The sequence below is a fragment of the Jaculus jaculus genome, chromosome 12 (genome assembly GCF_020740685.1).
Source record: "Jaculus jaculus isolate mJacJac1 chromosome 12, mJacJac1.mat.Y.cur, whole genome shotgun sequence".
NCBI lineage: Eukaryota > Metazoa > Chordata > Mammalia > Rodentia > Dipodidae > Jaculus > Jaculus jaculus.
The window spans coordinates 81782632-82070989 of NC_059113.1; the positions used below are offsets into that span (position 1 = coordinate 81782632).

At 36.8% G+C, this 288358-nt stretch overlaps 1 protein-coding gene and 2 pseudogenes across 2 annotated transcripts; 1 reads left to right on the plus strand and 2 right to left on the minus strand.

Moving 5' to 3' along the window:
* Positions 1–10734: 10734 nt before the first annotated feature.
* Positions 10735–10835, minus strand: LOC123453875 (annotated as a pseudogene).
* Positions 10836–23496: 12661 nt separating this feature from the next.
* On the plus strand, positions 23497–190138 carry LOC101616919 (annotated as a pseudogene).
* Positions 190139–243000: 52862 nt separating this feature from the next.
* Positions 243001–245433, minus strand: Pabpc4l (poly(A) binding protein cytoplasmic 4 like). 2 transcript variants are annotated; one of them, XM_004655929.2, is made up of 2 exons: positions 245381–245433; positions 243001–244643 (listed from the first exon to the last, which is right to left on the minus strand). In XM_004655929.2, exon 2 carries the CDS (start codon positions 244594–244596, stop codon positions 243484–243486), a length of 1113 nt encoding a protein of 370 aa, XP_004655986.1. In that variant the 5' UTR covers positions 244597–244643; positions 245381–245433; the 3' UTR covers positions 243001–243483. The 2 variants fall into 2 exon arrangements, with proteins under 2 accessions (XP_004655986.1, XP_044987202.1); XM_045131267.1 differs by lacking the exon at positions 245381–245433 and adding an exon at positions 245216–245285.
* Between the last annotated feature and the right edge of the window lie 42925 nt (positions 245434–288358).

Consider the following 288358-nt stretch of genomic DNA (forward strand, 5'->3'; position numbering starts at 1 on the left):
ATAAGAAATGCACGTTGTTAATTTCTTTTGTGACCTCTATTTCACTCTGCTGTTTTTAATATGTGTAAAGCTTATGAACTATTTCTCATGAACTCCTAAAGCCAGCGATGATATCATTTAAAAATAAATGTTATCAAATAAAATAAAAGCTACCTTACATCGTCATGTGCCTTGTATACTTCCAGAAAAATAACACAGTATGTAAGAGAAATTTGATATATTTGACACAGTATTATGAAAGTTTTCCATGGTGCTTTATCTGCTTAAAAAGTTCTTACAGGGGAAGAAAAAAAAAAAAAAAGAAGGGGCTGGAGAGATGGCTTAGCAGTTAAGTGCTTGCCTGTGAAGCCTAAGGACCCCGGTTCAAGGCTCGGTTCCCCAGGTCCCACTTTAGCCAGATGCACAAGGGGGCGCATGTGTCTGGAGTTCGTATGCAGAGGCTGGAAGCCCTGGCGCGCCCATTCTCTCTCTCTCTCCCTCTATCTGTCTTTCTCTCTGTGTCTGTCACTCTCAAATAAATAAATAAAAAAATTAAAAAAAAATAAGTTCTTACAGGGGCTAGAGAGATGGCTTAGCAGTTAAGCACTTGCCTGTGAAGCCTAGGGACCCAGTTCCAGGCTTGATTCCCTAGAACTCATGTTAGCCAGATGCACAAGGGGGTGCATGCAACTGGAGTTCCTTTGAAGTGGCAGGAGGCCCTGCACACCCATTCTCTCTTTCTTTCTCCCTCTTTCTCTCTGTTTGTCACTCTCAAATAAATAAATAAAAGTAAACAAAAAAATTAAAAAGCTCTTTCAGGGTGTTGCTTTCTTGGTGAACCTGATATCAGCACAAGGGTGAAGGACATAGACACAGAGAACACTCAACTCCTACCAACTTAAGAGATCCTGAGATACAGAAGCTCTGAGCCTATTACTGAAGTAGACCTAAATTGAATACAACATGGCTCAGGGAAATTCATGGAAGAGGGGGAAGAAAGATTGTCAGAGCCACAGGTTGGGACATTGCACACAGAGATACTGCCTCTAGCCTGGAACTGATGGCTAACCCCACAATGCATGACCAACAATCCCCATGGGGATAACTGGCATCCCCAACAAGGAAGGTCCCTTTGGCAGGGGGCAGGGATGAGGATAAGAATGGTACCAACACATGCTGTGCACACACTGAGTATGTTCATAACTAATAAGTAAATTTCTTTTAGGGGATGGAGTGATTGCTTAATAATTAAGGTACTTACCTATAAAGCCTAAGGACCCGGGTTCAATTCCCCAGTACCCAGAAAAGCCAGATGTACAAGGTGGCACATGTGTATGGAATTCATTTACAGTGGTCAGAGGCCCTGACATGCCCATTTATTTTTCTTTCTGTCCCTCTCCCTCTTTATCTCTTTCCCTCTCTCTGAAATAAATAAATACATATAAAAGTTCTTTCATTGGGCAATTTTAATTTGGCTAATTGATATTGATGGAGAATGAGCTGTATCTTATTCAACATCTATAGCAAAATGAAATATGGGCCTATTCCCATTCTTCTGTTTGCATACATGAGCTGATATCCTGTTAGGTGCTTCTTTAACATCATAGGTACCTTGGACAATACATGAGGCAAGTGCTCTGTGCAAAATTTTATGAAAATAGCATAACATTAGGAAGTTAGAGGATATGAAGTACTAAGATAAAAGATTTTTAAGTAGAATTTAAAAGTAATCCGCCATAGATGGCAATAGCATATTTTAAATGTAGCTATAAGAGTTAAAGAAGGTTATGAAAAAATATTTTATAACAGGATTTTGAAAGACAGGTAAAATAGTAAGATCATATAAAATAATAAAAGTAGGAGTCTATACCCAGTTCAAGTTTTATGTAGTCAAATAGTACCAATATTAAGCCAACATTAAATTATGTCCAATGTACTCCATGGAGCTAAAAAAAAACTCACAAGAGAATTAATGAATATCAATCTTATTTATAAAATTGGTCATAGTGCTCAGGGAAATAAATTGAAAAATACATAATTTTCTAATATATATGCTATTTGTCCTCAGAAACTTGTCAGTATGGTGACACATTTAACTATATAAAAGTAATGCAAACATTTAAATGGTTTCAGAAACAAATTTCAACAATTATGAATGACATAAAACCCCTGTAAGGTAGGAAGAAATACTTGGGAAACTAAAAGAAATTATGGCATTATCATACATCCCAGAAAACACATTATCTTTCAAATAAAACTTTAGAACCACGGTGACTTTGAGGATAGGATAGGATGCTCCATATGCTCCCATTACTGACTACACCACTGGTCCTTGATAATATAAGAAACCAATAAAAGTCAATGCAATGTAACTATTTTATAGCTACTCATTTAAAGGTGATATGATTGCCAACATATATAATCTAATGAAATCTAGAAGCAATAAAAATTAATCAGAAATTTCAGCAAGGTTTCCAAATACAAGAACAAAGTATAAGAATCAATACCATACTATACACAAGCAGCAACTGATTCTAAAATTAAATAATAAGGAATGCAATTCTGCAATAACCACAACAGTTGTAAGTTATCTAATAATAAGTTTAATAAAAGGTGTTTAAGGCATTTTATAGAGAAAATTACTGAAGGATATGAAAAGGTAATAAACCAAGAAATACATTTCCTCTAGATGGAAATTCTAGATATTAAATCACCGTTATCCTTTGGGACAGTATAATTGAAAGAAATTTAATTAAAAACAAAAATATTAAGTGAATTTATAGAGATTTTATGAGGAAACTGCTAAGGATATTAAAGTCAGAAGTGAAGTAAACAAAAGATTGTTATGAAATCAGTAATTTTGAAAGTTTGCAACCAATAGTGGTAATGGACAAGTGACTATGGAGAATATAGAGATGATAAAAGGATATAAAGAAGCCAGAATGAATCACAATTACATCCAAACTTAAAGAGATCATTACAATGTCAATAGAGAAATTATTCAGTTTCAACAATCAATGTAGACCAGTTGGCTATTATTATATATATATTTAGATATTTAGAGATGTTAATTGCTATCTATCTAGATAGATAAATAGATAGATAGATAGATAGATAGATAGATAGATAGATAGATAGATAGATAGATAGATATAGATATGTTTATCTTCACAATATATCAGTAAATCCAAACCAATTGCATATGTACTTGTTATCAGTTACTTTCTCATTACTGGGATAAAATACCCAATCAGAAGCAGTTTATGGGATGAAAAGTATTTAACTAGGCTTACTGTTTGAAGGAAGGTTTATTCATTGTGTGAAAGGAATGGATGCCAGTATCATATATCATCAGAGTCAGGAAGCAGAGAGAAGTCAAAGGTAGGGAGCAGAGGGGAAGAGAGCAGAGGGAAGGGAATCGGAGCTGGGCCATAACACCTTAAGGCCTGCTCTTGTTACTCACTTTCAGCTAACAGTATCCATTTCCTAAAAGTTTGATAATTTTCATCAACAGTGTCACCACCTAGATTCCAGGTGTTCAAACACAAGCCTTTTGTAATAAATTTTACCTTTGTAACATCCCAGTAATATTACATTAGTAATATCAACCTACCCAAAGGCTAAAATAGTTTGAATTCTTCTGATAATAGCATTTTTATGCATGGTTTTTAAAATATTTTTGTTTATTTATTTGAGAGAATAAGACAAAGACACATAGAAAGACACACACACACACACACACACACAGAGAGAGAGAGAGAGAGAGAGAGAGAGAGAGGGATAGAGGGAGGAGAGAGAGGAATATGGGCATACCAGGGCCTCCTGCCACTGCAAATGAATTCCAGGCACAGGTGCCATTTTTTGCATTTGGCTTTATGTGAGTACTGGGGAATAGCACCTGGACTATCAGGCTTTGCAAACAAATGCCTTTAACCACTGTGCAATCTCCACAACCCTAATATGCTTTGTAAAAACTCCATCTAAAGCCTGGCGTGGTGGCACACACCTTTAATTTCAGCACTTAGGAGGCAGAGTTAGGAGGATTGCCATGAGTTCAAGGCCACCCTGAGACTACTTAATGAATTCCAGGTCAGCCTGGGATAGAGTGAGACCCTACTTTGAAAAACAATGAAACAAAACAAAACAAAAAACCTATATCTAAATAAATATTCTGTGCATTATTTACTTCCTGATCTTGGTAAGTTTCCTTTACTTCCTGAGTCATAAAGTGTCTTCCTCAGGATAGAATGCCTCAACTCAGAGGAAAATGCTACACAATATTAAGAAAGCCTTTACCAAACAAAAGACAGGCATGTTGTCATATGAGTTTCTGAATTTCTCCAGGAACCTTGTGACTTCTCTATATTTGGTAGTACATCAACATCTGGCTTCTCTCTCTTGTGACCTGCATCTTTTGCAGTAGACAGAAACATACAGCAATAGTGAGTAGTAAACACTGTCTTGTGCATCCTGTGTTACTATAAGCCTGAATCAGATTTATACCTCAAGGACTCTTAAAGGAAGATAAATGGCCTTAGTGCTTGTGAAGAACATGTCTCTGTGCCCGCACTTGTGGTTCTTTAATATCAATGCCATGGCTCTTGGCTTTGGCAGCCTTTTTGCCACCTAGCCCTATTTGATGGAGGTGACAAGCTGTCACAGGTAAGGTTTATTTCTATTTCTTCTTTGGCTGCTTTAATTCAGTCTATTTTCAGTGTCTTTTCCACTCCTTTTCATATGTTAATTTTGATTCAAAGTAATTAACATATCTAACAAATCCTAGAGTTAATTTATTTTTCAGTTCAAATCACTGCATGTGTTTCTGCTATAATATATTAGCATCTTATTGAGTAGTTCAGTTTCCAATATTACCTAGATTTTAGTCCAAGGTTGCTCTTATAGTTACTTTCTTGCTCATTTTCTTTGATGTTCTTTAATGTCCAATTTTAAGAACCAGGCTTTAATTCTTGAGTATTGTGGTCTATGGAGACAGACTGGGACAGTCCCTGAATAGTAAGGCTCTTGGTAGCAGGGCTTATGTGAGCTCTATTAGGTGGCCACTAGTGACGGCACTTTGAAGGAATGAGGAAAAGTTATTAGTGCTGGAAATATGCTTACATTTGTTTAAGTGATAGAAGCTGAGGAGTCAGGTCTGTCAGGAATACGTGACTGCACTTCTGTTTCTCATAATGTACGCAATGCTTCATGAAAATATGATAAGCAACTATACACAGGACAGAAATTACTTATTTGCAGAGAAAACTGTTTATAATCATTTGGAATCTCAGAGAGTTTATATTTACCTTTCAGGGATATTTCCCTTTTGAAATGGCAATATAGTTAAAAGACAAAATAACTCAAAATCTGCAAGTTATAAGACCAAATTTTATTCCAGAAGTTTTTAAATTAGTACTTGTTTTCTTATTTTTATACTACACCCTTGTGCATTTGTTCATGTGTAAATAAACAATAATGATTGTTTATCCTTAAGACAATTTATAGACTCACAAATCTAAAAGGTAAAGGATAGCAAAGAAGAAGCACCTGTGCTCTTTGCACCACCTATGTCTTCATTTTGTCCTTTGTAATGTGATCAACTGAGAACAACAAAATATCACTGGCCTCTGACTAGAGAAGGGGTATTTATGTATTTACTTTACACTTGCTCCGCCCTCCAGGATGGGCATTCCCATCTCACAGATGACTACACAGCTTACATAAATTTATATCTAGGACCCATTCCTTCACTGAAATTCTCTCAGCTTTATCTGTCATCCAGCCTCATACAGGCTGGATAGTCTTTCAGTCTTCAAGTTAATGCTGCAATTTAATATCACATACTCCTGTCTCACACTACTCAGAAGTAAAAATTTCATTTATTCTAACCACTACCCATGGCAAGCTGGATTCCGTTTAGAACAACTTAGATGCATATTTTGAAGAAATAAAATTTACAAGAGCAACTGGAAGTATCACTTGATTTTAAACATAGATAAGGGCTCAAGCCTACTCATCCCAACAAGACTGCTAAAGAGGGATATGGGAATAGATGAGGAGCTGGAAAAGTGTTCTCTATGCTGCCAGGATACAGAGACACTGCATTTCAAGAAAAGTCTTTGTGACTATCTGACATAATGCTCAGTTAAAACCCCTATAAATATTTTATTATGGATAATTTCAAAAAAATTACAAAATATATACTGAAGGAACATAAGACTATTATAACAAAACAGCCCTCACCAATGCAGAAAGTTAATAAGCATAATCAAAGTGTCTGCTCTTTTTTTTTTTTTATAAATTTAGCCTACTTCTATGACTTTATAAATGTTTTATTTGTATTTATTTGAATGAGAGAGAGAGATAAAGAGGCAGATAGAGAGATAGAATGGGCATACCAGGGCCTCTAGCCATTGCAAATGAACTCCAGATGTATGTGCCACCCTGTGCACTGTGCATTGGCTTGATGTGAGTCCAAGGGAATTGAACATGGATCCTTTGGCTTTGCAGGAAAGTACCTTAACTGCTAAGCCACCTCTCCAGCCCATCTATTATTTTTTCTTTTTCCTTCTTTTTGTTTTTTTTGTTTTGCTTTTTCATCACTTTATTTTGAGCCAGAAATTATCAAAGTCAGCTTGTTTATGCATTTACATATATATGTCCCAGCATGCGGGCATGCAAGGTCATTCAGGGGAAATTATACTGAATTCATTTTTCTCTCCATCATATCTATCTATCTATCTATCTATCTATCTATCTATCTATCTATCTATCTATCTATCTATGTGTGTGTGTGTGTGTGTGTGTTTTGTTTTATATATGTATATATATCAAATATCTATCTATGTATCTAAAATAGATAAATATCTAAAATATAAAAAATATAAAATAAATATCTAAAATAGATACATAGATAGATGATAGATAGATAGATAGATAGATAGATAGATAGATAGATATTTTATTTTTAGAGATAGGGTTTCACTCTAGTCCAGGCTGACCTAGAATTCACTATTGACAACTTCTATACTTACAGACACAAACCATGGCATTTCCCTCCCCTCCTCCACTTTCTCCTTCATAACTCTGTTTTCTGTCATATCTTCTCCATCTCTCCATTAATCTCTCTTTTAATTTGATGACATCAGCTTTTTCTCCTGTTATGAGGGTATTGTGTAGGTATTGCTAGGCACTGGGAAGTCATGGATAACAAAGACAATTTCTGTCCAGACAGTTGTATGTAAGGACTGGTATCCTTCCTTTGACTTTTACATTCTTTCCTCCATCTCTTCCTCAATGGACCCTGAGTCTTGGAGGGTGTGAGATGTTTCAGTGCTGGACACTCCTCTGTCCCTTCTTCTCAGCACTATTCTTCCTTTTGGCTCATCCCAGTGGTCATTGCCATCTGAAAAGAGAAGCTTCTCTAACCAGAAGTGAGAGTAGCATTAATATATGAATATGAACATTAAGTGTAGACCTTTCAGGGCAATTTGGTGAGAATAATATATGCATTTATCCAGACTCCAGACAAGAGCAGGCTTTATACCCCTAAGGCTCATGACTTCCCCTTTTTATTAGGTTCTTAGTACCAGGCAGGGATTACCTCCCATAGAGGAGGCTTTCAGTCCATTTAAAGAGCAGCTGGTTTCTCCCAGAGCAGACATGCCACTATTGCATTTGTTTAGTCATTTGTCTTGTCTGGCCAATGTTGAGGCTTTCAGTGTCCATTGTTTTCACCATTGATGAATTTTGTCTCCAGCAGGGCTACATACAGTGCAACTTTTTCCAGCTTTCAGTTGGCTGAGCTACAGGGAGAAGGTTTTAGCCTCAGCACCAGCTTGATTTCTCAGTGACTTTACTGCTCAGGCATGTGAAGTCTTCAGCAATAGGGTTTTACCATCTCTTTCTCACAGGAAACCAAGGGCCTTGGCAATAGCCTATACTGTTTTGGAAGCAACAGGGACCTCTCCAGCCAACAACTCATTGGAAGATATCCCATCCCTGGCACTGAAAATTTTCTAGTAACAATATATGGCTTTTGGATATGCCATTATTCAAGAAAGTAGATTTTCAGCCAGGTGTGGTGGTGCACACCTTTAATACCAGCACTCAGGAGGCAGAGGTAGTAGGATTGCCATGAGTTCAAGGCCACCCTGGGACTCCATAGTGAATTCCAGGTCAGCCTAGGCTAGAGTGAAACCCTACCTTGAAAAACCAAAAAAAGAAAAAGTAGATCTTTATGTCTTATTCAGAATATTTTGAATTTTGATTGACTATCTCCCCCACCCTTCTTTTTTAATATATATATATATATATATATATATATATATATATATATATATATATATATAAATTTATTAGTTTTCTTTTCAGCAAATACAGGCAGTTTGGTACCATTGTTTAGGCTCATCCATGACCTACCCCCTCCCAATGGCCCTTCCTTGTTGATGTAAATGGGTCGTGCATTGTAGAGTTAGCCCACAGTTATTGGTACAATAAATGTCTCTGCATATCATGACCCAACATGTGACTCTGACATTCTTTCTGCCCCCTCTTCCTCAAAATTTCCTTGAGCCATGTTGGGTTCATTTTTGGTCTGCTTCAGTGATGAGGTGTTGGTGGCCTCTGAGGCTCTGACTCTCTGATTTGGTAGGAGTTGATTTTTCTCTGTGTTGGTCTCCTTCCCCTTTGTGCTGGTATCTGGTTCATCAGGAAAACAGCACCCTTGCTTGTTTTGCCAATTTTTCTTAGTTTCAGTTGGGCCCCTTTTGAGGTATGATGGGGCAGCTCTCTCCTTAGGATCTGCATCTATAAAAGTAAGTGTTATCTCAATTTTCCAGGTGCTAACTTACCCCACCCTTCTTTATACAATCTCTTCCCCTGACCTCACTTAGGTCTTTCCCCTCCCTGTAATCTGTTCTTCTACTTACATATAAAAAATACCATCCCATTAAGACCTTCCTTCTCCTCCCTCTCTTATAGGCTTTTCCTAGCTTACAGGCCTCTGCTAATGATTTTTGCTTCCATCTCACTCACAAGTCTATACATTTGTAGCTAGGATCCACATATGAGAGAGAACATGTGATGTTTGGCTTTCTGGGCCTGGGTTACCTCACTTAGTATAATCCTTTCCAGATACATCCATTTCCCTGCAATTTTCATAATTTCATTTTTCTTTACCACTGAATAGAACTTCATTGTGTACATGTACCTCATCTTTGTTATCCATTCATCTGTTGAGGGACATCTAGGCTGGTTCCATTTCTTATCTATTGTGAATAGATCTGCAATAAACATGGTTGTGCAAGTATCTCTAAGATAGTGAGAATAGTCATTAGGATGTATGCCTAGGAGTGCTTTAGCTGGATCATATGGTAAATCTATTTTTAGCTGTCTCAAGAACTTCCACACTGATTTCCACAATGGCTGTACCAGATTACATTCCCACCAACAGTGTAGAAGGTATCCCCCTTTACTGCATCCTCACCAACATTTATTGTCATTTGCTTTCTTAATGGTAGCCATTCTGAAAGAGGAGAAATGGAATCTCAAGTTAGTTTTATTTTGCATTTCTCTGATGGCTAAGGATGTAAAACACTTTTATAGATGTTGATATTCCATCTGTATTTCTTCTAATGAGAACTCTCTATTTAGTTCCATAACCCATTTTTTAATTGGGTTGTTTGATTTCTTATTGTTCTGATTTTTTTTTTTTTGAGCTCTTTTTATATTCTGGATATTAATACCATGACAGATGTGTAGTTGGCAAAGGTTTTCTCCCATTCTATAGGTTGTACTTTTGCTGTATTCACAGTGTCCTTTGGTGTACAAAATCTTTGTAATTTCAGTGGTGGTTGATCAGTGGTTTTATTTTCTGATCAATTGGGGTTATATCCAGAAAGCCATTAACTATGCCAATATATTGAAGGGTTTCCATACCTTTTCCTGTAGCAATTTCAGAGTTTCAGGACCCTGATCCACTTGGACTTGATTCTTGTGTATGGAGAAAGGCAAGGATCTATTTTCATCTTTCTACATATAGATATCCAGTTTTCCAAGTACCACTTGTTGAAGAGGCTGTGTTTTATCCAATCAATATTTTTGGCATTTTTGTCAAAAATGAGATGACTATAGCTGCTTGGATAAACATCTGGGTTGTCTGTTCTGTTCCATTGATCTACATGTCTGTCTTTGTGCCAAAACCATGCTCTTTTTGTTACTATGGCTTTGAAATATAGCTTAAAATTGGGTATGGTGATACTACCAGACTTATTTTTGTTGCTCAAAATTGTTTTGGCTTTTCAAGGGTTTTTGTGTTTCCAAATGAAATTTAGGATTTTTTTTTTCTATTTCTGTGAAGCATGTCATTGGAATTTTAATGGGGATTGCATTAAATGTGTACATTTATTTTGGTAAAATTGACATTTTCACAATATTGATTCGTCCAATCCAAGAACATGGGATGTCTTTCCATTTCCTTGTGTCTTCTGCAATTTCTTCCTGGAGTGTTTTAAAGTTCTCATTGTAGAGATCCCTCACTACCTTGGTTAGTTTATTCCAAGGTATTTTATGTATTTATTTATTTATTTTTGAGGCAATTGTAAATGGGAGAGATTCGCTTATTTCATCTTCTATATGTTTGTTGTTAGTATATAGGAAAGCTAATGATTTCTATGTATTTATTTTGTAACCTGCTACATTGATAAAAGTGTTTATCAGTTCTAACAGTTTTCTGGGTCTTTAGGGGCTTTTATATATAAAAATATAGAACACTTCATGAACCTGCATGTCATCCTTGCACAGGACCATGCTAATATTCTCTGTCCAATTTTTAGTATATGTGCTACCAAAGTGAGCACACTTCTATAACTTTTTAAATTAAGAAGTAAAATCTGGGACTGAGAAGATTGCACAATGGATGAAGCACTCATCTCAGGCTGTAGTATCCTGCCAGTTCAATCCTTAGACCCTATATTAAAAGCTAGTGGGCTTCTGTAATCCCAGAATGCTGGTGCTGACTGCAAGATGGGAGGAAGTGACAGGAGAATGTGCTAGAAAATAAAAAATACAGTGTAGTGAGAATCCAGAGTGAGAAAGCCTGCTTCAAATGAGGTGAAAAGTCTGAAGACTGATGGGTTGTCTTACCTCCACATGGGCTCTGTGGTACAGGCTCCTTCCTTCTTTCTTTCTCTAATAGACATGCACACAAATGCATGATAAAATAAAATGAATTAGATGGAGAAAAATAAAAGAAGTACTATCCATGTAGAAGAAATTGAATAAAATGAAATTTTAGACTAATAAATTATTAACAAAATTCCCTATTTAAAAGAAATACATATCCAATGTAATCATTATGTATGACAAGAAATAGATATTTTGGCAACTGCAGAACCATGATACTTTCCATTAACAAACATGTTTTATCAGTGTCAGTTACCATGTCTCTGGATCTGGTTGTCAGGCTAAGTGTGAGAGCAGCATTCATGCTTAGATCTCCACTTCCTCTGTACTGTGTCATAAAAGCTTCAAGGCAGAAATTCAGAGATTGCAGAAAACATACCACTAAAAACGTCTTATAACACACATACCAAGGCTCGGGGGACATTTTGAGGGCTGAGGATGGAGAGATGCCTCAAAAGTTAAGGCACTTGCCTGCAAAACCAAATGACCTGTGTTTCAATTACCCAGTACCCACAAAAAGCCAGAAGCACAAAGTGTTGTGTGCATCTGGAGTTCATTTGCAGTGGCTGGAGGCTCTGGTGTGCCCCATTCTCTCTGTCTGGCTGTCTTCTCTCTCTCACTCTCTGCTTGCAAACAAATAAATTATTAAATATGTAAGTTAATAAATAAAACATGAAGACTTCACAGTTATCAAGGCACCATTTTTGTGACATTGTTTCTATGCACTTGACTAATTATTAGTAAAATCCAAGCCAAACAAGATTTACATATAATGTATGTTCAGAAAACCATCCTTTATAATACAGTAACTATAATGAGTAAAATTTATAGCAGTTGTATATGAAACAACCTTTCTTATATCTGGAGTAGTTCTAGATTGTAGCACCAGTTAGCATTTGTTTTACAAGTAAGACAATGGAGAGCTTATGTTCACTAACTAATGACACATATCATTTGTTAAGCTAGAATGTAGAACAACACACCTGCCTCAGAGTCTGTGATCACAGAATTATGTTGTACAATTAGTAGAATGGCCACATTTGTGAGTCTTTGGAGTAAGGAAGAAACATTAGGAGTATAATTTTAGGAGACTGTAGCGAAACTGACCCTCACCTGATTTAAATACTGCTTCCTGGAGGAAGACTCATGAAACTCAGACCTAACTTACAAGACCCAGAAAGATTGAGAAGCATATGAGATTCATGAGGCCCCTACTCAAGGTTATAGAAGCAGAAACATCCATTGCTGTAGTGAAGAATCTTCAGTGTCATCAGTTTCTCCATGTTCTGGAGGGACTTGCTTCCCTCTCATTTATGCTAGGTTGGGCTTTACATTGACAAGCCTATCTTTGAGTTCCCCCTGCTCTTGTAATTTAGCTCAATTAATCTAATGGCTCACCCAGAGGCACATATATGGAATTATTTCTTTGATTTATCATTACCCTCTCTCTCTTAGGTGAATACAAGCAGACTCTTAAGGAACAGTAATGCTCCAGTTTGTTTCTTCACTTAGTTTTATGGTAAATTCAAAAGAAAACTTTGCCATAATTATAATTTTGAAATTCATTAATATTAATTGGTTTCAAATGATACATGTGTATAAACACACCATCAATTAATATCTACTGACCATGGACTTGGAGCCACAATTTGTAGCCAAAAATAAATCCTTTCCATTATAAATTGATCATGTCAAGCATTTTCTACAGTGAATTGTAAGGAGATTACAGTCTGCCCCCCCATTTTATTTGCCCAGATTTTGTTCTTCATTGCTTGGAGTATAGCTGCTATTTCATCTACAATGTGACCCTTGTTGAGTTTAGATTTATAACTCAAAGCCATGTCATGAGACTTCCAAATTCTTCCCATGTATTAATTCTTCCATCACCTTTACCAAATTTATCAATTTTATATATAGAGAGAGAATGGATGTGCTAGGGCCTCCAGCCACTACAAGAGAACTCCAAGCACATGCACCCACTTGTGCATCTTGGTAACGTGGGTCCTAGGGAATCGAATCTGGGTCATTTGGCTTAGCAGGCAAATTCTTGAACCGCTAAGCCATCCCTCCAGCCATATAATCACAATTTCTGAGGAATAGATCTTCTATTAACCTAGGCCCAGGCAGAAAACAAGTGTATTTTGAAAGTTAATTAATATAAATTTAATAAGAGGAGCATAGAAAGTGTTATGAACAAAATTTAACACTACCATGAAAATATTCAAGACTAAGAGGAACAAATTTTACTTTATGTAAGTTTTAAAAGTATATGTACGCATCCTTCCCATTTTATTGATGTCTTTCTGAAGTTTTCCACAATTCAACTATAATTCAGAGTGGAAAGGAGAATATATGAGAGCAAAACAGTAATCTGGAACACAGGACTTAATAAACATGTAGGGATGGTGAGAAGAAACTGCCGAGTTCTATTTGAATGTCTTGATGTATTTCCAAGTTGAAAACACACAAAAATGAGGAGTGGGCACACTTTCCATTTTGAACTTGTCACTCATATTTCAGTATCTTGGTCTTTTTCTTGTGTGATCATCAAAGTGTATTTTATCATTTTACTGTTCAGAAATCTATATACCAAATTTTAATACCAATACACCTAAGTGAAAATTTTGTAAATTATCTGATCTTTTTGTACTCAAAAGATCCAGATCATCACCATCCAAGGTAATATCTGTGTAATATTATGCCCTTACTATATGTTAAGTGCATTATTAAATATCTTATGCACATTTTCATTCACAATATATTTACTGTATGTTTCACTGTAAAAAGTCACATGTCACATGGGCTATTTAAGTTTAAGGTGCAGTAATAAAAATTAAAAAATAAACACTAGCCACATTTCATATAATTAATATTAATGGACAGAACAAACTTAGATGATTTCTAGAATCAGAGAATTTTTTTGTTTGAAATTATGATTTTATGAATGCAAAGTAGTAAGAAAACTCAGTCTTCAACAACATGCTATCAGATTCCAGATCAATTCATAGAAGTAGACTTTGTTATGTTTAAGCAGAATGACCACGCTTACTAAATCAAAAGTGACTTAGTGGTAAAAAGAACTGAGCTAAGAAAACCTTGACATAAATTTGAAGCTAATTGCTTATCTTGCATTTCTATGGAAGATAAGATAATTAGTCAATATTTCATTTGGTGTATTACCATGTTGTGATGGATTATACCTAATTAGTAAAGATAATGAGTCAGTATGTGTCCCATGCTGCTGTAAGACTTTGAGATTTGCTATATTATTGTACAATCCAAAGTTAATTTTACTATTAAATATGGCATATTGTTCATTCATTTTTCATATTAGTTAATTGTAAATTTTAATTCATCAAAATAGCAATCAATTCACTCTGTATTATACTTGCCTGGTGAATATTACAAAATATTAACTATATATTTCTATTATTATTCTTAGTGGACTTAAGCATTTGCAATACCCATTTTGTTTTTAAAACATTGTTGTGTTGAGTTAGAGGTGTGTACACTTCTTAGGATTTCCCCTGACTCGTCATAGTTCCACCTACATTGAAATTATGCAAACCCTTTTTTTCCTCTGTGTTTCTGTACTCAACTGACAGTGGCATAAATCTTCTACTTATTTTCAGTTTCTCTAGAGACTCAGCAATTTCCCAGGTACTTTCCTTCATTGAATGGAATTCAGAGAACTTTCAAGCATATTGGGAGTGTCTCTTTCAGTGCTTGAATAGAATTCATTAACGTGCATCAGAGAGTTCTTTTTTCTGACTTGTACTGATTCATCACCTTGATAGGCAGCTTCCCTCAGCTGTCAGAGAGTACCTTTCATTTCACTCAGAAAGGCATCGTTGACATATGTGAAGATTAGGAAAAGAAATTATGAATTAATTTAATATGTTAGAAGAAAGTCATTCTACAGAGACAAGAATTCCATGAAATCCCAAATAATATTTTCAGAAAATGATCATGGAAAAATCTAGCAAATAGAATAACTTCAAATGGTACTGATCCAGTATGAACATTGTATTATTAAGAATAAATTCAATTTATACCTCTGGAATAGTGAATTTTAAACACTGAAATTAAAGTGCTATAAGTATTGAACACTGACAGCTGCTAAAACCTGGATGGCTTCACATGCCCTAACCCCAAGACAATCCCTACTTTACTCCTTTGGATAAGGTTTCATCCTCAAGCAGCTGTCCTTATTGGGTGTCCCAGACATGGTTATTGCTACTCTCTAAAAAGTTGCTTTCAATTTGTTCACTAGTCTACAGTTATTCAAATAAGTGGATTATATCCTTCTGTTAGACACAAAGACACAACACTAGACATTATCATGAACCACTCCCAGACCCAGAGCCATTCTATTCTGAAAACATTTTTGTGGGACACATAAGATATAATGCCTTCCTTGCCAATGTGGTAGTGAGTATTTATGGCTAATAAATGTCTGTTAATCTTAATCTTTTCATACAACAGCACAAGAGTATACACACACACACATATGTATGTGTGTGTGGAGAGAGAGAGAGAGAGAGAGAGAGAGAGAGAGAGAGAGAGGAAGTTTAACTTTCCTAGCTCTTTGACACCACTGTTGACATGCATAGAAAATCTCATGCTCAGGTGTCATGTGAATATGGATGTGCTCTTGTCCATATCCGCATTCTGAAAGGCTAAGTTGGGTCCTGTCATGCCAACAGCTCCTAAAGCCTGCTTAAGATAATAGTAGCTGTTGAGAAAAATCTTTCAACATATCTTCTTATTTTTGCATATTAAATACCTCCATTTCATTTATTTTCCCACACTGAATATAGCTTTTGTGTCAGACCTAGGCCCCCCTGCTTCCTCCAGTGCAGTAAGAAGAAAAAAAAATAGTAAAAATTTTGCCAAAATTAAAAATGAAATATAAATGAAAAATATATGTATACTTAAAATGATCAAAAGCCTTAGTCATCATGGAAACTTAAATCAAAACTGTCTTAAGATTGCATTTCAGCCCAGTAAGATTAACTATCATCAAGAAAACAAATGACAACAAATGTTGATGAAGCCATGGGAAAGAGAAGTCCTTATTTACTGATAGTAGGAATGTGAACTTGCATAAATGCAATGGACTTTAGTATAGCAAGGGTCATAAAAACTGAAAATAGGACTATCATATAACCCAGCTATACAAGTGTTGGTTATATATCTGAAGGGCTCTAAATCAACATACCACAGACATATTGGCACACCCACGGTTGTTGCTGAAATTTTATTAATAGAAAATAGAAACAAGTTACATGTCTATGAACAAAATAATGGATAGAGAATGTGCTGTGGTGGTATACATCTTCAGTCATAGTGAAGGAGAGACAGAGACAGAGAATATCTGAGCTTGGCTATGTAACAAGTCTTGCTGAATCTGTGAGATTCAGGTACAGTAAGAGACCTGTCTCAAAATACAAGGTGGAGATAACTGAAGAATACATTCAACTTTGGCCAATGGCTTCCACACACAAGCTTGTACGGACACACACACACACACACCAACACACACACATATACACACAAACCCCTGGACATGTAAAAATTAAAGAAAATAATGAAATCATGACAGCTGCAGGAAAATTAATGCCATTGAAACATTCACGTGAAGTGAAATAACCAGACTTATACAAGTGCTGCCTGTTTAGCTTATATGTGAAGACTGGACTTAAAATTATATGCCATTATAAAAAATTTAATCTCATTAGATATAGAAGAGTATATTTCCTTGCTTCATCCCTTGTTTAAGGAGATTTTATGAACACAATGCTGTTTCCTTTAAGTAATGTGATATACTATTTGCTTATATGACAATACCTACCTACCTTTCTCTGATTCTAAGGTATATTAATAACTTCTGATTCCAATTCTGATTTAAAATATTTTAAACTAGGACTGGAGAGATGGTTTAGCAGTTAAGGCACTTGCTTGTAGAGCCTAAGACACAGGTTTGATTCCTCAGTACCCACGTAAGCCATATGCACAAGGTGGCACATGCCTCAGGATTTCTTTTTTAGCAGCCAGAGGCCCTGGTACACTCATTTTTTCTCTTTCTCTCTCTCAATAAATAAGTAAAAATAAACTACAAAAATATTTTAAACTACTCTTTTATTGGTTCTCCTCTGAACTGTTTCCTAGTATTACAAGTAGATATGTGATGAACACACACCAAATCACAGGGCTATCAGGAACTGCTTATCATGTTGACATTCTCACTCACATTTATGTTTATAAATCTGTTATCTATCAACTATCAATATTCTAGATGTTTCTATTGCATTAGTTCTTTTTCTATACAAGCAGGAGTCTAGGTGACACAGGAGAGGCAGAGACTGGGAACATCTGGGCCTTGCTAGGTAGCAAGTTTAACAGAACAAAATAGACTGTTTCCAACATTTCATGTAAGCCAGATGCACAAGGTAGCAAATACATCTGGAGGTTTTGCAGTTGCTAGAGACTCTGGTACACACATTCTCCCTCTCTATCTGCCTCTTTCTTTCTATTTTTCTACCTCATAAATAAATAAATAAATAAATATTATTTTTTAAAAAAAGAATAGCATATTTGACTTCCATTTTTTTTTTCTAGGTGATCACTATTTGTTAAAATGTCTGCCATGTCCAATGAAGTATGTGTAAATTATATACCAAGATTTAGCTAAGCTTAGAATTACATATGGATATTTTACCTAAAATAACTTTACCCAAAACTGTAAAATGAACCCATAAGCACTAACATGTTATACAAGTCATAAAAATTATGCAAAGATAATGGCCTTATACAATCAACTGATATATTTATAATCCCAAATTGAACTACCAGGATTATTTAAGTATGAATTCTCCTCTGTAATCTTTAACTATGTGTCAAAGCTTAGAGTGTATTTTTCCTTCTTTTGATGGAATTTATGAAAAATAAATAAACATGATTACAGTAAAATTGTAATCCATATTACATATTTTATTTTATTGTTTTATTAATAGTCTAAGGCACAAACTATAGATGTGAGAAGTGTAGTTAAGTACTTTTGCAAGACAGCCATTGAAATCATGTTTTATTTTCTGTAACAACAGGAAATCATATTAAGAAAGAAAACCTTAAATGGACATTTTTGGAGAGAATTTGAAATGTCAGAGGATTTGACCAACTTTGATTATTTTCCTAAGGTCTGGCTTCTGTTGTGATAGAGGAGTATCTGGGGCATTAAAAATGATAGAATAGATAAACTAGATAAACCCCTATTTCTGTTATTTTAAAATTAATTAGCTACTTTTAAATTTCCAATAGTCTCTATCCCCAGTTCTTGGGAGATGAATCCTAAAATTGACAGTGTTTTTATTATACATACCACTAAGGGTGCAAATCTAAATGTTAATATCAACTGCTTTACTAAAATATAAAACTAGGTTAAAAACTATTCAGAGAATATGATATAGATCTAGAATCTCATCTGAAAACTTGTACAAAAGTAAAGACTGAAAACACAGAGTTTGGGGAAAATAAAGAATTTATAGAAGCATCAAGAATATTGATAGATGATAGATAACTGATTTAGATATATGTGTTAGACTATATACAGATTAATTGAGGATAGGATAAATAGATGTTATAGATAATTTATAGACAGACAGAGAGATGATAGACTGATCAGTAGCTGATAATAAATTAATTAAGAATTAGTAATTTCAGTTATTGACAGTCAGTCTGTTAGGACGGGCAAAGGGCTCAGAGCTTCCCGTGGGGAAATAGAAATATCCGTATGCAACTGGAGTGGACAAGCACCTACCTCATAACTTACACCACACTCTTCACAGCATGTTTCATTTTCCATGTGACCATTACAAGCAGTGAAAAGAAAAGAATCTAGTGATAACAGAGAACTTGTGACATGGAATAGTAGTTAAAAGTAAGAATAATTTATTTTGCAATGTTTGATTAAACATTGCCTTTATGGTTAATTTACATAACACCATGTCCCTACTTCTATAATTCTGTTTTAACTTCTTTTAGCTTAAAGGTTGCAACCATAACAAGACAAGTTAAAAGTAGATAATAGAAAGATAAACATCATACTTCCTCGAAGAGATAGATCAGATGTAATTTTCATAACATATCAACTTCGAAGGAGCCCTACTATCTCCTAACAACATCAGGGTTTTCAGTTGCAGTGATCAAGCTCTCTACTTGAATCCAAGAGAAGCCACAATGTTTGTGTGATAGTGTCTGAGCACGTGTCAGGTTCTGTGCATGGCAAAGCCAAATCTCTTCAGAACCACTTGTTGGGCCCGAAATATATTTATTGAGTGACTGCTATGCTTGGCTATTTTCTTTCATTAAAATAGTAATACTCTTTGGAGCTAGAGAGATTTTTCAGTGGTTAAGGCACTTGTCTGCAGAGTCTAACAACTGGAGTTCCATTCCTCCCTATCCACATAAAGCCAGATCACAGTGTAGAACATTGTATCTGCAATTTGTTTGCAGTAGCTAGAGGCTCTGGGGCACCCATTCTCCCTCTCTTTCTGATTGCAAATAAATAATTAATATTAAAATAATGATATCCATACCCTTACCCTAGTTTTAAGTTTTTATTAAACTTTGCATTTTGAGACTGTTGTAGATTCACAAGCAGTTGCAAGAAATTACTGAGCAGTCTTATCTATACTTTTCTAGGTTTTCTTTCATAGTAATATGTTGAGGAAGTATAATATAACATCCAAGATAAGTACATATTTCTGTACTTTATCCATTACAATAAAGTTATTATAAACCTTAATATACAGAGCATTTTAGTGTATATAAATTTACCTTTTATGGGGATAAATGTGCATGGGTGAACATTTACACATAACATATTATAAAAGCTACCAAATCTTTATTAGGTTGGCTCCACCATTCTATATGTCTGCTGTGTGTGTATGTGTGTGTGTATGTGGGTAGTGTGCCAGGGACTCTACCACTGTGTGTTCTAGCCATATAAAAAATAGCCTTATGACTTTTAAGTAATAATCTCTCTATGTAGCCTAGAGTGGACTTCAACTTGCCTTCCTCTTGTCTCTGCCTCCTGAGTTCTCATATCACAGACATGCTACTGTTTTCTCCTCACTATGCTTCAACTGGCTAGATGCTCTTGTATTTCCTGCTTCTCTCTCTCTTCTCCCTCTCTCCTATATTTTTTTAAAAATTGTTTTTAGCCATTTTAGTTCTTTAGCATATAAATTTTAGAGTACTATTGTCACTATATTTTAAAAATGTTAAAATGGTTTTGATAGAAATATTATTGAATCTCTACATCATTGCCATAGTGAACTTTCCAATTTAAGAATATAACATGACTCATGACTTATTTATTTTATTTTATCCTTTGTCTCTTTTCATTTGTTCTTTTACAAATAAAATGGAGTTCAGAATCTCCTCTCCCCAGGAATTGCTATTGCTTTTACAACTGTGGCTAATTCTCTGGTGAATCTTGTAATTTTCTGATCTTCCATAATGTTAGAATTGTGACTAGCTTCTTTACTCTCTTAGTTACTGATATTTTCTACAAATAATTCCTAATTTATATTAGCAGGGGAAAAAAATTACTATTCTGTCAATAACAAACATGCAAAACTTTAAGATTACTATTAAATAATTAATGAATAATTTTTGAGTATGCAGAAGGCAAATCAGAGGAAGACATTGCTAAAGAGAAAATATGGTTCTGAATGCGTGAGTTTGTTCATACACCTGATAGTGATAAAGCAAACATGATAAACATGGTCACACAGATGTAAACTATGGATGTCACTTTGTTGAAGTGAAGCTTTTAGTGAAATTTTCAACTTAAGTCATAATTGTTACCCTTACAACAAGTATAAAATAAAGAGGCATATGCATATGTCACTCCATTTTTGTTAATTCCCCATTCCTCTTTATTGTTTAATTCGTATGATGAACTAGGTAATTCATTATTTCACTGCTGGTTATACTATGATTTTTTTTCAATCCTTTATTTATCACATTTTCCAGGTTTGGGTATCCACACTTGGCAAATATGGCAGTTTGTACATACATTTACGTATATACACATTTAAGTTTAAAGCTCTAGCTTTCTCATTAAATCTCATTATGATCAGGCTCCTATTTAAGAAAAGGTATAAAATCAGGGAAAACATGAAATAGCTCTAACTGACAGCACACTGAAGCGAAATCCATCTCATTAAAATTTCTGAGCTTCATCCTCAGATATTTACAATAAAAATAAACAGAAAGCCCTTTAGATACTCAATATGGTTTAACCAGCTAGGTAAGGCCTGACACTTTGTTGTCATTTAAGGTAACTCTGTGTGCATGTATATTTGTTGTTTGGACATAGGGGTCTTACACTACCCCAGTTGACCTTGAACTCACCACAATACTCCTACCTCTGCCTCCCCAGTGCTGGGATTAAAGGCGTGTGCCACCACATCAGGCTTAAGATAATTATTTGTTAAGGAACATTTCATATTTCAGTGACTAAAATTTCAGGTGTTAAAAATCTTCAAAAGTAAGATTATTATTACATTTTGAAACAGAATTTTTCAGGTACTTGTCTTTAAATTACTATACAAACCCATCACAATAACATTCAGGCTTAAGCAATATTCCTTTCCCTTTCTGGGGGTGTGTGCTGGGGCTGGAGGTGCTGGAGCGCCAAATGAATCCAGGCTTTGCACATTTTAGGCAAGTGCTGTTCCCTGAGCTACAGCCTCAATTCTTGGGACAGAAAAAGAAAAGAAAATTAACCCCCCTCTGACATTTGGTAACTAAACAACAGATAGGATTAGTGTACTCTAGGTTTTTTCTCTGTAGGCATTTTCCTCTTCTGTCCAGGTTCCTTATTCTGAAGTAATGGGGCAGCTCCTGGTAATGTTGTTTATATCAGATTTCTTTTTTAATTTTGGTTTATTTTTATTTATTTATTTGAGGGCATCAGACAGAGGGAGAAAGGGACATAGAGAGAGAGAGATAGATAGATAGATAGAGAGATAGAGATAGAGAGAGAGAGAGAGAAAGAATGGGAGCACCAGGCCCTCTAGCTACTGCAAACAAACTCCAGATGCATGCACCATCTTGTGCATCTGGCTCATATGCATCCTGGGGAAAGGAGCCCCCAATCAGGGTCTTTAGGCTTCATAGGCAAGCGCTTAATCACTAAGCCATCTCTCCAGCCCCAGATTTTTTTTTTTTTTGAGAGATAGTTGCAAGAGGGGAGCAAGGAGTGGAATTGGTGGACCAGGCCCTCAGCCACTGCAATTGAACTCCAGACTCATGTTCCACCTAGTGTGCATGAGCGACCTTGTGCTTGCCTCACCTTTGTGCATGTGGTTTATGTGTGATTTAGAGAGAGATCAAACATTGGTCCTTAGGCTAAGCAGAAAAGTGCCATAACCACTAAGCAATCTCTATAGCCTTTTACCAGAACTTTATGCAACCACTTTTATATTTTTATAAGTGATTTTGATTGAAGTAAACATTAAGGACATTGTGTCATGTTTACACTTGAAACTGATACTGGATTCCCTTTGAATAAAAGAAAGACATCTGTCAAATTGAGCACCATAGTATTCTAGTTGATGACAATATTAGAAATAATTTCCCATTTAATTTATAGCTATTTTATTTGAGGATGCTTTAATTATTTACAAGTTATTAAAAACTCATTAAATGATTCAGTTACAAATAATCTATGGTGATTAACATACAGTTTCAAGTATACAAAACTCAGATCCAAGAAGTAATATGATACCCTGTCCAGGGTCCTTCCCAGCTAGGGAGCTTTCTGCTTTGCTTTCTTTCTAAAATAAAATCTTGCTTAGCTGACCCTTCAGCCCATGTTGGCATTCATCATTCATCGTGGGTTGCAAGACCAGAACTCAGGAAACCCTGTAAAATATTTTCCCTTCAAATCACCTCGGGGTTACTTACACTAACTAATACAATTCAAAAGCTAAGACAATAGTCATTTTTGTATTATTCTGGAAAAAATGAGAAGAACATGTCTTTACATGCTAAATAAGGAAACACTCTTATTAAATATTTTGATCTACATTGGTAAAATCTGTGGATAGACTGCTGTTATGGAAAACTGATTACAAATATTTTTATAAACCAATTGAATCACATAAAATGAGAAAATCATTGGTACCAAGGGTTAAATAACTATTCTTCAAAATTTAAATCTTCTTTGGGAAATAATTAAGCACCATATTACAATATCATAATAGAGAAATTTAAATGGTGAGAATCTGGACTTCCAGCCAAGATGGCAACCGCCTAGCTGCGATGCCGATATCAGGGAAAGAAAGGCAAGAAATTAAGGGTTTTCAGGGTCTTCTTGGCAGTGGGAGGGCACAGAGTGGGGAAAAACAGGGAAGCATGCATACGCCTCGGGTCGGTAGTCTACCCCCACATATACAGCTGCCGCACCCCGCACCATGTGGCTGTGCTCCGATCGCGCACCCGCCAGCCCATCTCACCCGCCAGCCTGCTGCGCTGATGCGGGAACCTCCACCTTTGTGCTCAGATCGTGTGCGTTGGCCAGACACGCTGTGCTCGATTCGCAGGCCCACGGGGGCCACATCTGCTGTGATTAGGTGGCTGCCAGAGCCCCTGCGGCTGTGCTCCAATCACTTGCCCACCAGCCAGCTTCTGCTGTGTCCTGATCCCGTGCCCGCATCAGCTACCTCTGCACTACAATTGCATGTGCAGCGGACCCAGTCCCACAGCAAGGGAGACACAAGTCCACACTGAGACACTAGCACCAGCTCAGGTGCCATCCCCTACCTGTCCATTGCCACCCATCCCAACTCCCCTGAGGCGGGAGAGCACAGACTGTTTGTAGGTCCCAGTGCTCCCAGCCAGAGTTTGGGCAGCTTCTGGGCTTGCTACCTCAGTCCCCTTTCAAACTCGAAGGCAGGTAGCTAAGGTGCATTACTGGGTGAGAATTCAGGCAACTTAGGCACCCCTGTCAGGCAATAGATAGGCGGCTTAGGCAAGAGAGACCAAAAACCCAGGCTGCTTGCAACTGTCCCAGGCTGCCTTGAATTCTCATTGAGCTAGATCCCATGTTGCTCCACCCACCTACCTGCCCATACACTGACATGGGTAGACCATAGCGCAAAAGAAATAACGTGAAAAATAAAATGCAAGAAAATCCAGACAGATCACCCAGTCCAACAAGGATTACATCTAACCAAAACATAGAAGAGTGTTTAGGATCAGAACATCAAGTGGAAGCTATGAACAATGCAACCCTGACCAACCTACTGCTAGAACTAGCAGGAAAGCTACAAAGGACAGATAATCATGTGGATGCTACCATCACTAAGCTAGAGCAATATGATAAGACACTGGAAGGAATTCAAAGAGAGCTAAGAGAGTTGAGGGAGAGTGAAAAAAAAGAGGACCTTAAAAATCAGCTGGCCACACTAAATGAAAACATAAAGAAATGCAAGGATGATTTCCAAGAATCATCAAGAAAATCAGAAAATGAGGTGAAAAGGGAGCTGGACAGAGCGATGAAAGTGATACATAGGAAAGTAGTAGAAAATGCAAACTTAATTGAACAAGTCCAAAACTCGCTAGAGGCTCTCAAGAATAGAGTCAGCGAAGTGGAAGATAGAAACTCTGATCTGGAAGACAGGATGGAAGAAACAGTTTGAGAGACCAAAAATTTCAGTAAGTTCAAAAGTTCCTGTGAACAGAACATGAAGGAATTGTGGGATACACTTAAATGTCCTAATATCAGAATCATTGGAATACCAGAAGGAGAAGAATTTCAGACCAAAGGCATGGAGAACTTATTTAACACAATAATTGAAGAAAACTTCCATGTCTCTTAAAAGAAAGGCCCATCAAGATGCAAGAAGCAAACAGCACTCCTAACCGACTAGACCACAGGAGAAACTCCCCAAGACATATTATCATTAAGACTCTAAACATTGACACCAAAGAGAAAATCCTAAAAGCAGCTGGAGAAAAACAGCACACCACTATCAAAGGAAACCCCATCAGAATTACTTCAGACTTCTCAGTGGAAACCCTGAAAGCTAGAAGGGCCTGGAATGAAACCCTCCAAACTTTAAAAAACTATGGCTTCCAACCCAAACTACTGTACCCAGCAAAAGTCTCCCTTATAATAGATGGTGAATGGAAAACTTTCCATGACAAAACTCAGCGTTACAATTATATGAACACAAAACCAAACCTACAGAAAGTATCCCAGGAAATTCTCCACAGAGAAGAAACAAATAACCAAACACAAATGCCTACAAGAAGCAGATCACAGCAACCAAACACAGAGTAGACAGAAAAAAATTTCAAATTCCATGGAAATGCCAACACACCTCTACCACCACAACATAGCAGGGATCAAATCAAATCTCACAGTCATCACCCTAAATATTAATTACCTTAATTCACCCATCAAGAGACACAAGCTAACAGGGTGGATCAAAAAATTAGACCCCTCAATCTTCAGCCATCAAGAAACCCACCTTACCACTGAAGACAGAAACCTCCTCAGGGTGAAAGGGTGGAAAACAATATTCTAAACAAATGGGAATAAGAAACAAGCAGGTGTAGCTATATTAATATCAGATAAAATTGACTTCAAACCAAAAACAATCAAAAAAGACAAAGAAGGCTACTTCCTACTTATAAAGGGAACAATCCATCAAGAGGATATTACAATCATAAATCATCAGGACTTATTTCAAAAACCTCTACTCCACAAAACTGGAAAATGTGGAGGAGATGGATAAATTCCTGGATGCATATCATCTACTAAAGCTAAACTCAGATCAGATTAATCACCTCAATGAACCCCTCATCCTCACGTAGATTGAAAAAGTAATAAAAAAACCTCCCAAAAAAGAAGAGTCCAGGACCAGATGGATTCCCACCCGAATTTCATCAAACCTTCATGGAAGAACTCAAACCAATCTTTTGAAAACTGTGCCACACAATTGAAGAACAGAGAAAGCTACCCAACTCCTTCTATGAAGCTAGTATCACCCTAATCCCAAAACCAGGCAGAGATGCCACAAGAAAAGAAAACTACCGGCCTATCTCCCTAATGACCATAGATGCAAAGATCCTGAACAAAATACTCACAAACCGAATCCAACAACACATCAAAAGCATTACCTACCTTGACCAAGTGGGATTTATCCCAGGAACACAAGGGTGGTTCAACATATGAAAATCTGTCAATGTAATACACCACATAAACAAGCTTAAACATAAAAACCACATGATCATTTCGATAGATGCAGAAAAGGCCTTTGACAAGATACAACATCACTTTATGATCAAAACATTGGAGAGAATGGGCATGGCCCGTTCTCATCTTAACATAATAAAGGCAATATACAAAGCTCCAAAGGCCCAAATAATATTTAATGGGGGGAGACTGGAGTAATTCCCATTGAGATCAGGAACAAGACAGGGAAGTCCTCTCTCACCTCTGCTTTTCACTATAGTTCTGGAAGTCCTAGCCCAAGCAATAAGACAGGAGAAGGAAATAAAAGGGATACAATTTGGAAAGGAAGAAGTTAAGTTAGCTCTATTCGCTGATGAAATAATTGTGTATATAAGAGACCCGAGAGACTCCATCCCAAAAGTCCTGAAGGTGATTAACTCCTATAGAAAAGTAGCAGGATACAAAATCAATGCACAAAAATCAGTAGCATTTCTATATGCAAATGACAAAGAACTCAAAAGTCTAAACAATATGCAGAACAATACCCCACTCACAAAATGGGGCACAGAGTTGAACAGACAATTCACAGAGGAAGATATACAAATAGCAAACACACACTTAAGAAAATGTTCATCATCTTTAATCATCAGAGAAGTGCAAATTAAAACAACTATGAGATTCCACCTTACCCCAATAAGGATAGCCAACATCAAAACATCAAATGAAAATAAATGCTGGCAAGGATGTGGTGAAGCAGGGACACTCATTCACTGTTGGTGGGAATGCAGGATGGCACAACCACCTTGGAAAGCAATATGGAGACTCCTGAAAATGATGACTATAGAAATACCAACAGACCCAGTTATACCCTTCCTGGGCATCTACCCTAAAACCTTCAAACCACAAGCCAGAGAGATTTGCTCAACCATGTTTGTAGCAGCTCAATTCGCAATAGCTAAAAGCTGGAATCAACCCAGATGTCCATCATTAGAAGAATGGATAACAAAGATGTGGTATATCTACACAATGGAATTCTATACAGCAGTAAGAAAAAATGACACAAAGAAATTTGAGGAAAAATGGTTAAACCTGGAACAGATCATACTCAGTGAACTTCCCCAATCACAGAAAAAAAATCTACACATAGTCTCAATCATCTACAACACCTAACCTGAATCTATCCAAGATACCTTATATACCCAGCAAGCACCTCATGTACTAGACAAATGGATGGATAGGGAGGGCGGGGAGGGCATTGAAGGGCAGAAAACAGTAATCTCTACCCAATCGGCAATGGTACCATACAATTCTACTTCCTAAAAGACAGACCAAATGGCTGAACCTTCACTAGACCCTTACACCTGAACCTGGAGAGGGTAGGATCAAGACTGACCTAAATCTCCTACATCTTCCCTCCCTCCCTCTCCCCCTCTCTCCTCTATCTCTCTCCTCTCTAACTGTTGTATATTAGTTATGTTTTTCCTCAATTTCTTAGTGGGCACTGACCTGTAACCCCCACTTCCAGCTTGGGGCTACCATCCACAATGAGCTTTTGATCAGCGAAACCTACAATATTTCCCAAAACAATGACAGACTTCTGTCAGAGTACTTTATGACCCACCAAAGTCCAGTGGTAAGACCCTATTGCTGAAGACTCCATACACAGCTGACATGTAAAATGGAATGGCATGGCTGGAAACCAGGAGAGAGTCAGTCCCCAGACAGTCAGCATGTCTAGTGCCAGAAGGTGCTACATGGGCGACTGGGGGAAATGACCAAGATCTGTCCAAGCAACTCATTGTCTAACCTAATTAGCAACAAATAACCTGATGTGATGCCCACACAAGTGTAATAGTGGCACACAGCCATGGTGAGTAACCAACTACTCTAGATTTGGCTAAATGATCCCCTCAGTGGTACTAGACCCATAGCTGGAGCTAGGAGACAAGTCAGAACCATACCCAAACATAAGCCCACTCTTCAATATCAAGCTACCATCAATCACGGGGTACAAGAGGGCCTACACCTAGCAAACTCTCTATCAAAAAAGTGTTATCTCAATTTTCTGGGTGATAACTTACTCTCCCTTTGAGAATCTGCTTCTCTTTTTCAGATAGATGCAGATCCTAAGGAGAAAGATGCCTCAACATACCTCAAAAGGGGCCCAACTGAAACTAAGGACAATTGGCGAAACAAGCAAGGGTGATGTTTTCCTGTGAACTGGATACCAGCACAAAAGGGAAGGAGACCAAAACAAAGAAAAATCAACTCCTACCAAGTCAGAGAGCCAGAGCCTCAGAGGCCCCCAACACCTCAGCTCTGAAGCAGACCAAAAATGAACCCAACATGGCTCAGGGACATTTGTGGAAGAGGGGATGTAAAGAATGTCAGACTCACATGTTGGGTCATGATTTGCAGAGACATTTATCATACCAATAACTGTGGGCTAACTCCACAATGCACGACCCATTTACATCAACAAGAAGTGCCGCGGACTGACTCTCGGGGAGATCAGGACCGAGGGAGAACAAGGGTGAAGGCTCAAGGAGAACTCGCGATTCGGCGAGGAAATGACAGACAGACACACTCTAAGTTGAATATGCTGCTGCAATTTACTGAAGGTTTCATGAAGGTTTTATACAGATTGAACAGGGAAACTTAGCAAGCCAACAAGTGATCTCAGAAATCATTAATCTAAACAATCTTAAGTATTGTTCTATTGTAAGCATACGTGTAGTGTTTATCAGGCAGAAAATGTACCCATTTTCTGAGAAGCATGTCTCGCATCATTGACCACAACATTATACGAACAGAAACTAGGGTAAAAGGTGTAAGGTGAATAACAGGTTACTTATTTCTTATACCCCAAGGACTGTATAAACACCAAGGCTTACGCTTTCTTGTTAAGCGTTCCCATAAATGGAAGAGAATGCCATGGCCTCCTTTTTCCTTCATAATTTATTCATTTATTACCGAATTCATCATATCCTCCCTCATAGGGGAGTGGATCTAGGTAGTTCCCAGCTCTGGAAGTCTACTATCAACCCTTGATCAAGTACTGAACATACCCTCCAGGAAGCGTTCTGGTGGGAATACCCCAACTTTTGTAACTTCTTTTCTGCAGAATTGTCATGCTTCTTATGAACATTACCGATTAACATTTCTACTTTCACTTTCTCAGGATCAGTATTGTTCTAAAACATCATAAGCTGTTTCTACTCTACACCATCTAAAAACTGTTTTAGAGTTAATTTTTTATTCTTAGTAGAGTTATACATTTCCTCCATTGCCCTAATCATAGGAGGGGCACATTCAATACTCAAATTGTTTCTTGTACTCTGATTGTGTGCATGATTAATAGTAAGTGTAGCATAGAAACTAGCTGTTCTTTGACAAACAACCAGAAGAAAGCAGGAAAGAAACAGAACGCAGAAAACAGCTCATTGGCACCAGTAATCAGGTCGTCGTGACTTCATGGGCAGCAGGAACCATTACAGTAACTGACTGCCAAGGGGTCACCGGGGGCATCCCTCCGAAGAGTGCTGGCCCTCTGTCCTCAGCTCTCTTCCACTGCAGAAGCATCTCTGCTTGCTACACAGGCGAGGTCGCCGTGGACGTAGCAAAGAAGGGTCCAATGGGAGGGGGTAAATCATAGATGAGCCTAAACAATGGTACCAAACTGCCTGTATTTGCTGAAAAGAAAACTAATTAAATTAAAAAAAAAAAAACAATAAATAAATAAATAAATGGTGAGAATCTGGATTGGTTCGGTTTATTAGTATATATATTTTGTATGTCAATGATTCTTTTTTAATAACTTATTTGAAAATCAAAGATTTGATATTATGTTATAAATTTCAATAAGATTTAAACTATTTGAATTTTAATCTTATGAAAGAAACAATATCACTGCTTAGAAAGACATGATCGCTGTATGCCTATATGGTATGAACTACAGAGGAGCATTCTATAACAAAATATTCCTCTTTTTTTTTCAATTGTATGTTCTTCTGTAAACTCACTGAATTGCCCTAAATATTACTTCACTGCCTTTTGGATGTCAATTTTTATTACAGCAGTTATCTAGAATTGAATTACTTACTATTGCAAATTATATTAAAATGAAATTGCTTCAGTTCTTCTGGATGTTTTATAATATTTTATTTTTCACATATATAATCATAAAGCTAACAAATCCTGATATTGACATACTATTCTAGTAAATTCTAGTAAAATTGATATATAATGAAAGCATTTTTGAAGATAACTAATCATATATAAATCTTTATACCAAATCTGACAAAAAATACAAAAAGTAATAACGTGTGTAACAGTCTTACTTATTCTCAAGATTATTCTGATTCATATGGGAAATTACCTCAAAATTCTACTGTTCAATTAAAATAATCACAATATTTTGAGCCTGGAGAGATGCCTTAGTGGTTAAGGTACTTACCTGCAAAGCCAAATGACCTATGTTTGATTACCCAGTACTCACATCAAACCAGATACATAAGGTGGCACAAGTGTCTGGAGTTTGTTTGCATTGGATAGAGGCCCTGGAGTGCTCATTTCCTATCTGGCTCTCTCTCTCTAACAAATAAAATATTGTTAAAAAATAATCACAAACATCTAATCTCTTGTGTAAGGGACACTCTTACTAAATATTATCACCTCTTAACTTTCCTACAAATTTATATACTCTTATTTAATAGTTTATATTGTGAAGGTATTGCAAATTTATTTTTCCACTGCTTAAAGAAGAAATATATATGTAATAACTTAAAGAAATTAGAATATAAAATAATAATTAGCATGATAGTATGACTTTTTTGAACTCCCTTCAATAATTTGTAGCCCCTTTTGCTCATCCAGAGAATATTATAGTAAATACCTTCTGGATAAGATTATTCAGAGAACTGTGTATTAAATCTACAGAAATGTTTCATAGAGGGCTGGAGAGATGGCTTAGCGGTTAAGTGCTTGCCTGTAAAGGCTAAGGACCCCGGTTTGAGGCTCAGTTCCCCAGGTCCCACGTTAGCCAGATGCACAAGGGGGTGCACGCGTCTGGAGTTCATTTGCAGAGGCTGGAGGCCCTGGCGTGCCCATTCTCTCTCTCTCCCTCTATCTGTCTTTCTCTCTGTGTCTGTCACTCTTAAATAAATAAATAAATAAAAATATTTTTAAAAAGAAATATTTCATAGAATATAAATTATAATGTGTGTGTGTATATATATATATATATATATATATATATATATAAATATATATATATATATATATATATATATATATATAAAACATTTACCATATTACTCTAGATATCATATCTATACAATATTTTATGTTCCTATGTATGCACACATTTCCAAAGACATGACACAAATACCAAGGAATTAGAAATATGGGCCTTTTTTTACAACTTAGTCCATGTTTACATATGAAAGCTACATTGTAAATATTTTAAATTCATGTTTTTTTTTTATTCTAGATTTATCTGAATTATACCCATTAAACAAATGATAAGCTACTTGAATTAAATTTGTGTCCATTTTTGCTCTGTTCTGGATTTTGATGGAATGTATACAAAGTGAAAACATAATAAACTACCTTTGGGACATTTCACATTATATAAAAGAAATAAAACCTGAATGTGTTTATCATAAGACCTGGAGGTGTGGCTACAAATCATTTGTCCAGCATGTGTGTGACCTTAGATTTGATTCCCAGCCACCTCTTTCACCACACCAACAAAGAATTGTGCATAACACCACGTTAAAATGACCAAGAGGGGAAAAAAAAATTCTTTTGAGCCGTTTGGTTCAAACCTAAGGATATGCAATGCTATGCAAACACTGATCCACTGAACTATAGTCTCAGTAAATACCGTCATTATATTTGGATTTACATAATGGGTTGACTTAGAATACATGTACTACAATTACCAGAAAATCATCAGAATTTTGCCTATTGATTTTTTTGTTGTTGTTGTTTTTTTTGTTTTTGTGAGGTTGAGATTCCATAGTTGGCCATTAAAGGTGGATGGCAGAACTGTTTTGAAGCAGTGGTAAATTCTGAGCTGTCAGAATGTGTGGTGGAAGTGCAGGTATAACTAGATCTCATTTGCAGTTAATGAAAAATTGGCAGTTTTGAGAAAAGCTGTCTGAGTGGTTAATTTTCATCTGTTCATTTATGTCAAATTTTATCTTGAACAATAAGTTATCATCTAAGTTATCATATGTTTGCCAGTTAGGATAGAAATGTACCCATTCACTATCAAAGGGTGGCCTTGATACAAGGCCACTACCCAAAGGCACGTGTTAAATGGAGGAGGCCTCGAGAGCACTTAGCATAGCAGAGCACAGCACCTGGACTCTCTAGCCTAAGGCCAAAGCTATGGAAGGATGACTCAGCTGGGTTCTGGAACTTAATCATTCTGGGAAAAAAAAAAAATATTTGCTTGCTTTCTCAGTATTACTTAGTACCATTTTCTTTTCTTTCTTTCTTTTTTTTTTTTTAGAAATACAGTATGTGTAACTGAAACATTTATTTGATGGCAGCCAGGATCCAGAGAGTTAGGTTGTTTTTTCTTTTTTTTTCTTTTTTTTTAATTTTTATTAACATTTTCCATGATTATAAAATATATCCCATGGTAATTCCCTCCCATTTTCTTAACATAAACACTGCAAACAGCATCCAGCATCTCTGTCATAATTACCAAAATTATGAGATGCCATTTTACATTTTCAATATTCAAGTTCCATTGATAGAAATATCTTGGCTTTATTTGTCACTGTGGAAAAAAACCTAATATTTTTGTTAGGTAGATTAATTACCTACTAAAAGTAATGTTTATGCTGTGGTGATGTGGGTAATGGTCTATTGTCTCCATAAAGATTATAAATAGTTCCTCAAACTTTTGAAGTCTGTAGCACATTTAGGGGAATCATGTAAAATTCATCAATGATTTATGAAAAGCCATGATCTCAGACATACATGGACCATTTTCTTTTGATTTTACTCTGCTTTCAGAGAAGATTCTTTGTATAAAGGACATCATTTGGAGATTTTATTTATGTTGTTATGTCTAATTATCCAGCACTTATATTTGTTTATAGTTCATGCAATCTTTCCCTGATTCAAACAGTGATGAATTGTAGTTTTATTTATTTTATTCATTTATTAAAGAGAGAGAAAGACCGAGAGAAAGAGAGAAAGAATGGATGTACCAGAGCCTCTAGCCACTGCAAACAAACTCCAGGTGCATGTTCAACTTTGTGCATCTGACTTACATGGGTATTACGGAATCAAACCTGAGTCCTTAGCCTTCACAGGAAAGTGTCTTAACTCCTAAGCCATATCTCCAGCTCATCAAATGGTGACAAATTGTTCAATATTTTGGTATTAGGGAAAATCTAATTACAAAAACTTGATGAAAAATATTAGTGTTATGAATCTCCCTATATTGTTCCCATGTTCATAGAAATTAATTTTATACCTAAATCATCCATGAAATTTCTTTTTATTTATTTTTTATTGACAAGTTCCATAATTGTAGACAATAACCCATGGTAATTCTCTTCCTCCCTCCACTTTCCCCATTTGAAACTCCACTTTCCATCATATTCCTTCTCCCTCTCAATCAGTCTGTCTTTTATTTTGATGTCATCATCTTTTCCTCTTATTATGATGGTCTTTTGTAGGCAGTGTCATGACTGTGAGGTCATGAATATCCAGGCCATTTGGTGTCTGGAGGACCATGTTGTAAGGAGTCCTACCCTTCCTTTGACTCTTACATCTCATATATATATATATATATATATATATATATATATATATATATATATATATATATATATATTTTTTTTTTTTTTTTTTTTTTTTTTTGAGGTAGGGTCTCACTCTGGTCCAGGCTGACCTGGAATTAACTCTGTCATGTCAGGGTGGCCTTGAACTCATGACAATCCTCCTACTTCTGCCTCTTGAGTGCTGGGATTAAAGGCGTGCGCCACCACGCCCAGCTTGACTCTTACATTCTATCCGTCACCTCTTCCACAATGAACCCTGAACCTTGGAAGGTGTGATAGAAATATTTAACTGTTGAGAGTCCTCTGTCACTTCTTCTCAGCACCATGGTGCTTTCTGAGTAATTCCAAGGCCATTGACATCTGAAAAGAGAAGCTTCTCTAAATCACCAGTGAAGATACTCAACAGTGGACACTGAAAGCCTTATATTTTGCCAGCCAGGCCAAATGAGCCAATGAGTGCAATAGTAGCACTCTGTCATGGTAGAAACCAACTTCCCTCTAATTAGACTAAAGGCCCACTCCATGGGAGGGAACACATCTTTGATACTGAAAGCCTAAAACACGGGTAGTCGTGAACCTTAGGAGTGTAACATCTGCTACTGTCTGGCTAAATGTATGTACTATGCTGATCAAACTGCTCAGTAAGCACTTCTCTTAATATTCATACCTATATATTAATGCTACTCTCACTTTTGGTAGTGAACCTTTTCAGATAGCAGTGATCTTGGGATGACTCATACATTATCATAGTGCTGGGAAGAAGTGACAGGAGTGCTCAGCTCAAACTGGAAATAAATATCGTCATTATAGTATATTTATTCAGTAACATGCATTGCTGTTGAAGTAATTATATATTCTAAAATACAGGTATATCTGTGGGACACAAGGCATTTCTTCTTCTTCTTCTTCTTCTTTTTTTTTTTTTTTTTACAGTTAGTTAAATGGATCTCTGTCTGGGGTGGAAAAAGGGCTGGTTGGTGGAGGGGAGGTGTCTAGTTTGCTCTCCATATAAAGGAAACTCTAGCTGCCTTATTATGTCCCGTGCTTCTTAGTTTGGAGGTCTGGCTTCAGAAGCAGTAGCAATGTTAATGATGGTATAATTACATGAAAATACATGTAAGTAAACATTAAGACCTAGCCTTCAAAGTTATACTTCTTGTCACATCTAATTTACTAACAGAAATAAAGTCAAGGGCTCATCAATTATATACCACTACATCATCTAAGGAAATGTCAAGCCTTCTAGATGCAGGAGAGGTAATTATTGTGGTTATAAACTTCATTTACCATTGTTATCTCTTATGGTCATGATAATGGAAACTTTTCACTGTTGGTTGTATTTAAAATGGCCATGGAAATATAACTAAGGGCATGTCTATAATAGTAATGCCAGAAAGATTTAAGTTTCTTTTGTCACAGCAAAGAGAAAAGTAACTTATACCACTACAATTACTCACATCTCTCATACATTCAATGCACTCAAACTTAATCCAGTTCATTGAATGTAAAATGTCCCCCATAGCTTTCTGTGGTTTGAATACTTAGTCCAAAGCTGGTAGAAAGCTGTGGAGCTTTAGGACTTGGAACCTTTCTGGACAAGGTTTGTAACTGCAAGCTTAACTTGCAATTTATTAGTTCAGCAACCTGGGTGTGCAAAGCCAGCTCACCCGGGCTCTTTTCTTCCTGCTTTTGTAATAAAATGTGAATCCCTGGCTGCCGCTGTCCCATACTTTCACTGTCATGATGAACCTTCCTCTCTACTATATGCTCAACTAAACCCTTTCTTCCCTTAAGCTGCCTCTGGTTAGGTATTTTGTGTCAGCAATAAGAAGGTAATGCTACATTCATTTTGGGACCTTGAAAGATTCATTCAATTCTCACACCACAAATTTAACATCTCTGTGTGGCACTGTTGTCTGCTTGAAACTGCTCATAATAACAAGGACCATTCTCAGCATATGACCAGCATCCAAACATCAAATAGTGCTGTGGTAGTTATGCAATTATCAACTTGCAATTAGAACATGTTGATATTAACTCACTATTCTGGAGGTTCTAGGCCATGAGTCACTGGTTCTGTACAAGACATTATAGAATGTGGCCAGGCAAAGCAGTTTCCTTAACTCTAGCAAGTGAAAAAGAAGATGAAGCATAGAGTGGTCTTGCTATCCACTGGAAGGACCATTTTCCAATGATCTGAATGACCCTTACTAATAATGTCTCCTTAATAGTGCTAATGTACCCTCTTGTGCTATGCTGGGGCCAAGCTTTTAAAACAATCAGTCTTTGTAAGGACACAAGATCCACACTGTATCTGTACTGAAAGTGACAGGATAACCATCATAATCTCAGTCCAGAGACAAGCAATGATAGAGAACCCAGGCACCAAGCTTTGATATGTAGGGATCCTGAGTCACCACTGAACAAACATTGCACACTTGTGATGTCCCACCCGCCCTTGGGGAACAGCATCCATGTTCATGTTCCAATCTTCTTGAATCTGCTCTCTAGAAAGGATTTCTATTCACCTTTATTCTCAGCTTTCATGTTTTTTCCCCTTTTTGGTTTTTCGAGATAGGGTCTCATTCTAGCTCAGGCTGACCTGGAATTCACTATATAGTCTCAGAGTAGCCTTGAACTAATGGTGATCCTCCTACGTCTGCCTCCCAAGTGCTGGGATTAAAGATGTGCACCACCATGCCAGGCCTTCACCTGACAATTTGATGGGAAAAGAAGAACATATGTTCCCTGCCCACAGGGATTTGAAGGTCCAATGTATTATTGTCAGAGTCTCTCTTACTATTATATTGAGGTAACAATTCACTTATTAATGTGGGTCTCTACAACAAACATGGGTTTTCTACTTTGATTCTTATAAAGTTAGTGTCCCAAAATAACACAGATAATTTGTCCTATGTGACATTCCTCTCTTTGAAGTCAGATACTATTTCAGTGCAACAAGCACTCAACAAGCATGCTAAATATTCTGTGAGTCCATTTATGAAGCCAAAGCAATAAAATGTGTTTATTATACAGTGAGACTGTGGCCTTGACTTAGTCTTTCCATCCTTGTGGGCTTCTCAAACTCATGATTTGACTTCTCTATACCAGTTCATCTAAATTTGAGAGTCTTTTGGAGATTTTAAGAAAAGACTGGTCTCCAGATTATCATAGTATGCTGTGTACTTGTAAACATGCCAGTTCTGTTCTGAACTTATGATTTCTTGATTTACCTGGGCCAACATAGCTAAGAGAGAGCCAGACAAAGCTTGAAACATTCTGCCTAAAAATAAATCTCATTGCCATTTTATAAGATAATTTGGGGAAATTCAGCTTATTTCAACTGATGGAATGGGTATATTTGAGCACTATCTAACACATATTATTATTTATCTAACCTGCAAAAGTTCTACAGACAATGACAAATACTTAGTTTTATTAAATTCAGTGCCAAAATTCTCATGATGAAGCCAAAATTTATGGGATAAGAGAGTTCATGTGTTCTTAGCAAGGTACGTTTGCAGACAACAGTGAAAATTTGGGGCCAGTTATTAGACATAGTATCAAGGAAATTAGATAAATCTACTTATATCTATAAATGGTTGCCAAATAATATTATGGTAAAATAAGCAACTCTGGGTTGGAAAGATTGCTTAGTGGCTATGGTACTTGCTAATAAAACCAAAAATCACAGGTTAAATGCCCTCTTACTCACCTAAAGTCAGAGACACAAGGTGGTACATGTATCTGGAGTTAGTTTGCAGTGGCTAGAAGCCCTGGTATACCCATTCTCTTTCTCTCTCCACCTGCCTCTTTTTTTCTCTTAAATAAATAAATGAAGTATCAAAAAAGGATAAATTAATCGTCCAATATCTGTCCTAGCAACTCATGGTACAACCTACTTAGCAACAAATAACTTGGTGTGATGCCCACACAAGTGCAATAGTGGCACACAGCCATGGTAGGGAACCAACTGCTCTTGATTCGGCTAACTGATCCCCTCAGTGGTACAAGACCCATAGCTGGAGCTGGGAAAGAAGTCAGAACCATATCCAAACATAAGACCACTCTCCAATATCAAGCTACCATCAATCATGGGGTACAAGAGGACCTACACTTATTAAACTCTCTATAAAAAATGTAAGGGTTATCTCATTTGTCCTGGTGCTAACTTACTCTCCATTGGAGAATCTGCTTCTCTTTTTCAGATAGATGTAGAACCTAAGGAGAGAGCCATCCCATCATACCTCAAAAGAGCCCCGGCTGAAACTAAGGCAAATTGGCGAAACAAGCAAGGGTGCTGTTTCCTGATGAACCAGATACCAGCACAAGGGGGAAGGAGACCAACACAGAGAAAAATCAACTTCTACCAAATCAGAGAGCCAGAGCCTCAGAGGCCCCCAACACCTCATCACTGAGGCAGACCAAAAATGAACCCAATATATCTCAGGGAAATTTTGTGGAAGTGGGGGCAGAAAGAATGTCAGAGCCCCATGTTGTGTCATGATATACAGAGACATTAATCGTACCAATAACTGTGGGCTAACTCCACAATGCATGACCCATATACCTCAACAAGGAGGGGCCAATGGGGATGGGTAGGTCATGGATGAGCCTAATAATGGTACCAAACTGCCTGTACTTGCAGCATAGAAAACTAATATATATATAGTATAATTATGTAAATATAATTATATAAATATATATAATAATAATTTTATAATTATATATATATAATTATACATAATATATATATAATTATAATTATATATATAATATATATAATTATATAAATTAAATATATATATATAGTATAATATAGTATAACTAATATATATATAGTATATATATAGTATATATATATATAAATGAAGTGGGTATCATCCAGCTGTCCCATGGCCCATACAACTCCCAATTATAGCCTGTAAAAATAATCAATTAAAATACAAAATTTAATAATGTATACTTTAAGAAATATGAGAAGGAATACTTAAGAAAGTGTATGAGAAAGCAAAGAAAATAAATGAGAAGAATGTCAAAGACTTACCAACTTCAGAACACTTTTCTGTTTGTGTGTGTGTGTGTGTGTGTGTGTGTGTGTGTTTATGCAAGTTTGCATATTTGAGAGTGCACTTGTGTGTAGGTTTACATGTATCTGTATGCGTGTGCATATATGGCCAAGAATCAAATTGATGAATCTTCTTTAATCATTCTCACCATTCTGTTTCATGGTTCTCTCATTGAAACCAAACTTCAAATATTCAACTTGACTAGCTAGCTACCTAGTAGGTTCTAGGGATCTTTCTGTCTCCCCCTACCTTGCTCTGTGGTTACAAGTGTGCATCACAATATCCAGCATTTTATGTGGGTTCTAATAATCTGAACTCAGGTCCTTATGCTTGTAGAGAAAATACCTTAACCTCTGAGCCCTCTCCCTAACTCACTCCCAGGGTTAGTTCTTAATGCAGGCAGTGGTATAGGTGGGAAGAGATAAAAGGTGGAAATCACAAGTGATTCTGGAGTACTGGAGATTTGCAAGGGGATTCTTGGAAATATAGGTTTAATCTATTTCTCAAAATTATATAAATAGGATATTATTATAAGATTGTGTATATTTACAAATATATAAGTTTTCATCTACTTAGTATGAGAAAAGTCAACTGATATTATATAATGAGATAGGGGATCATATTGTTCTTCACAAGAAAGAATCTGAAAATGGAGCCGGGGTCAGAGTAGATACTGAGGCAGGGATGGACTATATCAATTTTGAATTCCCCTTATTCACTAATTTTGTTACCTAGGTCTAACAATGCATTCTTGGGTCATTTCTGTTTGTATTCCAAACATGAGCATTAAAATCTTACCATTTGTGCCATTGAATGGACCTGACAGACAAATATAAGGACTGTTTGTCATCCCATACAATGAAGGAAACAGGTTTATGAAATATCATGAAAGCTTACATGTATAAGTTCACACATTTCTTTGAGTACACTATTGAGACATTACAAGAATGCAAATAGCAATTTTATAACACATTGAAATACTTAGAATTAAGATTTAAGAGATTTTCTTTACAATAAAATAAAATGACATTTCCCCCTTTTCAAATTGCTTCAGAATTAATAGAATCAAGTCCATTAAAATTAATTGCCTATATAATGCTGATCATAATTCACAATAATTCAAACGAATAAAGGTGTTAAATTTAAATATTAATCAAATAGTTTATTTATATTATAAGTATTTGAGACTAAGTACTTAGACTTTTAAAATATTTATTGCAATTAAGAGACTGCTGTATATTTTAAATATCGACTAAGTGCATGCAATTTATGAATATTTCCTTTCTAGCATATAAAACTCACAGCTTTCCATAAATTTAAATCAAGAAATTAATCCCAATTCCATGAAAAATAGCAGAGAACAATTACCTTTTGTAAAAGGCAATTAAATTCAACCATATCACAAGGATGCCTTTGGCCTGATAAAGCAGCGGCAATAGAGCATCCAAAACACCGTCTGGGACACACGCTTGATTAACAGCTCCTGAGCTCTGTCATTGGGTCTGCATAGTTAGGACACAAAGGCTTAATTATTAATGTACAATTCCAATTGACTATTAAGATAAATGTGACCATTTATACTCTCTCTTCATTCTCAAGAGTCTTACAAAGTAAACCTGTTGTCTCTATGTTTCCAGTTAACCCCTGGTCATTGGCTGTGTCTTGTAATCAGTGAAGGAGTCAGTAAATGGCTCCTCATCAGCACTGTGGTGGCTTATCTGTTAAATTAATTTGCATCTTTACCCACTTGTCTTTGAAGTCCTTTTGAAGCAAATGGCCTTATTAAAAAAATCTTGAGGGATTTCAGTGTTCAAATCACAAGGGTTTTTCCTCATTAATTTAAAAGGGAGCTTGAAAAACAAATTTAAATTAATTTTATTTTAAAAAGACTCATTTATTCTATTATTAGAAATTAACAAACATGTAAGATTACTTTATAGAATAAAATTTTCATAAGTAATGGACAACATTTCTACTGTAATCATTGTCAGTATAGGTTTATATTCAATTCATTTTCTCTTAAGTTATGTTGCGGAGAGTGAGGTGTTAAGCACAGGGAAAGAGACATGAATGCCACAGTAAGAAAGCAAGGGAAAGGAAGGGGCACCTGTTTTTCTTCCTCCATACTGTTTTCTGCCTTTTTTCCTTTGTTCTAAGAGGGTTAAGGACAAGTTTCCAAAAAGTATGACACAGAGACAATTGAGCAAGTCACAGAAACAACAACAATGCTGTCCTCTGAAGCAATCCAGAACGACCTTCGGTCTATGGTGTGCCCCGTCTCAGAGGGATGGAGCAGCCTTATCTGTGAAAGCTGGAGTGCAGAGGACAACCTGCATAGCTCCTTCCAGGCTCCTTCTGGATTATTACCACTAGATGATTCCTCCTTCATCATTTCATATTTCTCCATAACTACCCACTTACCCATCCAACATTGGTAAAACATACAGGTTTCCCTGATTCTGTGGGTGTCCTTTCTGAAGACTCCTGTGCTATACAAAGTTCATTTTTAAACATGTCTGCTAGAACAGGTAAGCAATTTCCATCCTTCAGTGCATTAATTCCAGGATAAAAAGTGAGAAGCTACGTCATGACAGTGTGCTATCCCTTGTCATATGGTCACCAAGAGGCTGACAGTTTAGAACCTATCTGAATGTAAGAAGGCAGATACTTTTATGTTCAAAGGAGTTTTCATTTTTTTTTCCCACAAAGATAGAATAAATGGAGAGTGGGTCCAAGAAGAATTTTAAAAATGAAAAGGATAGGACTGGAAAAATAGATTTTAGGTAAAGCACTTACTGGACAAGCATAAGGAGACCTGAGTTCAGATCCCCATGACCCAACCCAAGTAAAGCTAGAGGCAATAGCTTCTGCCATTCCATTGTTCCTACAATAAGTAGCATGCAGAGACAGGGGAGACCCTCCCTCCCTCCTTCCCTCCCTCTCTCTGTCACTCTCAAATAAATAAATAATAAACAAAAAAAATTTAAAAAAAGAAGGGTGTGGTGGTTTGATTCAGGTGTCCCCCATAAACTTAGGTGTTGTGAATGCTAGGTTCCCAGCTGATGGATATTTGGGAATTTATGCCTCCTGGAGGGAGTGTGTTGTTGGGAGTGGGCTTATGGGCTTTATAGCCAGTTTCCCCATGCCAGTGTTTGGCACACCCTCCTGTTGCTGTGGTCCACCTTATGTTGGCCAGGGAGTGATGTCTACCCTCTGCTCTTGCCATCATTTTCCCCTGCCATCATGGAGCTTCCCCTCAAGCCTGTAAGCCAAAATAAATCTCTTTTTCCCAGAAGCTGCTCTTGGTTGGGTGATTTCTACCAGCAATGTGAACCAGACTGCAACAAAGGCTCTCCCTTGTCCCATCACCTTGGTATGAAATGAAGGTTTCTGAGTTATGGTCCTTCCAACAAAGAGTTAATTTAATAGAGCCTATCAGTCACTCACCTGTTCAAGAGACCACCTCTCAACTGAAAATATGCTAAAGAGATGGAAGGAAAGGTTATCTGCTGAATGCAACCATGTTCTATATGTTCCCCAAGGTTCTTCTATTGGGGCAGCTCCTTGATGGATACCCATGGCTAAGCCCACAAGATTTTCAGAGTTTAACTCAAAAGGTGTTATCATTCCTATGGTGGATTCTCCCACATGTCCCCCATAAACTGAAGAGTTCTGAATGGAATTAATGCCTCCTTGTTGGCGGTGGGTTTATCGGTATTATAGCCAGTGCAGTGTCCCCTTGTAAGGCTTTGGCACACTCTACTGTTGCTGACTTCCCTGTTGCTATTGCCCACCTTATGTTGGCTGGGTGGTGATGCCCACCCTCTGCTCATGCCATTGTTTTCCCCTGCCATCATGGTGCTTCCCCTCAAGTCTGTAAGCCAAAATAAACTCTTTTTTCCCAAAAAGCTGCTCTTGGTCAGGTGATTTCTCCCAGCAATCCAAGCCTGACTACAACAATTTCCTTTATCCTTTCTCTACATTCTTTGAATGCCAGCTGAAATCTTAAATATGTTTGCCCTAAAAGGCTTTTGATATCTTTTTGTCAAGAAATCTCCTTTGCCTCACTCACTCCTTGGGGTCCAGGTTGGTACATTTTCATGGTCATAAGACAGAAGACACAATGGCACAAACATCTGTAACAATATCTTATTTTTGTCTTCTCTGAATTATATAAGAATATACTAAGTAGGGCTGGAGAGATGGCTTAGCAGTTAAGGTGCATGACTGCGAAACCTAAGGACTAAGGTTTGATTCTCCAGGTCCCACATAAGCCAAAAGCACATGGTGGTGCATGCATCTGGAGTAGTTTTCCATGGCTGGAGGCCCTGGTGTGCCCATTCTCTCTCACTTTCTCTCTCTCTCTCTTGTCTCTCTCTGTCTCAAGTAAATAAATAAAAATATCTTTAAAATATTGTAATAAAAGATTATACTAAGTAAAATTCTACTAACAATACAACCATACTTAATGAAAACAGTGCATAACAAAGTAATTGAATGTCATATTATACAGTAAAGCACTTTTTCTTAGCAGAATCAGCACTTTAGCCTGACAGCAACAAAACAGTCTTTTAATTATGATAGTTCATTTAGCATGCTGAACATTTGACTCCTTGTGTAGATTATAGTACCACTCAGTCAATTAATTTTAGCATGATTTGATACAGGAAAATAATTATAAAGATAAAAATATAGGGGCTGGAGAGATGGCTTAGCAGTTAAGCGCTTGCCTGTGAAGCCTAAGGACCCCAGTTCGAGGCTCGGTTCCCCAGGTCCCACGTTAGCCAGATGCACAAGGGGGCGCATGCGTCTGGAGTTCGTTTGCAGAGGCTGGAAGCCCTGGCGTGCCCATTCTCTCTCTCCCTCTATCTGTCTTTCTCTCTGTGTCTGTCGCTCTCAAATAAATAAAAACAAAATTTAAAAAAAAGATAAAAATATATATTGCTTGATATCTAAGCATCAAAAATAAACCATGATTCAAAGTCATTGTGAGGAGGGAATTTAAAAATGTGCATATTTTTAATTGTTACTTTTCCTCAATGTCCTGTGACTAACTCTTAGTTTCCTTTTTACAGAGATATTCATACAATCTGTTTGGGTACAAAAATATAAATATGAATTTTGGCAATTTATCGTGTAATTTTCTTTGACTAATTTACTGATTTTTTGAATTATAATTTCAATCAACATGCTCTTTATTAGGTACACACTCAGGTATTATACTGATTGTAGCTTAGGTTGTGCCTTGTACCAAGACAATTTATACTGTGTAAAACAGTAGTTTGCTAACCTATGCTTTCCCCTGAGAGACCCCATTTTATATGAATTTTGTAATTCTACTTTGAGTGTAAACACAGAAACAGGATGACTCTACACTTTGGTGTGCAATAAAGAAATTCATTAGTCCAGCACCATCCATAAGGCACAGCCTGATAAATAGCATCCCAAAAAGTTAAAAAGTAAGATGCAATAAAATACAGTCACTTCATGAAGTATTTAAAATGCACTGGGATCATATGAGCACGTGGTAAAGTGTAGTAGAAACAAAATTGAAAATTTTGACCTGAGAAATTATCAAACACAAAAGACCAAATAAAGATGTTATGCACTCAACTGGACCAGGTAAAATAAAGTACATCTAATGTTGTGATGATGACAACCCCCTCCAACCTGTGTATGCACCAAGGGACTCACAGACCCAGGCATGCAACTCAGTTGGGTCCCCAGTATGAAAGTTAGTATATGAAATATCAAATAAAAACCAAACTACATCTATGCAAATTATAAAGGATTATGAATCACACAAACTTACATTTATTTAAACTTAACTGTTTCTTGGCTGAGTTAACTTAAACAATTGATTTATCCAAGTTTATATTTCTTCAACATGAAAATAATAACTTCTATGTCCATAGTGGCTCCTACTTAACTTACATTCAAAAAGTCAATTTATTTAAATAACGAGGACTACCCTTTTAAAAAGTCTTCATTTTTCCTGGTTGCTAAGTGAACATAGGCTTATGAACTAGGAATATAGTATCTTATATTTTAGGTATAATCAATCCAACCCATTGAGTTTCACAATTTATTGAAACATGTCTTCTAAGAAGCTCATATTCTGAAAATATCCACAATTTAATTTATTAATATTGTATTTTATGATTTTCCCTAAAATTAGCATATACTTAACAGTCTGAGTGACATAAGGGAGATTTTATAATATAAATATCCCTAAAAGATTGAATAAATGTAGTTTCTATTACAATGTTCTATACAATTTTACAGAGTGCACAGAATTTGAAACAGAGAAACAACATAATCCATTTAATTATGAAAACTTGATTCTAATTTTATTTCATTAAAATATATGCCAAAATGTCATATTTTCACTTACATCAACCAATAATCATCTTCTTCCTAGATATGTGAAGGAATATATGAATCTATAAGGCATCTATAAAGGTATCAATTGACTTTCAAAATTATATTTAAATAATTGTTAAATAAAAGGGCTGGATAAAAGATTCAGTAAATAAAAGTGCTTGGCGTGCAGTTCTGAGTACCTGGCTCAGTTTCTCCAGACTCTATGCAGAACTCGAAACTAGGGCAGGCTTTTCTCATGGCAGTCCACCTATGTTCAGAAGAGAGGTTGGTCACAGATAAGTCTCCTGGAAGCTCAGGGCAGAGAGCTGTGAGAAACAACAAACAGGTCTCTCTCATACAACAAAGAAGGCAAGAACAAACACTGGAACATTGTTCTCTGGCCCCCACATACACATGCCTACACTCACATACACAAATATACACTAATGCATGACCATGGATGCACACGTGTACTAAATGAATAAGATCATTTTTTACAAATAAGATGTGTTAAATCATTACACTGTGTATGGATAGTTATGGTGATGTTTTATGTTTGTAGTATTCTAGTGAGATGCATTTTTAAAATATATTTTATTTATTTATGTGGGAGACAGAAAGATGCAGAAAGTGAGAGGGAGGTAGAGAGAGAGAGAGAATGGGCACACCAAGGCCTCCTGCCACTGCAAACTCCAGATGAATACACCCTCTTGTGTCTTTGGCTTACGTGAGTCCTGGAGAGTCAAACCAGGAGCCTTAACCACTAAGCAATCTCTCCAGCTCCAAGATGGATTATCATTAAAAATGAACTCCAGTACTGGAGAGATGGCTTAGAGGTTAATGTGCTTGCCTGAGAAGCCTAAGGACCTGGCTTTGACACCCAGATGCCATGGCGGCATATGCATCTGAAATTTGTATTTTCTTTCTCTCTCTCTCTCTAAATAAAAACTTATAAAACTTTAAAAATCTTTTTAAAATGAACTCTATTTGAATTTTCTACTCTTCACAAAATACAATATTGTTATAGAAGATAATAAGCATTTTACACTTCAACTACAAACAAGATGCTCACACAATGTCAGCACTGTGGCCTACTGGAATGGTGTGTTATTGTAGTACAGACAGTAAAGAATGTAACTAGAGTGCTGATGCATCTCCAATACCCCTGGAATATACATGTCCTGAACATGTGTGAATTTACTGACACATTGTGTGCAGGACCACTTTTCAGGGTATCTGCACCCATCTGGCCTGAGTTAAGATTCCATATATTTGAACAAAATATGATCATGGAAATTCTCATCTGTATGATTTTGTGATCTTAGTCTTTTCAGTTTCTTTGGATAGAAAGTCTGCATAAATGAAAGAGAAGCAAGAAAACCACTCTTACCATCTTCCAAAAAGAGTTGCAAGCACTCATACATTATATGTGTTTTTATTTGATTTTTGAAAACTGGTGTTAAGTGTGTCAAAAAGTAGGAGGATATTAACAAAATTAACCCAAAGAGAGAGAATTTAATATGACAGACAATTTGCTATGGCTAGTGACTTAGAAGAACACACAGAAAGATGCTCATCATACATGGACAGGTGACATTATGTACTACTAATTGAAAGGAAGAAATGACTATTAATATAAGTCCAGTTTTAAGAGCAAACTCAGGAATAGAACAACACTAGCTTAAGAACAGTGATTCAAGTGCTGTTCTGTACCCTGGGGTCTCAGAAGATTCATGTTCATACATATTTTTTAAAATTATTTTTGTTCATTTTTATTTATTTATTTGAGAGTGCCAGAGAGAGAAAGAGGCAGAGAGAGAGAGAGAGAGAGAGAGAGAGAGAGAGGGAGAGAGAGAGAGAATGTGCACTCCAGGGCTTCCAGCCACTGCAAATGAACTCCAGACGTGTGTGCCCCCTTGTGCATCTGGCTAACATGTGTCCTGGAGAATCGAGCCTCGAACCGGTGTCCTTAGGCTTCACAGGCAAGCGCTTAACCGCTAAGCCATCTCTCCAGCCCCATACATCTCTTTGAGGTGATCACCCTGGAAATAGCTCAGAGAAATATTTATTTATTGTTTATTTATTTATTTATTTATTTATTTATTTATTTATTTATTTATTTTGAGTAAGAAAGAGGGAGAGAGAAAGAGAGAGACGAGGTGGTGGGGGGCATGCCAGGGCCTCTAGCCACTGCAAAGTAATTCCAGATGTGGGTGCCACATTATGCATCTGGCTTATATGAGTACTGGGGAATCAAACCTCAGATATTATACTTTGCAGCAAGTGCCTTACCTGCTGAGTCATCTCTCCTAACCCCTCAAAGAAATATTTTGCAGAGTAACCAAATAATTGCTACCTTGGGTGGCAGAACCATGGGGAAACTCCTTGCCTGAAGTTTCCCTATCCAGGTCATGGGGCAAAGAAAAGACAGGCTACATCTAGAAGTGCTTAATGCTTTGCAAACAAATATTTACTTTATCTGCACACTGAGATGTGTTTTGATGATGATATGGGGACTACACAAACAGGTAACATCCTGTTTCTAGAAACCCTTCCAGCTACAAGTTTAAAGATAATGATTGTTAGAAAAAAAAAAAGTGTAGTATAGGTATTTCTCTTGTTCAAAATATTTTCAGCCATAGAAAAATATACGTTATCCTGAAACAAATACCCCAAAATATTCATCAAGGACTTATGTGTGTTTGTGTGCAGTTATGGAAACTTTTATGAGCAACCCCATAAGTATAGTGTCCATTAAATAATTTAAGTAGACAAAAGTTGGAAGATTGAGGTAAGTAGTAAAGTTGCTGAGTCTGGAAATCTCTAGGGTCTTTTGTATTTGTTTCTTTGCCAGGTCTACCTCTCCCTATTCTAATAAATTATTTTTAAATCACAAAACTCTAAAGGTATAATATTCATATTCCAACATAATGAATCTAAATGATTTCTCATCATGAAATGTTCCAAATAATATTACTTTTGCTTTAATTCCCTAACTCCTAATTAAGTTTGCCAATAAGATGGTAATGTAAGTGACTTGATTCTAGATGAAAAATGTCAAGCTCAGTAAAAGTTATTAAACTCTGGTATCTGTAGAATAATATGGCACCTGTTTTATACTGTACACATTGAGAGAACACTCAAAGGGAAATGAAGCCTAATATAATCATTATTAAATGTTTATTAGTCACAGCTCAGAATCTCATTAATAGTACTGCTGCAGAGAAACACCTCTTTCCCAAGCACAAACATTTTTAAGTTTTGATAATTAAAACTTTTCATGTCAATATTCTTCTAACTCAAGGTAGCAAGGATTACAGACCTTATCTGGTAATGAAAACTTATTTCTATGCATTCAGTTTTCCTACTTATAAATTAAACTACATTCCATTATGCACTCTTTTTCAAGATTATGCAGATGATTACTTTGAAATTGTTACGCATGCATTGAGGAAGGAAAGAATAGATAGATCATAGGATAAATAAATTAAATAACTTGAAAAAAGTGAAGAATTTATAATGTGCATTAGAATGATGTTTAGAACATACTTATCTGTGTTTTTTACTCCATACATAATAAATGTTCAATGACATTAGAAAACATAAGAGAAATTTAATAGTTTGAGGAGTTCCTATAATATTTTATTTACTGGCATGACCTAACAAAGAACATAGAAATCTTAGCATAAATATTTCAACTAAAGTTAATGTAGTAAACATTGATATATTAGCTCAATTTTATCATCATTTAAGAACTTGTTGGGTTGGAGAGATCGCTCACAGGTTAAGAGCACTTCCTGTGCATGAATGAGAGCCTGAGGAGGTCAAAAGAGCACTCAAATTCAAAGTCCAAGAACCAGGATCCACATAAACATCAGGGCATCACCATACACATATGTAATCCCAGTCTAGTAGGGAAGCAGAGACCAGACAACTACAGGAACTTGTTGAAAAAAGCATGTTCTGAGATCAGGTTCAAATAAGAATGAGCTGGAGAGTGGTGGTATAAGACATCTGATATTCCCCTCAAACCACTGCAGAGAGCTGTATAGATGCACACACACACACACACTCATGCACACAAACTAGTAAATTCAGGAAATAAAGAAGCACAAAACCTTAAATGTACTTTTAATTAGAGGTACTCTCCTAATTTTCACTGGAGTGTGTGGGATTAAGACAGAAGACTTTCAATTTTTTAATTATTTATTTATTTATTTGAGAGCATCAGACAGACAGACAGAGACAGAGAGAATGGGCATGCCATGGCCTCCAGCCACTGCAAACAAACTCCAGATGTGAGCACCCCCTTGTGCATCTGGCTAACATGGGTCCTGGGGTATCGAACCTTGAACTGGGGTCCTTAGGCTTCACAGGCAAGCTCTTAACTGGTAAGCCATCTCTCCAGCCCAAGACTTTCAGTTATTAATAATGTCCTACCATCATATCTGGATTGAGACACAAATGGAACTCATAAAAGCATCTCTGCAGTCCTGACTTGTCCTTTGTTTAGTGTTTCGTTTGGTTTTATTTTTACCACAGAGCAAAGGCAACGTGTTTCATGTAGCAGTTACCACAAGTGAACAGACCAGATAATACACTCTAAGATAATTCATCTTATAACTGCCAAAGCTGCTGATAAACTTGGAGGCTGCATTAGGAAGGATGGAATTCTCTCAAAGAGGTAACTAATACATATTAAACACCTCTCTATAATACTATCACCATGTCCTTGTTGTGACTAAATACTGGACAAGAAGCTATTTGAGGGATAAAGGGTTGATCCTGGCCTACAGTTTTGAGGGGATATTTTCCTTCACAGAAGGGTAGGGACAGCAGCGGGAGCAGGAGACCAGCTGGTTGTATGGCCGCCAGAGTCCGGAAGCAGAGGGGAGAGGAAGAAGTGAGGCCCAGCAGGGATATCTCCAGACCCACTCACAAAGACCCACTTCCTCCAAGAAGAGCCAGCTCCTAAAGGGTCCATGACCTTCCTCACAGTGCCAACACCTGGAATCAAGTTTCAAATACATAAGCATAGAAGGGAAATTTCACCTGCAAGCCATAGGTACAAATGAACATTTTTTTTCTGATAATAATAATAATATCTAGAACTATTTAAGGGAAATTAAATGGTTTTTGTTTGCTTTCTTGTTTTCTACGTATCCCATGCTGACCTGACACTTAATATGTAGCCTCAGAAAGGCCTTGAATTCCAGGAAATCTTCCTCCTACCTCTGCCTCCCAAGTGTTGGGATTAAAGGCATGAGTCACCATGCCCGGCGAAACTAAACTTTTCAAACACAAAATTTTACATCGCCTCAAAATAGTTTGTCAATGTATTTGTATCTCCAATGACCCCTTAGAAAATCTAATTTTATTCTTCCAAAATATCAATAATAATTTAATTCATTAAAATTCAGCTATCATATTGCAAGAATATGAACCACTGGAGACCTACACAACTTTTGTGAGACTTGCAGCTTAGATAATTGATATGTACTTACATATGTTCTCTTAATATGTTTTCAAGTATATTATATTTTTATCATTAAGTATAATTATAATAGCTCAATATTTTGATTTGGGAATTCCAGTTACTGCATCTTAAGATTCAAGATCACTAATCTTTTTTCTCATTCCACATTTTCTTTTTTATTCATGTGTGAAAATTTTGAAATGTATTAAAAGCATTCTTATTTTACCTATAGAAAAAAAATAATTTGAATTGTTATAGTCTTATAAGGTGTATTTTTATTAATTTTTGTTTGTTTTATAAGAGCTAGTTTATTTACTCAACCTATAAATATCCTCTGGAGTGATGCCTCAAATTTCAAGTCAATATTTTTTTTATTCTAATACGTACTAGTTTAAATTTGACATGTAGACAATTTACTTGTGAAACTTGGATAGTAGTCATCTAGATAGTACAGGATTACATTTCTCTGACTTTTTTCTTTTAGTATCCCCATACTTTGCAATTTCTCTGATTGCCTAAATTTGGTATATGGTTCTCTTGGTCACACAAACTTTTGGGGTCTCACAGATAGCCATCCTACTCGCTCTGAGGCCTGTTGCATTCAAACATAAAAGTATTCCAATACATCTCATTTATTCTTCTCTCTCTTTCTTTCTTTCTTCCTTCCTTCCTTCCTTTCTTTCATTATTTCTTTCTATTCTTTTTTTATCTTCTTTTCTTCCTTCCATTCTTCCTTCCTTCCTTCTTTCTTTGCTTGTTTCCTTCCTTTCTTTGTTTCCTCGTTTTCTTCCTCAGTTTCTCTCTCTTGCATGCTTGGGTTATTATCTTTATTATACCTATATTTTTTTCAGAGAGTGAGAGAGAGAGAGAATTGGTATGCTGGGGCCTCTAGCTATTGCAGACAAACTTCAGATGCAAGCAGCACTTTGTCCATCTGGCTTTATGTGTGTTCTGAGGGATTAAACTAGGTCATTATGCTTTGCACTCAAGTGTCTTAACCATTGAACCATCTGTTTCTAGCCTTAGATTACTATCTTTTTGTTTTATTAATTAGTTTTGTACTCAGTGAATACAGTCAATTTGGTACCATTGTTAGCTTTGTCCATGTCCTACCCCTCCTCCTGAACCCTCCTGGTTGAGGCATATGGGTCATGCATTCTGGAGTTAGCGCACAGTTATGGGTAAGATAAATGTCTGTGCATATCATGACCCACCATGTGACTCTGACATTCTTTCTGCCCCCTCTTCCACAAAATTTCCCTGAGCCATGTTGGGTTCATTTTGGGTCTGTTTCAGTGATGAGGTCTTGGGAGCCTCTGTGTCTCTGAATATCTGATTTGGTAGGAGTTGAGTGTTGTGTAGATCTTCTTCACCCTTGTGCTGGTATCTAGTTCACCAAGAAAACAGCACTCTTGCTTGTTTTGCCAATTATTTTTAGTTTCAGCTGGGGCCCTTTTGACGAATGATGGGGTGGTTCTTTCCTTAGGATGTTTGTCTATCTGAAAAAGAGAAGCAGATTTTCCAATGGAGAGTAAAGTTAACACCAGATAAACGGGATAACCCTTATATTTATGGAGAACTTAATAGGTGTAGGCCACGATTGGTGGTGGCTTGATAATGGAGAGTTGGCTCATGTTTGGATATGGTTCTGACTGGTTTCCTTGCTCCAGCTATGGGCCCCTTTACAGTGAGAGGATCAGTTAGCCAAATCAAGAGCGGTTGGTTTCCCACCATGGCTGTATGCTACTATTGCACTTTTGTGTGTCTAAGTTACTATCTTTTGATGTTTATATGTATATGTTTACTTGGCTTTATTAATATTCTAGTTTGTTTAAACTCATTAATAAGAAAAGTAGGTACTTAGATGTCCATCTAAGTTTATCTATAGTTGTCATTTTTCTGATCCATTTGGTTCATAAATGAAAGCACTGCTTATTTAGTTTAGATATGCTTTTTATCTGAGTGAACATATTGTTTTCTTATACTTCTTATAAATTTAATGCAAGAAAAGTAATAAGTTCTAAACGAAGTACTGAAATATTAAGGGGCTATTATTTCATTTCTTCAAAATTGTAAATATATTTGATCATTTGGGGAGAGAAAAATCAATTTTTGATTCCTTTGTTGAAGAAAATTACTTCTATTCTTCCATTACAAATCTGCCCAAGGATGAAGGGGAAGTAATGTATAGATAAAAGGGAGAATATTTGAATGCGTTTCAAAAAATATTGATTTTTTTATACTTCTTATACAAAGTATTATATGTGCATGTTTAAATTAGAATGCAATGTAAAAATCTTTTTCAATACGTTGGCTTTGAAGATTTAGTAAAAAATAAATCAGTGATTTAGTGAACATTCATGTGTCTTTACGTAAAAGTATTTTTTTTCTTTTTTAACATTTATTGATTGTGAATGTTATAGTATCAATATATTGGTGATATTCCCATTAGGTTATAATGTGGGGTTCCACTAAGGACCCTTCTTCATGGGGTTATTGGTATTCTCTCTGTTGTCTCTCATGAATGGATCAGTCACTGTCTGTTAGAATGAAGGGAGCATTGCCTCAGGATACTCAGTCCCACCATGTATGGATAAAAGGAGATAAGAACATTCATTTAAAAAAACTAGGATGGATGGGGAGGGAGGGGAGGGCATCGAAGGGGTTGGAAACACAAATCTAGACCTAAATGGCAATGGTACCATAAAATTCTACTTCCTAAAAGGCAGACCAAATGGCCAAACCTTCACCAGGCCCTTACAGGGAACACCTGAACCACAAGACACTTGAGAGGGTAGGATCAAGGCTAACCTTAATCTCCTACATCCTCCTTCCCTCCCTCTCCCTCTCTATCTAACTCTTGTATATTAGTTATCTTTTTCCTCATTTTCTTGGTGGGCACTGACCTGTAACTCCCAGTACCAGCATGGAGCTATCATCCACAATGAGCCTTTGATCAGAGACCTACACGGTTTCCTAAAAGAATGACAGATTTCTGTCAGAGTACATGATGACTCGCCAAAGGTTAGTGGTAAGACCCTACTGCTGAAGACACCTTATGTGGTTGACACAAAAAATGGAACGGCATGGCTGAGAGTTAGAAGAGAGTCAGTCCCCAGACAGTGCATCTACTGCCAGAAGGTGCTAGATGGGCCACTGGGGGGAAATGACCAATATTTGTCCAAGCAACTCATGGTCTAACCTACTTAGCAGCAAATAACCTGTTGTGATGCCCACACAAGTGCAATAGTGGCACACAGCCATGGTGGGAAAGCAATTTCTCTTGATTTGGCTAACTGATCCCCTCAGTGGTTTGGGACCCATAGCTGGAGCTGGGAAACAAGTCAGAACCATATCCAAACATAAGCCCACTCTCCAATATCAAGCCAACATAACTCATAGGCTACAAGAGGGCCTACATCTATTAGATTCCCTATTAAAAAAGTAAGGGTTATCTCATTTGTCCTGGGGCTAACTTACTCTCCATTGGAGAATCTGCTTCTCTTTTTCAGATAGATGTAAATCCTAAGGAGAGGGCCACCCCATCATACCTCAAAAGGGCCTCGGCTGGAACTAAGAGAAATTGGTGAAACAAACAAGGGTGCTGTTTTTCTGATGAACCGGATACCAGCACAAGGGGGAAGGAGACCAACACAGAGAAAAATCAACTCCTACCAAATCAGAGAGCCAGGGCCTCAGAGGCCCCCAACACCTCATCACTGAAGCAGACCAAAAATGAACCCAACATGGCTCAGGGAAATTTTATGGAAGAGGGGGTGGAAAGAATATCAGGTCTACATGTTGGGTCAGGATATGCAGAGACATTTATCGTACCATTAACTGTGGGCTAACTCCACAATGCACGACCCATATACCTTAACGGGGAAGGGCCAATGAGGAGGGGTAGGTCACAGATGAGCCTAATAATGGTACCAAACTGACTGTATTTGCTGAATACAAAACTAATTTAATTAAAAAAAAATAAAACTGAATAAAACTAACTAAATAAAAACTTTCAAAGAGCATACCCTCTCAACTTGGTCAAAGAACAGTGGCATCTTCCCTTTCACGTCTATGACCTTTCTTTCCACAGAGGATTCTCAGTACTAGAGGTGAATTCCCTCCCACTGAGTGGGGCTCATAGCAAATCAGAGAGTGGATTGCTACCCCCATAACCTGGCTGGTTGATTTTATAATTTTCAGGAGATTTTCCTTGTTTACAGTGTTAGAAACCATTAGGCCCAGCAGCTCATTTAAACATTTTCTAGTACTTAGGTGAGCTAGCCAGCAGGGATCTGGCTTTCTTCTGTGTTTTAGCATGATCTTTCAATGACCTGTGATCAGAGTCTTTGATGTCTTCAGCAACAGAGTCTTACCATTTAGATCTGATGGGTAACCAAATGTTTTGTCATTGGTCTGCATTGATGTTTTTGTAGCCCTGAAATGTACAAGTAGGAGCCTATTGTAAAGTTTTAAGATTAAGATTTCTCCATCTCCTACTGGATACTTCTGCCTGAACAAATTCCCACCCCCTTGATGTTAAGAGTTGTATCTTTTAATTAGATAATCAGGAGGAATGTTTTTATGATAATGGTTCATGCCATCATTAAATTTGTGAATTTTCCTCCTCACCCTCCTTTGCCCTGGTGCTCCCCAAAAGACCCTTCTATCTGCCAACATAGTGCCAAGTATGTCCTCCTTTCATCTCTCTCTAGTTCTGTCTCTTCTCATATCATTCTTCCTTAGCAATACTGCAGATGCTAACTTCCACTTATAAAGAAATCAGCTGTTCCATATTAGGAACCATATATGAAAGAGAAATGCAGTGTTTTATTTTTTTTTTTTTCTTTCTGAGCCTGTTACCTCACTTAGTATAACTCTATTCCAAATCAATCTATTGTCTTATTGATTTTATTATTTTGTTTTTCGTTAACACTGAGTAGAATTCTATTGACTATATATACCATATATTCATCCATTCATCAGTTGATGAGCTGACACCAATTCTTAGCTATTGTGAATAGAGCGGCAACAAATATAGTTGTACAACTGTCTTTGTAGTAAAGAATAAAGTACTGTTGGTATTTTCCCAGAAGTGGTATAACTGGATCTAATTACAGATCTATTTTAAGATGTTCGAGGCATCTCCCTAGTGATTCCCATAATAGCTGTACAACTTTGCACACCCTATAAAAGCGGATGAGGTTTCCTCTTTCTCTACATCCACACCAGCATTTGTTGTCATTTGATTTTTTAAATCTATTTTTGATAATAACTATTCTGACTGGAGTGAGATAGAATCTCAAAGTTATTTTAATTTGCATTTGCCTGATGGCTGAAGGTGTTGAATGTCTTTTCATATGTTTATTGGCCATTTGCATTTCTTCCTTTGTGAACTCTATGTTTGTTTCCCCATTTTTTGAGTAAGTTGCTTGATTTTTCTTTTTCTTGCTAAGTCTTTTGAGTTCTTCACATATTGTAGAAATTAAAGCTCTCTCAGATGATAGTTGGAGATTTTCTCCTATTCTATAGGTTCTCAATGGACTCTGTTGATGGTTTGTTCATCTGTAGAGTAGCTTTTGGATTTCATGAGATCTCAATGACTGAGAGCATGTCTAATATCCTGAGCTCCTGGAGTCTTTTTTGGACCATCATCCCCTATGCTTATATCTTGAAGTGTTTACCCCATATATTTTTCTATTTGTTTTGGAATTTTAGGTTTTATGTTGATCCCTTTGGTGTTGATTTTTATGCAGTGTGAGAAAAGAGGGTATAGATTCATTCTTTCATGTGTAGTGATACAATTTCTCCAGCACCATTTGTTTAAAAAAATACTCTCTTTTGAACAAAGTGCATTTTTTACCTCTTTGCCAAAGATCTGGTAGCTGTAGTTGCTTTAACTTAGAGATGGCTATTTTATTTTATTTCACTGATATAAGTGTCTGCTTTTCTGTCAGTTCCATGCTGTTTTATTACTATGGCTTTGTAGTATAACTTAAAATCAGGTATGGTGATACCCATAGTCTTCTTTTTGGGAATGAAATTTTGGCTACCTGAGGCCTTTTGTGTTTCTATGTGAGTTTTGAGTCTGTTTTTGAACCCTGTGAAGAATGTGTTGGAATTTCAATTAGAATTACATTGAATCTGTATACAATTTCTGGTGAAATGGACTGTTTAAGGATATTAATTCTTCTGACCCATGAGAGTGAGAAGTGTTTCTATCTTCCCACATCTTCCTTAATTTTTCCCTTGGTGTTCTAATGTTTTCATTGTAGAGATCCTTCACTTTCTTGGTAAGGGAAATTCTGGGATACTGTTACAAATGGGACTGCTTCCCTGATCTCTCTCCCTTCACGTCTTTGTTGTTGTTATATACAGAAGTAACTAGTTTTGTGAGGTGATTTTGTACCCTGATATATTACCAAATAGATTTATCATTTCTGGGAATTTTGGGGGTCATATTTATGCATAGAATCATAGTTTTATTTCTTAATTTCTAATTTGTATCCTTTTTATTTCTTTCTCTTATCTTACTGCTTCAGCTAAGACATTAAGTAAAATGTTGAATAGCAATGGGTACTGTGGGCAGCTCTGTTTAGTTTCAGATTTTAGAAATACTGCTTCAAGTTTGTATCCACCTGATATGATATGAGCCTTAGGTCTGTTGTGCATATAATGTCAAGATATGTTCCTCTTTCCTTAGTCTCTCCAGTATTTCAGTCATGTAGGGATGCTGTATCTTGTTAAAGGCCTTTTCTGAATCTATTGGAATGATCGTGTTATTCCAGTATTTAAATCTATTCACGTCACATGTCTCATTTATTTATTTGTGTATGTTGAACCATACCTGCATTCCAGAGATGAAACTTACTTGATAAAGGGGAGGTGATACTTTTGATGTGTTCTTGGATGTGACTTGCAACTTTTTTTTTTTTAAATTGAGGTATGGGCTCACTCTAATCCAGAATCACCTGGAGTTCACCATGTACACTGAAGATGGCCAAAAACACACAGAGATCCTCCTACCTCTGCCTCCCAAGTACTGGGATTAAATGCATATGCAAACATACCTGGTATTTGCAAAACTTTTTTTTATTAGTTATGTATATTACTAGGTGTGTGAACAGCACTTATTGGTACCATCCTTACCCTCATCCCTGTCCCGCCAACCCCCTGCAGGGACCCTCCTTGATGGGGATGCCATTTATCCCCATGTACTTTTATTTAGAATTTTTGCATTTCAGTTTATCAGGGCTATTGGTCTATAATTTTGTTTTCTTGTGTTTCTCTCTGATTTTGATGTTAGTGCAATGTTGGCATCATATAAAAAGTCAGAGAACATTTCTTCTTTTTCAATTATGTAAAATCAGTTGATAAAAATAGCTTCAGTTCTTTAATAAAAGTGTGGTAGAATTCAGCAGTGAATCCATCTACTCCTGATTTTTTTATTGTTGAGATGCATTTAGTTACCTTTTAAATATAATTCAGTAATTGATATGATAACAAAGTAAAATGATTAATTTAAAGAGGCAATTCTTCAATTAGTTCTTAAATTAAATGAAAAGACTGGGAAAGATGTCTATAATAGGCATCAATTAAACATAATAGCAAGCATTCCATAACCCTTATGCCCTACCAACTGAGTAATATTTTTAGTAAAATTTGTTAAGTGGTTTCATCCTAATGAAGAAATTTAGATGCCATCATACCTCTATTGAGAATTGTTATCTTAACTCTTTTAACATCTATAGTACTTAATTTTAAGTGGCAACTTGACTGACCTTAGGATGCCCAGATATTTGATTAATCATTATTTATAGATATGTCTGAGAGAGGCACTTTTTTTTTTTTCCCTAGGAAAGCTAAGCATTTGAATCTATAAAATGAACAAAGTAGCTTAGTTCTCTTCAAAATGGGAGTATAACATTCAATTTATTTGTTTGGTCATAAAGCGAACAAGATAGTAGAAGAAATGAGAGTTTTGTACTGCCAGTGTTAATGTGTTTACTATCACTGATCTCTGGCCCTGGACACTCAAACCTAGATAGATCCGCTCTTTAGCTCCCAGGCTTTTGAACTAGCTTTTCTGGATCACCATCTTGTTGATGAATTATGTGTTTTCTCTGCTTCCACAATCTCATGAGATAATGCCTTATAATAAATCATATATATGTATATGTGTAGAGTCTCTATTACTTCGATTACCAAGTCATACTCTAACTGATACACCTGTGGATAAACATCTGGAGAATATTACAGTTTGAGTATAAAGTACTTGCCACTATCTCATGTGTTGAGGTCCTCAAGTTGGTGGCAATATTTTAGGAACCACTGACAACCTTAGGGTGTGAAGCCTAGGTAGGAAGTAGTTCCCTGAGTGAACCAGTGGCACCTATCTTGTCTTGACCCTTTCTGTATCCTCCTCTCTGTGTCCTGGCTGAGATGAACTGGGTAAACTTTACAATTCTATCAGGATACTCTACTTCTTCTATATGGAACAGAAATGATGAAGTCATCCCTTCTTGCACTAAAACCTCTATACCCATCCCCCCAAATACATCTTTCTCACGTTTTTTTCAAGGTAGGGTCTCACTCTAGCCCACACTGACCTGAAATTCACTATGTAGAATTTGAAGCAGAGTGGCCTCAAATCCTTCCTCTTTTATGTGATGCTTACAAACACTTGTTTACAGCAATGAAAGTTAGACTAACAGAGAAATTAAACATTTTCTTCTCAAGACACACCCATAAGAAAGCTTGGATTTAAGTTCAAGCAATCTCTTTTAAATTTTCAACAAATATAAGTAATGACTCCAATAAAAAAACTCAATATGAGTCTAGTGAGTGACCTCGGAGAGGAGCACCTTTATGCTATGTCACACTACTGCTCACAGAGAGAGTGGTTAATTAGCTCAATATGAAGTCTGTATTCTGCCATGGTAGGTCAGATCATATTCATCTGAACCTTAGTCAGTTGCCTAGAGCACTGTTATATCATCACGAGTGTTGATCAGGTCTTCAATAGATATGTACTTTTTGTATGCATAGATGTATCACTACCTGGAGATTTATGTAGTCATCCTTACTTGTGAGAGGAGAACAAGTTGCATGATTGATACTACTGTGATAAGTTCAGAGCTGTCTGGTGTGAATTTTCAGTTATAGTAGGTGAAGAAAATCACAAGGCACAATATGCAAACAAGAGCATGATTTTCATATTTGAGGAAAATTATAGTGACATATAAATGCATATTATAATAAAATATTCTATTTCAAACTAAGGTGCTACTTAATTTCTATATAGTACAAAGATGGTAAAAATTTTAAGTCACACCATTGTGGTTTCACACTTTATGCTTAACAGGGTTTTATAGTTCAAGATAGGATTATAAGAGCTCAGTGGTTTCCATGGTTTCAGAGTAAAGTTAATGATTTGGGGATCAACTGTCTAAGTATGAATTTTCAAAGAATCTTGCAAACTACAGTGATGATGAGATATTGATTAAACATGTGCAACTGCCTGGAAATTTATCTTCAAACCTAGGATAAAAAAAACACTGGTGTTTCAGAAATTTTAATGATAATTTTAGCATAGCCTTCTTTGATTATTATATTTTGTAATAAGATATGTATTTCCTAATTAATGAAAACCTTTAAAGTATAATCTGAATCTCATAAACATCCACTAAGGGGAAATATTTTAGTATTTACTATGGGAAATGTCAAATTTCACATATTTCAGTACATTTATTTAAACTTATCATAATGATCTTATGATGTTATTATTTAGAACACATGTAAAAATTTCTAGAGAAGAAATTGAATTTTCAGTAATAAAGTCATGTTTGCAGTGCATGCTTGCTTAAAGAAGATCAAAAGAGGTAGGTACATGTACATGAAATTCGATGTAGTAATCTTAACCTAAGAAAGAGAAAATAATTCTTCAGGTGAAGGATCATTTTATTGTTTTATTTTTTCATACATAAAGTATAATACAAACATTCTATTTCATAATCTCCTCAAATATAGATCAGTTTTAGACTCAGGGAAATGCTGAATTATAATCTTTCTTTTAAATCACATCCTTAGAATTAACTAACGAATTTAAATCAAGTGTTCTTGGATTCTCCCAAAAGTTGGTATGAGGCCCATCTGAATTAGCATCATAATTATGTAACCAGATAAACCATGTTGGTGCTGGTAAAAAGTCAAGCTGCTCAAATAAGAAATGAATCCTGTGATTCTTTGTGTATATTTTCCTTTCTGTATATACCTTGGTGAAATCAACTTATCTGTGTGAAGTGATAGGAACAACTGTTATTTTCCATTTGCTTTTGTCAAATATATAGCAAACTTCAGACCCAGAGAATAAGACATCTCATTACCCTAGTCACCATCACACCTACCTCGGGCATCTGTGAACCCAAGAATAAAGTCACTTTTCAGTGAATACTCATTTCTCTTTATAAATCATAAAATAAAACAATACATCTTGGGTTGGGGAAATGACTTAGCATTAAGGCCTGTGAAACTTGAGGACTCTGGTTCAATTCCCAGGACCCACATAAGCCAGATGCACAAGGGGCACATGCATCTGGAGTCCATTTGCTGTGGGTAGAGGCCCTGGCATGCCCATTCTTTCTTTCTCTATCTTCCTCTTTCTAATAAATAAATAAATAAATAAATAAATAAATAAATAAATAAATAAATAAATAAAATATTAATAAAATAAAGCTTTATTACTTTCAGAAATTACCTCATATACTCCCAAATGAAACCCACACAACATTAGCAGTGATTTCAATAAGTAATAGGAAGAAAGATTCAGTTTGAGGTAAAACATATACCTTCCAATTTTTGTATACTCATTTAAAAACATATTTATTTGTGCTGGTGTCTGTTTGTGAGTAGTGTGGTATGTGTACACTCCAGGGTCTCTTGCTGCTATAAAGGAATGCATATGCAGCAATACAATTTGCACAATTGAATCTGGGCTTGCGATCTTTGTAGGCAGCACTCAATGATCTCCTCTATTCCACTATTATTCCCATTAGAAACAACTATTGTTTTCCATCTCATGAGGAATACAACTTACAATGTTCTTATACTGTTTATTTAACCTTCTTCACACCTTAATATTTATTCTGTTTATAATATAGCATTCTTACCTAATATAAATTCTTCATAGGTTAGTGTTTTTTGCCCATAGATTTTCTTGTGCTTGTTTCATTCATTCTTTCAAAAGCTTGCCTTAAATAAGATAAATATTGAATAAGATGCATTTGTTAATTGCATAAATGAGTCATTTAGATAACTTTGAAAACTCTCGTTGAATAGCATTAATGGATTTTTGTTTAGCAATTCATTAATGTCTCCAAAAGTATTGAATGATTACCTACTATTTGCATTTTTATGACTCTACTAGGAATAGAATGCATGTCATGAGACATGCCTAACTTCAGAGATTGCATAAACTCGTGTGGAAAAATGTAGAACCACAGTTATAATTTTAAATAATAGTTGCCTTAAATGAATGCAATATGATATACCCTGGGAACATCAAAAAGTCACAGAGGAGATAAAACACAAGAGCTTGCTAAACTGTTGAAGACTAAAAAATGTGATTCAAGAATAATACACAATCCTTGTAAAGAAAAGATAATCAAAGAGTGATAATAATTTATCTTGATATCCATATACAGATGACTGATGCTGAAACTATTTCATCAGAAATTCAAAAATCAAATGAAACTAAAGTCACACGTAGGATTTGAAGCTAGAATGAAAACAAAATGAAAAGCTTCATGACAAAATTTGAGATTATTTAAATATGTGACAATGCACACATACAGAGCGACAACATAAAAAAGGAAACTATTGTAATTATTAAAATTTCTATAAGATAAGGTTTTGTAGTTCTAAAAATATAATGATCAAAGTAGGCCTAATCTACAGATGCAGAGAAAATATTCACATCTTTTTATCCTATAAGAGGTTAATATTCACAATACTTAGGAATCCAAAAGAGAGAGAGAAGAAAAGATCTGTTTAAAATGGGGAGAGTCTGAGTAGACATTTCTCAAAAGACACTCCAAGGGCCAAGTACACCAGTACATCGCATGGTATTTTAACAACTTTAGTCACCAGGAAAAATGTAAATTAAATCCATAATTAGATTTCTTCACTCCAGTTAGAGAGCTCTTACCAAAAGAAATGTTGGCAAGAATGTGGAGAATTTAAAATACAGTGAAATCCAAGTGATAATGGAAAACGTTCTGAACATTCCTCAAAAGCTAAAACCAGAACTACCGCTGCCATCCAACCCAGGCTTGCACTCCTGGGCGCATCGAAAGGAAAGGATCTGAAACCCATTTTGGGCTAGGAGAGTCTCATTTTCTTTCAAATGAAATCTTGGCACTCTACAATAGATTCTAACACTATGAAATCTTTGTGCATTAAGTGACTTAAATCATATTAAAAAAAATCTGTCAATTTATTGGTCAAAATTTTGATTCTTTCAAATCACTTTATGAATGGCAGCTTCTTAAGTTTTCCATGCATTATCTGAGCCATTGGATGTGTTCATTAAATGTTATTCACTGTGGAAAATTTGAATGTGGCTTTAACAATGCTTACATTGTGGTATAGAAGTATAAGAAAAACATAAAATCACTATTAATGTGAAACATGTAAATGAGAACTACTTTTTTTAACTACAGTGTCTCTGGGATAAGATGAAATGGATCAGTGTAAAAAGAGCTTGCCTAAGTGAAAGTTCCTGATTTTGGATACCAGAACACACAAACACACACAGCAAAGCTAAACACTGTGTCAGGTGTCTGTAATCCTTGGGACTATAGGGAGAAGAGAGATATGATAGGAAAGTTCACGAGCTAGTTAGCGCCAAGAAGGCAGCAGTGAAGAACAGAATGAAAAGCCCAGACTGACTCAAACAAGGCAGACAGCAGCAGAGCTACCTGAAATTGTTCTCTAACCTCCAGATGCAAATTGTCACCCACAGGCAACCACACTTGCACACATGAACGTATTCATATGTCCATATACACATACATGCCTCATTCACAAACACACAACCTATGGGTCTTAGGATAAACTTGAACTCTTGATCCTCCTTCCTGCTCCCTAGTGCTATGATTTAAGGCCTGCTACATGCGCCGCTGCCCACTGCTGGGAGCTTAATCATTCCAGAAAAAATACACCTCACATTTTTAATTAGATATAGTTAGGGGCTCTAATTTTTTTCTTCCACTGGCCATAATACAGACTTTAACAACTTTTCTATTCATTATATATGTCAAATACATTTTATTTATATTTGGATTATTATGGACTATCCATAGTAGATCTTATATGGCATTGCTACCTCAATAGTTCCATAGCCTATTTGATCATATCATAGACTCTAAATATAATTGTAATATTGAAAATAAACAGAATTAAACAGACTGACTACTAACAGTGAATAATTCTGTGTATGTACATGATGTCTGAGTGTTAGTATACATGAAAGGGGCCATGTGCATGCCACAGTTATTTTGTGGAGGTCAATTGTCAGTCCTTGCTTTCTATTTTATTTTGCAGCAAGGGCTTCTGTTGTTCACAACTACATTTTCCAGGAACCTGCCCCTCTCCTGTCTTCTTCCTCCTTCTCTCTTTAGCCATGCTGATGTTACAGATGTGTGTGCTGTTAGTCTGGCTTTATGTGGACTATCGGTATCTACACTTATTCCTTCAAGCATCTTCCCATCCCCTGAAGGATTTTTAATAGATATTTGGCTAGCACTTCTTTCTGACTCTTCAAATTCTAGCCTTTCACCTTGGCCACTGATGAAAGTAACTGCTACTAGGCGTAATTAATATGTTCTCCTCATGCAGAACATTTTCTTCAGGAATACCAACCACAAAACACCTTTAATCTTTTTCCCATCTGGGTACTAACCAAGCCCAACAGTGCATAGTTTCCAAGATCAGAGGAAATCAGCCACATTCAGGGAAGTATCCCCACAGACCTTTCATCTTTCTAAGAAAACTGCATTAGTAAAATTTTGGATGCTCAAATAACCCTTGTTTAAAAAAAAATCTTGATATATTGAATTCTGTAAAGATTCACGAATATCTTTGAATTTTTCACCCAATAGAGAATATTCATTCATGGACATAAATGCATATTAATTGTTACATGCTAATGTGAGCAAGGACCTTTGCACATTGGAAAAGGGTATTTCTGCTCAGTTTGATCTTAATTCCTTTTATAGATTCTCATTGATCTGGTTCTGAAGCAATTACTTGACAAGGGCATGGAGAACCATAGAGGAGAGTCTGAGCTAATGACAGGAGAAAGACACTTCTAATAAGTGGTCAGAAATATGATCAAGGGAGATTTGGGTTACTTTAATCATTCTATATTGTATTAATGATGGTCATATTCACATGTGATGAAGCTTCATTTGATATAGGAAAGTGCATGCCAAGAATGTAACAGCACTTAGGTCAAGATATTAAAACTATAATGACTATATTTATTATGTCCATTTTAGATTGCTTGTAATTGGCAAGCACTTTATATTTTAATGTTTATATACTGTTTTATGCATGTGAAATCTAACATAGAAAACCGAAATTAGTTAGTACTGCTCCACTTGTTAGTTCCACTATCAAAATGTAATAGATTAAACTCAGTAACATTTGTAAATATCAGGCATTGCTATTTTAAATATATCTAATCATAAGCTTCTTTCTACATGATTTTATTATTTTAGTAGTATTATTAATACCTAGCTGATACTAAGAACAGCCAAGTTCTAATTCATTGATGTAATGAAAGTTTATTTTTAACTTTTATCATAGTGGAGCTAGGTTAAGTTACACATTCCATCATGTTCTCCCACCAGATGAAATCCTGTCTTCTGCTTCTTGTGGATCCATTGGTCCCTATGGCCAGGACAGAAGTCATCTTTGTATCCTTTGAATAAGCTAGCAGCAAAACAATAAAGAACATGGTACAGTTAAGTTTATAAGCACATAAATGCTTTCTACCCATAGCCACAGAGACAGACAATGAACTACATTGCAAATATATATACCATTATCTTCTCACAAAGAAACAGAATGATGTCTCATGTAATGGTTGTCACAAGTATTTTCTACTTAGGAAGCCCTTTTATAATATACACTGCTGAATTCAAAGGTATATAGTTTATGTCTCAAGCTTAAAATTACATTTCTTTAACAAATTAAGAACTATCCGGGCATGGTGGTGCATGCCACTCAGCACTAATCCCAGCACTCTAGACAGAGGAAGGAGCATCGCTGTGAGTTCAAGGCCACCCTGAGACTATATCACGAAGTCCAGGTCAGCCTGGGCTAGAGCAAGACCCCACCACCAAAAAGAAGAGAAACTAAAACTTTATTATACAAAATGTTATACTTTTATATAGTAAATAATGTATTCCTTTGACTAGTCATTAAATTTACTTTTTAATGAGCTTTGTATATTTTCATCTAATGTGTTACTTACCCTTGATTTAAATTTCAGCTAAATTTGTGACTCTAATGAGATGTGTAGGAAAGGCACCATCAGTTTCTATTATGAATTCCCATGTCCCTTCTCACTGACACCCCACATAAGCAACATGAACAGCAAGAGTCCTAATGCTAATTTTTATTGATAGCTATCATCAGGAAATTTGGTAACAATGTTTTCTATATTTCATTTTAAAATCATCAGAAGTAAAATAATGAGCACTTTGTTGTTATTGTGCCACAATTTGCTAAAAAGTTAAAAACTCCATAAATATATTTTTGGTACATGTTTTAAGCACCAAATATTTTTAAATGAAGTGCTGAAAAAGTACATCATCATTTGTAGAGATATATAACCTTTCTTGGGTTTCATACTTATTTAATATAACAAACATCCATTGTAATGTATGAAGTAGTTTCTTACTATTGTCATACCTATCTTGAAGGTCCCATAGTCATTAATTCAAACATTTTACTCTCACATTTCTTTTAAATGTTCATATTTTATTTAAATATATACAGGCATACTCATTTTGAATGTTGTACTATACAACTCATTGTATTGATAACTCAAATTACCTAATTTATCTTATAGAGGTTCTGTTTAAAACACTTTTTCATTGGTGTTTAAATAAAACTTTTCTATTTTTAGAATATATTTTCTCTGTATCAAATAAAATAATATTTAACAAGTGATTTTTATGAGCACAAAGTAAGAAACTCTGAATAGCCACACATACTGCTTTAAGATTATTTCTCATCAAAACTCTAGTTTGATATTTTAGTAATTTTGAGTGAACAAATCGATCATCAATATTCTCTTTCTTTGAAAATTTTATAAACTTATTGAATCTCACTGTAATTTTTAAATGTATTTCTCCTTTTTAAGTGTTTTTGTTTGTTTGATTGTTCCTAGCTAGAAAGAAATGTGATCACTTGAGTTGAAAATGATTAGATTTGCATAATTTGCATAAATGATTGCCATACAAGTATCTTTCCAGTGAAATGACATTTAAATAAAAATTAGAGCAGTGTAGCTTGGGGGATAATTATCGTCATATAAATGTAATTGAATGAGAGAAGGAATTTGTCAGGCTAACTCATTATTTTAATAATAGCCATTAGTATTTATTTGACTTGGTTATTAAATAACCAAAAGATGAATTGAAAGTACTTATATCTTGGCAAACATTATTAGTAATCTGACAACATAAATAAACATATGACTAGTGGGAATAACTGTATTTCAAAAAATATTTTGGTACCTATTTGTTCTTATGTATTAGAAAATGTTAAATGTCTCCCTGTGTCTTCTTGCTTCTTTTCTTCTGCACAAAGAATTAAAAAAACTATTTTTATCATCAAATTATTTGAAATGGAATGTTTAGTTTGAAGAATTGAATTACCAACTAAATAGAAATGAGGTGTAGGAAGAATATGGAGAAATAAAAACTTAGACATCACTAAAATGGCAATTGATATGATTCATAATTTGAATTACAGAAGCATATTAATACAGGGAATGCAAGTATCTTTGGGGAACATTCCAGATGCAAAACAGGATGCCATGTTAATACATGTAGGTGAATTTTGAATTCTGTAAATTTCTATGAGGTCAAATATACTAAACCAGACAGACAGTGGTGAGAAGTTAATTGTGAACTTTATAAACATACCAAAGCACTGATAAATACATGCAGAGATCTATATTTGTAAATATAAGTGTTTATATATAAGCAACATTGTACATATTTCTGCCCTATTTCATCTCATCAATAAACCACTGCAGCTTTGAATTCATGTTCCAAACCAACCCAAGAGCAAGGCCACTGTGAGGAAGAAGCACAGGTGAATGGTTGGGGCTACCCAAACTTTCTGGAGCCAAGATGATTACATCATGGACCTCAAATATATTTTTTTGTGCTGTAGCACTTGGCCTTTTCCCTACTGGACTTTGCACTAATATGGCCTTGTTATAACTCTATTCCTCTCTCTTGGAATGGAAATGGGAATTATATGTCATAGTATGAAAATTACTTGTTTGTCATTTTTAAATTATTTTCATAAGGACTCAACATAGAGTTAAACAACTCTACATGTTAGGACTTTGAGGAGTTCTAGTGACTGCCTAAAAATGCATTTGGGTAGTATGAGATATCCATAAATATTTGAGGAGCAGGGAGGGATTTTATGATTTAAATGTGATGTGTTTGAGTGTCAAGTTCATAAGACATGCACATGTGATATATATTTTCACTGCCTGCTTTACTATATTTAAAATCACCTAAGTAAACTTATGAAGGTATTTCCAGAGAGAATTAACTGACAATGGCTAACCAATTCTGAAAGTATGTGGTACCACCCTGTGATCTTATATCTAAGAAATAATAGCAGTATAAAAAGAAGAAGGCTGGCTGATTACTAACAGTTACCTCTTTCCAATGCCCAGGCAGGTAGGATGTGAAAAGTTCTAGCTGCAAACGTTCATCATGATCTGGATCAGACCTCCCCGACCACAAACCCTAATTCAGCTTATTTGCTCAGCCACTGACCCACAATAAATTCTTCCTTTTTAAAGTTGTTGTTTGTAGGGCATTTGGTCACAACTAAAACAATACTGGTGCAGAAATGGAAGAGATAACTTGAGAGCAGAGCTGAAGTATTTCATATCTTCTCATATAAATTGTTTAAAAGCCTACCAGCTATTAAGGAGCCATGGATTATCAGTTATAGTCATATTGCTTTGTTACTTGTGTTTTTAGTTACAGTATCATTGTGAGATATAACATACGAGAATCCCAATTTAAGAAAATCAAACTTAAAACTCACATAGACTGTATTATCTATCTAGAATCACTGAGTAAACTATAAAACTGAAATACAAAACTTAACAAAATGTCCTGAGGCATTCTAGATTCTTTTGATTACTATAGGCTGCTGAGTTCTCACCCCTATACTATGGGACATTTTTATAATCCCCTCTAACACTAAGGGAGCATCACAGGAAAGAAGGCACAAAGAATACAAGAGATGGAGGAAGGGGTGGAGTGTTGTGAAGCTATATAGTAAACGTTGATATCAAGAGATGTAAGTTCTCTAGGTGTACAAATTAATATAACTAATATTTTATTAATTTGGTAATTTTTGTGAAAGAATTCTAATGATATGTTATTATGTTGATAAATATTTGATTGTCTCATCTGCTTACTATAATGAAATGTTTATATATGTATAATGCAAATCTTGGTGTTATAACCTTCTTTAAAGTCTGTATGTATGCTTCTAATTCTTTTTGCATTTAATGTATCTTTCTTCCTTTTTTTCACAATCTGTTCTAGTTTGACAACCTATATAGCCTCCATCAAGGAGCTGAGAGTGTAACAAAGTTGATATAGTACTTGTCTAGCATTAAGGAAGCCCTAGGTTCTATGCCCAACACTGTATAAAATCAAGCTTAGTCATACTATTGCAGAAGAAGAGAAAAGGCCACTTGTAGGACCAGAAGTTTAAGGTGATTCTTGGCCTCAAAGTGAGTTTGAACTGAACATTGTCTACATAATAACCTGTCTCAAAAAAAAAAATTAGAAATGAATTAAATAATAGAATAAGACATAAAATTTGTCAATCAAGGATAGCACATAGTTGAATCATACTTTTAAAATTCACTATAGAAATTCAAGTCTTATAAAGCATAAAAAAACAGTTACTTTACTTGTAAATTAAGTATTTCACTTATCCTACTATGTTTTTTAAGTCTGAACTATTTTTTTAATTCCTTTCCTAAATTGCTGTATTTTTTGTATTTCAGTAAATTGCTTTTACTTGTACATTTTTATTATATTCTCATTTTATTTTTTTGCACATTCTGGAACTATTTTCTTTATGTTTACAGTGGGGAGCACATTTAACACACTAAGCTAACAGTCTCTAATTTGTATTTATAGCAGCCTTGTTTTAGTAACAGAAAAAAAAAAGCATATATATACATATATATATTCCCTAACTTTTCTGTTACTGACATTACAAAATTTTGTTTTCATCACTGCATTGATAAAATAAACATATGTTTTGATGCATTGTTTTGTTAAGTTATAAACAAAATAAAGCATAGCAGTACCAACCAAAGTAATGATACCAATTTTGAGACTAATTTTTTTTTAATATTTTTTGTTCATTTTTATTTATTTATTTGAGAGTGAAAGAGAGAGAAAGAGACAGAGAGAGAATGGGCACGCCAGGGCTTCCAGCCACTGCAAACGAACTCCAAACACGTGCGCCCCCTCGTGCATCTGGCTAACGTGGGTCCTGGAGAATCAAGCCTCGAACCAGGGTCCTTTAGGTTTCACAGGCAAGCGCTTAACCGCTAAGCCATCTCTCCAGCCCAAGACTAATTTTTTAATGTATTACTCTGTTAATATGAAAATTGAAATCAAATTATATATAAATCATTTTATCAGACAGTAGTGTTATACTTATCTACTCATTTATATTTACTAATGTCATAGTAGTTCTTTAGTTACTATGTTCTGTGTGTGTGTGTGTGTGTGTGTGTGTGTGTGTGTGTGTGTGTGTGTATGTTTATAAGTGTTCCTGTGTGAGTGCTAGTACACCCATGGCCAGGTACACTTTTTGTGGATATCAGTGGACAACTTTGATTATCAGCCTTTGCTATCCACTTTGTTTGAGACAGGGTCTCTTGCAGTTGCCTACCACATTTTCCAGGGTAGCTGGACCATGAACGCTTTGGGATTCTACTGTTTTGATGTCCTATTTTACTGTAGGAGCACTGGGATTAAAGATACTAAGTGTACCAACTCTGGCTTCATGCACTTTCTGAGGTTCTAAACTCGAGCTGTCATACTTACATATCAAGTGCTTTATTCACTGAGCTATCTCCCCACGCCTTTCTCAACACTTTTAACTCCAAGATTTTATACCATTCAGGTGTAGTGGAGAAGTATTTACTCAGTTTTTAAAATAATTTCTCATATCAGGTTAGAAAGAAGGCTGAGCAGTAAAAGGTACTTGCTTGTAAAGTCTGCCAGCCTGGGTTTGATTTCCCCAGAACCTTTGTAAACAAATGCACAAAATAGCATATGCTTCTGGAGTTTCTTTGCAAAGGTGAAAAGCCATTGCATGCCCATTCTCTCAATCTTTATCTCTCTCATAAATAAATTTAAAAAATAAGTTAATTTATTTATTTGAGAGAAAGAGAATGAGGCAGGAGAGAGAGAATGGGCATGCCACGGCTTCTAGTCACTGCAAACAAACTGCAGACACATGTGCTACCATGTGCATCTGACTTAGGTGGGTACTGGGAAATTGAACCTTGGTCCTTATAAGGGCTTGCTAGGCAAGAGCCTTAACAACTAAGTAATCCCTCTAGGTCCCATAATATATTTTTAAAATACTACTACCTAATATCTTCCTCACTTTTGAAGGGAAATTTTTCTGAATATGCTAATCTTGATTGATGGGTTTTGTTCACTTGTTTGCACTTTGAATATGACACTTGTTCCATTTCTTTCTAGTCTCTGAGGAGAAACCTACTGACAGTCTTTCTGAGATTGCCATGTATGTCACAGTCTCTTCTTGACTGCTGCTTTTAAAATCTTACTATATTTTGTTGTGAATTGATTCCTGGTGAGAGTCTACAGGTTCTGCCAATTTTTACTTCATTGAGTTTCACAAACGTTTCTACTCATATTTTCCAAAAAACTTGTGATTTTTGCAGATTTTCCATTATGCCTTCAGATAAATTTCTTCCCTCTTACATGTTTTTACCCTATTCTGAGTCTCATCCAGGAATATGTCAGAAGTTTATCCACAGTTCTTTTGGACTCTGTTCATTTATCTTCCACTTTTTAAAAAATCTTTCTATTCCTTGGGATTATAATTGAGTTATTCAATTTTGATGATTCTTTCTTTTGACTAAATTGTGCCTTTGAATAATTCCAGCAGATAGTTTCTTTCCATTATTTATTTCCATTAATTTTCTGCTTTACAGTTCCCTCTTAAATTTGTTGTTGTTGTTGTTTTTTTGAGGTAGGGTCTCACTCTAGCCCAGGTTGAATTGGAATACGCTATTGAGTCTCAGGGTGGCCTCAAACTCACTCCAATCCTCCTACCTCTGCCTCCTGAGTTCTGGGATTAAAGGTGTGTGCCACCATGCCTGACTCTTCTTATATTTTATAGTGCCTTTAATCTGTATTAATTTTTAAATTTTGTTAATATATCACTTCTTAATTTTTCTCATGTAACCTTTTAGGTCTATAAGCAACTTTAGCATAGTTGCTTCAAAATGTTTTCATTTGCTTGATTACTAGATTGTCTTTCTCTATGTTTCTATGATTATTATTACAATTTTCCACTAAGTGTGACTGACTACCCTGTTAATTTTTGTAGTTACTGAGACATTTTGCTGGGAAAAATGTCAAAAGCATCTGCTGGGAGGAAAGTGTTTATTTTGGCTTGCATTCCAGAGGGGAAGTGTGGTGGTTTGTTTCAGGTGTCCCCCATAAACTTGGGTGTTCTGAATGCTAGATTCCCAGCTGATGGAGGTTTGGGAATTAATGCCTCCTGGAGGAAGTGTATTGTTGCGGGTGGGCTTATGGGTGTTAAAGCCAGTTTCCCCATTCCAGTGTTAAATTGGAAATTGTTTCAGAAAGGGAAATGCGACATGATGGGAAGATGATCTGTAATAATGCTGCACATATCTTCATCTGCACTGTCATAATGAGAACTGCCAATCAATGAGCACCATGCACAGGCCAGTCCTTTAAGCACAGGTCCTCATGGCCTTCCCACCTTGGGCATTGCAAGCTTCATGAAAGCTGCTCAAGAAATACATTCAAAGCTTTGTAATTTAGGGACAAAGCATAGAAAATGAGTAGATGTTTTCTGGCAACATCAGGAATTGGCCATAGTTAATGTCAGTTTACTGTTCATTTCCTTAGAACTTATAAACATTTAATACATGCAATAGTTCCAAAATATTTACAACATAAAATATTTTTCAGGCAGATATGTGTTAGGTAGGGAGAAAATTTCCTGCTTATCCTAGTCCACTGTCTTTCTAGAATCCTGGTTTATTCTTAAGGTAGTTCATGTTCGTAAAAACTAAAATGAAAATAGGTTGCTCCTGACCATTTTCTCGAATGAGCAATCCTAAAGATTGATTTGATCTATTCAATAAATTTTCTTTATCTTAATTTATTCCCAGTTGCATGAATGTCGGACAAATGTGTGGGATTTTATGTAATTATCGATAGCTGTACTAAAAACAAATTAAAATTTGAAGGATCTTGGGAGATGTTTCCATTGGAGGTTCTTTCTTTGTTGTTAAAACCCTAAATAAGACATCAAGTTTATCATGTGATATTCTGGGCAAAGACTTTAGTAAAGAAAATTATTATTCTTCAGAAAGATCAAGGTGTCACATATTTTTAAGCATTGTATATAAAGAAATAAATGAATCTAATTTTTCTTAATGTATATTGTGGCTGCATTAGGCAGATGAAGGAACTTCTGCTATATATTTAAAATTGGAAAAAAATTCTAAACTCAAATTTATATCCAATATAAAACTCCATGCATTTTCAACTCCATTTACTCTACACAATAAGATATATTAATGAGTTGCATAGCAAAGTTGCATAAGATATAAAGAGAACTGATTCATATCACACTAAATCTGTATTAATATAGTTAAATCATTTAAAACTAAAATATCTGGTACAAGGAAAGTAAAAGTTTACTAATCACAGTGAAGATACTATACATCTTTGTTTATTTGTTTCTTCTTTCTCCATGTTTCTGCTTCAGATTAATTGTTAAGTATGAGTTTCTTCTGTCCTCATGATTTGAAGATTTTGTCTGAATTTTGTCTCACATTTCCTGTTAACTCTCTGTACAGGTTTAAACTGGATCAAATGAATAACTTTTTCTTTTATTTTCTTTCTTTCATTCCTTTTTTTTTTTTTTTTTTTTGCACCCGATTCATTTTACTTAGGGTGTAACAACAAAAACCCTGTGAGTATTCTATAATTGACATTGACTCTTTTCATAATTGTGATGGATACAAATCCAGAATTTAGGTGCAGGTATGTGTCTGGGAAGGATACATACATTCTCTGGCTTGGTTATGGCCACCTCTCAGCATATCCTTGAAGGAGTAATCTTCTGTCTTTCTGGTCTTTCTGGTATGTCTTCTTTATCGGAGCTTACTGCTCCCATTGGGTTAGAAACACTCCTGTATGATATGGTTTACCCTTAATTTAATTATGCTTCCCATATGATTATATGAACACAAAATCAAACCTACAAAGAATACTTCAGGGAAAATCCACACAGAAGAGTTGAACAATCAAACTAAATAGCCTAGAAAAGAAAATATGATAAATAAAACTAGATTCATGTACAAAACCATACAAAGCACAAAAAAATCACAAAACCCCATATAAACTCCAACTTGGAAGGGATTGAATCAAATAGCACAGACATAACCTTCAATATTAATTAAAAGAAACAAGTTTAACAGGGTGGATCAGAGAGAACAACCTTCTATCTGGTGTCTTTAAGAAACCCATTTTACCACTAAGGAAAGAATCCTCCTCCGGGTAAAAGAATGGAAAATGATCATGCAAGCAAATGGAAATAATAAAAAGTGTTTGTGTGCATGTGTGTATGTGTGTGTGTGTGTATTTATATTAATATCTAACAAAATGCATTTCAAACCAAAAGTAATCAAAAAGGACAAAGAAGACTACATTTTAGTCATCAAGGAAACAATCCAACAAGAGTACATCACAATCATAAATCTATATCAAACACAGGTGTACATCATTTTCTTTTAAAAAAGAAACCTCATCACTGAAGCAGACCAAAAATGAACCTAACGTGGCTCAGGGAAATTTTGTGGAAGAGAGGGGTGGAAAGAATGCCAGAGCCACATGTTGGGTCATGATATGCAGAGACATTTCTCCTTCCCGTAACTGTGGGCTAACTCCAAAATGCATGACTCATATACCTTAACAAGGAGTGTCCAGGAGAAGGGGGTAGTACATTGGTGAGCCTAACAATGGTAACAACTTGACTGTATTCACTGAGTACAAAACAAATTAGTATAATAATAATAATAATAATAATAATAATAATAAATTAAATCAAATTTTATAAAAAGAAAATAACAAAGAAAACTATTTGTCAAAAAATCAGACATAAAGCTCAATACCATCATTGTAAGGGACTTCTATAGCCAAATTGATCAATAGGCAGATATCCAAGCAAAAAAATCATCAAGGTAATAATAGAGCTTAACAACATGATAGATCATTTAGACAAATAGACATCTACTGAACATTCTACCCCAATTTCTATAGAATACACATTCTTCTCAGCAGCTCAAGGAACTGTCTCCAAAATAGATCATATATTAGGGAATAAAACACTCCTCCATAAATTCAGGAAAACTGATATAACTCCCTGCATCACATACAACCACAATGCATTAAAGCTAAATTAACAGTAAGAGAAATGACTAAAAGTATATCAGCTTATGGAAACAGAACAAGAAACTGTTAAATAAAGAGTAGGTCATGGAAGAAAATAAAAGGAAATATGAAAATTCCTAGAACTGAATGATAAAAAAACACAATATATCAAAACTTATGGGATACAACAAAAGCAGTTCTAAGGGGAAATTTGTAGCACTAAATGCCTTTATAACAAAGACAGATCTCAAATTAATAACCTAACCATCCACCTGAATGCATTGGGACAACAAGAACCAGCCAATGCTCAGAGTTCCATATGGAAAGAAATAATTAAGATCAGAGCAGGAATTAATGAGTTCCAAACTAAGAAAACAATTAAGACAGTTGACAAAATAAAGTGTTGATACTTAAAAAATAAAAATAAAAAATAAAAAAATAAAAACCTCAAATTAACAAAATTGCAAACAAAAAAGTAGAGGGAGGCTGGAGAGATGGTTTAGTGGTTAAGTGCTTGCCTGTGAAGCCTAAGGACCCCTGTTCAAGGCTCAATTCCCCAGGATCCAGGTTAGCTAGATATACAAGGGGGCTCATGTGTCTGGAGCTTATATGCAGTGGCTGGAGGCCCTGGCATGCCCATTCTCTTTCACTGTCTCTCTATCTGCCTTTGTCTTTCTCTGTCACACTCAAATAAATAAATAAAAATTAAAAAGTACAGGTAAAAACAGACATCAATGAAATTAGAAGAATCATTAGGACATATTCCCAAACATCTCCTACACAAAATTGGATAAACTGGAAGAAATAGATGAATTTCTAGGCATATACCACCTACCATAACTAAATTCACAGCATATAAACCTCCTAAACAACCCTATTGCATCCATTAAGATTGAAAATATAACCAATATCTGTCCAAGAAACTCATGGTCTAACCTACTTGGCAACAAATAACCTGGTGTGATGCCCACACAAGTGCAATAGTAGCACACAGCCATGGTGGGGAACCAACTGCTCTTGATTTGGCTAACTGATCCCCTCAGTGGTAAGGGACCATAGCTGGACCTGGGAAACAAGTCAGAATAATATCCAAACATAAGCCCTCTCTCCAATATCAAGCTACCATCAATCATGGGGTACAAGAGGGCCTACACCTATTAAACTCTCTCTATAAGTAAGGGTTATTTCATTTTTCCTGGAGCTAACTTATTCTCTGTTGAAGAATCTGCTTCTCTTTTTCAGATGGATGCAGATCCTAAGGAGAGAGCCACCCCATCATACCTCAAAAGGGCCCCGGCTAAAACTAAGGAAAATTGGTGAAACAAGCAAGAGTGCTGCTTTCCTGATGATCCGGATACCAAGGAGAAGGAGGACCAACACAGAGAAAAATCAACACCTACCAAATCAGAGAGCCAGAGCCTCAGAGGCCCCCAACACCTCATCACTGAAGCAGACCAAAATGAACCCAACATGGCTCAGGGAAATTTTGCGGAAGTTGGGGCAGAAAGAATATTGGGTCATGATGTGCAGAGACATTTATTGTACCAGTAACTTTTGGCTAACTCCACAATGCATGACCCATATACCTCAACAAGGAGGGGCCAATGACTAGGAGGTAGGTCATGGATGAGCCTAATAATGGTACCAAACTGCCTGTATTTGCTGAATAGAAAACTAATTAAAAATGCAAATAAATTAAAAAAAAATAAGGGAAGAAAGGGGAAAAAAAAAGCCTCCCCCAAAAGTTCAGGGTCTGATGGATTCTCAGCCAAATTCTACTAAACCATGATTGAAGAACAGAAGCTATGTTTTTCTCAAGTTTTTTTTTTTTTTTTTTTTTTTTTTTTACATAATCAAAGAACAGGGAATGTTTCCCAATTCCTTTTATGAAGCTAGTGTCACCCTAATACAAGTCCAGTCATAGATACAACAAGAAAAGAAAATTATAGACCCATGCCCAAGATGAACTTAGTTCAAAAATTCCTGAACAAAATCTTTGCAAACCAAATTCAGCACCACATCGAAAGCATTATCCATCTTGATGAAGCAGGCTTCATCTGAGAGGTGCAGAGATGGTTCAACATAAGGAAATCAATCAACATAATATACCACAAAATAAGCTTAAACAAAAGAACCACATGATCATTTCAATAGGATGCAGAGAAGGCCTTTGACAAAATATTTCACTTCATGATCAAAATGCTGGAAACACTATGCATGGAGGGTTTATTTATCAATGCAATAAAGACCATATAAAAAGCACCTAAAGGGAAAGACTTAAGGAGTTCCCATTAAAATCAGGAATAAGACAGGGCTGCCTTCTCTTGGTACTGCTCTTCAACATAGTACTAGATATCCTAGCTCAAGTAATAAGGCAGGAGAAAGCTATAAAAGCGATCTAAATTAGAAAGAAGGAAGAAGTTCAACTTGTCCTATTAGCATATGACATGATCCTATGCATAACAACGAAAGAAATATGTCTGGTGGTATCACCATTCCTGATTTCAAAATATACTACAAAGCCACAGCAACTAAATTATTATGGTACTGGCACAAAAATAGACACATAGACCAATGGAATAGCATAGAAGATCCATCTCTAAATTCTAGCAACTACAGTTACCTAATCTTTTTTCTAAATACTTTATTTACTTATTTATTTGAGAGAGAGAGAAAAAGGCAGATAGAGAAAGAATGGGAATACTAGGGCCTCTATCCACTAAAAATAAATCATGAATCATGTTCCACCATGTTCATCTTGCTTACATGGATATGGGAATCAAACCTGGATGCTTAGGATTCCCAGGCAAGTGCCTTAACCACTAAGCCATCTCTCCAGCCTGAGATACCTGATCTTTGACAAAGGGTCCAAAAATACCTAGTGGAGAACAGGCAACATCTTCCTTAAATAATACTGAGAAATTAGACCCATTTTTCTCTCCCTGAACAAAAGTCAACTCTCAGTGGATTAAGGACCTCAACATAAGATCTGAAATTCTAAAACAACTAGAACAAAAATCAGAGAGAACACTCCACAATATGGGCATATGGAAAGATCCCCATAGCACAGGAAATTAGATCAAAACTCAACCACTGGGACAAGGAAACGATCAATAGAGTCAACAGATATTTCACAGAATGGCAATATATCTTCACCAGGTATAACTCCAACAAGATCTAATATCTGGAATCTACAAAGACCTCAAAAAACTAAACAACTGAGCTGGAGACATAGCTTAATGGTTAAGGTGCTTGCAGGCAAAGTGAATGGATCCAGGTTCAATTCTTCAGCATCCATTTAAAGCCAGATGTACACGTTTGCATATGCATCTAAAGTTCATTTTCAGTGACTAGAGGCCCTGGTATGCCTATCCCCTTCTTTGTATCTGCTTCTCTCCCAAATAAATAAATAAATATTTAAAAAAACTAAACAATAAAAAAATCAAACAACTCAATCAAAAAGTGGGATGGAGAATTGAACAAATAATTCTCAAAGGAAGAAATAAAAATAAACTTTACACACTTAAAGAGATGTTCAACATCTTTAGTCATCAGAGAAATGCAAATTATTACAACTCTGAGATGTCATCTAACTCTAGTCAGGATGGGATTCATCAAAGATAGAATAACAACAATGCTGGCAAGGATGTTGGGAGAAAGCAACCCTTACCCGCTACTGATGGAAGTGAAAATTGGTACAAGCACTATGGAAATCATTATGGAGACTCCTGAAAGATGAAAATAGATCTATCATTTGATCCAGCTATACCACTGAAAATTCCACTCTTTCCTACAAAGGTACTTACTCATCCATGTTTGTGCCTGCTTTGTTTACAATAGCTAGGAAATGGAAGGCCATCAAGTGATGAATGGACAATGAAGATGTCATACATGAAAATAATGGAATTCTACTCATCAGCAAGGAAAAATGAAGTAATGAAATTTGCTTGAAAATGGATGGAGTTGGAAAAAAATCATTCTAAGGGAGATCACACAGGCACAGAAAGACAAACATTGCATGTACTCTCTCATTATGGTTCATAACTTGGAACAATTGGAAACGAATGCAAATGGTAGTAAGCATTTGGAATATGGGCATAAAAGTGAATGAGAACCTGAGGAAGAAGAAAGAGAAAGAGATGACAGGAGCAGTTACTTGACAAGTTAGGAGAAGGATTGAATATAGTGGGTGAATGGGGTTTGGAGGGAATTTCAAAAATCTAAGACAACATAAATCAGTTCCATAGAAACTGCTCCTTCTGGCTAGCATTATACAAAATATAACCACCAATGAAGGGAAATATTCCACATAGCAGGTGAAAGAAGCTTAACCTTATAACCATGGACTCTGGCTACAAATTCCAGGCTGTAAATTGGGTTGCCAGGAAGCTACTGGCCAGGGAGACACATAAGATCCCACCGAAACAATCTAGATTATTGACAAAACACTTGATTACTTGCCAGAGCTAAAAATTAAGAGCTTATTTTTTTTAATACAACACAGACTGTGTTCACAGGACATCAGAATACCATACTGGAGCAGAATTTCATTATTTGCATATATGACAACTTCATTGTCCACTCTTCACTTTATGGCCCTCATAGTGCTGAAAAGCCCTTTGGAAGCTGTTAGAAGACAACAGTCACTAAAAGCATCAATAAGCAGGGGACCCTACAAATTGTGAAATAAACCATCCAGACAAGAACTATGCACTTGGGCGATAGTGGCATTCAGCCTCTGCTGGTAACCAACTGTTCTCTGATTGGACATGAGCCCTGCTCAATAGGAGACAACTCATATCTGGTACTAGAAACCAAGTCAGAATCCCCTGGTCAGGAAACTCATAGATTTAAGAGAGATGCCCCCAGAGCTCTCTGAAGAATAAGATGGGCTTCCACATCATAATATCTCTCAAATAACTTTATGTATCCCCTTTAAGCCAAAGTGATCTCAGTCTTGTTTGGAAAATCTGTTTTGTTTTATAGAAGCAGAGAAAACTGAAAAGAACAAAGATCCATCGATAAGACTGAAAGATAACTAAATGTCCACTTCAAGTTGTGCCACCTCTAGCACATGATTTGGGCTCCAGGAGAAAGTTAAGAGGAAAGGAGATATGAATACTGTGCTTACCACTAGACTGACTACCAGCTACAGAGAAATAGTGATAGGCATGGTGATTAATCAAAATCCATCAACATAGAAATACAGAGGCTACAGAAAACACAACACTAAATCACACTTCCCAAAGACCTGCCATGGCTCAGGGAACATTGTGGAAGAGCATGAAAGATAGTAAACCTGCAGCTGGGTAGAAGTACCCTGAAGTGTCGTCCCCACTTTACCCCACAGGGACCAACTGAGGCTTTCATGATACCATAGTAAATGTCACAGTCTCACTAAGTATGGCCTTGTGGAAATGATGTCTGGCACAGGAGATAAACGCATATAGCCTGTTCTTATATGCATAAAATAAAATTTTTTTAAATAAATATAGCCAGGACAGGTGGCATACATCTTTCATCACAGAACTCAGGAGGCAGGGGTAGGAAGATTTCTGTGGGTTTGAGGCCACTCTGAGACTACAAAGGGAATTCAAGGTCAGGTTAGCCTAGAGCGAGACCCTACCAGATAAGCCAGATGCACAAGGTGGCTCATGTGCCTGGAGTTCATTTGCAGTAGCTGGAGGTATTTCCATTGTTTTTCTCTTTCTCTCCCTCTCTATCTCTTTGCTTCTTTCTCTCTACTATCTCAAATAAATAAATAAATAATAAAATATTTAAAAACATATGAATGAGACATCAAAATAGAAGACAGACTACATGGGAAAGAAATGGACTTACTGGAATTAGTGCATGAGAAAATAAATAATGAGGAAATGATATTAAAGAATGTTCAAACATTAGAATTATCAATAAAGACAAAAATTATATGATATTATTAAATAATCACAATACAAAGTGAATATAAGTCTACTTAATATTAAAAATAAGAATGAATTCAAAAAGGTTGAAATTTCTAAAAACTTCCCTAGATGACATACGTCTTCCCTAATACTTATATCAAAGATTTATTTTATTTTATTAATTTCCATCTGTTATAATTATATGTGTTTACCTATTGCTAATGCTAATGTTTACCTATTGCTAATTTTTTTAAATAAAAGGATATATAAATGAAACAAAATGAACTACTTATAAATAAAGCCATGTAGACTTCTGGTTAAGATGGTGGCATAGATACCACGCCAAAACTGCCTAGGGGGGGAAAAGACCAAAAAAATTCAGCAAAATACACACTTTTACTATAAAAGTTAGGTGTATAGGAAATTAAAACAGCAGCAGAGAATTAGAAGAGTTCCAGAGCATCCAGAGCCCACACAGGCCAGCAAAAGCAGCCCTGGTAGGTCCACGGACCATAGCAGTGGCGGCGGCACACCAGAAAGCCACCAGGCTCAGCTTGAGCTGCAGGAAAATCCAGGTGAGGGGACTTTTCACTCACACCTGAGCTCTCTGTAAACTCTACAAAGGTGAAGGGAGAGGGACGGTGAACAGCGGAGGAGCAGATCACAAGGGAGAATAACTCATGGAACAGTGACAGAACTAGAGCAGCATCAGCTCCCTCCCCTCCCCCACCACCTATGCCCAGCTCCAGAGAACAGAGCAGCAGTCTCGAGACCTGGCCACACCAACTTGAGCCAACAGTGGGACCCAAGCAGGAGCAGAGTCCGGCAGCAACATCAGCAGCTCCGGCAACGACAACACTGGCCGTGGTGGCGGTGGATCCAGCAGGATCCAGCAGCAACAGCTTCAGCAACAGCAAGGGCATTTCCACCAGCAGCAGCTTCAGCAGCAACAGTGGTGGATCCAACAGTGGCAGCTACAGCAGCAGCTAGTTAAATTTTAGAATCTACCTGTATTTTGTTCCACTCAGCCTACTTGAATACTCCCATAGCAGGCAAATTCAACCCCTAGGAACAGTTTCTAGATACTCTGAGAGTGTTAAGAGGCACACCTAACATCTTAATATACTACACTGACAATATATACCATCAGATCAATTGATACAGCAAAGAATACCCAGCTAGCAAGAAAATCCAAGCATTAACTTAATTCAAGATGCAAAAAATATATACATTATAACACAAGAAACACTAAAAAGCAAGACAGTATAAATTCACCTAAAAGTATTAATGCAACAGAAATGACATCCAGTGAGAATGAGTTACAGGAAATGCCAGAGAAAGATTTCAAAAGAATGATTGTAAACATGTTCAAAGAAGTCAAAGAACAAATCAAAGGAATCAAAGAGGACATCAAAGGAATCAAAGAAGATGAAGGACACCACTTTAATGAAATAAAGAAGGTAACACAAGACATAAAAAAGGAAATAGAAATAATAAAGAAAAAACAGTCAGAATTACTAGCAATGAAGAACACAGTTAATGAAATTAAAAAAAAAAAACTCTGTAGAGAATCTCACCAGTAGAATAGATGAAGGAGAGTACAGAATATCTAAGCTAGAAGATCAGGTAGCAGATCTAATACAGTCCAACAAAGAAGGAGAAGAATTTCACTCCGAAGGCATATGAGGCATATTCAACAAAATCATAGAAGGAAACTTCCCCCAAATTGGGAAGGAGGTGCCAATGCAGATACAGGAAGCCTTTAGAACCCCAGCCTGACAAAACCTGGAAAGAACCTCTCCTCGACATATTATAATCAAACTACCCAACACACAAACCAAAGAAAAACTATTGAAAGCAGTTAGAGAGAAAAATCAAGTTACCTACAAACGCAAGCCCATTAGGATTACAGCAGATTATTCAACACAAATTTTAAAAGACAGAAAAGCTTGGAGTGATGTATTCCAAGTTCTAAAAGATAACAACTATCAACCATCGTTACTTTATCCTGCAATGGTATCCATTCAAATAGACAGAGAAATAAGGACATTCCAAGACAAAAGCAGGTTAAGGAGTATTGAACACAAAACGAGCTCTACAGAAAATACTTGATAGAATCCTCCATGCTGAACAAAAGGATAAGCACACATATAAGGAACCTGGGAAAAACAAGCAATACTCAAATACTAATTAACACAAGAGAGCAAAGGCAGAACCAGAACCATACACACACACACAAAAAGAGGAAACCATAAATACACAACTTTCAATACTATCTCTTAATATAAATGGCCTCAATGCCCCAACCAAAAGACATAGGTTTGCAGACTGGGTTAAAAAGAAGGATCCTACAATTTGTTGTCTCCAAGAAACTCACCTTTCTACAAAGGATAGACATTTTCTTAGGGTGAAAGGTTGGAAAGCAGTTTTTCAAGCAAATGGGCCTAGAAAACAAGCAGGGGTTGCTATACTAATATCTGACAAGGAAGACTTCAGTCCAATGTTAGTCAAGAAAGATAAGGATGGTCACTTCATGTTGATTAAGGGCACACTCCAAAAGGAGGACATTACAATCCTAAACATATATGCACCTAACAAGGGGGCTCTGAAATTAATCAAAAAATACTATTAAAACTAAAGTTACAGATAACAGCAAACACAGTGCAGGTGGGTGGCTTTAACACCCCACTCTCATCAATTGACAGGTCATCCCAGGAAAAAATAAACAGAGAGGCATCTGGACTAAATGAGGTCATAGAAGGAATGGACCTAACAGATATACAGGACATTTAATCCAATGCTGCATAATATACATTCTTTTCAGCAGCTCATGGAATATTTTCTAAAATAGACCATATATTAGGACAAAAAGCAAATCTTAACAAATTCAAGAAAATTGAAATAATCCCTTGTATTCTATCAGACCACAATGGAATTAAACTACAAATCAATAGCAAGAAAGGCTATAGAGCATATACAAAATCACAGAAACTAAACAATACACTACTAAATGATGAATGGGTCAATGAAGAAATCAAGAAGGAAATCAAAAAAATTATAGTGTCAAATGATAATGAGAACACAACATATCAAAGTCTCTGGGACACAATGAAGGCAGTTCTAAGAGGTAAATTTATAGCCTTAAGTGCCTATATTAAGAAATTAGAAAGGTCGCAAGTAAACGACCTAATGCTTCGCCTTAAAGCCTTGGAAAAAGAAGAACAAGGCAAACCAAAAAATCAGTAGACGGGAAGAAATAATAAAGATTAGGGCAGAAACTGAAATGAAATAGAAACAAACAAACAAACAAAAATCCAAAGAATTAATGAAACAAAGACTTGGTTCTTTGAAAGGATAAACAAGGTCTATAAAACCTTAGCAAATCTGACCAAAAGAAAGAGAGAGGAGACACAAATTAATAAAATTAGAGTTAAAAAAGGTAACATCACAACAAATTCCAGAGAAATTCAAAAAATCATAGGGACATACTATAAAAGCATATACTCCACAAAGCAGGAAATCAGAAAGAAATGGATGATTTCCTTGATTTATATGACCTACTTAAATTATATCAAGATGAGATTAATCACTTAACTAGACCTATTACAAGCATGGAGATCCGAGCAGTTATCAATAATCTCCCAACTATAAAAAGCACAGACCCAGATGGATTCAATGCAGAATTTTACCAGACCTTCAAGGAAGAGCTAACACAATTGCTTCTTAAGCTCTTCCAGGAAATAGAAAAAGAAGGAATTCTATCAAACTCCTTCTATTAAACTAGCATCACCCTGATACCAAAACCAGACAAAGATAGAACAAAAAATGAAAATGGCAGACCAATCTCCCTCATGCAAAAATTCTCAACAAAATATTGGCAAACAGAATACAAGAATATATCAGAAAGATCATTCACCCTGACCAAGTAGGCTTTATCCCAGAGTACAGGGATGGTTCAATATATGCAAATCTATAAAGGTAATACATTATATAAATGGGTTGAAGGACAAAAATCACATGATCATCTCATTAGACACAGAGAAAGCGTTCAACAACATCCAACATCCCTCCATGATAAAAGTCCTACAGAGACTGGGAATAGAAGGAATATATCTCAATATAATAAAAGCTATTTATGACAAGCCTACAGCCAACATATTAATAAATGGGGAAAAACTGGAAGCTTTTCCACTAAAATCAGGAACAATACAAGAGTGTCCACTGTCTCCACTTTTATTTAATATAGTTTTGGAAGTCTTATCCTTAGCAACAAGGCAAGAGACATACATAAAAGGGATACAAATTGGAAAGGATGAGATCCAGTTATCATTATTTGCAGATGACATGATTCTATACATAGGACCCTAAAGACTCTAATAGCAAACTGTTAGAGCTTATCAAAACCTACAGCAACGTAGCAGGATACAAAATAAATACACAGAAATCAGTAGCCTTCATATATGCTAACAACAAACACACAGAGGATGAAATCAGAGAATCACTCCCATTCAAAATTGCATTAAAAATAAATAAATAAACAAAGTACTTTGGAATAAACCTAACCAAGGAAGTAAAGAATCTATACAATGAGAACTTTAAAACACTCAAGCAAGAAATTGCAGAAGACACTAGAAAGTGGAGAAACATCCCTTGTTCCTGGATTGGAAGAATCAATATTGTGAAAATGACAATCTTACCTAAAGCAATCTACACATTTAATGAGATCCCTATCAAAATTCTAAAGGCATTCTTCATGTATCTAGAAACAATCCAAAGATTCATTTGGAATCACAAAAAACCTCGAATATCTAAAATAATACTGAGCAACAAAAATGAGGCTGGTGGTATTACCATACCTGATTTTAACCTATACTACAGAGCTATAGTAACAAAACCAGTATGGTACTGGCACAAAAACAGACATGTATATCAGTGGAACAAAATAGAGGAACCAGATGTAAGTCCCAGTAGCTATAGCCACCTGATATTCGATAAAAGTGTCAAAAATACTCATTGGAGAAAAGACAGCCTCTCCACCAAATGGTGTTGGGAAAACTAGATATATATTTGTAGAAGGATGAAAATAGATTCTTCTTTCTCTCCATACATAAGAAGTAAGTCCAAATGGATTAAGGACCTTAACATCAGACCTGAAATTCTAAAACTGCTGGAGGAAAATATAGGGGAAACCCTTCAACATATTGGTCTTGGCAAAGACTTTCTGAATACAACTCCAATTGCTCAGGCCATCAAACCACAGATTAATCACTGGGACCTCATGAAATTACAAAGATTTTGCACTGAAAAAGATACAGTGAATAAAGCAAAGAGGCAACCTACAGAATGGGAAAAAATCTTTGCCAGCTATATATCTGATAGAAGATTACTATCTAGGATATACAAAGAACTCAAAAAGTTAAATAATAAGGAATAAAACAAGCCAATAAAAAATGGGCTATGGAGCTAAATAAAGCATTCTCAAAGGAAGAAGTATGAATGGCATATAAGCATCTAAAAAATGTTCTATGTCACTAGTCATCAGGGAAATGCAGATTAAAACTACATTGAGATTCCATCTCACTCCTGTCAGATTGGCTACCATCATGAAAACAAATGATCATAAATGTTGGGGGGGGGGATGTGGAAAAAGGAACCCTTCTACACTGCTGGTGGGAATGCAATCTGGTCCAGTTATTGTGGAATTCAGTGTGGAGGTTCCTAAAACAGCTAAAGATTGACCTACCATATGACCCAGCTATAGCACTCCTAGGCATATATCCTAAGGACTCCTCTTATTTCCTTAGAATACGTGCTCAACCATGTTTATTGCTGCTCAATTTATAATAGCTGGGAAATGGAACCAGCTGAGATGTCCCTCAACTGATGAGTGGATAATGAAGATATGGCACATTTATACAAAGGAGTTCTACTCAGTGGTAAAGAAAAATGAAGTTATGAAATTTGCAGAAAAATGGATGGATCTGGGAAGGATTCTACTAAGTGCAGTAACCCAGGCCCAGAAATCCAAGCACCACATATTCTCCCTCATATGTAGATCCTAGCTACAGATGATTGGGCTTCTGCATGAGAATGAAAATACTTAGTTGCAGAGTCCAGTAAGTTAAAAAGGGGATATAAAGGGAAGAGGAAGGAAGGAAGGGAGGAGGGTACTTAATAAGTTGGTATTGTATATATGTAATTAGAATGATTGCGATGGGGAGTTAATTTGATGGAGAATGAAATTTCAAAGGGGAAAGTGCTGGGTGGGGGAGGGAGGGAATTAACATGGTATATTTTTTATAATCATGGAAAATGTTAAGAAAAATTGTGAAAATATAAAAAAAATTAAAATAATAAATAAATAAAGGAAAGTTATTAATGTACAATTAAATGTGAAACATTTAGAATTGGCATGCCATTACCATCAAAATGCATACAGTCTATTTTAGTGGTTCCTTTATGTTTTAAAAATAAATAAAAGTAATAAGTCTATTAAATGTTAAGCTATGTAAGTATCTGAGTTTTAAATCTTTGTTATAAGTGGGTGTATTTCCTGTTTGAAGTGTTAGGATCTAGTTGAAAGGATATTTTAGGGAATAAAAAAAAATTAGTAGAGAATATTTATTTTTAATTTGATTGTTCTAGAGTCTTTATCTTCAATGCATATCATAAAATGACTGCCAACTTCCTAATGTGTTATTATAAGTCATAAGAACCATAACTGTTTAGAAATACACTCATCAGTCCTCAGTCATTTTCTGGATATGATACTTCAGGGATAAAAGCCCAATTACTAAACTGAGTTTGTTGTTATACTGCTTTCTGATTGCTGAAATGATCAACATTTTTAAATAATAGATACAAAATGTGCCTTAATTCATCATCCTGATTTTATTTCTCTTTCTTTATTATATTTCTCAGTTGTTTATTTCTCTAATTTTCTCAAAGTGGTCCTGGTTACATTATACTGCTCCTTCACTACCCTAATATAATTGGTATTGTCCTAATTTCTTAATCAGTTAACATGCATATATGAAGTTAGGCCAATGAAAACCCATAAAGAATATGCACTTGTAAACAAATGACCAGATAGTTTCTCAGTGTATTTCACAGGGTCTAAAGAGACCCACAAGGAAGAAGAAAGCTTTATTGTTAAGGGAAAATATTCATGTACTTCTTCCTTTTGGTTTCTATCCAATTTCACAGCATACATGAAGTTTTATATCTCAATGCCACTTAATTTATCTCCCTTGGCATTATTAATAAGATGACAAGGGTATTATTCATTTCTCCAGAATATTCTTGCTTGTCTACTTTGTCTTCCTGAATGTAAACTTCATGTGTGCTATGATGTTATATGCTGTCAGAATGTCTCCAATTCATAGAAGGATCCATAGAAGGAGCAGTGCTTAGTAAATATTGTAGGGTGAAGATGATATTATCCTGCAAAGCAAGAAGTTTTAAGAACTTCAGCTTACCACTTGTTTCGGAATATACTATAGCCCACTAATGCTGATTCAAATACAAATGAAAGGCAGCCAAAGGCTACCAAAGTGCCTAGAAGCAATAAAGAAAAAGTGTTATACCTTGACAATATTGGAGCACCCAAACTGACCAATCATACTTAAGATGAAAAATAAAATAGATATATCTTTGACAGAGATAATCTTAATAAAAATGTATAAGGTAGTACACTACTGCTATTGTTGAAAATATGAAAATAGTATGTTTAACTCTCAATTCTGAATGAAGAAACAAGTCTGAGTGTATATAATAGTAAAAATTATTATTACAATTAATGTTCACAGATGTTAATCTACATAACTGTGTCTGCACATGTGTACTTCTATGATACACACCAAGGGTCTCACCTGTTTTACTAAGGCCAAAATCAACTTCAGCAACATTAACTTTAGGCCCATCTCATATTATACTTAAAGTCACACATACATTTGAGTTAGGATATATGATTTTATTCTAGAAACTTATAGTTCAGGAATGTGATGTCTAGTGCTTATGAATGTGAAAACAACCCTGGTGAACATTCTCAGCTTACATGTTTACTGTGCATTTATACCACAGCAAAAATTCCTTATGATATTAACTTCATATTTAATAAGATATCTTCTATACTTCTCATGCCTTATTATTTGTATAGCAGTGTATTTCTTGCATAATGTCATTATTTATTTTGTTCTGACAATAATAAGTAAAGCAATGGGGTAAGTCCTCATTTAGATCATCATGAGTGAAACGATTATGTGTTTCAAATCAAATGTTTGACAATTACTTAGCTTATTCCTAGCTGGTTAAAGGTTAAATTCATAATTTTATTTATATTTCTTCACCAGAAATGTTATATGTTATTATTTGATTGGAAAATGTACAAAAATATTGAAAAAAGCAAAGGTATATATACTTTGTTTCCCATATTTTCATTTTATCTGTTACAATTATCTTCTGCAAAATAAACATCAGCATTCCCAAAGGTGAACCCTAGGCAAAAGATCACTGAGAGTATCTGAATGTCAACCTGAAGGAAATTTTACCTTTCCTGTGCAAACAAGTCTTAATGTTTTACCACAGTAGAGATATTTGCTTTATCATTTTTTTGGTTCCTGTTTACTCATTAGCAGTAGAGTGGGGGAAGAAGCAGTATCTCCTGGTGCTAGAGATAAAGTTTGAGAGTATAAAATAAGTAACTCAGAGATTATTGGCTCTATGCATGTGAAAACTGAGATTCTAATTCTGACTTACTTTACTGTTGGACTTAGTGACATAAAACAGAATAATTTCAGGTTAATATAAGACTGGAAACTCTTCAACTACTGGAAGAAACAATAGGAGGAACTCTCAGTGATATAGGGATAGGGAAGGACTTCCTGAACAATATCCTCAGTAGCCCAGGAAATTAAACAAACTCCCAACCAATGAGATCTCATGAAGCTTAAAAAAAAAAAAAAACAAAAACAAAAGCAAAAACCTTTTGCATAGACAAACATACCATAAGAGAGCCAATAGATTACCCATATAATGGGAAAAATTTTTCACCAGCGATGCCACTGACAGTGTCCTAGTACCTAAAATCTACAAAGATCTCAAAGAACTAAATAACCACCCACAAGGAGCTATTGATCCAAGAGACATACAAGGTCCCCAAAACAAGACAGACTTCTGTCAAAGCACTTGATCACCTGCCTGAGGTAAATGGTAAGACCCTTCTTCTGAAGACACTTTATGTTGCCAGCACAGAACACAGAGAGACCTGGCTGGAATCTGGAAGAGAGCCAGTCCCCAGACATCCCATCTAGTGCAGGAAGGTTCTAGATTAGCTACTGGGGGAAAGTGGCCAACAACTGTCTCAGCAACCCAGGGTCTAAGCTGCTCAGAAGTAAACATTCTGACCTGATGTACACACAAGTGCAACAGTGGCACATAGCCTTGATGAGTAACCAATAGCTTTCTGATATGCTAAGAGACCTGCTCTGTAGAAAGGAACCCATATCTGGAACTGGAAACAGGTCAGAATCTGACACAGACAATGATTTTGCACTCCAGTGTCATACCCCCACTAATCTTGGGCTAAGAGGAACTACATCCATAAAATTCTCTATAAATTAATAACACTTATCCAATTTAACCTGTGTTGACTTCATTCTCCATTGGAGAATCTGTTTTTCTTTTTCAGATAAGAGTGAGACCTGAGAAGATAAACTACCCAATGCACTTCAGCGAAGCCCCAACTGAAACCACAGAGGAATTGGGGAGATGAGTAAAAGTGCAGCTTCCATGCTGAACCTGATAATCAAGGTGAGTATTAAGGTAAAAGATGCTGAGGACTCTCAGAACCTACCAAAGTAGAGATCCATAGGCTCTTAAGAGCTCATGACTGAAGTAGACTTAAAATAACTTAAAATACCCCCACTACAGCTTAGGGAACTTTACAGAAGAGAGGTAGAAAGATTGTTAGAGCCACAAATTGGGATATCATGCCCAGAAACACTGCCTCTTCCCAATAACTGACTGCTGCTCTCACAATGCATAACTATAACCCCTATGGAGAAAACCTATGACTCCAATGAAGAGGGCCTCCTTCAGAAAGGAGGCAGGGGTGAGGGACAGATGGTAACAATATGTGATGTTTCCATATGAAGTATGTGTATACTCAATGAATTTTTTTTTTAAATCAAGGAACTCACTGAAAAAAATGGGGCAGATGTATGAATAGGAAGTTGTCAGAGGAAGAAATACAAATGGCTAACACACACTTAAGAAAATTTTCAACATCCTTAACCATTAGGTAAATGCAAATTTAAAAAACTATGAGATTCCACTTTACCCCAGTAAGGATGGCAATCATTAAAAAAACAAATATTGGTGAGGATGTATGGGGTCCCTGGTTCCTCAGGAGGCCTTTGTGCACTGGCTCCCCAGAGCCATCCAGGCAACTGTGCAGCAGGGTCTTGAGTGGCCATGGGTGATGGGTAAAATCACACAGGAAACAGCTTCAAAGAAAAGCTCATTTATTTGTCCGAGGACTGAGTTTTTATAAGCAGTTGAGAGAGCAGGAAGAGGGTCCTAAGGGGATTGGAGAGTCGAAAGGTTGCTTGCAGATGCCTAGGGTTATTCATTCCAAGAGAGTCAGGTGTTCTGTGTAGTGGCAGGAAAAGGCACAGGGTAGGAGTCGCAGGGGGCTGGGCTGTGTGAAGGCTGCTGGCTGATACCCTATAAGGAGTTTCCTAGGCTTCGGCTTGAATTACTGGCATACCAGATAGGCAACTTGAGGCCCAGACAATAGGGATGGAAGGGTTTGCTGGGGTGGAAAGATGTGGGGGGGGTAATAAACACTAAACCCAGTGTGCTGCACCAATGGCTTAGAAGTTAAGGCATTTGCTTGCAAGCCAAAGGTGCCAGGTATAATTCCCCAGGACCCATGTAAGACAGATGCACAATGAGGCCCATGAGTCTGGAATTTATTTGCAAGCTGAAGGCCCTGGTGTGCCCATTCTCTTCCTCTCTCTCTCTTATTCTCTCTCTCTCCCTAATAAATTAACAACAATAATTAAAAAAAAAACTGAACCCAAAATGAACTGGTACCATATAAACTTTCTTCTTGAAGTTAGATTAAAAGATATAGCACTGAACAGTAATGTGGGGCGGGGGGATCTCTGAAAAGAAGGGTTCTGGAGAGAGTATGATGAGGCCTAACCTTAAAAAACTTTGCTTCTGGCCTATAATTTGCAATATCAGAAATAGGTGCTACTATCAATTGACCTGTTGATCAGAAACACCCATGAGATCTCCCAAACAAGACAGGCTCCTTTCAAAGCACTTGATTACCCACATGAGGTACAAGGGAAGAAACTATTGCTGAAGAAACCATATGCTACTGTCACAGAATAGGGAGAGACCTGGCTGGGCTCTGGAAGAGAGCCAGTCCCCAGAGAGTTAGGCCATCTAGAGCTGGAAAGAGCCACATGAGCTAATGGGGAAAAGTAGCCAGAAATGGTGTGAGCAAGCAGGGGTGCCATCCACTCGTAAGCTACTAGGCTGACAAGAAGCACACACCAACCTTGGTAAGTAACCAATGGCCTTCTAATGGGCTAAGAGATCCACTCCATGGAAAGAAACCCATATCTAGAACCGGGAATAAGTTCTGAGTCCTATGGACACAAAGGATTATGCTCTCCAATGTTAAGTTCCCATTAGCCTTTGGCAAAAGAGGAGCTACATCCATCAAACTCTTTCTAAATTAATAATTCTTATTCATTGTATCCTAGGCTGACTTTATACTCTGTTGAAGTATCTGTTTTTCTCTTTCAGAAAGTAGTGAGACCCTATGAGATAAATCACCCCTTGCTTCTCAGCCAAGGCCCAGGTTAAACCACAGAGGAAGTGGGAAAACAGACAAAGTGCTGCTTCCATGGTGAGCCTGACAAGCAACACCATGGAGAAGGAGACAGATGACAATGATACTCAACACACACCAAAACAGAGGCCCCTAAGAGCTCATCATTGAAGTAGACTTCATATACACCCGCCAAGGCTCAGGGAATTTTGTGGAAGTGGGGGCAGAAAGATTGTCAGAGTCAAGGTTGGGATGTCATGCCCAGAGGCACTGCCTCCCCCTAGTAACTACTGTCCCCACAATGCATAACCCACAACCACATGGGATATACCAGAAACCTTACTGAGGATGGCCCTCTGCAAAATGGGGGCAGGGAGTAGAGAAAAGGTGGTACCAGAATATGATGTATTCATACTAAATATTCTTAATAATTAAAAAATGAAAAAGCCATAGATAGAAATGAGAACAAGAGAGATGGCTCAGCTATTAAGGCACTTGCTTGCAAAGCCTAATGACCCAGGTCTGATTCCCCAGTGCACACATAAAGCCAGATGTTCAAAGAGGTGCATGCATCTGGAGTTAATTTGCAGTGGCTAGAGACCCTGCTGCACCCATTTTCTCTATCTCTCTTTCTCTCTCCTGTCTCTGCATGGAAATAAATAAACAAACATGAGAATAAGAACTCTGAAACTGTGGAGGTTGTAAAGAGTTTTGAGACAAAGTCATGTTGGAATAAAGTAGTTTCCCCATGGATATCGATTATGTAGTATTTGTTTGTCTTCTAGGAAACAATAAGAATCACATTTCTGAGCCAGTAAAGAAGCTACTTTTGTAAGAGGTGATGGCCTTGTGATTTGTCTCCATACTTCTAGTTACTCCTTGTCTCTACCCTTTTTTAGCATGTTTCCTCTAAGCAAACACCCACTATGATGGTTTGAATCAGATGTCCCCCATAAACTAATGTGCTTTGAATGTTTGTTCCTAAGCCGATGGCAATTTAGGACATAAAGCCTTATTGGTGCTGTTGGGTGAGGGCACAGATTTACTAGGGAAATGGGAATTGAACTTATGTTGGCTCACTTTGCAAATAAGCACATCTTTAATGGCTTAACCATCTTCCCTGAAAGGCAGTTGGTTTTGACCATAAAAATAATTTGGTGGTAACCTCAATCAAGGTTGACTTGCTTTAAATGAATTAGGTTTTCACCAATGGAGCCCCTAATCAGTGGGAGATTTATCTCAGAGGACCTTTTCTGTTTTCAAGTACAATACAAGAAGTTTCTATTTAATGGTGAGGATATTTTGAAGAATAATGGCAGCCTGTTCAGTACCAGTCTTGTTTGCTACTATATGCTCCCTCTTTTCCCTAACAAACAACACTTTTTTTCATAGCATTTTCTTATGCTTGTCTTATTCTTATCCCCTCTAACTGTAGGTCTGGTTCATAGCAGTAACCACAGCATACTGCAAGTGCATAAAAATGCTGTGAGATTTCTTTCACCAAATTGAACCATTAATTTTTAGTAACATGTACAGAGTGGATCTACAATATTTTCCATAATATAGTAACTGCCAGAAGTCCAATGTTCAACAAAGACTTTATTCCCTTCTTCCATGAGTGGTTCACCCCACGAAACTAGCCCCCACTGTCTGTGTTTCTGTTGATATTCTGGTCTTCCAAACTCCTACTGCAATTGCTCATTAAGCTCTACTTATAGCATGTCAGTGCTTTCCTCATTCCACAAAATAAACTTTGACAACTTCTTTCCACAAACCTGTTCCAGAGGCCTATGAACCCCAAAGTGAGGCTTATTACAGTACTGTCCCCACTTCTCGGCACCAAACTTCTGTATTACTTTTCTCACTGCTGTGATCAAATACATGACCTGAAGCAACTTAAAGAAAGAAGGGTTTATTCTGTTTATAGTTTCAGGGGATAGAGTCCAATGTAAGTATTTTGCTTAGAGGGACAAGAGAGCTTTGAATAAATAGATCAGAACCCCTTTTAGTACCCTAGCTCACTCATCTCCATCCCTGAGCAAAGAAGACCGAGTTCACAAAACAGGAAAAGATGATAGAAAGTCTAATGTTGCTGTGACCATAAGCTCCAAACTGTTTACGTCTGGAAAAATATTCCCATGATGAAGAAATTTCTTTGAATTGAGTTAAAATAATTATCTTCAGAGTACTATTATAAGAATATAGAAACAGTTTGGCCTACATTAACACATTGTCACAGTTTATTTTATCAAATTAAAGAACTGGTGCTCTCAGAGCTCTGAAAATAAGATAAAAAAGAATTAATTTTGCTTTAGGAAAAAATGTAAATCTCTCAAACATGGCTACAGGTAAAGGAGAAGGCATCTAAAGGACTGAGCCGTGCAGCCTGACATCCTGAGGGAAGGAGGGACACATGAAAGACCATGCATGGGCCTAGGTAGGCAGGAGAAGAAGCTAACAACAACAACAGGGAATTTTTCTAATAATTCAAACAGCAGGATGGCTGTTTTATGGACATGCTCATGCCTTAGGACATTAAAAACATCTCCTTTTATGTCATAAAAGGAGAATATGTTTGCAAATTTTACTTTTGCAAAACTGCCTCATGAAGTTTAAAATATCTTGGCAGCAGTAATAACTAAACTAACAATTCAAAGATCATAAAATTGGGCTGGAGAGATGGCTTAGTAGTTGTTACTTGCCTGCAAAATCAAAGGTCTGATTACCCACATAAGCCAGATGCACAATGGAGCACCTGTATTTGGAGTTTGTTTGCAGTGGCCAAGGCCCTTTGGTACTTTCTGCCTGTCTGTCTGTCTGTCTGTCTCTCTCTCTCTCTCTCTCTCTCTCTCTCTCTCTTTCTCTCTCTCTCTCTCTTTCTGTCTGTATATCTATTTTTTCTATCTCAAATAAATAAATAAAAAGAAAAAAATATTTAAAATATCACAAAATTCAAAAGATATCTTTTTTAAAAAATTAGGAACTACAACTTGCTTCATTTAGATGTCTTCCTGAAAGTGAGAAAAAAGTATACCTGTCAAGATATTTTAACAAAATTATGATTTTATTGGATTTTTATTATATACATATTGCATATATCCATATTATATCTATGCATTTATGGGGATTCAATGAAAATTTAATATTAGTATGTCATACATGCTAAATCAACTAAGACATTACACACTTGAAGACTGTTTTGCTAACTCTGAAGTTTAAGAGAACCCTAAGCATTTTATTTTTTGCCCAATGGAATCATATCTACTAAATTGTTCATAGTTTAAGTTTCTCAGTATGTATTAGAAAACTGTATTCATATTATTCTGAGATGTTTAAGAGACATGTGGCATCATGAGGGATGAGTTCATGTATTGATTTTTAACCAACTCAGGCTGAAGAATCTTTGGTACATAGAGCAATTATAGAACAAAGGCATTGGTAGTCATTCCTCACAGGCGACAGAAATATTAACTAACATGTCTTACAGGAACCTGGTGGCATGCTATGTCAGTTATACAACACTTGATGATGTAATTATTATACTTTGGGTTGTTTATTTGTGTATGTTTGCTGCAGTTACCTTCTCATTACTGGAACAAAAATCTTACCCAGAAGGATGAGGAAGGAAAGGGTTTATTTTAAGCTTACAGATTCAAGGGGAAGCTTCATCATGGTGGAAGAAGCCAGTTCACTTTGGAACATTCAAAGCATACAGAGAGAAGCCAAGACCAGCAAGCACAAATATCCAGGAGTAAATGTGTATCTCAATACATTTAGTAGGTCTGGACTCAAGATTCAGCCCCTATAACAAAACTTCCCCAGCAGTGTTCTGCCTGTTGGATACTTAAGGATGGATGCTTAATCTTATCCTAATCAAAAATAACCCAGTCTATTAGGGACATACTTTTGCATTTCAAACCACTACAATGTATTTTTCTGTTTTCCTTTATTTTACTGGTAGGCACGATAATAATGCTGAGTCTACATCTTTCAAATAATATTTCATGTCTTGGTTACCTTTTGATTGTTGGGCCCTAAAAGGCCCAGGCATGAGGCCTAGTGGAACTTCCTGAGCCTAGCTAACGTTTGGCGATCTGTCTCTGGCCAGCTATGACTCAGCAGGATGCCTAATGGCTTCTGGCCTGCTACCTCTGAATGGCAATTATAATTACCATTTTAATAGTTAAAGTTTACTATTGGCCCTTACCTCTTCCCCCATCCTAAAATCCCTGCCTTCATCCCCAACTGATATAGGCAACTGCTCAGAGTAATAAAGCGAGTTGTTTCTGCATGGAAAAGACTCCCAACTCAGTGTGGTTTTTCTCCGGTGGCCAGGAGAGGTTTCTGGGTCGTCCGACGCTCATCATCCCCTCAACCCCTAGGGAGGAACCAGCAGGCCTGGTCCTTCCCTCAGCACTACCTGTGTGGGAAGGAGCCCCACATTTGATAATACATACTTTTTAGCATGACTAAGCAAAAAACCAACAAGTTGCATTAATATTATCATCATCTTTTTACTTATGTGTAGTTGAATAGGTAATGATAGCATAGGAGAAAGAATTATTGAAAAGCTTAGGTAAGCCCATATTTTAGTTAAGTATGTGCATTCTGATTTCTTAAATACTTACATTTTAAAGAATTTTCTGATTCTATATTTTTTCCTACTGAGAATAAAAGGCAAAAAATATAGAGAAAAAAATTATAGAATTAGTTATAAAATACACTATTCTGGGCTTTTGGATTAGAGACCCATTACCAAATATTTTCCCTGTAATTGAAAGTGTGAAAATTACAAGCCAGGTCTGTTTGAGGAAATTAAAGTCACTCATTGTCAGACATAGGCAGGGCCCTAGGTTAAAGAAAACTTAAGCTGCCTGACATGAAGGCCCCAGGCTATGGAAGGGTTGCAGCAGCCTGAACTGCTGGTCACATCTTGGGGACCAGACTGGCAGGGGAGCTCCTTCCCCATTCTCAGGGGTTGCAGTGAGCCAGTGTCCTCCCCCCATTCTTGGGAGTCACAGTAAGCCTGGACCCCAGGACAAAATCACTGACCCAAGATCAGCAGGCAGTAAGGCCACTCTCTTTGCAAGCACAGGATAACTGGGCTTCCGGATAAGACTTAGGCTTTGCCCATAACCCTTTGGTCTTTGGCCAGTTGCCTAGGCAACTTCTAATTTGGTATCAGCCAGCATCTTTGCATACCTTCCTTCTGCCATTGCCTATGTGCTGGAACGAATGTCCTCATATCCTAATTAGGCATAGGCTGACAACCTTTAAACCCACCATTCCCCTTAGGATCCTCTTCCCACCTTCAACTGCTTATAAATCCATTTCCTTGACAATAAACCAAGAGCTGTTCACAGAAACTGACTCCCCAGAGTGATTCTTTCTTTCCTCATGGGCACACAACCTTGGTCTCCATGGTTTCCTGGGAGCCTTCAGGGGAACCACAGCCAGCCCCAGAGGACCCAGGAACCCACAACTCAGTATTCACTTGTTTCTGATACCTAACCAACAGTTAATGATTTTGGTAAATTATGTGCTAATACAGTAGGTGTTGAACAACTAGGCCAGATGTGGTGGTGTATTCCTTTAATACCAACCCTCCCAAAGCAGAGGCAGGAGTATCGCTGTTTGACGCCAGCCTAGGACTACAGAGTGAGTTCCAGGTCAGTCTGAGCTAGAGTAAGACCATACAAGCAAACAAAGAGGATGTTGAACAACTATTTTTTAACAAAATAAAAATAATTAACAAGTAAACGAGCTTTTAAATCTTCATTTAATCAAAGTTGAATGAAAGACTATAAAAGAATATTCTTATTTACAGCAGTCATTACTGTACCACACAATTCTGTCTGGTTTCTGAGATGGGTAGGAATGCCTTTCAATTTTTTTGTTTGTCAGTTAAATAGATGATACCATGTCAACAAAAAAATAAATGTGCTTTTATTTTCTTATAAAGCATTGGGTTGAGAAAACGTTCTGACCATATGCATTGGATCAAGTATTGGGCAAGTGCTATTTTCATATTTTTTTGATGCTTTAATAGTGTGAATTGTTTTCTTATTATAAGACATACTAGAAATATAATAAGTACAGCAGAAGTAACATGGAACACTGAAACTGTCACATGTAATGTCCACCTACTAGATTGCATGCATATCACCATGTAACTGTTGACAACAGTTATCTATGTAAACCATAAGAAGAGTTTCTTGTCACATCTGTGGATATAGCCTGCTTATCTACTACAAGCATGCCAATTGTGTATTTTGTTGAGGAAGTCAGGCATTGCTTTTTCCCAATGACTCTAATTTAATATCCAGATTTCTAACCAACTTGTTATATGAACTATCAGTATTGTTTTATTCTTACCTTTGTAAATCTACAGAAAATCATTAATATATTGAGTTCAGATTTTCTCACCTATAATAATGTAACAATGAACTTCATCACACAATAGTAAAGAAGGAACCATAGTAATCTTAATATTAGTGCAGCGTAAAATGTCAGCATCTTGATCTCTGTTCAACAGTAGGATTAGACTCCATCTTATACATTTAATTAAACAGTTTGATATGTTATGATTACCTGATGTGCTCTCTTAAGACTAAATGAACTCTAGAACTAAAATTATTTAATAAGTAAGGAAAAGACTAAGAAAGGGGTTAGAAATGGAATAAAATTCTTTCAAATCTTTTTAACATCATGATTATATTTTTTACTTGGAAAAAAACTGGTGAATGTTGGGAAATTCATTTACCATTTATGAGATTCCAGAAATATGCAAAGGTATGGTTTCACGTCAATACCAAATAATGAAATGATTGCAAACTTGATCCAAATTTATGTGCAGTGTTTCTTATGGATGGCAAACATATCATATCATGATAGCACTTAATGTATAATATGTTAGAACCCCAAACATGTTGCACCCTCTGCAGAAGATATGGGAAGTGTCTTGGGTGAAGTGACAGATGAAACAGATTCATAATACATGGACATCATGATCAGAGACCAGACTACTATGGACTGATAAGGCTTTGGTGAAACACACACACGTGTAGCCTAACAATTCTAGCAGAACTGTGTCAGACTACTTTTTTTTTTTTTTCACTTCATGTGCCCAATATTTGAAAAAAAATATTATCTGGATATGATTCTGACTTGTTTCCCAGATCCAGATATGGTTTCCTTTCCACTAAGCTGATCTATTAGCCAACCCAAGAGTAGTTGGTTGCCCATCATGGCTGTGTGCCACTATATGCTCACTATTGTGTGAGCATCATGTCAGGTTGTTTGCTTCTGAGTCACTTAGACTTTGAGTTGCTTGGACAGATGTTGGCCACTTTCCCTGGTAGCTCATGTAATACCTTGAAAAGAGTTCTAAGGAAGGTAAAAACTATTTGCCAAATTCTAATTTGCATTTTTGGTATATATTTTAAATAATTATTATGTGCCATATTTAAACACCTTTTGTTCTTCTGGTTAACATGATAAAATCTATATTTACTGTATTACAATTAGATGTCATGAAATAAAATGAGTAAGGCAAATATATACCCTCATGTAACAAATTATATGAGGTAATAAAAAATCATCTGTGGATTCACAGTGATTATACTCTTAAATTAAAGAAGGTATCCTCGGTTTTTTTTTAACAGGTTATGTCTAATATGTTGGGCAAATAGAAAAGTTAATGTGAAAAGCAATGCAGAAATGATTTCAAAATGACAATAAAGAGTAAAAAAATGGAATCTTCAAAGCCGAGTGTGATGGCACACACCTTTAATCCTAGCACTTGGGAGGCAAAAGTAGGAGAGAGGATGGCCGGGTGTTCAAGGCCACCCTGAGACGACTACATAGTGAATTCCAGGTCATACTAAGCTAGAGTGAGACCCTAACTTGAAAAAGAAAATGGAACTCTCACATTGTTTTGTCATATTAAACATTCTTCCTTTATTTAAACTTTAGTGTAACTGTGCTGGTCATAACACATGTAAAGCCTCTAGTAATATGATAATAGAAAAGGTTTTCAGAACCCCTCAGTTATTATTGTATCCACTGTGTATGTGAAGCCCACCTTGGCTCCATCCAGGACAGACTGTTACATCCTGGAGAGCTTCACTGTCTATTGGGCATTCTGAATAATAGTGCTTTTCAAAATTGATGCAGTCAAAACAACTTCAGATGCAAAGATTTCTTTAGCTGATTTGAAAATGTTCTAAATAAGTATTGAAGAAGAACTTTAACACTTAAACCTTGGCAAACTATTTCAGCTAATGACAGCCAGAAAAGAAACAAAGCAGTGGAATTACATGTCTGAAGTTGGGACTGATTGTCTCTATGCTGCAGTTTTATGATTTCATTGGAACAGATATAACCTTTTAATGTGAAGTCATAATTTAATTTTCTTAGCTGATATAAACTATTTTCTGATTTTTTTAATAGACCCAGAAAACTGCTTAATGTTTATATTTTTTTCAGATGGTATATGTGTCAATAAGCTGAGCAAATAAAAACAGGTTGCAGGTTAGGATATAACTTTACTGGTATTAATTTTGCTTTTCAATTTAATAATTTTAGATAAAAATAGGAATGTTAATTATAGGAAAAAGAGAGGAATAGAGCTATTGCTGTCCTTTCTTGGACAGGTATACAGAAACACTCTGAATATTCTAAATTAAATTTTGATGATTACAATATTGAATTAGTATGTTTTGTTTTGAAGCAGGGTTTTACTCTAGTCCAGTCTGACCAGGAACTCACTCAGTGGCCCAAAATACCCTTGGACTCAAAGCATCCCTATTCAAGCTTCCCAAGTGCTGAGATTATAGGCATGAGCCACCACAACTGGATAATTTAGTTGTTTTACTCCACTGCATTTGATTGTACAAAATTTGAATATAGATATAGTCAAGTTATATTCTAAACATTTTACTCCTCATAGCTAAAAAGAACCTTAATATACTTTTGATTCTGGTTTCATCAGATACTGACAGAGTTAATAGCCACATGTGAAAAAAATAATTTACAGTTTCTGAATTTTTCACTATAAAAGTTTGTATCAAGAAGAATAGGTTATTAATGTGTTCCATGATTTGTGTCAAGGTTTACTAGGAAAAATGATGTGATTTCCATCTGGCACATATGAAGGAAGCCAAATGTATAGCAAAATGACTACAACATATTTCCTGTTCTGTGAAACATGCCTCAGAATACAAAATCCAGGCCCTGAGATGTGTCTCTGTGGTACATTGAATGCCTAGAACATGCTAAGGGTCCACATACAGCTGTTGGTACTTGGTAACTAAATACATAAGTTATTAAGAATTCTACACATTGGCATTCCTGACTTTACAATTTTCATGTCCATGTGGTCATTATTACTTTGCAAGCACATAGTAACTTGAAAAAATATTTAACTTGTACCAGCAAATTTCATCTTACTTGCATGTTTCCCTGACATATTAGTGGATGCATTATTGAAGAGAATAACTGCCCTTCCTCCAGCAACCATTAACTACCAATAGCTATTTACTGATGGGTAGGAACTCAAAAGCTCCCTTCATCCATGGCATAATTGTGGTAGGCCCTATCTTGGGCAAGTCTTATGCAGGTAACCACAGCTGCCATAGATCCATGAGTGCAATGGTCATGTGACTTCCAGGTGTAAGAGTTCCATAGCCTTCCTTCCCATCCTCCAGCTCTTACATCACTTTCACCCATATTTTCATGATGTGCCATGAACCTTGGGTGAGGATAATGTGATTGTACTATATATGACTAAGCACTCAACACTCACTAATTTTCAGGACTTTAACCAGTCATAAGACAACAATAACCACAGCTGATGCCCACATGAAGCTTTTTCTGCCCAAGGCTGAGAGCAGCACTAATTTGTGAGTATAAACAAAAATAATTACATGCCAGTTTAACATCATATCTAATTAGCAAACCAACAGAAATAAGCTCTCCTTCTAGGGCCTAGAGCCTCCCAGGTCATGGGCTTCTGACCTGTATGTTGGTATTAGGCATAAAGTCTTTCTTGTATATAGGTCACAAAGCTAACCAGTAACAACTAGTTACTCCAACAGTACTCATGCCGCTATTGTACTATTGGGCACCTCTTGTCTGGCATTTCAGTATTATAGCACTCAATCCAGATTTGGGTGAGCTATTGGTAACTTTTCTCCCCAAACATCTTTAAAGAAACTTCTGACAATATGAAAGCTAGCAAGTAGGAAGGAGTCATGATCTTCAGTTCCAGTTTGACTTTTCTATTTCCTACAATCAGAAGTTATGAAGTCTTACATTTTAGTTCTTGTGGGAAACCAAGAATACCAGTAACATCCTGTAACATTTTTTGGACTTCTAAGCCTTCTTGGAATAATAATTAATAGGGAGATCTCCTCCAGCCAACACTGTTATTAGCCCTTGGCTGTTAGGAGAAGGATGATCAATATCTGCAAGATACCTATATAAATTATGTTATTTTAAATTAGTTGATGAGGTAGTAGATTTCAATATGGTATCTTTATATTTCTTAGCCCCTCCTCCTTTCTTATTGTTTCTCATCAGGACCATTGCATCATAAACAAGAGAGAAAGTTTTCTCATTTCCCTTTTGTTTTATTTTATTTTATTTTATTTTATTTTGTTTTGTTTCCTTTGTCCTGAATTATTCAGTAAAAGTGTTGACAACAGAAATATTGCCTTGTCCTTTGTATTAGAGGAAAGGTGCTGAGCTTTTCAGCACTAAATGTAATGTTTGCTAGAGTTATTTTGTTTAACAACAAAAAAAAACAATGTATGAGTTCTTCGTATTCTTATTTTCCCAAATGTTTTTATTATGAATTGTTATCAAATGTGTTTTAAGGGTTATTTATCTTTAACACATTCAGTGATATGACCTTGTGAATTCTTACTTCTTGTCTCCTCTCTCCTCTTCCTGTGAAACTAACACAATAACTAAGTGTTCTAGCTGCTGGGATGAACATTGAAACCAGGCACAGTTTATAGGAGGAAGGGGTTTATTTCAGCCCACAGTTCCAAGAGGAAGTTCCATCAATGGCAGAAGGAACTGGCTCCCATTCATAAATCCAAATGGAGAGACACCACCAAACAGCCAGTAACATAAGCAAGCCCAGCCCAGCAGCAAGCAGCAGGGACCCAGCCAGAGTTCACACTCCTCTGCATACCTTTAGCCTAAAATTCAGATCCTCCCCAGTGATGCATCCTCTAGCCAGGCAACTGGAGATCAGGTTTAATAAAATGTGTGAGTCTACTGAGGGAAATGCATTCAAACTGCCACACTAAGGTTGCTTCCTCTGCTATAAACACTGAATGCCATGAGATCTCCTTCCTCCAATATATGTGCCTCCTTATTCAGATGATCATTTTTACAATTTATTAATTTTTCCCTCAATTTTACATTTGATTTGGCATTTACCCCTACTTCTATTTCATTCTATACTTAAATTTATGCTAATATCAAATCTGATTGTAATGGTTCATTGGATTGTTTTGGTGAATATTTTTCAAAATAAATCTCTTTTGAATGATTGTATACTGCCTGTTATCTTATTGTTGTACTCTATAAATTATTACTTGCTGGTGTGAGATCTTCCTTCCTGAAATAACAAGAGGTTTTATATTGCAAACTGCATATTGTGTATATATAGAAAGATTCCTGGATCTTGTTTGAATTTTAAATTCTTTCTTTACTGCTCCAGAAGGGCAAGGACTGCTGCCTCTCCTTCTTGCTTTACTACAGTTGTGTGGATGTGGGAGGTTTTCAACCAAGCCTCAGCTGACAGCTCCATAACTGGTGGGATGGGAATGAGTGATGCCTTATCGCTCTCCACATAGTTTCCAATGACACAATAATGAGAGCGCTAATGCACTCCTTATCATCCAGTTGTGGTGAAGCTCATGACTGTTCCCTATAGCATGCCTACATTGCCCTATGGCCATCTTGGAAAAAAAATACTCCCCACAAGAGGCATGGCCTAGCTTTTACCTACTGAGCACCAATATCATTGCACATAACTGAGGTGATTCTCTTCACCTCATATTCTATAAAAACCTCTGCTGCCCATTTGACCTTTGATGGAATGAGCCAATTGGTCCTCAATTTCTTCTTCCCTATTAACTGAGTTCAGTGGCGATTATCCAAAAGTCATTGCTTATCTAGAATGGTACTTATTACTCTAGAGTGGTCATTATTACCCAAAAGTTGTATTATTTATTACTGTTGCTTATCTAGAATGGTCCATTGAAAAAGCCTGAGTTTATTTTAGTGTATGTAATACATATATGCATATGCATATACATATATACATTATATATACTATATGTATATATATATATATATATATATATATATATATATATATATATATGCACACACACACATATACACACACATACATACATGTGATCTTTGGTAATAGCTTCTTTAGCTGCAAGCTTGAGACAGTTAAGCCAATCAGAATGACAACTGAGTTTACAGGAACCCTGAGCACTGAAACTTCTGCAGTAAAGGAAAAGCCACAGCCAATTAGAGTCAAGAAGAACTGCACCATGATGTTCTGAAGAGTTTCAGTTATTGGAGAGAATTACAAAACAGACAGATTAGGGCCAGGGTGAAAAAACAGGGTAATAAACCATTTAAAGTATAAAAACTCTATAATTCCTATATTATCTAAAAATGAAGACAAATAACACTCCTCAAATAACAGAATACTATTAATAATTCTTGGAAAATTACCATATTTAACTTACAATAAAGCATTTTTTCATTTAGTCTTAACCATATATAGGAAAATCCAAATGTACACTTAAAGACTCATCTATTGAACAAATATGGGGCTGGTAAGATGTCCATTGGTTAAAAGTAATTGGTAAAAGTCTAAGGCTGGTTGCAAAATGACACACATAATTGTAATCCCAAATCACCTGTAGCAATGACAAATAGCCAGGAGTAAACCAGAGCCCATAGACTACCTAGTCTGGAGTTTTCATTGACAAACTGACAAGACAGACCCTGTCTGAAACAGGGTGGAAGGTGAGGACTCTTTGATCTCTGACCTCCAAACCAAACAATCACATAAGTGAACCCACTTAAACAAACACACAACTTAAATACGTACACAGACAAATGAACATAAGCAGAATAAAATGAACCAAAAGAAGCAAAATAAATATTGGAAACATGAATTCACATTCATGTATAATTTCAATAATTATTTATATAATTATTCCCAGAAAGTGGTTAGTTATATTTTCCTTATCATCAAAGAGAGCACTAATAGTCATAGTTTATCCCCAGAGAGCTAATAGAAGATAGTGTACACATGAAATAGCAAGCTGTCATTAAATGAACAGTAAACTGATCAAGAAATTTTTAAAAATTTTAAAATGTGATTGGAAGGGTAATTTATTTTTTTCTTATTTAAAATATCTGATATTTATGAGGGTTATAGATAACACATGAAGCAGTATTGCTCAGAGATCCTCTTTCTCTGCCCCCCTCAGCCATGGGTATATAGGCAAATGAGAGTGCTATCATGGGTGCTAATGATCAAACTCAGAATCTGTTTTTGGAAACCAAGCACTCTTACTCATTCAACATCTCCCTGGGCACAGAATGGTTCATTTTAACAAAACCATTGAAACATGAAAATTCTGAAAATCATGTACAACCAAACAACTGTACAGAGAAACAGAGAGAGAAGGAGAAAGTGAAGAAAATGAACATTTCTAAAACAACAGAAAGAATTTTAATATTTCATTAATATTAGCCATAACAATGCAAAACTATGGAAGAATTCAATGATCAAAGGAATTAAGAAAATTTTCCAATCTCCAAGATTTTCGTGCCAAAGGAATCACAGCCCAGCAAACTCCAATCCTTAAGATAAATAGAAGATACTAATAGTTTACAGGATGAAAGAGAAGAAGAAAGAAAGAATATAAGAAAATAAAAAGGTTAGATTATTTAAAAAGAATCAAGAAGCAGAATGGCAGGCATATCACACACATAATACATGCACGCCAACGATAGAAGTAGTAAATTGAATCCTATAGACTTCACAGGAAAATAAGGTTCTATATAATATGATAAATAAGGCCTAAAATCATGAATAAATCTTTAAATAATTCTTGTGAAGCAGGGAATCGATAACACAACTTAAAATTGATGAAAGAGTTGTAAATGTAGGAAAGGACCAAGGATATGGGAAAGGAAAACAATAAAGAAACAATTTTAAGCCTTTTAATCAAATTGCTCACTATACTGAACACCAACCCAACATAATGAGAATCATGATTGGGGGAGAAGTCATATAATTTGTCTAATAATAAGTCTAATCATATAATTTGTGAATGCATGGCAGTAACAAGCAAAGTATGATTATAAATCAAAGAAGATATCATGGCTATCTTTGTGAATTGTGTAGATAATAAATAGTGCATCAAAACAATTTTAGAAGTACTTCTGTCTCATTTTAAATGGTTCAGTGCCTAGTCAGTACTATTTTTCATAACTCTAGGAAAAAACTGATTGATCCACATAAGACCTGCGATGGTCCAAGGTTTTGAGATATATCAGCTTTCTTCAAATTCTAGTCATTATCACACAGATGTCATGCTGACTTCCCTGGTAGAATTCAGGCATATATACATTTTCAGGTATTCAGTTGTAGTCACTTAATTACCACATTTACTGTCCAAAGCCGACCTTCTTGAAAGCCTGCTACATCCTTTGGACTTACCCATCTTTTCTGCCACAATCTTCTCTGTGTTTGCAGAAAAGAAAGCAAACCCTCATTATTCATCTAAAATTGTTAGTAAGGAACACTATGCTAGGGTCTAAGATATTTTAAGAGAGAAAACTAAAAGGCAATTAACAAACATTGATATTAGTAATGTGGATCACTTGGCAGTGTACCAAATACTGCTACAATTCCAATGGGCTACAATTTTGAGACTCCAACCAAACTGATTAAAACTTAACATAATTGACAGATGGCAGGTCATGAAATCTATTTTTATGGCATTTTATTATGTTCTTTTGATTACAAAACTCTATTATGAAAATAATTGCCAAGCATTGTGGCAATAGGATTCTGACCAGTGCTTTCTTCTGAACTTGGTATGTGGAAAATAGTTCTAAGAACTTCCATAAATAGAAAAATTATTAAGGTTAAAATTGGTAGCAAACCCTGGCTCACCCTAAAAAAAAAACAAAAACAACAACAAAAGCTCTTTCACAGTGGTATGGATGCTATCTGGGAGGGGGAGTGAGATGATTTCCCAATGTAATGTAAATAATTCAGGTTTAAAGTTAACTACTTGTGTCTTGGCACGGGTGGTGTTGGTAAGTCTAATCTTTTTTCTTTTTTTTTTAACTGGGTAACTGGCAGAGGTGGAACATTCATAAGAGTGTCATCCCATAGAATCTTAGAAGCATTCTGACAGCCACCAAGTCTGTGGCAAATGGGAAGCCAAAATCCACTAACAGCACCAGGTTAGAAAGACGAATTTAGCTTCTAGGGAAACTCTGCAAGCAGAAGTATTATTTCCATTGTGAAATAAAAGGTGTGTAAAATAAGATAGGTTAAGAATTAAGCAGACTCATGGGTTTGATGGGTAACTCTTAGACTCCTGGACTAAAAATGAAATGGATTTGTTTTAATTGCTCTCTTGAGTCTAATCTCCTTTTAACCATTAGTTCTCTTTCTAACTTCTTAGAACAGTGCTGTCATTTTTTTTTCTGTCACTTCTATCTCATTTTTTTTTTTTAATTTATTAGTTTTCTTTTCAGCAAATACAGGCAGTTTGGTACCATTGTTCAGGCTCATCCATGATCTACCCCTCCCAATGGCCCCTCCTTGTTGATGTAAATGGGTCGTTAATTTAAAAGACAAAGGCAGGACTGGACAAGCAGTAACACTCCAAGTGCTGGGGCTATTAGGGGAGCTTTTGGGTTTCTTGCCAATGCCAATGAACTAATAAAATTAGGGCACCCAGGATCCTTGTCTTATGAACTTGAAGAAAAAAAAAAAAAATCCAGAGACAGAAAAAAAGACTTAGAAAGACTTTATTAGATTTAGAGAGGAATAGAGAAGAAAAGTAAAGAGCTGCTGCCACTAGGAAGGAGGTGGTGGGCAGGGGGCCCAGATGGAGAAGGGGTAAGGGTTCTTCGTCCGCCTCAGCCCAGCAGAAAAGAGATGAAGGGGCTCACCAGACCAGGCACCTGGAAGTTCAGGAAAGGAGAAAAGCAGAAAAGGTGCCTTGCCCACCTGGAAAGGATCGGTCTATAATCTAATGGTAGGCTGTGCACTTAAGACTCAGGTGAGCCTTACAAAAAGCTAATTGGTCTGGGTTCAGTGGGGATTAGAGAAAGAGAAAGAGGGAGGGAGAGCTGATAGGATGAGACTAGGCCAGACTCTGAGTTCCAGTTCTGCTGGAGGAAGCAGGCTGTGTTATATCTTTTTCATTCCCTCTTTTGGGCCCAATCTTGACTAATTCTCCCTCAGGATATTGGGAAATAAAAATTCATAGTAGAATCCAAATTAACATATGTTCTGTATATTAAGATGGTATAAAAGGAGTTAAAATAGCAAGATGAAAAATGTACGCCAATAATAAAATCAATATTTGGGCTCAACAGTCAAGGCAGTTACCAGCAAAGCCAGAGGACCCAACTTAATCTCCCCAGCATGCAAAACCAGATTCACAAGGTGGCACATGTATCTGGAGTTCTTTTGCAGTAGTTAGAGGCCCTGGCATGCCCACTCTCTACCTACCTGGCTCCTTCTCTCACTCACTCTCATATATATCATTTGCTCAGCAATGACCAGTGGCTGGATTACACAGAATACTTTAATACATACAAGGCTACAATTCAAGATAAAATATTCCTCAAGTACTTTTTAGGGACTTTAGAATTTTATAAAAAGAAATTCAAAACATATCAATACTGTAGCAGTTAAGCAATAAACATACAATCTTCTCACTCTAGAAAACAACTGTTAGTAACACAGAAAGTACAGAAAAACATTAGAGAAGTTTGTTTCAAGAATTTGTTTTGGTTTCTTTTACACATGGGAAAATTTGACCATTTTTACATCAATTTTCTTATAAATGAAATCACAATACCTTATTGATACTTGATAAGGATATTAGAATCCATACCCACAGATAAATCTGAAAATTAGCCTGAAAATATTTTAAGTGGTGTTAATTTATATGAAGCACCAATACTCTTATACTTTTATCTTAATCTAAAATAAAATATATATGTAAAAGTATAAGCAAGCAATTTTTACAGTCAGAATATTTATAATTTTGAGAGAGATAGAATCAAAACTCAGTGAGTACTAACTTATACATATTAAAAATTGGCATAGTAGCCAGTTAAGGTCATAAGGGGAAACCAGAGGAGTACAATGCCAAAAAGAAACTAATTTTATCAAATTCCAAATTAGAATTTATGAAATTTCAGCTTAGTGTTTACAAACTCTCTCGGATTACTATATTATTCAAGTCTGATTTTCTAAAATGTTATTGAACATACTCATATATTAAATTAAAATGGAAAGCAAGAAATTATGATGAAGACCAGTTGTTGAAATTAATTGATAAATAAAGATGTAACTAGCATAATGAGCTATGATTGCCTTGGGAAAAGAGTACACATCATTAAATCTGATGCCTTTATGTTGATAAAGCCTGCCTCTCATTTCTCTCTAGATGAGATATCAGTTCTTGCCATATTGGGACACTTGTTTTTAATAATTTACACTAATTGGCCTGGAATAATTAGTTTTGTTTTTTTTTAAGATTATAATAGCAGAGTTTAATAATTTTAAATGAGATTAGAAGAGAACAATGCTTGACCACCAGTGGATCATGGTGGAAAAAATGAAAGGAATGAATGAAAGAAAATACATAATTTTAATAATTGGAAGTTGTAAAATACTATATTTATGAGAGTTATTAACTTTTTTAATTTTTATTTATTTTTTAATTTAATTTATTAGTTTTCTTTTCAGTAAATACAGGCAGTTTGGTACCATTGTTTAGGCTCATCTGTGATCTACCCCCTCCCATTGGACCCTCCTTGATGATGTAAATGGGTCGTGCATTGTGGAGTTAGCCCACAGTTATTGGTAGGATAAATGTCTCTGCAAATCATGACCCAAGATGTGACTCTGACATTCTTTCCGCCCACTCTTCCACAAAATTTCCCTGAGCCATGTTGGGTTCATTTTTGGTCTGCTTCAGTGATGAGGTGTTGGGGGCTTCTGAGGTTCTGGCTCTCTGATTTGGTAGGAGTTGATTTTTCTCTGCGTTGGTCTCCTTCACTTTTGTGCTGGTATCTAGTTCACAAAAAACATCACCCTTGCTTGTTTTGCCAATTGTCCTTAGTTTCAGTTGGGCCAATTTTGAGGTATGTTGGAGCAGCTCTCTCCTTAAGATCTGCATCTATCTGAAAAAGAGAAGCAGATTCTCCAATGGAGAGTAAGTTAGTGCCTGGAAAATTGAGATAACACTTACTTTTTTGATAGACAGTTTGATAGGTGTAGGCCCTCTTATACCCCGTGATTGATGGTAGCTTGATATTCTAGAGTGGGCTTGTGTTTGGGTATGGTTGTGACTTGTTTCCCAGCTCCAGCTATGGGTCTAGTACCACTGAGTGGATCAGTTAGCCAAATCAAGAGCAGTTGGTACCTCACCATGGCTGTGTGCCACTATTGCACTTGTGTGGGCATCACATCCGGTTATTTGTTGCTAATTAGGTTAGACAATGAGTTGCTTGGACAGATCTTGGTCATTTCCCCCAGTCGCCCATGTAGCACCTTCTGGCACTAGACATGCTGACTGTCTTTGTCTGGGGACTGACTCTCTCCTGGCTTCCAGCCATGCCATTCCATTTTACTTGTCAGCTGCGTATGGAGTCTTCAGCAATAGGGTCTTACCACTGGCCTTTGGTGGGTCATCAAGTACTCTGACAGAAGTCTGTCATTGTTTTGGGAAACCTTGTAGGTTTCTCTGATCAAAAGCTCATTGTGGATTGTAGGCCCAAGCTGGAAGTGGGGGTTACAGGTCAGTGTCCACTAAGAAATTGAGGAAAAAGATAACTAATATACAAGAGTTAGAGAGGAGACAGATAGAGGGGAGAGGGGGAGAGGGAGGGAGGGAAGACGTAGGAGATTTAGGTCAGTCTTGATCCTACACTCTCCAGTGTCTTGTGGTTCAGGTGTTTCCTGTAAGGGTCTAGTGAAGGTTCAGCCATTTGGTCTGTCTTTTAGGAAGTAGAATTTTATGGTACCATTGCCGCTTTGGTCCGGATTACTGTTTTCCACCCTTTGATTCCCTCCCCGCCCTCCCATCCATCTTATTGTCTAGCCCATGAGGTGCTTGCTGGGTATGTAAGGCATCTTGGGCAGATTCAGGTTAGGTGTTGTAGATGAGTGAGACTATGTGTCGATTTTTTTTCTGTGATTGGGTAAGTTCACTGAGAATGATCTGTTCCAGGTTCAACCATTTTTCCTCAAATTTCTTTATGTTGTTTTTTCTTACTGCTGTATAGATTTCCATTGTGTAGATATACCACATCTTTGTTATCCATTTTTCTAATGATGGACATCTGGGTTGATTCCAGCTTTTAGCTATTGCGAATTGAGCTGCTACAAACATGGTTGAGCAAATCTCTCTGGCCTTTGGTTTGAAGGTTTTAGGGTAGATGCCCAGTAAGTGTATAACTGGGTCTGTTGGTATTTCTATAGTCAGCTTTTTCAGGAGTCTCCATATTACACTGCAAAGTGGTTGTACCATCCTGCATTCCCACCAACAGTGAATGAGTGTCCCTGCTTCTCCACATCCTTGCCAGCATTTATTTTCATTTGACTTTTTGATGTTGGCTATCCTTGTTGGGGTAAGGTGGAATCTTATAGTTGTTTTAATTTGCATTTCTCTGATGATTAGGGATGATGAACATTTTCTTAAGTGTGTTTGTCATTTGTTTATCTTCCTCTATGAATTGCCTGTTCAACTCTATGCCCCATTTTGTGAGTGGGGTAATTGTCTTCTTATTGTTTAGACTTTTGAGTTCTTTGTAAATTCTAGAGATAAGGCCTCTATCAGTTGGATAACCTGCAAATATTTTCTCCCATTCTGTGAGTGTTCTATTGGCTTTGCTTATTATATGCTTGTCTGTCAAGAAACTCTTCAGCTTCATATGATCCCAATGGTTGAGTGACTGCTTAAGAACTTGAGCCACTGGGGTTTTGTTCAGGAAGTCTTTTTCCATTCCTGTATCATGGAAAGTACTTCCTAAATTTTCTTCCAGGAGTATTCGAGTTTCTGGTCTTATGTTGAGGTCTTTGATCCATTTGGATTTGAGTGTAGTGCATGGTGAAATGTGTGGATCAAGTTTTAGTTTTCTGCATGTGGTTATCCAGTTTGTCCAGCAACATTTGTTGAAGATGCTATCTTTTTTCCAGTCTATATTATGTGGGCCTTTGTCGAATATCCAGTAGCTATAGTTGCTTGACCCAAAATCCGGGTCCTCAAGTCTATTCCATTGGTCTATATTCCTGTTTTTATACCAGTACCATGCTGTTTTTATTACTATGGCTTTGTAATATAGCTTTAGATCAGGTATGGTAATGCCACCAGAGGTATTTCTTTTGCTGAGGATATGTTTGGATATGCGAGGCCTTCTGCCTTTCCATATGAAATTTGAGATCATTTTTTCTATCTCTGTGAAGAAAACTGTAGGGATTTTAATTGGAATCGCGTTAAATCTATATATTGCCTTTGGTAGGATTGTCATCTTCACAATGTTAATTCTGCCTGTCCAGGAGCATGAGAGGTCTTTCCATCTTTTCAAGTCCACTGCAATTTCTTTTTTGAGAGTTTTTATATTTTTCTTGTATAGATCTTTTACTTCCTTGGTTAATGTTATTTCAAGGTATTTTATTTTTGTGTTGGTATTGAAAATGGGACTATGTCCTTTATTTCTTTTTCTGTGTGTTTGTCATTTGCATACAGAAATGCTACCCATTTTTGTGCATTGATTTTGTATCCTGCTACTTTGCTATAGGAGTTAATCACCTTCCGGAGTTTTGGGATGGAGTCTCTCGGGTCTCTTACATATACAATCATGTCATCAGCGAATAGAGCTAACTTAACTTCTTCCTTTCCAAATTGTATCCCTTTTATTTCCTTCTCTTGTCTTATTGCTTGGGCTAGGACTTCCAGAACTATAGTGAAAAGCAGAGGTGAGAGAGGACAACCCTGTCTTGTTCCTGATCTCAATGGGAATTCCTCCAGTCTCTCTCCATTAACTATTATTTGGGCCTTTGGAGCTTTGTATATTGCCTTTAATATGTTAAGATGCGAACCGGCCATGCCCATTCTCTCCAATGTTTTGATCATGAAGTAATGTTGTATCTTGTCAAAGGCCATTTCTGCATCTATCCAAATGATCATGTGGTTTTTATATTTAAGCTTGTTTATGTGGTGTATTACATTGACAGATTTTCCTATGTTGAACCACCCTTGTGTTCCTGGAATAAATGCTACTTGGTCAAGGTGGATAATGCTTTTGATCTGTTGTTGGATTCGGTTTGGGAGTATTTTGTTGAGGATCTTTGCATCTATGTTCATTAGGGAAATAGGCTGGTAGTTTTCTTTTCTTGGGGCATCTCTGCCTGGTTTTGGGATTAGGGTGATACTAGCTTCATAGAAGTAGTTCTTCAATTGTGTGGCACAGTTTTAGAAAGATTGGTTTGAGTTCTTCCATGAAGGTTTGATGAAATTCGGCTGGGAATCCATCTGGTCCTAGACTCTTCTTTTTTGGGAGGTTTTTTATTACTTGTCCAATCTCTGTGAGTATGATGGGTTCATTGAGGTGATTAATCTGCTTTGAGGTTAGCTTTGGTAGATGATATGCATCTAGGAATTTATCCATCTCCTCCACATTTTCCAGTTTTGTGGAGTAGAGGTTTTTGAAATAAGTCCTGATGATTCTGCCGATTTCACTTATGTGTGTTTTGATCACTCCTTTTTCATTTTGAATTTTGTTAATTTGGAGTCTCTCCTTTTTTTGCTTGATCAAATTGGCCAAAGGTTTGTCAATCTTGTTTATTTTTTCAAAGAACCAGCTCTTTGTTTTGTCAATTGCCTTAATTGTTTCCTTGGTTTCCAATTCATTAATTTCTGCTCTGATTTTAATTATTTCTTTCCTTCTGGAGCTCTTTGGGTTGGATTTTTCTTGTTTTCCCAATGCCTTTAGGTGGATGGTTAGGCTATTGATTTGGGATCTTTCTGTCTTTTTTATGAAGGCATTGAGTGCTATGAATTTTCCCTTGAGGACTGCCTTCATTGTGTCCCATAAGTTTTGGTATGATGTTTTCTCATTGTCATTCAATTCCAGGAATTTTGCAATTTCATTTTTTATTTCATCCACTATCCATTTATTGTTTAAGAGTGTGCTATTCAGTTTCCAGTTGCTGTTGGGGTTCTTGTTGTTTTTTTTTTGTTGTTGTTGATTTCTAGGAATTATGATCATTATGATCTGATATCATGCAGGGAATTATGTCAATTTTCCTAAATATGTGGAGGCTGTCTTTGTGACCCAGTATATGGTCTATTTTAGAGAATATTCCATGGGCTGCTGAGAAGAATGTGTAGTCTGTGGATTTGGGATGGAAAGTTCTGTAGATGTCTGTTAGGTCTAAGTGCTCTATGGTTTTGTTGAGCTCTCTTACTTCCCTGTTGAGCTTCTGTTTGGATGATCTGTCTATTACTGATAATGGTGTGTTAAAGTCCCCAGCTATGATGGTGTTGGTGGTTATTTCTGTTTTATTGTCAAGTAGGTTTTGTTTTATGAACTGTGGTGCCCCTGTGTTTGGTGCATACAGGTTTATGATTATAATATCCTCTTGATGGATTGTTCCCTTTATAAGTAGGAAGTAGCCTTCTTTGTCTTTTTTGATTGTTTTTGGTTTGATGTCAATTTTATCTGATATTAATATAGCTACACCTGCTTGTTTCTTATTCCCATTTGCTTGGAATATTGTTTTCCACCCTTTCACCCTGAGGAGGTTTCTGTCTTTAGTGGTGAGGTGGGTTTCTTGAAGGCATCAGATTGAGGGGTCTAATTTTTTGATCCACCCTTTTAGCTTGTCTCTTGATGGGTGAATTAAGGCCATTAATCTTTAGGGTGATGACTGTGAGATTTGATTTGATCCCTGTCATGTTGTGGTGGTAGAGGTGTGTTGGCATATCCATGGAATTTAAAATTTTTTCTGTCTACTCTGTGTTTGGTTGCTGTGATCTGCTTCTTGTAGGCATTTGTGTTTGGTTATTTGTTTCTTCTCTGTGGAGAATTTCCTGGAATACTTTCTGTAATTTTGGTTTTGTGTTCATATAATTGTAAAGCTGAATTTTGTCATGGAAAGTTTTCCTTTCACCATCTATTATAAGGGAGACTTTTGCTGGGTACAGTAGTTTGGGTTGGAAGCCATAGTTTTTAGAGTTTGGATAGTTTCATTCCAGGTCCTTCTAGATTTCAGGGTTTCCATTGAGAAGTCGGAAGTAATTCTGATGGGGTTTCCTTTGAAAGTGGTGTGCTGTTTTTCCCTAGCTGCTTTTAGGAGTTTGTCTTTGGTGTCAATGTTTAAAGTCTTAATGATAATATGTCTTGGGGAGTTTCTCCTTTGTTTTAGTCGGTTAGGAGTTCTGTTTGCTTCTTGTATCTTGATGGGCCTTTCTTTTAAGAGACGGGGTAAGTTTTCTTCAATTATTGTGTTAAATAAGTTCTCCATGCCTTTGGTCTGAAATCCTTCTCCTTCTGGTATTCCAATGATTCTGATATTAGGATGTTTAAGTGTATACCACAATTCTCTCATGTTCTGTTCACAGGACCTTTTGAACTTACTGAAATTTTTGGACTCTGGAACTGTTTTCTCCATCCTGTCTTCCAGATCAGAATTTCTATCTTCTACTTCACTGACTCTATTCTTGAGAGCCTCTAGAGAGTTTTGGACTTGTTCAATTAAGTTTGCATTTTCTACTACTTTCCCATGTATCTCTTCCTTCGCTTTGCCCAGCTCCCTTTTCGCCTCATTTTCTGATTTTCTTGATGATTCTTGGAAATCAGTTTCATTTAGTGTGGCCAGCTGATTTTTAAGGTCCTCTTTTTTTTCACTCTCCCTCAACTCTCTTAGCTCTCTTTGAATTCCTTCCAGTATCTTATCATATTGCTCTAGCTTAGTGATGGTAGCATCCACACAATTATCTGTCGTTTGTAGCTTTCCTGCCAGTTCTAGCAGTAGGTTGGTCAGGGTTGCATTGTTTATAGCTTCCACTTGATGTTCTGATCCTAAACACTCTTCTATGTTTTGGTTAGATGTAATCTTTGTTGTAGTGGGTGATCTGTCTGGATTTTCTTGCATTTTATTTTTCACATTATTTCTTTTGCGCTGTGGTCTACCCATGTCAGTGTATGGGCAGGTAGGTGGGTGGAGCAGCCTGGGATCTAGCTTAATGAGAATCCAAGGCAGCCTGGGGCAGTTGCAATCAGCCTGGGTTTTTGCTCTCTCTTGCCAAAGCCGCCTATCTATTGCCTGACAAGGGTGCCAAAGTTGCCTGCATTCTCACCCAGTAATGCACCTTAGCTACCTGCCTTCAAGCTTGAAAGAGGACTGAGGTAGCAAGCCCTGAAGCTGCCCAAACTCTGGATTGGACTACTGGGACCTTCTAACCCTCTGTGCTCTCCTGCCTCAGGGGAGTGTGGGATGGGTGGCGATGTACAGGTAGGGGATGGCAACTGCACTGGCGCTAGTGACTCAGTGTGGACTTGCGTGGCCTGTGCTGTGGGACTGGGCCCGCTGCACGTGCAAATGTAGTGTAGAGGCAGCTGATGCGGGTACGGGATCAGGACACAGTAGAGGCTGGCAGGCCTGCAAGTGATGGGAGCGCAGCAGCAGGGGATCTGGCAGCCACCTAATCACGGCAGAGGTGGCCCCCGCGGGTGTGCAAACCAAGCACCACGTGGCTGGTCAACTGGCAGGATCAGAGAACAAGGGCGGAGTTTGCAGCTTCAGTGGAGCAGGCTGGCGGGCGTGGCTGGTGTGTGTGTGATCAGAGCACAGCCACATGAGGTGGGTGCGCGGGGCTCGTGGGGGGCGCGAGGTACGCTGGGGCTTGGGTGTGCGGGGTGCAGCGGGGCATGGGGGTGCGCGGGGGGGGGCGTGGGGTGTGTGGGGGGTGCATTGCGCACAGGGGGGGCATGCGGGGTGCCGGGCGTGCAGGGCTGCCGGGGCACAGGGCACGGGGCATGCCGGGGGTTCGGGGTGCTGGGGGTGTGGGGGGGCATGGGGCACTGGGGTGTGCGCTTCCCTGTTTTTCCCCACTCAGTTCCCTCCCACTGGCTAAAAGACCCTAATAGCCCTTGAATACTTGCCGTTTTTTTCCCCTGGTATCTGAAGTGCAGCTAGGTGGTCGCTATCTTCCCACCTTCCTTTCTTTTACACTTTACTTCTGTTGTGGTGGACGTTAGTGCTCCCTTTTTTTTTCTTTTCTTTTTTTTGGGGGGTGGAGCTCCTTTTCAATCCTGTGGTGTCCTTCACTGAATCCCCACTCTTCAGGCCACAAGTTTCAGCGCCACTTGCCAGAGCCTGCCAGCTGAAGGGGTTCGAACCTGATGGGGAGTGAGGATTGAGGAAAGATAGAAGCAAGACTGAAAGCTAGGACTCCAGTCTAGGGCTGAAGCAACTTCTCAAGCCAGGACTGAAGACCGGCCTGGAGTAATTTTGATAACTTTGATCAATGCCCTATTCTTATCATCTTACAAATAGCAACTATTATTAAATTTTCTTAGGAATTATATTCCTCAGTTGACTAGATTTTTATGATTTATCTTGTGCTTTTTCACAGTACCATGTTACTTCTGAGAGAGACTGTTAAACAGTTTTTCAATGATTTATATTATACAATGAAGGCATGATCACATACAAATAAGGCACTGTAAACAAATTAAGAACATTTGCATTGGAAACCTATAATATAATTGCCAAATTTTTCAATTAAAAAATCCAGAATTCATACAAGGAATCTAAATTAATATCACAGACATCATAAAGAAAGTAGCTCTCCCCATATCCTGAGCTTGTCCTCATTTTCCTATACCCTAGAGAGAGTAGCTCATCCCCTATCCTATCCAGAGCTCTCATCTCTCTTCAAGACTGCACCAAATAGAATAGTTAATCCCATCACCTGAACCATGTACTCATCTAATAAATCAACAGAGACTATATGTGTTACCATGTATGAATCCTGTTGTACCAAGACTGCACAAATAATTTTAACTGACATTTTCCCCCTTGACTTTCAGTCCCCATTATCAGTTATTACAAAGCAGAGCTCTCACATCTATCCAATTTTAGAGATGACATTAGACAGCTTTTTTATTTATATTTATGTTAAATTATTTTAATACATGTGTGTAATTATACACACACATACAAATATACATGATGCTGATGTAATTTTAAATGAGGTCCTCTGTAATTAAAAAATCAATATAGTTTACAAAAAATAAGGTCAAGGTAATTGGGGCAGATATTTGAAAAGAATAAATTGTTTTAAAATAGTACAGAGAGGGCTGGAGAGATGGCTTAGTGGTTAAGCGCTTGCCTGTGAAGCCTAAGGACCCCGGTTCGAGGCTCGGTTCCCCAGGTCCCATGTTAGCCAGATGCACAAGGGGGCGCATGCATCTGGAGTTCATTTACAGTGGCTGGAAGCCCTGGCGTGCCCATTCTCTCTCTCTCCCTCTATCTGTCTTTCTCTCTGTGTCTGTCACTCTCAAATAAATAAATAAATAAATGAACAAAAATATTTAAAAAATAGTACAGAGAGAGAAAGCAAATCAATTTAGGCATTTCTTCTAGAGTTTCTGAGCAATTTATTGAGTCAAGTTAAGTATAATGAAGATAGTATAATAGTTGCCAGGTTGAATAATATTGTTCATCTTTGGCAAACCAGACAGGAGAGTTTGAAGTAGAAATACAAATCTCTCTGGATTGCCTAATGCAGTGGCAAAGTGTTCTCTAGAACAGAACTGAGATGGAATTGTATTGAAAAGGAAATTTGGGCTGGAGATAGGGCCTAGTGGTTAAAGTGTTTGCTTGAAAAGCCAAAGGACCCAGGTTGGATTCCCCAGGACCCACATAATACAGATGCACAAAGTAGCACATGCATCTGGAGTTCATTTAGCAGAGGCCAAAGGCCCTGGTGTACCCATTCTCTCTCTTTCTATCTGCCTCTTTCTCTCTCACACACACATATATAAAATAAATTGATTAAAACTTTTCAGTGCCAGGGGTGGGATAAGTTCCAGTGAGTTGTGGCCAGGTGCCCCCAAAACATTATTGGCCATTGCCAAAGCCCTTGGTTTCCCACCAGGAATACATAGCAAGACCTTATTTGCTGAAGACTCCACATACTTGGGATACAAAGTCACTGAGACATCCTGCTGGAGCTGAGCTGAGAACCTCCTCCACATAGACCAGCTGACAGAAAGCTGTAAAAAGCCATGATGCATGCAGTTCAAAGGGAGCGAGAGAAATCACTGGTGAAGATACCCAATAGTGGACACTGCAAGCCTTATATTTGGCCAGCCAGGCCAAATGAACCAACGGGTGCAATAGTGGCATGTCTGTTATGGGGGAAACCAAACACCCTCTAATTTTATTGGAGGCCTGCTCCATGGGAGGGAATACATACCTGATACTGAAAGCCTACAACAGGGTTAGTCATGATCCCTAGGGGTGTTGCTGTCTGACTAAATGTATATATTATGCTCACCAAACCACCCAGTGAGCACTTTTCTTAATGTTCATACCCATATATTAATGCTACTCTCACTTTTGGTTCGAGAACCTTCTCTTTTTAGATGGCAGTGACCTATAGATAACTCATAAGACACCATGGTGCTGAAAGGATGTGACAGAGGAGTGCTCAGGCACTGAAATATCCCAAACACACATTCCATGGTTCAGGTTCCATTGCAGAAGAGGTGGTGGGAAGAATGTAAGAGCCAAAGGAAGGGCGGTAGTCCTACAATGCGCTCCTCCAGACACAAAATGGCCTGGATATCCATGACTTCACAGTGCCTGTCAGTACCTACATAAGACCATCATAATAGGAAGAAAAGATCATTACATCAAAATGAAAGAGAGGCTGATTGATAGGAGGAGGGGATATGATGGAGGGTGGAGATTCTATGGAGAAGGTGGGCGAAGAGAGGGAATTATCATGGGATATTGCTTACAATTATTGAAGTTGTAAATAAAAATTTTTAAAAAAGGAAATTTATGGGATCAGGTTATAGAAGTTCATCAATAGCAATCTGTAGGCTTGAGAGTCAGGAACCTGGGCAGATGCTCTGTCCACATGGCTGGATGCCTCAGTAGTGCCAACTCAGCACTGAAGGCCTGGGACTTCCTGGAGAACCTCTGGTATTCAGTTCACGCTGGTCTTTGGCCAACTCTGGAAGGCTGAGGAAACTTGGTTTCAATGCCAGCAAACAGTTGGCAAACAAGATAGATGCACACTAGTGAGAGCACCAACAATCTACACCAACAACCAAGCAGGAGGGAAACGCTCTTTTCTCCCAGAGCTTCCTTATGTAAAGCTCCCCTTGGGATGGCCATCCTCTCTAGGGGATGGGTGCACTCTGGGGGAAGGACTTATTCCTTCAGTCTATCCTTCGTGAAAGCAACCGAAAGGAATGTCTTTGTATTCCTATCCAGTTTCAAGTTGACAAAAGAACTTAACCATCACAAAAGGGATCCGTTACATTTTCAAGCTTCTTTCCCCTCTTTGCTCCTATCAAAGGTATTGCTTTCCCTCCCCCAGCTATTCACTCCTGTATCTTGTCACCACTTACCAAGACTGATTGTTTGCACAGTTGGTGTCAGGCTTTCACAATCCACATGACAGCCCTCTTCTGGTGGAGCCTTGTAGTACCTGATGGTGTACTACCAGGCTCAGGCTCAGGCTCAGGCTCAGGCTCAGGCTCAGGCTCAGGCTCAGGCTCAGGCTCAGGCTCAGGCTCAGGCTCAGGCTCAGGCTCAGGGTTCCATACTATTACATTTACTGGGTTTCAGATGTGCCTGCACAGTGTTATACTAGCCCATGTCACTTGTCTTTCTTAGAACATGAAGGTCAAGTGGTGAAGCAAGTGCTTGGGCACAGAGGGAGTGTAACACCTCATCTGATTTTCATAACTTTTTCATCCCAGCCCACTGTTAAGCCTAAGTGTATTTTTTTTTCTTTAATGAGAGTTCTCTAATGAGAGTTAATAACTATAGGATGTCGGTCAAATATGATTGAACCCCGTGTGCACATTGAAGTTTACTTGTGCAGCAGAATTATAAACAAAAAGTGCTTAACTACCAGGATAAGCATTGGAAAGTTAAGGAACTACATATTCTCATGAAGTCAGAGATGGGTTGTTGGGATTTCTGAGCAGGTAGTCCATGGAGATCAAAGTGTCTGATATCAATTCTGGGGCAAATTATTCCATTAATCCTAGAGGGTATGGATGTAACAGTCAATGGAAGATATGGGAAAACAGAAACTTCAATGAGGATAAAGAAGTCAAAGTGCCTAGAGGACTGTATTTGAATGTGTCCTCTGTCCCTTGATCCTAGACAATCTATGGCAAACTTCAGATAAAAATGCCTCATCTGTTTTGTTTAATGAGGACATGAATGAATGAGTACACGATACATCTGGACTACTATCTGCTGAATCACTCCCCATTTTCATTGCTTGAGTAATGAATCATTGATAATCTGAAATTTTGCATAGACTCCCAAATGAATAGTGCTCAGACTTTTAGCCTTTTCCAACATATTACCCAAAGTCACATTGCTTATTCTCCTAATGCATTTTTCTCTTAAGATGACTCCCTATTTTGAAAAAGCCATTGTCCTCTAAAATCTGATGTTTTGTTTTCAATCAATATCTTTCTACCTTTCCTGCATCTGTAGTAAATGCCAGTCCTGTAACATTTTGTTTATTTTACACCATTTGCTTAACTTATCCTCATGGTATTCCTGGTAGATGTCTGCAAAAACAGAATGCTTTTGCTCCAAAACATATATTGATTGATTACAATATTCATGGCTCAAAACTAAAGGTAAGTTGATTAACAAGATACTTGGCTTTATAAAGATCCAATAAATTAATGTGTACAAAACTATCATTATTTATTATAGCACAGGGAAAGACAGGGTGGGATGATAACAGACATTTTCCATGGGGAGGATTAGATGTGTTATTCTTTTTTTTTTTTAAATTATTTATTTATTTATTTGAGAGTGACAGAGACAGATAGAGGGAGTGAGAGAGAATGGGCGCGCCAGGGCCTCCAGCCACTGCAAACGAACTCCAGACGCGTGCGCCCCTTTGTGCATCTGGCTAACGTGGGACCTGGGGAACCGAGCCTCGAACTGGGGTCCTTAGGCTTCACAGGCAAGCGCTTAACCGCTAAGCCATCTCTCCAGCCCAGATGTGTTATTCTTTTTAAAATTATTTTATTTTTATTTATTTGAGAGAGAAAGAGGGAGGGGAAAGAGAGAGAGAGAGAATGGGTGCGCCAGGGCCTCCAGCCACTGTAAATGACCTCCTGACATGTGCACCCCCTTTTGCATCTGGCTAATGTGGATCCTCGGGAATTGAACCTGGTTCCTTTAGCTTTGTAGGCAAACACCTTAACCACTAAGCCATCCCTCCAGCCCTAGATGTGTTATTTTATATTGTATGTTACATGCTGCTTACATATGTATGCATACTATGTGCATGTGTTTATTTGTATACATCCTACATACAACTGAGTATCCTGAATTTTCCAGTCTTTCATGTCTTTGCATAGCAAAGTATAACTTTTCAGCTAATTTATGTGATATTCTTCTTTTATATTTATATATCCACTGTAGCCATAAATATGGACAATCTGGACCCACACTTTATATTTTCTGCCTAGAAGTAAAAATTTTGATGCTCTAAAAAGAGCACATGTGATCTTCTATGATATAAAAATAACCAATGATTAATTCAGTGAATTATTTAAAAAGAGAAAAAGTTTACATTGAGAAAAAGTTACACTTGCTACATTGCAAAGATCAAAAAAAGTTTAGGTAGACTTATTTTTCTGTGTTACATGGATTGATTTCATATGTGGATAAGTACTTAAAACATAATATAGTAACAGTAAGCCAGATGTTATGGGTGATGATACTTAAAGAATTCAGTAATCATCAGATGTAAGATCAATTTCCACATCACATAACTGCAAGCATGTGGAAGGCTATATAAAATTGGTGGTAAGGTAGGATAATTATAATTTAGAATAAGTTAATAAAACATCAAGGTAGAGAAAGGAATATGAATACATTTACCACTTAGAACTAAGTTTTAGCCAGTAGATAATGTTATATGAATGGAAACATTACATTGTTCATTTATTAGGCCAATGTGTTTAAGGTTGTGTGTCAACAAAAATTAATATATACAGTGAAAACTTAAAAGTCTTATTTTTTGCTACATCTGATATCCTTAGGTACTTCCCTCCCTCTTCAACATTCAATTAAGTTTCTCTATTTCATGTTCTCATATCAGAGATTTCTCTGCAAAGTTATGTCTAGGTAAAGCACCCATCAATTTTCTTATTGTTCTCAAATTGTTTTTTACCATGTGTATGTAGAAGTGGATCATGTTTTGGTAAGCATGTTTATCTTCATAATGAAATTATGAGCAATATCAGTATATATATATACACACATGGGTAAAACAAAATAAAAATGAGATTCATGGTTTCAATACCATATAAATACATATGTATAATAAGATAACATGAGAGCATGAAACTATGTATCTGAGAAAATAATGAATGTAATGACTTTATGTAGGCGATAGTTCATTTATATTTGCATCCTTAATGTCAGCAAATGCCACTAATCAAATTGTTCATAAACATCTTGATAGTCAACCAAACTCAATAACTATTGGAAATAGCACAGCCATGTTTATGAATCCTACTTTGGTAAGCTGGGAAAAACTATTCTCTGACCTCTTCCACAAATGCAATCATAAGCATGGGAAATGTATGTATAAAAACAACAAATATGGGCTGCTTTAACTTCTGGTTAATATTATGTGGTTATGTGTCATGCAAAGACTATTTAAAATATCTAAAAATGAACTGGTTATTCAAAAAGGAAATAAAATTATACCAAGTAAAACATAATTTGCTACGTTTTTATTTTGTCATTTTTATATTATCATTTTTGCTTGGTATTAAACAAAAGGAATATAGACATGAAAATATTAGAAAAGATACACTAATATGGTTGGAAAATATTCATTGTGTTTTTATGATTAGTAGATAGCACATTCTAATTAGTCATATTCTTATAGAATTATAACACTTTATGCAATGCAATGTAGCATTTAATTGTCTATCATAATAGTTCACATTATGCTGTTTAAATACTTGTGTGTACTGCATATTGATTGCATTATCTCACCTCTACACACATTCACACATTATCCACTACCATTCCTTTTTTACATATTTTAAAACTGTTTGTAAAAATTTGTGGGTTAGGTTTATGGGCATGTGTGCGTTTATGCAACATTTCCCCTCAAACTCAAATGTAGACCAAATTTCACTTTATTGCATTATTAAGTGAATGAAAACTAAAGACCATGGAGATCTTATTAACTAACAAGTTTAATATAAGATTTTTTAAATTTATTTTATTTATTTGAGAAAGGGAGAGAAATAGACAGGTAGAGACAGAGAGAGAAAGCATGGGTGCACCAGGGCCTCCAGCCACTGCAAACAAACTCCAGATGCAAATGCCCCCTGGTGCATTTAGCTTATGTGGATGCTGGGAAATTGAACCTGTCCTTTGGCTTTGTAGGCAGGCTCCTTTAACTGCTAAGCCATCTCTCCAGCCTTAATATAAGATTTTTAAATTTTTTTCTTTAAAATATTTTATTTATTTATTGGAGTGATGGGAAGAAAGAGGCAGATAGAATGGGTGTGCCAGGGCATCAAGCCACGGCAAACTGATTCCAGACACGTGTACCACCTGTGCATCTGGCTTACGTGGGTCCTGGGGAATTGAACCTGGGCCCTTAGGCTTCAAAAGCAATCACCTTAATCACTAAGCCACCTCCCCAGCCAAAATATCAGACTTTTAAATTAAACTTTTGTTAATGCTTTTTTGAAACAGACTGTTATGAAGTCCAGGCTAATCTCTAACTTATGTATCCAAGACTGGCATTGAACTTTTGAACCATCTCCCTCTATTTCTCAAATGTTAAAATTACAGACATCTGAAACCATGGCCAGAGACAGTATTTCTTATTTTATTTTATGTATTATTATTATTATTATTAGATTTTCAAGGTAGGGTCTCGCTGTGCCCCAGGCTTACCTGGAATTCACTGTGCTGTCTCAGGGTGGCCTCAAACTCATGGCCATCCTCCTACATCTGCTTCCCAAGTGCTGTGATTAAAGGTGTGTGCCACCACAACAAAAATGTATTTCCTATTTTTAAATGCTATGACAGCAACACAATATTAATAAAAAACCCCTACCCAGAAACAAGTGAGTTAAAGTGCAAGTTATAATTAATAATATAAAAGTGGAACCAGAGTTGTGCATCATTCTCTTTTATTATTATTTATTATGTTTTGTTGGAAGATATGTCATATGAGGTTATTTATGGATGACTATTGCAAAAATAATAATACCTTTAAATAAGAAATAATACATGTGGTTCAGTCCAGTATTTCAGAAATATTGAGCAAATATTCATCTCAATTAAGTTTGTTTAATTGAAATATACTGCACATTAGAAATTAAAATTCAATTTCTACTTTCTACCTTAACTACTTTTTCCTATATCACACAACACAAGAGAGTATGAGAGTGTCCCTCATGAGTTTTTCACCTCTCATATGTCACCTTATACAGTTCTGCTGAAGAAATGTCTCTCCTTCAATAGTAATTTGCATCTGGCGGTTTATCAAGCATTGATTTTCACTTCTGTTCCCAGTATAGCAGTAAGACTTGGACTGTCTGAGTTGTGTTTGATATTTCATTTGGGAGTTCTTACATTCCTTCACTGCCACAAAATCCATTTTCTAGGGGCCTTAAGTTAATTCTACAATGTAAGCTAAGAGTTTAAAGGCCTTTATGTGGGAATTAATGATGCCTTTTGGTTAATAAAACATCAATAGTATAAAAGGCTTCAAACTGATATTTACATTAAAGTAGAAAAATATACAAAATAAATGAGTAAGTATTGAGAAATATTGGCCAACATGTAGGAGTTTAAAAGCTTATTTTGGAAATGATAATAAATACTAGTCTACATTAAATTTTTAGGAAAAAAAACTCTGGATGAGTAAAATACATTTCACTTTTATGTGGATGCCAGTATCACAGATCACACTGAATGCTATTGTGGGATCTATCTAAATAGCATATGCTAAATATTAAAGGAAATTGCAGTGAACCATCAAGATTATCAGTCAAATGTCAAAGCAAAGGTTTGTATTTCTACTATGGAAAAATTACATATCCACATCTATATATACATATCCCATGTTTTAAAAATGCAGTCAGAAAACTTTATGACTTTTATGGGATACTATGGGCTTGGCTTTGTTAAAAGAGTACTTGACTGGCATGACTGAATTTATAAGGAAATATTTGGAACAATTGATTTTTATTAAAATAGAATTAAGACAGAAGTTAGACACAAATAGAAAACTAATGCTTCTTTTTAACGAAGATGAAGTGGAGCAGTGTTTATATGTGTACTTTTACAACATTAATGATCTCTACTCATACCTTCCTAGTAGCAAAATAGAAAAATTAAAAATAAAAAACAATTATAAAAAACAGACTTAAGGGGGCTGGAGAGATGGCTTAGCGGTTAAGCGCTTGCCTGTGAAGCCTAAGGACCCCGGTTGGAGGCTCGGTTCCCCAGGTCCCATGTTAGCCAGATGCACAAGGGGGCGCACACCTCTGGAGTTCGTTTGCAGAGGCTGGAAGCCCTGGCGCGCCCATTCCCTCTCTCTTCCTCTATCTGTCTTTCTCGCGCCCCCTTGTGCATCTGGCTAACGTGGGACCTGGGGAACCGAGCCTCGAACCGGGGTCCTTAGGCTTCACAGGCAAGCGCTTAACCGCCAAGCCATCTCTCCAGCCCTCACTAAGTTTTAATAGTTACAAATTGTCAGAAAACTTCCACTTTCTTCGAGAAATCTTGTCTGCTCCCTATTTCTGTATCAGGGTATGTATGTGTCATTTGTTTTCTTATGGAGCATGCTCGGTACACAGACACGATTCAAACAAGTCCACCAGTATTTGACTCAGACTCATAGAAATCAAAGGTTAGCAAAGATCAGCCAGTCCAAGGGGAACATATGTTTGTGTCGTTTGTTTTAGCAGGTAAAGAGTTGTCAAGAGATTAATATTAGTATAGATATTATTGAATTTTTATTCTGTCTGTGAAGAAGTTAAAATTTTAAAGTTAGCCTACTTTATAAATTAGAAAGAGAATTATTACAGTCACATACATATGAAAGCTATGAATATCAGAATAAAGAGATAATATACTGAAGTCATTCTTACTATAGTTAGCATATATCCCATTGTATTTTACATTGGGGATAAAATATTTAATGAATTCTACAATGATGTTTTTCTTCATCATCACACTGTGAATATATTGTTTATGTTAATAATATAAAATACTACATATTGTTGCTAGAAGTGTAATTTCATGAAATTTAAAGTTATAGGAAATAGAGCTATTAAATGTTTCCATTTATCAACTGTCTAAAAACACAAGAGAGAATAAAAAGAAAGAGAATGAAAGCAAAGAAAAATGAAAGTGGGATAAGAACATATAGAAAGGGATAAAAAATAATTCAGATTGAAATAAGATAAGAAAAATACTGAATAGTAATCATGTACACATTCTTTCCACAATGCTTCTTTCACTGAATTCCCCTGGCCCTCTTATCTTATTATAACCAAAGTATACTGTTTTCATAATTATTTACATACATTTTTTAAAACTGGGATACACTTCCCATCCAAGAGTGTGTTTTGGAGGTAGGAACAAGTGGGGAGTTAGAAGAGGGGAAAGAGTTGGTAAAGGGGAACAAAGAACAAAATTTGTTTATAAAACACTATACTGCAAAGTAATTCCTTATATGCTAATAAGAATAAACCTAAATAAATAAATAAAACAGCAAAAAATTAGAATGCATAGATGGAATACACATAAAACATGTAAATGCAAATATTTGCATATATTTATACAATATATTATAAATATATTTATGAATTAATAAGTTATGCCCAATGACAAATATGAAGTGTACTCTTAGAATGAAAGTCACTTATCATATACGTGACAAGATTAATCCCAGCATTCAGGAGGCAGAGCTAGGAGGATCACTATGATTTCAAGGCCAGCCTTGGACTACAGAGTGAGTTCCAAGTCAGTCTGGCCTAGAGGGGGACCATAACTCAAAATATATCCTGTGTTACACTATCACTTATATGTGTGCTGTGCAGCAATTTTTTCTGAATTAAAATATTCCATCTAAGAGGGAAAGGGAGACTTAGGAGACACAAGAATTCAACAAATCTGGGTAATCTGAAACTTAAAATGTCCCATGTCCACTCTTGAAGATTTTTGGAGCAGTTGACAACTCGTGAATGTGGAGAATTTCGAAGGCCCTGTAGAAATTTTCTTTGCATTGAAACCTCTTTCTTGTGAGGAGGAGGTAGGCTCAGGAGACCCTTAGATCAACAAGTGTGGGAAAGTTGAAACTTCAAAAGTCAGAAGACCCCTTGCTAGGGTTATCAAAAGGGAAAACAACTGCCTGGGAGAGACTGCTGTCTGCAAGTTGAACAATAGGCTACCGAGATGCACTGGCCTTAGTGTCATCCGTGCTCCTGTTATGAACCCCGCTCTTTGCTCTGGAAGTAATCCCAGTAAACCAAACTGCTTTTGGTACAGTTGGGCTTTGCTCTGTCATCTGTGAAGTAGCGTGGAAGAAATGACTTGAGTTCACTTCTGCCCAGGGAAAATGTATTACAAAACAAATTGACCAACCCTATGTAACAAAATGAAATTGATTACTATAAAATAAAATAACAAAATAAAATACAGACCTACAGAGTATAAAATAAAATAATTCGTCAAAATATTGTCTTTATTAAATATGCTGCTTTCTTGTTTTAACTTGGACTGTAAGTATATCATAAGCAGTGCTACAAACATGCCTCAGTGGGTTAAAATGCTTGCTGCTTAAGTATGAGGATATGAGAATGCCTAAAATCTCTGGCGGAGTCTGAAACATATATGTATAAATATCACATATCTTTAATCCCAGATCTGGGGGAAAGAGGGATTCAAGAATCACTGTGGCGGGCTGGAGAGATGGCTTAGCGGTTAAGCGCTTGCCTGTGAAGCCTAAGGACCCCGGTTCGAGGCTTGGTTCCCCAGGTCCCACGTTAGCTAGATGCACAAGGGGGCACACACATCTGGAGTTCGTTTGCAGAGGCTCCTGGCGCGCCCATTCTCTCTCTCCCCCTCTATCTGTCTTTCTCTCTGTGTCTGTCGCTCTCAAGTAAATAAATAAAAACTTAAAAAAAAAAAAAAAGAATCCCTGTGGCTTTCTAAATGAAACCAGCACTGGCAGATGGAGATACTCCACCCCAAGAAAATAAACAACTGAACAGTAAAAAAAACAGTCAACATAATCCAGTACACACACCTGCATTCATATCGGCATAATCCCCATAAACATTATATCATGCCCCATACCACAGATACTTTATGCACCACACATACCACACACACACACACACACACACACACACACACACACATAAACACACAATAGTATAAGTGTAAGCACACATTTTATGAATTATTTTGAGCAATTAATTTACTGATAATTCAAGGTATTATAGCTATTGGATCTATAGAAAATTTCAGTTGAAGTGATAGTGTGATGGTTTCAATAAACGTCTCCATAGAGTCAATCTTATTAAAGCTTTAGATCTCCTGCCACCCAGCTGAAGGAGGAGTTATTCAGTGGATGCTAGGACACAGGCAGTTTTTACTGGGGAAAGATCCGAATTCCAGCCTAACATATGTGGAATGTCTGAGTTCTGCCATTCTGGATTACTGAAGTCTGCTGGCTTGTGCCAGTGGTGGAAGCTTTGCTCTCTCTGCTTGGATATATGAAAGGGGGCTACATTCTTCTGCCACTAAAAAAACTTCCTCTGATTCTTTAAGTTTCAATAAATTCCCGTCTTCCTATAAAGTATGTCTGGTCTGGAAGTTCATCCTAGTGGCCTGAGACTGACTACTACAGAATTGGTATCAGGAATGGGGTGTTGATGAGATGAATCTATCAATGTGGAGTTTGGTCTTTTGGAACTTGTGTGCTGGAGCACTGAGAAACTTGGAGCTTATAACTAAAGACAAATTCTGGAGCAGTAAGCCAAGTTATGGACTACTATGATGAAAGTTTCAAAATGGTAAGTGCAGAGAAAAATTGTATAAACTTTCTAAGGGAAAGGAAACATTACAAAGACTTTTTTTGAATTGGAATACTGGCACAAGGGTTGTTCAGGCCCAGAGAGTTGATCAAGGCTAAATTTGTAATATACTGAGGTACTTACAGCTAAGAGATATAAAAGTTGAAACTGGAGACATTAAAACAGATTCAAATTTTACTGGGCAGAGCAAATGGTTTTAGGTTATCCAAGCTGCTATTATTAAACACAGGGAATATAGACATTGTGAGATGGCCCTGATAGACCAGTGAAGCCTTTGAATAATGCATTGTTGTTTACATAGATACCCAAAGAAGTTTTGTATATGACAGGAATGTACAAGGGCTACCATGCTATTCAGCCCAGCTGGAGGGGCAGAATTGGAAAGTCTGAAGACTGTCATACATTGGTTATGATATTGAACTTGAACTGAAGACGTTTGATACTAACTTAATAGCTGTTAAGTTTTCATTGTTCTAGTCTCTCTTTATTTTGTCCTACACTAGTGAAAAAATGTTTTCTCTGTGCCTTTGTATGATGAAAGTATATAACTTGTTTGTTTTCACGGGATTCACAGCTAAGAGAAAATCTTAAATCTCAGTTGGGATTTAGGACTTGGAAACTATTTTAAGTTGATAAAGACTATAGTAAACTTTGAATTTGAACAAAATACAATTTACAATGTAGATGTTTATAAATCTAGTGGGTTCAGAGGCAGAATGTGAGTGTGTAAATACTTTTCATCCAATAGATTCAGTTCATTATTGTTGTTGTTGTTACTGATGTTGCTATTGTTAACACCATATTTGTATGGATACATAAATGGTGGTACCTTCTTTGGCCTGATCCCTGCCTGTATTCCATGGGGACCCTCCTTAGTAGGGATTCAGATATCTACCATGGGGTTGTCAGATAGGCACTGTGGGAGCAGCATCCATTTTGTTTTTCCCAGGGGAGAGAATGACTCTTGGCATGTTGTCTTAACCTGTGGCCCTTACAATCTTTCTGCCCCCCTCTTCCACAGAATTTCCTGAGCCATGTTGGGTGAGTTTTAAGTCTACTTCATTGATGAGCTCTTAGGAGTCCCTGGATCTCTGCTATGGTAATTGTTGAGTATTTTCAGTGTTGACCTCTTTCACCATGGCACTGATCATCAGATTCAGCATAGGGCAACACTTTTGTTCATCTTCACAATTTCTCTGTGATTTCTACTGTTGATTGGCTGAAATGCAAGGGGTGGTTTATCACCTCAGGTCTTGCTGCCTTCTGAAAATGAAGAACAGATTCTCAAATGAAGAATAAAATCTGAGTAGTGTAAATAGGATAAACATTATTAATTTAGAGAGAATTTGATATATGTAACCCCTCTTCCAGCCAAAGACTAGTGAAAGCTAGACACTGGAGAACATAAACTTTGTCTCCAGAGCATTGTGATCTAGCTCCCAATTTCAGATATGGATTCTTTTACACTGAGCGGATCTCTTAGACAATCAAAAAACTATTGGTTACCCACAAAGGGTGTGTGCCACTATTGCCATGGCACATGCATCTTGTCAGGCTGTTTGCTTCTGCATAGCTTTGGTTGCTCAGACTGTTGTTGGCCACTTTCCCCAAGTAGCTCATGTAGCAATTTCCAACATTTGATAGACTAACTGTCTAGGAAATGGCTCTCTTCCGCATTCCAGCCCAGTATCTCCATGTTCTGAATCATCAGCATATGGTGTCTTCAGGAAAAGAGTCTTTCCTTTTGCCTCAGGTTGGTAAACAATTGCTTTGATAGAAACCTGTGCTGTTTGGGGAACCCTTGGGTCTCTGATCAATAGCTCATTGTGGGTAGCAACCAATTTCTGGTGCTGGGAATTACAGGCCAGGAAAAAAAAAAATTAAGGTTAGGCTTCATCCCACATTCTCCAGGACCATTATTTACAGGAGCTTCCCCTTACTCCTGTTGAGAGTAATGACTTTCAGTCTTTCTTCCAGGGTAAAGGTTTTCATGTTATCAATTCATTTTAGATTTTTTTTTTTGCTTGTGTTTCTCTACCCTCCACTTGCCCTCCTTCTAAACCCTTGTACCCCTATTGTCTTGGCCTTGAGTTACCTATTAGGTATGGCCCAGGTTAGGAACTGCAGATAAGTGAGAACATGAAGCATTTGTCTTTCCATGATTGTGTAAGTTCACTGAGTATTATCTGTTTCAAATCTGTCCATTTTTCTACAAATTTCACCCTATTGCTTTTTCTTACTGCTGAGTAGAATTTTATTATGTAAATGTACCACAACTTCAATATCCATTCACTCAATGATGGGCACCTGGATTGGTTCTAGTTTTTAGCTATAATGAACTAAGCAGCTATGAACATGGTTGAACCAAATATCTCTGTAGTGATGCCTGGAGCATTTAGTATAAATGTCCAATAAGGGAATAACTGTGCCTGCTGGTAGCTATATATTCATTCTTTTCAGGAACATACATATTGATTTCCTTAGTGTTTGTATAAGTTTACATTCCTACCAACCAAGGATGAGAGTTCTTATTTCACCACATCCTCACCAACATTTGTTGTTTTTGATTTTTTTAATGATTGCTATCCTTACTGGAGTAAGGGAGAATCTCATAGTTGTTTTAATTTGCACATCCTTAATTGTTTGGGATGTTGACCATTTTCTTTAGTGTGTGTTAGTCATTTGTATTTCTTCCTCTATGAACTCCCTATTCAGTTATCTGCCCCATTTTTGGAGTGTATTGTTTGATTTATTATTATTTAGTTTTTTTGAATTCTTTGTAGAATCTAGATATTAGGCTTCTATCAGTGGTACACTTGGGGGAAATTGTCTCCCATTCAGTGGGTAATCTATTAGCTCTGCCTATAGTATGTTTATCTGTGCCAAAGCTTATCCCAACCTTATTGATGAGTGCTTGTTTAATTTCCTAGGTTACTAGGGTTTTGTTCAGGGAGTCTTTTCCCACTTCTCTATGAAGTAAAGTTCCTCCTATTTTTCTTTTGAATAGGAGAAGATTTTCAAGTCTTATATTGAGTTTTTCAACCCATTTGGACTTGATTTTTATATAAAGTAAGATGAGTGGGCCTGGGTTCTTTTTTATACATATGTATGGTCATCTAATTTGTCCAACATTGTTAGTTGAAGATGCATTCTTTTCTCTAGTCTACATTATTGGCAACTTAATTCTAATTCTAATTCTTAATTCTAAAAAGATCAAGTAGCTGTAGTTACTTGACCAAAGGTCTGAGTTTTCAATTCTGAACTCTTGGTCTATGTTTCTGTTTATCTGCCAGTATCATGTTTGTTTGTTTTTTTCTACAGCTTCTTAATATAGCTTTAGATTGGGTATGGTGATACTTGAAGAGATGTTTCTTTTGCAGAGGTTATGAACTCTGAAATCATTTTGCCTATCTCTGTGAAGAATGATGCTGGAATTTTTATTTGTATTGCATTAAATTGTATATAACTTTTGGTAGAATGGCCATTTTCAAAATACTAATTCTACCTATCCAGGAGTATGGAAGGTTTTTCCATCTTCTCAAGTCTTCCTTGATTTCTTTATTGAGGTTTCTTTTTTAATGTTTTCATTATGTCTTTCACATCTTTGCTTAGTATTATTTCAAGGTATTTTACTATTGTTTTTCCTGTTGAAAATGGGTCAGCTTCATTGATGTCTTCCTTTGTATATTTGTTCTTTGTGTATAGAAAAGCTACTGATTTTTGTGTGTTGATTTTATATCTTGCCACTTTACTGAAGGAATTAATCACCATTAGAAGTTTTGAAATGGAGACTTTTGGGTCACTAATATATAAGATCATGTCATCTGCACATAGGGATAACTTGACTTCTTCCTTTCCAATTTGTATACCTTTCATTTCTTTCTGTCCTATTCCTTGGGCTAGGACATCTAGTACTATGTTGAACAGCAATAGTGAGAATGGGCACCTCTGCCTTGTTCCCAATTTCAATGGGATCTCCTTGAGTCTTTCCCCATTAAGTATTACTTAGGTTTTAGGTGATTTATATGTAGCCTTAATTGTGCTGAGATATAAACATTTCATGTCTATTCTCTTAAGTGTTTTGTTCATGTAGTTTTGTTGTATTTTGCCAAATATCTTCTCTGTATCAATTGACATGATCATGTGGTCCTTGTGAATAAGTTTATTCAGGTGGTGTATTATGTTGACCAATTCCTATATGTGAAACCATCCCTCCTCCCCTGGGATGACACCTACTTGATCAAGGTGGAGACTGTTTTTGATATGTTGTTGAATTTGGTTTGTGAGGATTTTGGTCAGGATTTTTGCATCTAAATTCATCAGGGATATAAGTCCGTAGTTTTTTTTTTTTTTTTCTCGTTGTATCTCTGATTTCGGTATTAGAGGGATGCTTCACAAAAGGAGTTGGGAAGGATTCCCTGCTCTCCAATTATTTGAAACAGTTTGAGAAAAATAGGTTTTCAATCTTCAATGAAGGTTTGGTAGAATTTGGCTGAGAAGCCATGTGGGCCTGAACTGTTCTTTTGGGGAGTGTTTTTTTTTTTTTTTTTTAAACTTTTTAATCTCACTGGGTGTGATAGATTTCGTTAGGAGATTAGTCTGCTCTGAGTTTAATTGTGTAGGTGGTATGTGGCTAGGAATGCATCCATTTCTTCCAGATTATCCAGTTTTTTGGAGTACAGGTTTTAGAAATAGGTTGTCATAATTTTTGCAATTACATTTATGTCTGTTGTGACCTCTCCCTTTTCATTTCTTATTTTGTTAATTTGAGACTTTTCTCTCTCTCTCTTTCTCTTCTTTTTCTTGATCAAATTGGCCATGGTTTATCAATCTTGTTTATGTTTTAAGAGAACTAATTTTTCCTTTCATAGATTTTAAAATTGTTTTTGTAATATCCAATTCATTAATTTATGCTAGGATATTGATCATTTCTTTCCATATATATCTCTCAGGGTTGGATTCTTTTTTTCCCAATGCCTTTAGGTGGACATTTAGATTATTAATTTGTGGACTCTCTGTCTTTTTCTAAGTTTTTTTTTTTAATTTTTATCTATTTATTTATTTGAGAGTGATAGACAGAGAGGGAAAAAGAGGAAGATAGTGGGTGCACCAGGGCTTCCAACCACTGCAATATACTCCAGATGCATGTACCACCTTGTGCATCCTAGGAAATCGAGCCTTGAACTGGGTTTCTTGGGCTTCACAGGCAAGTGGTTAACTGCTAAGCCATCTCTCCTACCTCCTTCTGTTTTTTTTTGTTGTTTTTTTTTTCTTGGTGTGTGTGTGTTTGTTTGTTTGTTTTTTATGAAGGAAATTAACACTATGAATTTTCCCCTTAGGAATGCCTTAGTTATGTTTCATAAGTTTTGGTAAGTTGTGTTTTCATTATCATTCACATCTAGGTCTTTTACAATTTATTATCTGATTTCTTCCACAACCAATTCATTGTTAAAAAGTGTGTTGGAAAGGATTATACTAAGTGAGGTAACCCAGGCCCAGAAAGCCAAGTGCCACATGTTCTCTCTCATATGTGGATCTTAGCTACAGATGATTGGGCTTCTGCGTGAGAAGGAAAATACTTGGTAGCAGAGGCCAGTAAGTTAAAAAGGAGACATAAAGGGAAGAGAAAGGAAGGGAGGAGGATACTCAATAGGTTGATATTGTATATATGTAATTACAATGATTGTAATGGGGAGGTAATATGATGGAGAATGGAATTTCAAATGGGAAAGTGTGGGGGTGCGGAGGGAGGGAATTACCATGGGATATATTTTATAATCATGGAACATGTTAATAAAAATTAAAAAAAATAAAAAATAAAAAAAATAACTTGCCTCAAAAAAATAAAAATAAATAATGAAGGACTAATGTGTACATAAAAAAAAAAAAAAAGTGTGTTGTTCCATCTCCAGGAGCTTGTGGAGTTCCTGATACTTCTCTTGTTGTTAATTTCTAGATTAAAAGCATTTTGATCTGATATGATTCAGGAATTTTTTTCAGTTTTCCTGAATTTATGGAGCCATGATTCATGGTCTAATATGTTGTCTACTTTGGAGAAGGTTCCATAGGCAGCTGAGAAGAATGTTATTCTGTAGAATTGTGGTAGAAAGTTCTGTAGATGTTCATTAAGTCTAGCTAATCTATGGTGCTGTTGAACTCTAATCTGTCTATTGATGATGAGTATTCAAGTCTCCAAATGTGATGGTGTGGGTATTAATTTCAGTTTTGTTTTCAAGTAATTTTTGTTTTGTAAACTCTGGTGCACCTGTGTTTGGAGCACATAGGTTTATGATTGTGATGTCCTCATGTTGTATTGTTCCATTGATGAGCAGGAGGTAGCCTTCTTTATCCTTTGTGATTGCTTTTGGCTTGACGTGTTTCTTATAAGATATTAATATAACAGTACCTGCTTGTTTCTTATTTCCATTTGCATGGAATATCATTTTCTATCCTTTTACCCTGAGGAGATGTCTGTCTTTAGTGGTAAGGTGAATATTTTGAAGGTAGTAGATAGAAAGGTCCATTTTTCTGATCTACCCTGTTAACTTGTACCTTTAATATTAATTTAATATTAATGATACTAATAATATTAACATATAAGGTTATAACTGTGAGGTTCAAGTTAATCCCTGACATGTTGGTGTGCTTTATGGAGTTTGGTTCATTCTTGTATTTTGTAATTGTTTGAGCCTGCTCTAGATTTGGTTATTGTTATCTTCTGCTGCAGGCACATGAGACTGGTTGTTTGATTCTTCTCTTTGGAGTATTTTATGAAATATTCTCTGTCAGTTTGACTTTGTGTACATATAATCATAGAGTTGACTATTTTTGTGGAAAGTTTTCATTTTAACCATCATGATGAGGGTGAATTTCACTGAGCTGGAAGTCAGTTTTTTAGACTGTGAATAGTTATTTTCCAGACCTTTCTGGATTTCAGGGTTTTCATTGATGAATCTGAGGCAATTCTGATTGCATTGCCTTTGTATGTACTGAGTTGTTTCTCTTCTGCTGCTTTTAGTACTTTCTTTGTTTTCATTCTTAAGAATTTTAACTAGGATGTGCCTTGTAGAGTTTCTTCCTTGGCCCTGTCTGTTGTTCTGTGATCTTGTTGTATCTGGATGGACATGTCTTTTGAGAGATTGGGAAATTTTTCTTCAATACTTTTGTTGGTTATCTTTTCTAGCCTCTGGCCTTGATTTCCTCTCATTCTAGTAGACCCATGATCAAGATGATTGTTCATTTTAGGAAATCCCACCATTCCTTCATATTCTATTCACATGTATGAACTTAGCAAAGTTTTTGGATTCCAGATCAATTACTTCTACCTTGTCTTCCAGCTCATGGGTTCTGTCTTCTACATGAGAAACTCTGTGAGTGAGGGCTTCTAAAGAGGATTTTTATAAGCTCTGTTGTTGCTTTGCTTTCTGGTGTGTTATTTTTCATTGTGTTCATTTCTTTTTTGAGGTACAATTTTAGTTCAAGTTCTTATTTTCCTGATGCTTCCTAGAATTTATTATTGCATGTGATTAATTTTTCATTAAGCTTAATCATCTGGCTATTGAGATATTCTATTTGTTCACTCACCTAAAATTCATTTGTATCAGTCTTGAGGCTTCAATGTGTTTTTTTTTTTTTTTTGTTTTGTTTTTTTTTTCAGATAAGTTAAGCCAAGTGATGTGACCCTCCTCCAATGAATTGCTGAACTGCAAGCAGGCCATATAAAATCAACAATCATATCAATGAAATTGTGAAGAACTGTCTCTTAAAGCACAGATTGTGGAGATTGCAAGTACATCCAAAGTACCTGGGGAAATAGGAGGTTGAGAACTCAGAGCTCTGGCCTACTCTCACCATTTGTATGCACTCTTCAACAATGGGCACAAAGGGTTAGGAACCAGGACCCAGGAAACTAGAGATTCAGGGATAAGAGGCCAGCTCCAATAGTGGCCTGTGCTCCCTCTGGATTAGGGGAATAGGCATTTGTGTACCCAGGGGCCAATCACTCAGAAAGCCTTAGCAAAAGGCCTGCTTCTTCAACTCATAAGCAGGGTCTAGCTTTTCCCAAGACCACTGTAGGCCTGCCAGACCAGTGAACTTGGAGGAGGGGGATGAATCAGGACTTCTGACCTACTTAATCCATGCATACATTCCCTTGAGTTGGGGATTCAAGGGCAATTCAATATGGAAGGCAGAGAGCAAGGGGCCTGCTTTTGTAGGAAGCTTACAGGGTCCAGGCAGTCCTAAGCCAGCAGCAGGGATCAGGGAACTAGGGAACTCACTCCATATGCACATCCTCTGGAGCAGGTGATCCAGCAGTTGGATACACAGGGTACATTCAATCAGGAAAGCAGAGCAATGGACCTGATTCTGCAGTAAGTTGGAAGGGTTCAGCAGACCCAAGCTAGCAGCAGAGGAACCAGGACCAGGGAACTGGGAGGTGGGGAGAGAAGTAGGATCTCTGACAAGCTCACTCCATGTGTACACCTTGTAGAGCAGAGATTCAGTTTTATTAAATCTTTTAATTTCCAGCTGCCCAGTTGGAGGAAATGTCATTTGGCAGATACGGGGGTCCAGGAATGTGGTAGTTTGATTTAGGTGTCCCCTATGAACTTATGTATACTAAATGCTAGGTATCCAACTGATATAAATTTGGGAAGTAACATCTCATGGAGGAAGTGTATTGTTTGGTGTGGGTTTAAGGGTATTATAGCCAGTTTCGCCTTGCAAGTGTTTGGCACAATCTCCTGTTGCTGTTGTCTACCTGATGTTGGTGATGAGGTGTTGTACACCCTCTACTTAGCTCATGACATTGTTTTCCCTTGTCATCATGGTACTTCCTCTCAAGTCTATAAGACAAAATAAACCTTTTTTTTCCCACAAGTTGCTCTTGGTCAGGAGGTGTTCTCTGCCAGCAATGTGAACCTGACTTCAACAGTAAAGTTGGTACTGAGAGTACTGTCAATTCTGCTTGAAAACTGACTTTGGCTTTTGGAACAGATTTTTAAGAAGTATGTGGAAACATTTCCAACCTAAGAGATGCTTTGCAGTGCTGTAAGTACAGCTTGGTTGACAATTCTGGTCAGAGTTGAAAGACCTGAATGCAATAAGATCTAAGGCCTGTGAGGTTTGGTTTATGAGGGTAAGAAAGAACTTTGTCTGGACTGGGTCAGAAGCAGTTTGTGTGAAAGGCTTGCTGTTCTTCCCATGTCATGACAACTGATGGAGGGTTGCTTTGCATAGAAATGCACTAGTGTGAGCAGAGGGATATGGCAAATAAAGTAAATCTTTGGGCTGAAACTTCGTCCCATTCAGCTGCAATTATATGGGAGTTACAACTTTTGAGGCTGGGCCAACTGACCTGTATTGGAAGTATTTAGACTCTTTTGAAGGGGGCTGAATGCTGATGGAGTACCCTGTTCTTCAAGTCTGCTTTATCCCCACTCCCCTGGATTAACAAATTGGCACATTGCCTGGTATTATGGAGTATAAGAAATGCATGAGAGGGTCACTGAATTTTCAATATGGTCTTGTGTTTTGGAAATGGTCTTGGGTAGTATGTAGCAGGTTTGCTGGATTGCTTGCAGGGAGACCTGATGGATCCATGAGGATGAACCATGGGATGCAGTGGAAACCCAGTGGAGATGCCAGGACCAAGAAATGGCAGCTGAGGAGAGTTCTTGGCCCCAGATGAAGTGTTCCAAGACTGTGAATAGCCTAGGTAGAGGGGAAGAATTGGAACTCCAGAGATTTGTCAGTGGTTAGAATTATCAAACTTGGAGTCATGTCACTGGTTAAAGTTCTTGGACTTAGAGCTACAGGGTTTGATGTTTGCCCTGTTTCAATCTTGTATTGGTTGAATGTTTCATTGCTATGCGCAGTGACATCCTTTGCAGTGTAAATGCTAATTCTGTGCCATTATGGATGTTGGGGTAGGGGGTTACTTTTTGTATTATGGCTCAGTTAAAACATCTCAGAGTCTGGGAATGTTTGAACATCATTAGGATTGATAACTATGGGAACTTTTAAAGATGGACTGAATGCATTGAATTATATATCATGAATGGTTATCAGTTTATGGGGCCAGGGGCAGAAAGTATGGTTTGATCCAGGTGTCCCCTATAAACTTCAATGTTCTGACTGCTAGGTTCCCAGCTGATGTAACTTTGGGAACTAACACCTCCTGGAGACAGTATATTTTGGGGGATGTGCTTATGGGTATTACAACCACTTTTCCCTTACCATTGTTCGGCACACTCTCCTGTTGCTCTTGTCCACCTTATGTTGGTGAGGAGGTAATGTCCACCCTCTGCTTATGCCATCCTTTTCTTGTGACATCATGGAGCTTCCCCTCAAGTCTGTAAGCCAAAATAAACTCTCCCCCCAACAAGTTGCTCTTGGTCAGGAGGTGTTTTCTGTCAGCACTGCAACCCTGACTGCAACATAGTATATGGTACTTGTTACTGGGGACAGATTTGAATTCTAACCTAAGATAAGCAAAATGTCTGAGTTCTGCCATTCTGGGTTCCTGAAGTGTGTTTGCTTCTGCTGGTGGTGCCTGCTTTGCTTTCTGCTCAGATATGTGAAAGGGGACCAACTTCTGCCATTATGGATCTTCCCCTGAATCTGTAAACTTCAATAAATTCCCTTCTCCCTATAAACTGTGCCTGGTCTCTAAGTTCATTCCAGTGGCATGAGACTGACTACTACAGATGGTATGAAACAATTTATAAATACTTTCTTTTCATTTTTTTAAGCTACAAAGCATACCATTACATTTTTCTTAACCTAATCATTATATAACTAATATAAGTAAAAACATATTTTCCCACCACTTGCCAACTTACTGAAAAATAAGTTTAGATATCTGAAAAACACCTACCAGACATTTAACAGGTAAGTTGCTATTAATAAAATGATAGTGAAGAGAACTTACTCTTTCAAAATAATGTTACCTATAAATTAATGTGTCTGGACATGAAGTCATCTTCACTAATGTAAATGATTCCTTTAATTGCATTACAAAATGTGACTTAATTTTGAAAAAGCAAAATACTGTAATATTTCTTCTGTAAGGTTACATAATTCTTAAGCGTAGAAATTCCTACCCTGTGTGTATTTAAGAATAGTCTATTACAAGGCATGAACTCTTTGTTGATCTTTCAATCTAACATTTTTAAGGATACTACTCTTCAAGTGTTATTCATATTCCTAGTAAACTTATTTCAGTGAGCATGCATTTCTTCATTATTGCCTTTGCCTAATTATCTTCTCATATAAAGAACAATCTGTAATATAGAGTTGATAATATCTCCAGATGTCTTCAATCTGACAGTGTTGTTCTGAACATGTAACAGACTTAGCAGTTCTCTGTAACCTATCAAAACTATTTTCCATAGTATATTCTCATAAAGTAAACTTTTCATGCTAGTGTTGTATAATAGTAAAGGTTAGAACAAATTTTAAGACACTCATGCATCATATTTTATCTCCATATAAATGACTATATGCTTATATTCATAAACACATATTTATTTGATCATGCTCAGCCTCCTTCCTGTGTAAAATCATGTGAAAATAAAGTGATGATATCTATGTGGAAGGGACAATTCTCTATGCCTCCCGTAGTGATAACACATTGTATCCTTGCCATGCTACAACTTTAATATGCAAGCTGCCAACAATTAAGACTAGTATTAACTTTCACCTTTGAGGAAAATTTTCAGTGTCTTAAATTACTCCCTTCCCCATTTTCTTTAGTTCCTTTATGTTATATAGTGTTGTAGTTGGCTTCCATTTGCTAGCAGAAAAGCACATGAATAAAAGTGCCTTTTAGGAGGAAAGGGTTTATATTGGCTTATAGACTCAAGGGGAAGCTCCATGATGGCATGAACAGAGGCTAGACATAACCTCCTGGCCAACATCAGATAGACAACAGCAGCAGGAAATTGTGAAAAACACTGGCAAGGTGAAGCTGGCAAAGATACCCATAAGCCTATCCCCAACAATGCACTGCCCCCAGGTGGCTTCAGTTCCCTAATTACTACCATATGAGGACACAAATAAAGTTTATGGGGATACTTGAATCAAACCACCACATATAGCATTTTCAGTTAAAGGTAGTCATTATAATGACAAAGCATTAGAATTTTGGGACACACCAAATACAAGATGGAAAATGACTGTTCTTTACAGAGAAGACAGGAAAAGTATATAGGAGTATTTAATCCGACTTATTTGTGCAGCAAAAAAGTTAATAAATTTAAATTTTGAGATAATATTCTTCCATTTTGAACATATCTCCAGAGCTAAATAAAATCTCTACAAATTCCTGAGCTACTAACTTTTGTAAGTTCCTCACTTTCTCCCACAGTGTGATTTCTCCTTCACCCATCCAGGGCCTCTTATTTTCTCATAATTATTCAAACATCTTTACAGCCCAACCCTTCTATTTGCTATTTCCAGTGAAATAAGATTTATTTCCCCATATATTTTTAGTCAGCTTTCAAATTTTACTCATTTTCTCAAAAGTTTTCTCCTTCTTACATGCAATGCTTTATATGCCATCCTGACTTAGCGATTTCTACCAGGTCCTCCTTATCTTTCACCCTGTAACTTTGTTCAATGCAAATGATCATCAGTCAATGTGAATTGCCAATATGTATGGTTAGTGACTGATATGAGAAGGTAAGCTTTACAAGGCTTAGGAGATTGTGTTTTGTGTTATCTTATCCCCAAATCCTGAAGATTTTTATCACAAAAAAAAATATTCAATAATTCTCTAATAAATCCATATGTGATTATTTCTGTGGGGAAATTACAATAACATAATTGAAAAGAATCTATATTTCTTCAGAGTAAATTACAAGTTTAAATTAGCTGAATTAAATTAAAAATATATAAAGGTGTATTATATAACACCTAACGATGAAAGAAAAAATGTCAGAATACAGGTTTTAATGAACATGAGCAATGATGTTGTTTCACAAAACTTGCTCATATCTTTTGTTCCTCCAGGTCAACGCAGGCCTCGATTTCAACTATAAATTAAGTGTAAATAGGTAAGTGTGAGAGTCAAAATAATAGCCCAATAATTCATGAAAATATTGGAAGCCTGAATATTTTTTTCTTAATTTTTTTATTAGTTTTCTATTCAGCAAATACAGCCAGTTTGGTACCACTATTAGGCTCATCCATGACCTATCCCCTCCCCAATGGCCTCTCCTTGTTGGTGTATATGGGTCATGCATTGTGGAGTTAGCCCACAGTTATTGGTATGATAAATGTCTCTGCATATCATGACCCAACATGTGGCTCTGACATACTTTCTGCCCCCTCTTCCGCAAAATTTTCCTGAGCTATATTGGGTTCATTTTTGGTCTGCTTCAGTGATGAGGTGTTGGGGGCCTCTGAGGCTCTGGCTCTCTGATTTGGTAGAAGTTGATTTTTCTCTGTATTGGTCTCCTTCCCCCTTCTGCTGTATCTGGTTCATCAGGAAAACAGCACCTTTGCTTGTTTTGCCAATTTTCCTTAGTTTCAGTCGGGGCCTTTTTGAGGTAAGATGGGGTGGCTCTCTCCTTAGGATCTGCATCTATCTGACAAAGAGAAGCAGAATCTCCAACGGAGAGTATGTTAGCACCAGGTCAAATGAGATAACCCTTACTTTTTTAATACAGAATTTAATAGGTATAGGGCCTCTTGTACCCCATGATTGATGGCAGCTTGATATTGGAGAGGGGGTTTCTGTTTGGATGTGGTTCTGACTTGGAAGCCTGAATATTTTTATACCTCCTTTCATATTTATATTAAAAAACTCATACTGAATGATAGATGGTAGATGATAGATAGATAGATGATAGATAGATAGATAGATAGATAGATAGATAGATAGATAGATAGATAGATATACTGTCCACTGGATCCATTATCTCAAAGAATGAAGAAAGTCAGAATATGCCTCTTTTCAAAACTAACCCCTCTACCAGCTCTACAAAGGACTTTCCCTCTGAGGTATTGTTGAGACCTGTAGAAAACATTTCATATGTTTCATTACATCCATAACTTGGGATATTGCTTCACCTTAAGGAAAATGAGATTCAAAACTTATAAAAAATATATGCCAAGTCAGTAGAAATGATATGAAATATACTTTATGAAATTGAGCTTACATTTTCAATAACATGTTTTAAATCACTTTTGGTATCCAGAAACTTTTAGTAAAGCTCTATATTTCTAAGGAGATTATGTAAAAATGCTACTTGCATAACATTCTGGGAAGAAGATTTAAAGAATGTTATCTTTTAAAGATCATTTAAATATAAGACCATGGAGCAATTATTCATGTTAAAATATCAGATGGTGAAAAAAATCACCTCTTTCTGTTCAATGGGAGCAATCTGGAGACAAGCATTGTATGCTGTAATTGTTTTATTATTTTTAGTTGAGAAGAAAATGCTTGCCAGAATTTGAGTACCTGCCCAATCCTATATAAGCAGTTATAAAAAAAAAAAAAAAAAAAAAAAAAAACCATGATGGCAAATCTGCCTATTAGTCGAAAGAGTGCTTAACTTCAATTTATACATGCTGTTTCAAGCCAATTTAAAACTAGAATCTTGGAGATGCTTGACATACTTTTTAAGATTCAAAGATTCATGAAAGACGACACCTGGAAAGCACTCCTGTAGCACCCACCGAACAGCTGAACAACAGACTTGAGAAAGAAAAAAACCAGATTGTTTAAATTTTCAAGCTGCTAGAACAAGTTCTAAGGACAAAATGGAAATAATTTGTCATATTTTACACTTTATAATTGAAATACATTAGGAGGGAGAGGGCAAATAAGAGAAAGATTGAAAAAGAAAAAAATGTTTCCAACTTTCCAACATGTTTTCTCCTTTTAGATTATATACTCATAATTCAGTTTTGCATTCTGTTCCAGTTACTCTAAATGAACCTAGATGAATGTGCAATTTCATGCTCTCAGTTGGAGTACAATGTCATTACAACATCTCATTCATTTAGGAAATATGTCATCCTGTGGGAAATGCCTGACATCTTTCTTCTTAGGTTTGTAGATAGAACAAAGGACCACATACGGTGTGATGTTCCTAATCAAGCTTAGATCCGGAAGGGCCCTGTGTTCCCTCATAGCTGGACTACTTCTCACTTAAAATTTCTGCTTATTCTTAGCTTTCTGGACACCATCCTTCTCCAGTTCCTATTTGATGGAATTGGAAGTGTTTCTTTCTGTATTATTATTCCTAACTAATAAAATAATTAAGACACACACCTTATGTTTGTATTAGAAGTCTTAAAGAAAAACAGTAGATGATCTCATCTTTCTCTATCCTCTGCCTGGTAGGACCAAGTATGTAACTCTTGTCCATTTCTGATGATTCTTTAAAACTATTAAAATGCACATATCGTTTCACTTCTTAGGGCTTTAATTCATACTCTAGCCATTGCATCTGTGTTATGTTACTCAGTTCTTTTTTTTTAAAATTACTATTCATATGTGTGTTAAGAGTATACAAGTATGTGAGAGCTGGTACCTATGCCATGGCTTGCATGCAAAGGATAAGGTTGGAGTGTTTGTCTTCTTCCTGGCCTTCCTTTGGAGATAGGTTCAGCCTTGTTGTCTTTATCACTGAATATGCCCCACTCTGTCCTGAGAGCTTCTGGAATCTTCTAAATCCACTTTCCATTGATGTAGGGGCATCAGGATAACAGAACTGTGCATTATGTTTGCATCTAGCAAATGAAGTTTTAAAATGGGAATCTGGGGCTGGAGAGATGGCTCAGCAGTTAAGGCACTTGCCTACAAAGCCTAACAATCTGGGTTTGATTCCCCACTAGCCATGTAAAGCCAGATGTTGAAAGTAGTGCATCTGGAGTTTGTATTCCTTCCTCTCTTTCCGTCTCTCTCTCTGCTTGGAAATAAATAAATAATATTTTTTAAAGAATACCAATCTTCCTAAACAAGATGCAAGACACTTAATATTAATTCACCTGCATCTACTTACTGTGACATGCCATTTATGACCATATAATAGCAATGCTGTATATAAAAGTAGTATAAAGCATATTACAGAAATATATTACTTGAATAAAACCCTTGACTTTATGATTTATTGCCAATTTGATTCTTCTACCAATCAGACCAGAGTTGTTTCAGAAAAAAAAATATTTTATTTTTTAAACATATCTGGAAAACTATTCTGTAATTTTATGTTAACTGTGATCTGTGTCTTCTGCAATTTCTCACTTGAGTGTTTTAAAGTTCTTATTGTAGAGATCCTTCACTTCCTTGGTTCTTTATTTTCTTTGAGGCAATTGTGAATGGGAGAGACTCCCTGATTTCATTCTCCACATGTTTTTGGCAGTATGTAGGAAAGCTACTGATTTCTGTGTATTTATTTTGTATCCTGCTATATTGCTAAAAGTGTTTAGGTCTAACAGTTTGCTGGTAAGTTTTTAGGGTCTTTTATGTATAGAATCATATCATCTGCAAATAGTGATAATTTGATTTCTTCCTTTCCAATTTTGATCCCTTTTATGAGTATCTCTGGCCTTATTGATACAGCTAAGACGTCCAGCACTATATTAAATGAAAGTGGGGACAGTGGATACCCTTGTAATGTTCCTGAATTTACTGGAAAAGCTTCAAGTTTTCTCCATTTAGTATTATGTTGGCTGTAGGTTTGTCTCAAATAGCTTTTATTATGTTGAGACATGCTCCTTCTATTCCCAGTTTCTGCAATACTTTTACCATGAAAGGATGTTGGATTTTGTCAAATGCCTTTTCTGCATCTATTGAGATGATCATGTGATTTTTGTTCTTCAGACCATATGATGTATTATATTTATTGATTTGCATGTTTTGAACCATCCCTGAGATAAAGCCAACTTGGTCAGGGTGAATATTCTTTTTGATATATTCTTGTATTTTGTTTGCCAATATTTTGTTCAGAATTTTTACATCTATGTTCATGAAGGATATGTAATTTTCTTTTTTGTTCTGCCTTTGGTTTGGGTTTGAGGATGATGCTGGCTTAATTGAAATAATTCAGTAAAATTCCTTCTTTACCTATTTTATAGAAAAGTTTGAGAAGCCATGGTGTTAGTTCTTCAATGTAGGTCTGGCAAAATTCACTCGTGAATCCATTTGGGACTTGATTTTTTTTTTTTTTTTTTTTTTTTTTTTTTTTTTTTTACTTGGGAAACTTTTTATAACTGCTTGGATCTCCATATTTGTTATGGTCTATTTAAATGGTTTATCTCATCTTGATTTAATTTTGGTAGGTCATATGAATCTAGGAAATCATCCATTTCTTTCAGATTTTCAAGCTTAGAGGCATATTTAGTCTAAAAGTATGTCCTTATAATTTTATAAATTTCTTTGGTATCTGTTGTAATGGTGCCTTTTTCATCTCTAATCTTATTAATTTGTGTCTCTTCTCTCTTTATTCTGGTCAAATTTGCTAAGGGTTTATCAATCTTGTTTATCCATTCAAAGAACCAACTCTTTGTTTCACTGATTCTTTGGATTGATTTTTGGTTTCTACTTCTTTAATTTCTGACCTAATCTTTATTGTTTCTTCTCATATACTGATTTCTGGTTTGCCTTATTCTTTTTTTTTTCCCCCCAAGGCCTTAAGGTGACACATTAAATTGTTTACTTGTGAACTCTCTAATTACTTAATATAAGCACCTCCTAGAGCTATAACTTTCCTTCTTAGGACTGCCTTCATTATATCCCAAATGTTTGATATGTTGTATTATCACCATCATTTGATTCTATGAATTTATTGATTTCCTTTTGATTTCTTCAATGACCCATTGATCATTCAATAGTGTAGTGTTTAGTCTCCATGAATTTCTGTATGCTCTGTAGTTTTTCTTATTGCTGATTTGCAATTTAATCTCATTGTGGTCAGATAGAGTAAAAGGGATTATTTCAATTTTCCTGTATTTGTTTTTCTTCATGCTCTATTTTAGAGAATGTTCCATGTGCTGATGAGAAAAATGTATATTCTGCAGAATTTGGATGGGATGTTCTGTAGACGTCTATTAGGTCCATTTGTTCCATGACATCATTTAATCCAGATATTTCTCTGTTTATTTTTTGCCGGGATGACCTGTCAATTGATGAGAGTGAGATATTGATGTCACCCCCTACAACTGTGTTTGATGTTATCTGTGAACTTAAGCCTAAGTTAGTGTTTGGTGAAACTGGGAGCTCCCATGTTAGGTGCATATATGTTTAGAATGGTATTTTACTCCTTTTGGAGTATTCTTTTAATCAATTTAAATGGTCCTTCTTTATTTTCCTCACTAATGTTGCTTTGAAGTCTATTCCATTAGATTTTAGGATAGCAACCCTGGCATGTTTCCTTGGCCCATTTGCTTGAAATACTGTTTTCCACCCTAAGACAGTGTCTGTCGTTTATTGAGAGATGAGTTTTCTGGAGGCAACAAATTCCAGGATCCCCTGACTTTTAATTCAGTCTGCAATTCTCTACCTTTTAGTTGGTGCATTGCAGCCATTGCTATTAAGATTTATTATTGAAAGGCATGGATTTATTGTTGCATCTTCTTATTTTTAATGTTTCCTGTTTTCCCTTTACTCATTTGTTTTAACTGTTGTTTGAGTGTGGTTTATCTTTTCCTATTTCCTCCTGGGTGTGTTTTGCTTTCTCTTCAGCATTAAGAATTCCTTCAAGTATTTTCTGTAGAGCTGGTTTAGTTGTCATATATTCCTTTAGCCTGTGTGTGTGTGTGTGTGTCTGTGTGTGTGTGGAATGTCCTAATTTCTCCATCCATTTGGGTAGATAGCTTTGCAGGATAAAGTAATCTTGGTTGAGAGTGGTTATCTTACAGAACTTGGAGTGCATCATTCCAAGTTTTTTTTTTTTTAATTTAATTAATTTATTTATTTGAGAGTGACAGACACAGAGAGAAAGACAGATAGAGGGAGGGAGAGAGAATGGGCGCGCCAGGGCTTCCAGCCTCTGCAAACGAACTCCAGACGCGTGCGCCCCCTTGTGCATCTGGCTAACGTGGGACCTGGAGAACCAAGCCTCGAACCTGGGTCCTTAGGCTTCACAGGCAAGCGCTTAACCGCTAAGCCATCTCTCCAGCCCTCATTCCAAGTTTTAAAGCCCTACTGGCTTTAAAAGTTTTTGTTGAATAATCTGCAGTTATTTTGATGGGCTTCCCTTTGTAGGTGATTTGCTTTTTCTCTCTAACTGCTCTCAATGTATTTTCTTTGGTTTTCATGTTTAGTAGTTTAATTACAACATGACAAGGAGAAGTTTTTTCCAGGTTTTCTCTGATTGGTGTTCTAAAAGCGTCTTGTATCTCCATTGCCATTTCTTTCCCATTTTGTGGAATTTTTTCTTCTGCAATTTTGTTGAAAACACCTGCTAATCCTCTGGACTGAAATCCTTCTCTGTCTATTATACCCTGAACTCTTATGTTTGATCTTTTCATAGTGTACTGGATATTTTGAAATTCTCATTCATACCTTTCTATTAGCTTGTCTTTCACTTTTTGGGGGCTGTATTAGAGCACCTGGTCTTCTAGTTTAGTTATTCTGTTCTTTCCTTCACCCACTCTACTGGTGAGACTTTTGACAGAGATTTTTATTTCCCTGACTGTATTCTTCAGAGCTAAGATTTCAGCCTGGTTTTTCTTCAGTATTTCTATTTCCTTACTCATGTCTTGTAATGACTTTTTATTTCATTAAGCTGGTTACCTGTGTTCTCTTTCAGATGTTTGTTTTCTTCTTTAATTCCTTTGTTTTCTTCTTTGATTCTCTTCATTTCTTCTTTGGTTTCTTTGACTATAGATGCCATCATTTTCTTGAAACCTTTATCAGGCATTTCATCCAAAACAGTCTTATTGGTGATCATTTCTAATGGACTTATAATTTTAGATGGGACTATGTTGTCTTGATTCTTTGAGTTTCTTGTATTATAATGTAGCTACTTTTGCATACTGAATTTATTTGATGCTTGGATTTTCTACTTATCTTCAGTGTTCCCAGATGGGCAATCCACCTCTAGATATTTTCAGGATATGAGTTTAAACTGTCAGGTATATCTCTTTTACTCCAATCCAACCACAGAAGTAATCCTAGGTATTGAGTTTGCTTGCTAAGCAAGTGTTGTAATGGACAGGGTGGACCAATTTACTGGCAAATTAACTTCTACTGAGGAACATATACAATCAGTAAAAAAATCAGCACAAAGTAAGCAATTGTGGGGATTAAAACAAATAGATAGTCTTATAAAGCCAAATTCCCTAAGTGTGTGTATTGTTCTACACCCTTAATCTTGTCAGCTGGGCACTAGAGATTTCTATTCTGAATTGGGTTCCAGGTCAACCTGGATCTGGATCAGACCCTGCTCCCAATAATGACAGAAGAAAAAGACAAAGGCCCTATAAATATGAAAGCATCAAAGGCAACTATATTCAACCCCCAAATACAGGTTATTTGAATATGGTAAATCCAACCAAAAAGATATAACTCTTAACTTGCCCTGACAAGGGAAGTGAAATTAGCTCTTTAAATGCAGGTTTATTTACCTGGCTTTTTTTTTTTTTTTTTTTTTTTTTTTTTTTTTTTTTTTTTTTTTTTTGTCAGTTGGCCTCTTTACCTTTTGGATTTGTTTCAAATCTCACCAATGCTGAATGCCCACTTCGATCCTTCCATGTTGTGCTGTGGAGCCTGTGCTCTGATCAGCTGTACTGCCACTGGGGACGGAATGACCAAGGTTTGCAGATCTGATCATGGGGGATGGCAGAGTTCAGACGCCTGTAGTTGCTCACACAGTTCCACCTGGGTCCCTTTCAGTAGCTCTTTAGTTAATCTCAGCTGTCTTTCCTTCAGATTTATTGTCCAGGAAGGTTGATGAAGTTGAGAAGTCCCCTTGTTTGGTATTGCTGCTGCCACGGCTTGGCACCCAGTAGGGTGGTGCTAGGCAGGTGCTTGGATGCGAGGATTGACGGGCCACAAGAGCCTCAGTGGGACTCTGGCCATTTTCCTAATTTCTGGTCGAACTTGGTATCTCCAGCTTCTCTGCTGTGTCTAAGAATAATCTATAGTCCTTCAGTTTTCCGAAGAGTATATTTTGCTGGGGCTTTCCTAAATCCCTCCCTAGGCTTGTTTGGCATGGCTCCTATGCCACCATCTTACCCAGAACTTCCTGCATTAAAATATATATATATATATTACTATGGATTTCACTTCCATTATTATTATAGTCAAAACCATACTCTTTCAAAACAAATACAAAGTTTTGCATGGGTTTTTTGTTAAATGAATCATTTTAAGTAAAATAGCCTGGTATCCTTAAAAGAAAACACTTTTATAACTGGAGACAAAATAAGTGAACAAAACTTGGTTTAAATATATTTAACCTTTCTATGTTTCATTTCCCCACTTGCAATAAAGTGCTGACAAAATTACTTGCAAAAACTAGTATGTAAATATCAGTTCCTTGGCATCTATGCAACCTATCAAGAATTCCAAAAGATATGAGTTTTTTCTTCTGGTATGTTTTTGTCATTTCCTCTGAGCCTTTTAATGCTTATTTTGTTAGAAGAGTTTTCTATTCAAAACTTTAAAAAATCAATTACATAACTGGGATTTCAATTTCTAAGTCAACACTGCAATTGTAAAAGTGTTTCATTTGGAAAGAAGCTTGACATTCTGGCCTCATAGGATTGGTTCTCTAGCTTCTTACCACAGGGATGTAATCCTCACAAAAATACTATTTGATCCCAGGGAGGGGAACAAGATAATGGATTGCCCCTCTGCACAAAAGCATAAGACAGAGTTCTGGGTTACTGCTTCTCACATGAATAGAAACTGGCAGAAATTCTAACACCTATCCGGTTTCAATTTTGTAACATCTGCAGGCATCATTCTGGGAAATGGTAAACATTTTAATGGTCAGGCCCTGTCCACTTATGCATTACTATTTCCAATATTATATCCTATTTCTGTCTGGAAAGAGAAAACTAAAAGGTGACAGATTGCTGTGAATGAAAGCAGCGCAGGCACCATTTGCATTCCTTTCAGGGTCCATAGGCTTGCTGCTTCCCCTGCACTGTGGGCCTCTGTATCCCCTGTATGTTTGAGAAGATTCAAGAGCTAGGCATTACATTTTCATCATGCAGTCAGCCAAAATTCTGACCATCAACACATGAGCTGAATTTAAAACATCAAAGAACCTTATAATGACAGTAGATCTCTTCCTCTAAACTATTTTTTTCTGAGTCAATTAAGATCTAAGACACATTTTATCTGTATATTAAATTTTAAAAATGAAGTGTCCATTACTTCCTAAGAAAAATTAATAAAAAAAATTTGACATCATTTCCTTCATATAAAGGTGAGTGTTTTCAAGCCTAACTTCTTGCTTTGTTGGTATCATATTAAAAAAATAACTTGCTTTCAGTCAGTCTGTTACCATATGCAGAAGTGTCATTATGAGGAAATACTTCACTGTGTGTATAATGTATGAACATGATATTATAGCCTCAATATAACATTATAGATTTACTCTCTGTTTTAATAACAGTGCTAAAACAGAGAGTAGTGCAGATTCCTGTTTCTAAATGCAACTTTACTCTTTCTGCAACAATGCCTAAACACCGTGCTGAAACACCTACTATTTGTTTGATCAGGTCAAGGTGAGTCATCAACACAAAGCAAAACCAGATGTGCCACACTTACAAGGTCCCATTATAAAGCTGCAGTACACACTACTTTCTGAAGAATCTTCCTTTGCAAATTCATAATAGAGAACCTGGCAGAGCTAAGTCATAGCATGCAGTCATCTAAGGAAAGTGTAAACATGATAGATCCTTTATTGGGAATTTATAGTCATCATGAAAAAAAGATGCCTTTTAGGGATATGCTTTCTCGAATATACTTTTGCTACCTGAGGAAGATCAACATTTCATTTTAAATCTATTGCAAGGAATAACTCAAAATCAAATAAAATTAACACATTGGTTTAGATTGAGACTTTCTGTATTTTATGAATGTAGTAGACCTTCATAGTGGGGGCTGGAAAGATGGCTCAGTAGCTAAAAGCACGGCAAGTGTCAAGCCACGAGTTAGATACCTAGCACGTATTTAGGAAGCCAAACACACCACAGACTTATATAAGTGTTGCTGTAATAGAGTTAATCTTAAGCAACAAAGTGGTCAAATATTCTTAAATATATCTATTCATTTGTTAGTATGTTATAGACTTCTGAAATTGATATATCTGGGTGAGAAGAAGACTATGTTGTTTTAGCATTTACATTGTGAAGTAGTAAGTGGAAGTAAGCTGTCCTATCCATGAGATTGAGATTTAAGACTACCCAGATTTATAACTTTTATTTAATTAACATAGTTTTCTTTTTAAATTAAAATACTTCAGGTCATTTTTTCTTTGCATACACTTTCCAAACATTCTGCTTTTACATATCAAAGTTTTTGATTGTTTGAAGGGAGACATTTATTTATAAGAAGCTATTTTTTTGAATTAATTTGAAGTTTTCATCATGTGTTTTTTATTTGACTAGGAAAAGTTAAATTATTAATTGAGGAAAGATATTTATACCTTCCTAAAAATAAAACTCTAAAAATATTAATTTCTTATAAAATCAAAGTTTTTAATCTAGCTCAGAGAATTAACCAACCAGTTACAGAGAAGGAAAAGCAGGAATAGTCACTTTCTATCACTCATTTAGATTGATTGGTAGAATTACAATACTATCATTTATTCAGTATGTGTGGGGATAAAGATATGAAGCCTGGACAATAAATGCTGACCCAAATAAGTATTTGGCAATGTGTCAATGCTAGATAAAATTAAAGTATTTTTTCCATTTGCATCTGATTTTAACTTGCATATAAAAATGCATATGGTTTACTCAATCTACATTTCAACTTAGAATATGTCAACATTCAATACTCCCCATTATCACAAGAGAAAAAAATCCACATTGTGAAAATTTTCACATGTAAATTGCCACGGAGTAAAGAGTAAAATGAAATCACTACTATGTCATTCAGTTGTCCCTAAATCTGCTGATGCATCATACTCTTCAAAATAGTTTTGATTTTACCTAAGTATGAGGTTGCATGATGGCCTTTGAGGATTACAATGGTATTAGAAAATAGTATCTTTTTCATATACTGTATTTATATCTCTTTATTTTGTGAACTTTTCCTGGGTATATGTAAACAAATATTCACCCCTAGACAGGCTCTGATTATTAATCATTCCATTCAAGTCTAGCTCAATGAGTTGGTGAGTTTATTGTGATTACTTTTACAGGAGCATTGGCGATTCAAAAGCTGCATCTTTGAAAAGCCAGCCTCAGCATAGGTGGTGACTCACAGAAGCTGAATCCCTGGAGATCACTGCACACTTGCAGGTGGCTCAGCTGACGACAGGGTCTCTTTTCCAACACAGTTCTGACTCTTTCTAACACTTGAGGGAGGAGCCTTGTGAATCTTATAAGTTTCAGAATCTTCCTAAGACTGAGATGTTTACATCCTGAACCTTGGTTATTTTCTCAGCCCTGAGCTTTAGAACTTCTGAATCTTAATGAGTCTATTTGTCTTAGGAACTTCCTAAAGATCTTTCCTCCAGGGAGAAACTGCTTGAAAGACATGAAAGTATGTTCATTTTCTAAGATACGCCCTAAAGGTTAGGCATCTAAGGTCAGTGTCATTCCTGGTCTGGTTTCTTCTGAGGTCTCTATCCTGTGCCTATTGGCTGGATCCCTGTAATTACCATGAATCTGCATTGCTAGAGTTATAATTTCTTCTTCTGAAAGAGAACCAGTTAGGGATTTAGGACTCACCCATATGACCTCATTTTAAATCAGTTACCTCTTTAAAGACACTGTTTCCAAAAATAGTCACATTTTGTTGCGCTGGGGAATCAGGACTCCAGCACATGCATGGAGGTAGAGGAGGGAAGTACATTGCCACAGACAGAGACTGATGCACAGCTAAGTCAATCATGAGACCATGCATTTTCAGGAAAGTCAAGGTAATCAACATAAGCACAGAAGTTCATATTGTATCAAAATAATGTAATAATTGAAAAAGTATAAAAAGTTGAATTTATCTAGAGAATAATGAATACCCAAATTGTTGGAGTAAAGTAATACAAACTTCATGAGGTGTGTACCTTCTTAGGTGACATGTTGGCATTTTTGTATGGTGTCATGAGGTGGGCTTTATTTGCACTAGTTACCACAGCTTCTGGTATGTTGTATGAGAGTGAGAACTTGGGAAGATTTCTGAAGACGAGAATGGTGGCAACATACATGAAGAGATATAGCAGTTCGCCATTAAAAAAAAAAAAAAAGTAAGAAGGGAAGAAGGGGAACATACCATTCTCACTTAGCACATTAGCAACATTGAATTTTAAGTTAGGAAAGAATTTCATAATAATGTATTTTGAAAGCACCATAATTACACCTAATTCTTTGTATGCTAATAAATGACTGACTAAATTAATCAGTTAAAGAAAAAAATATATAAGTCAATGCATTGTCTAAGATCTATGAAAGAGAGTATGGCTTCACGGATTTCAAACCTCACAGTCAGAGTGCTTGAGCTCCGTCCAGGTTGTTGGAGTGTACTTGCTTGCAGTGCTGGTGGCAGTATTTCTCCTTTCTCTCTGCATAGACCTGTGAAAAGGAGCCAGCTTCTTTTGATGTTATGGAGCTTCCCCTGGATCTTTAACCATCAAATGTTTCCTTTTCCTCCCATAAGCTGAGCCTGGTTTGGAGGCTCATCCCAACAACAAGAAGCTGTCTACAACAGAGCTCCTGAACCATATGTTTGCCTGGGCCAGTTCCTACCCTGTGGAGTATATTATATGCTTTTATTCTCTCTCTTAATAAACTGATACTTTCACTATTACTCCATGCCTTACACAGTTCATTGTTCAAGACACAAGGAACCTGGGCATAATGTTATGGAATACCAACAAGATCTCCTCTGGTAACAAAGACAAATAATAAGATTATTCATTTAGAAACTCAAAAGTTGTGTGTGTGTCTCAAGGAGCAGGGATTAATTTTGTCAGATACTCCAAAATCTAAACTCTGACATTTGCTTCTTATGAGGAACTATCTGTCTGAACTACTTTTTAATCAATCACATGGTTTTGCTTCACATACTGATAGTGGCCTTTTTCTAGCATGATTTGTCATCTTCATATGGTTTGGTGGGGTACTTTGGGCACTATTTATCTTTTTCTTATTTGTCTGGATATCTGTCTTGTGTATGTCACACTGATAGCAACTAAAATTTCTGCCAGTCCTCCAACAATCTTCATGGATCTGAGATTCAACTGTCTAATCTCTCCAAACAAAATCAATGAGGCCCACTGGAGGAATAGCTTAGTGCTTAAAGTGCTTGCCTGTGAAACTAAGGGCTAATGTTTACTCTCTGGTCCCATGTAAGCCAGACATCCAGTGACACAAGCATGCAAGGTTGCACATGTGCACAAAGGGACACACACATCTAGAATTAGATTACAGTGACTGGAGGCTCTGAGATGCCAATTCTTTCTCTCTTTTGCACTAAAAAAGGCAGTCCTTTGGGCTTGCCTCAAAAATTCAATGAAGTTATTGGTTTCACATTAATATGAATATCTGGCCACACTGAGATGTCTTGGAGAATCCCTAGCCACCCTACTAGGTGAATCTTTCTGAGCAGGCATCAGCAGAGAATGGAAACATTTTTCTCTTCATTTTTATCCTGACTATATCAGGGCAAAAAATAAAATAAAAAAAAAAAGAAAAGAAAAAGAAAAAAAAGGGTCTCTGGTAGGAGGCTGAGTGCTCTCTCAGGGCAGTAACCTTTGAATAATCTAAGAACTTGTTTCGAATTCTCAATCTCAGGTCATGCTGAAAGCCTGCTGAATCAGAAGCCTCACTGTATCAATGCCCAGGAGATATTTTACACACTGAAGTTTGGAGAGCTTTAATATAAGGAGTAGTCTGTAGCTCTGTTCCTGTTTGAGGCTCCTCCCCCTAATTATATTGGTGAAGCCTCTACATACCAATTTCATTTGAACATAGCTGTTTAAGCACACCAATAATATGGTAGATTTTCTAAATTTATGTTCCTAAAGTAATTTATAATATTATCATATATATTTAATTCTCTTCCAATGTCCAGTTTCTTTAGTACTCTTAACAGATTCTCTCATATAAGGAAAACTCAGCCATTTTCTGTCCCCTGATTTTTGATTTGTCAGAGTCTATAGCAACATATCTCTGCAATATATCAACTTCCAAACTGTGGCTTCTGCAGGAGGAAACATTAAAATCTGAATGCAAATAGGTGGCAGGCATCACCAATTACACATTATCAATATGCTCATGTCATAATGAAGTTGAGAAAGCAATTCCAGTTTTACTTTTTTCAATAAGTGTAGCAAAAAAAAAAAAAATACAGAATGATGAATGCTGACCTCTTAAAATCAGCAAGGTAGAAAGTGCAACAAAAATTATTAATACAGCAACATGATTAAGGAAGTATCTATCAATAAATCATAATGATGGGACTATTCTAGACTTCATGTGCAGGAGTGAAAAATGAGGTTGATAAAAAAAATCAAATGCAAATGTTGTCAAATTCTGGAACATTTCCCTTTATATATTAAAAGTATATTTCCCTCTTTGGAGATTTTATATATATATTTTTTCACAAAACTGGCTCCAAGATTTGAAAGCATGAAAATAACTTGTTTACACTTTCAAAATCTATATGGTGGTGTCGTTTGAATGAGAAATTTTTCATATAGGCATTGGTGTTTGAACACTTGGCCTCCAGCAATGTTGCTTGGGATTGTTTCTAGGACATTTTGGAAGTGGATCCTTGCTAGAGAAGCTGAATAATTGCAGGCAGTCTTTGAGATTTCATAGCCTGACTTCAGGGCTGTTCATCCTCTGTTACCTGCCTACCAGTGTGACATCTGGCATCTACCCCTACCTCATCTTCCTTGCCATTAAACTTCCTCTCTGAACATAAGTTGAAAACTTGTTTCTGGGCAGGTATTTATTTGTTCACAGAAATAAGAAACAACTGATACATACAGAAATATCATAAAAAGTAAGAAAATATTGTAAAGTATATATTTATTAATATTTTCAGTACAGTATTCTCTACCTTTGAAAGTGACTAATTTATAAGAGGGCAACAAAGTTGAACTATTCCAAATACCAAGCACTGTCAAATGTTGACATTTCTTCCTGAAGACTCTTTAGACATTATCAAATGAATTTATGGCAAGATAAAATACTTCTCTTTTCAAGTCTTGAAAATTTTTAATATATTACACTGCGTTGATAATTTATCTCATAGGAAAATTTATTATTTATTGATAATAACATTCCCATTTTGTGCCTCACAGGCTTTAAACTCATGCACATATCATATCGTGCACTTTTTGAATACCATTGCATTCAAGCTGACTATATTAAGCCATTTTTTTTTAACTATGGAACTAAAACATTTAAACTATGGTAATACAAAATTTGTAAATATTAAGAATAATGCAAGAAAGTGAATTTGGAATGATTGTTTCTTCTATGAAACAAAATATGAAAATAAATGTTCTTTTAGGATATTTCTAACATATATTTTCTTCACTCATGTAAGAATATTATATTTACCTTATTAATTTGTTTAACAAAACACTCTATAGGTAAAAACTATCTTTATGGTGTATATTCGTAACAGTATTTCTAATTTGAGACAGGTTAAAAAATAATTCACTAAACTCACTGAGCTTCTCTGTAAAGTATTTTTACACATTTTTAAAATTTATTTTTATTTGAGACGGGAGAAGGAGAGAGAAAGAGTTAGAGAGAGAGAGAAGCTAGGCATGCTAGGGCCTTCAGCCACTGTAAATAACTCCAGATGCATGTTCCACCTTGTGCATCCCGCGTACATGGGTTCTGGGAATCAAACCTAGGTCCTTTGGCTTCACAGGCAAGTGCCTTAACTGCTAAGCCATATTTCCTGTGATATACATCGTTTTTTTTTTATAACAGCCTTATTTTATATACAGTACCTACCCAGTTTTAAGGATTAAGAAATAATACATCTAATCATCAGTTATTAGTCAAGGTGATATGTTTTATGAGTAATATAGCCTGAGTCCAAATATATGTTATAAAAAGCTCATAATTTGAGCTGGAAAGATGACTTAGAGATTTAGGAGCTTGCTTTCAAAGCCAAATTACCCAGATTCAATTCCCCAGGGCCCATGTAAGACAAATGCACAAGGTGGTATGATCATCTCGAGTTCATTTGCAGTGGCTGGATGGCCTAGCATGCCCATTCTCTCTCTCTCTCTCTTTCAAATAAAATAATCACAAACATATTTTTGTAAAAGCTCATAATATAATATAATTAATGGTCAATTTCAGAAGTTCAACTTTAGAAGGTAGAACAACACTCTGATTTAAATAAACTTAATATTTAATATTAAAAGTTTTTCATCTAAATGTATTCTCTCATGTATTTTCTATTGTGAATAAACCATTTTTTAAAAGTTGTTATTTACTTCTTTACAAGTATGGGGGGGAGGGGGATTGAATGTGCCCAGACCTCTAGCCATTGCAAAAATAAAAACTTTATTAGATTAAAAATTGAGGTTAATGAACGTATTTAAAATGATAAAATGAAAACCATTTTAATACATAGTTATATCAATATTATTCAGATTCACTTAAAGCCAAAGTCATTACCCATATTTAGAAGTTGTTGCAGGTGATTTGATTGCTTAAATTTGAAAAACTAAATTTGTTGCATGTGTTATATGTCTTATAGTGAGTCATTTCAAATTTTATATATAAAAAAGAATCAATATTTCACAGTAGATGGCAGGTAAAAACTATAGTCAAATATTATTCTAATTTTAAAAATATTCTAATTGTAAAATGATATACTATATTATACCACAAGTGTGAGTAATCTTTTTCTGTAAAGATTCAGATAGTAAATATTTTACATTGAGTATTGTCTTTTGTAACTATATTATATTTGTAGCACCACAGCCATGAAGAAAATATAATCAACCATGTTTATAATCCCATACATCTTTAAGTGTGGTTACTGAAATTTGTATTTTATTTGTATTTTTATATGTAATCAAATAGCATCATGTTATTATATAATCACCTGTATTTGTGACCGTATTCTTAGCTTATCTTAGCTTGAAGGATATAGAAAATATCCATCCAGAAGGTCTTTTATTTTTATTTACCCACACTAACATTCAAAGATACACACAATTCTAATTATGTTAATTCTTAATATGAATGTGACACATATCTTTAAGTACTAATTCAATATTGGAATTAAGAAAAGCATTTGGCATTATCAACACTTGAGATCAGCATGTAAACATGTGCATAAACATTGGTGAAAACTTGTTGGAGAAAAACTGGAATACAAATTATCTTTAATTGAATTCAAAATGTAGATTTATCCACTAAGCCAAAATATTAACTTTACAGAATTATTTTAGCTCAATTAGGAACAACATCATTAAAATACTTCTAACATTAGTTATCACATTATAACAAGATTCACTGTGTATTCTTTAGCTCTCTATTCACTTTAACATATTAAATAACTATATTACTTTTTGTACAAAACATGATTTTAAAAATATTTTATTTATCTGCAAGCAGACACATAGGCAGATGTAGATAGATTAGGTAGATAGATAGATAGATAGATAGATAGATAGATAGATAGATAGATAGATAGATAGATAGATAGATAGATAGATAGATAGATAGATAAGAGAGAGAGAGAGAGAGCTCATCAGGGCCTCTAGCCACCGCAAAGAAGCTCTAGATGAAAGTGCTACTTTGTGCATCTGGATTTCCATGGTACTAGGGAGTAGAACCAAGGTCATTGTGCTTTGGAATCAAGTGCCTTATCCACTAAGCAATCTTTCCAGACCAACAAGATTTTTAATTATCACCCAAGTTATTTTTATTATACATACAAATATATGTGTGTTATTTTTTATTATATATATATATATATAATTAATATATATAAATATATAATATATAATATATTATATATAAAATTTATATTATTATATATAATAATATATATATAATATATAATATTATATATATATATCTGACTCTCTGTCTGTTGCTCTCAAATAAATAAATAAAAGTAAACAAAAAATTATTTAAAAAACTGCTATTCACTTACATGAAGATGCAACAAATTCATTGCCAGGTAAAAAACAAGGTAGGTAGATGGAAAAAGGAACAAAGAAAATAAAAAAGTAACATTCCAAAATCTTATTTCTTTAACTTTTATTTAGGTATTTTTGGCTATTTCATTTCATTTTCTTTCCTTCTGTCTTTCTTTTTTATATTTTAAAATCTCATTTACTAGAGGTAGTGATGCAAAGAGAGAATGGGTGCACCAGAGTTTCCAGCCACTGAAAATAAACTCCAGTCACATGTGCTACCTTGTGCATCTAGCTCACTTGTGTACAGCAGAACTGAACCTGGGTCCTTAGGCTTGACAGGCATGTACCTTAAACACTAAGAAATTTCTCCATCCCTCATTTCATTTTCTAGATGATCATTTCAATGGGCATCTCTCACTTAACCCTCGAGAATATGGGTTAAATCTAGAGTGTCTATCTTATTTTCTGTAATGGATCTGATGTGCACGGTACAGAATTAAGTGCTTAAAATATGCTAATATCAGGAGCAATGTTTGTATCTTTGGAAAAGATTTTAGGATCAGATTATTATAATAAGAAGCCAAAGCATAGTAATGCAGGATATAATTGAAATATTTGGGAAAATTAAAGAGAGGGTACTCAGTCCACCAAAGGGAGTACAGAGCCCAGAAGATGAAGTCATTTGAATGGCTTGTTTGAGTATAAGTGGTATGTAACCAAGCACAAAATGTAGGAGAAATCAGGCTCAACACAAAAACCTGCATAAAGGCCCAGAGGAGTGATGGAGAAGGTCAATTTCAAGCATCTATAAATAACCAAAACAGCAGGGAGAAGGGGGAGGCATAATGGAAAATGGAATATAAATAAGACAGACAACAAATTACACTCCACCTTTTCCTGAGTGTGAAGGAAGTCAGTGGAAGATTTAAAGTTAGATGTGATAATAAATTTCATATCTGAGAAGAACACTCTGGAAGCACTCTGGAGGATATAGATTGGAGAAGAAATAAGTAGAGAGGTGCAGAAACTCTCACAAGCTTTGTTTGAACCTTGATAAGAGACAAGTGTCTGGGCCCAGCAGGGGTCGTGGTAATGGAAAGAGAAATTCCAGAAGTCCCCTTCTGGGAGGCTTCATGAGAATAGCTTGGGGACACCTGCAGAAACTTTCTTGTCACCTATCATGTGGCTATAAATCAGACAAACCGAAACAGTATCTTGGGAAATGGAATACATTTGACATTAATCTTAGGTATGCAGTTATTTCCATTCAAATGAATTCTACCCCTTGTCATATACAGTGCAGATAATAACTAAACTTTTCACTGAAATGTTTTTAATTCCTAAATTATTAGAAGCTTCCTGGAAAGAAGGCAGTGAGCGTTCCTCTCCATTACCCCATTGATAACTGATTTCCTCTGTACCCAGAATGGAGCACTACATCCTGCCTTTCTTAACCCGCCTTTAGCATTTCTCATTTATATTGACCCTTCTGTTAATAAAATCTCCAAGTTTTTGTTCTGTTTTTTTTTTTTTCATCTTTGTTTTGTGTTTACAGGGTTTTCTTCTTGTCTTCTTGCCCAGAGGGTGTTTAAAGGGTTGACACAGAGCCGGGCATGGTGGCACCCTGAGATTACATAGTGAATTCCAGCTCAGACTGGACAAGAGTGAAACCCTACCTTGGAAAACCAAAAATAAATAAATAAAATAAAGGCTGACACAGGACAAGATGAGGTTTTGCATGCTCCTTCAGGCTTTACCAAGTGCTCATTCTCTGGCAGTGACAATGGATTGCACTTGGTGTAAGGTCATAGTAATCAGATAGTGGTGAAGCAATCTTGGAGTGCATCCTTAGAAAGCTCATTATCTACATGTAAGATGTTAATGTAAAGAATTATGTGTGAGGAAAGGAGGGGACAGACAGAGAGACAATTACATTGAATTTCTGTGAGATCATAGACAAGAACATGAACTCTGTGGAGGAGATATGGGATATAATGCTTATTAAATATGACCAGACTTGCTTTCTGTTGTTTCTCAAGATCTAAATCTGTATTAGAAAATCCAAATCACTATGTTGAGAAGTAAAGGCAATTAGAGTCACTAAAATCTCTCACGTGTGGAAGAAAATGTCAAACTTATTAACCAACTAATTGTGTGATTATTGTATGGTGATGTTCACTAAGTTAACAATGCATTTATTTCTGTGTGTGCATGTGAAAAAACAGTTACCTTTTCTTTATTCTAAATTTTAAATTGACAACATTCAGTGCTAAATAAAGATGAAATAATACTGCATGAAATACAGCAAGAATGACAATGTTAGGATAAGCACATCTTTTATTTAAGGCATAGAATGATTTGAACATGATTTAAATATTTCAAATATTCTATTTATTCATTATTTGTTTTCATGCAGAACAAATGTACTCTTATAACTAAAATAATTGCATATATACATCTTAATGCTACTTATGAGTCTTACGGTCCTACCGTGTTACCATAATTGTGTGCCTTTGTTCTTTATGTTGTTGCTGTTTTCTGTTTTTCTTTCCTTGTCACTTCTTTCTCTTGTTTCCTTCCTTGCTTCTATTCTTATTCCCTTCCATAATATCTCCTTTCAACAATAATGTATTTAAACATGTGATGGTTTGCATTTTTTACTATTAATTAATTTATTTTTTAGTAATTAGATTTGTACTCAGTGAATACAGTCAGGTTGGTACCATTGTTAATCTAGTCCATGTCCTACCCCATCCTCCTGGCCCCTCTTTATTGAGGTATTTGGGTCATGCATTGTGAAGTTAGCCCATGGTTATGGGTAGGAGAAATGTCTCTGTGTATCATAACCCAAAGTGTGTCTCTGACATTCCCCCCATCCAAACTTCCACAAAGTTTCCCTGAGCCATGTAGGATTCATTTTGGGTCTGTTCCAGTGATGAGGTGTTGGGAACCTCTGTGTCTATGGATATCTAATTTGGTAGGAGTTGATTGTTCTCTATGTTGATCTCTTTCATCCTTGTGCTGGTACCTGGTTCACCAAGAAAACAGCACCCTTGCTTGTTTTGCCAATTATTTGTAGTTTCAGCTGGACCCCTTTTGAGGTATGATGGGGTGGTTCTCTCCTTAGGATATGCATCTATCTGAAAAAGAGAAGCAGATTCTCCAAAGGTGAGTAAAGTTAGCACCAGAAAAATAGGATCATTCTTTCTTTTTATAGAGAATTTAATAGGTGTAGGCCCTCTTGTGGCCCACAATTGGTGGTAGCTTGATAATGGAGAGTGGGCTCATGTTTGGATATGTTTCTGACTTGTTTCCCAGCTCCAGCTATTGGTCCTGTTCCACTGAGGGGATCAGTTAGCCAAATTAAGAGCAGCTGGTTTCCCACCATGGCTGTGAACTACTATTGCATGTGTGTGAGCATCACGATAGGTTATTTGCTACTAAGTAAATTAGTCCATGAGTTGCTTGGACAGATATTGGTCATTTTCCTCCAATTGCCCATGTAGCACCTTCTGGCACTAGATGGACTGACTGTCTATGGACTGACTCTCTTCCAGCTTCCAGCCATGTCATTCCATTTTACGTGTCAACCGCATATGGTGTCTTCAGCAGTAGGTGGGTCATCAAGTACTCTGACAGAAATCTGTCTTTCTTTTAGGAAACTTGTAGATCTCTCTGATCCAAAGCTCAATGTGGATGATAGCCACATGCTGGTACTGGGAGTTATAGGTCAGTGCCCACCAAGGAAAGAAAGAAAAAGATAACTAATATAAAAGAGTTAAAGAGAAGAGAAATAGAGAGAGAGAGAGAAATAAACTGTAGAAGATTTATATCAGTCTTTATCCTACCTTCTCAGTGCTTTGTGGCTCAGGTGTTCCCTCTAAGGGCCTGGTGAAGGTTAAACCATTTGGTCTTCATGCTAGGATGTAGAATTTTATGGTACCATTGTCGTTTGGGTCTAGATTTCTGTCCCACACCCTATTCCTTGCCATCCCCTCCCTCCCCACCCACCTTATTGTCTAGTCCTTTATTTTCTTGCTGGGTATGTCAGCATCTTGGGTAGATTCAGGTTAGGTGCTGTAAATGAGTGAGAGTATGAAGTGATTATCTTCCTGTGATTGGGTAAGTTTACTGAGAATAATATGTTCCAGGTTCAACCATTTTTCTTCAAATTTCATTGTGTCATTTTTTCTTACTGCTGTATAGAATTCCAGTGTAGATATACCACATATTAGTTATCCATTCTTCTAGTGATGGACATCTGGGTTGATTCCAGCTCTTAGCTATTATGAATTGAGCTGCTATAAACATGGTTGAACTAATCTGTCTGGACTAAGGTTTAAAGGCTTTAGGGTACATGCCAGTAAGGGAATAACTGGGTCTATTGGTAACTTTATAGTCAGCATTTTTAGGAGTCTCCATATTGCTTTCCACAGTGGTTGTACCATCTTTCATTCCCACCCACAGTGGATGAGGGTTCCTATTTCTCCACATCCTCTCCAGAATTTGTTTTCATTTGATTTTTTTTTTTTTTTTGATGTTTTCTATCCTTACTGGGATAAGGTGGAATATCATAGTTGTTTTAATTGGCATTCCCATTGTAGAAGACAGATTCGGGTTCACTGAGCTAAACTTCCAGACCAGGCACAGTTATGGAGGAAGGAATTTATTGAAGCTTACAGATCCAGGGGAAGTTCCATAATGGCAGAAGAAGCTGGCCTACCTTCACAGGACCAAGCAGAGAGAGAGATACACACAAGCCAAAAGCCAAAAGCATACAGCACACTTCAGGAGCTCCAGCGAGGCACACTTTGCATGTCTTTAGATTGAAATCTGAAACCCACCACCACACCTTAAGATCCACCTTGTGACAATGCCTCCATCCAGGTGGCTGCAGATGCAAACTACAAACAACTGAATATATTGGGGCCATCTATTCTATTCAAACCACCACATTCTGCCCCTAGCCCCCAATAGATGTATAACCATCACACATTGTACATTGTACTCAGTTCATTTTCAAAGGTCCCCACAGTCTTGACCAATTTAAGATATTAAGACCTGTATAATCAAGCAAGTTAAACACTTCTAACATATAAAGGCACAGAGTAAACATTTTCAACTGGTATATGGCATAGCAAGAACAGACTAAAACAAGGCAAACTCAACAACCATCAAACAAACATCAAACTTCTGAAGTTCAAGTTAAATACAACTAGAGACTGACAGTCTCCAGATTTGCCAATTCCACCCCTCCAGGTAGGCAGAGTAGCCAGGAACATCATCTCAGGCCAACAGTTCTCTATATGGCAGTGCTTGCATAGTCCTGGTATATCCCAAACATCTTGAGGTCTTCATGCAAACCATGGTCCATCTTCCAAAGGCTCTTTCAGCCTATCAGGGCATTACGCCCACCTCATGCCACATCTCAGCAGCAGTTGCTGTAGCTGTGTCCAATTCACAACCACTGCTCGCATTTTTCATACTTCTGAAACCAATACCAGGTGTGCAGAATACAGCCATATTCTTAATTCACAGAAAAAATAAATCATAACCTTAAAAAGTAGGTTCCAATTCTTTCCAAAAGTGTTTGTATATCTATGATAGTCTTTCCTTAGGCATCCTTTTCATGGTAAAGCAATTGGACCATCTTCCTTTAAGATTGTTAATGTGTTTGACAATAGCAGATTCAGTAACCCAAAACCAGTCTCAGTGCCTGTAATTTTAATTTGCTTGAGGTTTTTCAGCTTAAAATCTTAATTCTCTCAGTCCAATATCTCTATCCAAACACATAGGCCTATTACAAATTTAACGTTGTTAAAACTCTCTGGGCCTGGGCAGCAGGATGCATCCAGCCCTTATGCCAGTAGCCCAGTTCCAACAAAGTCCTCTGAAGCCTTTCCTTCCCCTTAGAAAGCTCATAAGCCAAGCCTCGATGTTCAATGCTCTCTGCACTTACCATTCACAGACTCTCATCAGAATAGGCTATAAAACTTGGCTTACGACTCCAGAAGACATCTTCAGTTGCAAGCACCAAGTCCATGCCTATTCCTCCAAAACAAAGGTTCCAAAAAATCAACATCCACATAGTCAGGATCATCTCATCCCACTCCTGGTACCAAGTTCTGTAGCAGACAGATTCAGGTTCGCCGAGATAAACTTCCAGACCAGATACAGTTATGGAGGAAAGAATTTATTGAAACTTACAGATCCAAGGGAAGTTCCATAATGGCAGAAGAAGCTGGCCTGCCTTCACAGGACCAAGCAGAGAGAGAGACACACAAGCCAAAAGCCAAAAGCATACAGCACACTTCAGGAGCTCCAGCTAGGCATACTTTGCATGTCTTTAGATTGAAATCTGAAACCCACCACCACACCTTAAGATCCACCCAGTGGCAATGCCTCCAGCCAGATGGCTGCAGATGAAAACTACAAACAACTGAATATATTGGGAGCCATGTATTCTATTCAAACCACCACATCCCTCATGATTAGGGATGGTGAATATTTTCTTAAGTGTGAGTTTGCCATTTGTATTTCTTTCTCTGTGAAATCCCTGTCCAGCTCTTTGCACCATTTTTTGAGTCATTTGTTTGACTTTGTATTGCTTAGGTTTTTGAGTTCTTTGTAGATTCTACAGATTAGGCCTCTGTTATGCAGAAAAGGTCTTTGACAAAATACAACACCACTTCATGATCAAAACATTGGCATGAGTGGTTCATATCTTAACATGATAAAGGCAATATATAAAGCTCCTAAGGCCCAAGTAATATTTAATGGAGAGATACTGGAGAAATTGCCATTGAGATCAAGAACAATACAGGGTTGTATACTCTCACCTCTGCTCTTCAATATAGTAATGGTAGTCCTAGCTCAAGCAATAAGACAGAACAAAGAAATAAAAGTGATACAATTTGGAAAGGAAGAAGTTATCTCTATTTACTGATGACATGATTCTATACATAAGAGACCCATCCCAAAACCCTTGAAGGTGATTAACTCCACTAGAAACGTAGCAGGATACAAAATAAATGCACAAAAATCAGTATCCTTTCTATATGGAAATGACAAAGATACAGAGAAAGAAATAAGGGAGATGGTCACATTTTCAATAGCAACAACAAAAAATAAAATAAAATACTGTGAAATAACATTAACCAAGGAAGTGAAAGATCTATACAATAAAAGGATAAAAACAGTCAAACAAGAAATTGAGGAGTGCATGAGAGAATGGAAAGACCACCCCTGCTCTTGGATAGGCAGAATTAATATTGTGAAGATGGCAATCCTACCAAAGGCAATATACAGATTTAATGCAATTCCAATTAAAATTCCAACATTGTTCTTCACAGAGATAGAAAAAATGATCTCAAAGTATATATGGAAAGGCAGAAAGCCTCGGATATACAAGCATATCCTATGGAGGCATCACCATACCTGATCTAAAGCTATATTACAAAGTCATAGTAATGGTTTGCATTTTTAAATTTTCATTTATTCATTTATTATTTGAGAGAGAAAGAAGCATAGAGAGAAATAATGGGTGCACCAGAGCCTCCAGCCACTGTAAACAAACTCCAGATGTATGTACCACCTTGTGCACCTGGCTTATGTTGGTCTTGGGAAGCCAAACATGTTGACTTTGCAGGCAAGTATTTAACTGCTAAGTCTTTGTCCAGTCCAGTTGTTTGTATTTTTTAAAGCAGAGCTATGATAGTATATTTCACTCAATATCCCATCCTCCTAATGTAAATTTAATATTTATGCCACTCTGAAGTGTTCTTGACTGTCCCTGTTGCATCTGAAGAGGATTCTGAATAAAATGTATGAACCTATTTAATGATAAAAGAGAGACCTCTGCTTTACTTATTGGATACCCACCACTGAAGTACTGAGTGTAAATACCTTTCGATATTCAAGCCCACACACTTACTCATAAGAAAATGCCATGTGGAAAAGCATCAATATCCAGAAATATCCAGGAAACCCTCATTATGTCCAGACTCACAGAGTTCCAGCTGTAGTAGCTATGAGAATGTGACCATGTATGAGACCCTGAGCAAGAACCACTCCAAGAAAGCGTGTTTAAATTTCTGGCCAAAGAGGCCATGGGAGTCAGTGGAATCTTTACCATTTTAATACACTAAGTATTGAATGATTCCTTATTCAGGGATCAAAGCAAAAGACACTAAACAGAGGTTAGCATTCACATATGCTAAGAACATAGTCACTGAGTTGATGTTATGCTCTTAGATGCTAAGTCACAAGCACTAAGTTGATGTAGTACTCATCAATAGTAATACCACAGGCATGAAAGACTGTCTATCCACTTCTACATACTCTAGTGTATGAAAAAATGACAATGTAGTACACATGATGCAACTAAACACTTCATGCTTTCAGTAGCCAAGTATATTGCCGGCCCAGAGGATTCCTGCACATTCTTTCTGAGCATGCTATAATTGTATTCCTACATTTGGGGTTACTGTAAGCTACAATGAAAAGGATGTATTGACACCCCTCAAGTTAAAACTATATCATTTTGCCTCTTTGAAATGCTGAAAGCTGAGTAGTCCCTTTGTATGCTATTGTCCAGCACATGTGCAGGTATGGCAGAGAACAACCTGTGTATAACTGTGTCTACAGGGATCAAGGGGGTGGTGCCAGCAATGTGATGTTCTGCCATTAGTCATAGTGTCTTTGTGTTTGACACCAAGGTGTACTGACTTCTGCCAACACTCAGGACCTGTGGAAGCCCAGATCTAACATGAGAAGGTTTAAATGTTAGACCTTACCCAGTTTCTGTCAAGGGTGATGCCTCAACTTGCCTTGCACAGTCTATTTAGTATAGGTTACAGTTTAAATTTCACATATTCTTCAGTGTGCGAGATTGCAGCTTTCTTTTGCATGGTTTCATAGGCTGGCCACTTGACTCTAAGAAAGCCAAACCTCATTGATTTGAAAAGTAATTTTCTGAATGATATTTTTATCAAAACAGGTGATCATAACTGTGAGTCAGTATCAATCTTGAAAACTACATAGATTTCTAGATTAAAATTTAAACAAGAGGTTTGCATTTGGATGATGAAGTTTCAAAAAAAAAATCAGAAAGAGTCAATTTTCCCTATGGCCAATACATACAGATTTGGTATTTCTGCATCTGGATTCCATCTGCTAGTGATAGAAATCACTGGGGGCCTTCTCTTTGCTCCTTATTTCTTTAATTTCCACCTGCTACGTGAAAAGTGTACTCCTGAGTTTGCTTCAGTGGACTGGCAAGTCCTCAATTAGCAGTTGACAATTACCATCTGCTTTTAAAGGAAAGGGGTTGTCACTTGTGTGTTATATGATTCATCAACTTAAATGTAGATGAGGCCAAAAAGAATAAAGGCAATTTTATCAAGTAAATTGCTTGTGTTTCAAAACAGAATAATGATAGCTTCCTATCTAACAACAGTTTTTCAAACATAGTTTACAATTCCTTATAACTTGAAACTATGCATAACTGCAATGATAGTAATACATTATTATATATTATTAGTCATTATTCAGTGGCACTATACTATTTTTATTATTTGAACTATATTGCTTGAATTCTCAGATAATGCCCTGTGAAATTTGACATATCCTATGTTACTTAAACAAGAATAGTTATACAGGCTGGAAGTATTGCTTAGTGGTTAAAGCATTTACCTGATAAGCCAAAGGACCCAGATTTGATTCCTGAGGACCCACATTAGCCATATGCACAAGAGGGTGCATGCATCTGGAGTTTGTTTGTAGTGGCTGGAGGCCCTGGCATGCCCATTCTCTCTCTTTCTGTTAAATAAATAAATAAAATATTTTAAAAGAAGTTACACAAGTATATGCAAAAACTTATTATGCTTAAAAGGAAGGAGAAATGGGACAGTTATGTACTGATTTACATTGCAAAATATAAAATTAAGTGTCCCTGGACATTACCAAATATAAACAACAAATTAAAGGAAAGTATACCTTAGGAACATAATTTATTTGAAACAAACTAATCTAATTTCAGACCTACACGTGTACTTATCATTTAACTCCATGGAAAGGACTATTGCTTTGGGGGTATAAAGAATATAACAAAAAGGTCTGTTGTATCATAGAGCTAGACTTTCTTCTTGTTGTTGTTATACTTATGAGAACATGTCACAGTGTGCATTACTGAGATATACTGTGTTTTTGCATCGAGATGCCCATCTTTCTGTCCATCCACCCTTTGTCCAGACTCACCTCACTTTCCACCTCAATCACCTTCACAATTCTTAATAATTCCTCTCCTATTACCAATTTGACTTTCTTTTTTTCTATGTGTGAGAAAGATCATTCAAATTTATTTTCTGAGTCTGGTTACTTGGCTAATTATGTCTACCTCAAGTTCTATCCATCCTGCTATGAATTACAGGGCTTTATGCCTCTTTATGTCTGAATGATAATCTGCTACATGTACATATACACATTCCTTATGCATTTCACAACAGCATCCAGCTGATGTTGACAATAAGCTAGTCTGACTTGTTTTATTTTTTACTGTGCAGAGTGGTATGATTAATGTGGGTAGGTAGTATCACTTTTGTATGCTGACTCAATTCAGGTAGAGATATAGAAAAATGAAATAGATATAGTGATAGACACAACACATATTTGCATAACTTAATCAGGGCATCAGTCATTATTATTTTCTTGAGCAACCTGCTTATAGTTTCTTTTTTCATTTACTCTCATCCCATTTGTCAATTGTTTATTTTGTTTAACATGTTTTTGGAGTCCAATTTAGAAAACTTAGCCTGAATCAGTATGCTTGCCTAGGTTTGATGCTGAGTCTGTCAGAAGTTTAACAGTGACTATCTTCCATTAAGGACTTCTCAATTTTCATTGAAAAAGTTTTGTGTGTTGAATTCATAGAAATTTGAAACTTGGCCAAAATAAATGAGTAACCTTCGTTTTGTTAATTTTATAATATTCTTTTCATCAACAGAAATTATTTATTATTTATAAAGAAATTTAACTCATTTGAAGAACTGGAGAGATGATCCACTTGTTAAAGATGCTATCTTTCAAACCCTGGCCACCCAGGTTTGAATCCCCAGTAACCACTAAGGCCAGATGCACAAAGTAACGCATGTATATGGAGTTCATTTATAGTGGCAGGAGGCCTTGAAGTGCTCATGACTTCTCTCATTCATATTCTCCCTCTCTCTCTCTCTGTCTCTCTCTCCCCCCCTCTCTCTCCTTCTCTTCTTTTTAAAATTTTTTTTGTTAACTTTTTATTTATTTGAGAACGACAGATACAGAGAGAAAGGCAGCAAGAGAGGGAAGGAGAGACAGGGGGAGAACGGGTGTACCTGGGCCTCCAGCCACTGCAAACAAATTCCAGACACATGCGCCCCCTTGTGCATCTGGCTAACATGAGTCCTGGGGAATCGAGCCTTGAACTGGGGTCCTTAGGCTTCACAGGCAAGCGCATAACTGCTAAGCCATCTCTCCAGCCCTCTCCTTCTTGCTTCCATCTCTCCTTTCCTTCCTCAGTAAAAAATGTTTTCCAGGTCCTCCTACTTTTCTTCTCATTGGTTTAACATTCAGGTTAAGCCAGGTATGGTAGTGCACTCCTTTAATCCCAGCAGTCAGGAGGCAGAGGTAAAAGGATTAACGTGAGTTAGAAGCCACCAGGAATTACAGAGTGAATTCCAGGTCAGCCTGGGCTACAGTGACACCCTTTGATGAGAAGAAAAGAAAAATTCAAGCTAAAATATTTTCTCAAAAAAAAAAATCCTTTTTCATGTTTTTTTTTTTTAATTTATTTATTTGAGAGCGACAGACACAGAGAGAAAGACAGATAGAGGGAGAGAGAGAGAATGGGCGCGCCAGGGCTTCCAGCCTCTGCAAACGAACTCCAGACGCGTGCGCCCCCTTGTGCATCTGGCTAACCTGGGACCTGGGGAACCGAGCCTCGAACTGGGGTCCTTAGGCTTCACAGGCAAGCGCTTAACCGCTAAGCCATCTCTCCAGCCCACATTAGAACATTTTTAAAATATTTTTTGCTTATATATTTATTTATTTGAGAGTGACAGACAGAAAGAGAAAGAGGCAGAGAGAGAAAGAGAAAGAGAGAGAATGGGCGCACCAGGCCTCCAGCCACTGCAAACGAACTGGCTTATTTATTCATGTTTTAATAGAAGATGTTGCCATTGGCTTTGATAAAAATTACAGTCAGACTTATTGCTTCAGTTCTTAGGTTATGAACAGGTATCCTTCATGTGATTTACAAAATTTCATGTTTTTTTTTATCAATCTGCTTTTAGTACATTTTCTTGCTCATTTTCATATTTGGAACACTTTCCAGGCAGAGGTCTGAAGAGCTTTCAGTGTTCCTACAAAAATTCAACTATGCCTTGATCCTACCCTCTCCATTGTCTTGTGATTCAGGTGTTCCCTGTAAGGGCTTGGTGAAGGTTCAGCCATTTGTAGAACAAATAAGCAATCAAATACATTCACTGGAAAATTGAAGGAAATTATATCCACGTCTACATCTCAGAATTTCTGAGCAAGAGTGCTGCTTCCCCAGCAAGCCTGACAACCTGAAACAGGGTGATGGAGAATGGCACCGAGGCTGCTCAAAATGCATCAAAGATAAAATCCAGGAAATGCTGAGAGCTCAACACTAAAGTAGAATTAAAGCACATCCACTAAGGCTCAGAGAAACTTGCAGAATAGGGGTTAGAAAGAATGTAAGAGCCACAGGGTGGGAGGGAATATCCAGAGACTTAGCCTTCCCCACAATGACAGCCTGCTGCCCTCACAATTATACCCTACAAGTGCATAGTGAATACCAGCAATCCCACCAAGGAAGGCCATCAGTTGATTGGGGGCAGGTTGGGGGGAAATGATGGTACCAACATATGATGTGTCCATACATAGATTCTAAATAATAAACCTCATTAAATTTTTAAAATTTTTATTTATTTATTTATTTGAGAGCGACAGACACAGAAGGAAAGACAGATAGAGGGAGAGAGAGAGAATGGGCGCGCCAGGGCTTCCAGCCTCTGCAAACGAACTCCAGAAGTGTGCTCCCCTTGTGCATCTGGCTAATGTGGGACCTGGGGAACTGAGCCTCGAACTGGGGTCCTTAGGCTTCACAGGCAAGCGCTTAACCGCTAAGCCATCTCTCCAGCCCAAATTTTATATAAATATCTCTGTAATGGTTCATAGATGATGCTGTTGAAATGCACAAAGAATATTAAGAAAATGCAGTTGTTAAAAGTTTTAAAATACTAGAATTATAGTTCAAGTCTGAAGGACTCAAAGAATAGTTTTTCACCATGATTCAATTCCATGTTCACATGGAGGAAGCAAGCAACCATGCACACTAGGTGCCTTTCACACAAAGATGTTCAAGTGCTCCCCTAAGATCTAGCACTTAGCAAACATGCAAAGGTAGAACAGGACATTCAAATTAAAGGGACATAAACCTCCTCCATCTGAATAGGTTTCCTCCATTCAACAAAAGGTTTCTAACTACCCAATTTGTAGGGAAGTTTGGACCATGAACAATTATTCTTTAATTTATGTAAGGGTCAGTTCCCTAGAGTTGAAAGGTTAATCATTAAATCTTAGATTAGCTGAGTTAGGTGGTGAGAGGCTCATGATAAATCAAATAACTATATACTGAATCACGATAGGAGTCAGTGAATAGTTGCTGCTCACTGCAACACATTGACAACAATCAATCATTGTGACATTCAACAATTAGAAGTGAGGGAGCAGTAATTGAGCCAATGTGTCACCCTGTTTATAAGTGAAGGGGAAGATTCATAAATAGTGACAAGACCTAAAAATGTTAGATCTATTCATTAATCAAAGAACATCTCTCAAAGTATACTGCATTGTCAAAGTATTGTACACATTAAAATATGTATATCTGTAAAGCCAAAAATTATACTGCAAGGCAGTGATTCATAAACAAGGTATTATGGATTTAATTTTCATTTGTTTAAAATGTTAAAACATGGTTGCTATTTTATATCAAGTTTATCATTGATAAAACATGTTAATATAGGACTGTGGAGAGTGAAAGAATTCTTATAACAAAGTCCATTTCAATCAAGTAGTATGGACATGTTGAATAGTTTATGGTGCATTTAATTCATAAGCATATTGTACATCAATACTCCATGTTAATTTTATTCTTTAGTGTAAGGAAGCTTGAAAAGGAAATAAGCCATTTGTAACAGCTGTGCTGGTAGCTCATTTTAGCACTTATTCTTAAGAACCAATTTGACTCTGGAGAATGATTTGTTCCAGGTTGAACCATTTTTCTTCAAATTTCATTGTGTCATTTTTTTCTTATTGCTGTATAGAAATCCATTGTGTAGATATACCACATCTTAGTCACTCATTCTTCTAGTGATGGACATCTGGGTTGGTTCTTAGCTTTTACAAATTGAGCCGCTATAAACATGGTTGAGCAAATCTCTCTGGAATGAGGCTTAAAGGTTTTAGGGAGATCATAGATACACATTTGTTGTTTATTTTCATTTACTTATTTGAGAGCTACGGGGGGGGGGGAGAAAGAGAGAGAGAAAGAGACAGAATAGGCACATCAGGGCCTCTCGCCACTGCAAACGAACTTCAGCTGCATATACCAACTTGTGCATCTGGCTTACGTGGGTACTGGGGAATCAAGCCTCAAACTGCAGTCCTTGAGCTTCACTGGCAAGTGTATAATGACTCAACCATCTCTCCAGCCCCAAAGTTTTTTTTTGGGGGGTTGAGAAAAAAATAATCCAGTATATTTAATTTAACAAGAATAGTATATGAATGTGCAAATTTGCTTGATTTTAGCATTTGTCTCAGGGTGAATACAAATATGAAGACATCAAGTTGTGGGTTGGGAAGATGAATCAGTGGTTAAAGGCACTTGCTTCCAAAGTCTGACCAACCTGGTTCAATTCCCCAGTAACCATGTAAAGCCAGATGCAACAAAGTAGTACATATATTTGGAGTTCATTTGCAGTGATTAGGGGCCCTGGCACACCCATTCTCTCTCTCTCTCTCACTCTCTCTCTCTCATCTCCATCTCTCCCTCCCTCCCCCTCAATAAGAATAAATCAATATAAAATGTCATGTTACATACGTGGTGTGAGTCTGATGAAGGAATCTATTTTTAATTGACAATATAGGCTTGTCTCTGCTGATCTCTGCTCTTTCTCTCTGTCTCATGTTCTGTCTGGGCAGACATGAGTCTGCTCTCTGCTATTTGGACTGGCCATGTATGGGCAAGCACTATTTCATGGCCTGGGTAGTTTTCTGCTTACCTCCATCTATGCCATGCTCTGGAGTAACTTGTCACTTTAATTAAATGAATGATTTTCTCTAATTCAGAGAATATACGACATGTCTATTTCCTTTAAGCTCGAGATCTGTCATGTGGGTATTTCCTCTAAAATCATGGGTATAATTGGTTTTTTGTTTTGTTTTGGTGTTTTTGTTTGTTGTTTTTCGAGGTAGGGTCTCACTCTAGCCCAGGGTGACATAGAATTCACTAAAATTAAATTAAATTTAAATTCATGGAGATCCTTCTACCTCTGCCTCCCAAGTGCTGTGATTAAAGGCGTGCACCACCAAGCCCTGAAGTATAACTGTTATTTTGTTACCCACTACTCATCTGAATTTCCTGGTCTCTGCTTTGGTATTTTCCCTCAGCTATTTTTGCTTAAGCCTTTACCAATTAATCTTTTAGCTCTCTTCATGGGGAGACTCAGGATTGATGCTGTGCCTTCCACATGGGTTAATGTTTCTTCTAAATCTCTTTATATGAGCTTCTAGACACTATCCTTGGTGTGCTTGTGAGACTGCTCCAGCATTTTGTTAGCTCCCAACTTATCTAAAATGTACCTCACCAATTTAAAATTTATGATTTCTCCCTAAATAAACTCCATAATTAATAATTTATCCTTCTTGAGTCTGTTTTCATCGCATCTTTGTGAATAAGGACCCAACACTGGCATTCAAAAGTTTGGAAGACCCCTTCTGAACCCCAAATTCTGTGTCATATTACCAGTAACAATTTGGAAAATTTGAGGCTGAAGTCTAGTGAAAATTTTAAATATAGTTGTTAGTTTACAAACTATTTTTTGCTCATTTATTTGAGTCAGGGTCTTACTCCAGCCTAGGCAGATATGGAACTCATGCTATAGCCCCAGGCTGGCCCCAAATTCAAAGAACTGGCTCTACTTCAGCTTCCTGAGAGCTGGACTGAAAGATGTGCCCCACCTTGCCTGGTACAAGCTATTTTAGATTAATCTTCGTCCATGTAAAGCAGGATTACATGGAGCAAATGATGATGACATCTAACCATATGGGTTTTACTTTTTTTTTTTGCTCTCATCAGTCATATATATGGAGAAAGTGTGGGTTTTTCTTTTAATTTTTTGTTTATTTTTATTTATTTATTTGAAAGCAATGGACAGAGAGAAAGAGGCAGATAGGGAGAGATAGAATGGACTCACCAGGGCTCCATCCACTGCAAATGAACTCCAGATGTGTGCGGCCCCTTGTGCTTCTGGCTAATGTGGGTCCTGGAGAATCGAGCCTAGAACCAGGGTCGTTAGGCTTCAAAGGCAAGCACTTAACCGCTAAGCCATCTCTCCAACCTGTAAGCGTGCTTTTTATGTAAGTAGTTCTACATGTGTATATGCTATATACACTATAGTATGAAATCAAATATTTTATATAGGGTAGATAAATGTAAAAATATATTTGTTGGGTTGAATATTGTTTATATAGAGAACAAAGGCACGATATGAATGTATTTTTATTTCAGTGTAACTGTGAAGGTACAGTATGCAGGAATTTTGAGCAAATTAATTACATTAAGCATAATTTTAGACAACCAGTCAATCTTCAATGTGACTAGATGGAATTGGTGGGTGATTATCAGAAAAAAAAAAAAAAAAAAAAAAAAAAAAACGTGTTTAGGGAAGAAATGGTTGTTTTAAACCACTTCTTATGCTTTGAATGTGTGTTCCCCAAAGCAGGTTTGAGGAATTTAACCTAAGTTAAATGGCATTGTGAAGTGAGAACTTTAAGAAAACTCCAGAAATTAATGCTATTATCATAGTACTGTTTAGTTAATCAAGTGGATTTTCATAAAACGTTAAACTCATGCCCTCCTCATTCTACTCCCTTCCTCCCTGCCACCATGAACTGTCGCTGCAAGACACCCCTTTCGAAATGCACGTGCCTGATGCTCCATGGTCAAGCTTCTGCATATGGTTAAATAAGTGTCTTGTCTTTTTTAAACTAGGCAGGTTGTTATGTTTTCTTATGTCAACACAAAACAGACTAATGCAACACAATATGGTGCAAATTTTTTAAAAATCTTTCTTGAGGTCATGGCACTTCATTACATAATAAAAGTTATCTCATAAACATTTGAAATTATTTTATATAATAATAGATATATTTGTTTGTGTGAATTTAGGGTGTGAAATTATTTTTGAAGTAGACAATTACAGTGAACTCCGTCCTCCATGAAAGCAGGAGCAAAGCAAAGAAAAAACTCATGGAGCCATCATTATCACATGTCTGAAAGTGCAGGCTGATGGAACCACTGTGTGTGAGAATGATTTTAGGCCTGAAAGAACAAGACTTTACACTTTAGATGGATAACTCAAACTGTTGCCTATGGACTTGGAAATATTCCTAGTTGAAAGAAGACATCTAGAAAGCAGAACTTATCCCTAGTTAGGTCAAACTGGATGAAAAGCACAATAGTAAAAAGATCTGTGCTTCTTTCTGAGTTGAAAGGAATACTTTTACAAACAGAATATAAATGGAAGTCTCTCTTTTTCCTTCTCTATGATATGAAGAATATATATATATATATATATATATATATATAGAGAGAGAGAGAGAGAGAGAGAGAGAGAGAGAGAGAGAGAGAGAGAGAGAATGGAATATATATACATATATGTTATATGAAGAATACATATGTAGTTTTGCCATTATAATTAATGAATAGGGCCAGAGAGAAGGCTTAGTGATTAAGGCACTTGCCTTCAAAGTGTAAGGACACAGATTTTATTCCCCAGAACCCATATAAGCCAGACACAGAAGGTCATAGATGTGCACACATGCACACAAGGTGGCTCACATGTTTAAAGATAGATTGCAGTGCCTAGAGGTCTTAGTGTGCCAATTCTCTCTCTCTCTCTCATAAAACATTTAAAAAAAATAGCTAAGCATGGTGGCACATGCCTTTAATCCCAGCACTCAGGAGGCAGAGGTCAGAGGATAACTGAGTTTGAGGCCACCCTGAGACTACAAAGAGAATTCCAGGTTAGCCTGAGCTAAAGTGAAACCCTACCTCAAAAAACTAAAATAAATAAATAAATGTAAAAATAACTAATAAATATGATGTGATGGTTTGGATTAGATAACCCCATAAACTCATGTATTCTGAATATTTTGTTCCCAGCTAGTGGAAATTTGAGAGGTAAAGCCTTGCTGGAATTGGTGTGGCACTGGGAGTGGACCCTGAGTTTTACTAGCCCTGGCTTGCTGGAGATAATTTGTCTTACTCTCCTGCTGCTGATTTCCACTTGATTTTGGAAAGGAGGTTACGTCCAGCCACTGCTCATGTCATCCTGTCCCCTGCCATCATGGAGCTTCCCAAGGATACTATAAACCACGGTAAATACGTTCCTCCCACTAGTTACTTTTGGTAGGGGGCTTCATGCCAACAATAAGTTAAGTACAACATATACCATACTTTTATCATAATAATATCAAATTATATCATGTACACTTTCTACTAGGCACAACTACCAGGGAAGAAAAGATTAGAAAAGTAAAGAATCCATGAATCCAATAATATCTTGTTTTGGCCTATGTACTGGTAATGTGGGTAATTGGCAGTGTTTGGGAAAGATTTTCATGTTGATAAATTTTTACAAGTTCACTAATATACTTAAACCCTGGTGGAAAAAGAAGTATAATTCACTGATTTTTACTTTCTCTTTCTTATATTTATTGTAATAATGCTCCGTTTCCATTGTTTCTCTTCCTTTGTCTCTATATAATTATATATACCAGACATTATGGCAATAAAGATGTTCAGATTCTGTTCTTTAGATCTAATAAAGGCCAGGTCACCTTTAGGTCACAATATATGAAGTGCAGACACATGCAGAAATCCTGAGTGCTGGGCTATAACCTACACTGGTAGACATATCAGGAAATACCTCATACATACAAATGGCATTCCAGAATTAAAGATTGAAATTTCCATCTTTGAAATGTAACTATCTGGCCCATCTATCTTTCTTCACATTGAAAATGGCCATCATATAAGTAAAATATACTGACTGAATTAAAAAAAAAATTAAGGGGCTTGAAAACGGCTTAGTTGTTAAATGGGGGATTTGCCTGCAAAGCCAAAGTACCCAGGTTCAATTCCCCAGATACACAAGGCAATGCATGTGTCGGGACTTCATATGCAGTGGTTAGATACCCTGGTGTGCCCATATTTCTCTCTCTATCTGCCTCTTTCTCACCCTCTTTATCACATAGCAAATACATTTAAAAAATTAAAAACATACCCTCTGTGGATTGAAAGGCATATTTAATGTTTGTGCAAAAGAAGAAATGGGCTATAAAATTGGTACAGGGCTCCAAGTGGGTAAGAGATGCATATATACCACACAAAACTCTAAGTGATATCAACTGAACTAAATATTCTCAAACATTAAAAAGCTTAGTCCTTCTCCAATGTCAATGGCAGATCATTGGTGTTGAAAATACAATTCTTTCTAATGACAGTCATAACTCCTTTTGCTTTTTTTTTTTTTTCAAATAGATTTCCTTGGTCAATCATTTGCAGAGGTGTATGTGATTAAAAGAAAAAGATTGCCATCTGCCATAGGGTCTTGAAAGGGAAAGGGGTTTGTCTGTCAAGGGAATACTTGGTCTTAGCTTCATGTATTCAATGTCTAATGAATAGTCAAGTAAGTATAAATTACTTGGTGGTTTTCAAAACTGACACATTTACCTGCCATGTTTATAAGAAACTGTCAAGGTAATTAGGAAAGGAAGCAAGTGACAATGTCTCCAGATAGATGTTCAGAAGACACTCATTGTTGATCAGTTAGAATTTTTTCAGCAATAGGTCTGCAATGAAAATTTTCAAATGAGGCAATATAGGTATAATAGAAGTGAGACCAAAATTTACACTTCAGTTCTTTCCATTTCTGTAGCACTTTGTCTATTCTTCTCAATGGTATTCTCTTTAACAACTTGAGACACATTTTGACACAGCTTACTAAGCTGAGTAGATTTAGTGCAAGTCAAGGAGCCTTTTCCAATATAAGATCACAAAATTTCTTTAATTTCAGAAACTCCTTGTGAAAATAAATAAAATGAAGTCTTCTCACAAAAGGTAAACTTCAGAGTTTATATGACACATTTAATTGTTATGATGATTCTTTTGCATCAATGAATTGTATAATTTTTTAATCTATAAGATCAACTTTATTATGTGATTATATGAAAACTGCATAATATTTACAAGTTAAATATGTTATTAACATCTTAAAACCGTATCTGTAATAACCATCCTTAGAAATACTCTTTATACTTTCGGCCAAGATGGCGACCGCTTAGCTGCACCACACATCCCCAGGAAAGAAAGGAGATATTAAGGGTTCACTGGGTCTATTAGGGGAGAGCAATCTCCAATAGATTGAAAGTGGGAGGGCACAGAGGGGATAAAACAGGGAATCACTGATACCCTCACATGGGGGTAGCCCACTCCTACCCCCAAACAGCTGCTGTACCCACAGTCCCAGATTCAGGAAACTCCCGCCTTTACTGTAGGAAAAGGGTACCAAGCCAACATAGTTCCACTTGCCTCACTGCACAGGGGCAATCACCCTGCTTCCCCTGACCACAAGTGTCCTTGGCCAGGCTAGGCAGGCAGGCCCATTGGAGCTCAGGCTCCTTTGATCAATTTGCCCCTCAAATGTGCCACTGCCAATCCCTGCTTGTGTAAGCTTAGCCTGCTACGCCCATTTGCTCACTTACTGCTATGGCCACCACACATTCATGTGCAATTCCAGGCCCATTGCAACTCTCCACATGAGCTCAGACTGTCTCTGTCTATTGCTTGCGCTAGCTCAGATGTCAGCCCCTCCCTGTATGCTGCACTGGCTGACCACCATTTTCTTGTTGTGGGTGAGCTCAGACTGCTTCTGGGTCCCAGTGTTCTGCAACACCAGACTTTGAGCTGCTTCAGTGCTTGGTGCCACCCCTCTTAGCACAAGCACAGGCAGCTTTGGTGCATGACTCTGTGAGAGCTCAGGTAATGTTGATGCACCTACCAGGCAGGAACTCAGGCAGCTTTGGCAAGTGAGAGGCAAAGCCCAGGCTGCTTGGCAACTGCCTCAGGCTGCTTCAGCTTCCCACTATGCTTGAGCCAGGGCTGATCCACCAAACTACGTGCCCATACACTGGAATAGACAGACCACTGCACAAAAGAAATAGCATGAAAAATCAAATGCAATAAAATCCAGTTAGGTCACCCAGTCCTACAATGAACATCTCTAATCAAAACACAGAAGAGTCATTAGGATCAGAACACCAAAATGATGCTATGAGCAATGAAACCCTGACCAAGCTACTGGTAGAACTTGCAGAAAAGTAACAAATGACCGATAATTGTGTAGATGCTGCCATCACTAGACTAGACCTAATAGATAAGAAAATGGAAGGAGTTCAAAGAGAGTGAAGAGATATGAGGAAGAGTGAAAAAAAAGACCTCAAAAATCAGCTGGCGAGGCTAAATGAAAACATAAAGAAATGCAAGTATGAATTCTAAGAAGCATCAAGAAAATCAGAAAGTGATGTAAAAGGGGAGCTTGACAGAGGGAAGGAAGTTATAAATTATACATAGAAAAGTAGTAGAAAATGCAAACCTAATTGAACAAGTCCAAAACTCCCTAGAAGCTCTCAAGAATAGAGTCAGCCATGTGGAGGATAGAAACTCTGATCTGGAATACAAGATGGAAGAAACAGATCAAGAGTTCACAAATTTCAGTAAGTTCAAAAGTTTCTGGGGCTGGAGAGATGGCTTAGAGGTTAGGTGCTTGCCTGTGAAGCATAAGGACCATGGTTCAAGGCTTGATTCCCCCGGACCCTCATTAGCCAGATGCACAAGGGGGCTCATGCATCTGGAGTTCATTTGCAGTGGCTGGAGGCATTGGCACACCCATTCTCTCTATATATCTGCCTCTTTTTATCTCTGTCTGTCACTCTGTAAAATAAATAAAAAATACAAATGTTTAAAAAAAAAGTTTCTGTGATCAGAACATGACAAAATTGTGAGAAATACTTAAACATCTTAATATCAGGATCATTGGAATAGCAGAAAGAGAAGAAATTCAGACCAAAGGCATGGAGAACTTATTTAACAAAATAATTGAGGAAAACTTCCCAAGACTCTTAAAAGAAAGCCCATCAAGATACAAAATGCTAACAGAATTTGAAACAGACTGGACCAAAAGAGAAACTCTCCAAGACATATTGTCATTAAGACTCTAAACATTGACACCAAAGAGAAAATCCTAAAAGCAGCTAGGGAAAAATAGCACACCACTTTTTTTTTTTTAATATATTTATTTTTTCTATTTATTTGAGAGTGGCAGACACAGAGAGAAAGACAGATAGAGGGAGAGAGAGAGAATGGGCGTGCCAGGGCTTCCAGCCTCTGCAAACGAACTCCAGATGCGTGCGCCCCCTTGTGCATCTGGCTAACATGGGACCTGGGGAACCGAGCCTCGAAACGGGGTCCTTAGGCTTCACAGGCAAGCGCTTAACCACTAAGCCATCTCTCCAGCCCAGCACACCACTTTTAAAGGCAACCTCAACAAAATTACTCCAGAACTCTCAATGGAAACCCTGAAAGCCCAAAGGGCCTGGAATGAAACACTGCAGCATCTAAGAACCTATGGCTTCCAACCCAAACTACTCTACCTGGCAAAAGTATCCCTCATAATAGATGGTGAAAAAACTTTCCATGACAAAACTCAGCTTTACAACTATATGAACACAAAACCAAACTTACAGAGAGTAGCTCAGGAAATTCTCCACAGAGAAGAAACAAAGAATCCACCTCAAATGCTTATAAGAAGCAGATCACAATAACCACACACAGAGAAGGCACAAAAAACTTAAAAGACCATGAAAACACCAAACCACATATACCATCACAATATGGCAGGGATCAAATCAAATCTCACAGTCATTACCAGAAATGTTAATGTCATTAATTTAATCATCAAGAGACACAAGCTAACAGGATGGATAAAAATTTAGACCCCTCAATCTGTTGTCTTCAAGAAACCCACATCACCACTAAAGACAGACACTTCCTCAGGGTGAAAGGGTGGAAAGCAATATTCCAAGCAAGTGGGTATAAGAAACAAGCAGGTGTAGATCTATTAATATTGGATAAAATAGACTTCAAACCAAAACTAATCAAAAAAAGACAAAGAAGGCCACTTCCTACTTATCAAGGCAACAATCCATCAAGAGGATATTACAATCACAAATCTGTATGCTCCAAACACAGGAGTACCACAGTTCATAAAGCAAAGCCTAATTGACAAAAAAACAGAAATAAGTGCCAACACCATCATAGTTGGGTACTTCAATACACTATTATCAGTAATAGACAGATCATCCAAACAAAAACTCAACAGGGAAGAAAGAGAGCTCAATAAACCATAGATCACTTAGACCTAACAGACATCTACAGAACTTTCCATCCCAAATCCACAGACTACACATTCTTCTCAGCAACCTATGGAACATTCTCTAAAATAGACCATATACTAGGTCACAAAGCCTACCTCCACATATTAGGGAAATGCAAATTGAAACAACTATGAGATTCCACATTACCCCAGTGAGAATAGCAAACATCAAAAAATCAAATGAAAATAAATGCTGGAGAGGATATGGAGAAGTAGGAACACTCATCCACTGTTGGTGGGAATGTAAGATGGTACAACCACTTTGGAAAGCATAGGGTGATACCGAAAAAGCTGACTATAGAGATACCAACAGACCCAGTTATTCCCTTACTGGGCATCTATTCTAATACCTTCAAACCACAGGCCAGAGATATTTGCTCAACCATGATTGTATTGGCTCAATATGTAATAGCTAAGTGTTGGAATCGACCCAGATGCCCATCAGTAGAAGAATGGATAACTAAGATGTGATATATCTACACACTGGAATTCTATACAGCAGTAAGAAAAAAATGACACAATGAAATTAGAGGAAAAATGGTTGTACCTGGAACAGATCATTCTCAATGAACTTACCCAATGCATCTAGTGCCAGAAGGTGCTACATTGGCGACTGGGGGAAAATGACCAATATCTGTCCCAACAACTCATGGTCTAACCTACTTAGCAGCAAATAACCTGTCGTGATGCTCACATAAGTGCAATAGTGGTGCATAGTCATGGTGGGAAACCAACTGCTCTTGAATTGGATAACTGAATCCCTTAGTAGTATGGTACCCATATCTGGATCTGGAAAACAAGTCAGGAACATATCCAAACATAAGCCCACTCTCCATTAACAAGCTACCACCAATTGTGAGCTACAAGAGGGCCTACACCTATTAAATTGTGTATAAAAAAGTAATGGTTATCTCATTTGTCTGGTGCTAACTCATTCTCCATTGGCGAATCTGCTTCTCTTTTTCAGACAGATGTAGATCCTAAGGAGAGAGCCACCCCATCATACTTCAAAAGGGCCCTGGCTGAAACTAAGAACAATTGGCGAAATAAGCAAGTGTGTTGTTTTCTTGGTGAATCAGGTATCAGCACAAGGGTGAAGGAGATCAACACAGAGAACAATAAACTCCTACCAAATCATAGATCAGGGACCCAGAGGCCCCCCAACACCTTTTCACTGAAGCAGACCAAAAATGAACCCAACATGGCTCAGGGAAATTTTTTGGAAGAGGGGGCAGAAAGAATGTCAGAGCCACATGTTGGGTCATGATATACAGAGACATTTATCCTACCCATAACTGTGGGCTAACTCCACAATGCATGACCCATATACCTCAACAAGAGGGGCCAGGGGAAAGGGGTAGGATGTGGATGAGCCTTACAATGGTACCAAATTGACTGTATTCACTGAGTAAGAATACTAATTAATAATAATAAAAAATATATTCTTTACTACATTAATAAGTAGTTTGTAACACACATACATCCATAATTCTAATTTGTGTATATTAAAATATACTGACATGAGGCACTGAGGATGAAGCTCAGCTATGTGAACTCAAGGTAAAATATTCTCACAACAGTTATTAAAGTTTATAATGATTACTGAATTGCTTTAAAACAAACATTGTAATTGACTTTCACAGCTGTATGACACACACACACACACACACACAAAAAAAAAACCTAATACTTGATTAAATGCACATTCAAGAAATAGCATCTTGAGGCACACTGCGTTTCCACAGCGCCCACGCCCCATGTGGATGGTCTGAGCTGGGGCACCAGTCACAGCCCTGCGGAGAAGAAAGCTCGATTGAAACAGAGAAGCCTGTATTCAGACCATGAGCTTCGTGCTCTGGATGAAGCCCAGAGACTGGCAAAGAACAAAACTGACCTCTTTGGTGATGAACAGATTAAAAAGATATGCATGTTCACGATTTGGAAGATATGTAGGAGCAGACATTCCAACAGTTCAAACTTGGTGCTCGTGTAACAGAGGCTGATAAAAAGAATGACCAATCCTCATTGCACCGGATATTAGATATGAACCTTGTCCTGCCAGTCAGAGGGAAGCTTGGAAACCATGATGTTTGGCTTCTGCCTCAAGTGGAACGGCAGCCTGGGGAGACTCTCCGAGGGACAGCTGAGCGAACCCTGGCCACTCTCTCAAAGAACAGCAGGAAAGCCAAGTTCCTAGGAAATGCACCTCGTGGTTACTACAAGTTCAGGTTTCCCCAGGCAATGAGGACAGAGAGTAACCTTGGAGCTAAAGTGTTCTTCTTCAAAGCATTGCTGCTAACTGGAGACTTCCCAGGCTGGGAAGAAGAACCGCCCTGTGTGGGTCAGTAAGGAGGAGTTGGGCGATTATTTGCAACCACGGTACCTGGCTCAGGTTAGGAAGTTTCTCCTGGACCTCTGATGGACTATGCTGCCTGTGAACAATGCTCAGAGGTGGTTAAAGCCTCAAGGACACTGTATGATTACCCTCATTTACAGGGAATATGAAACAACAGACTACATTCTGAGTTCAATGATCCGTCACTGTGTTTGACCCAGCAAACTCACCCTTTGAGGACAACGGGCTTTGCCCAGTGAAGAGGGAATTATCTCTTAGGAACCTTCCTATTTTTCTCAAGCTGAGAACTGAGAATTACATTGTAGTAAATTAACTCTGGCTTATTGGGCTTAGAAAGAACGCAGGCAATGAATCAACCTAAAGTCCTGAGTGCTGTGAAAGCTAGCTGCATGAGAAAAACCTTGTTTTTTTCAATTTTGGTTTTCCCTTTCCGCCTTATATAAATCTACTTAGGGAATAAGCTTGTCCCTCCCTCTCTCCCTTCCCTTCCTTTTGAAAAGTTTATATTTAATAAATTAATCATGTCTCAAAAAAAGAAATAGCATCTTGCACACCTTCCTAAACAGTGAATCCAGTAACTGATTATCGTTATAAATTAAATGAAACTAGATTTGAATGAAAATAAAGAAAAATCTTAAAACATTATAGATATTCATGTTTATGCTAAATTTTATAATCTCAGGATTAGGACAGAATATCTAAATATTTTATTTATTTATTTGTGATACACACACACATATATATATATACATGTGTGTGTGTATATATATATATATATATATATATATATATATATATATATACATACAATTATTATTAACCATATTTTCCAGCTATCACAGAAATGAACAACACACAATTGAATGTACAACAGGAAATGTTAAGATGAAAGATCTGTGCTTTCTTTGAGTTCACTTTCTTTGAGTGATTTTAGTGCTTCTTTTCTTCCTTGTAAATAATTTATTATTTATTTATATGTTCCATATTTATTTATTTTTCCATAATGGTGAAAAAGAGAAAACCCACCACCAAAAGCAAGAGCAAAAATCCAGCAGCCAAACAATAGGGAAACCAGGTACAACTCAGGCACTTTGCATAGCTTGGTTGGAATTCAGATCTGTCTAGGGCTGGACCCTATTAATGGCCCACAGTGACACCTCTTCCAGCCATGTGGCTGGGGACCTAAATTACTACTTTTAATAAACTCCTGAATTAATTGATTGATTAATCAATTCAAATTAGATACTCTTTCACAGGTATGCCAAGAGATTTGTCATTCCAACTATCAAGCTGACAATATTGATGATCATATATTGAGGGGCATTTCTCTATACTACAAAAATATAGGTTGATACTAAGAACATGAATAGAGAGTAATCAGGAAAGTTCTTTCCTTGTACATATGGTGAAACAAAAATAGAATGATTCTTAGGCTTATTATAATGCTTAGCTAGGATTGCACCTAAGCACACTCACATCTCTGATACAATGGACATAGAGAGGTTGGTGAAAGTTTTGCTTATTGATTTAAACAGCGATTATTAACCAGTTATGTGTTCATCCCTGCTTTTTACATGGAGGTTAAATTCCAGAATAAGCTACAGGGATTAAAAAAAGAAATCAGAAATCTACAGCATGCTACTAGATATGGCAGGAAGAAAAACAACAGTGAGTGACAATAGAGTGTTTCTATAAAGGAATTACAAACAGCTTCCTTGGCATGATTGCACTGAGCAGAAATAACATTACACAAAAAGCACCAAAGGATTAAAACTATTTGTTGTTCTGAATTTCAGAAGTGTACTTCAATTTATTAAACTACTATTTGTGCATTCCTACCATCTAGCAAAGTACTGTGTTGTGTATAATTACTTTCTTACTTGTTTCCAATGTAAGGACTTCTTTCATCTATAGAAGTATCTTTGTGATGACTAAATGGACATATTACAAATTACTACATTTCAAAATATTCTATGGTCAAAAGGACTTTCAGTGTTTTTCTCACTGAAGTTTGTTTCAGTTATTTTTCCTAGTCTCACTTGAAGAATTGTCAAACCCTGCTTTCTTCTTTTTTCAGTTTTTTGTTGTATAATAGATTTCGGTGCTAAATCTCTCTCTCTCTCTCTCTCTCTCTCTCTCTCTCTCTCTCTCTCTCTCTGTCTGTCTGTCTCTCTCTCTCCCGTCCCCCTTTTAATGGAGGAAGGGATTTATTGAAGCTTACAGGTCCAGGAGAAGTTATATAATGGCAGAAGAAGCTGGCCTGCTTTCACAGGTCCAAGAAGAGAGAGAGAAAAAAAAAAAAAAAAAAAGCCCAAAACCAAAAGCCACAGAGCACACTTCAGGAACTCCAGCTAGGCAAACTTTGCATATGTTTAGATTGTAATTGCAAATCCACCACCACACTTTAGGACTGGATTCATGCCATTTTGCATTATCATGTGCTGTTAATCTTTCTAAGCAAGATAGCTACTATGGCCAAGTGTCTGTGGGGACACTGACATGTATATACAGGTCCTTTCTGCTATTCTTTCTTCTGTTATTCAGCTCCAGAAATCACCAGTAAAACAAGAAATGGAGGCTGGAGAGATGACTTCATGGTTAATCTGGTTGCCGACAAAGCTGAAAGACCTAGGTTTTATTTTCCAGGACCCACATAAAAAAGATGCACAAGATGGTGCATGTACCTGGAAATCACTTGCAGTGCCTAGAAGCCTTGGTGCTTCCATTCTTTCTCCCTCTCTCTCTGCCACTCTTTCTATCTAATAAATAAAAGTTAAAAATAAAAATAAAATGTTTATGAAAAACATGAATGGATAATAAAAGTCAGCTCTACAACAATATGAACACAAAGCCAAATCTGCACTGTTCATCATTGAATTCTTCATACAAAAGAGTCAAACATATAACTACAAGAGCCTATAAGAAGCAGACCATAATAACAAAATCCAAAGAAGGCTCAGAAAACTACAAAGTCCAAAAAAAGCCAAACCCCAGAAAGCACAACAATATGGCAGTGATCAAATCAAATCTCACAGTTATTACCATAAACAATAATGGCCTTAATTCACCCATCAAGAGACACTAGTTAAGTAAGATTGCCATTTTCACGATATTGATTCTTCCAAGCCAGGAACAAGGGATGTTTCTCCACTTTCTAGTGTCTTCTGCAATTTCTCGCTTGAGTGTCTTAAAGTTCTCATTGTATAGATTCTTTACTTCCTTAGTTAGGTTTATTCCAAGGTATTTTATTTTTTTTGATGCAATTGTGAATGGGAGTGATTCTCTGATTTCATCCTCTGTGTGTTTGTTGTTAGCATATACGAAGGCTACTGATTTCTGTGTATTTATTTTGTATCCTGCTACATTGCTGTAGGTTTTGATCAGCTCTAACAGCTTGCTAGTAGAGTCTTTAGGGTCCTTTATGTATAGAATCATGTCATCTGCAAATAATGATAACTTGATTTCTTCCTTTCCAATTTGTATCCCTTTTATGTGTGTCTCTTGCCTTATTGCTATGGCTAAGACTTCCAAAACTATATTAAATAGAAGTGGAGACAGTGGACACCCTTGTCTTGTTCCTGATTTTAGTGGAAAAGCTTCCAGTTTTTCCCCATTTAGTAATATGTTGGCTGTAGGCTTGTCATAAATAGCCTTTATTATATTGAGATATGTTCCTTCTATTCCCAGTCTCTGTAGGACTTTTATCATGAAGGGATGTTGGATTTTGTCAAATGCTTTCTCTGCATCTAATGAGATGATCATGTGATTTTTGTCCTTCAACCCATTTATGTAATGTATTACATTTATAGATTTGCGTATGTTGAACCATCCCTGAATCTCTGGGATAAAGCCTACTTGGTCAGGGTGAATGATCTTTTTGATATACTCTTGTATTCTGTTTGCCAATATTTTGTTGAGAATTTTTGCATCTATGTTCATGAGGGAGATTGGTCTGTAATTTTCTTTTTTTGTTCTATCTTTGCCTGGTTTTGGTATCAGGGTGATGCTGGCACATTTAATGCAATCCCTATCAAAATTCCAAAGGCTTTCTTCATGGAAATAGAAAAAACAATCCAAAAATTCGTTTGGAATCATAAAAAACCTCGAATATCTAAAATAATACTGAGCAACAAAAAAGAGGCTGGTGGTATCACCATACCTGATTTTAACCTATACTACAGAGCCATAGTAACAAAAACAGCATGGTACTGGCACAAAAACAGACATGTAGATCAGTGGAACAGAATAGAGGACCCAGATGTAAGCCCAAGTAGCTATAGCCACCTGATATTCGATAAAAATGCCAAAATACTCATTGGAGAAGAGACAGCCTCTTCAGCAAATGGTGTTTTGAAAACTGGATAAATATCTGCAGAAGGATGAAAATAGACTCTTCTCTCTCGCCATGCACAAGAATTAAGTCCAAATGGATTAAAGACCTTAACATCAGACCGGAAACTTTGAAACTGCTAGAGGAAAAAGTAGGGGAAACCCTTCAACATATTGCTCTTGGCAAAGACTTTCTGAATACAACCCCAATTGCTCAGGCAATAAAACCACAGATTAACCACTGGGACCTAATGAAATTACAAAGATTTTGCACCACAAAGGACACAGTGAAAAAAGCAAAGAGGCAACCTACAGAATGGGAAAAAATCTTGGCCAGCTATATATCTGATAGAGGATTAATATCTAGGATATACAAAGAACTCAAAAAGTTAACTAATAAGGAATCAAACAAGCCAATCAAAAAATGGGCTATGGAGCTAAATAGAGAGTTCTCAAAGGAAGAAATACGAATGGCATATAAGCACCTAAAAAAATGTTCTACGTCACTAGTCATCAGGGAAATGCAGATTAAAACTACATTGAGATTCCACCTCACTCCTGTCAGATTGGCCTCCATCATGAAAACAAATGATCATAAATGTTGGCGGGGATGTGGAAAAAAAGGAACCCTTCTGCACTGCTGGTGGGAATGCAATCTGGTCCAGCCATTGTGGAAAACAGTGTGGAGGTTCCTAAAGCAGCTAGAGATTGATCTACCATATGACCCAGCTATAGCACTCCTAGGCATATATCCAAAGGACTCATCTCATTTCCTTAGAAGTTCATGTTCAACCATGTTTATTGCTGCTCAATTTATAATAGCTGGGAAATGGAACCAGCCTAGATGTCCCTCAACAGATGAGTGGATAATGAAGATGTGGTACATTTATACAATGGAGTTCTACTCAGTGGTAAAGAAAAATGAAGTTATGAAATTTGCAGAAAAATGGATGGACCTGGAAAGTATTATACTAAGTGAGGTAACCCAGGCCCAGAAAGCCAAGCGCCACATGTTCTCCCTCATATGGGGATCCTAGCTACAGATGACTGGGCTTCTGTGTGAGAATGAAAATACTTAGTAGCAGAGGCCAGTAAGTTGAAAAGGAGACATAAAGGGTGGAGAAAGGAAGGGAGGAGGATACTTAATAGGTTGATATTGTATATATGTAATTACAATGATTGTAATGGGGAGGTAATATGATTGAGAATGGAATTTCAAACGGGAAAGTGTGGGGATGGGGAGGGAGGGAATTACCATGGGATATATTTTATAATCATGGAAAATGTTAATAAAAATTTAAAAAAAAAAAAAAGAGACACTAGTTAACAGGTAGATCAGAAAAAGTGACCTCTCAATCTGCTTTCTTCAGGTAACCCACCTCACCACTAAAGACAGACACCACCTCAGGCAGAAAAGGTGAAAAACCATATTCCAAGCAAACAGAAATAAGAAAAAAGCAAGCCTTGCTCTACTATCATTGGATAAAATAGACGTCAACCAAAAGTAATCAAAAAAGGCAAAGAAGGCTACTTCTAACTCAATCCAACAGAAGGATAACACAATCATCAATCTTTATTCACCAAACACTGCTGTACCACAATTTATAAAACAAAATGTACTTGACAACAAAATGGAAATAAACACCAACAACATCATAGGGGGGACTTCCATACTCCACTATGAGCAATATCCACACAGATCATCCAAACAGAAAATCAACAAGGAAGTAAGAGAGCTCAATAATACTATAGATCAACTAGACCTAATGGACATCTACAGAACATTCTAACCAAAATCTTTAGAATACACATTCTTCACAGCAGCCCATGAAACCTCTACAAAACAGATCATATACCTGGCCATAAGGTCTGCCTCCATATATTTAGGAAAATCAACATACTTCCCTGCATGAGATCAGACCACAATGCTGTAAAGCTAGAAATTAACAAGAGATGTATCAGGAAATCTAGCAGTTCCTTGAGACTGAAGAACGAACTTTTAAGCAAAAATTGGGTAGTGGATGAAATAAAAAATGAAATTGCAAAATTTTAGAGTTGAATTACAATGAGAACGCATACCAAAACTTATGGGACACAATGAAGGTAGCACTAGGGAAAATCCATAGTTCTAAATGCTTTCATAACAAAGAAAGAGATTGCAAATCAATAACCTAAGCATACCCCTAAAGGAACTGGGAAAACAAGAAAAATTCAAACCAAAAAGCTCCAGTTGGAAAAAATAATCAGGATCTGAAAAAAAAAATAAATAAATAATGTATTAGAAAAAAAAATTAGTAAATTGATGAAGCAAAGAGCTGGTTCTTTGAAAAATAAGATAAATAAGATTTATAAACTCCTGGCCAATTTGATCAACTGAAAAAAAGACAGACACTTAAAATTAACAAAATTAGAAATGAGAAAGTAAAAATAACAGTGGACATAAGTGAAATTGGATGAATTATCAAGACTTACTTCCAAAACCTCTATTCCACAAAACTGGATAATCTGGAAGAAATAGATAAATTCCTGGACACATAAAACCTACCTAAACAAAGCTCAGAGCAGACTAATCTTCTAAACAAACCTATTATTCCCATAAAAATGAGAAGGTATTCATAAACCCCCCCAGATAGAAGAGTACAGAAAAACATGGCTTTTCAGCCAAATTCTATCCAACATCATAGAACAACTGAAACCAATTTTTCTCAAACTATTCCACATAATTGGAGAAAAGCAAAACTCTCCAAGTCCTTTTTGAAACTAGTACCACCCCATTACCAAAACCAGATAGAAATACAAGAAAATTAGGGTATCCTCCATGAACTTAGATGCACAAGTTCTGGAAAAAAAAAAAAAATCCTTGCAAACAAAATTCAACAACACATCAAAAGATTATCTACCTTGATCCAGAAAGCTTTATCCCAGGAATGCAATGTTGGTTCAACATATGGAAATCTGTCAAAGTAATATACCACATAAATAAACTTAATCACAAAAACTACATGATCATATCAATAGATGCAGAAACATCCTTCAATGAAATACAACATCACTTCATGTCCAAAACATTGGGTAGAATATGCATAGACAGTTTATACCTCAATAAAATAAAGGCTATAATCTGTATAAAATATATAAATAAAGCCCAAATAATACTTAATGAGGAAACACACAAGAAATTCCCATCAAGACTGGGAACAAGATTGGGGTGGCCACCATCACCTCTGTTCTTCAACATAGTACTAAAAGTCTTAGCCCAAGCAATAAGACAGGAGAAAGAAATTAAATGGATACTAATTGGAAAGGAAGACATTAGGTTAGAGTCTTTGCAGACAACATGATTCTATACATAAGTGATCTGAGAACCCCCATCTCAAAACCTCTAAAGGTGGTTAATTCCTTCAGAAAAGTAGCAGAATACAAAATCAAAGTACAAAAATCAGTACCCTTTCTATATGCAAAGGACAAAGATATAGAGAAGTTAGCAACATTGTCCCATTTTCAATAGCAGCAGCAACAAAAAATAAAATACCTTGGAATAACACTAGCAAATGATGTGACTTATATAATTAAAACATAAAATCACTAAAGAAAGAAATTGAGGAGGAATTGAGAAGATGGAAAGGCTTCCTAGGCTCCTGGATAAGCAGAACTAACTTTGTGAAAATGGGGTTCCTACCAAAAGCAATATACAGATTTAAAGAAATACTAAGAAAAATCAAAGCATTATTCTTTACAGAGATAGAAAACATGAGCTCAAAATTCATAAGGAATGGCATGAAGATTTAATTATCCAAGCACAACCTCATCCAAAGAAACACCACTGGAGGCACCACCATACCATGCACAAAAACCAAGTCCAAATGGATCAAAGACCTCAATATAAGATTGGAAAATGTGGTACTACTGGAAGGAAAAAATAGGAGGAACTTTCCACGATATAGTAATGGGAAAATAATTCCTTAACAAAACCCCAGTAGCTCAGGAACTTAAATAATCATTCAAGTATTGGGATCTCATGAAGCTAAAAAACATTTTGTACATATGCAAGTAGAACAGATTAATGGGGGTGAAAAGGTGTAAGTGAGGTCAGAGGATGAGATTGAGTAAAGGAAAGGTGGAGGGAGGGCTAATCAAAATCTAAGAGTATATAAATAATTTATATGAAAACCTATTTTTCTGGACAATGGAACACTCAGAAGCCATAGATCGTTACTAGAAAATCTTGAGTGCCAAGGATGGGATATCTTCCAGACCTTCCAGTGAGTTGCTGGCCAGGCAGGTTCCTGATGAGCTCAAAACATTACAGGCCATTGCTGAGGGCTTTGATTTCCCAGTAGGAATAGATGGTAAGACCCTATTGCTGAAGAATCCACATACTTGGGCTGAAAGTTTACTGAGAAATCTTGCTGGAGCTGAACTGAAATCCTCCTCCATGTAGACCATCTGACAGAAAGCTGGAAAAAGACACGCTGCATGCAGTTCAGTGGGAGAGAAAGAAATCACCAGTGACAATAATCAACAGTGGACATTGCAAGCCTTATATTTGGCAACCCAGGCCAAATGAGCCAAATGGTATAATAGTGGCACATCTGTTATGGGGGAAACCAACCACTCTCTAACTTGTCTCTAAGCCCACTCGATGAAAGTGAATACACTTCTGATGTTGAAAACCTACAACAGGGGTAGTCATGAGCCCTGGGGGTGTAACATCTGCTGTTATCTGGCTAAACATATACACTATGCTCATGAAATTGCCCACTAAGCACTTCACTTAATACCCTTATTAGTGTTATATTAATACTACTCTAACTTGTGGCTAGAGAACCTTCTCTTTCCAAATGGCAGTGACCTTGGGATGATGCAGAAGGCAACTTGGCTCTTAGACGAATTGACAGAGGAGTGCTCAGCACTGAAATATCTCCATCACACCTTCCAAGCCTCAGGGTCCATTGCAGAAGAGGTACTAGAAAGAATGTAAGAGTCAAAGGAAGGGTAGACTCCTTACAATGTGCTCCTCCAGACACAAAATTGCCTGGATACCCATGGCCTCACAGTTCCTGGAGGAAAAGATGAAGACATCAAAATAAAGAGAGACTAATTGAGAAGGGGAGGGGATATGTAGAAGAGTGTAGTTTCAAAGGGAAAATTGGGAGGAGGGAGGGAATTACCATGGAATATTCTTTACAATCATGGCAGTTGTAAGAACATATTTTTTCTTTCATAGGCAAACATACCGTAAGCAGAGCCAATATACTACCCAGAAAATGGGAGAAAATTTTTGCCATCTATACAACTGATGGAGGCCTAAGTTCTAGAATCTATAAAGAACTCAAAAATCTAAACAATAGAAAAATCAAACCACCTACTCACAAAGTAGGGCAGAGAACTAAATAGGGAGTTCTCCAAGTCAGAAATACAAATTTAAAACACATCCTTAAGAAAATGTTCAACATCCCTAACCATATGGGAAATGCAAATTAAAACAACTATGAGATTTCACTTCACTCCAGTAAGGATAGAAAACATTAAAAAATATCAAATGAAAACAAATTCTCGCAAGTTTGCAGTGAAATAGGAATCCTATTCACTGTTGTATAAACATAAACTGGTACAACCACTATGGAAAACAATATGGAGACTCCTAAAATGGTTGACTATACAGTTACCAACAGATCCTGTTTATCCTTTACTGACCATTTATCTTAAAAGTTCCATGTCTCAGTTCAGAGCAATTTGCTCAATCATGTGCACAGCTGCTCAATTCAAAATAGCTAATAACTGGAACCAACCCAGATGTCCATCATTGGACGAATGGATAACCAAAATGTGGTATATCTACACAATGGAATTATACTCAGAAGTTAGGAAAAAAAAAAATGACACAATGAAATTTGTAGAAAATTGTCAAACTTGGAACCGATCATATTCAATGAACTTAACCACTCACAGAAAGACAATTGTTGCATGGTCTCACTAATCTGTGGCTTCTAACCTGGATCAGGCCATGATGATAATATACATAATAGGCAATTTGAGGACCAGACAATAGGGAGGGTAGGGCTTGAGGGGAGGGTAAGGGTAGGAGGGGAGACATAAAACTTAACTCAAATGGAACTGGTACCATAAAATCCTACATCCTAGAAGACAGACTAAAGGTTGAAACCTCATCAGGACCTTAGAGGGAATACCTGAATAGATGGGCCCTGGAGAGGGTGAGATGAAGCCTAAACTTAATTTTATCCTGTTTCTTTCTTTCACTTTTCTTTTTCTGTTTTTTTTTTTTTCTTTCTTTTTATATTTTATTTCTCTTCCTTCTTTCTTTCCCTTTGGTGCTGGTCTATAACACCCAGTACCAGGATGTGGTTAACACCTACAGTGAACTGTAGATCAGAGAGACCTACAAGGTTTCCCAAAAGAAGACAGACTACTGTCTGAGAACTTGATTACTCATCACAGGTTAAAGGTAAGACCCTACTGCTGAAGAGTCAGTATGTTGTCAGTATGGAATATGGAGAGACCTGGCTGGAATCTGGAAGAGAGCCAGTCCCCAGATAGCCCATCTAGTGGTAGGAGGTGCTACCTGAGCTACTTGGCCAAAGTGGCCAATGTCTGTCTGAGCAACTCAAGGTCTAAGCTCCTGAGCAACAAAGAACCTAATGTGATGCTCACATAAGTGCAATAGTGACACACAGCCATGGTGGGTAACCAAGTGTTCTTGGATTGGCTAACTTATCCACTCAGAGAGAAGGAACCCATATCTGTAACTGGGAAACAAGTCAGAATCATATGTAGATAATGATTTTACTCTCCAATATCAAGCTCCCACCAATCTTGTGCTACAAGAGGGCTTACACACATTAAATTCACTCTAAAGGAACTATGGCTATCCATTTAACTGGTGCTGACTTCACTCTCCATTGGATAATCTGCTTCTCTTTTAAAAATGGAAGCAGGACCTGAAGAGAGAAACAATCCATTGAACTTTACCAGGACCCCAGCTGAAAGCATAGAAGAATTGGGGAAATGAGAAAGAACATTGCATTCTTTGTGACACAGATATTAACAAAAGGGTGAAGGATATAGACACTGAGGACGCTCAACTTATACCAAACCAGATATCAAGAGATTCAGAGGCTCCTACGATCCCATCCCTGACATAGACATAAAACAAACCCAACCTGCCTCAGAGAATTTTGTGGAAGAGGGGGTGGGGAGATTGTTAGAGCCACGTTTGGGGACATTATGCACAGAGACATTGCTTCTTCCCCATAACTGATGACTGCCCCCACAATGTATGTCCTATAATCCCCATGGGGAAAATGGGCATCCCAAAAGAGGAGGCTCCCTTTGTGGAGTGGCCAGAGATGAGGGAAAGAATGGTACCAACAAGTGCTAGTTACATACTGAGTATGTGCATATTATTATTATTTTTTTTTAAAGAGGAATGGAAAGAAGACTCTGTAGTTCTGTGTAGGATAAATAATTCATGCTGCCTATAGTCTCAGGTTCTCAAAGGTTCAGTATTTCTTATATTATGTTTGTGGATATACATTGCATCACCATTTTATTTTTATAGCATGAGTACTAGTGCATAATCATGAATCTCTTCTCAATATTGACCTCTCCTCTCATTACTATTACTCAACAAATTTCAAGATGTTTGCCAAATACCATTTTATGTTCATCTCATAGGGCAGAATTATGATGGGGAAAACAATTTTTAATTTCAACTGATAGATGATAATATATAATATATATATAATATATATTATGTGGTCTTGGAAGATAGTACAGCAGTTAAGAGCACTTGCCTCTTAAGTGTGAGGGCTTTTCAAGCTGGAGATCACCATGGCCAACTTCTGAGAAGCTAACTAAAAGCCTGGGCATGGTTATATATATATATGTATGTATGTATGTATGTGTATATACTCATTCCAGGAATAACATGACTAGGAGTCAAAACACAGTGAAAACAGACCTTTTCCAGCCCAAAGCATCTATAATTCCAAACCTACCTACCTCAGCACTCTCAATAACATGTTACTGATCTCTAATTATTCTCTAACACACTACTCATGAGCCCACTTCTTTTTTCTGCTCCTTCCTTGTTATTCTTTCTCGTGTCTTTTTTGTTTATTTAATTAGCTAGTTATTTGTGTTCTAAGACAAAGTTTTGTATGTAGTTCTGACTAACCTGGTAATCACTATATAGTCCAGGCTGACCTCAAATTCCTAGTCATGCTTCCACTTCAGCCTTCTGAGTGTTACAATTATAAGTGTGACCACACTAATGTAATTGTCATTATCTCATCCTCACTTTCTGCTTCTATGGTGTGTGTGTGTGTGTGTGTGTGTGTGTGTGTGTGTGTGTGCAGAAAATGTGTGTGTAGAGTATGTGTGTGATATGTGATGAATAGTCTATGTACATTTGTGCATGCAGATGTGTGCCCCATGCACATGTTTTCAGAGACCAGAGGTAAGTGTTTTAAGTGCCCCTCTTTTATTGCTTATCCATGTATTTCCTCAAGATGGGGTCTCTCCATCAACATAAGCATAAAGATGACCCAGTCTCTACTTCCCTGCTGGCTGTAGTTTCAGATGTTCATGACCATGCCCAGGCTTTTAGTTAGCTTCTCAGAAGTTGGCCATGGTGATCTCCAGCTTGAAAAGCCCTCACACTTAAGAGGCAAGTGCTCTTAACTGCTCTACTATCTTCCAAGACCACATATACGATTTTCAAAGACCATTTAACATAACCCAATCTTACTTTCTGTCATTTCCTGTCAGTTTTATATACCTTTATTCTGTTATCATCACTGTAGAGTCTACATAATACGCATTTCAAGCCAACTAACCTTTTAAAAAAATCAATTCACCTCCACGTATGTTCCTGAACATGGGGTATTTAACCAGTGTCCTTCTTGCTTTTCATAGTATTGCTGTCATTCACTCTAAATTTCAGTACATTTTTTACAGTGGAAACTTGAGTATTATATTATCTATTAGAACAATCAATAATTACAAAGAATTCCTTAACTTAGTGTAATGTTTTTGTTCATCAATAGTCACATTTTATCTAGATTTTAGTTTCTGAAATACATTTTTCTACTCCTTGTGATTGGTTTCAATATTTTCATAGAAAACCTTATATTTTATTATTTATGAAGCATACTATTATCACTTGCAGAGTCCTTGATTATTGGATGTTTGCATTTTACACTACTAAGGATTTCATAGTAGCAATTCAAATCCTAGCTTTTCTATGGATAAGGCAATTCTATTTGTTTCTTTTATATTCTTTCCTTGTTCTCCATTTCCCATGATTTGCAGATGATAATCTTGCACATAAGCAATTGGCATTTACCTTATTTCATGTTACTGAGTTTCCTGAATCACTGGTTTAGTATCTGTTATTAATTTCTTAGCTATTATTAATTTGAATATTTCTCTACTTCTTTGTTTTTTTTTTTCTTCCAGCATTCTGATTACCCATATGTTACACATTTTGTCATTAACCTAATGTTCTTGAATATCTTTTTCATCATGTTAATATGTTGCTTTTTTTTCTTCTTTGATCTACAATTACAGAAATTTCTTGGGACAAATCCTGATGCTCTTTGATCGTTGGAGACATTCAGTCTACTGAGGGTCCACTGTAGGTTTTCTTCAGTTACACTAGAGGGGCTTCTATTTCCTGTGTTTCATTTTTAAAATGCTTTTTGTATTTCATTTACTTATTTGAAAGAGAGTAACAGGTAGATAGTATAAGATAGAAAATGGGTGCCCCAAGACCTCTGGCCACCGCCAACGAACTCCTGACACATGTGGCACCTTTTGTGTCTGGCTTTATGGAGGTACTGGGGAATCAAACTCAGGTCTCTATGCTTTGCAGGCATGTGCCTTAACCACTGAGAAAACTCTCCAGCATGAGCACATTCTTTTGAACTCTTCTTATGTGACCCATTTGTTCTTAGAGTTTGTCCATTTTTTTCAATTGTAGACCTTAGTGTATTAATTATATTTATTTGAGTTACTTTTTGGAGGCATTTACACAATAGTTCATTTTTACTTGTATGGTAATGTTTTGGTTGGAGGCTAAATGGGTTTCATAGGTAACTAGTTTTATTTTTATTTTAGTATTAGTTGCTTTTTTTTTTTTAAATTTATTTATTTGAGAGTGACAGACACAGAGAGAAAGACAGATAGAGGGAGAGAGAGAGAATGGGCGCGCCAGGGCTTCCAACCTCTGCAAACGAACTCCAGACACGTGTGCCCCCTTGTGCATCTGGCTAACATGGGACCTGGGGAACCGAGCCTCGAACCGGGGTCCTTAGGCTTCACAGGCAAGCGCTTAGCCGCTAAGCCATCTCTCCAGCCCTAGTATTAGTTTTTTATTTTCATTTTTTTTGCATTTTTATTAGTTTTCTATTCAGCAAATACAGGCAGTTTAGTATCATTATTAGGCTCATCCGTGACCTACTCCCTCCACATTGCCCCCCCCCTTGTTGAGGTATATGGGTCATGCATTGTGGAGTTAGCCCACAGTTATTGGTACAATAAATGTCTCTGCATATCTTGACTCAACATGTGGCTCTGACATTCTTTCAGCCCCCTCTTCCCCCAAATTTCCCAGAGCCATGTTGGGTTTATTTTTGGTCTGCTTCAGTGATATGGTGTTGGGGGCCTCTGAGGCTCTGGCTCTCTGATTTGGTAGGAGTTGATTTTTCTCTGTGTTGTTCTCCTTCCCCCTTGTGCAGGTATACAGTTCATCAGGAAAACAGCACCCTTGCTTGTTTTGCCAATTTTCCTTAGTTTCAGCCAGGGCCCTTTTGAGGTATGATGGGGTGGCTCTCTCCTTAGGATCTGCATCTATCTGAAAAAGAGAAGCAGAATCTCCAACAGAGAGTAAGTTAGCTCCAGGACAAATGAAATAACCCTTACTTTTTTTTTTTTTTATAGAGAGAGTTTAATAGGTGTAGGCCCTCTTGTAGCCCATTATTGATGGTAGCTTGATATTGGAGACAGGGCTTATGTTTGGATATTATTCTAACTTGTTTTCCAGCTTCAGCTATGTGTCCCATACCACTGAGAGGATCAGTTAGCCAAATCAAGAGCAGCTGGTTCCCCACCATGGCTGTGTGCCACTATTGCACTTGTGTGCAGTAGGTTAGACCATGAGTTGTTTGGACAGATGTTGGTCATTTCCCCCAGTTGCCCATGTAGCACCTTCTAGCACTGGATGCACTGACTGTCTGGGGACTGACTCTCTCCTGGCTTCCAGCCATGCCGTTCCATTTTACATGTCAGCTACATATGCTGTCTTCAGCAATAGGGTCTTACCGCTAACCTTTGGTTGGTCATCAAGTATTCTGACAGAAATCTGTCATTCTTTTAGGAAACCTTGTAGGTTTCTCTGGTCAAAAGCTCATTGTGGATGATAGTCCCATGCTGGTACTGGGAGTTACAGGTCAGTGCCCACTAAGAAAATGTGGAAAAATATAACTAATATACCAGAGTTAGAGAAGAAAGGGGGGGGGGAGAGGGAGAGGGAGGGAGGAAAGATATAGAAGGTTTAGGTTAGACTTAATCCTACCCTCTCCAGTGTCTTGTGGTTCAGGTGTTTCCTGTAAGGTCCTGGTGAAGGTTCAACCATTTGGTCTACCTTTTAAGAAGTACATTTTTATGGTACCATTGCCATTTGGGGCTAGATTAGTATTTCCCACCTCTTCGATGCCCTCCCCTCCCACCCTGTCCATCCTAATGTTGAGTCCATGAGATGCTTGCTGGGTATGTAAGGTATCTTGGGTAGATTCAGATTAGGTGCTGTAGATGAGTGAGACTATGTGACAATTTTTTTCTGTGATTGGGTAAGTTCACTGAGAATGATCTGTTCCAGGTTCATCCGTTTTTCCTCAAATTTCTTTGTGTCATTTTTTCATACTGCTGTGTAGAATTCCATTGTGTAGATATACCACATCTTAGTTATCCATTCTTCTAGTGATGGACATCTGAATTGTTTCTAATTCTTAGCTATTATGATTGAGCTGCTACAAACATGGTTGAGCAAAACTCTCTGGCCTGTTGTTTGAAGGTTTTAGGGTAGATGCCCATTAAGGGAATAACTAGGTCTCTTGGTATCTCCATAGTCAGCTTTTTCAGGAGTCTCCATATTGCTCTCCAAAGTTATTGCACCATCCTACATTCCCACCAACACTGGATGAGTGTTTCTGCTTCTCCACATCCTTGCCAGCATTTATTTTCATTTGATTTTTTTTTGTTCATTTTTTATTTATTTGAGAGTGACAGATGCAAAAAGAGGCAGATAGAGAGAGAAAGAGAATGAGCGTGCCAGGGCTTCCAGGCCCTGCAAACAAACTCCAGAAGTGTGTGCGCCCTTGTGCATCTGGCTAACGTGGGTCCTGGAGTATCAAGCCTTGAACCAGGGTCCTAGGGCTTCATAGGCAAGCGCTAACCACCATGCCATCTCTCCAGCCCTCGTTTGATTTTTTGATGTTTGCTATCCTTATTGGGGTAATGTGGAATCTCATAGTTGTTTTAATTTGCATTTCTCTGATGATTAGGGATGATGAACATTTTCTTAAGTGTGCATTTGACATTTGTGTTTCTTCCTCTGTGAACTGCCTGTTCAGCTCTTTGCCCCATTATGTGATTGGGGTGTTTGACTTCTTAATGTTTAGATTTTTGAGTTCTTTGTAGATTCTAGAGATTGGGCCTCTAATAGCTGAATAACCCACAAATATTTTCTCCCATTCTATGGGTAATCTATTGGCTTTGCTTATTCTATGCTTGTCTGTAAAGAAACTTTTCAGCTTCATGTGATTCCATTGGTTGAGTGACTGTTTAAGATCATGAGTTACTGGGGTTTTGTTCAGGAAGTCTTTTTCCATTCATATATCATGGAAATTACTTCTTAAATTTTACTCCAGTAGTATTCGAGTTTCTGGTCTTATATTGAGGTCTTTGAATTATTTGGATGTGAGTGTAGTGCATAGTGAAATGTGTGTATCAAGTTTCAGTTTCCTGCATGTGGTTATCCAGTTTGTTGAGGATGCTGTCTTTTTTCCAGCCTATACTCTTCAGGTGTTTGTCGAATATCAAGTAGCTATAATTGCTTGACCCAAAGCCCGGGTCCTCAAGTCTATTCCATTGGTCTATACTCCTATTTTTATGCCAGTACTATGCTGTATTTATTACTATGGCTTTGTAATATAGCTTTAGATTAGGTATGGTGATGCCACCAGAGGTATTTCTTTTGCTGAGGATATGTTTGGATATGCGAGGCCTTCTGCCTTTCCACATGAAATTTGGGATCATTTTCTCTATCCCTGTGAAGAATTCTTTAAGGATTTTAATTGGAATTGCATTAAATCTATATATTGCCTTTGGTAGGATTGTCATCTTCACAATGTTAATTCTGCCTATCCAGGAGCATGGGAGGTCTTTCTATCTTATCAAGTCATCCTCAATTTCTTTTTTGAGAGTTTTTATATTTTCATTGTATAGATCTTTTACTTCCTTGGTTAACATTATTCCGAGGTATTTTAATTTTTTTGTTGCTATTGAAAATGGGACTATGTCACTAATTTCTTTTTCTGTATCATTGTCATTTGCATACAGAAATGCTACCGATTTTTGTGCTTTGATTTTGTATCCTGCTACTTTGCTATAGGAGTTAATCACATTCAGGAGTTTGGGGATGGAGTCTCTTGGGTCTCTTACATATACAATCATGTCATCAGCGAATACATCTAACTTAACTTCTTCCTTTCCGAATTGTATCCATTTTATTTCCTTCTCCTGTCTTATTGCTTGAGCTAGGACTTCCAGTACTATATTGAAAAGCAGATGTGAGAGGGGACAACCCTGGATTGTTCCTGATCTTAATGGGAATTCCTCCAGTCTCTCTCCATTAAGTATTATTTGAGCCTTCGGAGCTTTGTATATTGCCTTTATTATGTTAAGATATGAACCAACCATGCCAATTCTCTCCAATTGATCAGGAAGTGATGTTGTATCTTGTCAAAGGCCTTTTCTGCATCTATCGAAATAATCATATGGTTTTTATGTTTAATCTTTTTTATGTGGTGTATTACATTGACAGATTTCTGTATGTTGAACCACCCTTATGTTCCTGGTATAAATCCCACTTGGTCAAGGTGGAAAATGTATTTCATGTGTTGTTGGATTTAGCTTGCAAGGATTTTGTTCAGGATCTTTGCATCTAAGTTTATTGGGAAATAAGCCAGTATATATGGTTTTTTTTTTTTTTTTCCTTGTGGCATCTCTGCCTGGTTTTGGAATTAGGGTGATACTACCTTCATAAAATGAGTGGGGGGTAGCTTTCCCTGTTATTCAATTGTGTGGCACAGTTTGAGGAACATTGGTTTGAGTTCTTCCATGAAGTTTTGATAGAATTCAGATGAGAAGCCATCTGGTCCTGGACTCTTCTTTTTGCGGAGGAGTTTTATTACTTTTTCAATCTCCATGATTGTGATGGGTTCATTGAGGTGATTAATCTTCTCTGAGTTTAGCTTTGACAGATGATATGCATCCAGGAATTTATCCATCTCCTCCACATTTTCCAGTTTTGTGGAGTAGAGTTTCTGAAATAAGTCCTGATAAATTTCCCAATTTCACTTATGTCTGTTGTGATCTCTCCTTTTTCATTTCGAATTTTGTTAATTTGAAGCTTCTCCTTTTTTTGCTTGATCAAATTGGCCAGAGGTTTGTCAATCTTGTTTATTTTTTCAAAAACCAGCTCTTTGTTTTCTCAATTGTCTTAATTGTTTCCTTGGTTTCCAATTCATTAATTTCTGCTCTAATTTTAATTATTTCTTTCCTTCTTGAGCCCTTTGGGTTGCATTTTCCTGGTTTTTCCAGTGTTTTTAGGTGGATGGTTAGGCTATTGATTTGTGATCTTTCTGTCTTTTTTTTATGAAGGCATTGAGTGCTATGAATTTTCCCCTGGGGACCACCTTTAATGTGTCCCATAAGTTTTGATATGATGTGTTTTCCTTGTCATTCAATTCCAGCAATTTTTCAATTTCATTTTTTATTTCATCCACTATCCATATGTTGTTTAAAAGTGTGCTGTTCAGTTTTCAGGTGTCATTGGGTTTCTTGGTGGGTCTTTTGTTGTTGATTCCTTGCAATATATCATTGTGATCTGATATCATGCAGGGAATTATGTCAATTTTCCAAAATAGTGGAGGCAGTCTTTGTGACCCAGTATATGGCTTATTTTAGAGAATATTCCATGGGCTGCTGAGAAGAATGTGCAGTCTGTGGATTTGGGATGGAAAGTTCTGTAGATGTCTATTAGGTCTAAGTGATCTGTGATTTTTTTGAGTTCTCTTACTTCCCTGTTGAGTTTGTGTTTGGATGATCTGTCTATTACTGATAATGATGTATTGAAGTCCCCAGCTAAGATGGTGTTGGTGGTTACTTCTGTTTTATTGTCAAATAGGGTTTGTTTTATGAACTGTGGAGCCCCTGTGTTTGGTGCATACAAATTTATGATTGTAATATCCTCTTGATTGATTGTTCCCTTGATGAGTAGGAAGTAGCCTCCTTTGTCTTTTTTGATTATTTTTGGTTTGAAATCTATTTTATCCAATATTAATATAGCTACACCTGCTTGTTTCTTATTCTCAGTTGATTGGAATATTGTCTTCCACCCTTTCACCCTGAGGAGTTGTCTGTCTTTAGTGGTGATGTGGGTTTCTTGAAGGCAACAGATTGAGGGGTCTAATTTTTGATCCATCCTGTTAGCTTGTGTCTCTTGATGGGTGAATTAAGGCCATTAATGTTTAGGATAATGACTGTGAGATTTGATTTGACCCCTGCCATATTGTGGTAGTAGATGTGTATTGGCGTTTTCATGGGGTTTGAAGTTTTTTGTCCTTACTCTGGGTTTGGTTGTTGTGATCTGCTTCTTGTAGGCATTTGAGTTTGGTTATTTGATTCTTCTTTGTGGAGAATTCCCTGAAATACTCTGTGTAGGTTTGGTTTTCTGTTCATATAATTGTAAATCTGAGTTTTGTCATGGAAATTTTTCTTTCACCATCTATTATGAGGGATACTTTTGCCAGGTAGAGTAGTTTTGGTTGGAATCCATAGGTTCTTAGACTTTGGAGAGTTGCACTCCAGGTCCTTCTAACTTTCAGTGTTTCCATTGAGAAGTCTGAAGTAATTCTGATGGGGTTACCTTTGAAAGTGGTGTTCTATTTTCCCCTAGCTGCTTTTAGGATTTTCTTTTTGATGTCAATATTTAAATTCTTAATGATAATATGTCTTGGAGAGTTTCTCCTTTGGTCCGGTCTGTTTGGAGTTCTTTTGGCTTCTTGTAACTTGATGGGCCTTTCTTTCAAGAGACTGGGGAAGTTTTCTTCAATTATTTTATTAAGTAATTCTCCATGCCTTTGGTCTGAAATCCTTCTACTTCTGGTATTTCAATGATTCAGATATTAGGATGTTTAAGTGTATCCCACAATTTCCTCATGTTCTGTTCACAGGAACATTTGAACTTAGTGAAGTTTTTGAACTCTCAAACTGTTTCTTCCATCTTGTCTTCCAGATCAGAGTTTCTATCCTCCACTTTGCTGACTCTATTCTTGAGAGCCTCTAAAGAGTTTTGTACTTGTTCGATTAAGTTTGCATTTTCTACTACTTTTCTATGTATCATTTCCATTGCTCTGTCAAGCTCCCTTTTCACATCATTTTCTGATTTTCTTGGCGATTCTTGGAATTCATTCTTGTGTTCTTTAGGTCTTCATTTAGTATGCGAAGATGATTAAGATTCCCTTTCTTTTTTTCACTCTCCCTCACATCTCTGTGAACTCCTTCCAATCTCTTACCAAATTATTCTAGCTTAGTGACTGTAGCATCCACACTATTATTGGTCTTTCTTTTTTTTTTTTTTTTTTTTTCTTTCCTGCAAGTTCTACCAGTAGGTTGGTCAGGGTTGCATGGCTCATAGCTTCAATTTGATGTTCTGATCCTAATAACTCTTCTGTGTTTTGGTTCGATGCATTCATTGTAGGACTGGGTGGTCTAACTGGGTTTTCTTGCATTTGATTTTTCAAGTTATTTCTTTTGTGCTGTGGTCTGCCCATGACAGCGTATGGGCACATAGGTGGGTAGATCAGCCTGGGTTCTAGGGCAATGGGAATCTGAGGCAGCCTGGGGCAGTTGCCAAGCAGCCTGGTCTTTGACTCCCAGTTGTCAAAGCCACCTATCTACTGCATGACAGGGGTGCCAAAGTTGCCTGAATTCTCAAGTGGTAATGCACCAAAGCTGCCTGAGTTTGAGCTTGGAGGGGGACTGAGGTACCAAGCCCTGAAGCAGCCCAATCTCTGTCTGGGAACACTGGGACCTGGAAATTCTCTGTGCTCCCCCACCACAGGAGAATGTAGGATGGCAGGCGTGGCAGACAGGTAGGGGAGGGCACCTGAGCTGGCGCAAGTGAGAGACACAGTCTGGGCTTGTGTGGCAGGTGCTGTGGGACTGGGCTCACTGAACAGTAATGTGGGCAAGTGTGCAGAGCATTGTAAGCTTCCCCTTGCAGGGATCAATGCGTGCTTGGAGCGCGGAGGCGAGCAGGTGGCTGCCACTTTAGCGGGGTGCAGGGCTATTTGGTGTTAGGGGTGATCTACCTGCCCAGGAGGGGATCCATGATTCCCTGTTCCCCCCTCTGTGCCCCCCTACACACTGATAAGAAGACCCATAAAACCCTTAATGTCTTGCCTTTCATTCCCCGGGGTTTGCAGCACAGCAAGGAGGTCACCATCTTGGCCAGAAGTCTAGTAGTATTTTTTGGTGAAATTCAACATTAAACTAGCTAGGGTCTAAGCTGTGGTTTAATTTTACATAGATATAGGTATCAGAAGCTTATATTTCTCATATTTTTGTTTCTAGTTTTTGTTTATCATTTTAGATGGCTTCTGAAAATTCTTTTGTGATGGTTAATATGGATTGTCAACTTGACAAAATATAGATTCACCTAGGTGACAAGTCTCTGAGCATGACTATAAGGAGCTTAAAGATTAGGTGACGTGAAGACACAACTTGGATGTGGGGTGCACAATGTAATGGCCTGGTGTCCCTTACTGAATAAAAATAAAGAGTATGCCTAGCATCAGCATTTATCTCTCTACTTTATGACTTTATGTGCAATGAGACAGGCTCACTCAAGCTTTTATGGCCTTGCTTCCACACCATGATGGATTGTGACACAATAAGCTTCACTTTGCTTGGATGAACCTCCAAACCAGACACACTTTATGGACAGAAGGAATATCTTGAAACTTACACATCCAGTGGAAATTCCATAATGGTAGAAGAAGCTGTCTCACTTTCACAAGTCTATGCAGACAGAAATACTACCACCAGCACCATAAGAAAGCACACTTCAGGAACCCAAGACAGAACTCTAACACTCTGCACTCTTTAAGCTGTAAATCCAGATCTGCTCCCTTACCTTAGGGCTGGACCTTATGATCCACCCACACTAACACCAAGTTGCAAGCTTCAGTAAGACTCTTGAACGTCTATTCAAACCACTACTGATTATATCCTCAAACATGTGAGAAAAAAATCCTTCTTTTCTTAAGTTGCTTGTGTCACTTATTCTGTCACAGTAAAAATTAAATAATACATAATTGTTTCAGTTTAACAAATATTCTTTTGGAGTTTCAGAGAAGTTACACCACATTAAAAATTAATGAATATCTTTAAAATAACTTTTCTCCCAATATAGGAACCTATGTAACTTTCTCCCTAGAAAAATTATATTTAGTGGCATAAATAGAATTGAAATATAATTGATATGTAAAATGAAAGTCATCAAAGATAACAAATTGATAACTCTATATGTTGTTTGTTAATACACAGTAAAGTTGATAATATACTTTGAGAAAATGATTCACTTTGCAATCTGATAAGAAAAGGGGATTTTTTTTTCACTTAGTCAAGATCACTGTTATTATTGTATTAGTATACTGACTTAAACTAAAACAGATGATCCTCATCAAGCTTTTGCAGAAATGTTTTCTTCAGTCATCACACAACATAGCACACTGGGTAGGCATGATAACTGGAGGAGGTAGGGTAAATAATTTTACCATTAAATCTTTGTAGAGGTGATGGACTAGATGATCAAAGCATTTGGAGAGGAATTAAGGTAGAGTAAATCACAAGATGCTCTGTGAACACGACTCTGTTGTGAAAGGCACTTGATTTTGAAGTCTGCTGGTCCAGGTCAGTTCCTTAGCACCCACATAAAGCCAGATGCAAAAAGTGGCATAAACATCTAGGGGTTGTTTCCAGCAACAAAAGACCCATTTTGCGGGCATGAATGCACTCACGTGTGCACACACATATATGCACATGCTGACACACAAATAAAAAAAAATATATTTTAGGGCCTGGAGAGATGCCTTAGCAGTTAAGGTGCTTGCCTGTGAACGCTAAGGAGCCAAGTTCAATTCCCCAGGACCCAGATGCATAAGGTAGTGCAGGTGTCTGCAGTTTGTTTGCAGTAGATGAAAGCCCCAGCACACCCATTCTCTCTTTATCTGCCTCTCTTCTCTCTCTTTCTCTCACTCAAATAAATAAACAAGTAAATAAAATTTAAATGAAATATATTTAAAAGTGTAAATAAAAATAGTACTTGATTATCAGATATCATTTTGCTCCAATTCACTGAAGGAAATATTAATTTTGAAAATTTTGAATCTCTTGGTTTTCTACACCAATCAAGTCATATTCAGTTACACTTCTCTGTCATGCCTTATTGCTATCATTTGAAATCATGCTGCTAAACCTAACCCTGTCTTTCTTTTGCTTAGAAATTTAAGGCAAAAACGTTCTTTCTAAACTGTTCCTCTTAGTTTAGTGCTACTACTCAAGAAATCACAAGGATTTTAGAAGCTCTGCATCTAGAACTCTGGACAAACACTGCATTTTAAGAACAAAGGTTTCCCTACATCCTTATTACAAAGAACTTTGGAATTATTTGTCAGGAATAAAAGTAAAAGTGAAGCCCGTATTTCTTAATGTTTACCAATGTGTTCAAATCACTACCCCTAAATTTACTGACATGTTGTTTCAACAAGCACATTCCCAGGTGTAATTTTCTTGTTTCTCCTCTGTTGCCTCAAATGAAATAAAATTTAAAAAAATAATAAAAAATAAAATAAAATAAGAAAATAATAATTAAGTAATATAGCTCAGTTTTAAATTAAAGCTCATAAGTGGATTACAAATATGTTTCAATTATCTCAAGTTTAACATTTTTTTATATTTGATCAATATAATTAAATCTAAAAGAAATAAATGCTCTTAGTTAAATTAAAAGTGTTACTTGCATGGCTAAATTTAGGTTAATTAGACAACTTCAGTTTCTACTATCAGACAATTTGGAAAGCTGGGCTGCCAAATTTTCCAGTTTTATCATTTATATATTTCACCTGAATACTGACTATTGACAACTGACATGTTCAAAACATATATGTCTCCTGAGAACAATTGATCTCATGTGAAAAGATCACTGTCTTAAAGCCTAATATAACTTCTCAAAGTATGAGAGAGTACTACAAGTGAATGTCGTTTCATGTCAGAATCCAGCACTCAGTCATCTGAACACCATGCTAGGTTCCCACTTTGCTTTACATTCCTCAAAATTACTATAAAATTCCCCTGAAATATTTATATAATCATTTCATTTTCAGTCAGAGTTATTACATACAGGTTAGCATCAACTTTTCAATAGAAGGTAGGAATTATATTCAATTAACTAATTCTGAAGGCAAAATTTTAGATTTTTATCGCTTTATATTCTACAATTTGTAACATATAAAATATAATTTTGCTTATATTTTCATAGGTTTTATGTAGATACATAAAAAGATACAATAGTAAAAATTGTATACATACCATGATCAACGTAGTCAATAAATTATTCTTTAAACTATGCAAATTTGATGCTTAACATATTATTAATGTCATGGTTCATGGTTCATCATATTCATAGTTAAGTTGTTATCCAACTAAGGCAGGAACACAGAAAAATGTTGACATAGCCTAATGAGCTCTTTCTAAGCCATGGACAGTGACTTACAAAAACAGCTCAACCTTGTTTATGTGAAAGAAATAGTTCTTCACATCCTGTACACACTATGAAATTATAGATATAATTATATATTTTTTTTTCAAAAATGGCTTTTCTACTATTCTAAAAGCCCTGTGACTTGGACTATGCATTTAGATTCACTTTAATCAAACAATTTTCAAAACAATTTATTTGCATATCTCAATTCAGTTGCATGAAAATATTTTAATCTAAATTGCATCTCTTAGTTTTTTTTCCCCTCAGCTTCTAATTTGAGTCATGCTGCCCTTGTTTGTATAAAAATTCATGCTGATTATTTTCTTTTCTTTTTTTTTGTATTTCTTACTTACAATGTGGGAACCAGCTTTGATCCATCTAATTAAAACTTCTGTGAAGAATAAAACACAAAAAGCCTGCTAGGAGGCAATCTGAAGTTATCTGAAATGATGTTGACATCAAGCCCCCAACTTTTCATGGTACACTCAAGTGTTTGCATATCAAGGAAACAAATTGCTTAGACTTTCCAGAGCTAATTAGAATTTAGTGATAGCAAACCCTTTTGTCTTGAAAAAAGTGACAACAGTCATTTTAAGAGGTTAACAAAATAAGTCTGATGAAAGGGTATGTACCCAAAATAATTTTTTGAATATAACAAAGGATGAAAAAAAAGAACAGGATAAAACATGCTATAGCCATTATTTCTATTTGGAAAAAAAAAAAAGAGAGAGAGAGAGAGAGAGAGAGAGAGAGAGAGACAAAGTAAAACTGAAAATATGGGTAGTAGGGAAGCAAGCTAGCAGGAGCATTGACTCAATAGAAGGAGTTATGGCCCAGAACATGTTGCAGAAAATGAGAATGGAGACATTATTGACATAATGCATCTGGGGCTGTGACCAGAGCTCAGCCATGGAGTTGTTACTTAAGCACATGTGGACTGGGTACTGAATTTGATTACTAGTGCCACATTAAAAAACAAAGAAAGGAGCCAGGCATTGTGGTGCACACCTTTAATCCCAGCACTTGGGAGGCAGAGGTAGGAGGATTGCTATGAGTTCAAGGCCACCGTGAGACTACATAGTGAATTCCAGGTCAGTCTGGTCTACAGTGAAACCCTACCTCAAAAAGAAAACAAAAACAAACAAAAAAGGGATGAAGGAGCCACATCTGGAGGTGCAGCCTTGCTTCTGTACATATGTAGGCCAGTTCTCTGGGTTCTGTCCATGAAGTTCTCTAATATTGCTGAGTGAGTAAAACAAATGCAAATAGAGCCAGTGAAGCATAAATGGAGATTAGAGAGGTGGAGAAATGTTATGATAATAAACCAAGAGGCTTGTAAAGGTCATTGAGAAGAGCACAGCAGGACCAAGACAGACTTTTCCATGCAGTCTCTGAGAAATGCAAAAAATTACACTAATATTTAGAAAAAAAGAAATATTTCTAGTACTCTCTAAAATGTCTGTTTACATACCACAAATAACTCATTTATTTGGGACAAACTTCCACAGGCAGTATAATACTTAAGGTCTATAATAAATGTTCATTATGCCCATTAGATCAAATGAACATATCCTTACTGTTAACATTAAAATTAAAAGTCAGTGTGAGAACATTATTAAAATATTGGTTCTAAACATAGCACTCTTTACTGTATGTATACAGTGATCATAGGAGTCTATGGATTTAGTTGGGAATGAGTCATTATCCAAATATTTATAAACATTGTGATATTAATACCAATTATTTAATATTTAAAATTTTTACTTTTAAATTTGTGTAGAAAATGACATGTACCATTTTATCAATCATGATTGTCAGTATTCTATTTAATGATTATTATTATTATTATTATTATTATTATTATTATTAACAAGGTGTTTGGTATGGATATATCATGTGTAACCTGTTTTCCCTCCCCTCTATCCCCATTCTATTGGGAATGCTCCTTAGTGGGGTTGCAGGTATTCCCCATGGGATTTTGGACAATGTGTTCTTTTTCAGAAGGTAGCAAGACAGGATGAGATAAATTACCACTCACACTTTAGCCAAGCCACAGTTGAATCCACAGAAAAATGGGGAGACAAGCAAGAGTGCTGCTTCCATGCTGTTCCTGATAATAACCACCAAGGTGAAAGAGACAGATCCTCATCATCTACAAAAGCAGAGATCCAGAGACTCCTAAGAGCTTATCACTGAAGTAGACTTAAACCGCTCCCACAAGGGCTCCAGGAATTTTGTGGACAAAGGTGGTAAAAAGATTGTAAGATCTACAGGTTGTGGCATCATGCCCAGAGACATTCCCTTTCCCCCAAAGAAATAGCTGACTACTCCTCCCACAATGCATAAACCATAACCCCATAGTGGTCAGTATTCTGATTTTTTTGGGGGGTTATCTTTGTTTTGTTTATCATTTTATAACTTTAAAGTGTACCAGTGACTGCAGTGATTGCATTTATGACATACAAACCAATAGATAAAAATACTTCCACTGACCTTTTGAGTTTCCTTTTTCATTAAAATGTTATCAAGTGCATGGAAAATATAATGAATATATACATATTGAATGTAAGTTAAAGATTGTCTTAATTTCATAGAATAATAACAAAATAATAAAAATATGTGTATTATATATACATAGTAAATTCAGCATTTGAAGATAAAATTATAATATGTAAAATATAAATTTTGAATATTAATATATTTTACAAATTTGTTCTTTACAAGAAAAATTTATGAAAGAATAAGTCCAGAAACAATTAAGCCACTAAAATTTGCCTTATTTTACTCTTGATAAAGAATATAATGCCATTCTACAATAATACACTTCCATTCCATAGTTCAGTGCTTTTCTTGTTAACTATGAGATTTATTTCATTCACATTCAAGTTACAAATTCCAACTAGTATAGGTAAAGAGAAAGAATCCACACCCTATAGCTCTAATCATAGCTTGCCAAATAAAGTTATTAATCACACAAAAGTTATGAAAAAATAAATAACACATGTTTTCAGCTTGAAATTATAGTGATAACAATGCCATTCATCAGATGTCACACAAGGTTTAAACTTTTAATCCAAACATGCAATTAATCACATCCTACCCAATTTCCAAAAAAAAAAAAAGGTTAATAGCTTTGAGTATTTCATATGAGCCCAGTGAATTTAATATATTTCTCCTCCATTGATTCCTAAAATCAGCATCTGGAGGGTGCTTCAAGTATAATATGATGTCTACAGTCATTCTGAGTTTTCAGAGGCCCAGAAAGTGCAAAATTATTGATACCAGCCTTTTGGGCTTGTAGAAAAAGATGTCCTCAGGCAGACACTGGCACTTTTGCACTAACCGTCATGTGCTGAACTATTTAAAGTATTTGGACAGGTCTCTGCTTTCCATGCTCTGATTTCTATCTTACATTGTTCATGCCCTCTTAGGACTTCCAGTAAATCCACAGTTCACTTAATGTTACTACTTCAATTTTCTAAAACAAACAAATAAAAAAGAAACAATACACTAGTAGAACAAATTTGAACCCTAGGAAAAGTGGTTGTCTGTTTGGTCACAACTGGTGTCATTTACTCTTTCTACTGCTTATCCTCAAATGCTCTCAAGCCACTTCAACAGTTCAGCTCTCCCACTGTATTTGTCAGCGTGAAGTTTATGTTTTCAAGGGCAAAGTTTCTGCTCCTTCAGTTGTCAGTAACCTTTCTCAGATTGTGCATCACCTAACTTCCCCTTGAAGCTGTCACTCTACAGAAGAACTGGGATCTACTCAAGGGATTTCTTTAGCTCTAGACATCCTTCCCTGCACATCCATTGCACAGGATGATACATCATTACTTCTCATGATAGTGCCTCTCACAGAACTAAGTATGGCCAACCATTTAAGATTGCTGGATTCCTAAGATGTTCTTCCATGAAAGTCCTTCAGACCTGAAAACCCAATGTTACTACCAGCATAAGTTGTGTCACTGGGAGCAACACTGAGAAAGCACAAAAAGAAGCATTCTTCTTTTTAGGGAATATTGCAGATTTTTCTTCTGTAGAATTCCATAAACCTTGGTTTAAGCACCTTTACTGTGTTAAGACACACTTTCCCCAACAAATCATTCATGAGTCATTACAATAAGGCCTTTTCCTTAGACTTTCTGGCCAAAACACTGTAGACAGAGAAGGTTAACCCATGCCCACACCAAGTCTTTATTCAAGAATACTAGGGCTGGAGAGATGGCTTAGTGGTTAAGCGCTTGCCTGTGAAGCCTAAGGACCCCAGTTCGAGGCTTGGTTCTCCAGGTCCCACGTTAGCCAGATGCACAAGGGGGCGCACGCGTCTGGAGTTCGTTTGCAGAGGCTGGAAGCCCTGGCGCGCCCATTCTCTCTCTCTCCCTCTATCTGTCTTTCTCTCCGTGTCTGTCTCTCTCAAATAAATTAAAAAAATAAAATAAAATAAAATAAAAGAATACTGAAGACAGCAGAAGATATAACTCAGCTTTGCACTGAGATCTTTTGGAGTTTGCAGTATTTTTCTTTGCTATTATGCTATTACCCCTTACTATTGGCTCTTATCACTTCATAAAGAGATGGGGAATGCTCTCTTCTTTGATGTTTCCACTCTGCATTGTTCCTGAGCCATTTGTGTATTTCACATGGAATCTTACAATCATTGTCCTCAATACTAACAAAGACCTCATGATGCAGTGTTAAGTTGTTCTCCATATTAACAATGCCCCTCTGTTCTACAATTGTGTGCAAACATCTTAAGTGCTACTTCAGTGTCAGTAGTAGTCCCCAGAACGCATGCTGCCAGGAACCTCAGAATGTACTTATTAGGAATTATGACCTACAGATGTACTTAAGAAGGCTTCATACTGAATTAGAAAGTAGCGAAACTCCAATGACAAAATTCCCTGAAACATAGAAAGATGCACGCTGAATGTTGAGAGAAAAGAACAGTTTGAGAGAGAAAGAAAGAGGGAGAACCATCTGATGGAAGAAGCGAAGACTGGAGGGTTGTACCCAGTTCTCAGCACCCCCAGTGACCACCAAGGAGAACCAAACAAGTATGCAAAGGCGAGAAGCTTTATTTCTGGCTTAAGCTCGGACTCTTGACCTCACCAATGCAGTGGATCCGTTCAAGAGCCCTGAGCAGCAGGGGGCAGGCTTTTATAGAGATCTGAACAAAGAAGTAGGGGAATGGTTACATGATTGGATGCATGTGGGGACCTTTTTGGTTACTTGCTTAACTCTTGTCATCAGACCTCTGGTCAGCAGATTGTTTGCAGACGCTTATCTTTTGCAAGATGCCAGATGTCCTGCGGTTAGGTATTTCTGAAGGGTTCTGGGGTAGGGGCTTCCCAGAAGTCTGAAATCTGGGTGGCGGGGGGGTGCTGTAGTTAAGCAAGCAACCAAGGTTTACAGAAGTAGAGGTCAGCATGTTAGCCAGTTAGTTCCTTACCTAAGTCTATTTTAAAATATCTGTACTGCTGTCTGGCTTTAAGCAAGGCTGTAGAAACCAAGTATATATATTTTTTTAGTCTCTGATGGAGAGATATGACTACTAATCAAGTAACAGCAAGTATGAAAGGGGCCACCAGAAACTAGGAAGAGACAAGAAAACCTATCTCACTAATGACTTAAAAGAAAGAACAGTGCTGTTCATACCTTGAATTTTATATTGCCGATTTCAACATACTAAAAGTAGATCTACCATACGATCAAATTTTGTCACACCTAGGTGAGTACTCAGAGGACTCTAAGTTAGCATAACATAGAAGTACTTTCACATTCATGTTTATTTCTGTTCTATTTGCAGTAGCCAAGAAACATAAGTGGCCTAGATGTTCTACAACAGGTGAATGGATAAACAAATATATGTAATCTTCATCTAGCATGTATATATAAATGACAAAAATATGAATGGGGCCCAGCATGGTGGTGCATACCTTTAACCTAGTACTCTGGAGGCAGAGGCAGGAGGATCACTGTGAGTTCAAGACCACCCTGAAACTACATAGTTACAAATGAATTAATGAATTAAGATGGGGCTGTTTCACTATATGCTGTGCAAGTAGCCTGACTCTAACAAAACAAGGCTTGTGATGCTCACTTTATATTTGTAGCATATCTACATAATTCATTCATATATTTACCAAGGAAATGAGAATTAAATCAAAACATTACTTTTTTTAATATTTAAGTTACTTCATGTCCTTTTATCATACATTTTAGTGAACGATTCATGCTATCACTGTAAGAAAAAGCATATAAATGTATCAAATAAAAATATAAAGCAGATATCTTATTTGTCAAATTCTCTAGCATGTGGTGCTTTCTGGAAATGGTTACAATTATTACCTTTGGAGGTGTAATAGAAAAGATCCATACAATCCTTATTATATAAATGAAGAAATAAAGAGAAGAAAGTGAAAGAGGACTTAAATCATTTTATAAAGTTTTAAGTTCTTATATAGTCTGTAGGTAGAAATAAGAGAAAAAAATTATCTTTTTTATAATAGAGTCAAGCTTTTTTTACCTTAATTTCATGACATCTTACCATTTTAATATCAATATTAAAATATAAATAGAAAGCAGCAATAATATGAAATTTGTTGTCCTTTGACCATTCTGCATAATGTTTCAGTATGCTATGTTATTACTTTAAGAATGCAGAGTTTGTTCTCAGATGCTGGTTGTTAGAATACAATCTTTCAAAATATACCAGCTCTAGTGGTTTCTTCAATGACACAGACCAGGAACATTATCCATGCCAATTTTGATGAAGGGTACAAAAAAGAATCTATACTTAGTCTTGTAAGTGGAAAACAAATTCTAAGGCTGCTGTGCTCTTTAGAGTCAGTCCTGTCAGCTAATGTTTTCCCCTGAAATAAAAACTTCTGTCTTTGCCTCAGAGTGGTCTCCGCAGTCCTTGGTCACTCCTGAACTTTATACCTGGTGCTTGTAACTCAGAGGAGGCTTCTGGTTGCCCTCTTGGGTGGCCAGACCTCCTTTTCCCCTGACCAGACCACTGAGCTGCCATTCAACCCTCTGAAGGCCTCTGACCATCTCTGTCTGATGCAGGCTCTCACACCCACCAGGATTCGGCCTACCTGTTTTCCCCTCTCATCTTCTCCTTTTTTGGCAAGTGTCCCTCTCAGGCTGGCCTGATCTTGTGGTTCATCTCTCCTTGTGGAAGCCATGGGGCATGCCCGGCTACATCCCTCAGTCACTAGGCCCCGACCCCAGGTCTCCAGAAAGACGTACTCTGGACACCTCAGGTCTCTCTTTCTGGTCCACCATACTCTACAGGTCACCTTTTGGTTCGGTTGCACCATCTAGGGACACCCCTCTCTCTCCCCCTCCCCCTTTCTCTCCTGAGCACTCTCTTACACAGCCAGCAGCTTTCGCCATGGAGAACAGTCTCCCCCCTTGCCCACTAACAGGCTAAACAGCTGACAATGACCTGTATGGCCTCTGCCCACGTGGGAGGTGCAGGTCCAGTTCACCCATTATTTTTCTCTCACCTTTGTTTTCCTCTTTCCCTGTCTCCTTAAGAATTTAAAGCCTCTGTGACTCTTGGATGACATTTTATCTTTCTCTGCAACTCTGGCCACATCCATAAGCTGAACAATGGGTCCAAATGGCCTGAAAATGATACTTTAAATTTCCAAATTCTCACTGATTTAAAAACTTCTGCCAGTGTATAGGCAAATGGCCCACAATACCCTATTTTTCATTCTGCATGCAAGACCTTCTCTCTGCCCTACCTGCTTTTCTTACCAGGTCCTTCTAGCCCCTCCCCCATACTCATCCTTACCCTCTGCTTTTGACCTGAAGCCATAGAGGACCTCACCCCAACAGCTCCTCCCGCTTCTCCAGCTCCCTCAGCCTCTCCTAACATCCTACCTGGTAACAAGGTTTGATTTTAATCCCCAGAGTTGTAAATAGAATAGAAATTTAAAATGGAAAGCATAACTTTGGAATAAATGACTGACTGACTGAATGAATGAATATATGAAGGGAAATGGTTGTCTAGAATCTATATGAAAAGTGCACTTTAAATGAGTATGTGTATATATGTACGTGGCTCATAGCCCTAAGGCAACAGAATGACTTCTGTTCTGAGCAGTGCCATTTCATTATGGGAAGCCCACTGAACTAGGTGGCATAACCAAATTTTACTGTTTAGTGTCCCCAGAAGGAACACTAAAAGTAATTAAGATCATAGAAAAAATGAAAGATTCACCTACTCTTAAAAAGTTGTAAAATAGCAGGATCAGAAAGCAGCCTATAGCCCCGAGGGAAGATCAAAACTCTCCCTGAAATTTAGGTGTGTGTGGGGTGGGGGTGGGGGGGCTCTTTCTTAGCTTCCCTGCCTTGCAGAGCCAGGGAACTGCAAGCACGGGGAATCTCCATCAGCTGGGAACCTAGCATTCAGAGGACCTAAGTTTATGTGGGACACCTGAATCAAACCACCACAGTTGATTACAGACATAAAGTAGGAGTTCAAATGAAACAAACCCTTAGATTACTATGATAAACAATATTCATATGATTTTCCCTTTATTTATTTCTATTAAAAATATTTCCTGGTTCTGAGTATTCATAAAATTAAAGTATACAATTGATGATGAAATAACTTTTAAAATGTGTGAATGATAATGTCTTCTTATGAACAAAATGTCTCCTTTCCCATCTTTGTATTTTGATTCTCCATTAAGGAGTCTGTTTTTCCTTTACCTCTATCTTTTTAAGTCTTATGTAATATTCCTCTTACAGTTTAGATTTCACTGCCCATAAACTGCCTCTACTGATTTTCTAAGGTGGATGAATTCAGCCTTTAGAAGTCTGATCATAAGACTTCACTGCCTATCTAAGGGCAGTTTCTGTGATCTACTTAGAATTGTATTTATCTAAAATAAATTGTGTTTATTTAACATAAAACCTTCTGATGTTTTGTGTCATCTCTGTACTCATATGCTTTATTTAAATATCAATTTAGGTGGCATGATGTTCTAGGTAGAGAAAGTAGTTTTGTTTAAATAAGCTGAAGATAAAATGCACCAAAATAAATCCATATACCTTAGCTCTAAGAAGTTGTACATTAGCTATTTAATTTCAAGTAAAATATCTAAAAAGTTTTTAGAGGATGAAAACCATTAATAACTCTTAAAGAGCAAAATGATGTGATAGATCTCTGCAAATTCCGGAGGATGGAAGCAGACTAAATGACAATGAAGAGGAGAGAATGATCAACCTCTGGAAAAAAGCTGTCATACAACTCTAAACAGTTTTTCCTCATAAAGCCTCACAGAATCTCCCCTGCAGAATCTCCCCACAGAAATCAAAACATGGCTCAGGGAAAGTATGATCATAATTAAAAATTTTCATGTAAGTATATGAAATAAAACACCTTGATGATCTTCATATATTGAAATAAGGAAATAAAATTAACAGAAATAATGCGACAGTTTAAGAAAATATACAAAATTTGAAGTGGAAAAAATGAGGAAATACAGTCGGTGGCTATGTTCTTATTTACAGATGAAGACTGACTTTGGATAATGTCCCTTACTGTAAACTATGCTGATGTATGTACATTCTGTTTCCTAAATCTAGATAACTTTAGGGACAGAAAACTAATGAGACACAATTAAAAAGTAAAAATCATTTAACTAGAAGCTTTGTTAGTGGAAGATTATACTCAATAATCAAAACAAACCTTTTCAGCATATAATATACATAAGATGTATTCATAATTTTGGACAAAATTAAACATATATAGAGAAATGATACTTAGTATACTTAAATACATTTTATTAGTAAATTGCAATGCAATCCCAACTTTTCATGTGTTACTCTTAATTTACTGATTTGTTTTTTCCTTTTCATGGTACTGGTGATTAAATCCAGGACTGACACATCATGCATGCTAGCAAGTTGTCCACCTCAGAAACTATCTTTCTAGCCTATAATATTTTAAATTGCCAATTCTTTGTTAAAATTCATCAGAAATATATTTTTATGGATTGAAATTTGGATTATGATAATATCTTCTACTAAACCAAAGTTATCTTCATCTAAACTTGTAGCTGAAAATTAAACTGCAACTTTGCCAATTTCTAAAGAAGTGAGCATCAAACTTTAATTGAATCCAAAACACCTTCTAACTCAATTAACTGTAAGATTCCACCTCAAAGTCATTTTCTAGATCAAAGCTTTCTTCCTCCAGATTGTCATTAACAAACTCCATGTTCATTATTGATGAATTAGTTGAGTGACTTGAAATCATTACTATTTTAATAATCAAATAACAATAATACTTCCAAATAAATTATAAAAATCCATCATCAAATTTAAATGAACACAAACTTCAAGTTTTGATGTGGAAGATTATTGATGTGTCCTGCACAGTTTTTTTTTTAATTTTTATTTATTTATTTATTTGAGAGTGACAGACACAGAGAGAAAGACAGATAGGGGGAGAGAGAGAGAATGGGCGCTCCAGGGCTTCCAGCCTCTGCAAACGAACTCCAGATGCGTGCGCCCCCTTGTGCATCTGGCTAACGTAGGACCTGGGGAACCGAGCCTCAAACCGGGGTCCTTAGGCTTCACAGGCAAGCGCTTAACCGCTAAGCCATCTCTCCAGTCCTCCTGCACAGTTTTGAAGTGACATCCTAGCTATATTTAAACATTTTTTTTAAATGCATGCATTGAACATCATATTATCCAAATGAATCACGTTTTCTGGATTGTATGTGTGTCATGGAATAAAGTAAAAAAATAATTCTCCATAACTTAATTTTTATATTGCCTAAGACAAATGTCTTTTAACTTTGCAAATATACCAGGAAATTGTGGGATCATGTACCATACTTTAATTTTAAGTTCTCCTGATATATAATATAAATTATGAAATATAAAAATGAAAGACAAATTAATTTAAATTTGAAAATAATTTGAGGTCAATGTGTAGGATAAAAGTGTATGATAGAACACATTCCACAGATGACTATACATTTTTAAATTAATAATTTCTATAATTTATTATTAACATCCTAGAAATTTCATTTATTTGTGTATTATTTTTCAAAGTTTCTTGGCAATGACATGTTGTTGATGAATAATGCCATAATTTGCTAAAACACCTGGTGTTTTTTTTTTTTTTTAAGTTGACCACAAACTCATGTCGCCCACTAATCAAGTAAGTCTTCCATCTGTTATACAAGCAATGTCATCAGAACAGGGGATATATATTTTTTATTTTCCTGTGAGCTAATTTTAAAGGCATCTGTACTGACAAGCTCTGTGAAATGCAGTGTTTTCCTAAAGGAAGTCTCCTCTGTTATTCTCTCATTCCTTCTGAACTTTACATATGACAATTGCAGTTCATTGTCTACCTGATTTTCTCTACCTTCCTTCTGATTTGTCTAAAAGCAGTACCTTAGCTCTATGAAAAAGCATATTCTCTTTGAACTACCTTTCATCATCATACAAATTACTTCAGATACATCTGCTAAGATTGATTTTTCTCCAATACTTTGTGACTCATTATAGTTAGGATTATTTGTGCTTTACAGATGGAGGCAAATTGGAACTTAATTGTTCAAGTGTTTTCAATGTCTCACTTACTGTATAAGACTTCTCAAGTCTGTTTAAACTTCAGCATTATATACTACATATTCCTTTTTACATTTTAAATTAATTGGGTGGCAGAAGAACTTCTGCACTCATTTAGCTTGTGATTATATTTGTACAATTATGAGTTTTAATTTATTTTAATCATTTAAAATAAGAATGGTTGGAGAGATTGCTCAGTGGTTAAGGTTCTTGCCTGCAAAGCCTAATGGCCCAAGTTTAATTTCCCAGAACCCATATAAAGCCAGATGCTCAAAGTGATGTGTGCATCTGAACTTCATTTGCAGTTGTTGATGGCCCTCACATGCCCATGCTGCCTGCCGGTCTCTTTCTCTCTCTCTCTCTCTCTCTCTCTCTCTTTCTTTGCAAATAAACAAATAATATTAATAAATTGAAAGCATTACACATCATTTGTTTGAATCATCCCTTTCGAGTTTTGTGATTTCACACAAACAGATCAAGATGAATAACCTATTCACCAAGTGTGGGACTTGTGGGAGGTATGATTTTCCAAAATGAAGAGCTACTCTCTGTTAAATTATAAACAAAGAAAAAAGCCATCTGTTCATAAGTTACCTTGGACTTAAGGGTTGTATGCATGAAAGACATGTGCTTTTTTTTTTTTTGGTACTTGTCTAAGACAGACAAATTCTGAACTTTGCTTAAACACTTTGTCTCAATGCTAAGGAGATGGCTCAGTGGTTAAAGCACTTGCATGAATGTGAGAATCATAGGTTGGGTCCCCAGAAACCCAAAGTAAAAGTTCTAAAAGGCACACAATATGTCTTTCATCCCTGATTGCATAGGGTGAAATAGTAGGTAGGAAAATCCTGGAAGTCTGAAGATCAGTTATTCTGGCATATTTTGGGGTAAACTGTAAGAGACCCTAACTCAAACAAAGTAGGAGGTAAGATGCCTGATGTCTGAAGTTGGTCAATAACTTCTACATGTATATTGGGTTACATGCATACACACATACACACATGAACTCAAAACACACACACAAAGCATACTCACATATCACATATACATATACACAATCAGATAAAGAAAAATATTGTCCTAGTAACTGTCATATGACCTTGGTTATTATTCTTCATGGTGTGACCTATGCTATTTAGTTCTATTAGCCTAGTCATGATCTATTTATTCCCCCTTTCCTTCTGTAGACTGCCATATATGTTCACACAGACTACACACTCACGTTGACACAAACAATGTGCAAATAAACATATTGGGAAGAAAAACACTCCTCAATGATGTATCCTGGGTATATTAAAGCACCCATTAACAATTTTCATTTTTTGCAAGTGTGTTGTGTATATCTATATTATGTAGTATGTGTCATGTTTGTATGTGTGCCCATATGTATGTGTGTGTATTTGTATGTGCTGCTATGCTTGCACATGTGTGCATGAATATGTGAGAACCAGAGGCTAATATGGAGTGTCTAAATCCTCCTACTGAATTTAGAATATACAGATTTTTCTAATCAAGCCAGTGAGCTAGGGGTCCTGCTGTCTTTATCTCTCCAGTGGTGAGATTATAGATGTGTACCACCATTGCTACCTTTCATGTTGGCACTGGGGATCTGAACAGGTCCTCATGCTTATATATGGCTAAAAGTTACCTACTAAGACTTATTCCTGATTCCATTTCCATTCTTTTATTTGCATGGAATAAATTGCCCACCTAAGTGAATACTATGTAATAGCTGAGATACAAAGTAACTATGACAAGGGTAGAAATATAAGAACACTGATTAATAATAGTTTCTACTTACATTTTTATTTTAATTTTAGTGTACTTTAAATTTAATTACCAGAAAAGACATCTTTTAAATCAAAATATAGTATTGTGAATTTTATTTTTAACTGAAAGTCAAAAGGACTGGCATTATTAATTTTGCAATACTTTATGCACTTACAAACATTAAAATACTGACAATTTTACATCTCTCCTATAAGAAGCACAACTTTGTCATATGTTCCCTGTAGCAGCAATGCTGAATTGTAGCAGGCCTAAGGAATACCAGAATTGCTCACATCTGCATATTTAGATTAACAGTATACTCTGCAAGAATCTTGCCATAATTGGGACTTCAGGAACATTTGTACAGCATTACCTGAAATGCACTGAGGAGACCTAAAGAGAATGAATATTATTATGCAAAATGAATAATTAAGTGGCAAGGAATTTAGCAGATATTTTACATGTTCATTTTATAATAGAAATTACTTGGCTTTAGTGTCCTCTTTGTATTCCTAAAGTAATCTTAACCTAAGGGATCACATACCATTACGAAGAAATACAAATTATAGAATGAGATGTGTTTAGCTGACTCACAGAACATTTGGTATTGAAAATGATTCCTATAACAGCCATGGAAGAAGGGAAACATTTTCTTCTTAAGTAAATAATGTTCTTTGTCTTTTATATATACTGTCACTTGAAAAATTTGATGCATAAAAATTTATCTCTTCTTGATTGGTGCTCAAACAAAACATTGTGTTTTTAAAGGTCTAACAAATGGGGATGCCATGATTAATGATGGTATTCTAGTAGATTTCATAAAGAGAAAAATCTGTACTTTTAAATATAATTTATATTACTGTGTATAATATAAAACATATAAAGAAATTATGTTGGAGGAGTAGACCTTTAATTGAACGTCTCTCTATAAATATTAGCTAAACTAATTAATTAAATATTTCAGAATTAATCTTTGCTATTTCTATAACTTAATATGTGGCCACATTTTGGGATTTAATTGTTACCCTACCACTGCTATACTGAGAAAAAATGAAATCAAACTGCCTTCAAAATCTTAATTTCCAGAGACATTTCTCCTACCCATAACTGTGGGCTAACTCCACAAGGCATGATCCATATACCTCAACAAAGAAGATCCAGGGGGAGGAGGTAGGACATGGAGGAGGCTAACAATGGTGCCAACTTGATTGTATTCACTGAGTACAAAACTAGTTAATAAAAATAGAAATTAAAAAATTATTATTGACAACTTCCATAATTATAGACCATAAACCATGATAATTCCCTCCCCGCTCACTTTCCCCTTCACAACTCTATATTACCTTGTATCCTTCCCCTTCACAGTCTCTCTTTTATTTTGATGTCATCATCTTTTCCTACCACTGTAATGGTCTTGTGTAGGCAGTGCTTGTCACTGCAAGGTCACAGATATCCAGGCCATTTTGTGTCTGGAAGAGTATGTTATAAGGAGCCCTACCTTTCCTTTGGATCTAACTTTCTTTCTGCCAACTCTTCCATAATGGATCCTGAGCCTAGGAAGATGTCATAGAGATGTTTCAGGGCTGATCACTCCTCTGTCACTTCTCGGCAGTATGGTGCCTTTTGAGTTATCCCAGAGGTCATCACCATCTGAAAAATAAGCTTCTCTAGCCAAAAGTGAGAGTAGCATTAATACATGCATATGAACATTAAGAGAAGTGCTTACAGGGTAGTTTGTTGTGAATATAGTATATGCATTTAGCCACATACCATCAGTTATTACACCTGGAGTGCTCAAGACTTCTCTCAGCACAGGTTTTCAATTTCAAGCATATATTCACTCTCATGGAGCAAGCCTCTAGTCCAATTTGAAATCAATTGGTTTTCCCTATAACTGGCATGCCATTATTTTAGTCATTGGCTCATTTGGCCTGGCTGGCCCAATTTAAGGCTTGCAGTGTCCACAACTATTTAGATCCACTGATGACTTTTCTGTCTCCCATGGAGCTGCTTGCAGATAGCTCTTTCCAGCATTCCGTCAGCTGGTCTACATGGAGAAGACTTTTAGCTCAGCTCCAGCAAGGTTTCTCAGTGACCTTGAAGCCCAAGCATGTGGAGTCTTCAGCAATGGGGTCTTACTATCTATGCCTGGTGGGAAACCAAATTAGAATGGGGCTATAAGGGAGAGAGGACAGGGGACAACTTAAGGGGATGGTGTTATATATATGTAAGTAGAAGAACAGATAACTGGGAGTGGAAAGGCCTAAGTAATATCAGGGGAAGAGATTGCATAAAGGACAGGTGGGGGGAGGTTTAATCAAAATCTAAGAGGGTATGAATATATCATATGGAAGCCTTCTTTATTGGACAATGGTGCATCCAGAAGCCATAGGCTGTTTCTAGAAATTTCTCCTTGCTAGAGATGGGATACCTTCCAGGGAGTTGTTGGCCAAGGAGGTCTCTGGTGATTCTAAAATATTACAGGTCTTTTTTTTTTATTTTATATTAATTTATTTTTAGTTTTGTGACAAAATTGTCTTGCTTTTGACCTGAAACTTACTATATAGTCTCAGGATGGCCTCACAGCAAGCTTCCTACCTTGACCTCCAGCATACTGGGATTAAAGGTTTATGCCACAATGCACAGCCCAAATAATTCATGTAAGAAAAATCATATGAAATGTCTATGTGGATATGGATTTTGTTTATTCAAATATCCTTAGTTCACTCACCTAAATCTGTGCTAAGGTGTATTTAATATCAACAATAGCCCTGAAATTTTATTTTTATTTTTTTCTATATATTTGTGTGTGAGAGAGAGAAAAGAGACAAACGGGGGGGAGGGGGGGAGACATGACAACACCTCTTGCCAGTGCAAACAAACTCTAAACCATGTGCTGCTGTGTGCTGCTGACTTTATGTGGATGGTTCTGGGGAATTGATCCTGGGTTTTGAAGCATTGCAAGCAAGCTCTTTTAACTGCTGAACCATCTCTGAAATATTTTCCAAGGTGTTTTATTTGTGACTACGCGTTTATTTTTTTTTTTCCCTGCATATGTTGCTGTGTTGACCTACTTAGTGTTCTTAATTGATTGCTGCTCCAAAATAGCAATTCTTTTGTTTTTTAATTAAGTGCAAACATTTTGTGGACCCATCTTGTATTGGTGCCATCATTTCCCTCCTCCCTTTCCCCACTCCACTGAGTGCCACCCTCAGTGGGATTGCTGGTAGTCCCCATGTGGTTGTAAGTCATGAGTTGTGAGGCAGCAGGCCGTCACTGTGGGGAGGGCTGTGTCTCTGGGTCGTCCCTCCCACCCTGTGGCTCTTACATTCTTTCCAACACCTCTTCTCCAATTAATGTTTTGTTTTCTCTTTAATTTGATAGTTATCTTTCTATTTTTGTTGATGGATGTGTTTCGTTCTGTAAGGTCTCCACTATTTTTTGTTTGTGGCTCATAATTTCTAGGCCAATTTTACTTCTAAAAAATGAGGGTAATCATTTTCATTAACATTAAGAGTTGAGTTGTTTAACCTTGTGTTTTTACCTTCAAATTGGATGGACATTTTGTTAATCAATCATGTTATAAAATTCTAGTTTTACTGAAAAGAATTCAGAGAATGGCTTTTATATAATCCTTGTTTTTTTTTTTTTTTTTTTTTTTTTTCCTTTAGAAAGTCTTAGTGTTTCCATTAAAGCAAAAAAAAAAAAAAAAAAAAAAAAAAAAAAGAAAGAAAGAAAGAAAAGAAAAAGTTCACTGTCATGGATATTATTGATATTTTAGGTGTACATAAGTAACACACAAGATGATTATCTGGATTAAGATGTAGGTCAATGTATAAGATTCAAATTGTCAACAGTAAGTGTCCATCATTACTTAACAACAGTCATTTCTGTGATGTCGGCATATGATTAGTTAGTATGACAGATTCAGTAGAAAATATCATTTTAGCAAGATGGAATAAATTCATGGATCTAAACTTAATTTGAAACATGAAAAATTTAAACCCTTTTCCTTCTTTATAATTCCATCTCTTTAATTTTTTTAGCACTTCTAGAGATGGTTCATTTCTTTCAGAACTCATAATTGAATATTGCATTGTAATGTAAATACTGCAGTATTTTGATTTTTTATATTTTATATAATAATAAGAAAATATTTACTTTACACTGGTTTTTAAAAGATACAGGGAGAGAGAGAGAGAGAGGCGGGACAAGAATTCTCCAGCCAATGCAAAGGAACTCCAGACACATGTCCAATCAAGTGCATCTGACATTATGTGGATACTGGGAAATCTAATCGAGTCCCTTAGGCTATGCAGGCAAGCACCTTAACCTCTAAGCCATTTGTCCAGCCCTATACTGGTCTTTTAAACAGTTTTAGTTAGTGTGCTGGTTTTATTCAGGTGTCCCCCATAAATTTAGGTATTCTGAATGCTAGGTTCACAGCTGATGGAGATTTGGGAATTAACTCCTCCTGGAGGCAGTGTATTGTTTTTGGGGGGCTGGTTTATGTGTATTATTACCACTTTCCTCCTGCCAGTGTTTGGCACATTCTTCTGTTCCTACAGTCCACCTGATGTTGGTGAGGAAGTGATGTCCTTCTCTGCCCGTGCCATCATTTTCCCCTGTCATCATGGAGCTACCCCCCAATTCTGTAAGCCAAAATCAACTTCCCTTTTTTTTTTTTTTTTTTTTTTGTTTCACGCACTGCTCTTAGTCATGTGGTTTCTGCCAGCAATGTGAACCTGACTGCAACAGTAAAGTTGGTACCAGAGGAGTGGGATTGCTGCTCAATACCTGACTGTGTGACTTTGGCCTTCTGGAGCTGATTTTCAAGAGGAATATGGAAGGATTTTAAATCTTGCCCTAAGAGACACCTTGCATTACTGTAAGTTCAGCTGATGGAATCTTCTAGTCAGAGTTGAAAGACCTGAATGCGTAGTTCTTTTTTTTTTTTTTAACTTTTTATTTATTCATTTGAGAGCGACAGACACAGAGAGAAAGACAGATAAAGGGAGAGAGAGAGAATGGGCGCACCAGGGCTTCCAGCTTCTGCAAACGAACTCCAGATGCGTGTGCCCCCTTGTGCATCTGGCTAACGTGGGACCTGGGGAACCGAGCCTCGAACCGGGGTCCTTAGGCTTCACAGGCAAGCGCTTAACCGCTAAGCCATCTCTCCAGCCCCCTGAATGCATAGTTCTTAAGAACTATGGACTATGAGTTGGCTTATGAAGGTGAGAAAGAGCTATACCTGGACAGATTACTTTTTCCTTGGAAAATAAGCTTTATATATACCTTACTTGTGAGAGGCATTGGATCTGGGACCTCTTGCCTCAGGCCTTCTTGGTTTTCTGCAGCTGCTTCTGCTCAGATGTGAGAGCTTACAGTGACACTTAGGTGTTTTTCTTCTTGGTCTGATTAAATTTCTTGACAAAGACATGTGAAAATATTATTTTATTATTTCTTCTTCAAGGCTGCCAGATTGCATTTATGTTCTCTTTACTTGCTCCTGCACAGATGTTCACACCACATGTAACTAACAGATTCCTCCGAGGTTTTGGATACTAAACAAATTATAAACAATTCTGTAACCATGCTTTTACTGCCAGAGTTTCTGTCCAGCTGCCTCCACAGAAAATCACAAACATAGTGAAGAATGAGAATTATAGTGAATCTCCTTCAAACATCTATAAATTGTCATGAAAAATTATTAATATTATTTTATCAATACATTCAAGATATATTTTAATTTTATTTATTTATTTACATATGTTTATTTATATATTTGTATTTATTTGTTTTATTTATATTTTATTTTCTTCATTTATTGGCTTATTTTTGAGATAGACTCTCACTCTATCTCTACCAGGCATAAGGCTGGCCTTTGCAATACTTCTGACTCAGTTACCTTAGTGCTGGGATTATACACTTGATCCACCACCCTGGTTTCCATCTCCATTTCTATCTTCTACATAATTTGAGCTGCATTTCCTTTAATAAAATATAAATCACTTGCACAATCAAAGGAAGTTGAAAAGATAGAATCTTGGATTATGTTCCAAGTTACCAATCTAGACCCAATAAGACAGAAAAATTAACAAGAAATGATTGATTGTAAATTTATTAGTTAGCTAATGAGGATGAGTGAGTCAGCTACTGATACACAGACATATGTTACATGGCATCCCTTGGCAGGGAGGCTGTAGAATGGACTTGGGGCTGAAAGTCCTTCTGAACACCTTTAGTAAGTTCTGTGGGAGCAGAGTGAATGCAGTTCACTGAGCTAGACTTTGCATGAAAATACTATTTCATCTCAACCTGAAGAACGAGGAAAAAAAGTAAACAAGTCAGCCTGGCTAAGTTTGAATATTCCAGTCCTGGAGATAATTAAACGCTCAGTTATTATGATATCTGTGTATAGGAGTTGAGGTTACCTTATATCAACTCATGCTTTGTGGCAATTTTACCTAGATTACTTTTCATTTGAAAAATAATGCCTATTATTTTCTCATCCATGAACTTTTACTTAATGTTATAACCTGTTACCTATGACAAGCTAATCAGCAACATGTTCAGTGCCCTAGATATAGCAATTGGATAAGCAAAGGAATGTCACCCAAACACATGAACATTTTTCTCAAAACCCGAATGATGGATGTTTATTATATAAGAAGTAATAATGGAACAACTTTTTCCCCCACTAATTGTTGATAACCACTTTTGATCTGCAATACACAAATTCCTGCCCAATAAAGCAGTAAGCCCTTGAATGACATGGATTATTTTCACCTTTTGAAGACCAGATGTTTTTCTCCATAATTTTGACCAAAAGAAACATTTAAAAAATAAACAGGATTAAAAGATACTTACATACAAAAGAATGGAAGCCTTTTAGCTCTTTAGAAAGATTTGCAGCTGTTTTCAACAGCAATGAAAAGCCACAAAATATTTGAACAAATACTTAATTAGGACAAAATATTTAATTAGCAATATAAATCATGTTAAAATAAATAGTAAAATAAAATTGACATTCCTATATAACCTCAGTATTAATGGCTTTTAGCAATATTAATCTCCACAACATAAATTTCAGTTATATAAGTAGTTTGGGTGAAATAACTGAATACAATAGTAAATAGCAGTAATTATTAAGTCTGATGTTGCTTATGATAATTAAGTAAATTATGATATGTCAAAACTATCTAATTATCACACTAAGAATGGCTTAGATGCAAGTTGAATCATCTTCTTAAACAAGAGCTAAAGAAATCATTATTATAAACATTTTAGGTGGAAGAATTAAGAGTGGACATATATCAATGTTCATGTTACATTTGGATGTCATTTGCACTCATAAATGAAATGGAATGTCAGTCAATTTGATGATGTAATACAAACTGCCAGATATGACTTTCTGAGATAAGATAATCCTCGTAGAAATATCAATTTAAATGACAGAGGCAAACAAGCAAAGGAATTATAATCAATATATATGGAAGCCAATAAAATCAATGAACAGTAACACCCAACATTTTGGAGAAACTGACTTTGGAACTCAGAGGTGCTGGGAGTACTTGGCAGAATTTCAAAATGGTGTTTTCTTAACATCACAGTGAGAAAAACATAAATGAGTTATGGAAATTAGAGACACTATCGTTGTATAAGCTGCCAGCATCTCCCAGGAGCTGTTTGCTAGAGGAGAGTATGCCACTGTGAGGATAGTCTTAAGCTTAATGCTTGACAGTTTCAACTATTTCATTCAGGATAATTTTGGTTTACTTATAAACATTTTATGAACTCCAAGGTAAGATACAGCTATGAAATAAAACCAACATATAGTCATAAACATTTACTTCCTATGAACACACAATGATACAACACTAAGAAATTCCAACCCAAGATTATCTGTAACTCAGAATTGAGTATAGAGGGATCTATAGTATTTTATACAGGGAGTCGTTGTGGTTTGAATGAAAATATTCCCATAGCCTCTGGTATTTTGGTTATGCTTCCTACTTTTACGTATAGTAGGCAGAGCCCTGTTGGGAGAGTTGTGCCACTGGGGGCAGATCTTGAGTCCAAACCTAAGGTGTGTGACCAAAGTTAGCATGTGCTGCTTCATGTTTTGGCAAGCTCTCTACTGTGAATGTACTATGAAGTGAACCAGCTTCTTCTCTCGTGTTGAAGCTTTCCCTGGAATCTATAAGCCTGAAATGAACCCTTTATTCCTATAAGCTGCTACTAGACAGGTGTTTGTCCAAGCAATGAGGAGGTAACTGCAAGTCATTTGTAGGAATGTGATATCAAGCCTTTGTTGAAGATTTGTCAATAGGAATTGTTTTTTCCAAACATTTGCTCAGAAGCTTGTAATAGTTGTGGTACAGAGCACACTGAGTTCCTTCCTTCTGATGGTTCAATTGTGAACTGTCTGGATGAATTCAAGTATGATGTTCTTCAACTATGCTGAATCAGAGACAAAGAAGCCAATAACTTAATAAATAAAAGGGATCTATATTGCTATATCTCTGTTTTTCATCTTTTGATAGTTATTTGTGTTGGAAATCCGCACAGGTGCCTAAATTGAATGTGATCTTTTCAGTTATAATTTTCAGTAGGTCTCCAACTTAGAATAAATCCAATATGTGATCAGGTGACAATCCAAATATCACTTCCAACCAAAAACAAGTTTAGCTTTGTCAGCATACTAGTATAAATCTGCTTTTGCTACCTAGGATTATTGTACAAAAAAATCTTTTTTTCTTTTTCTTTTTTAGTATTGAACACTATTGGCAAAAAAGTATCTATTTATAAGTGACTTTAAAAAGTAAATACTAAGCCGGGCGTGGTGGCGCATGCCTTTAATCCCAGCACTCGGGAGGCAGAGGTAGGAGGATCACCGAGAGTTCAAGGCCACCCTGAGACTCCATGGCGAATTCCAGGTCAGCCTGAGCCAGAGTGAGACCCTACCTCGAAAAAGAAAAAAAAAAAAAAAAAAGTAAATACTAAATACTGAAATTTGTTAGATATAATTAAAAATATCTTAGGGTTTACTCTATGCACACTTCCCTTAATTCACTTTGACCTTATTTCCTTCTCCTACACCCTATTCCTTTCCTGATGACAATAGCATCCGTTTTAATTAATGTTCCCATAGTGAGCCGTGAGGACTAAGAGGGAAATGATTTCTAGGAAAAAGTATTATCATCTCTTAATGAAACTATGTTGTGTGGAAAGAGGGGACTGAAGACAGGACTGCAGCCATAGCCATTTTCACACCTATGTGATGATAAATCCAACATATGAGGAGGAAAGAGCCAAGACTTCAGCAGCAGAAACACAAAAGTCTTGATACATGGTAACAATTGCTGAACATTTGACTAAAGGACATTTCCTTTGTCAGTTTTGGATGCTTTTTTCTTTTTCTTTTTTTAATATATATTTTTTGTTCATTATTTATTTATTTATTTGAGAGCTACAGACACAGAAAGAAAAACACATAGAGGGAGAGAGAATGGGCACGCCAGGGCTTCCAGCCACTGCAAACGAACTCCAGACGCGTGCGCCCCCTTGTGCATCTGGCTAACGTGGGACCTGGGGAACCGAGCCTCGAACTGGGATCCTTAGGCTTCACAGGTAAGCGCTTAACCGCTAAGCCATCTCTCCAGCCCTGGATGCTTTTTTCTGTTAAATCCAAAAGTGTCATAAAAAATATTTTGTTCTACATTTTAGATTATAAATTTGATTCAGGTTGTAAGAGGGTCAAATGTTTATGAAAGTTAGTAAGAAGTCGGTCATCAGTGTAGAGCACTTGATTAAACACTGGTGGCTTTAGACAGGGGAAGAGGGAGGATGGAGAGATGGGGAGAGTGGGAGGTCTTTCATCCTGTGCTACTCAGGTTACCCTGGTGCTCTGCCAAGGACAAAGCCATCAAGCAGATGTAGCCAATCCTTCTTTTCTTTATAAGGTACCTATATCATATGAGCATTTCATTAATGCACTGAAAACTATACTAACTTAGATTCAGAAATGTCTTATAAATAGTCCATTATTACACACACACACACACACACACACACACACACACACACACACACACACAAAGAGAACAACAACAACCAAAAAAAAAAAAAACACTTGCTCTGCATTACAGTTTTCTTTCTTGGTTCTCTAATTAGGAATAATTTAAGAAACGGAGCACTCATCTCTCTCTATTTCCTCATCGTAGACTTAAGATGACCAGCTGTTCATGCTCCTTTTCCCATGCCGTCCCTACCATGGCTACTGTAGCTCCTCAGAGTGCATTTTGAAATAAACCCTTCTCTACTAAACAAAAACAGAAAGAAATGCCACTTTACCTATGTATGGGACTTTTAAAACATGGACTATCAATACCTTTATTTAAAAAGAGAATATTAGCCGGGCGTGGTGGTGCATACCTTTAATCCCAGCACCCAGGAGGCAGAGGTAGGAGGATCTTGGTGAGTTCAAGGCCACCCTGAGACTACATAGTGAATTCCAGGTCAGCTTGAGCCAGAGTTAGACCCTACCTCAAAAAATAAAGATAAAAAAAGAAAGAGAGGGAAAATTAAAAATAAAATGAATAAAAATGATCTTCAGACATGTTTTCATTATTGAAATATCAGGTTTTATTTGTTTCTCCATGCATTTATAAAATATGCAGAATGTTAAAATATTGATATTTAAGCAATCTATCATATTTTAACAATTTCCATTTTAAAAGCTTTTAAGAACTGTAAGGCACATATTTAGTACATTACCTGTCAGATGCAGACAATCATCTATGCAGCAGTTTGGCAATGTGCATAGAAAGAGGCAACTCTAGAAACAGGCTCAAGGCATCTCTGTTTGAATTAGCTTTGATTGGAATGCTTATCAGAAAAGTGAGGCTACTCTATCCAGGCACTTGGGCACACAATTTTTAATTTTCTTGAAAGAATAAACTTCTAGTGGCAGGAAAGAGATTTGATACTCCCCCTCTCCCGCCACACATACACGTCAACTTAGAATAAGCAAATTTAAACATTAATCAAGGAACTTATATATCATACATTTTGGTGAGCTGAAAGTCATTTTTATGGTAAATACTGGAAACAGGCAATTTCTACTAACATGGTAGATAAGCTGAAACTACAGTTCATTTGCACGTCTGATTTGATGTTTGATCCATTCCTTCCTTGTGCACATAAGAGAGAATGTTTCTGTAATCTTAATAAGCTATATACAAGCATAATCAGACATTGTTCAAATATTTAAACACTTGCACAGATCGGGTTATCTAGAAAGGGTTTTCAGGGCCTGACATAATTACATACTTCCAGTCCTGGCACCATTAAGAACTCTGTTTCTGAAAATAAAAGCCTTTTTTATGTAGCAATTCTAAAAGCCAGTGAGTTTGAGTTCTTCATATGTGTTTCACATACACGCTTATGCTAGATAAAATTCACATAAACATATACACCTACAGACAGAAACATGAAACAGAAAAAAATACTTACTATGCTCTTAGACAACATGCTTCATACAAAAATGTTTTGGCTAATAATTATTGGCAGTACAAACCCCTAACAGTTAAGAAGATAATAATAATGAATACTTGTATATGTGTATCTACCATTATAATTTGTATATCCCACATGTGTACAGATTTAGGCACATATATGTTTTAGTATTACATATTTTCAAAAAGAATTCTGTTATCAGGGCTGGAGAGATGGCTTAGCAGTTAAGCGCTTGCCTGTGAAGCCTAAAGACCCCGGTTCAAGGCTTGATTCCACAGGACACACGTTATCCAGGTGCACAAGGGGGCACATGCGTCTGGAGTTCATTTGCAGTGGCTGGAATTCCTGGCGTGCTCATTCTCTCTCTCTCTTCCTCTCACTCTCTCTCCCTCTCTCTAGTTCTCTCTCTCTCAAATAAATAAATAAAGATAAAACAAAACAAACAAACAAAACAAGAATTCTGTTATCAAACAATCTAAATAGTTTAAAATTTAACTTTGGAACAATGTTTAAAACTGTAATAATGAGGTAAATGTAAAATCTCTGATATAGAACAATGCACAAACACATATAACTGAAAAATACTCCAATAGAAAAGGAGTTTACGACCATAAGCATCAACTCACAACTGTGAAAACACAAATGAACCGCACATACAAGACATATTGTTAAATGTTTCTAATAAAAAGTGATATAAAGGGAAAATGAAGACATATTTTTGACCACACATCATTTTGACAAAATCTGTGGGACCTTGTAACAGAAGATGGCAATAGGCACATGTTAACCCTGATAATGCAAAAGTAAATTGACAGTTTTCTGGAAGGAATTGGGGTATTACTTATTCTATAAAATTATGATCCAATGTGCTTTTGACTATTAATTCTACTTCACTTCCTTTTCTCAAGAACATATTCAGATTTACCTTAATACTAGGTTGGCAAAGATGTTTGTCTCCAAGCTATTTATGATATGAAAGAAAGAAAAACAATCATCAGCAAGTAAGTTTTTCAATAAAGAAGTCTTTAAAAGATGAAAATTAAAATATGAATAATTATCTGTGGACACTGAAGTCAAATTAAAAAAAATTCTAGCCGTGCATGGTGGCACACACCTTTAATCCCAGCACTCAGGAGGCAGAGGTAGGAGGATTGCTATGAGTTCAAGGCCACCCTGAGATGACAGAGTTAACTCCAGGTCAGCCTGGACCACAGTGAGACCCTACCTCAATAAACCGAAAAAAAAATAAAACCTAAAATAATTTATATTTTCTTATATTTAACACAAGATATGCCTGCAAAATACTTTTATGTTACTCTTTCATTGCCCCAAATTTCTTTAATTAAGATAATTTTGAAAATATAATTCCTATAAACAAGGGAAAACTTTTGCTATTCATAAAATAATATTAGTATTATTTGTCAATTATTGTCAAATAATATTAGTATTGCTTGTGCTAGTAATATATGACACAAAAATTCCAATATATGGCTACAGGATAACTAAGAATATCAAAATAAAGTAAACAAAACAAAAAAAAATGAGAAAAATAAAAAGGTAAAGAGAGCCAAAGGAAAATCAACCACTAAATTTTTCAAAACATTGGTGTGAGTGGGCAGCACTTTTAAGGCAATGATTGAAATGCCAATAATTAATTGTTGCATCTTCTTCCAAATGTAGTTGAATCCACACTTATGAAAAGCCACCAAAATAAACCATGCTTTAAGATATCTAAAAAATTTATATGATGGGCTGAGAAAAGAAATGAGTTGGCTACGAGGCTGGAAAACAGTCCATGTGATATACATTTGTCAGTGAAATTCCAGTGAGTCAAGGCCAAAGGAGAATCTTCAAGAGTGACAAATCTCAGTGTAATAAAAGGAGGCATACGTTTATAAAAATAAAGAAACTTACATTTCTGAACCCTGAGATGTATCAATATATGCTGAGGATAAACAGGCTTCCTCTGTTGTATTCAAATGATTTTCATAAAATTGGTATTTGACAAAAGCTTAAAGGCACAATATTAAACTGCATTGATATGAAGAGATACAAATGAGGCCAATGCAGTGTCACCTGCATTGGAACGGGTTGATAACATAAGGAATGTAAAAGATTTGCTTATCCATACACAATTATACAAACAGAAAGCAATGAATTATAGTAAACACCTAGAAAATGTAACAAAATAACCCGCAGCATTATGCTAATGTCAAGCATTAGTAAAATAACCATACCAGTATATATATGTATGTGTGTGTGTGTGTGTGTGAAGAAATAGTCCATAGCATCATGCTAATGACAACCATTAGAAAAAAGTATGTGTCATGATATATAAATATATATATAAGAGAAAATAAATTTATCGTGGTAATGTCATCTATTAGAAAAATGACCATGATGTCAGGAGATATAAAAATATATATATATGTATAATATATATATATTATACGCACACATATATATATAAATATATATATATCTCCTGACATATATATGTATATATATGTGTATATACATTCATATAGTATGTATATATACATACATTCACGTATACAAGGTGATAGGAGAAATTCAACTATTTTCTAGTGCTAAAATAATTATTTCAACATGAAAGCATTATTTTTGGTGAATTCAGGCTACTAACTTCTAAACGTTTATTTCACACCCCCCAAAAAGCTTAAATGAAAAAAAAAAACATTAAATTGCTTTCATTTAAAATAAATTATTTTGCAATTTTAATTTTGAGCATATTTTCTTAGAAGAAATTAAAGCTAGCAGTATCATCAAAACAATAAAGAAAATATGCAATAAACACAAACCATAAAATATCCACCTACACTGCTATGAATATTGGATCAAAACAAGAACCATGAACATTGTGAAAACTGTAAGCCACGCACATGTGTAACATGGGTCATGCTTCTACAACACAGAAGAAAAGCCTTGGTCTACAAAACCTCCCTCACCAAGTGTACGGAATTCTGCCACCGCAGGGACGGCTGTGCGCTGCCGACTGTACCCGTGGCTGGCGGAGTAGGTGAGGTCAGGGTCTGTGGGCCAAGGCAATGTGGAGGGCTTTGGTGCCCAGGGTGCGACCATTCATCTCAGCCATAGCTCTGGCTGCCTCCTCGGGAGAAGAGAAGCAGACCAACCCAAAACCTTTGCTCTGCCCCTCTTCTTGCATTACCTTAACTCTGCTAACTGCCCCAAAAGCAGAAAACTCCTTTCTCAGCATTTCATCGTCTATGGTGTCATCAAGGTTTTTGATGTACAGCTTGGCCCCTCGGGATGCGCGGATTCTCGCCTTCCTCAGCTCCTCAAACCTTTCTTTTAGTTCTGCCTGTCGCTCTACTTTCTTCTGGGCCCTTCCTACAAAAACCGGCTGTCCATTTATGTTCTTTCCGTTCATGTCTTCCACGGCCCTTTTTGCAGCCTCGTGGCTGTCAAAACTCACAAACCCAAAGCCCTTAGACTTGCCACTCGGGTCGGTCATCACCCTCACGCTCTGGGTCTGGCCATACTTGCTGAAAATGTCCTTCAACCTCTCATCGTCCATGTCGTCCCCGAAGTTTTTGATGTAAACGTTAGTGAATTCGCTGGCTTGGGTTCTGAGCTCTGCTTCTCGATCCTTCCTGCTTTTGAACCTGCCCACGAACACTCTGCAGTCCCCCAGCAGCTGCCCGTTCATCTCCTCGATGGCCCTGTCGGCCGCACTCTGGTCCTGAAAGTGCACGAACGCGTAGCCCTTGGAGCCCTGCTCATCGCTCATCACTTTAGCGGACAGGATCTTCCCGAATGCCGAGAAGAGTTCGTAAAGGACCTTGTTATGGATGGATTTGTCCAGATTCTTAATGAATACATTCCCAATGCCTGATTTCCTCGCATGGGCATCGCGCTGAGACCACATGAGACGGATGGACTTGCCCTCAATCAAGTCAAAGTTCATGGTGTCCAGGGCCTTCTGGGCATCTGCCGGCTGCAGAAAGTTGACATAGGCATAGCCCAGGGAACGACGGGAAACCAGGTCCCTGCAGATGCGGATGGACAGAACAGGCCCCACCGCACTGAACTTCTTGAAGAGCAAGTCCTCAGTGACATCTGTATGGAGGTCACCCACATACAGAGAGGCCGCTCGGTATTTGGCTTCCACATTCATGTTTCATTCCTCACCACCGCAAGTCCCAAGGGTTCATGAGGTGATTCCTGCAAGACGGAAGGGCAATCAGCTCAGGCCCGGCTTAGGTGAGATGGCCGAGGGTCCCACTCAGGCCCAGCTTAGGTGAGATGGCCGAGGGTCCCACTCAGGCCCAGCTTAGGTGAGATGGCCGAGGGTCCCACTCAGGCCCAGCTTAGGTGAGATGGCCGAGGGTCCCACTCAGGCCCAGCTTAGGTGAGATGGCCGAGGGTCCCACTCAGGCCCAGCTTAGGTGAGATGGCTGAGGGCCCCACTCAGGCCCGGCTTAGGTGAGATGGTGTGAGGGTCCCACTCAAGCCCAGCACAGGTGTGAGGGTCCTCCCATTGGATTGAGCTACAGCTCCCCAGGACATGCAAAGTTTCTCCACAGAGACAGGAAGGCTGGGAGCCCTTGAAAAGTTGGTAAGCAACTTTGCCTCTCTCTGCAAGAAACTCTCGGAGAGCAGAGCACTTTCCTGGCCCAGCAATTTGCAGCATGCAAGGGGCAAGCAGGCGGATGGGCAGGCCCTCCATCTGCCTTCCCCACCCAGCAGCCCGGATCCCAGGTTTCTGGGTAAAAATAGGCCTGGTTTCGAGTTACCCGGCTCGGGCAGACAGAGCAGGGCGGGCCGCGCGGGAGGCCCGGGGTCCCGCGGAGAGCAGCAGAACCGCCCTCAGGGACCAGGCTGCCGCCCCGGGGAAGCCCGCCGACCCCCGAGGGACGCGCCCGCCCGCGAGCGGACCCGCGGCTGGGCTCACGGCTCACCGGGCGGTGGCGGGAACCCGGAACTGGCTGCGCTCCCGGCCGGGGGCTGTCTGCGCGGGACTTCGGGGGACGCGCTCCTCCTCCTCCCTGGGGCGGGAGGCGGCGCCGGCGCGGGGGAGTGGCCGGGAAGCGCTCGGGAGGGAGCCCGTCCAGCCCACCAGGACCCCCAGGTGGCCTCCCAGACCGGATGGACACATCCCCACCGCGTGCTGCAACTTTTGGCAGGGTCGCCACATCTTCCCCTGGCCACAATGCCCTCGTCTTTCTACTAAGGCCAACTTTTAAAATGAGCTCTTTACACAACCTTTGAAATCTCTGAAACTTGCAGTTTTTTTTTTTTTTCCTTCCCTAAACTCGGGCGGAAAGTCTTAAGTTTAAAAACTTTTTCAAGGCTTTACACTCTCCTAGCATTCCTGTAATGACAATATAGTGTACATTCCGTGACAGTATAGACCATCTGGATTTTATTCGCAGGGATTTACAGTCATTAGATGTTTAAGATTTGTTGAATGCATCAACTGTGTGGAATAAATGAGCTTTTTAATCTGAGGCTGGTTTTCCCATCGAAAGCCACTGAGATGCTTGCAGGTAACTCAGAAAAGGTTGTTAAGTATTCAGTTAATCGATTTAGGAATGCCCCAACACAGTATTCGGTATTCAATAGATTTTATTGCCATATTGGCTACATTTCCTCTAACACTATGTAAAATTACTCAATGATAGTCCTATCAAATATTAAGATTTCAATCAAATCAAAATATTTTGTCTGAGGGCCTGGACAAGACAAATCCGTTTACATAAAGCAAATGCAGTGGTTTTCAAACTTTATTTGACATGGACATTATCTAGGGATCATGGTTAAAAGCACATTTTCATTTCTAATAAGGGATAGATCTGAGATTGTACATTTCTGACAAATGAATGAGAAACAGAAAGTGGGCTGATCAATGATTTACACTCTGAGTATCAAAGCATGTCAGCCAATGAGTTCAGAATGAGTGGGACATCTTCTCATGTAACAACTGGAACACCAAATAAATACACATTCCTCCTTCCAATGATGATAATCTAGTAAATTCCATTCTTAGTGATTCCATTAGAAAGGAGCAGAATTTTCACTATAAAAATCCAATGTCCATTTAAACTGTCTTAAACTTTATTATGTGACACAAAATATGGAGAACAGCTAAGCCAAACACACTTAGGAATAAGCAAAAACAGCAAAGCTCTCTGCTCTTCCTTTCTTTGTCTAAAAGCAGACTACATCAAATGCCTAAAAATCAACCTTAACATTACTTTCTTGTATTATCCCAACTTGCTGCCCCCAGAGATACAGATATCCTCTGCCTGTGAATTCTCTACAAAACAAGTCTACTATTCTATGCCTAGATGCTGCATAAGCTGGAATCCAAAGCTATCTGTGTGAATCCATTCATTTTCTAGTGATTTTGTTCTAAATCTGTCTTTTGTTACATGGATTTGTTTTAACCAAGAGCTTATGGAGTTCTGAAGAAAAAATATAACATTCTTTTGTGATAGTAATGATATGATAGATATGATACCTCCTGTAGGAGTCTTGATTGATGGTTATGTTCCTGAAATCATCCAGTATGCTTGTTCCCTCCTGTGGGATCACGTCTAGAAATAAGTGAAGTGGTCTTTTGTTCCAGTCTCTGCTAGTTTGCAATTTCTCAAGGAAAGGAGGAGAGACAACTGGACTTTGGATACTGTTATGGATGTGAGCAACATTTCAGCATATATAATAAAACTAAAGGCATTATCTCCATAATCAATAATGTCAGATTTCATTGAAAAAAAATCCTCTGTACAATTCCTAATAAATTTGCCTCAAGACCTTTTGATTGTAAGGAATATGCCTAAGACTACAATGGTTCTTTGTGCAATACAAAGTTATTTATTCATGATACCAAAATGTTTAAAGAAATTATTGTGATTTAGTGTTACTTTATCGCTTTTTTTTAAACTTAGGAAGCATTCCTAAGTTCAGAATTAAATACTGAATTTTTATCTGCAGTAAAGTATGCACAATGTTAGTCACTCACTTGTTGAGGTGGAGTGTAGGGGTGCACGTGTCTCATGTCAGCACTCAGAAAGCTAAGGAAGGCAGGTGAAATGTTCAAGGCCAGCCCAACTATGCAGCCAGTTTGAGGCCAGCATGAGCTACTGAAGACCTGGTCTCAAACAAAATTGGGCAAAAAAATCTCTACATTATCAAAGACTAATCTTATTCTGCTCATCTTCCTTTTATTTTATATTTTAACAATGGATTTTGGTATTGTTGTTCCTTTCTTCTCTTTACGTTGCATATCTCAACTTTGTTCACAGTCTGGGATAATCCTCACATTAGCTCTCCTTTCCCCACGTTCTTCATCCTGTCATAAAATACTGCAGTCTCATCTATTCATCTTCTCTTATTCAATCTGTCTATCTGTCACTCTATCATTTGTCTTGCTGCCAGAATCACGTTACTAACATTTCTTTCATAAGATGTTAGTACAAGAAAATAACAAATGACATACAATAGTTTATAAAATTAATCCTATCCTAATAATGTATCTTCTCCTATCAAAGGTATCCTTTCTTTATCTTATGACACACGTAGCTTCTTTTTGTTAATATCATTTTTTGAGCTGAGAATGTAGCACTGTTGGTAAATTGTTTGGCTAACCTGCAGGGGGCCTGGGGTTTGATCTCTCACTCATAAATTGAACTTGGTGCTGCATGCATCACATGGTGGAGCAGGAGAATTAGAAAATGAAAGTAACCCCCTACCACATAGTGAATCTGAAGCCAGTCCAGGCTTCATGATGCCCTGTCTCAAAATGTACTTGTCCCCCTAATTTCAAAAATTCTAAGACCAAAGCATTTTGTTTTCATTGGTTGAATTTGTTATGGATGGTAATGGTAATTTACTGCAGTATTCATTATTTTAAAAAGGAGTAAGTACAAATTTTGAGTATGGAAAATATTTTAGAATAAAATTGGTTGTAATAACTAGACCAAAAGAATTTCTGAAGTTTGCTTCTATAACTGCTCTGTTGTGGTCAACTCCTAAGGAATTTCTTACTTCTCTTCAATACTGTGTTCATTATTTTAGAGAAAGGCATTAAATGGCTGGAAGCTGCTCTGTCATGATATGAAGGTGTCATTTCACCATTCACCGTGTGATGCAAACTTGTCATCTTCAGATTAGTTGATTTCCTTTTATTTATCAACAATTATAATCTCTTCTGATTTGTATTTTTTTTTTCTTAAATGCAGTGCTACCTGGTAAAGATTATATGATCTACATGTAAGAATCTATATGTGGACCATATAGAAATTTCTCAGTAAGAAATGTGTGACTCTTAGTAGATCTTAGTGAAAAGTTGAAATGAGCTGAAAATATAATTTACCAGATAGAATGTAAAGCACTGCAAAACTAAAACTCAATATGACAGTATCTTTTCTCAGACATCACATGGATTGCAATTAAAAAATAAATAAATAGGGCTGGAGAGATGGCTTAGTGGTTAAGTGCTTGCCTGTGAAGCCTAAGGACCCCGGTTCGAGGCTCGGTTCCCCAGGTCCCATGTTAGCCAGATGCACAAGGGGGCGCACGCGTCTGGAGTTCGTTTGCAGAGGCTGGAAGCCCTGGCGCGCCCATTCTCTCTCTCTCCCTCTATCTGTCTTTCTGTGTCTGTCGCTCTCAAATAAATAAATAAATAAATAAAATTAAAAAAAAATAAAATAAATAAATAAATAAATCACTGAGCCAGGCGTGTTGGTTCAACAGGTCATCAAATCAATCTTAGCACTGGGGTTGTTGAGGTAGGAGATCTTCATAAGACTGCTGTTACAGAGTCCCATGTTAGCCTGGTCTAGAAGGACACCCTACCTATAATAGTCCATAAAAATCCTCATTGAAGAAATTCTCTTGGGGTGGGGAATGGTAGAGTGGTTAAAGGTGCTTGCCTACAAAGATTGCTGGCCTGGATTCAATTCCAAAATACCCATGTAAAGCCAGATGCACAAAGTGGTACATACATCTGGAGTTCCTTGCAGCAGCAGGAGGCCCTGGCATGCCAGTTCATATGTTCTTCCTCTATGAGTGTCTCTCTCTCCCCTCTTTCTCTCATCTTCTGTTTCTCACTGCAAATAAATAAAAATATTCACAAAATAAATAAAAAATATTAAGTAACTTCAGAATGAATCTTAGAAATTTAGCAGATTGTTTAAGAATAATTACTTTTGGACTGGCCTGTGAAGCCTAATAACCCCGGTTTGATTCTCCAGGTCCCATGTAAGCCAGATGCAAAAGGTGGCACATGCATCTGGAGTTTGTTCACGGTGGCTAGAGGCCCTAGCATGCCTATTCTTTTCTCCCTCTCCCTCTCCCTCTCCCTCTTCCTCTCCCCCCCCCCCCGTCTCAATCTCTTTCCACTTTTCATCTCTCTCACTCTGTCTCTAATAAATAAATAAATAAATAAATAAATAAATAAATAAACAATACAAACAAATCTCAAAAAAGAATGATTGCTTTTGAGGAGTATAAAAAATAGTATTTGAAGAGGAAAGATGGTACTTAAGAGTTATTGATGATTGTGAATTCTAGTGAAAATGTTAGGACAATGTTGGTATTGACATTTAATAATATCATTGTTACCAAGTATAAAAATGGTATGGGTTTCTATTTTAGGAAGGCAATGTAAAGATAATCTGAGTCACCTGCTTTGAATGTGGAGTTATGGAAATAAGAAATAGACAGTTGTTAACTGTATTTTGTTCAACACTCTATACATTGAGATGAAAATAGTACTTTTTCTTACAGCAGCAGCTTTGTCACAAATATGCATGGAAGATTTTATAAATGAAGTTTAAAGTAAAAGGCTCTGAGACTAGTTTCTGAAAGTTAGTATTTTACAAACCCATGTATCCTTGCTATGAGGATGCCCATTATTAATAAATTAGTCCTGGATATGGGAAATAGGGTGGTTTCTAAAGAAGACATAATTGGGGGTGGGCATACTTACTGAATATTTCTATCTGATTACCTTCAAGAGTACCATCTTTTTATCGACATGCCCTCTCTACTTGACTTGTTCACTGTGTACTTGTTCCAGACTCCCACCTCACCTTGCATTTTGCCTCATATTAACTAGGGTCAGGAAGACCTTGTGTTTTCATCATCTGTAGCATTTGTTTCTGTAAGGCAATTAGTAATTGTTATCTGCAGTGCTGGGCACGTCTCATGTCACACCCAAAGAGACAGAAGTTTCACTAGCAATGAGTTAAGGAGCGACAGAGAAATGTGAGATGATCAGAAACTCTTCTTAGTGCTCAGTTGTCATGACCTAAAGATCTCATGTGCCATTTCAATATGGAATCCTATTTATTCTAACCTTACTGCAGAGGGAGGCTTTGAGGGTTCGATACCTGCATAGCAGGAAGGTTATAGCTTCTCCTGAGTAGTGCCCATCTCGTCACTCATTACTTACAAAGGTATTTTTTTTTTTACACCAATGCATGGAGTTCTCTCCAATGATTTTTCTTGCTCAACTGATTAGACTTTGCTCTCCACAGTAAGCAATGTGTACCTGTCAGCCTAAATCCTAACCAGAGAACAGTATCTTAGGTTCCACAAGCTTAGCCTCTAAGGCAGGAGATTAAGTTGAGTGTCTCTTTGAGAGTCAAAGCAGCTATGGTGGTGACACAGGTGGGCAGAGGCGTGTCATCTTATCCTTGGGTGTTACTGATTTCTTCCCTTACTCTCTTATAATTCTCATGCATCTTCATAAGGCAGAACACTATCTTATAATTCAAGGAAGCACCTACAAGTTTAGAGTGTGTGAATACAACCCTATGGCCAGGTTCTACCCTACCAGGTAAGAGTTTAGGGATATACAACAGCTTTTCTGCTTTGTCAAAGCTTCAGTAAACTCCAAATAGCCCAAAAAGCTAGTGGGATATGACATTGCCTTACTGCAGTTTTCTAACATCTGTCTTCAAACAAAAAATCTGCTTTCAAATAGAAGTTCCTAGAATTTAACTTTGGTGTGTATCTGCATTCCCAGATGCTTGCTGCTATGTCCACAATCTCCAGAACAATAGTGAACTTGGGACACCTGCCCTTTTAATCAGCTTCTTAATTCTGATGTCCTTCCTACCAATGACATTACCAGATGTTTGTATAAAGAGGCAGGAATCATGCTGGACATAGTAACAGCTATGTTCTCCAAGCTTATAACAAAGGCTGGCATACCACCAGTAGTCATAGGTTCCGGTTGGTATTTGGCAGACAGCTCTTCGAATGCCTCTCATGTTCCCTCACATGTAAATAGAGGCATTTAGTTCTTTGTTCAGGTGTACTTTCAAAGATGTATATATGGCAAACTACTCTGGGAATAGACATAGGGGTTTTAATCCCAAGTAAATTACAAGTTTGTTTATAGACTTGCAAGTTACTTACTGATCCTACTTTCTGTAGAACACTGAGCATGCACACATTCTGTTCATCCTTGCAGTGTCATGCTTTCTCAGTCTGTGTTCCTCTCCTGCTGAGTAGGGGTATCTTCTGGATCTCTGCACATCCCTCTGGTTCCTCTGTGACAGCATGGACTTGGGGAATTCTGATAAGAAAATTGACATGCAGCTACTGTAATTGTTGAGGGCTACTTGTCTTTGCAACTAACATAGGATCATTGTATGTTCTTCAGTTATGTGTGAACCACTGGCAAATGATTTCTTGTTTAAAAGTAGAAGTAGGGGGGCTGGAGAGATGGCTTAGCGGTTAAGAGCTTGCCTGTGAAGCTGAAGGACCCCGATTCGAGGCTCGGTTCCCCAGGTCCCACGTTAGCCAGATGCACAAGGGGGCGCTACACATCTGGAGTTCGTTTGCAGAGGCTGGAAGCCCTGGCGCTCCCATTCTCTCTCCCCCTCTACCTGTCTTTCTCTCTATGTCTGTCACTCTCAAATAAATAAAAAATTTAAAAAAAAAAAGTAGAAGTAGGGCAAAGGGAAAGACCCTTCATTGATATTAATAATATTGGAATATTGGAAATAATGATGGACTCCTGATTTAGACATAGCTTCTAAAACTACAAGATGAAGAGCTGTGAGAGAAAACCTAAAGGAATTGAGAGTTTTGGTTAAAAAACAAGAAAGAAAGAAAGGTTAACCACCAAACAAACATCACCAATTGAGTAAAAACAGTTTTTTGGTTTTTATTTGTTTGTTTTTTTTTACTTTTTCCTAAAAGGAAAGCAGTTTCTGAAAACCAGTTGAAACACATGGAGGTCAACACAAAGAATCAAATTTCAATATTATTTTTTTCTTGGACCGTGACAATCAAGTCACATTTCTTGCTGGTTAATTATCTGTTAGAAGAGAGTATCCAAATTCATATGATTATTACCCAAAATTCACAGTAGGAAACTAAGCTAGGTAGAAAGATCCTCTGGGCCAGTTCAATGTACCCCTCCCCCCACTTTGGTGTCACAACAGAATTGACTACAGATTAAAGAACTAAATTCATGTTATGAATTTATGTATTAGGTCCATGAACATTCCTGCAAATTATCACATTACTAACACACTGGCCTCCTCACAGAAATATCTAGCTGTCTCACCTAAAGAACAGTATTAGTTATCATCCTGCTATTATGGCAAACACTGGCCAGAAGCAGCTTATAGGACGAAAGGGTTTATTATAGGCTTACAGATTCTAGGGGAAGCTTTATAATGGTGGAGGAAGCTGGATTAATTCATTTTACATCCATAGCAGAGAGACAGAAGCCAGTACCACCATGCATGAGCTGATCAACACCTTAGCACTGGACTCACACAATCTGCCTGCAGCGACACACCTACTCTAGCAGAAGTCTGGCTGTTAGAAACCTAAGTAGGAAGCTTAATGTTAAAAAAAAAAAAAAAAAAAAAAAAAAAAAAAGGCAAACAAACAAACAAAAAACCACCTAGGCTAAGGTATCATTCATATTCAAACCAGGCTAAGGTATCATTCATATTCAAACCATCACAAGCACCATGCTAATTACCATTCACTCAAGAGATTTATAGGAATCAAGTTGATGGCTGAAATTTACCACCAAAGCTTATGTCTGTTATGCCCAGTTCTCAGCACCTCCAGTGACCACCAAGGAGAACCAAACATGAATGCAAAGGCAAAGAGCTTTATTTTGGGCTTAAGCTCAGACTCTTGATTTCATCAGCACTGTAGATCCATGCAAGAGCCCCAAGTAGGGGAGGGCAGGGTTTTTATAGGGATTTAAACAAAGAAGTAGAGGGCAGTTGCATGATTGGTTGGTTTAAACAGTATGTAGGAAAAAAACCCCGCAGGGGGCCCCCACGCTCTGCCCGGATAAGGCAACACCCCAAATCACTAACAAGAAGCGGTCTTGATGCAAACTGCAAGAGGATTTTATTCCAAGCACGCTGGGGCCCACAGTCGTACACCTCACAGGGGTAGAGGACTGCAGAGCCCCGAATGCAGGAACAGGACAGTTTTTATAGGGTTTCTAACAAAGCCTGTGCATTAGACCAATCATTTTCTAATATTAGGAGCCCCGCAGGGTGTTAGCCAGTCAGTTTGTGCCACCCCATACTTTCTAAGCCAATTAGTTTATGACCTTGGTGGTCAGCATTTGCGCAGGTCCTTGGGTGGGAGTAGCAGAGTGTGGTTCCAGTCTCCTATGACCTTGGAGGTCAGCAATTCCTTAGGTGGGGGTAGCAGAGTATGGTATCAGCCTCCTGTGACCTTGGTGGTCTGAGGCAGGCTGTTACAGCTTATGGTGCGAGCTACTAAGGCTAACAGTGTGGGCTATTAAGGCTTATAGTGCAGGCTATTTACAGAAACCAAATAAGTGGTTTACTTTATTACTCATTTCCCATCCTTGAGGGCTATCTCATGCCCTTTTACCTAGTTTTATATTAGGAGTGGGCTCTGATATAATGAGAAGAGGGATTCTTTACTTGCTTCCAACAGAGAGTAAAGCCTGGAGTTTGAGGTATGCAGGGAGCCCGCTTAAGCTCCCCTTGGAGCGTGATAGTATTTCTGAGCTTCTGAATTCTTGGGCCTTTCAGGGAGGGCAGGGTTTTTATAGGGATTTAAACAAAGAAGTAGAGGGCAGTTGCATGATTGGTTGGTTTAAACAGTAACTGTACTTGTATTCTTTAGATTGGCTGGGGCAGAGAGGCAGAAGGGACAAGTCTACACATGCTTGGACATATCTAGGGTCTGACTCAGGTCCTCTGCCTAAGCGGGAATTTGAAATTTAGGCCTAGCTGGGGCAGCGCCTTACTAAAGCCTGTTATGGTGCCAGTCTGGTTTCCAGGTCTTTCAACATCTTGACACTATCCATATGTAATAAAATAAGATTCTTATTGGATGAAGAAAACTACATTTAGTGAGTAATGTTGTGTCATTGAGATTCTGAGGAAGGGTGTTGTGTAGCAATTCCCCCCAAATTGAAACATTGAATGGAAGCATTCCCTCCCCAAGGAAGAAGGTAAGACCCAAGTAGAGACTCAGGAGGTAAACAAGTCTGGGAGACCTGAAAGGTAAAAGGTTACAATCCCCTTCCCAAGTTAATACAAGCAGTATACAATTACTGGAGGAGGGTCTAGCTGCCTGCAAGTTGTGCAGTGAGATCCAGAGATGCAACTTCCAGGAGTCTTTCCTATGCAGAGGAAGGACTTTTCACCATGAGCCTTGGAGTCACCTATGCTCCTTATGCAGCCTCTCACCCAGTTCTTAAAATGTTCTATGGTATTTTTGTTTTGTTTTGTGTTTTTTTTTTTGTTGTTGTTGTTTTTCTCTAGGCATAATATGGAGCAATCTTGAGGTAAAAGATATTTTGGCCTTGTAGATATGGCAACTTTGGAGCAGAGCTATACAGTGGTACAAGGTCTATAGTAATGATAATGGAAATACTGACAACTGCCTAATAGATGGAGAATGTGGGTCACAAGACCCTCCCCTGAAGTTACAGAAAAATTTCCCACCTGCCTTTCCTCCCATCTGCAAGCAATCTTGCAGAAAAGCCAGATTATACAGGAGGTAGAAAGAACTAGAGGAGGGAGTCCATGATCCAGAGTCCATGAGTCCCGATCAAGTCTCAGGTGAGACTTCATGGTGATGTATCTGTCTTTGAGTTGTTCAACCATGTTCCTATAAGTAACCCTCACTGGTGATCTGTAAGTAACCCTAATAACCTCATCAGTTCTCCAAAACTGGTTTTGATATAATCATCCTTTGGTCTGTCATCTATACCCTACCTGGGGTGAAAACAAGTGTTCACATCAACACAAGGAAAAGTTTCTTGAGTTTCTTGTAACACTTGGTGCCCAGGATGGGGCACAGGTGAACCACAGATGAGATTGTGAGGATTGATTGCATGGTCCTGGCTATGGGTAACAAGGAATGCAACTGAGGCTAAGGTTGGAGTACCACGGGGGAAATCTTGACATGGGTGTTCCTTCCTATGTGACCTTAGGTAGTTGCAGGTGGTAATACATGTGACTAAGTCTGAGCCATCAGGAGGAAAGTGTATGTGTAAGAAATGTCAGGATGAACTTCATGTATACGGTATGAAGTTACACATGCATGTTTGATGTATGGGGTCCACTGCAAGAATACAAGTATGCCCTTCCTTTTATAGTTGGCCATCACAATGGGCTTCTTTAGCCCTCTTCTTTAGCTTCAGAAAAACATTAAAACCAACTTGGATTTAGAGTAGACTTTTACATTATTTTACTCCAATAAGACTTCTCTAGACCTGGGTGTGGTGCATGTCTAAAACCCCAGCACTTGAGAGACTAAAGAAGGAGAATGGATGGTTAGAGGTCATACTGTGTATATAGCATGACTGTAGCAAAAATTAAACAATAAACAAAAATTACTTTAGATCAGTAAAATATGATACTTTGTCTATATAGAGACAATTTTCCATGATTTTCTTGCTTCTCAGTCTCTAGTCTCTGAAATCATGCACTGGCTACATATGCCCTTTCAAAAATCATGAGCTGTCCATGTGTCATCCTTTGAATGAATTAAGAAGAATGCTTTGGAAATTTAAATAAATTGAGTTCATTATAAGTGCAAAATTTGAATCTGGTTTGTAATCTGAAGTTATACTTGTCTTAAAAAGCTACTAAAATTATTTAACAACTAAAAGCAACTTTCTGTTGAATATTATCTACATCCTAAAAATGACATAAAATAATTAACACAGAGTATATGTTAAATCAATGGTAACTACTTTTAAAAATAATTTATTATACAAGTATTTATTCATCATATTAATATTATATAATCTTACCTATCTATATGTGTGTACACATTTGTGTACATATAAATGTGGCCAGTGGGCAACCTTAGTTTCAATTTCTGGAATCTTTTGCTTAACAAAAGATTTTGCTTAACAGGATTTCTCATTTACTTATACTTTATCAATTAGTCTAGACTGGATGACAAGTAAGGTACAGGGATCTTCCTGTCACTGGCTCACAAGCACTGTGATTATAGATGCATATCACCCTTCTTGCCATATGATATGTGTACTACAGATTGAACTCAGGTCCTCTGGCTGGTTCAGTAAGCACGATAAAAACTGATCTATCCCTCCTGACCCTTTCTGAACTTCTTGAGTTCTATGAGCCCTTTTCTTTCTTCCAGAGTGGAATATTTCAATTTCGAGCATAGCAGGCCTTATGGACAGCAGTAGGTCTCTCCACTCTTTCTTCCCTTTGTAATAGTGAATGCCAGTTTCTAACCCAACATTGTTAGCTTATTATTCTTTGCATTTTGATCTGAGCAATATTCACCTCACGGCTGTTATTCCCTTACATTCATACTAAATGCAATTAAGTAAGGGATATCATTCAGCCCCTTTCGCAGGTGAGAAGATCTGGGCAGTTAGAAGGTTTAGAGACACCATTTCTGTTGGCAGATATTCTGAGCTATGATAATTTTTTTTTTTGTACTGAACTTGCTTTGTGATTGATTTTTTTTATGCCATGTGCATTTTAAAATGTCATCAACAACCTTTCATCATATCTCTCACTGACATATTTTGTCTTCAAAAACATTTTAACTTATTTTCCTTTACTAAACCTCAATTTATTTCCTCTTCCTTTATTGATTATTGGTTGAGACATTTTGTTTTATTGATGCTTGAGTTCTTTTATGACCATTAGAGTATTCAATTTAGATGGCTGTAAATTTGAACTCACGTTACATAAAAGCAACCAACTAAACCGAACAAATAGCTGCATGACTTGACCATCAACCTCCCACAGCCTGTTTGCTGCAGTCACATTCTTGAGACATGAAATATATGAAAACCTCCACCTAGATCTTAACTCCCAACACAGTGTTTTCTAATGTTTCCAGGCACACATTTTTTTTAAAAATATTAATTCTTTTTCTTCCTTTTTCCTGAACTATAGCTTACTTACTATGAAAGTGATTTTTTAAACAATGACTTGCTTAAACATTCAGAAACTGAAAATGCTACAGAATGGCCACATACTGGAAATCACATGCTTGCTGGTGATATTTGCCCTTTCCTTAGCATTAAATATTGATGACTTTGCATTTCTGTTTTTCTTCTCAGAAATATTAACTAAACTTCACAACTTATTTATAGGTTAATAAAAAAAGCTAAAAAATACTGTTCATCCTAAGATATATACTTGGAGAAAAATGGGATTTTAACTTGGAAAATAAAAGATTCACAATTCCTTAGAAAGCAAGTTTCTTTTCTCAGTGAGTGTGTGTGTATGTGTGTGTGTGTGTGTGTGTGTGTGTGTGTGTTTGTGTGGGAAGTGTGCCCACTTTTTGTGCATGCATGTGGAATTCCTTGTGTGTGTAAGTGTGCAATAACATATATTTCTCCTCACAAGATTTTCAAAGCTTTTCAAATCTGATCTTTTTCATTCCAGTGGTAGATTTTAAAAGCCAGGACACTATCCAGTGCTTTGTGTATCAAAAGGAATGACTCCATCCAGCACTAATGTTAGGAGAGAAGTGGAAATATAATTTTTTTGAAACAAAGTATCAGAATGCTTATTTCTGCTAAATTTTCAATGCCAAACAATGACATGTCATGATAATTTCAATATTAAAATGTTCTTAATTATTTATTGCCAAACAATGACATGTCATGATAATTTCAATATTAAAATGTTCTTAATTATTTATTGCCAAACAATGACATGTCATGATAATTTCAATATTAAAATGTTCTTAATTATTTATTGTTTGGCATTGAAAATTTAGCAGAAATAAGCATTCTGATACTTTGTTTCAAAAAATTTATATTTCCACTTCTCTCCTAACATTAGTGCTGGATGGAGTCATTCCTTTTGATACACAAAGCCAATAGAATACCCACAGAATGGGAGAAAATATTTGCAGGTTATCCAACTGATAGAGGCCTTATCTCTAGAATTTACAAAGAACTCAAAAGTCTAAACAATAAGAAGACAAATACCCCACTCACAAAATGGGGCACAGAGTTAAACAGGCAATTCACAGAGGAAGAGATACAAATGGCAAACACACACCTAAGAAAATGTTCATCATCCCTAATCATCAGAGAAATGCAAATTAAAACAACTATGAGATTCCACCTTACCCCAATAAGAATAGCCAACATCAAAAGGTCAAATGAAAATAAATGCTGGCGAGGATGTGGAGAAGCAGGGACACTCATTCACTGTTGGTGGGAATGCAGGATGGTACAACCACTTTGGAAAGCAATATGGAGACTCCTGAAAAAGCTGACTATAGAAATACCAACAGACCCAGTTATACCATTACTGGGCATGTACCCTAAAACCTTCAAACCAAAAGCCAGAGAGATTTGCTCAACCATGTTTGTAGCAGCTCAATTCGTAATAGCTAAAAGCTGGAATCAAACCAGATGTCCATCATTGGAAGTATGGATAACAAAGATGTGGTATATCTACACAATGGAATTCTACATTTTAATATTGAAATTATCATGACATGTCATTGTCCCCATTCTTTTTAAATTTTTTTTTTGTTGTTGTTTATTTATTCTAGAGCAACAGACAGAGAGAGAAAGTGGCAGACAGAGAGAGAATGGGCGTGCCAGGGTCTTCTGCCACTGCAAACCAACTCCAGACACGACACATGTGCCCCCTTGTGCATCTGGCTAATGTGGGTCCTAGGGAACCAGCCTCGAACCAGGATCCTTAGGCTTCACAGGCAAGCACTTAACCGCTAAGCCATCTCTCCAGCCCCCCCCCCGCCCCCATTCTTATAAACATACACTGTTACAGTGTTATATGTGAAGGGAGGAATGGGAAAATTATATCCATCTTTTATGACTTTATGAGATGAGCTCTTAGATGCCATGTCTCAGAAGGGGTCATAGCAGATCAAACCTTCTGTGTTCCTGTTCCTCTATCCTCTTGCTCCACATGAAAAGTGAAATTCTTCAGCCAGGCGTGCGATTCCAGCACTCGGGAGGCAGAGGTAGGAGGATTGCCATGAGTTCAAGGCCACCCTGAAATGACAGAGTTAATTCCAGGTTAGCCTGGACCAGAGTGAGACCCTACCCAGAAAAACCAAAAAAAAAAAAAAAGTGAAATTCTTTAATTGCTTAACAGTTCAGAGAAACTGACGTTCACTGACTCATATAAGGAGTAATTCAGTTATCATCATATAGTAAGTTATAATCAGCCAGAATGTGGAAAGAGCCATGCTTGGACTTCCAGAGCCACTAGATATTTATGTTTTGAAGCAGTATCTTAGTTGGGTTCTGAATGGGCCCTCAGGCTTCCTGCTCTTATACTTGTGACTGCTTTCATGATTCCCCATAAATATTGAGATAAGAGCCTACTGCTCAAATCAAAAATTAGAAAAAAATGATAATTCAATAATTTATACTTGGTTGGCATTGGTGTATGGGCAGGGGGTAAAAATGAAAGATCTAATTTTGGATGGAAAAGAAAAAGCATTTTCCAACCTGATGACAACAAGAACCTGTAATATTGAGCGTTGCTGAATTCTTATAGTGTATTTTAAAGGCATCAATGCAGTACTCTTGTTTACACTCTGCCACAGAGTTCATTTGTCACATGAAAGATAAAGAAGAACAGGGGTTAACTATCTACTCATTCTGAGTTGTAACATGAAATCTTTTTGCTTCTTCATTACAAATATTGAGAGAACAAGTTAATAATGTTTCATTCATTGATGGAATGATACATTGTGAGAGTGTTTTTTTGATTATCTAAATGTGCTATTTTGAAGACATTTTGTTTAGTCTATGTGAGGGCAAAAATGAGCAAAGATGGTATTAGGTGTATTTTTGAAAATATTCAAACATAAATATTTATATCCAGACATTTACATGCTGCTATTTTGGGTCTATTTGCATCAAAAGAGAAAAATTGAAAATCATAGCATAAAGTACTCTTAAATCCATATTATCAAATATTTACATGTAAATAGGTTACAAATGTTTCATGTTTTAAATAATTATTGCTTAATTATTTCTATTTCCTATATTTTGCATTATAAATAATATATAAATTTATATTTGTCATCAGTGTATATGTGTAAGAAAAGTGTGGTGTGTTCGGGGTTTGACAAGGTCCAAATTTGCAATAAATACACATTCTACATTATCTCCCTGGGACCTCAAGGGTACTGTGGCACTGTGGCCTAAGAATCAAAGCAGACAAGTTGTTAAGAATAGCAAATGAATTAAATATAGCTGCTACAGTCATGGTGTCTTGATTAATCTGAATCTGGGGGTGAGATGCAAACACAGCACTCAGATAAAAAGGCTCAAGAAATTCCAAAATGTAATATAATCAGTTCTGAGACCCTAGCAAACAATAGAGGGCTATTAGCAATTAATATCTATTGCTTTATCAAATTCTTTCATTTTACTTACTCTGAAAGTTTTTTTTTTTAATATTAACATTAATGTTTATAATATGTACAATTGTGTATTCTACATGATATATTATATGGAATGACGTAGTTGTTAAAATGTTTAGAGTTTAGCGTTATTTTAGAAAACCATAATCAAGTGGTACTTAAAAATTCTATCAAATTTACTTCATAAAGCATATTACTCATTTTAAAAACATATTTTCTTAAGATGATCATTTCATGGATTACTATATTTGACTTATCCAGTAATGTGTATGAAAAACGTAGGAAGTGTAGAGACTATTTAGTCTACTATGTAAATATAGGCAGTATATTATTTAAATATTAGCATGTTGATTTTTGATCTCTAAAGTATTTTACATAAATTTTGTACAAGATTTTTAGAAAAAGTTTCACTGAAATAGGACAGAATATAATATACACTACTTCATTTTAATGCCAACAAATTATACTTATTTAATAAAATAATTTATCATAGAATGGCATGTAAATATCATTGGTTGCAATATCTTCATTGAGAAATTTCATTAGAAAAATAGTATCAAGGGATGTTGTGAGTTTTCTGTTCTTTCTGGAAGTTGTTAAGCCAGTATTTTAGAAGCATAGGTCTCTAAACTTGTATTTTTCACTTATTTCCCATAGGAATACTTCAATAATGTGTGAATTTTCAAGATGACCCAGAATGAGATTGATTATTGTTCAAACTATTATTGCTACAGTTTTAATATCCTATCTAATTTGATATTCTCACCTTTGATTTTAGGACTGACATATCTATCAGAATGAAACTTTCCACTCTTAGTAATCAGATTTACATATTTAAACTGCAGATATCACTGGAAAGATGAGCTGTGGCTGCCTCATGGAGCACATGGCAAGGTAAGTTCATGGCTAGACCTCAATTACTATTGTTGGAATAACATAAGTGGAATGACAAATCTTTAGTTTTCTGAGTTTTATTGATAAAATTTAACAAAGTCAATGTTCCAGCCTTCCATGGAGATATAGATGATGCTAAATAATATAACAAAGATGATCTCAACAATCCCTCATTACTTGTCTCCATTCTCATGCAAGTGAATTTTATTTCCCATCTAATGACTACTCCATGCTTCTAACAAATATTACTGTCACTTTCAAAAAACATTAATGTTTTTTTCTCTGTATGATGGTACTTCTTCTCTTTCAATCATTTTTTTATAGATTATTTAAAAAAAATAGACATAGCACTGTTGGGGTAGCTTTAATCTATGTCCCTAATAGACTCAGGTGTTACTAAAATTAAGTCTATACTTTCTTTCCCTAGAGGAACACTTCTACTGGTGTTTGGGGCGGGGCATGTCACTGGGGAGGATCTGAATTCTATCCAAAAGTATTCAGATTGAGCTCTACCTGGGTTCCCACAGTGTGATGGTGGGTGGTGTTGGTGGTGGATTTTCCCTCCCCATGGATCTGTGAAGAGGGCCAGCTTCTTCCACCATTATGGAACTTTCCCTAGATCGGTAAACCTGAAATAAATGCCATTCCTGTTCCTCCCATAAACTGTGTCTGGTTTAGAGGCTCATCACAGTACTGTGGAGCTGACTAAACCTTTCGAAGAAGTATTATTTCAGAGAGCAATATTTGTTTGAAGATCCCCTATGACATCAATTTTTAACAATATCTTTAAATATTCTAGATTTTTGAACCATTCCTCCTTTGAAACACACTAGGCTTAGTATCATAGTGATGCTCTGGTGAACCAATATATTTGAAGGTAGTTGCTTGAAAGCTGTCACCACTTCACCTCTTTACCTGAGCTTCTACTCTCTCAATTGCTCCCACGTAGTTGTTTTCTTACCCTGCTCTCCTTTAATAAGGCTAAAGTAATTGAAGAGCTGAGGATATCAAGTTGATGAAAGAATCTGATATAGTCTCTATCTATGAAGTCTAAAATGGAAATAAATTGAGAAAACCTATAGAAATTGATAAGAATTTTACACTTAGTCTCAGGAATATGGAAACTTTGTAGATATGTGGCATTTACTATCAGTTTTGTATATATATGTTAAAACACTAATAATTTATAATTAGAAATTTTCTATTTAAATTATCAGAGTACATTTGATGAAGTCATTTGCTTAATGAAAGCAAAACAGGCAAATTACATAAGGAATATCATAGTCTAAGGTTTGCTACTAAGTAACTCAAACTTGTAAGAAAATAAAGTAACATAATATATATATATATATATATATATATATGAAGAGATACAGGTCTTAGTTGGAAGACTTGTTATATATAACTATTTCATTTATAAAAGATCACCTTGAAGATGTAGAAAATACATTAAAAAATAAAATTCTAACATCAGGAAATAAAAAAAATTTAAAAATATATAAAAAGTCTGGAGAATTTCCCAGAGGAAAGCAGATGGTAGTGGATTCAATTTAATTAATTAGTTTTTCTAATAAATATTACTTACATAATCATAATACCATAAATGCTTTTATCAACTTTAATTTTTAGAGGCAATATGAAGAAATTCCCAATAAACATAATTATCCATATGGAACAAAATGTACATGTTTTATGCTACTTTTAAAAGTGAGAAATAATAACATAATTTACAAGGGAAAATGATCATCTACTATTCAAATATTCCCTGTTTCTCTCTTTTATATTTATCATCTTTTATTTTTTGCTATACTGGGATTCAAATAGGTCATGCCCCATTTTAGGCAAGTGTTCTACTGAGATGCAACCCCAGCCTCTCTCTTGAATATTTGAGAATGAATATGACAAAGAAAGAAAATTATTGATAGAAGCTATCATGAAAAAGATAGAAAATGAAGGTTACAGAATTCAGTAATAATAATTTTTAAAATGAAATATGATATTTAAAATGAAATATCTGGCAGGGTTATAACAGAAATGCCATCCTGGTATCATTCAGGAAGTACATATCATATTTTTGTCCAACTTGTTCAAAAAAAAAGTATCTAGCATACAGGCCTATAAATTGTTTTCATAATTGCAGTTTTAAAAATATTTTTATTTATTTGAGAGAGAGAAAGAGAGGGAGAGAAAGAAAAAGAGAGAGGGAGAGAAGAGTGTGAGAATGGGCACACAAGGCATCCAGCCAAATGAATTCCAGAAGCATGCACCACCTTGTGCATCTGGATTGAGTGGTCCTGACTTTAGTTTAGTATTTTGGACCTTTTTTGCAGGAGGAATGTTGAAGGATTTGGAACTTTGGACTTGAGAAGCAGAGATTAGTGGGTTACTTTGGTGAGTTTTGAAAGAAGGGATCCAAAGTCAAATTCTCCCTATGTGTTTGTTTGATTTGATGTCTGCCAGTAGATATAGGTGTTTTACTAAAGCTTATAACTTGGATTTCCATCCATCTGGTTAGAAGAGGTGTCACTGTGGGCAGATCATAAGGTACAGCCCTAAATTGTGTTTTGGGGACAGACCTGATTCCCAGCCCAAAATATGCTGAGTCAAAGCTTTGACCTTGCTTGCTTGTGGTTCTGGCTCTTTGGTGGTGTCTGTCAGCTTGGATTTGTTACTGGAAGCCAGCATTTTCAGCCATTTGAGGAAACTTCCCCTGAATCTGTAAGCTTAAAATAAATCCCTTCTATCATAAGTAGTATCTGGTTTGAATGTTCGTCTCAGCAATGTCCAGCTGACTACAACACCTTGTATTAACAATATTTTGGTAGTATTACCCACTGGTACTGCTTTTAGAAGTATGACAAATGCAGGAAACAGAGGGCCATTACGCTTTGAAGAGTTTCTGGAAACCATTTAGGCTAGGGGTCATAGTCACTGCATAGTGGCCATGTGAGGACATGGTATGGAGTTGTGTAAATGGATCTTGAGTTACAGTGGGCACATAAGGATATTGGAAATGCCATGACTATGGGATGGACGTCAAAGCAACTTGCTCTCTCTGGGAGTAAGCAAACTAGTTGAAGGGCGAGAGATGCCCAGACCTTCTGGAGCCTGGAGGGTTTTATTATAAGCCTGAGGTGCTTGACATTGGCTGAAGGACATGTTGTTTACCTTGCTTGTTTTTAATCTTACTCTCATTTTTTTTTTCCTTGTTATGCCCCAATTCATCTCTTTTGGAAAGGGAATATTACTCTTTACAACTATCTGTTGAAAGTATGTAATTTGTATTTTTTTTTAATTTTAAAAATTTAAAATAATTATTTATTTATTTGAGAAGAAAGTGAGGCAGAGTGAGAGAAAGAATGAATGAATTTTCACCCCAGGGCTTATGTAGGTCCTGGGTAATCAAACCTGGGTCTTTTGGCTTTGCAGGCAAGTGCCTTAGCCATGAAGCCATCTGTCCAGCTGTAATTTGTGTTTTAATCTTATAGGCATCACATTTAAGAGATTCCCTTGGATGGGACTTTATACATTTGAACCATTTTGAAATTGGTGAAGGCAATGGAAATTTTGAAAGTTGGACTGTAATAATTTTGCATCCATCCTGAAATGGCCATTAGTCTATGAGGGCCCGGATCAGACTATGATGTCTTGGCTATGTAAAGTGTCCTCCATATCTTCATGTGTTTGTTATTAAGCTTCATATTTTGTCCCATGATGGTGGTAATTTGAGGGGTAGAGCCTTGTTGGACGAGGTGTGTCAGTGAGAGCAGACCTTGACATCTAATAGCCTAACTCCAAGCCCAATATTTATACTATTTCCACTCAAATAGGTGAGCCAGCTTACTCTCTTGCTGCTTCATGCAGGTATAGTATTCCACCATATTTTTAGACACAGGATCTTTCACTGAACCGAGGATTGCCTCATTGGGTTAGAACTTGCTAGACATTAAACCCAAGGGATCCTCCTGTAACTACTGCCCAGCCCTGGGCGTGTGTGTGACTGTTATGTAAGTACTGGATAATTAAACTCAAGTCCTCATGTTTGTTCAGCAAGCATTCTACCCATTTTGACATCTTTCGTCCCAACCCATGTTTGGCTTTCTTTAATTCCTAGGCCTTTTACTAAAATGAATTGAATTATTGTGTCCAAGTATATTGACCCTGCTTTTTTGTTACAGAGGAAATGACACAGAATGAATTTTACCTCTTCATACTTATGATTCAGGGACAATTATTACAAAGACTGGTACAGCAGAGTATCTGAACTATTTGTATTACCTTATTTCTCAAAAATATAAAATTAATTCACATTCTTTTTTTATATGTGGAAATGATATCAAAATTTAGAGTTGTATATTTTCTCACAGTAAAGCTTGCCAAGGAGATGTTCTTAGCAACATATATGCAAGTAATTTATTAAACATTTCAGCACTCAAAATTAAAACAGTTCCTTAAACTCTGCAAGTCTTTAACAAAGTTTGAACATCTAATATGTCTACAAGAGTTTGAACTTTAGGAGTAATTTCTGTATTAAATATGAAGTTATGTTAAGTATAATGGACATACTTAAATTGTTTTGGATTTCATTGTGATAATTTTATTTCAAGAGTCATATATATGTCATATAAAAATTTATCTAGCTGGGCATGGTGGCACATGTCTTTAATACCAGAATCCAGGAGGCAGAGGTAGCAGCATTGCCAAGAGTTGGAGGCCACCCTGAGACTACATAGTGAATTCCAGGTCAGCCGGAGCTAGAGTGAGACCCTACCTCAAAAAAACAACAAAAACTTATCTAATTCTTTAGCTGTGAAATTTAAGTTTCTGAATGACTCAGATTACTATCAACTATCTTTAGCTATGCCTCCAGATGTACTTTTAAATTATATTTGTCTCATCTCAAGTAGCACAGCACCTTAAAAACTAAAGAAACAATTATTATTATTGAGAATATGTTAAAATTTCCCCTTTGTTGGCTGAAAATGATATAATATATTCAGGACTAATTAATCAGTTACTGGATTTAGTCTTCATGAGGCAAATACCAGCTCATCCATGAAACTGCTGTGTGACATGACTAAGGTGCAAGCCTTCACTGTGGCTTGGCATATTCTCTACAAAGTAGGAATAATAACATCATAATTATAATAACAGTTAAGTTAACTGAACTAAGCATTCATGATCACTCAGTGATTATAGACAATCCCTGGGGTAGTCCTCAGTGGAATGGATGGGGAGGGGGAAATAAGCAGAAATATGGCCATTTTTCAATACACTAATATTTTTAAGTTCCCAATAAAAATCCTTATAAAGTCATAAGTTATAGTGCTATTATGTTTATATATTATATTATTGTGTTATTGTCAAAAGTAGCAAATATAATGATATAAAAGACTTTTCATAGTTTTGAATTTTCACTTTCTGGAATAAATATGTTTAAAATTGTTTTGCAGTCTCATGAAAGTCTTAATATCTTTGCTATTGCTTACATGTTCACAAAGTTAGGCTGAGGTCTTCAGTTGATAATCTGTTAATGTCAGACAGATATAACCATAAAATGTAGAATTGAGGATAGCTTATGAGTGAATTTCAGAAAAAAATAATATAACTGTTTTGTAAATTTTAGACTATTTATTTTCATGTAACAATTAATACATGTACTGGGGACTGTGGATATATGTCAGCTGGTAGAGTGCTTTACTAGTGTGAGGAAGCCGTGAAGTTGACACGCCACATCCCGGCAGCACATAAAGCTGGCCTACTGGTCCATGTCTGTAATCATAGCATTTGTGAGAGGGGAATTAAAAGTTAAAAATTATCCTTCTTTGCATAGTGAGCTGGAGGTTATGTTGGGATACATTAGAACCAGAATATTAAGATAAAAAGTACAAGCATCACTAAGTACATTTAACCTCAGTGCATTTTCCCAAGTGCATCTCATGCTTCATCACCTGGTCATGGAGAACCAAGACAGGCTTCAGCCCCTTGTCGGTGGTGGCATATACTTGTAAGCCTGCTCATAGGAAGAGTAGGAGGATTGTTGAAAGTTCTAAACCAACCTGATCTCGAAAGAGCATCCCAGATCAACAAGGGCTATATAGTGAGACTTTCAAAAGCAGACAATCACTAAGGTTCTTAATGGAAAAGGACAATGGTAGTTATGGAACATATAGGTATTAAATCTTTCCAATGAGTTATAAACCATGGTGTCATAGTTTAAATGACAGTCTTTTGTTGAGGAATACCATTTCATTCATGATATTTCTGTTAGGTTTATAAATAAATTGTGAATTTGAAAATAGTTGCTGGATTGAAATGGTGAGAATCAGCTGCTTTTGGCTCTTTTCAACATTTTGTTAAATTGCTTATGGAACATTATATGGTAAACATTGTTTTTTAACTGTGAAATACTTCAGTTCCACCCTAGTAGGATTCAGTTTAGATGGACCCACTATTTCTAGTATCCATGTTAATAGCAGGAATGCCTTAAAATTAAATTAAACCAAGAAGTTAAAGAAAATTAAGGTTGGGATAGGAACAGTAGTTCTGTGAAATGTTGCAAGAAAGGAAATTTAAATGAAACACACAGGAAGTAAAATAATGATAAATGCCATTTGTTGTAAATTCTTGTTTTAAGGATATTCGAATCTTTTTCTTTTTAAAGAATATAATATTTTATGTCCTTTTGATTTATAAAAATGCACATAAACAGAAAGTACTGAACCACCTATCTTCCAATTCATTTTTAACATATTACTTTACATAATGAAGACATTAGAAGCTGGGCATTGTAATCTCAGCACTCCAAGGTTGAGGCCAACAGAGGATGTTTACTGAGATCCTGTTTCAAAAGAAAATGAATGAAACACTAGATGATAACAATTGCTCCATTTAACCACCCTACCTCCTTCCATGGGTATAATGGTTATGCTTGGTTTTATGCCTATCATTCCTATAGCTATTTTTGAAATCTTAATACATTTTTCATGTTTATAAATTTTATGAATACACACCAGGAAAACAGGCAGACTAAAATTTGTATTTTCCTGTCTGGTCTTACTAGCAGAACTCCAGTTGTTAATCCCAGTATCCAGTGCCTTCAGCAACTGGAATAGACCTGCAGCTTCTCGTATCCTGCTGAATTCAACACAGAAAGCCTGCACTTCTATTACATGTTTTTATTATGTGTGTATATAATGCCCAGTTTTTTTAGTACCTTAAATTTATGTAATGCCAATTATTACTTTCGTTTGGTTAATGAATATGTTATGCCCACCAAAATACCCCCCCCCCTCATTACTTAGTTCCATGCTCACATATTAATGCTCTTCTCATTTTTGGTTAGAGAAATTTCTCTTTTCCAATGGTGGTGACCACTGATAAGACTTACAGCATATGAGTGTGGTAGAAGAGAGTGGAGTGTTCAACCCTAAGTGAAACACCTCTATCTCACTCTCCATACCTAGGCATCATCGAAGAAGTGGCAGAAAAAAAAAAAACTGTAAAAATGAATGGCTTTACAATACTGTCATACAGACACAAAGTGGCAGTGGTGTTCATGACCTCACAGTTTGTGATGCAACCTACAGAAACCTTCATAATTAGAGGTAAAATTTCATGATATGAACATTTAACAAGGAGCAGGTGGGAAAAGTGAAGGTTTCAGTGGAGGGAGATAGGGAAGGTGGGAGTCAAAGAACTGTATAGAAAGGAAATTATGATCATATAGCGTTTTCTATGTATATGGAAGCTGCCATAACAAAGTTTTAATAAAGCAATTATAAAATATAGTACTTGTAAGGATGAGAATTGGGTATGGTAACAAATTTCTTTAAGAATATTGGACTTCTTGGGCTGGAGAGATGGCTTAGTGGTTAAGCGCTTGCCTGTGAAGCCTAAGGACCCCGGTTCGAGGCTCAGTTCCCCAGGTCCCACGTTAGCCAGATGCACAAGGGGGTGCACGCGTCTGGAGTTTGTTTGCAGTGGCTGGAAGCCCTGGCGCACCCATTCTCTCTCTCTCCCTCTATCTGTCTTTCTCTCTGTCTGTCACTTTCAAATAAATAAATAAAAAATGAACAACAACAACAAAAAAGAATATTGGACTTCTTGCCATAACTTAAATATTTCATTTACTAAAATAGTATCTATTCCTATTTAAAGATCAGCTTTCTAGTGTAAACCCTTGCTTTCTTAAACAAAAATAGGGTAAACTATCTAAGAGTTAGGTCACAATAGTGTTTCTAAATGTCCCCAATTTTACATAGGTGAATTGGCACTGGAAAAATTCTTTCTCACCCCATTTCCCCATTTTCAGAGAAGGTGATGTTGTTAGGTGCATATATGGGCTCTTTACATATAAACATTTTCATTTGTGTGATATTTGTATTAAAGATTAGGGTTGGGAAAAGATGAAGATTGGGATTTCAATTAACCATCAATTTCAATCACATTCTGACATAGTTCTGCCTGCTTTTTGCATATTTTGAGGACATGTGTGATTATGGCAGCTAATATTCCCTGCTTTACTGATGCAGAGTCAGGGGTATGGCTGGAGCTCACTGGCCAGCCAGGCTAACTAATTGGTAAGCCTGAGTTTGTGCTCTGACCTAGAAAGGCATGTATATAGATGTACCTGTATAAACAGAAACACACACACACATGGAAGAAAAGCAGAAAAAGATAAAAAGGAGACTGGGACCTTTTGAATTCCAACTGTTCAAAGCTCTATTGTGCCTAATTGTTTTTATTATCATAAATAATAGAAAATGCTCTAAACATAGCATTTATGAGCATCATAGATGGCATATCATATTGGGATCACTCACTTCTATCCCAAATTAAGAACATCATGAGATAGTAGACATTACCAACTAAAAAACACTCTTTTGATTTCAACTACATATTTATATTCAAATATATGTAGGTTGTGCTCAAATTGTGTTCTTGTTCTCCTCCCCATACTCATGTGCTTCTCAAGAAATGGGATTTTTTTTTTCCCCTTAGAGGAAAATAAAGTTACATAACAAAGCTTTAGACTTAAAAGGGCCACAGAGAGCCACATGGCCAGCATGCATTCCTACTAAATTCTTTCCATCATGTTTGCTACTCATCTTTTTTTATTTTTTCAATAGCAAGGATTAGGAGAGAAAGAAAAGAAAAGGATAAAAAAAGAAAAGAAAAGAAAGAAAAATATATATTGCTTACTCTTTGATCTTTAGACATCAGCTTCTTGCTGGTAATGGATTCATGTACATTTTTTCTCAATTTTTATTAACATTTTCCATGATTATAAAAAGAATTCCATGGTAATACCCCTCACACACACTTTCCCCTTTGAAATTCCATTCTCCATCATATCCCCTCCCCATCTCAATCAGTCTCTCTTTTATTTTGATGCCATGTTCTTTTCCTCCTCTTATGATGGTCTTGTATAGGTAGTGTCAGGCACTATGAGGTCATGGATATCCAGGCCATTTTATGTCTGGAGGGAGCAAGCTGTAAGGAGTCCTATACTTCCTTTGGCTCTTACATTCTTTCCACCACCTCTTCTGCATTAGAACCTGAGCCTTGGAGGGTGTGATCGAGATGTTATTCAGTACTCCAGTCACTTCTTTCCAGCACTATGATACCTTCTGAGTCATCCCAAAGTCACTGCCATCTGAAAAGAGAAGATTCTCTACCCAAAGTGAGAGTAGCATTAATATAAAGGTATGGATACTAAGAGAAGTGCTTACAGGGCACTTTGATAAGCATAGTGTATACATTTTTCCAGACATCAGCAGATGTTACACACCCTAGGGCTCATGACTACCCCTGTTTTAAGTTTTCAGTATCAAGGATGTGTTTTCCCCCATAGGGCGGGCATCCAGTCCAATTGGAGGGCAGTTGGTTTCCACCATGACAGACCTGCCACTATTGCACCCATTGGCTCATGTGGGCTGGCTGGCCAATTATAAAGCTTGAAGTGTCCACTGTTGAGTATCTTCACTGGTGGTATCTCTTTCTCCCATTGAACGACAGGTAGAATGGCTTCTTCCAGCTTTCTGTCAGGTGGTCTACATAGGGGAGGTTATCAGCTCAGTTCCAGCAGGATTTCTCAGTGGCCTTGCAGCCCTCATGTACTTTTTTCATTATTCATGATTTTCATATTCATGGTTAAAACATCTATTTTGAATAGGCACTTTAATTTTATTAAGCTTTTAAAAGTATTTAACAAAACAGATATGGACTCCTGATTCATGCAACCTGGATCTATTTGCCAAATGGTCAAAAGAAAAAAAAAAATGGGTTGGGAGATATTTGACTTTCTTGTCCATCTGGGAATTTATAACCCTTCATGCTCTAAGGGTGCTTATACCCTCACTTTCTCCATGGACACATCTGTTATTTTATAGTTAAGAATATCATCCTGGAAGGGGAAGAACATACTGTTTTTCACAAATGATAATTGTTGTTTACAAATGACAATTTATTCATTGCAAAGTAGGTAGTACTCAAGACATAATTAGCTTAAGCAAATTATATGTAAATATTTATACAAACATTACATATATATATATATATATATATATACATACATACATATGTGTGTGTGTGTGTGTGTGTGTGTGTGTGTATGTATGTATGTATTCAGGGTCTCCCAGGTGAACAAGAATAAGTTTACTTTGCTCAATTTAGTATATTTTTTTCTATTGGTCAGCTTAAGTCCTGATAGAGCACACTAAAACAAAAGCAGTAAATTCTGATGATTACTATAAAGTGTTTAAAGCAGTTGTGATTTTAAACATAAACCTCTATGTTTGATACAACAAATGAAATGAGGGTAGGAATAATAATAATCAAATAAATGAATGTTCCATTGTTGGAAATTATTAAACAAGATAATTATTGAGCAGAAAAAATGTACATTTAAAATGTGTTTTCTATCAAAGTTCTATTGCTATAAACCCATTTCAATATGCTATTACAATTTAAGTATTAAGTTAAAATGATAGAAAGGCTAGCATGGCATTATTTTTTCCTATCTTGTATATAAACGAATGTATAAAAAAGTTTGAACTGTGGATATAGTCTGGGAAATGAAGGTTTTCATGCTGTGTAATATGTTTTCTCTGTTGAAATCTTCACATAATGCCATAGTAGGCTAGCTTTATGGTATGCTTGAACCTCAGGACATGCTGTGTTTCTGTGTTATAGACTGAAAACAAAAGAGAAAGTGTGGTCACATTATTTGCCAAGGTGTTAGGGCAGGCTTATTTTCCCATAATAATGGAGTGTAGGTAGTTGGCTGTACCACTGTAAAAAGTCAGCTCTCTGTGGCTGCTGCACAGTTTAAATTCAGTTGTTTCACATCTCTATCAGGCAGCTCTATCCCAACAGAGGTGGAATCCAGACCACACTCCATGCGAGAATGGAAGTAAAAGTAAAATGAGAGAACTCTTCACCTTCCCATTGATGTGCTTTTTTTGCTCTAAGCAGAAGTGAAAGACCCAGGTTCAAGTTGCTGAAAACAAACAATTAGAAATCAAATCAGAGCTTGTTTGGCCCCACAATTCAATAGGGAGATGGAGTAGGAATCCTAACAATGCAAAGTAATAACCTGCCGAATTCAATGAATATGGCTTTATAACTTTGGATCATGGTGAGACTGGGGTAAAATTAAAAAGCAATGTAGAACTCCTCTGTAGGCTTTGCTGAATTAGTATTCCTAGGCCTGTACCCATCCATAATGAGCACTGCTGTTTCCATTTCCAGATGCACCTACGTTAGCACGCGTGTACAAAAGTGTATTGTAGGCTAGTCTGTTAAAGGCACACTGAATTTTCATTATCTTTCAGTCAAAAACTGCTTGTTTTGCAGGATGGAACCCATGTCAATAAAATGGATTGGGTGTCACTTAAACCAAGTGACATGCTAATCTTCTAAAGGCCTGTCTCCTTAATCTCTGCAGGACATGAGTTGAGAAGGGTGAACTGTTCTCACAGGTGGCAACTATTGAGCTCTTTAATGTAAATCCGAAAGCAAAGCTTATCAGTGTGCTTCAGAAATTGCTTCCATGTGGTTGCTGTCTATGGAAAAATTATCCTACAATTTCCACCAAATATATGAGCGACTTCCAAATTCTTACATTGCCTGGGAGCACCTTTTAATTATAGAGAAATTGGTTTTGGTTGTAGATGCCTTAGAGCCAATTAGATTCAAGGCATTTCTTGTAGCTACTATTAAAGTACCTTGCCCTTGTATCATTAAACATTAGCAAAATGTTAAGTGAAACTGTCTCAAATTTGAATTTAACAAATCATTATACCCCAATTATTCAAAATTTCATGTATACCTAACCATTTTACAGCAAAAAGAGCAGCATAGTGGGACCAGTTTCTAAATCCTTTAATTCACAAAAGAAGGTATAAAACATGGTGTGGGTGTGGCAGTTTGAATGTGAATATATGTTCCCCGTAGACTCAGGTGTTTTATTAACTTGAACTAAAGTTCCCAGAAAAATGCTGCATCTGCTGCTCCTACTTGCTACTAAATAGAATGATAAAGCACATTTGATCACAGAATGAGATGTAATATTAAGAATTCAGAGTTCACAGCCTAATTACCTTTGGCTACTTTCAGCCCCTTACCAGCCTTTTTTTTTTTTTTTTTTAACCAATGTGACTGACTTAACAATCTGGTGACCTTCTGTTGAGCAGGTATAATCTTTCTGGAATGTACTAACAGACCCCAGCTTCCACAAACCCAAGAACTGAGAAAATCATCAGATAGCACTAAAGTCTATGGTGGGGATTTCCCTGCTTTGATGTAATCCACCCACCTGATGGTCAGACAATTTACTTGAAAAGTACATTGACTTATGACTTTCTTTTGTTCTGTACTTACAAAACCTTTATGATATCTTTATACATTGCAACATGGAATCGGGGTAACCTAAATCTGTGTTCCCAGGCCAAAGTCACTCATATTTGGCTCCAGAATAAACTATCTCTTATCTCCTTTGAGGTGTTATCTATGGACATTAAGCTTATAGCTTTAATTTCCAGCTTACTAATTGGAGGAGGTGTTACTGGGGGCAGATCCTTCTTTCCAGCCCATAGGTGTGTATGGAGGCAGATCTGATTGTAGCTCAAAGGTATGGAGAGAGCTGTGTAAGATCTGACAGGTGTGTGCTTGCTGCATTTTGGTGTTTGCTAACTCCTTGATTGTTTCTCTCTGTTTGGATCTGTGAAAGCCAGCCAGCTTCTTCTACCATTGATGGGGTTACCTTGAATCTGTAAGCTTGAAATCAATCCATTCCTTCCATAAACTCTGACAGGTTTGCATGATTGTCCCAGCAAGAGAATTTGACTATTGACCAGAGAGTTAGGGTTTGGCTGTGGAATGACTCTTAGCATATATTTATTTTATGAGAGAGAAAGAAAGAGAGAGAGAGAGAAGGGGAAGGATTATGGACCCGCCAGGTCTTCCAGCTACTACAAACAGACTCCAGATGCATGTGCCGCCATGTGCATGTGGCTTAAGTGGGTTCTTGGGAACTCAATTGGGGTCCTTAGCCTTAACTACTAAGCCATATCTGCAGCCCACATGTGGATTTTGGTCTTCTGGAACTTTTGTGCTGGAGGAATTTGTATGTACTTGGACTGTGACGACAGAAGCCTCACAGTTCAGTAAGCCAAATTTTATGAGCTATTCTGGTGAGAATTTGAAAATGCTAAGTAGAGAGAATTGCATTTGGAGATTTGGATTTGGCACTTTCAAAGGGGAAAGAAGGAAAGCAGAAAATTTTGCAGAAACTAGGTTCCTGGCATAAAGGCTGGCTGTGTACGTGCCAATAGTATGATCAATGTTGAACTTAAAAATGTGGACTGGTGAGCTTGGTGGGAGATAAGGAACTGAAAGATACACAATTTTAAGTTGGAAAAATTTAATCAGAGGCAAAGTTACTGATACAGAGACTGATTTTAGGTTACTGAGGCTGCTGTTGTCAAGCAGATGAACACAGTTAAGTGGGCCAACTGCTTTACATTGAAATAATAGAAAAGATGTCTCAGGTGAATTCCACCTAAGAAAGACCGAATGGTAAAAATGTAAATTCTATTAAAAGGAGATGATTGAAACCAGGAGTGGTGATGCACACCTTTTATCCCAGCACTCGGGAGGCACAGGAAAAGGATTGTCATGAATTCAAGGCCACCCTGAGACTACATAGTGTATTCCAGGTCAGCCTGAGATAGATAGAGTGAGACCCTACCTTGAAAAATCAAAATAAATGCATAAGTAAATATAAAAAAAGGAGATGACTGAAAGGAAGAAACTGCTCTTCAAGGTCACAGTTTGTTCACTCCCTGGATTAACAACATGGCTGTGCTCCTGCACACCTACTATTGGTTCTGAAAGAATCAAAAATGCACGGAATCAGGAACTGAAGTGCACAGGGTTGCAGAAGCCACTGCTGAAATATGGCATGATTAGCAAGCAGGAATCCCTGTATTAGAAGCCATCGAGGCCATTGTAAGATGGGCATGGTTTGCAGTGGAGACCCAAAGATGGTTTGGATCTACCAGTACTGTTCAATAGCTACCACTGTCGGTGGCTTAGTATAGAGGATTTCCCCCTGGCTACTAAGCCCAGCTGGAGGGATGGAAGTGGAAATCTAGATTCTATCCCATTAAAATACCTCTGATTGCTTTTTTAATTTTTATTTTTTTGAGTTAGGGTCTTGCCCAGGCTGACCTGGAATTTATTATGTAGTCTCCGGTGGCCTCTTACTCACAGTAATTCTCTTACCTCTGCTCCTGAGTGCTGGGATTAAAGGCATGCTCCAACATATCTGGCTTTAATATATCTAAAAAAATATTTTGGACTGAAGGGATAGCTCAGAGGTTAAAGTGCTTGAAAAACCTAATGACCCTGGTCCAATTATCCAATACCCACATAGAGCCAGATGCACAAAATGATGCATGTGTCTGGAGTTTGTTTGCATTTGCTAGAGGTCCTGGCCCATCTAGTCTCTCTATCATCTATCTAATCTATCTATCTATCATCTATCTAATCTATCTATCTATCTCTCTATCTATCTATCTATCTATCATCTATCATCTATCTATCTTTCTTTCTATCATCTATCTATCAATCTATCATCTATCTAATCTGCCTCTCTATCTCTCAAATAAATAAGTTAATTATAAAATATTTTAAAAACTTTTAAAAATATTTATTTGCATACAGAATCAGAGAGAAAGAGAGAGAAAGATAGAGAATATGAGTGTACCAGAACCTCTAGCCACTGCAAAGGAAGTCCAGATACAGGTGACACTTTGTGCATCTGGCTTTAAGTGTGTACTTGGGAATCAAACCCAGGTTGTTAGGCTTTGCAGGTTAAGTGCCTTAACCACTGGGCTACCTCTCGAATCCATGTTTTTCTAATCAAGTTTGTCTACTAAGAACCTTCAATAGCTCAGATAAAATCAATAAGTCTTCGCTATGTCAGAGTTGGCAATGAAACATTTGAAAATAAAACAGGAAAGTTTTATTAAGGTTAAGCCTTTAAGTTTACTTTCATTTTTCTAATACCAAGTAGTATACATTATTGAGTTGTTATCTTTAAAATAAAATAGATATCAATGCAAATGTTATTTGAAAGAGTTTTATTACTTCAGTGTTCAGTATTAAATGACACATTTGTTGATAAAAATATGTAAAATTTTATAGGGAATATAGAGACTGAATTAAGTCAGAATTATTCACATAAGAGTTGTGAAGACTACAATAAAATGAATAAAGGTATATCATTTCTCCCACAAAGCAATGGAAAGTCAGTAAAAGGTTGTTGCAGTTACCTTCTTATTGCTGGGACAAAAATACCAGTCTAGAAGCAGCTAATGGAAGAAAAGCATTCATTTCAGAGTATAGTTTCAAAGGAGAGGTTCATCATGGCAGGGAGGTCATGGTAGAGCAGACAGCTGTCATATCTTGTCATATCAAACTGGAGTAAGCAACAAGAGTGAGCTAGCTGGCAAGGGGAGATGGATTACAAAATCTTAAAGCACACTCACAGTGACATACCACCTCCAGCAATGTGCTACCACCCAAAGTCTCCAGCAGCTCCACCCATGGTTAATGGATATGCTTATATAAATAGTATTATATTGAATATTGAACTAATGAAAACCATTTACTTTTATTTGCACATTCTTTTCAAAAGCTTGCATTTATAGTTCTTAGTATTAGGAGACAAAACATATTGAATTGGGCTGGAGAGAGAGAGCTCTTGTTGCAAACATGACAGCCCAAGTTACAAGCCTCAGTACCTGCTTAAAGCAAGATGCACAAAGTGGTGCACACATGTGAAGTTTGTTTGCAGTGGATGAAAGCCGTGGAATACCCATTCTCCGCGCCCCATCTCTCTCCTCGCTTGAAAATCATAATAAATAAATGAAATAAAAATACACTGATTCAAGTTTTTTTTTTTTTTTTTCTTTTGGAACTCCATATGGGTCAGTGATGTACATCATTCTAAAAAGTCATTCTTTGTCTGTAAAAGGGTAGTGTGTGGAATAACCATAAAGGTTGAAGAATGTAGTACAACCATTTATCTTTTTTAATTATTTTTATTTATTTATTTGACAGAGAAAGAGAGGGGGAGAGAGAGAGAGAGAGGGAGAGGGAGAAAGAGAGAGAGATTGGGTGCATCAAGGACTCCAGCAAACGAACTCCATTGCAAATGAACTCCAGAAGTATGCAGCCCCTCGTGCAGCTGGCTTAAGTGAGTCCTGGGGAATTAAACCTAAGTCCCTTGGTTTTGCAAGGAAACACCTTAACTCCTAAGCCATCCCTCCAGCCCCCATTTATCTTTCAATATCTTATTAATATTAACTTTTTTATTTTAAATACATGTGTGGTTGAAAAACTTGAATCTCATGAGCTCTACTTAATGATGAACTAGATATACAATAACTCAGTTTTCTAGTAACAATAAAACATAATACATTTTAAATTTGTTGTCAAAATAGAAAAATTTGAAAATTATTACAAAAATGAGTGTTCTCACGCTCATGAAACAAGTGCATATTAATGATATATTCAGGAAAAATATTTTTTAAAATAATTTGAATATGGCATTACATAAGGTTATGAAATATATAGTTATTATTATAACACTTAAGAATTACTTAAGTACATATATCATTACAGTTTAAAGTAAAAATGTACAGAATTATTAGTTGACTTGAGTTATGCATGCAAAGATAATTAGAGACATTGTTATCTATGTGTGAATATGAATATCTATGTTATATGTGTATGCATATGTTAATAGTACACAGTATTCACAGGGTAGTTTTTTTTTTTTTTTTCTGCTTCTTTTAAGATAAGGTTTCTCTGTTGCCCCAACTAGCCTGGAATTCACTCTCTAATTTCAAGCTGGCATCAAACTCACAGAGATCCTCCAATCTTTGGGTCCCATGTGCTGGGATTAAAGGTGTACACCGCTGCACCTGGCTTCTTTCCAGAGTTTTAAGAGTTACTTAGAAATAATGAAACATCTAAAAGTAATTCATAAAGCTGGTTTCTAATGCTTGATATCACTTACTGAAAAGTTTCAAATAAAAAAAGTAAGATACTCTCTATCAAGAACTAACTCTCTGAGTGTTTCTTGGCTCCATAATGACAGAGACCGTGAATGTAAGTCGCCCCACGTGTACTTGCCTGGTCCAGACTCACAGGAAGGATTCAGTGAGGATTAATGAAGATTTATAGCTTTTTCAGATCCTTAGTTTAAAGTAGCATTTGTTTGCTCAAATCAATAAATTGTCAAGTACATATTGAAAATTCATTGTGTGTTCAATATGGCCTGAAGACCAAAGGATCTGCTCTTACATTAGGCAGCTGCAATACTTCCAGAAATAGAACAGTAGTTCTTAGTAAGTCATTTCTATTCAACAAGATTCTTAAGAAATATAATCCTGTAGGATTTTAGAATTATAGTGATAATTCTATGAAAGAATTATCTTAATGAGATAATTCCTGTTGTTTCACACTGTTGTATTTAGTCTGATTCATTACTAATTTTTAGCTTTAAATAAATCTATGATTTTGTCTGTGATGTAGAAAATTAGAAATCCTTAAACAAAAGAATTTTTTGTTTAATAAACATCTTTATAAGCAATATTGGGATCATGAGATAGATATTTTAATATACTAGATATCAATATTATTTATATTCTTTATAACTCTCTCGGTCATATAAACTATAAAACTCAGGTAAGTTTAATATAATATAAGGTAAGCATACATTTTTATGTAGAATTAAGTACACAAAAGAAATCATAAACTATTTCCCAGACTATTCCTGAAGTCAGGTGGAAAGACCATTAGTGAGAAAAAGTAGAAAAGAATACTTTTGAAGTTTTAGTAATTATTTAACCTGTTACAGTTGAAAAATAAGTAATGGAGACTTGTCATTTGTTACAACAGATCTATAGAATAATTGCTTCTTCTCTCATGCAGGTTTGGAACGTTAGTTAATGTACTTGGCTCTTTAGAGAGAACTGAGGAGCATGGGGGTATGCTCCAGTTGATAAAGGGCTGCCAGCTCATGGCTGAATGCGCAAATTCTTATCCCCAGAACCCATGCAATTGCTAGATGCCTTGATAGGGCTCGATAATCCCAGAATATTAATGACTGGTGGGAGGTGAAGGCAAAGTTTTACTGGGAAGGAAGCAGAGCACAGCTAGCCTTGAGAATTCAGCAATGAACAATGGAAAGCAAGACCCTACTACAAAGCAGGTGGAAGGAGTAGACAGAAGTTTTGTTTTGTTTTTTTTTTGCCTCCACATGTACATAATAATCATATATGTACTCCTGAACACAGATATGCACATCACTCACACACACACACACACACACACACACACACACACACACACACACGATTGACCACCACAAAAGAAAACTTGAAAGAGAGAAAGAAAGAGACAGACAGAAAGAAAGAAAGAAAAGAAAAGAAGGAAAGGAAGAAAGAAGGGGAAAAGTTAGACTTGCTTTTTAAAAGCATAAATCTTTATTTAGCTGATTCTTCAACCTTCACTCTCATTTATGTTTCTTGGTAGAGTTACAGTTTTACAACATATTCAAAGCAGATTTTCCTGAGGGTACAGTCTATTTTGTTGTTGTTGTTTTATTATTATTATTACTTAATTTTGTATTTAGTGAATACAGTCAAGTTGGTACCATTATTAGGCTCATCCATGTCCTACCCCTCCCCCTGGCACCTGCTTGTTGAGGCACATGGGTCCTGCATTGTGGAGTTAGCCCACAGTTATGGGTAAGATAAATGTCTCTGCATATCATGACCCAACATGTGGCTCTGACATTCTTTCCACCCCCTCTTCCACAAAATTTCCCTGAGCCATGTTGGGTTCATTTTTGGTCTGCTTCAGTGATGAGATGTTGGGGGCCTCTGGGTCTCTGCTTCTCTGATTTGGTAGGAGTTGATTGTTCTCTGTGTTGATCTCCTTCACCCTTGTGTTGGTACCCAGTTTACCAAGAAAACAGCACCCTTGCTTGTTTCGCCAATTATTCTTAGTTTCAGCTGGGGCCTTTTTCTGGTATGATGGGGTGGTTCTCTCTTTAGGATCTGTGTCTATCTGAAAAAGAGAAGCAGATTCTCCAATGGAGAGTAAAGTTAGCACCAGAGAAATAGGATAACCCTTATTTTTTATGGAGAACTTAATAGGTGTAGGCCCTCTTGTAGCTGATGATTGGTGGTAGCTTGATAATGGAAAACGAGCTCATGTTTGGATATGGTTTTGACTTGTTTCCCAAATCCAGCTCTGGGTCCCGTTCCACTGAGGGGATCAGTTAGCCAAATAAAGAACAGTCGGTTTCCCACCATGGCTGTGCACCACTATTGCACTTGTGTGAGCATCACAACAGGTTATTTGCTGCTAAGAAGGTTAGACCATGAATTGCTTGGACATATATTGGTATTTTTCCCCCAGTCACCCATCTAGAACCTTCTGGCACTGACTGGGGACTAACTCTCTTCCAGCTTCCAGCCATGCCATTTCATTTTATGTGTCAACCACATAAAGTGTCTTCAGCAGTAGGGTCTTATTACTAACCTTTGGTGGGTCCTCAAGTACTCTGACAGAAATCTTTCTTTTAGAAACCTTGTAGTTCTCTCTGATCAAAAGCTCCTTGTGGATGATAGCCACGTGGTGGTACTAGGAGTTACAGGTTAGTACCCACTAAGAAAAGGAAGAAAAAGATAACTAATATAAGAGTAAGAGAGGGGAGATGGGGGGGGGCTGTAGAAGAAGGTCAGTCTTTATCATACCCTCTCCAGTGTCTTGTGGCTGAGATGTTCCCTCTAAGGGCCTGGTGAAGTTTCAACCATTTGGTCTGCCTTTTAGGATGTAGAATATTATGGTACCATTGTCATTTGTGTCTAGATTTGTGTCTTCCACCGCCTCACTTTCCCTCTTCTCCCTCCCCTCCCTCCCCACCCACCCTATTGTCTAGTCCTAGAGATGTTTGCTGGATATGTTGACATCTTGGATAGATTCATCTTAGGTGCTGTAGTGAGACTATGTGGCAATACCTTTCTGTGATAGGGTAAGTTCACTGGGAATGATCTCTTCCAGGTTCGAACCTGGAAAGTTAGACATTTAATGGTGGAGGCCGTACCTGCCTGGCATTACTCATGAGAAGGAGGCTGGGAGCTGGAGAGTGGAGTCCAGTTGGAGCTAAGCAGGTAGATTCTATCTTAAACAACAACAAAGTTTAAAAACATGAAAAAGAAATGAGCTGAATAAAGCTAACTATATCAATAATGATTATACTGTGTGATGCATTTCTGATATGTATGCCTGTCTTTATGACAGTGCCATATCTTTGAGTCACTTTAATGCCGGAAATGTGATATTTCCCCCTTTTTTCTTTCTTTTCAAGAATGCCTTGGCTGATTCTTATGTTTTTTGTTTACATGCAAGAAGTAGAATTGTTTTGTGTATTTATATGAAAATGTCTCAATGGATTTGATAGCAATTGTATTCAATCTATAGATTGCTTTCAGTAGTGTGGGCAGGTAACCATATTATGTATACTAATCTATGTAATGTGGTGGTTTGATTCAGGTGTCCCCCATAAACTTAGGTGTTCTGAATGCTAGGTTCCCAGCTGATGGAGATTTGGGAATTAATGCCTCCTGGAGGGAGTGTATTGTTGGGGGCGGGCTTATGGGATTTATAGCCAGTTTCCCCATGCCAGTGTTTGGCACACCCTCCTGTTGCTGTGTTCCATCTTATGTTGGCCAGGGGTGATGTCCACCCTCTGCTCATGCCATCATTTTTCCCTGCCATCGTGAAGCTTCCCCTCGAGCCTGTAAGCCAAAATAAAACTCTTTTTCCCAGAAGCTGCTCTTGGTTAGGTGATTTCTACCAGCAATGCAAACCGGACTGCAACACCATGTAATGTCTTTTGTTTGTTTGTTGTTGATATATTCATCAATGCTTTGCACTGATCAATAAATAAATCTTTGGCTTACTTTAGTTATTTAAATTAGACCTTAATGGTGCTTGTAATGTTGTAAACATTACTATTTTCATAGCTTCCTTTTCAGTAGTGTACAGAATTACAACTGTTATATCCACCCTGCACAGAATATACATTTTCCCTTAGTCCAATATATCCATGTTATATATACATCACATCTCTAAGTCACAGAGTAATCTTGCTTAGAAGGAACCCATCACAATATCATTATGCTTGTATTAAAATTACATTTATTGAGCTTAACAATGTCCCCAAATAACACAAACAGTGATATTGGCAATTTGATATAAGTTTGGCAAAGAGAAGTCATAATGTGTTTCCTTTAAGTGAAAAGAAAAAAGTTCCAAAAAATAAACACAAAATAAGAAAACTTGAGATTAATAAGATTCATAGAGCAATAATGGTTTGAGATAGAGACTATACCCACATAACATTTGTTAGAGTATGTTGATATAACTTTCCACATTACTAGTAGTTGTTTTGATTAATCTATTATGTGTCATTTCTACCATGCCTGGCTTTAAATTGGAATTTATTCTTGTTGTGTATGTATGGCGATCTATAGTATAAAACACCCAATATATGTTATAAGAAGACTCACATGCACAAAACAGAGCTTCTGCGGACCCTGAAGTATACATGTGAACATACTAGAGGCCTATTTCCATCACTATTTAAAAGTGTAGTTCTCTTAGGGTAAGAAATAATGGTTCATTTGTTTTTATGAACAAACACATGATTCTGGATCTCTTGAAATTCAGAAAATGTTTAAATTTGCCAAAAACTGTTGTGCTGTTCTCTATCAACATAGTTAACAAAATAGAGAGCTGTTCATTAAATTATAGATAAAATTTCTCCTTGAACACACAGAAAATATTGGTTTATTTAAGTATTTAATAGCTTCTTGTGTCAACGGGCACATTAGTAAATATGAATAAAAACATAAGGCCACAATTGTTGATGATATTTATCCTCAGGCATAAACATATGAATCTTTTCAGGCATTTTCATATTAAAATGTTTGACTAAGTGTAAAATATACCATTGATTCGGAGAATGTTTGTTTATGCACAGAGAGAGTGACAGGGAGAGCTGTTTGCTCTTCTTAAGAACCTTGGAACTGGCGTTTGTCTCTGAAGTATATGAAGCTCATATGATTCTTCTGATGTCTTTGAGCCAACATGCAGCTGTTGGAAAAATTGTCCATTTGGTGCAGCTTGCTTCCACAGACACCTGTGCTCTCAGGAGCATTATTTAGACAGAGGACACAGAACAAGTGGTGTTTGGAAAGATGGGTACAAATGCTAAAGTTATAAGTGATAAAATGGTTATATTAGCAGTATGAAATAAAATCCTTACGTGTTCTATACTTTCACTGTTTGACATTTATAGGGTATTTCAAATGAGTGAGCACAAAGGAATTACATTTTGATGAGCAGAAATGAAAGACATGACAAATAATGGATAGAATACTAAATTATATTTCAAAAGAAGAAAAATCTTTTACTTTGAGTTAGCCTAAAGGAACTTGTTTTCTTTCTGTAAACATGAATACACACTGAGTTAAGAATTTAAGAAAAAATAAAAAGATGGTAATTACAAAAAAAAAAAAAAACTGTCATAATAGATGAGTAAGAAATACTATAGCCCCACTAACAAATGTTTCTATCATAACATCCGAGTTATGGGGGCTCCATTTACTAGTCAGAAAAGTTTATGAGAAGAGTGCTTGACTGCAAAAGTTACGTCTATTTACATGCCTGCTATACATTAACTTCAACCATTTAAAAAGCATTTATTTTAATTTAGAAATTTTAAAGGCATTATTTTGAAAATTAACTGCTCCTTTCATCTTATCTGGCCAAATATGCTATTCTTGTATTGAACTTTTTTTTCACTTTTGTAAATTATACTCTGGAAGACATAAAAATCTGGATTGTTAGAAGAAAAGCAAATAACAGAATGCACTTGAAACCATTTTTACAACCATAATTTATTTCATGTAGATATTCATTGCTCACAATTATCTATTTAATTTGTCTATGAAGTATGTCAAACTTTTTCAATCAGCCAAAATATGTACTAGAGTTTAAATACATTAATAAAGCACTGACCACTTCCAGCTAATTCACTATATAGTTCCACCATGTGTATTAAGTTACAGGTTTGTTTTCAATTTTATTTTCATTTTCATTTTCAATTTTATTTTCTTAAGCATCCATAGAAGCTTCTTTCTGTGTGACATTATCTATACTGTTCTAGTCATTGCTTTTGTGTTGATTGGGTTTTGTGAATTCCTTCCCCCCCCCCCCCCCCCCCCCCCCCCGCCTTTCCTTTGCCATATGAATAGAGATGTCCTGGCACAGGAAATCTACTTGTCACCCATTGTTAGGACTACAAAGCTATTGTCACTTGGTCACTTAAAATCTTACTGTGCTTGGAATTTTATTGGTTTTATGCCAACTCCCAAGCAGCTCCTTCTCTTTCATGTTTTGCAAATAAAACATCTACTTAAGCAGTCTGGAAGGATTGAAATAAGCCAAAACTCTGTCTTTGTTCCACTGCATTTATACTTTAGAAGTCTCCACATGGTAGTGCATAAGCTTTAGTTTCATGATCAGAAACCTTAGAAAAAGTCTTCATTTTGACACCAGACCAAGATGGTAACCTGGCCACCAGGTAAGAGCAGGGTGCTTGTCTTCACATTTTTTTGTTTCCTTAACTATACAATGTGCTCTGATACAACTGCCTATAATCCTTGGTTACCCAGGTACAAAACAGAACATTCTATATGAAAACACAGAAAGAAGAGAAGAAACAAGGAGAGGAGAGAAAAATGGGAGGATAATTTTAATTAAAATTTAGCGGAATTCAACCGTTTTACTATGAGATTCTTATTAGTGCATTTTACTTTAGAAAATACGAGAATACAAAACAAAAACAAAAAACAAGGGTTACTGATATAAATAATATTATTAACATTTATGTTTGTATCCATCAGTATTTTAAAATAAAGGGGGCTCAGTTGATTATCATACGCTCTTTTCCTCATTACATAGCAAATTATAAGTTAATTAAACAGTACAAATGACTTTCGATGATTACATTAATACTTTGCATCATATACATTTGTAGCCTAGATAACTAGTGGTAACACTTGTGATTGTTTCCATCCACTTATGAGGGGCAGGCTGACACCAAGCCTTTCCAGAAACTGAGTGGACAAAGACCAGTGGAAACAGAAGCAAAGAAAGGGGCAAGCCATGGAGGTCCTTGGTATAGACCAAATGGCAGATGGTAGGACATATCCTCTGATCAATCTATGAATATTCCGTTGAGGATTCAGAATTTTAGGGGCTTTTTTTTTTTTTTTTTTTTTTTTTTTTTTGGTTTTTCAAGGTAGAGTCTCACTTTAACTCAGGATGACCTGGAATTCACTATGTAGCCTCAAGGTGATCTCGAACTCATGGTGGTCCACCTACCTCTGCCTCCTGAGTGCTGGGATTAAAGGTTTGTGTCACCATGCCCAGCTTGGGAACAATTTTTATAGATATTGAATTGAAGACAGCATATTAGAAATGCACGTGATAGTATTTTTTAAAGAATCAAAGGTAAACTGTAAATTGATGCTTCTCAGAGGCTTCTTTTAAAAATTCTAATATTTGTTGCATGTTACGCAAGGGCATAGGGGAGGAACATTGCACTTAAATTCAAGCAACAAGCTCCAAATGTAATATCTTACCTTGGCATGAGTTTGAACATGTCAGTTAATACTTCCATCTTGGCTAAATTTCTGTACCATTAAAAGGGGATCAAGGGGTGTGTGGAAATACATCGATTGTAATGTGCTTGTCTTATAAGCATGAGGTTGTGAATTTGATGCCCAGCATTGTAGGTAAAACAACAGCATTAAGGAAGGAAAGACAGTAAGATAAAATTGGCTTGCCCTCCACAATACACATATACATGCATGCACACCCACATATGCAGGATTCCACCCACATAAAAACACACAGAAACATGGATAAAACAGAAAAAAAAATACAAGATTACAATCAAAGCTTCTTTGATGAGTTGCTGTGATTATGGCATGAGATTTGTAACACATCTCAATACATGAAGTAACATATACTCCATTATACATGAAAGCTATTATGTAGCCATTACTACATAATGCTAGCCATAAGTATAGACTTTACATCTTTTTTTTTTCCCTATGTGCATCGTTCTGATACTATTCTAAGTCACTATGCAACTTAGTTGCATTGCTAATAGTATATTAACTTTTTCAAATTGCTTAATTCATACATGCTATCACAAATGTGTAGACAATGTGAGCTTTCCTCTGTGGTACTTTGTAGTTTTAGAAAATAGTCTGCCAGAAAATACCATCAATAATCGAGTAATTGCTCTGAAAATCCAGGCTAGCAGTGCTCTGATAATAGACTGTATAAAGGCAACACTATTTTCTCAATTGCCCTTGGAATGATGTTAGTAGGAAGGCAAAGCTGGGCTAGGAGGGAAAAAATGAAAACCAGCATTACCCACTAAGATATAATATCAATAAGACAGGCCTTATACTGCCATG

Coding starts and splice junctions, on each gene's coding strand:
- Pabpc4l (XM_004655929.2), bottom strand. CDS start 244,596: ATGAATGTGGAAGCCAAATACCGAGCGGCCTCTCTGTATGTGGGTGAC.